Source organism: Cryptomeria japonica, chromosome 6, assembly GCF_030272615.1.
Source record: "Cryptomeria japonica chromosome 6, Sugi_1.0, whole genome shotgun sequence".
Taxonomy (NCBI): Eukaryota; Viridiplantae; Streptophyta; class Pinopsida; order Cupressales; family Cupressaceae; genus Cryptomeria; species Cryptomeria japonica.
Genome location: NC_081410.1, coordinates 285,588,909 through 285,877,266, shown reverse-complemented (window position 1 = coordinate 285,877,266; position 288,358 = coordinate 285,588,909). Strand labels below are relative to the sequence as shown.

The following is a 288,358-nucleotide window of genomic DNA, read 5'->3' as shown; positions in this document are numbered from 1 at the left end:
GATTCTGGATCTGGTAGCATCAAAATTTGATTTTGATGCACGTCGTGCTCTTAGAACCTTGTTTGGGAACTTATGCTTTAGAATCTTCGGTTTCGAAGCATGAAAATTGGTGTCTGGAGGCACAACAATCTTACAAGACGCAAGTCCCTATTCCAGAGCCTATCATGTCAAAACATGATTTTGATGCAAATCATGCTCTTAGAACCTTGTTTGAGAGCATGTGGCTTGAAAGCTTTAGTTTCCAAACATCAAAATCAATGTTTAAAGGCACAACAAGGTTTCAAGAAACAAGTCCCAATTCTCAAGCTAATAGCGTCAAAACATGATTTTGACAAACATGGTGTTCTTAGAACCTCATTTCGGAGGTTGTGCCTCAAAAGCCTCATTTTTGGAGCATAAAAATTAGTGTTTGAAGGCACAACAAGTTTTCCAGAAACAAGTTCCAATTATAGAGTTGGTAGCGTCAAAATACAATTTTGATGTACATCGTCCTCTTAGAACCTCATTTCGGAGCTTGTGCCTTAAAAACCCTGATTTTGGAACATCAAAATCAATGTTTTGAGGCACAACAAGGTTTCAAGAAGCAAGTCCCTATTCCGGAGCCTATAGCTACAAAATTCCATTTTGACTCACATCATTCTCTTAGAAGCTCATTTTGGAGCTTATGCCTCGAAAGACCCAGTTTTTGAGCATCAAAATCAATGTTTGGAGGCAGAACAAGGTTTCAAGATGCAAGTCCCGATTTTAGAGTGAATAGAATCAAAATATTATTTTATCACACATTGTGCTCCTAGAACCTCATTTCAAAGCTTGTGCCTCAAAAGCCCCAATTTTCTAGCATCAACATCATTGTTTTGAGGCAAAACAAGGATTCGAAATCCAAGCCCCGATTTTAGAGTCAGTAGCATCAAAATCTGATTTTGGCGCACATCGTGCTCCTAAAACCTCATTTCGAAGCTTGTGCCTCAAAAGCCCTAATTAGGGAACATCAAAATCAATGTTTTGAGGCACAACAAAATTTGAAGAAGCAAGTCCCTATTCCGGAGACTGTAGCGTCAAAATTCCATTTTGATGCACATCATTCTTTTAGAAGCTCATTTCGGAGCTTGTGCCTCGAAAGACCTAGTTTTTGAGCATCAGAATCGATATTTGGATGCACAACAAGCATTCAAGATGCAAGTCCCTATTCCGGAGCCTGTAGTGTCAAAATGTTGTTTTGGGGCACAACAACATTTCAAGAAGCAAGTCCCTATTCTAGAGCCTATAGCATGAAAATTCCATTTTGACGCACATACTCTTAGAAGCTCATTTCCATTTTGACGCACATGTTTGGAGTCACAACAAGGTTTCAAGATGCAAGTCCCGATTCTAGAGTCAACAGTGTCAAAATCTGATTTTGGAGCATATCGTGCTCTTAGAACCACATATCGAAGCTTGTGCCCTGAAAGCCCCTGTTTCGGAGCATCAAAATCAATTTTTTGAGGCACAACAAGGTTTCAAGATGCAAGCACCGATTCTAGAGCCAATAGAATAAAAATTCAATTTTGATGCACATTGTGCTCTTAGAACCCTATTTTAGAAATTGTGCCACAAAAGCCCAAGTTTAAAAGCATCAAAATCGATGTTTGGAGGCACAACAAGGTTTCAAGATGCAAGTCTTAATTCTGGAGCATGAAGCATAAAAATTTGATTTTGATGCACATCATGCTCTTAGAACCTTGTTTTGGAGCTTATGCCTAAAAATATTCGGTTTTGATGCATCAAAATTGGTGTTTGGAGGCACAACAAGCTTTCAAGATGCAAGTCCCTATTTCAGAACATGTAGTGTCAAAACATGATTTTGATGCACATTGTACTCTTAGAACCTCCTTTCAAAGTGTTCAGCTCAAAAGCTCCAATTTCAGAACATAAAAATCAATGTTCAAAGGCACAACAAGGTTTCAAAACACAAGTCTCGATTCTGAAGCTGATGGCATCAAAACAAGATTTTGAAAAACATGGTGTTCTTAGAACCTCATTTCGGAGGTCATGCCTCAAAAGCCTCATTTTTGGAGCATAAAAATTAGTGTTTGGAGGCATAACAAGGTTTCAAGACACGAGTTCCAATTCCAGAGTCAGCAGCGTCAAAATGCAATTTCGATGTACATCATGTTCTTAGAACCTCATTTCAGAGCTTGTGCCTTGAAAGCCCTGATTTTGGAACATCAAAATCAATGTTTTGCGGAACAACAAGGTTCCAAGAAGCAAGTCCCTATTTTGGAGCCTTTAGCATCAAAATTCCATTTTGATGCACATCATTCTCTTAGAAGCTCATTTCAAAGCTTGTCCCTTGAAAAACCCAGTTTTGGAGCATCAAAATCAATGTTTGGAGGCACAACAAGGTTTCAAGATGCAAATCTTGATTCTAGAGTCAATAGTCTCAAAATCTAATTTTGGTGTACATCATGCTCTTAGAACCAAATTTCAAAGTTTTTGCTTCGAAAGCCCTAGAGCATCAAAATTAGTGGTTTGAAACACAACAAGGTATCTAGATGCAAGTCCTGATTCTAAAGCCGATAGCGTCAAAATTTGATTTTGACACACATTGTGCTCTCGGAACCTTGTTTTGGAGCTTATGCCTCAAAATCTTTGGTTTCAAAACATCAAAATTGGTATTTGGAGGCACAACAAGCTTTCAAGACACAAGTCCCTATTCGGGAGCCTGTACTATCAAAACATTATTTTGATGCACATTGTGCTCTTAGAACCTCATTTCGGAGTGAGTGGCTCGAAAGCTCCAGTTTCAAAACATCAAAATCAATGTTTAAAGGCACAACAAGGTTTCAAGATACAAGTTTTGATTCTCAAGTTGATAGCGTCAAAACATGATTTTGACAAACATGGTGTTCTTAGAAACTCATTTCGGAGGTTGTGCCTCAAAAGCCTCGTTATTGGAACATAAAAATAAGTGTTTGGAGGCACAACAAGGTTTCAAGACATGAGTCCCAATTTCAGAGTCGGTAGCATCATAACGCAATTTTGATGTACATCGTGCTCTTAGAACCTCATTTCTGAGTTTGTGCCTTCAAAGCTCTGATTTTGGAACAACAAAACCAATTTATTGATACACAATAAGATTTCAAGAAGAAAGTCCCTACTCCACAGCCCATAGCGTCAAAATTCCATTTTCACACACATGATTCTCTTGGAAGCTCATTTCAAAGCTTGTGCCTCGAAAGACCTAGTTTTGGAGCATCAAAATCAATGTTTGGAGGAAGAACAAGGTTTCAAGATGCAAGTCCCAATTCTAGAGTCAATAGCATCAAAATCTGATTTTGGCGCTTGTTGTGATCTTAGAACCTCATTTCAAAGCTTGTGCCTCGAAAGCCCCAGTTTCAGAACATCAAAATCAGTGTTTTGAGGCACAACAAGGTTTCAAGATGCAAGCCCTGATTCTAGAGTCAGTAGCATCAAAATTTGATTTTGATGCAGATCATGCTCATAGAACCTTGTTTTGGAGATTATGCCTCAAAATATTCGGTTTCAAAGCATCGAAATTGGTGTTTGGAGGCACAACAAGCTTTCAAGATGCAATTCCCTATTCTGGAGCCTATAGTATCAAAACATGATTTTGATGCACATCGTGAGTGCTCTTAGAACCTTGTTTCAGAGCATGTGGCTCGAAAGATCCAATTTAGAAACATCAAAATCAATGTTTAAAGGCACAATAAGTTTCCAAGACACAAGTCTTGATTCTCAAGCTGATAGCACCAAAACACAATTTTGACAAACATGGTGTTCTTAGAATCTCATTTCAGAGGTTGTGCCTCAAAAGCCTCCTTTTGGGAGCATAAAAATTAGTGTATGGAGGCACAAAGAGGTTTCATGAAATGAGTCCCAATTCCAGAGTTGATAACATTAAAATGCAATTTTGATGAACATCGTGCTCTTAGACCCTCATTCTGAAACTTGTGCCTTGAAAGCCCTGATTTTGGAACATCAAAATCAATGTATTGAGGCATGAAAAGGTTTCAAGAAGAAAGTCCCTATTCCAAAGACTATAGCGTCAAAATTCCAATTTGATGCACTTCATTCTCTTAAAAGCTCATTTCGGAGCTTGTTCCTGGAAAGACCTAGTTTTGGAGCATCAAAATCAAAGTTTGGAGGCACAACAAGGTTTCAAGATGCAAGTCACAATTCTAGAGTCAATAGCGTTAAAATCTGATTTTGGCACACATCATGCTCTTAGAACCTCATTTCGAAGGTTGTTCCTTGAAAGCCCCAATTTCAGAGCACGAAAATGACTATTTTGAGGCACAACAAGGTTTCAAGATGCAAGCCCCGATTCTAGAGCCAACAACATCAAAATTCAATTTCAATTTTGATGCACATTGTGCTCTTAGAACCCTAGTTTAGAAATTGTGCCTCAAAAGCCCTAGTTTTGGACCATCAAAATCATTGTTTGGAGGTACAGCAAGGTTTCAAGATGCAAGTCCTAATTCTGGAGCTGGTACCATCAAAATTTGATTTTGATGCACATCATGCTCTAAGAACCTTTTTTTGGAACTTATGCCTCAAATTCTTTGGTTTCAAATCGTCAAAATTAGTGTTTGGTGGCACAAGAAGCTTTCAAGATGCAAGTCCCTATTCTGGAGCTTGTAGTGTCAAAATGTGATTTTGATGCACATCGTGCATGCTCTTAGAACCTCATTTTGATGCACATCATTCTCTTAGAAGCTCATTTCAAAGCTTGTGCCTCGAAAGACCCTCTTTTGGAGCATCAAAATCAATGTTTGTAGGCACAACAAGGTTTCAAAATGCAAGTCCTGATTCTAGAGTCAATAGCGTCAAAATCTAATTTTGGCGCACATCATGCTCTTAGAACCACATTTCGAAGCTTGTGCCTCAAAAGCCCCGATTTCAGAGCATCAATAATTAGTGTTTTCAGGCACAGTAAGGTTTCAAGATGCAAGGCCCGATTCTAGAGCAGGTAGCATCAAAATTCAATTTTGATGTACATTGTCCTCGTAGAACACTGTTTTAGAAATTGTGCCTCAAAAGACCAAGTTTTGGAGCATCAAAATCAATGTTTGGAGGCACAACAAGGCTTCAAGATGCAAGTCCTGATTTTGGAGCCGGTAGCGTCAAAATTTGATTTTGACGCACATTGTGCTCTGAGAACCTTGTTTTGGAGCTTATGCCTCAAAATCTTCGGTTTCAAAGCATCAAAATTGGTGTTTGGAGGCACAACAAGCTTTCAAGATGCAAGTCCCTATTCTGGAGCCTGTAGTGTCAAAACATGATTTTGATGCACATTGTGCATGCTCTTAGAACCTCGTTTCGGAGTGTGGTTCGAAAGCTCTAGGTTTCAAGAAACAAGTCCACATCCTCAAGCTGATAGCATCAAAAAACAATATTTACAAACATGGTGCTCTTACAACCTCATTTCGAGTTCGTGCCTCAAAAGCCTCCTTTTTGTAGCATAAAAATTAGTGTTTGGAGGCACAACAAGGTTTGAAGACATGAGTCCCAATTCTAGAGTCGGTAGCGTAAATTTTTTTTTTGATGTACATCATGCTCTTAGAACCTCATTTCGGAGGTTGTGCCTCAAAACCCTCATTTTTGGAGCATACAAATTAGTGTTTGGAGGCACAACAAGGTTTCAAAACACAAGTCCCAATTCTAGAGTCAGTAGAATCAAAACGCAATTTTGATGTACATAGTGCTTTTAGAACCTCATCTCGAAGCTTGTGCTCTGAAAGCCCTGATTTTGGAACATCAAAATCAATGTTTTGAGGCACAACAAGGTTTCAAGAAGCAAGTCCCTATTCTAGAGCCTGTAGTGTCAAAATGGAGTTTTGACGCACATCATTCTCTTAGAAGGTCATTTCAGAGCTTGTGCCTCAAAAGACCCAGTTTTGGAGCATCAAAATCAATGTTTGGAGGCACAACAAGGTTTCAAGATGCAAGTCCTAATTCTAGAGTCAATAGCGTCAAAATCTGAATTTGGGGCACATCGTGCTCTTGGAACATCATTTCAAAGCTTGTGCCTCCAAAGCCCCAGTTTCAGAGCAGCAAAATCAGTGTTTTGAGGCACAACAAGGTTTCAAGATGCAAGGCCCGATTCTAGAGCGAGTAGCATCAAAATTCAATTTTGATGCATACTGTCCTCTTAGAACCCCGTTTTAGAAATTGTGCCTCAAAAGACCAAGTTTTGGAGCATCAAAATCGATGTTTGGAGGCACAACAAGGCTTCAAGATGCAAGTCCAAATTTTGGAGCCGGAAGCGTCAAAATTTGATTTTGATGCACATTGTGCTCTTAGAAGCTTGTTTTGGAGTTTATGCCTCAAAATCTTCGGTTTCTTAGCATCAAAATTGGTGTTTCGAGGCACAACAAGCTTTCAAGACTCAAGTCCGTATTATGAAGCCTGTAGTGTCAAAATGTGATTTTGATGCACATTGTGTTCTTAGAACCTCATTTCGAAGCATGTGGCTTGAAAGCTGCAATTTCAAAACTTCAAAATCAATGTTTAAAGGCACAAGAAGGTTTCAAGACACAAGTCTAGATTGTCAAGCTGATAGTGTTAAAACACGATTTTGACAAACATGGTGTTCTTAGAACCTCATTTCGGAGGTCGTACCTCAAAAGCCTTATTTTTGGAGCATAAAAATTATTGTTTGGAGGCACAAAAAAGTTTCAAGACACAAGTCACAATTCCAGAGTCGGTAGCATGAAAATGCAATTTTGATGTACATCATGCTCTTAGAACTTCATTTCAGAACTTGTACCTTGAAAGCCCTGATTTTGGAACATCAAAATCAATGTTTTGAGGTACAACAAGGTTTCAAGAAGCAAGTCCCTTTTCCTGAGCCTGTGGCGTCGAAATTCCATTTTGATGCACATCATTCTCTTAGAAGCTCATTTTGGAGCTTGTGCCTTGAAAGACCCAGTTTTGGAGAATCAAAATCAATGTTTGGAGGCACAACATGGTTTTAAGATGCAAATCCCAATTCTAGAGTCAATAGTGTCAAAATTTGATTTTTGCGCATAGCGTGCTCTTAGAACCTCACTTCAAAGCTTGTGCCTCAAAAGCCCCAGTTTTAGAGCATCAAAATCAGTGTTTTGAGGCACAACAAGGTTTCAAGATGCAAGCCCCAATTCTAGATTCAGTAGCATCAAAATTCAATTTTGATGCACATTGCGCTCTTAGTACCCTATTTTAGAATTTGTGCCTCAAAAACCCCAATTTTGGAGCATCAAAATCGATGTTTGGAGGCAAAACAAGGTTTCAAGATGCAAGTCTTGATTCTGGAGCTGGTAGCATCAAAAATTGATTTTGATGTACATCATACTCTGAGAACCTTATTTTGGAGCTTATGCCTCAAAATCTTTGGTTTTGATGCATCAAAATTGGTGTTTGGAGGCACAACAAGCTTTCAAGACGCAAGTCCCTATTCTAGAGCCTGCTGTGTCAAAATGTGATTTTGATGCACATCATGCTCTTAGAACCTCATTTCGGAGCATGTAGATCGAAAGCTCTAGTTTTAAAACATCAAAATTAATGTTTAAAGGCACAACAAGGTTTCAAGACACAAGTCCCGATTCTCAAGCTGATGGCATCAAAACAAGATTTTGAAAAACATGGTGTTCTTAGAATGTCATTCCGGAGGTTGTGCCTCAAAAGCCTCATTTTTGGAACATAAAAATTAGTGTTTGGAGGCACAACAAGGTTTCAAGACACAAGTCACAATTCCAGAGTCGGTATCATGAAAACGCAATTTTGATGTACATCATGCTCCTAGGACCTCATTTTGGAGATTGTGCCTTGAAAGCTCTGATTTTGGAACATCAAAATCAATGTTCTGCGGCACAACAGTTTTCAAGAAGAAAGTCCCTATTCTAGAGCCCATAGCAACAAAATTCCATTTTGATGCACATCTTTCTCTTAAAAGCTCATTTCAGAGCTTGTGCCTCGAAAGACCCAGTTTTGGAGCATCAAAATCAATGTTTGGAGGCTCAACAATGTTTCAAGATGCAAGTCCCGATTCTAGAGTCAATAGCATCAAAATCTGATTTCCACGCATATCGTGCTTTTGAACCTCATTTCAAAGCTTATGCCTCGAAAGCCCTATTTTCCAAGCATCAAAATTAGTGTTTTGAGGCACAACAAAGTTTCAAGATGCAAGCTCTGATTCTAGAGCCAGTAGCATCAAAATTCAATTTTGGTGCACATTGTGCTCTTAGAACCCTGTTTTAGAAATTGTGCCTCAAAAGCCCCAGTTTTCGAGCATCAAAAATCGATGTTTGGAGGCAGAACAAGGTTTCAAGATGAAAGTTTTGATTCTATAGGTGATAGTGTCAAAATTTGATTTTGACACAAATCGTGTTCTTAGAACCTTGTTTTGGAGCTTATGCCTCAAAATCTTTGGTTTCAAAGCATCAAAATTGGTGTTTGGAGGAACAACAAGCTTTCAAGGTGCAAGTCCCTATGCAATATCAAAACATGATTTTGGTGCACATCGTGCGTGCTCTTAGAACCTCATTTCGGAGCGTGTGGCTCGAAAGCTCCAGTTTCAAAACATCAAAATCAATGTTTAAAGGCATGACAAGGTTTCAAGACACAAGTCCCAATTCTCATGCTGATAGCGTCAAACAATGATGTTTACAAACATGGTGTTCTTAGAACCTCATTTCAGAGGTCGTGCCTCAAAAGCCTCATTTTTGCTGCATAAAATTTAGTGTTTGGAGGCACAACAAGGTTTGAAGACATGAGTCCCAATTCCAGAGTCAGTAGTGTTAAAACAAAATTTTGATGTGCATCGTGCTCTTAGAGCCTCACTTCGGAGCTTGTGCCTTGAAAGCCCTGATTTTGGAACATCAAAATCAATGTTTTGAGGCACAACAAGGTTTCAAGAAGCAAGTCCCTATTCTGGAGCCTGCAGTGTCAAAATTCCATTTTGATGCACAACATTCTCTTTGAAGCTCATTTGGGAGCTTGTGCCTCGAAAGACCTAGTTTTGGAGTATCAAAATCAATGTTTGGAGGCACAACAAGGTTTCAAGATGCAAGTCCCAATTCTAGAGTCAATAGAGTCAAATTCTGATTTTGTCGCACATCGTGCTCTTAGAACATCATTTCAAAGCTTGTGCCTCGAAAGCCCCAGGTTCAGAGCATCAAAATCAATGTTTTGAAGTACAACAAGGTTTCAAGATGCAATCCCCAATTCTAGAGTCATTAGCATCAAAATTCAATTTTAATGCACATTGTGTTCTTAGAACCTTGTTTTAAAAATTGTGCCTCAAAAGCCCTAGTTTTGGAGCATCAAAATTGATGTTTGGAGGCACAACAAGGTTTCAATATGCAAGTCCTGATTTTGGAGATAGTAGCCTCAAAATTTTATTTTGACACACATCGTTCTCTTAGAACCTTGTTTTGGAGCTTATGCCTCAAAATCTTCGGTTTTGAAGCATCGAAATTGGTGTTTGGTGGCACAACAATCTTTCGAGACGCAAGTCCCTATTCCAGAGCCTGTAGTGTCAAAATGTGATTTTAATGCACATCGTGCTCTTAGAATCTCATTTCGGAGCATGTGGCTCGAAGCTCCAGTTTCAAAACATCAAAATCAATGTTTAAAGCCACAACAAAGTTTCAAGACACAAGTCCCGATTCTCAAGCTGATAGTGTCAAAACACGATTTTGACAAACATGAAGTTTTTAGAAACTCATTTCGGAGGTTGTGCCTCAAAAGCCTCATTTTTGGAGCATAAAAATTAGTTTTTGGAGGCACAATAAGGTTTTAAGACACAAGTCCCAATTCCAGAGTTGATAACGTCAAAACACAATTTTGATGTACATCGTGCTCTTAGAACCTCATTGCGGAGCTTGTGCCTTGAAAGCCCTGATTTTGGAACATAAATATCAATGTTTTGAGGCATAACAAGGTTTCAAGAAGCAAGTCCCTATTCCAGAGCTTGTAGCATCAAAATTCCATTTTGACGCACATTATCTTAGAAGCTCATTTCGGAGCTTATGCCTCAAAAGACCTAGTTTTGGAGCATCAAAATCAATGTTTGGAGGCACAACAAGGTTTCAAGATGCAAGTCCTGATTCTAGATTCAATAGCATCAAAATCTGATTTTGGTGCACATCGTGCTCTTGGAACCTCATTTCGAAGCTTGTGCCCCGAAAGCCCCAATTTCAGAGCATCAAAATCAATGTTTTGAGCCACAACAAGGTTTCAAGATGCAAGCCCCGATTCTAGATTTAGTAGCCTCAAAATTCAATTTTGATGCACATTTTGTTCTTAGAACCTTGTTTTAAAAATTGTGCCTCAAAAGCCCCAGTTTTGGAGCATCAAAATCGATGTTTGGAGGCACATCAAGGTTTCAATATGCAAGTCCTGATTCTGGAGCCGGTAGTGTCAAAATTTGATTTTGATGCACATTGTGCTCTTAGAACCTTGTTTTGGAGCTTATGCCTCAAAATATTCAGTTTTGAAGTATCAAAATTGGTGTCTAGAGGAACAACAAGCTTTCAAGACGCAAGTCCCTATTATGGAGCCTGTAGTGTCAAAACATGATTTTGATGCACATCATGTCCTTAGAACCTCATTTCAGAGTGTGTGGCTTGAAAGCTCCAGTTTCCAAACATCAAAAGCAATGTTTAAAGGCACAACAAGGTTTCAAGACACGAGTCCTGATTCTCAAGCTTATAGCATCAAAACATGATTTTTACAAACATGGTGTTCTTAGAACCTCATTTCGGAAGTTGTGCCTCAAAAGCCATGTTTTTGGAGCATAAAAATTATTATTTGGAGGCACAACAAGGTTTCAAAACACAAGTTTGAATTCCAGAGTCGGTAGCGTCAAAACACAATTTTGATGTACATCGTGCTCTTAGAACCTAATTTCAGAGCTTGTGCCTTGAAAGCCCTGATTTTGGAACATCAAAATCAATGTTTTGGGGCACAACAACGTTTCAAGAAGCAAGTCCCTATTTCGGAGTCTGTAGTGTCAAGTTCCATTTTGACGCATATAATTCTCTTAGAAGGTCATTTCGATTTTGGCACACATCATGCTCTTAGAACCACATTTCGAAGTTTGTGCCTTGAAAGCCCTAGTTTGCTCTTAGAACCACATTTCGAAGCTTGTGCCTTGAAAGCCCTAGTTTTGAAGCATCAAAATCATTTTTTTGAGGCACAACAAGGTTTCAAGATGCAAGCCCTGATTTTAGAGCCAGTAGAATAAAAATTCAATTTTGATGCACATTGTGCTCTTAGAACCCTCTTTTAGAAGTTGTGCCTCAAAAGCCCAAGTTTTGGAGCATCAAAATCGATGTTTGAATGCACAACAAGGTTTTAAGAAGCAAGTTCTTATTCTGGAGCCAGTATCATCGAAAATTGATTTTGACACACATCGTGCTCTTGGAACCTTGTTTTGGAGCTTATGCCTCAAAATCTTTGGTTTCAAATCATCAAAATTGGTGTTTGGAGGCACAACAAGCTTTGAAGACGCAAGTCCCTATTTTGGAGCCTGTAGTGTCAAAACATGATTTTGATGCACATTGTGCTCTTAGAACCATGTTTTGAAGTGTGTGGCTCAAAAGCTCCAGTTTTGAAACATCAAAATCAATGTTTAAAGGCACTAAAAGGTTTCAAGACAAAGTCCCGATTCTCAAGCTGATAGTGTCAAAACATGATTTTGACAAACATGGTGTTCTTAGAACCTCATTTCGAAGGTTCTGCCTCAAATCCTCATTTTTGGAGAAAAAAAATTAGTGTTTGGTGGCACAAGAAGGTTTCAAGACACAAGTCCCAATTCCAGAGTCGGTAGCGTCAAAATGCAATTTTGATGTACATCGTGCTCTTAGAACCTCATTTCAGAGCTTATGCCTTGAAAGCCCTGATTTTGGAAAATCAAAATCAATGTTTTGAGGCACATCAAGATTTCAAGAAGCAAGTCCCTATTCTGCAGCTTGTAGAGTCAAAATTCCTTTTTGATACACATCATTCTCTTAGAAGCTCATTTCAGAGCTTGTGCCTCAAAAGACCTAGTTTTGGAGCATCAAAATCGATGTTTGGAGGCACAATAAGGTTTCAAGATGTAAGTCCTGATTCTAGAGTTAATAGCCTCAAAATATGATTTTGGCACACATCGTGCTCTTAGAACCTCACTTCGAAGCTTGTGCCTCAAAAGCCCTTGTTTCAGAGCATCAAAATCAGTGTTTTGGGGCACAACAAGGTTTCAAGAGGCAAGCCCTGATTCTAGAGCTAGTAGCATCAAAATTCAATTTTGATGCACATTGTGCTCTTACAACCTTATTTAGAAATTGTGCCTCAAAAGCCCTAGTTCTGGAGCATCAAAATCAATGTTTGGAGGGACAACAAGGTTTTAAGATTCAAGTCCTCATTCTAGAGCCGATATTTCATTTTGATGTACATCATGCTCTTAGAACCTTGTTTTGGAGCTTATGCCTCAAAATCTTTGGTTTTGAAGCATCAAAATTGGTGATTGGAGGCACAACAAGCTTTCAAAATGCAAGTCCCTATTCTGGAGCCTGTAGTGTTATAACATGATTTTGATGCACATCGTGCTCTTAGAACCTCATTTAAAAGTGTATGGCTTGAAAGCTTCAATTTCAAAACATCAAAATCAATGTTTAAAGGCACAACAAGGTATCAAGACACAAGTCTCGATTCTCAAGCTGATAGCGTTAAAACATGATTTTGACAAACATTGTGTTCTTAGAACCCCATTTCGGAGGTTGTGCCTCAAAAGCATCATTTGTGGAGCATAAAAAATAGTGTTTGGAGGCACAACAAGGTTTCAAGATAAAAGTCCCAATTCTAGAGTCGGTAGCGTCAAAATGCAATTTTGATGTACATCATTTTAGAACCTCATTTCAGAGCTTTTGCCTTGAAAGCCCTGATTTTAGAACATCAAAATCAAAGTTTTGAGGCACAACAAGGTTTCAAGAAACAAGTCCCTATTCCAGATCCTGTAGTGTCAAAATTTGTGTTTGGAGGCACAACAAGGTTTCAAGACACAAGTCCCAATTCTAGATTCGGTAGCTTCAAAACAAAATTTTGATGTACATTATGCTTTTAGAACCTCATTTTGGAGCTTGTGCCTTGAAAGCCCTGATTTTGGAACATCAAAATCAATGTTTTGAGGCACAAAAGTTTTCAAGAAGCAAGTCCCTATTTCGGAGCTTGTAGCGTCAAAATTTTGAATTTCGACACACATCATTCTCTTAAAACGTCATTTTGGAGCTTGTGCCTCGAAAGCCATGTTTTCGGGGCATCAAAATTAGTTTTTTGATTCACAACAAAGTTTCAAGTGCAAAACCCGATTCTAGAGCCAGTAGCATCAAAATTCAATTTTGATGCACATTGTGCTCTTAGAACCCTGTTTTAGAAATTGTGCCTCAAAAGTCCTAGTTTTGGAGCATCAAAGTCAATGTTTGGAGGCACAACAAGGTTTCAAGATGCAGGTCCTAATTTTGGAGCTACTAGTGTCAAAATTTGATTTTGATGCACATCGTGCTCTTAGAACCTATTTTTGGACCTTATGCCTCAAAATCTTTGGTTTCGAAGAATCAAAATTGGTGTTTGAAGGCACAACAAGGTTTCAAGAGGTAAGTCCCTATTATGGAGCCTATAGTGTCAAAACATGATTTTGATGCACATCATGCTCTTTGAACATCGTTTCAGAGCATGTGGCTCAAAAACTCCTATTTTGAAACATCAAAATAAATGTTTAAAGACACAAAATTCCAAAGTCACGAATCGCAAGCTGATAGCATCAAAACATGATTTTGACAAACATGGTGTTCTTAGAACCTCATTTCGGAGGTTGTGCCTCAAAAGCCTCATTTTTGTAGCATAAAAATTAGTGTTTGGAGGCACGACAAGGTTTCAAAACACAAATCCTAATTCCAAATTCGATAGCATCAAAACATAATTTTGATGTACATCATGCTCTTAGAACCTCATTTTGGAGCTTGTGCCTTCAAAGCCTTGATTTTGGAACATCAAAATCAATGTTTTGAGACACAAGAAGGTTTCAAGAAGCAAGTCCCTATTTCAGAGCCTGTAGCGTCAAAATTCAATTTTGATGCACATCATTCACTTGGAGGCTCATTTCGGAGTTTGTGCCTCGAAAGACCCAATTTTGGAGCATCAAAATCAATGTTTGGAGGCACAACAAAGTTTGAAGATGCAAGTGTCGATTCTAGAGTCAATTGCTTCAAAATCTAATTTTGGCGCACACCCTGCTCTTAGAACGTCATTCCAAAGCTTGTGCCTCGAAAGCCCTAGTTTTGGAGCACCAAAATTAGTTTTTTGAGGCACAACAAGGTTTCAAGATGCAAGCCCTAATTCTAGAGGCCGTAGCATCAAAATTCAATTTTGATGCACATTGTACTCTTAGAACCTTGTTATAGAAATTGTGTCTCAAAAGCCCCAATTTTGAAGCATCAAAATCAATTTTTGGAGGCACAACAAGGTTTCAAGATGCAAGTCCTGATTCTAGAGCCGATAGCGTCAAAATTTTATTTTCATGCTGATTGTGCTCTTAGAACCTTGTTTTGGAGCTTATGCCTCAAAATATTCAGTTTCAAAGCATCAAAATTAGTGTTTCAAGGAACAACAAGCTTTCAAGATGTCCCTAATCCGGAGCTTGTAGTGTCAAAACATGAATTTGATGTATGTCCTGGTCTTAGAACCTCGTTTCGGATGTTATGCCTCAAAAGCCTCATTTTTGGAGCATAAAAATTATTCTTTGGAGGCACAACAAGGTTTCAAGACACAAGTCGCAATTAGTGTTTGTGCCTTTGAAAGCCCTAATTTTGAAACATCAAAATCAATGTTTTGAGGCACAACAAGGTTTCAAGAAGCAAGTCCCTATTCTGGAGCCTGTAGAGTTAAAATTCCATTTTGGCGGACATCATTCTCTTAAAAGCTCATTTCAGAGCTTGTGCCTCGAAATACCCAAGTTTGGAGCATCAAAATCAATGTTTGGAAGCACAACAAGGTTTCAAGGTGCAAGTCCTGATTCTAGAGTCAATAGCGTCAAAATATGATTTTTGCGCACATTGTGCTCTTAGAACCTCATTTCAAAGCTTGTGCCTCGAAAGCCCCTATTTTGGAGCATCAAATTCAGTGTTTTGAGGCACAACAAGGTTTCAAGATGCAAGCCCCGATTCTACAGCCAGTAGCATCAAAATTCAATTTTGATCCACATTGTACTCTTAGAATGCTATTTTAGAAATTGTGCCTCAAAAGCCCTAGTTTTGGAGCATCAAAATCGATGTTTGGAGGCGCAATAAGGTTTGAAGATGCAAGTCTTGATTTTGGAGTCGGTAGCATCAAAATTTGATTTTGACCCACATCATGCTCTTAGAACCTTGTTTTGGAGCACATCGTGCTCTTAGAACCTTGTTTTCATGCACATAACGCTCTTAGAACCTCATTTCGGAGCTTGTGGCTCAAAAGATCTAGTTTCAAAACATCAAATAAATGTTTTGAGGCACAACAAGGTTTCAAGACACAAGTCCTGATTCTCAAGCTGATAGCGTCGAAACACGATTTTGAAAAACATGGTGTTCTTAGAACCTCATTTCGAGGGTTCTGCCTCAATCTCAATGTCGATAGCATCAAAATGCAATTTTGATGTACATCATGCTCTTAGAACCTAATTTTGGAGCTTGTGCCTTGAAATCCCTGACTTTGGAACATCAAAATCAATGTTTTGAGGCACAACAAGGTTTCAAGAAGCAAGTCCCTATTCCGGAGCCTGTAGCGTCAAAATTCCATTTAGACACACATCATTCTCTTAGAAGCTCATTTCGGAGCTTGTGCCTTGAAAGAACCAGGTTTGGAGCATCAAAATCAATGTTTGGAGGCACAACAAGGTTTAAAGATGCAAGTTTTGATTCTATATTCAATAGCGTCAAAATCTGATTTTGGCACACATCATGCTCTTAGAACCTCATTTCGAAGCTTGTGCCTCAAAAGACCCAGTTTTGGAGCGTCGAAATCAATATTTGGAGGCACAACAAGGTTTCAAGATGCATGTCCTGATTCTAGAGTGAATAGTGTCAAAATCTAATTTTGGCGAACATCATGCTCTTAGAACCTCATTTCAAAGCTTGTGCCTCGAAAGCCCCGATTTCAGTCCATCAAAATCAATGTTTAAAGACACAACAAGGTTTCAAAACACAAGTCCCGATTTTCAAGTTGATAGCGTCAAAACACGATTTTGACAAACATGGTGTTCTTAGAACCTCATTTCAGAGGTTCTACCTCAAAAGCCTCATTTTTGGAGCATAAAAATTAGTGTTTGGAGGCTAAGCAAGGTTTCAAGACAGAAATCCCAATTCTAGAGTCGGTAGCGTCAAAATGCAATTTTGATTTACATCATGTTTTTAGAACCTCATTTCGGAGCTTGTGCCTTGTAAGCCCTGATATTGGAACATCAAAACCAATGTTTTGAGGCATAATAATGTTTCAAGAAGGAAGTCCCTATTCTGAAGCCTGTAGCGTCAAAATTCCATTTTGATGCACATCATTCTCTTAGAAGCTCATTTCGGAGCTTGTGCCTCAAAAGACCCAGTTTTGGAGCATCAAAATCAATGTTTGGAGGTACAACAAGGTTTCAAGATGCAAGTCCCCATTCTAGAGTCAATAGCGTTAAAATTTGATTTTGGCGCACATCGTGCTATTTGAACCTGATTTTGAAGCTTGTGCCTCAAAAGCCCCTATTTCGGAGCATCAAAATCAGTGTTTTGAGGAACAACAAGGTTTCAAGATACAAGCCCTGATTCTAGAGCCAATAGCATCAAAATTCAATTTTGATTCACATTGAGCTCTTAGAACCCTATTTTAGAAAATGTGCCTGAAAAGCCCCAATTTTTTAGCATCAAAATTGATGTTAGGAGGCACAACAAGGTTTTAAGATTCAAGTCCTTATTCTGGAGCCGGTAGCGTCAAAATTTAATTTTGATGCACATCATGCTCTTAGAACCTTGTTTTAAGGCTTATGCCTCAGAATCTTCAGTTTCAAATCATCAAAATTGGTGTTTGGAGGCACAACAAGCTTTCAAGACGCAAGTCCCTATTCTGGAGTCTGTAGTGTCAAAACGTGATTTTGATGCACATCGTGCTCTTAGAACCTCATTTCGGAGTGTGTGGCTTGAAAGCTCCAGTTTCAAAACATCGAAATCAATGTTTAAAGGCACAACAAGGTTTCAAAACACAACTCCTGATTCTTAAGCTGATTGCGTCAAAACAAGATTTTGACAAACATGGTGTTCTTAGAACCTCATTTCGGAGCTTGTTCCTTGAAAGCCCTAATTTTGGAACATCAAAATCAATTTTTGGAGGCACAACAAGGTTTCAAGCAGCAAGTCTATATTCAAGAGCCTCTAGTCTCAAAATGGAATTTTGATGCACATCATTCTCTTAGAAGCTCATTTTGGAACTTGTGCCTTGAAAGACCCAGTTTTGGAGCATCAAAATCAATGTTTGGAGGCACAACAAGGTTTGAAGATAGAACTCCTGATTCTACAGTCAATAGCATTAAAAACTGATTTTGGCGCACATCGTGCTCTTAGAACCTCATTTCAAAGCTTGTGCCTCGAAAGCCCTGATTTCAGAGCATCAAAATCAGTGTTTTGAGGCCCAACAATGTTTCAAGATGCAAGCCCCGATTCTAGAGCCAGTAGCATCAAATTTTGATGCACATTGTGCTGTTAGAACCCTATTTTAAAAATTGTGCCTCAAAAGCCCCAGTTTTGGAGCATCACAACTAGTTTTGGAGGCATAACAAGGTTTCAAGATGCAAGTCCTGATTCTGGAGCTGGTAGCATCCAAATTTGACTTTTATGCACATCATGCTCTTAGGACCTTGTTTTCAAGCTTATGCCTTAAAATATTCAGTTTTGAAGTATCAAAATTGGTTTTTTGAGGCACAACAAGATTGCAAGACGCAAGTCCCTATTCTAGAGCCTGTAGTGTCAAAATGTGATTTTGATGCACATTGTGCTCTTAGAACCTCATTTCAGAGCATGTGGCTCGAAAGCTCTAGTTTGAAACATCAAAATCAATGTTTAAAAGCACAACAAGCTTTCAAGACACAAGTCATGACTCTCAAGCTGATAGCATCAAAACATGATTTTGACAAATATGGTCTTCTTAGAAACTCATTTCGGAGGTCGTGCCTCAAAAGCCTCATATTTGGAGCGTAAAAATTAGTGTTTGGAGGCACAAAAAGGTTTCAAGACACAAGATCCAATTCCAAAGTCGGTAGCATCAAAATGCACTTTTGATGTACATCGTGCTCTTAAAACCTCATTTTGGAGCTTGTGCCTTGAAAGCCCCGATTTTAGAACATCAAAATCAATGTTTTGAGTCACAACAAGGTTTCAAAAAGCAAGTCCCTATTCTGGAGCCTGTAGCGTCAAAATTCCATTTTGACTCACATCATTCACTTAGAACCTCATTTCAGAGCTTGTGCCTCGAAAGACTCCATTTTGGAGCATCAAAATCAATGTTTGGAGGCACAACAAGATTTCAAGATGCAAGTTCCGATTCTAGACTCAATAGCGTCAAAATCTGATTTTGGCACACATCGTGCTCTTAGAACTTCATTTTGAATCTTGTGCCTCAAAAGCCCCAATTTTAGAGCATCAAAATCAGTGTTTTGAGGCACAACAAGGTTTCAAGATGCAAGCCCCGATTCTAGAGCCAGTAGCATCAAAATTCATTTTTGATGCACATTGTGCTCTTAGAACCATGTTTTAGAAATTGTGCCTCAAAAGCCCAAGTTTTGGAACATTGTGCTCTTAGAACCTTGTTTTGGAGCTTATGCCTCAAAATATTCCATTTCAAAGCATCAAAATTGGTGTTTGGAGGCACAACAATCTTTCAAAATGCAAGTCCCTATTCCGGAGCCTGTAGTGTCAAAACGTGATTTTGATGCATGTCGTGGTCTTAGAACCTCATTTCAGAGTGTGTGGCTCGAAAGCTCCAGTTTCAAAACAACAAAATCAAGTTTTAAATGCACAACAAGGTTTCAAAACACAAGTCTCGATTCTAAGGCTGATAGTGTCAAAACATGATTTTGACAAATATGGTGTTCTTAGAAACTCATTCCGGAGGTCGTGCCTCAAAAGCCTCATTTTTTGAGCATAAAAATTAGTGTTTGAAGGCAGAACAAGGTTCCAATTCCAGAGTTGATAGAGTCAAAATGCACTTTTGATGTACATCATGCTCTTAAAACCTCATTTTGGAGCTTGTGCCTTGAAAGCCCTGATTTTAGAACATCAAAATCAATGTTTTGAGGCACAACAAGGTTTCAAAAAGCTAGTCCCTATTCCGGAGCCTGTAGCATCAAAATTACATTTTGACTCACATCATTTTCTTAGAACCTCATTTCGGAGCTTGTGCCTTGAAAGATCTAGTTTTGGAGCATCAAAATCAATGTTTGGAGGCACAACAAGATTTCAAGATGCAATTCCTGATTCTAGACTCAATAGCGTCAAAATCTGATTTTGGGGCACATCGTGCTCTTTGAACCTCATTTCGAAGCTTGTGCCTCAAAAGCCCCGGTTTCAGAGCATCAAAATCAATTTTTTGAGGCACAACAAGGTTTCAAGATGCAAGCCCTAATTCTAGAGCCAGTAGTATCAAAATTCATTTTTGATGCACATTGTGCTCTTAGAACCATGTTTTAGAAATTGTACCTCTAAAGCCCAAGTTTTGGAACATTGTGCTCTTAGAACCTTGTTTTGGAGCTTATGCCTCAAAATTGGTGTTTGGAGGCACAACAATCTTTCAAGATGCAAGTCCCTATTCTGGAGCCTGTAGTGTCAAAATGTGATTTTGATGCACGTCAAGGTCTTAGAACCTCATTTCGGAGTGTGTGGCTCAAAAGCTCTAGTTTCAAAACATCAAAATCAAGTTTTAAACGCACAACAAGGTTTCAAGACACAAGTCTCGATTCTCATGCTGATAGCGTCAAAACACGATTTTGACAAACATGGTGTTCTTAGAACCTTATTTCAGAGGTCATGACTCAAAAGCCTAATTTTTGGAGCATAAAAATTAGTGTTTGGAGGCACAACAAGGTTTCAAGACACAAGTCCCAATTCCAGAGTTGGTAGCTTCACAACGCAATTTTGATGTACATCATGCTCTTAGAACCTCATTTTAGAGCTTGTGCCTTGAAAGCCCTGATTTTGGAACATCAAAATCAATATTTTGAGGCACAACAAGGTTTCAAGAAGCAAGCCCCTATTCTGGAGCCTGTAGCGTCAAAATTCCATTTTGAAGCACATCATTCTCTTAGAAGCTCATTTCAAAGCATTTGCATCAAAAGACCGAGTTTTGGAGCATCAAAATAAATGTTTGGAGGCACAACAAGGTTTCAAGAAGCATGTCCTAATACTAGAGTCAATAGCGTCAAAATCTGATTTTGGTGTACATCGTGCTCTTAGAACCTCATTTCGAAGCTTGTGCCTTGAACGCCCCAGTTTTGAAGCATCCAAATTTGTGTTTGGAGGCACAACAAGGTTTCAAGATGCAAGCCAGAATCTAGAGCTAGTAGCATCAAAATTCAATTTTGATGCACATTGTGCTCTTAGAAGCTTGGTTTATAAATTAGACCTCAAAAGCCCCAACTTTGGAGCATCAAAATCGATGTTTGGAGGCACAACAAGGTTTCAAGATGCAAGTCCTAATTTTGCAGCCGGTAGCGTCAAAATATGATTTTGACACACATCGTGCTCTTAGAACCTTTTTTTGGAGCTTATGCCTCAAACTCTTCAGTTTCGAAGCATCAAAATTGGTGTTTGGAGGCATAACAAGATTTTGAGACACAAGTTCCTATTCTAGAGCCTATAGTGTCCAAATGTGATTTTGATGCACATCGTGCTCTTAGAACCTCGTTTTAGAGCATGTGGCTCAAAAGCAATAGTGTCAAAACATCAAAATCAATGTTTAAAGACACAAGAAGGATTCAAGACACAACTCCCGATTCTCAAGTTGATAGCGTCAAAAAATGTTTTTTACAAACGTGGTGTTCTTAGAATCTCATTTCGAAGGTTGTGCCTCAAAAGTCTCGTTCTTGGAGCATAAAAATTAGTGTTTGGAGGCACCACAAGGTTTCAAGACACAAGTCCCAATTCCAGAATCGGTAGTGTCAAAACACAATTTTGATGTACATCATGCTCATAGAACCTCATTTCGGAGCTTGTGCCTTGAAAGCTCTAATTTTGGAACATTAAAATCAATGTTTTGAGGCACAACAAGGTTTGAAGAAGCAAGTACCTATTTTGGAGCCTGCAGTGTCAAAATTCCATTTTGACGCACATCATTCTCCTAGAAGCTCATTTCAGATCTTGTGCCTTGAAAGACCCAGTTTTGGAGCATCAAAATCAATGTTTGGAGGCACAACAGGGTTTCAAGATACAAGTCCCGATTCTAGAGTCAATAGCTTCAAAATCTGATTTTGGAGCACAAAAATTAGTGATTTGAGCCACAACAAGGTTTCAAGATGCAAGCCCCAATTCTAGAGCTAGTAGCATCAAAATTCAATTTTGATGCACATTGTGGTCTTAGAAACCTGTTTTAGAAATTGTGCCTCAAAAGCTCCAGTTTTGGATCACCAAAATTGATTTTTGGAGCCACAACAAGGTTTCTTGATGCAAGTCTTTATTTTGGAGCCGGTAGCATGAAAATTTGATTTTGAGGCACATCATCCTCTTGGAACCTTGTTTTGGAGCTTATGCCTCAAAATCTTCGGTTTCGAAGCATCAAAATTGGTGTTTGGAGGCACAACAACTGTTCAAGATGCAAGTTCCTATTCCGGAGCCCATAGTGTCAAAACATGATTTTGATGCACATCGTGCTCTTAGAACCTCATTTTGGAGCGTGTGGCTCAAAAGCTCTAGTTTCAAAACATTAAAATCAATGTTTAAAGGAACAACAAGGTTTCACTATAAAAGTCCTGATTCTCAAGCTGATGGCATCAAAACACGATTTTGACAAACATGGTGTTCTTAGAACCTCATTTCGGAGGTTGTGCCTCAAAAGCATCATTTTTGGAGCATAAAAATTAGTGTTTGGCGACACAACAAGGTTTCAAGACACAAATCCCAATTCTAGAGTTGGTAACGTCAAAAGACAATTTTGATCTACATTGTGCTCTTAGAACCTCATTTTGGAGCTTGTGCCTTGAAAGCCCTAATTTTGGAACATCAAAATCAATGTTTTGAGGCATAACAAGGTTTCAAGAAGCAAGTCCCTATTCTGGATCCTATAGCATAAAAATTCCAATTTGATGTACATCATTCTCTTAGAAGCTCATTTCGGAGCTTGTGCCTTCAAAGACCCAGTTTTGGAGCATCAAAATTAATGTTTGGAGGCACAACAAGGTTTCAAGATGCAAGTCTCAATTCTAGAGTCAATAGCATGAAAATCATTCTCTTAGAAGCTCATTTCAGAGCTTGTGCCTTGAAAGACCCATTTTTGGAGGATCAAAATTAATGTTTGGAGGCACAACAAGGTTTCAAGATGCAAGTCCCGATTCTAGAGTCAATAGCGTCAAAATCTTATTTTGGCGCACATCATGGTCTTAGAACCTCATTTCGAAGCTTGTGCCAAGAAAGCCCCATTTTTCGGAGCATCAAAATTAGTGTTTTGAGTCACAACAAGGTTTCAAGATGCAAGCCCCAATTCTAGAGCTAGTAGCATCAAAATTCAATTTTGATGCATATTGTGCTCTTAGAACCTTGTTTTAGACATTGTGCCTCAAAAGCCCCAATTTTGGAGTATCAAAATCTATGTTTAGAGGAACAACAAGGTTTCAAGATGCAAGTCCTGATTCTGGAGCCGGTAGCGTTAGATTTTGATGCATATTGTGCTCTTAGAACCTTGTTTTAGACATTGTGCCTCAAAAGCCCCAATTTTGGAGTATCAAAATCTATGTTTAGAGGAACAACAAGGTTTCAAGATGCAAGTCCTGATTCTGGAGCCGGTAGCGTTAGAATTTGATTTTGATGCACATCGTGCTTTGAGAACCTTGTTTTGGAGCTTATGCCTCAAAATATTTGGTTTTGAAGCATCCAAATGAATGTTTGGAGGCAAAACAAGCTTCTAAGATGTAAGTCTCTATTTCGGAGCCTATAGTGTCAAAACACAATTTTGATGCACTTCGTGCTCTTAGAGCCTCCTTTCAGAGTCTCTCGAAAGCTCCAGTTTGGAAACATCAAAATCAATGTTTACAGGCACAACAAGGTTTCAAGACACAAGTCCCGATTTTCAACCTGATAGCATCAAAACAAGATTTTGACAAACATGGTGTTCTTAGAACCCCATTTCATAGGTTGTGCCTCAAAAGCCTCATTTTTGGAGCATAAAAATTAGTGTTTGGAGGCACAACAAGGTTTCAAGACACAAATCCCAATTCCAGAGTCTGTAGCATCAAAACAAAAATTTTATGTACATCATGCTCTTAGAAACTCATTTCGGAGCTTGTACCTTGAAAGCCCTAATTTTAGAACATCAAAATCAATGTTTTGAGGCACAATAAGGTTTCAAGATGCAAGTCCCGATTCTAGAGCCAGTAGCATCAAAATATGATTTTGGTGCACATCGTGCTCTTAGAACCTCATTTTGAAGCTTGAAACTCAAAAGCCCTGGTTTCAGAGCATCAAAATTAGTGTTTTGAGGCACAACAAGGTTTCAAGATGCAAGCCCTGATTCTAGAACCAATACCATCAAAATTCAATTTTGATGCACATTGTGCTCTTAGAACATTGTTTTAGAAATTGTGCCTCAAAAGCCCCAGTTTTGGAGCATCAAAATCGATGTTTTGAGGCACAATGAGGTTTCAAGATGCTAGTCTTGATACTCAAACCGGTAGCATCAAATTTTGATTTTGATGCACATCATGCACTTAGAACCTTATTTTGGAGCTTATGCCTCAAAATCTTTAGCTTCGAAGCATCAAAATTGGTGTTTGCAGGCACAACAAGCTTTCAAGACGTTCTTGTTCCGGAGCCTGTAGTGTCAAAATGTGATTTTGATGCACATCGCGTTCTTAGAACCTCATTTCAGAGCATGTGGCTCGAAAGCTCCAGTTTCAAAACATCAGAATCAATGTGTGGAGGCACAACAAGGTTTCAAGATGCAAGTCCTGGTTCTAGAGTCAATAGCATCAAAATCTGATTTTGGTGCATATCGTGCTCTTAGAACCTCATTTAGAAGCTTCTGCCTCCCGTTTTCAAAGCATCAAATTCAGTGTTTTGAGGCACAACAAGCTTTCAAGATGCAAGTCCCTATTATAGAGCCTATAGTGTCAAAATGTGATTTCATGCTTTTAGAACCTTGTTTCAGAGCGTGTGGCTTGAAAGCTCCAGTTTCGAAACATCAAAATCAATCTTTAAAGGCACACCAAGGTTTCAAGACACAAGTCCCAATTCTCAAGCTGATAGCGTCAAAACATGATTTTGACAAATATGGTGTTCTTAGAACCTCATTTCAGAGATTGTGTCTCAAAAGCCTCATTTTTGGAGCAAAAAAATTATTGTTTGGAGGCACAACAAGGTTTCAAGACACATGCCCCAATTCCAAAGTCGCTAGCGTCAAAACGCAATTTTAATGTACTTTGTGCTCTTAGAACCTCATTTTGGAGCTTGTGCCTTGAAAACCCTAATTTTGGAACCTCAAAATCAATGTTTTGAGGCACAACAAGGTTTCAAGAAGCAAGTCCCTATTCCAGAGCCTGTAGCATCAACATTCCATTTTGATGCACATCATGCTCATTTCGAAGGTTGTGCCTCGAAAGATCTAGTTTTGGAGCATCAAAATCAATGTTTGGAGGCACAACATGGTTTCAAGATGCATGTCTTGATTCTAGTGTCAATAGCATCAAAATCTGATTTTGGTGCACATCATGCTCTTAGAACCTCATTTCGAAGCTTGTGCCTCAAAAGCCCTAGTTTTGGAACATCAAAATTAGTGTTTTGAGGCACAACAAGGTTTCAAGATGCAAGCCTCAATTCTAGAGCCAGTAGCATCAAAATTCAATTTTGAGGCACATTGTGCTCTTAGAACCCTGTTTTAAAAATTGTGCCTCAAAAGCCCCAGTTTTGGAGCATCAAAATTGATGTTTGGAGGCACAAGAAGGTTTCAAGATGCAAGTCCTAATTCTAGAGCTGGCACCGTCAAAACTTGATTTTGACATGCATCATGCTCTTAGAACCTAGTTTTGGAGCTTATGCCTCAAAATATTCGGTTTCAAATCATCAAAATTGGTGTTTGGAGGCACAATAAGCTTTCAAGATGCAAGTCCCTATTCTGGAGCCTGTAGTGTCAAAACATGATTTTGATGCACGTCATGCTCTTCGATCCTCGTTTCAGAGCATGTGGCTTGAAAGCTCCAGTTTCAAAACATCGAAATCAATGTTTAAAGTCACAACAAGGTTTCAAGACACAAGTCCCAATTCTTAAGTTGATAGCATCAAAATAGGTTTTGACAAACATGATGTGTTCTTAGAACCTCATTTCAGAGGTTGTGCCTCAAAACCCTCATTTTTGGAGCATAAAAATTAGTGTTTGGAGGCACAATAAGGTTTCAAGACAAAATTCCCAATTCCAGAGTCAGTAGCGTGAAAACACAATTTTTATGTACATCATGCTCTTAGAACCTCATTTCGGAGCTTGTGATTTCAAAGCCCTGATTTTGGAATATCAAAATCAATGTTTTGAGGCACAACAAGGTTTCAAGAAGCAAGTCCCTATTCCAGAGCCTGTAAAGTCAAAATTATATTTTTATGCACATCATTCTCTTAGAAGCTCATTTCGGAGCTTGTGCGTCGAAAGACCCAATTTTCATGCACATCGTGCTCTTAGAACCTCCTTTCAGAGCATGTGGCCTAGAAGCTCCAGTTTCAAAACATCAAAATCAATGTTTAAAGGCACAGTAGGGTATCAAGACACAAGTCCCGATTCTCAAGCTGATAGCGTCAAAACATGATTTTGACAAACATGGTGTTCTTAGAACCTCATTTCGGAGGTCGTACCTCAAAAGGCTCATTTTTGGAGCATAAAAATTAGTGTTTGGAGGCACAACAAGGTTTCAAGACACAAGTCCCAATTCTAGAGTCAGTAGCATCAAAACGTAATTTTTATGTACATCATGCTCTTAGAACCTCATTTCGAAGCTTGTTCCTTGAAACCCCTTATTTTGAAACATCAAATTCAATGTTTTGAGGCACAACAAGGTTTCAAGAAGCAAGTCCCTATTCTAGAGCCTATAGTGTCAAAACATGATTTTGATGCACATCATGCTCTTAGAACCTCGTTACAGAGCATGTGGCTCGAAAGCTAAAATTTCAAAACATCAAAATCAATGTTTAAAGGCACAATAAGGTTTCAAGACACAAGTCCCAATTCTCAAGCTGACTAACATGTTGTTCTTAGAACCTCATTTTGGAGGTCATACCTCAAAAGCCTCATTTTTAGAGCATAAAAATTAGTGTTTGGAGGCACAACAAGGTTTCAAGACACAAGTCCCAATTTTGGAGTTGGTAGCGTCAAAATGCAATTTTGATGTACATCATTCTCTTAGAACCTAATTTTGGAGCTTGTGCCTTGAAAGCCATGATTTTGGAGCATCAAAATTGATGTTTGGAGGCACAACAAAGTTTTAAGATGCAAGTTCTGATTGTGGAGCCGCTAGCATCCAAATTTGATTTTTATGCACATTGTGCTCTTAGAACCTTGATTTGGAGCTTATGCCTCAAAATCTTCGATTTCAAAGCATCAAAATTGCTATTTGGAGGCACAACAAGCTTTCAAGATGCAAGTCCCTATTCTGGAGCCTGTATTCTCAAAATGTGATTTTGATGTGCATCGTGCTCTTAGAACCTCATTTCAAAGCATGTGGCTCGAAAGCTCCAGTTTCAAAACATCAAAATCAATGTTTAAAGGCAAAACAAGGTTTCAAGACACAAGTCCCGCTTCTCAAGTTGATAGCATCAAAACACGACTTTGACAAACATGGTGTTCTTAGAACCTCATTTCGGAGGTCGTGCCTCAAAAGCCTTGTTTTTGGAGCATACAAATAAGTGTTTGGAGGCACAACAAGATTTCAAGACACAAGTCCCAATTCTAGAGTCGGTAGCATCAAAATGCAATTTGTATGTACATCATGCTCTTAGAACCTCATTTCGGAGCTTATGCCTTGAAACCCCTAATTTTGGAACATCAAAATCAATGTTTTGAGGAACAACAAGGTTTAAAGAAACAAGTCCCTATTCCCGAGCCTGTAGTGTCAAAATGTGATTTTGATGCACATCATACTCTTAGAACCTCGTTTTGGAGCATGTGGCTCGAAAGCTCCAATTTCAAAACATCAAAATCAATGTTTAAAGGCACAAAAAGGCTTCAAGACACAAGTCCGTATTCTCAAGCTAATTGCGTCAAAACATGATTTTGACAAACATGGTGTTCTTAGAACCTCATTTTGGAGGTCATGCCTCAAAAGCCTCATTTTTGGAGTGTAAAAATTAGTGTTTGGAGGCACAACAAGGTTTCAAGACACAAGTCCCAATTTCAGAGTCGGTAGCATCAAAATGCAATTTTGATGTACATCGTGCTCTTAGAACCTCATTTTGGAGCTTGTGCATTGAAAGCCCTGATTTTGGAACATCAAAATAAATGTTTTGAGGCACAACAAGGTTTCAAGAAGCAAGTCCCTATTCTAGAGCCTGTAGCATCAAAATTCCATTTTGATGCAGATCATTATCTTAGAAGCTCATTTCAGAGCTTGTGCCTCAAAAGACCTAGTTTTGGAGTATCAAAATCAATGATTGGAGGCACAACAAGATTTCAAGATGCAAGTCGTGATTCTGGAGTCAATAGTGTCAAAATCTGATTTTGGTGCACATCGTGCTCTTAGAACCTCATTTCAAAGCTTGTGCCTCGAAAGCCCCAGTTTTGGAGTATCAAAATCTATGTTTTGAGGGACAATAAATTTTCAAGATGCAAGCCCTGATTCTAGAGCCAACAGCATAAAAATTCAATTTTGATGCACATTGTGCTCTTATAACCCTGTTTTAGAAATTATGCCTCAAAGAGCGTGTGGCTCAAAAGCTCCAGTTTCAAAACATCAAAATCAAAGTTTAAAGGCACAACAAGGTTTCAAAACACAATTCCCAATTCTCAAGCTGATAGTGTCAAAAAATGATTTTGACAAACATGGCATTCTTAGAACCTCATTTCAGAGGTCATGCCTCAAAAGCCTCATATTTGGAGCATAAAAGTTAGTGTTTGGAGGCACAACAAGGTTTCAAGACACAAGTCCCAATTCTAGAGTCGGTAAAGCCAAAATGCAATTTTTATGTACATTGTACTCTTAGAACCTCATTTCGGAGCTTATGCCTTGAAAGCCCTGATTTTGGAACGTCAAAATCAATGTTTTGAGGCACAACAAGGTTTCAAGAAGCATGTCCCTATTCCGAAGCCTGTAGCATCAAAATTCCATTTTGAAGCACATCATTCTCTTAGAAGCTCATTTCGGAGCTTGTGCCTCGAAAGACCCAGTTTTGGAGCTACAAAATCAATGTTTGGAGGCACAACAAGGTTTGAAGATGCAAGTCTTGATTCTAGAGTCAATAACATCAAAATCTAATTTTGGTTCACATCGTGCTCTTAGAACCTCATTTTGAAGCTTGTGCCTTGAAAGCCCCGGTTTCGTAGTATCAAAATCAGTGTTTTGAGGCACAACAAGGTTTCAAGATGCAAGCCCTGATTCTAGAGCCAGTAGCATCAAAATTCAATTTTGATGCACATTGTGCTCTTAGAACCCTATTTTAGAAATTGTGCCTCAAAAGCTCTAGTTTTGGATCATCAATATCGATGTTTGGAGGCACAACAATATTTCAAGATACAAGTTCTCATTCTGGAGCCGGTAGCTTCAAAATTCATTTTTGATGCACATCGTGCTCTTGGAACCTTGTTTTGAAGCTTATGCCTCAAAAACTTTGGTTTCGAAGCATCAAAATTGGTGTTTGGAGGCACAACAAGCTTTCAAGATGCAAATCCCTATTCTGGAGCCTGTAGTGTCAAAACGTGATTTTGATGCACATCGTGCTTTTAGAACCTCATTTCGGAGCGTGTGGCTCGAAAGCTCCAGTTTCAAAACATCAAAATCAATATTTAAAGGAACAACAAATTTTCATGACACAAGTCCTGATTCTCAAGCAGATGGAATCAAAACACGATTTTGACAAACATGGTGATCTTGGAACCTCATTATGGAGATTGTCCCTCAAAAGCCTCATTTTTGGAGCATAAAAATTAGTGTTTGGAGGCACAACAAGGTTTCAAGATACAAGTCCCAATTCCAAAGTCGATAATGTCAAAATGCAATTTTGATGTACATCGTGCTCTTAGAACCTCATTTCGGAGCTTGTGCCTTGAAAGCCCTAATTTTTGAACATCAAAATCAATGTTTTGAGGCAAAATAAGGTTTCAAGAAACAAGTCCCTTTTCTAGAGCCTGTAGCGTGAAAATTCCATTTTGATGCACATCATTCTCTTAGAAGCTCATTTTAGAACTTTTTCCTCGAAAGACCAAGTTTTGGAGCATCAAAATCAATGTTTGGAGGGACAACAATGTTTCAAGATGCAAGTCCCAATTCTAGAGTCAATAGCATCAAAATCTGATTTTGGTGCACATCATGCTCTTATAACCTCATTTCAAAGCTTGTGTCTCGAAAGCCCCAGTTTCGAAGCATCAAAATCAATGTTTTGAGGCACAACAAGTTTTCAAGTCGCAGGCCTTGATTCTAGAGCCAGTAGCATCAAAATTCAATTTTGATGCAAATTATGCTCTTAGAACCCAGTTTTAGAAATTGTGCTCCATTTTTGGAGGTCGTACCTCAAAAGCTTCATTTTTGGAGCATAAAAATTAGTGTTTGGAGGCACAACAAGGTTTGAATACACAAGTCCCAATTCCAGAGTCGATAGCATCAAAATGCAATTTTAATGTACATCATGCTTGTAAAACCTCATTTCGGGCCTTGTGCCTTGAAAGCCCTGATTTTGGAACATTAAAATCAATGTTTTGAGGCACAATAAGGTTTCAAGAATCAAGTCCCTATTCCGGAGCCTATAGCATCAAAATTCTATTTTGACACATATCATTCTCTTAGAAGCTCATTTCGGAGCTTATGCCATGAAAGACCTAGTTTTGGAGCATCAAAATCAATGTTTGGAGGCACAACAAGGTTTCAAGATGCAAGTCCCGAATCCAGAGTCAATAGCATCAAATTCTGATTTTGGTGCACATCGTGCTCTTAGAACCTCATTTCGAAGCTTGTGCCTCAAAAGCCCTAATTTTGGAGCATCAAAATCAGTCTTTTCAAGTACTAAGAGGTTTTAAGATGCAAGCCCTGATTCTAGAGCCAGTAGCATCAAAATTCAGTTTTGATGGACATTGTGCTCTTAGGACCCTATTTTAGAAATTGTGCTTCAACAGGCCCAGTTTTGGAGCATCAAAATCCATGTTTGGAGGCACAACAAGGTTTCAAGATGCAATTCCTGATTCTGGAGCCGGTAGAGTCAAAATTTTATTTTGACCCACATTGTGCTCTTAAAACCTTGTTTTGGTAGTTATGCCTCAAAATATTCAGTTTCAAATCATCAAAATTGGTGTTTGGAGGCACAACAAGCTTTCAATATGCAAGTCCCTATTCTGGAGCCTATAGTGTCAAAACATGATTTTAATACACATCGTGCTCTTAGAACCTCATTTTCGAGCATGTGGCTTGAAAGCTTCAGTTTCGAAACATCAAAATCAATGTTTAAAATCACAACAAGGTTTCAAGACACAAGTCCCGATTGTCAATCTGATAGCGTCAAAACACGATTTTCACAAACATGATGTTCTTAGAACCTCATTTTCAGAGGTTGTGCCTCAAAATCCTCATTTTTGAGGCATAAAAATTAGTGTTTGGAGGCACAACAAGGTTTCAAGACACGAGTCCCAATTCCAGAGTCGGTAGCATCAAAATGCAATTTTGATGTACATTGTGCTCTTAGAACCTCATTTCGGAGCTTATGCCTTGAAAGCCCTGATTTTGGATGTAGTGGTTCCTGACTCTCAAATCTATAAATCTTTTGTCAAGTGGGAGGCTCTAAATATTGTAGGAAGTGAAGATCAGGAAATTGAAAATCATCAAAATAATAGCAATTAGGACAACCACAAAACCTAAAGCTGCTATGAAAGCAATCCTAATCCAATCAATGAAGACATAAAGACAAGATATTCAAATCATATGAAATCGAAACAAACCAACACATATATCTCCTTCATGTGGCTCCATTGTTCTTCTTTCACCTTCAAATTTGATGTGGATCTCACCTACAAGTGCAAAATGCAAGTGGAAAGCAAGTTTTTGAGAGATGAAATTCGTAGCGTAAGGTTACTCGAAAATGTGATTGATTTCCCCTTTCATTGAAGAAAATCATGCAATTTATAGACAAATTAGAGAGAGGACAAGATTAGCATGAAGAGATTTGAAAGGAAATTCAAATCAAGAATGACAAATTATGACAAGATTGAAATGCCATTCCCATGACAAAAGGGAAGAGAGAAAATAGCCTCCATGATTGCAACAAATGGAAGCATAAACATAGGAGAAAATGAGGGAATGAAATTAGGCGAAATATTAGAAAAATTAAAGAAAATAGGAGAAATAGAAAATTAGGTGAATTGATTAATAGGTTTTCATCCATTAATTAATTCATGAAAGAGACCTAGGACTAAATAAATAGATTTATTTAACCCACAAAGAAGAAGAAAAGGATTAAATGAACAAATCATAAAACCCTAGAAATAAGAGGACAAGGAATTAGGTCAAGACAATAAGAAATCAATGTAGGTTCGATCATGATTCTGATTGGCAAAGGACCAATGTTGATAAATGATTGAGATTGGTTGACAAAAATCAATGACAAATTGACCAAGATTGACAAGGAGATCAAATTGATAGGCACCAATTGATGAGGAACAATGACTAATCTATCCAAATTGACATGATTGAAAAGTATCCAAATTGACATGATTGAAAAGGACAAGGACCGATGATGAATCGATTACAAAATGACAAGATTGACAAGGACAAGGATCAATGATGAATTGATCACAAAATGATTACTAACAAGCTAAAGATGATTGAAAGATTGACAAGAGGACAAAACCCTAATTCTATCATCGATTAGGATTGGTGATGTCCAAAATGATGATAAATGAGCATGCACCATGATGCGACAGGATAAGATCGACCAAAATCATGACTGAAGATTGCTATCGACAAGACCTAATTTGAAAGCGATAAAAATGAGGAATGCAAAAGAAGGACTCAATGCTTGCAAATGATAAAGACCAAGTGCGCAACATAGAAGAAATATTAATGTGATGCAAGAACCCTAAAATAAGGCAATGCACAAATGTTAAAGTATGACTCCACAAGTGTTGACCATGTTTAGACGTCTACATTTTGCCCCTCTTTGAGACAATGCGATTCTAAGCGTTCTTTCAAAGAACAATAATGAAAATGTCATAGACAATAACAATGACATATGCATGCCCCCTCGAGGAATTGGCCGGAAAAATCTAGAAAAGAGGCAAAGTGATCGATAAGAATGACAGAAGACGATAGGTTCGAACGGATCAAAAATCGAAGGTCGGATGCACAAAGGACAAGCAGTGGAAGGCACAAAAGACCACGACCATCATAAGATGGAGAGCATGCACATCCATCTAGGTACTGAAAAAGATCTATATAGGAGACAAGGAGAAGGAAAAGAGATCATTTGCACTAGCCAAAGTGGAGGAGTTGTTGCTCGGGAAAAAGGACCCTTGTAGAGAGATGGCGAACATTCCAATGGCAGATCACCTTGGGGAACGTGTACGCATCTACAGACAACCAGACAATGTGGGAGTAGCGGTATGTAGCTCAAAAACCCATATGTTCAATTTCATGAATTTTTCTTGATTGTGGGATATTGTGGGGCCCACGGGGGAGGGAAAAATGCAGATCTATGCTTGTGTAAGGTACATAGGTGCAGCTTGATGCTGCACAAGTGCAAGACAGTGTGCACAAGTGCAATTGTGCACTTATGACTCTAGTTTGATCGAAAGCAATGCGCAGATGATCCTAAAAAGAGGAATAAGGGTAGGATAAGTCAAAAATAGATAAGAAAACCCTGATTGGTGTATGAAACAAGGAAATGTAGCCCTTAGGAGAAAACCCTAAAATTGACAAATTATGCCCCAATTGTGATGCAGAGTCGATAGTATCCATTGATCATGCAGGAGAACAAACCTGACTGCTTCATGTTGTGCTACAGACTCAGGAGTACTGACAAAGACACATTAGCAGGACTTGGATTATACTACATTACGTACATGCTCGAGATTAGGGCAAACACAGGACTGCTCACCGCATTGGCCGAGCGATGGCATTTAGAGACTTCCTCTTTCCATCTTTCGACTGGAGAGGTGACTGTGACACTAGAGGACGTGTGGCATATCCTCTGCATTCCGATTCATGGGGAGATGGTGGTGTATGACCTAGCAATAGGGAGAGAATCTTTGTGTAGACTATTTGAGTGCGACGTAGATGACCTTGATATCATAGAGAGGGAGATCAACTGGGAGACCATGGCAGCAGAGTATGATCAGTGATATGTGGTGATAGCAGTGGTTATGGCATGCCTATTAGCAGGCGATAGACAAGGACATGGATTCCCTATTGGATGGGGAAGAGTGCTAGAGTGGATGGCGATAGAGGGGACTATATACGCATGGGGACCATGTGTGCTTGCCATGCTATATTTTTAGTTGCATCAGATAGCATATCAGAGGGTATAGACTTTGAGCTGTGGGGTCACACTTTAATAGGTATGGGCATTTGAGCACATCGCCATATGTTAGTCACTTGCAGAGAGATAGGTAGTACCATATCGACCATATGTGTGCTACTATGGGGGAGCGCTGAGACAGGGTCCATTCGGATACATATTGTATTGGCGACATGAGCTAGATAGGTTGAGAGATTTCACATGGAGGCCATATCATGACTGCCCTAGATGGTTAGATGATGGCGATGAGCTACCGTATTGTAGATAGGAGAGATACCTGATTGGACGACCAGTGAATCACTAGAGAGTGATTAAGATGTATCTGCCAGAGAGAGTCAGATGACAGTTTAGAGAGAGGCAGGATGTACAGATAGGGACTGCACACTTTGCTCGATCCCACAGAGAGACGAGTCTGTGGGGGAGGATGATTCAGCCACACATAGCATATGCTGACTTCATACAGCTACAGCGGAGACAATGGGATTGGAGATCAGATGTTGTAGATGTCAGGATGATAGAGAGGTATGAGCGATGGTTTGCATGACAATGGCCAGTGCCATTGACTAATCTTGATATTCTGGTACCTAGGAGACAAGAGGACTTCCCACTCACTAGAGAGGAGGAGGATGACGATGAGGGAGAGGAGGAGGGAGATGATGAGGACAAGGGGGATGAGTATGAGGGGGATGAGGAGGCTAAGGAGGATGATGAGGGAGAGGAGAGTCTTATGTGCACACAAAGAGATGAGCCAGATCCAACAGATCATGAGTCATTGTAGGATATACCCATTGGGCAAGAGACAGCTAGCATAGAAGAGATGCATATATGTAGGGCCACCATAGCGAGTCAGCATGATTACATTGCTACATTAGAGAGATAGAATGCTATCTTGAGCATAGAGCAAGATCAGTGGTCAACTAAGAGGGATAGGTATAGAGTAAAGATAGCCAGGCTGTCAGTGGCTTGAGATATAGTGATAGCCCAGGCATAGCAAACAGAGCAACGAGTGACCGAGTATGTTGGGTCGATTAGGGATGCTAGTGCGTGTGAGATGGCATAGATGTTATTAGAGGCAAGAGATGAGATGTGCCATTTGAGGACTCTATATGAGAGTGTAGTTCCACCAAAGCAAAGAGCAGCATCATATCAGTCACAATCGAAGACAGAGAGCAGGCCACACTCTTGGAGGTTAGTGAGCAGCATGGGGGTAAGTGGACCTATGAGACCACCACAGCCAAGACTAGGGATAGGAGGGGCTTCATCCTCGAGACATGGCAGGGATGTGGAGGATAGAGGGAGCACCTAGTGACAGAGGCATGTGCTCCTTATGATAGAGACATATATAGTTTGACATTATGTACTCAGCCTACGGGCCATTCGTAGGACAGATAGTCAAATTTTGTACTCCGATATTTTTCTCTTTGTTTTTTTTGGGGGTTTTTTTTTTTTTGATATATGATATGATATGCAGCTATATGATGGGATGCAATGTGTTATGGCTTATGTTTACTTTCCATGTATGGATGTCTTATGCACTGTCTATGTACTATCTTTGTAACATGTATTAATGTTGTTCATGTTTTTGATGCATTTATAAGATGAAATGGATAAAATGCTTTGTATGGGCTTGATATAATGCAAATGTACTAACCAATGAATGCAGGATGCAACTTTTTTTATTTTTTTATTTTTTAGAGATTGGAGAACTAGACCAAATGGACTGCCAAGATTAATGGAAGAAATGTTAGTAAGCAGAAATTAGACAAAGGATAGTTAGAGATGAAGAAAAACTTGCTTTCACAAATGCACATAAGTAGGTGAGAACCTTTATTTATTGTAGCAAAGTGGATGCAGAGCATCATGGCATTGAAGGCCAGACCTGGAATGCAACCCCTTTTGCAAAAGACAGACACATCACACACAAGGAATGAGTGAATCATCCTAGGGTGCATACATCAAGGGTTGAGGTCTGTGTGGCATTCACAAAGTGAATGTACTTATCACAGACACCCAATAATATAGTTGCCCCAGTTTGCGACAAACATTCCACAAACAACAAACACAACAGAAAAAGGAAAGGGACCATGAACCATCCCGGTCACTCTAACTCACTCAGTGACATCATCGAGCAACATAGGAACATGATCGAAGCCAAAGATAAATCAGTAAAAAGATAAGACCCACAAATTCAACCAAGTCAAACAAACAGTCTGATCGTCATTGTCAAAAGTGGAAAACAAGAATGATCATGTTGTTTGTTTTAGGGAATGCAGTACCCCATCGAAGACAGGACATAGTCTGGTTGCGAGTATACCACAGCTTGTATAAGACCCATGATAATGTTGACAAGGACCAATGGTAATGTTGATGCTATTTGGATTGATGTGACAACTATGATCAGGTTGAATGCTTGCTTGGTCGAACAATTCATCTATTAATGTGTGATTTCATTAAAGCACAATGGTTGATTGATTGTCATTGGATGTATGCTCAGTGATCTGTCTATGCACAAAGGGGACCATTTATTGACAAAATGCAAAATGCCAAAGAAACTGTTTTTGGATTTTGATGTTTTTCACTTTATAGGAATTTCGAGTTTTTTTACAATTTTTTTGTTCGTTTTTCAGGACTTAATTTGACTCTTTAGGGATTTTTTTCAGGACATTATTTGATTTTTAGGGATTTTTTTAGGACATTATATGATTTTTAGGGATTTTTTCAGGACATTATTTGATTTTTAGGGATTTTTTTAGGACATTATATGATAAGAAAGCTCCAGTCTCCACGCAGCAATAACTCCAGTAATTGATCATGATAAGGGGTGCACACCTAATGAAAATTTGAAAGACATATAAAGCGACCAGGACCAAAACATATGCACAAGGACTGGAAACCTGAGTATGCAAGATAATAATGTTGACCAATCACAGGCCTGGAATAGAATATTGGGTCAGGGCAAGGATAATCGTGATAAACCTGCGGGGGGGGAAGTACAACTAGGAGTCATGATAAATAACAGAGCAATAGTCTTTTACACATGGTGCCTGTTTGCCAGGTTTTCACCATGGTACTTGCCCAAAGTGCCTGTTTGCCAGGTTTTCACTAGAGGGCGAATTATTTTTCTTTACTTTTTTTCTTTTCTTTCTTTTCAATTTTTCACTTTTTTTTATTTTTTTGTATTTTTGAGCTTTTGATTTTTTTTTTGTTTTTTTTAGGATTATATTGAAGAACTGCTGACAGAAAAACTATGCCCAGTACTTTTGAAGGTGCATGCTATTGATAGGATCTGACAGAGGTTCACCGTCTGGGGTTGCAAGTTGATATGCCCTCAAACCATATGCTATAGTAACTATGAAAGGCCCAACCCATTTAGGCTCAAATTTTCCTTTGATGATGTCAGTAGATTGTGTATTCTTCGAGTTCGCCTTTAGGACCAAATCTCCCACTTTGAAGTGTCTTCCTTTGACCTTCTTATTATAAGAGCGACGGAGATGATTTTGATATGCTTGCAAATGTCTCAGGGCTGTCTGACATTTCTCATCTAACATCTCAAGCTGATGTAGCCTAGAGACTCTGTGCATCTCATCATCAATCAAATGTTTCACAAAGAGGGATTTTCCACTTCCAAGGGTAAAATGGTTTCCGTACCATACACCAAGGAATAAGGTGTTGCACCAGTAGGTTCACCGTCTGGGGTTGCAAGCTGATATGCCCTCAAACCATAGGCTACAGTAACTATGAAAGGCCCAACCCAATTAGGCTCAAATTTTCCTTTGATGATGTCAGTAGATTGTGTATTCTTCGGGTTCGCCTTTAGGATCAAATCTCCCACTTTGAAGTGTCACCCTTTGACCTTCTTATTATAAGAGCGATGGAGATGATTTTGATATGCTTGTAAATGTCTCAGGGTTGTCTGACGTTTCTCATCTAACATCTCAAGCTGATGTAGCCTAGAGACTCTGTGCATCTCATCATCAATCAAATGTTTTGCAAAGAGGGAATTTCCACTTCCAAGGGTAAAATGGCTTCCGTACCATACACCAAGGAATAAGGTGTTGCGCCAGTAGGTGTGCGGATGGAAGTGTGATAAGCCCATAGTGCTAGATTTAACTGTACATGCCAATCTCAACCAACATCATTGACAACCTTTTCCAAGATCTTAATGATGGTTTTATTTGATGCTTTAGCTTGACCATTACTTTGTGGATAGTAAGGACTGGAGAAACGATGTTGGATGCGAAACTTTTCATAGAGTTCCTTGACATCTTTATTTTTGAATGGACGACCATTATCTGTGACTATTGCAAGGGGAACCCCATATCTGCATATGATATAATTCAATAGAAACTTTGAAATTTGAGCACCAGTGATATAGGTCATAGGGATAGCCTCGATCCATTTTGTAAAGTATTTTGTGGCTGTGATGATGAATTTGTGTCCGTTTGCTGATGTCGGGTGAATCTTGCCAATAAGATCTAATCCCCATTGAGAAAAGGGCCACGGAGATATGACAGAGTGCAGTTCTTGGGCTAGCGCATGAATGTAATTTCTATGTATTTGACATTTGTAGCATTTCTTGACAAAATCATGAGCATCCTTTTCCATGGTGGGCCAATAATATCAAGCAGGAACCAACTTTTTAGCTAGACTCAGACCATTGAAATGGCCCCCACATATACCATCATGAACCTCGCATAAAGATGTTTGTGCCTCATCAGAATCCAAACACCTGAGGAGGGTGTGGTCAAAGGAACGATGGTAAAGGGTGTCTGCGATGATGACATATTTGGCAGTTTGATGTATGAAGGCTCGACGTTGGTTAGAGGAAAGGTTAGGTGGTAAGGTTTGGGATTTCAAATACCGATAGATGTCATTGTACCATGGGGAATTAGGGATAACAAGAACACACATCACATCTGCTGTCAAAATTTCAAAAGAAGGCACCAGCAACTGTTCGACCAAAAATTCACATCTGTCCCTATTGTGGGGCATATTTAACATGGAAGCAATACTTGCCATAGCATCTACTGACTTGTTTTGGATTCTTGGAACTTGACTAAAATGGATATCAATAAATTTTGTCTTGAAAAAATCCACCATATGCTCATAGGGAAGAAGATTGTCATCTTTTGTTGCATAGTCATCATTCACTAGATGGATGACTAACTGGGAATCTCCATAGACTTGCAAATGTGTAATGTTCCATTGGATTTCTATTCTAAGTCTTGTGACCAAAGCTTCGTATTCTGCAATATTATTGGTGCAATGGAAAGTGATCCTATATGACTTTGGGATAGCATCTCCTTGAGGGGTGATAAACAATATACCTGCTCCTGAGCCATACTTTATGTGAGATCCATCAAAGTATAATTGCCATTCCTTAGAAGAAGTAAGAGCAAATACTGATTCATCAAGGAAATCTATCAACATTGGATGATCATCATGAATAGGTGCCTCTACAAGTTGATCTGTTATGATTTGTCCTTTTATTGCCTTTCTCTCAATGTACTCAATATCAAACTCACTTAGGATCATAACCCACTTTGCCAGGTGACCTGTCAAAGCTGCCCTGCTAAGCAAGTATTTCAAGGGATCAATTTTTGCAACTAACAATGTCTGATGATTTAACATATAGTGTTGAAGCTTCTGTGTTGCAAATACCACTGCTAAACATGCCCATTCAATAGTTGAATAATTTAGTTCATAGCCAACTAGTGTCCGACTGATATAATAAATAGCTTATTCTTTGCCTTTCTCATCTTGTTGGGCTAAGAGAGCTCCTAGTACCGTTTTAGTTGTAGAGATATACAATATGAATGGCTTCCCTTCTATAGGAGGCATTAGAATAGGTGGCAACATCAAATAATCCTTGAGAGTTTGAAATGTTGATTGGCATTGCTCAATCCATTTAAAAGTGACACCTTTATGCAATAAATGTTGGAAGGGATGACATTTGTCTGCCAAGTGAGCTATAAACTGACAGAATGACTGTAACTTCCCTTGTAGACTTCTTAGTTGACAAATATTGGAAGGAGGAGGCATATCCATTATTGCTTTAAATTTTTCTGGGTCTACTATGCCTCTGTGAGAAACAATGTACCCTAATAATTTGTCGGTTCTAACACCAAAGACACATTTCTTTAGGTTGAGTCTGAGCTTGTAGGTTTCCATTCGATCAAAGATTGGGCCAAGGATGGATAGATGACTATGACGAATTTGCATAATAGGTCATCAACATAGTCTTCCATCAAAGTATGCATAAAATCATGGAAAATTGTTGTCATAGCTCTTTGATATGTTGCTCCAGCATTTTTAAGGCCAAAGGGCATCACATTCCAGTAGTAGGTACCCCAAGCACATGTGAATGCAATCTTATGTTGATCTTCATGAGCAATGCGAATTTGATTATATTCGGAAAAACCATCAATCAATGATAGCATCTCATATCTGGCAGTCATGTCAACTGTGATGTCTATATTCGGCAATGGAAAGTCATCTTTAGGGTATGCTTTATTGAGATCCCTAAAATTCATATAGATTTTGATGCCCCCAGTTACTTTGCTAACTGGTACCAAATTTGAAATCCAATCTGCATAATCAATTGGTCTGATAAAGCCCACATCTAATAATTTTTTGAGTTCTACTTTGACTAAGAGAGCCACCTGGGGATGCATCTTTCTGAGTTTTTGTTTGACAGGCTTGGCATCTGGTTTTAATGGCAAGTGATGAATGACTAATTCTAGATCAAGGCTAGGCATATTTGCATAAGACCATGCAAAATTGATCTTCTTCTCAAGAAAGAAATTGACAAAATCTATCTTTTCTTGTTTTGGTAGAGAAGCACCGAAATGAATGACCTTAGGGTTGTCAGGTGTACCCAAATTTATCTCTTCGATCATTTCCACAAGCAATGCTGATTTATTCTGACTTGATGAGGGTATGTCCAATCTTCCACCTTTGGGTGCCTCAGAGAGTTTTTCACCCATAGGTACGTCTTTTATTTTTACTTTTCCATGGTCAGAGAGTGCCTTACAGTTTTCACTCAAAGACCCATTCTTTTGATTTTTTACTTTTTCTTTTTCTTTGTCATTTTTATGACTAGAAGATGGAGTTGACTCCCCAAAATATTTTGTGGAATCTAAATCAATAGCAAACCCTACCTTATGATCACCTCGTGGCATGCCTTCCCATAGTCCAAGGAATTCTGCAATGGCTTCGTCATTTTGAAAACAATCCAATTTGAGTGGTTCTTGTTGGTCATGTTGGATAAGCTGTGGATAGACAAGGTGCATGTCATCATCGGTTTCAAGGAGAGTTAGGACCAAGATGGTAAGGATAAAAATGTCCATGGTATCACTGTCTAAACTGCTCGTATCTGATTCAGAGCTTGGGTCCCAAAATGACTCTATCCAAGCATTAGGACACGTTTTGGGAGGGGGAGTTATTTCATGTTTTTCTTCCATGGGAAAATGATCAGGGTCAAGGAAAACATTTTCAAGGGCATAGGAGCTAGAAGAAAAGGAACTCCACTCCCATTCATTGGAATCAGTTTTAGTTTGGGTATCCTCAGGTGTTGTTTCATCATCAGAGTCATGCCCCTTTCCACATGTGGTCACTTTGGTAGATGAGCTTCCAATTCGCAATGGTACAAAACCTAACCCTAAAGTTGGATGTTGCATCTTAGGTATAATATGTTCTAGTCTTCCTTTCTTGTCAGGGCCTAAACCACTATAGCCATCATATCCCTTTTTCTGCATTATAGTAAACTCTTTTCCATACCGTTCCACTGGCAATTTGACAAGTGGTGTATCAGTTTGATCCTTATAAAGCCAATATGTTACATCATCATCCAAAGTTTCCTTGTTAAGTTCACCCCATTTTGTAAATGTAGTGGGGGGCTGATATTGAATGATTGTCGTAGGTTCCTTTTGCAATAAATGTGGTTTGCCATGTGATTTTGGAGATATTGGTAAATTCCCAATGAGGAATGTTTGAGCCATTGAATACTCTCCGCATCCTTGGTCCTATATCTTCAATTTTCCTTTGACAACATCTAACAACTTATTAGGATCCACATAATTATGTGAGTGGGCCTCTCTATTGACTGGGACTTGTTGCTACAGGGAATCCTTAAGATTAGCACAAAATTGAAATGGATTACAATCTCCTAAAATTGTTATCTCAGTCCCATTGTAAGGATATTTTAAACACTGATGATAAGTAGATGGAACTGCTTTCATTGCGCGGATCCACAGATGGCCAAGAATCATATTGTAAGGGAGATCGAGGTCTAGGACCTGCAGGAAAGTGTTTTCTATCATTGGACCTACTCTGATAGGCAATGAAATCACCCCTTTAGATGGGCGCTCTGCATCATCATATGCTTTGATTGTTATTCTTCTGGAAGAATCAATGTCATTTTCTATATAACCAAGACCAATGACTACTCTCAAGGTACAGATGTTAAGACCTGCTCCGCCATCTATCAAGACTCATTGGATCTTGCAATTATGGACAAAGACTTCAAGATGTAAAGGATCATTATGAGGGAGCTTATCAGGGGAAATATCTTTATCAGAAAAGGCAACATGTTGGGAAACGGCGAGATGTCCAATTCAGGTTTGAAACTGGTCAACATCAATGTCTATCAAGATGGTGGACTCAGTTAAAGATTTATCTAGGACTGCGCGATGCATAGGGGACATTTTCAACAACTCAAGAATTGATATTTGTGCAAGTGTCTTTCCTAGATGATCTAGGAGATTATACTGACTCGTAGGAGTTGATTTGGGAGGAATTGTAGGAGTTCCTTTTAGGACTATTTTGGATCGACGAGTGTTGACTGCGCAAGAAGGACCTTGTCCCTTTATTCTTATGGTGGAAACATACTCATTTGATGCTGTAAAGCGGAAAATCAAGGTCGAACCCTAGTTGGTCTCCCCTCTTCTAACTCCGAGGAGAGAGAAGGGAGGTTCGCTAGGATTCGATGGGTTTTCACTTAGGGGGAAGACTTTACATTCAAAAGAGGGGTTGAAACTCATAAGATTCAATCCCACACAATATAAGATTGGATGCTAAATGAATTTCAAGGGTTTGGAAAGCAAAGCTACCCTCTTTTGTAAAGAATGTTGATTAAGGAAATTAAGCTAAGGATGCATAGAAAGTCATAAAGATTCGCTTATAAACTGAGTTTAGGTTATAGGATGAAGCTGCGGACCTGGAATTAGCAGTAGAATGTCGATACGGCGCTGTCTTGCAAATTTGAGAAAAAGTTGTCGGGACGATGGCGCCCGGCGCCACGGTCCTCCGAAAAATCCACGAAACGAAGGGGGATCTGTTCATCTCGGCACAAGGATTCCAGATCTTCAATCTCAGCTGCGTACCTGCAACCTACACACAGAAAAGCGAAGATGATTGGGGGGTTAGGGATTAGGGGTTTGCCTTTAGGTCAAACCCCGGTTTTGGAATTAACCAAGAAATGAGCAAGTGCTGTAAATGTAAATGACTGTAATGTAAAACAAGTACTAATACCTTGTTCTAAGGATGTTGGTATCCTTATGTGCGAAGGTTTAGATGTTGTATGTTGTAGTGTGTAGCATGTAATAAGTGATCTCCTCTTCAATGGTTGAATCCTTGACTTGAATGCAACACTTAGCCTTGAATGGAGACTTGGAATGATCAATTTCTTGAATGCTTGAATGCTTGAGTATAGTTTCCACGCTTTGTACAGATATCCTCTTCATCTATCCCAAATGAGAGAGAAAAATGTAGTTTATATACTTGTCAATTAGGGCTGATAGACTGATTTTCCCGACCTTAGGCCGACCAGGGAAGTATATTTCCAAATTGCAATCAAAAAGACCCGATATCACTTAGGAAACCGGGCCCAAAATAGGACCCAGGGACCAGGGCGCTGGGCGCCCTGGTCCTGAGGGACCAGGACGCTGGGCGCTCTGGTCCCACCTCCGGGACAGCGGGGTGCAAGGAGGTTCAGGCCAATGGTGCTTGAAAAATGTAGTTTTCAGTGTCGTGAGCAAGTTTCAGGGTCTCCATTTAGGTTGCGTGTTGCGTCGCCATCGTGAAGACCGAAATGCAGTCGAAATTGCAAGTGTCGCAATTTTAGGACGCTACATTTAGCCCCCACTTTAGCGGGAGTATGTATGCTCATACTTCCGGTAAAGTACAAGGAAACAATATTGAAAGACTTTCACCACGTCAAGGCGGCAAGACACACCAAGCCCCCAGTGGACTAAGGATCTTACGACTTCGATTGACAAAGTAAAAGGGAAGATCACGAGGAAGAACCATGACTGTCAGTAGTAAGGTTCTCTCACTATGAGTCATGCAAAAGAAATACCAAAAATTTTCAAGGCAAAGCTAAGTTCGCCAAGAAATTTTCAAGTATCTTGAAAGGATAGACAGGGTGTATGCCCCCCTACGTTAAAGCGATCGCACATGCCTCAACGGGGGTGATTGTTTTAACGTAGTGATACACATAAGAAATGAGAAAGGAAAAGGAGCACGTTATCGCAAAGATTTAGCCCCCAAGTGTGAGATAAACCCAAGGATAATAGACACAAAACACAAAGCACGAGGTGACTTCGCTTTCCTTAGGGTCAGTATGCTGTATGATAAGTCATGTATATATATCATATGTATGTATGCATAATTGTTCTTCATTCCCCAATCAAGGAAGGTCACCTAGAAGAAGGGAACACATGTGTCTTTTGAGTCAACATGAGAGAGACCAAAGAGATCTCAATGCTTTGCATCGTCCTCAAGTAGACAACACTAAGGACGACAAATAGAAGAATGAGAATAACATATAGAAGAAGTAACAAAAGGGAGGGGGAGAGAATCTGCCATGCTAATGTAACTAGTCTAGCATGTCATCTACCCCCCAATCTTGCTGATCAATGTTTCGGGAAGGCAGGGAACACGCTAGAGGAGGAACATCCAACACAGCAGATGGAGCTATCACAAGATCCAAACAAGGGCTATGTTCATGTTCCGAGCCACATTGTTCTTGTCTAGGAGCTAGGATAAGTGCTTTAGAAAATTCATTAGATAAATGGTTATCAACATCAACAAGTTCATATTCACTATCAGAAGCAAGAGGAGTAACATTTTCATCATGAATAACATTTTCATCTATATCATCATCAAGATTTATAAAAATAGGATCTTTAACTCGCACAGGATCAAGACCATCATGCATCTTATGTTTAGGAAATTTAGGCTCAATATCCGGCTGAGGAGAAAATGGAATAATGCTTGTTGAAGGTGTTTTTGGAGATTGTAAAGTTTGAGAAGCAGCTGCTTGAGCCCTAAGACGACGCTTTCGTCAGCATTCCCATGCAGAACGATTACATCTAGTCTTAGTAGGAAGTGTAGAAGATAGAGGAGGAGGAATGTTCTCATCCTTATCACTTGGGTGTTTAGGTTGTGGTCTCTTAGGCTGGATAATAGGAGAAGAAGAAGGTCTCTTCTCTCTATAAAAAGAAGGAGGAGGAACTGCTCCATATAAAGGAGGAATTTTTGGTTTAGGAAGAAGACCAAGTCCATCATGACAAGGAGGGATAGGTCTACTTTTAGAAGATTTATTAGGTATAGACATAGTTACATCCATAGGAACGGGTTGAGATTATTCTTGAGGAAAGACATTAGTTTTATCTTTCAAAGGAAGAACTTCCTTCTCAAGAATGATAGGAATGTCAAGTTTAGGTGTTCTAGGTTCACTTAGAGATAGGATCATATCTGTTTTCCACTTTTGATAAGATTTGAAAAGATGATCACTTCGCGGAGGAAGAGATTGGAATTGTTTAGGCCAAAAGTAATGTATAGGAACACTAGAAGTTCTTTCAGCTGGTTTAAAGAGACTATGATTGACAGTAACAACTTCACCATTGTGGGGAAATTTCAAACACTTATGAATAGGAGAAGCAATAGCTTTCATGGAAGATAGCCAAGGATAGCCAAGCTTCACACGAAATTGTTCGGAAGAAGGAATAATAGCAAAGTTCACATCAAGAGATTTATTATGGACCTCAATAGGCAATGTAATAGAACCAATTGCGGGAGAAGAAAATGCATCAAATAGTTTCACAATCACATTTGTTTTGTCATAGATCACTTGATTCAATTGCAAAGTAAAAAGAAATTCTTCAGTAATAACATTCACCATGCACGAAGGATCAATAAGCACTCCACGGCAAGGTGTATTTTTAACTTTTGCAACTACATATAAAGGACCATCAGGTGCTCTAATGGTTTCACTAGAATCAAATGTGATGGAAGGTTCTTTAGGGTTTTCTTGTTGCTCTACAAAGTTAATCACATTCGGAGTCATAGACATAAGACCATCAGATGAGAAAGAGGAATCATTAGCCTCAATCGCATTAGAGGTATGAGAGGTATGAGAAGGTAATGGATCAGTAAAAATCTGAAGATTTTGGTTAGGAGGAGCTACAGATGTGTTGCCTTTATCATTCACTCCAGAAACAGAAATAGTATTATTATCAATCAAATCTTGAATTTTACCCTTTAAAGAAAAACATTTTTCAGTATCATGCCCAGGCTGACGATGAAAGTGACAAAAAGATTTGTGATCAAAATAAGGTGAAGTAATCTTTGCAGGATCAATTTGTCTTATAGGAGGAAGAGTAAGCACATTTTGTTCCAATAACTTATTCATAATACTATGCAATGATTCATTCAAAGGAGTATACTTTCTTTCTTTCTTGAAAAATTTAGAAATAGGAGGCACACCTGATGTTGCATTCACATTGTTGTTGATGATGTTTTCATTGAATTTGATGGAATCTCTGTTTGGTTTAAACTTTCCAAATGGTTGTTGATTGCTATCACCCTTATCACTCGGAGCCATAGGATGTGATTGTTCCATTTGACTCACAGTCAGTTGATAATTGTGAAGAGTGGCGCACAACTGTTGGAAAGAAGTAAACTCAAAAAACAGAAGTTTGTCTCGAATATCTTTTTGCAAATTAGAAATAAAGATTCTTTGAATATCATTATCAGGCACTGGAAAAGAAATTTGAGCATACCAATGCTTATATCTACCAATGAAATCAGTCACTTTTTCTTTAACACCTTGTTTACAATGCATTAAATCAATCAAAGTAACTTTAGGACTTATGTTGTTTTGAAATTGTTGAATAAAAGCATTTGCAAGTTGTTCGAAAGAAGTAATAGAATAAGAAGGCAACGAGCAATACCATTGTAGGGCTTTGTCTCTTAATGTTCTGGTGAATAGTTTTGCAAGCAACCTTTGGTCATAAGCAAAATCAGTACATATTGTTTGAAAAGTCTTAACATGTGTTAGAGGATCTCCTTTACCATTATAAAGCTCAAAATGCGGGATTTCAACATGTTTAGGAGGAATAGCTCGAACAATGTCAAGAGAAAGTGGGCTCGCAACATCAAATGTGGGCACACTAAACTTAGATTGATTCATAGAGACAATTTGTTGCTGTAAAGAAGAGATAGTTTGTGCAAGATTATTAATGGTAGCTTCAGTCGAAGAGTTCATATTAGGTGTGTTAGATTGAGATGGAGGTGTGATGTTATTGAAAGAAGGTAAAGAGTAAGGTGGTGGGACCCTATGATAGTCAACCATAGGAGATGATTGGATAGGAGGAACACTACAAGGAGGAATGGAATGGTTAAATGAATTGCCCCCTTGCGTCATGTTCATTTGTGAAGATGTAATAGGAACACTTATTGAAGGAATGAATGAAGAAGTCGGATTGAATGAAGGAATAGGGTTAATTGAAGAAGGAGGATTGCCCCCATGACTAGTGATCACAGGAGGAATGTCTTGTATGGAGGTAGCCATGATGTTTGATGTAAAGGTAGGTAAACTAGCAATAGAAGTGGTCAAAGGAATAGAATGATTGACTTGTGTAGGAGGTTGTGTATAACCTAAAGATTCAGCACAACTCTTCATAGGCATCACATTCGAATCCACAATGTGTGCAATACCACACAAAACATCAATTCCATTCTTATCACTTTGAAGCATACGTTTTAGACCCTCAATTAAAGGAAGAGCTTGACTATCGGGATACTCATGAGACATCCATTGGTGAAAATCATCAAATTGGTTATCCAATTTGGAAAGTTGTTCAACAGAAACTTCATGGGGAGCTTCTTCATCATTAGGAGGATTAGAGGAATTACCCATGACCTCGTTAAAGAGGCTACTCAAATTAGGTTCCATCTCCTCGGTAGTTAAACCTCGGAAGGACTTAATTCTACGGCTTCGTCTAACGGGAATAGTGTAAGTAGGGCTTATTGTTGTAAAACTCATGCACTAGAGAAGGAGAGAAAATTTTGAATTTAGAGGTAGCAATTTTCAGTAAGATCAACCAATTTTCTGGATTTAAGCTGTTAAATGCAATCACAACAGTCTCCCGAAATTTTGGAAAAAATGTCCGGGACCGTGGCGCCCGGAGTGCAACACGGTCCCTGCAACTTTTTTCGAAATTTGCAGGGATGAAAGGTATGATGATTTTAGAGCTAATCTGAAAAAATTGAGTGATTTTACGATCCGTAGATAGGCCAAATTAAAGTTGTAATCTCAAAATTGAACCCTATCAAGATTGTCAAAAAATGCAAAATTTGAATTTTGAAAAAGAGAGGGAAACTGAAATTTTGAATTTTTAGAGGGAATGTCAAAAGCAATGCAAATTTTGAAATTCAAAAGTTGACTCAATTTCACGCAAAATTCAATTTTGGAAGCGGAAATCAAAGTTGTTGTAATTAAGCACTTAATTTCAAAAGTCACAAAATGCAAGAATTTGAATAAAGCACTGAAATTTTGAATGAATGCAAACACAATTTTCAGATTTAGGATAGTAAGAACACAATTTTGACACAAAATTTCAATTTCAACAATTTTTGAATGATTAGGAGCCTTAAACCAAGCAATCACAAGACCAACTTTGACCGTAATTTTGAAAGTGTTATAATTGACAAAATCAGCCAAAATTCTGGATTTTAGCAGAAAAATACAGCAAAATCTCGCTCCTGAAATTTTGAAAAAAATGTCGGGGACGATGGCGCTCGGAGTGCAACACGGTCCTCACAACTTTTTTCCAAATTTTCAGGGATGAAAGATATTGTGATTTTATTGCAGAATCCAAAGTTACAGCTGATTTGGAGATGTTTTGATCGGTTAAATTGTCAAACAAAGGTTGAATTAGGAGGGTTTCAAAAATTAGGGTTTTGACATTTAACCACTTAATTTTCAAAATTAAAGTATAGATATGAATTGATAATTTATAATAGAAAAGCAGATCTGAAGCAAGCATTAATAATTAAACATTTCGCAAGTTCAATGTTCAAAAAAAGAAAATTTAGGGTTTTTATGCAATCACCTCTAAAATTTTGCAAAAGATCAAACATGGAAATGTAATCAAGGAATCAATTTTCAGATCTAATCATGAATAATCAGAAAGGATGTTCACGTCGGGTTCACCAAAATGTAAAGCGGAAAATCGCGGTCGAACCCTAGTTGGTCTCCCCTCTTCTAACTCCGAGGAGAGAGAAGGGAGGTTCGCTAGGATTCGATGGGTTTTCACTTAGGGGGAAGACTTTACATTCAAAAGAGGGGTTGAAACTCATAAGATTCAATCCCACACAATGTAAGATTGGATGCTAAATGAATTTCAAGGGTTTGGAAAGCAAAGCTACCCTCTTTTGTAAAGAATGTTGATTAAGGAAATTAAGCTAAGGATGCATAGAAAGTCATAAAGATTCGCTTATAAACTGAGTTTAGGTTATAGGATGAAGCTGCGGACCTGGAATTAGTAGTAGAATGTTGATATGGCGCTGTCCTACAAATTTGAGAAAAAGTTGTCGGGACGATGGTGCCCGACGCCACGGTCCTCCGAAAAATCCGCGAAACGAAGGGGGATCTGTTCGTCTCGGCACAAGGATTCTAGATCTTCAATCTCAGCCGCGTACTTGCAACCTACACATAGAAAAGCGAAGACGATTGGGGGGTTAGGGATTAGGGGTTTGCCTTTAGGTCAAACCCCGGTTTTGGAATTAACCAAGAAATGAGCAAGTGCTGTAAATGTAAATGACTGTAATGTAAAACAAGTACTAATACCTTGTTCTAAGGATGTTGGTATCCTTATGTGCGAAGGTTTAGATGTTGTATGTTGTAGTGTGTAGCATGTAATAAGTGATCTCCTCTTCAATGGTTGAATCCTTGACTTGAATGCAACACTTAGCCTTGAATGGAGACTTGGAATGATCAATTGCTTGAATGCTTGAATGCTTGAGTATAGTTTCCACGCTTTGTACACATATCCTCTTCATCTATCCCAAATGAGAGAGAAAAATGTAGTTTATATACTTGTCAATTAGGGCTGATAGACTGATTTTCCCGACCTTAGGCCGACCAGGGAAGTATATTTCCAAATTGCAATCAAAAAGACCCGATATCACTTAGGAAACTGGGCCCAAAATAGGACCCAGGGACCAGGGCGCTGGGCGCCATGGTCCTGGAGGACCAGGGCGCTGGGCACCCTGGTCCTGAGGGACCAGGGCGCTGGGTGCTCTGGTCCCACCTCCAGGACAGCGGGGTGCAAGGAGGTTCAGGCCAATGGTGCTTGAAAAATGCAGTTTTCAGTGTCGTGAGCAAGTTTCAGGGTCTCCATTCAGGTTGCGTGTTGCGTCACCATCGTGAAGACCGAAATGCAGTCAAATTGCAAGTGTCGCAATTTTAGGACGCTACAGATGCTCAAAAACAATTGATGACATTGTTATAACCAGTATTTGCATAATTAAGATTCGCTGTTTGGGTAGAGTTTGAAGAAGATGCTTTGCCCTTATCATGATCAAGCAAAGGAGTTTTGAAAATTGTATGATCAGTGTTAGAGGTTGCATTGGGTGGGTCTACCTCAATTACTCCTTGATCTAACAAGTCTCGAATCATATGTTTCAATTGAAAACATGATGCGGTTTTATGTCCTTTTGACCGATGATATTCACAATATGCATTATCATTCCACCAATGTGGCTTTACCAATGGTTCTTCCTTGACATCTGGTAACTTGATAAAATTTGCTTGTATCAATTGTTTCATTACTGATTCAATAGGCTCTCCCAATGGCATAAATTGTGGAGGAGGCCCATGCCTTGATCTGAAAGGTTTTTGTTGTTGGTTTTGTTGCTGACCTTGTTGTTGATTATACTATTGGTATTGCGGCAGTTGAATAACATTTCTTGCTTGTGTCTAATTTTGTTGCATAGCCGACATATTAGGAGCACTCAATTTCTTTATTGTGAACTTCGGTTGATTTGCATTCATTGCTCTTGCATCAACAACTCCATCATTAGTGACATTCTTGTTTTTGTACCAGAATTTATTTTTGTCCCCTGAATTGTTTGTGCTGTCACTGTCTTTGTTGAGCCTAATGAGTCCCTTAGCTACAAGAGCATTTTCAATGTTCATCCCTTTCTTAATGAGCTTCTCAATGGTACTAGGACTCTTCAGTTTGAGCTCATACATCATTTCTGGGACCAAATTTTGAATAAATAAGTTCACTTGTTGTTCTTCATGTATATCTAGGGAAGAACAACTATACAAGCTTCGCCATCTTTGTAAGAAAGTCACTAATGGTTCACCTTGCTTTTGCTTTGTGTTGCATAAATCTAACATGGTCACTTCATTGTCAATGTTGAATGGGAAGTGGGATATAAACTTTGAGCCAATTTTGGCCATGTCTTTATGTTCCCTGGCAAATGCAAATACCAATCCATGGCTTGTCCTATGAGACTTCATGCGAATAAGCGCATCAAATATGTTTCCTCATAGCTCACTTTAATACATGCTGCGAAAAATGCTCGAATATGGTCTTTTGGATTGTCGTTCCCTTTATATTTCTCAAAATTAGGTGCCTCAAAATGCTTAGGAAAGGGAGGCATGTACAAGCTCTTGTCAAATGGATTAGGACATAAATCTTGATCTATGTATAATTTCTTTGTCCCTTTGGTTTGTAATGCATCGATTTGTCATTGCAACTTCTCAAGCTGTTGTGCAATTGTGTCAAATAGCAAAGATTTTGGAAGTTCATCATTCATTCTTGGGTGTACTCTTTGTCGATACATCGTGCTCTCCATTGGCTATTGATGCTCTAAAATTGCTATCTTAGGTGTCTTTGGCATATAAAGTTCTTGATACAGCTCTTGTTGTTGTGGTTGTGCCATGTCTTGACATTGACCCTTTTGCTGTACTTCTTGTCATGGGATCATCATTTGTAGCCTTAGTTGATATTGCAATTGAGGTTGTTGTTGATATTGCATGGACATCAGTTGTGGTTGTGATGTATGATAACTTGTTTTTCCTGGCACATATTGAGGCACATGTTGTTGTTGATGCTGACGAATCGGAATTTGCTGACTTTGTGCCAATTGTTGTTGCCCTAATGTAAATCCCATCATTTGCAAAAAACTTTGTTTGGGAGGTTTCTATTATTTCTCCTTTAGATGGGGTATGGCACTTGCATTGACTTGCTGTGTTGTTTGTCCAATCCATTGTGGTGGTTGCAAGTTTGAATTGACTTTTAAAGGTGCAGAAGACACTGCAACTTGTTGTTGAATGTGATATTGTTGTTGTTGTACATTGCTTGTTTACGCATTCGATTGTGCCTTTTGTGCAATCCTCAATTGTTGCAACACTTGTTGTTGGTGCACACCACTATTTGTGGCTCTTTGTGTTGCCACTATCGAAGGATCTGTCACAATATTTTGCATAATGGGTACTTGAGTATTTGCCAAACGTATTGAACTTGATCCACTTTTAGGTATTCGAGGAATCACTTCTTGTTGAGGGACACCTATCAACATTTGTGTGGCCATCATTTGATCTTGTGTTAAAGGTGTTGCATTAAACTATGGATTGTTTATTTTTTCGAATGTTGACTTTTGTGGAATAGTCACTGTCAAAGTTTGTGAAGCACGCTTACTCAACAACGTGTGTTGAGGTTCTTGTTGCACATTTTCTTCATTTGGATTTGGAGAGAAACTTAACAGATCACCACCTTGTTTTTTTTGCACATTAGTTTTCTCATTTGAGGAGGTCACATTACTCATCATATCAAGATATTTTTGTGGAAACATCTTAAAGACCTTGTTCAAGAATTTATCCATCTTTTTTGTCAACTTCGGATCTTAAAGGAGCATATCAACATCATCGGAAGCATTAGAATCTGATGAAGAATTTGGTAAAACATTTGGATTTATTTCTTGTTGAATGCCTTGATCTAAACCAAATCCTTGTGAAAGAGTTTGTTCCTCATGTGATGTTTGAGTTTGAATTTCATGTTGCAGGTTCAGTTGATTCCAGTCAAAAGGTGCATTTTCCCTTGGTGTTGGTGGAAACTGTGAGTTTGATACATTGATCTAAGGATATGATATGACAAGATGAAGCCAAGACAAGATTACAATATAATGATAAGGATATGCGAAGACCAATGACTTGGAATATGCAAAATGCAACCTAGGCAAGAACTAATTTTAGCATGACAAGGATAATGCATGAATGTCACCTAAATGGAAATCTAGCTTGGATATGACAATGAAATGCAAACTTAGGGAAATGATTTTGAACCTAAGTGCAAAATGAGGATGCTTGCAATGAAAAGGACTAAAATGAAGGGAGATGACAATATGTCCTAGGACCTAAGTTGGACTATGCAAAACCTAGCCTAAAGTGACATGAATTTTGAAACAAAGATAGTCAATGTCTTGACAAGCCATGTTCAAATGTTGGATGAATACTTGGACAAATTTGGACTTTTGTTTAGGATTTTTTTTGAATTGAAGGTTGTTAATTTTGAAAACCCTAGTTGATTATGAGCACTTTTGAAATTTTGTTTTTGATTTAACTTTTGACAATCACGGAAGACAAAATGTTTGTTTGACTTTGACTCAAGACAATCAAGCACATTCACAATAAATCCTATGGCTGGCAAGGGAAATATCTATTGAATCCTCTAACCATAAAATACAACACTCAGCTGGATAGCTAGATGCTTGGTAGCACTGGCTCCCCCTTACAGTGCACTCACTTCTAGAGCATACCAAGCTTTGAGTTCAAGGGGCATCACTTCCCAAGAACTTGCTATCTCTAACTGAGGAGTACATGAGAGGTGTCTTTCGCATGCGCGTATCACAACACCTGAGCGAACAGATAGAAGGATTTTGGCATCTAAAAACAAGAGATTCTAGTAAGGGCATTCGTTTGGGTGGGTATTGATCTGGCAAATAAATAATCGCAATACCATTCTAGCACCCGTTGTGTACAACTTTCATTGCATCCATAGTTATTTAGAGTGGTTCGGAAGAGCTTGGCTTTAGCCCGTTACCACTTTGGGTCATTCCCTCTCACCAATGCCTATGCGAAGTGCCAGGCAAATCGAGAGGCTGGCTCAATTCTAAGGGTTAAAACATGCAATCAAATTAAAAACAGACAAATCATGCATGGTGTTCATTGAACTTTAAGAAATGAAATGTGCAACTACTTTAAAAATCACAAGCAAGATGTTTTAATGAGAGTCTTTGACCACGTCCTGCATAAGATTTGTTAGTAGTTGCATTTTTAGTCTTCATCACATGTAACGCCAAGATGCTGCACAGAGAATTAGTACCAAAGAAAAACTAGAATGCAAGAAACAAAATGAAAACAAACAAATTTGCAAGTAAAAACAACTGATTTCACCTCTATTTCTGGCCTTGCACAGGTGTAGAATGCCTCAACACAGGCACATAAAACTTCAACATAGGCACAGAAAACTCAAACACAGGCACAGAAAACTCAAACACAGGTGCATAAAACTCAAACACAGGCGTAGCAAACGTCAACACAGGCACAAAAGTGTCCAAAAAGCTCCGAGTCACCCTGTTTCTTGAGTTTTTCACCTGCAAACAGCTCAAAAGCACTCAAAACATGGTTAAGGGGTTAGTTCACGTCGGGTTCACCAGAAATGTAGATCAATAAATTGAAAATCATCAAAATAATAGCAATTAGGACAACCACAAAACCTAAAGCTACTATGAAAGCAATCCTAATCCAATCAATGAAGACATAAAGACAAGATATTCAAATCAAATGAAATCGAAACAAACCGATGCAGATATCTCCTTCATGTGGCTCCATTGTTCTTCTTTCACCTTCAAATTTGATGTGGATCTCACCTACAAGTGCAAAATGCAAGTGGAAAACAAGTTGTTTAGAGATGAAATTTGCAGCGTAAGGTTACTCAAAAATGTGATTGATTTCCCCTTTCATTGAAGAAAATCATCCAATTTATAGACAAATTGGAGAGAGGACAAGATTAGCATGAAGATATTTGAAAGGAAAATAAAATAAAAAATGACAAATTATGACAAGATTGAAATGCCATTCCCATGACAAAAGGGAGGAGAGAAAATGGCCTCCATGATTGCAACAAATGGAAGCATAAACATAGGAGAAAATGAGGGAATGAATTTAGGGGAAATATTAGAAAAATTAAAGAAAATAGGAGAAATTGAAATTAGGTGAATTGATTAATAGGTTTTCATCCATTAATTAATTCATGAAAGAGACCTAGGACTAAATAAATAGATTTATTTAACCCACAAAGAAGATGAAAAGGATTAAATGAACAAATCATAAAACCCTAGAAATAAGAGGACAAGGAATTAGGTCAAGACAATAAGAAATTAATGTAGGTTTGATCATGATTCTGATTGACAAAGGACCAATGTTGATAAATGATTGAGATTGGTTGACAAAAATCAATGACAAATTGACCAAGATTGACAAGGAGATCAAATTGATAGGCGCCAATTGATGAGGAACAATGACTAATCAATCCAAATTGACATGATTGAAAAGGACAAGGATCGATGACGAATCGATCGCAAAATGAAAAGATTGACAAGGACAAGGATCAATGACGGATCGATCGCAAAATGATGAGATTGACAAGTTGATAATCACAAATGATTATTAACAAGCTAAAGATGATTGAAAGATTGACAAGAGGACAAAACCCTAATTCTATCATTTATTAGGATTGGCAATGTCCAAAATGATGATAAATGAGCACGCACCATGATGCGACAGGATAAGATCGACCAAAATCATGACTAAAGATTGCTATCGACAAGACCTAATTCAAAAGAGATAAAAATGAGGAATGCAGAAGAAGGACTCAATGCTCTCAAATGATAAAGACCAAGTGCACAACATAGAAGAAATGTTAATGTGACGCAAGAACCCTTAAATAAGGAAATGCACAAATGTTAAAGTATGACTCCACAAGCATTGACCATTTTTAGACATCTACAGGAAGTTTTATCAAGATGCTACTGGGTAAAGTTTGCATCAAAATCAATGTTTTAAGGCACAACAAGATTTCAAGATGCAAGCCCTGATTCTAGAGCCAGTAGCATCAAATTTTAATTTTGATGCACATTGTGCTCTTAGAACCCTATTTGAGAAATTGTTCCTCAAAAGCCCCAGTTTTGGAGTATCAAAATCGATGTTTGGAGGCACAACAAGGTTTCAAGATGCAAGTCTTGATTCTGGTGCTTGTTTTGGAGTTTATTCTGGAACGTCTTTGGTTTCAAAGCTTCAAAATTGGTGTTTGGAGGCACAACAAGCTTTCAAGATGCAAGTTCCTATTCCAAAGGTTTTAGTGTCAAAATGTTATTTTGATGCACATAGTGCTCTTAGAACCTCATTTCAGAGCATGTGGTTTGAAAGCTCCAATTTCAAAACATTAAAATCAATGTTTCAAGGCACAACAAGGTTTCAATACACAAGTTCCGATATTCTAGCTGATAGCGTCAAAACATAATTTTGACAAACATGGTGTTCTTAGAACCTCATTTTGGAGGTTGATTTTGTAATATCAATATCAATGTTTTGAGGCTCAACAAGGTTTCAAGATGCAAGTCCCAATTCTCGTACTGGTAGCATCAAAATTTGATTCCAAAATTGGTGTTTGGAAGCACAACAACGTTTCAAGATGCAAGTCCCGATTCCAAAGCTGGTAGTGTCAAAATGTGATTTTGAAGCACATTTTACTCTTAAAACCTTATTTAGGATCTTGTCCCTCAAAAGCCCCGGTTTGGGAGCATCAAAATTGGTGTTTGGAGGCACAAGGTTGCAAGATGCAAGTCGCAATTTGGGAGCCGATAGCATCAAAACATGATTTTGATGCACATCATGCTCTTAGAGCCTCGTTTGCAGAGCTTGTGCCTCTAAAGCCCTGATTTTGGAACATCAAAATCAATGTTTTGAGGCACAACAAGGTTTCAAGAAGCAAGTCCCTATTCTGGAGCCTCATTTCGGAGGTCGTACCTCAAAAGCCTCATTTTTGGAGCATAAAAATTAGTGTTTGGAAGCACAAAATGGTTTCAAGACACGAGTCCCAATTCAAGAGTTGGTAGCATCAAAACATGATTTTCATGTACATCATGCTATTACAACATCATTTCAGAGCTTGTGCCTCGAAAGCCCCAATTTTGAAACATGAAAATCATTGATTGGAGGCACAATAAGGTTTCAAGAAGCAAGTCCCTATTCTAGAGCCTGTAGCATCAAATTCCATTTTGACACATATCATTCTCTTAGAAGCTCGTTACAAAGCTTGTGCCTCAAAAGACCCAGTTTTGGAGCATCAAAATCAATGTTTTGAGGCATAACTAGATTTCAGGATGCAAGTCCCAATTCTAGAGTCAATAGCATCAAAATTTGATTTTGGCAAACATCGTGCTCTTAGAACCTCATTTCGAAGCTTGTGCCTCAAAAGCACTGGTTTTGGATCATCAAAATAAGTGTTTTCAGGCACAACAAGTTTTAAAGTCCAAGCCTCGATTCTAGAGCCAGTAGCATCAAAATTCAGCTTTGATGGACATTGCGCTCTTAGAACCCTGTATTAGAAATTATGCTTCAACAAGCCCAGTTTTGGAGCATCAAAATTGATATTTGGAGGCACAACAAGGTTTCAAGATGCAAGTCCTGATTCTGAAGCCGGTAGAGTCAAAATTTGATTTTGATGCACATTGTGCTCTTGGAACCTTGTTTGGAGCTTATGCCTCAAAATCTTTGGTTTCGAATCATCAAGATTGGTGTTTGGAGGCACAACAAGATTTCAAGACACAAGTCCCTATTCTAGAGCCTGTAGTGTCAAAACGTGATTTTGATCCACATCATGCTCTTAGAACCTCATTTCAGAGTGTGTGGCTTGAAAGCTCCAGTTTCAAAACATCAAAATCAATGTTTAAAGGCACAACAAGGTTTCAAGACACAAGTCCCAATTCTCAAGCTGATTGCATCAAAACACGATTTCCATAAACATGGTGTTCTTAGAACCTCATTTTTGAGGTCGTGCCTCAAAAGCCTCATTTTTGGAGCATAAAAATTAGTGTTTGGAGGCACAACAAGGTTTCAAGACACAAGTCCCAATTCCAAAGTCGGTAGCATCAAAATGCAATTTTGATGTACATTGTTCTCTTAGAACCTCATTTTCGAGATCATGCCTCAAAAGCATTAATTTTGAGGCATAAAAATTAGTGTTTGGAGGCACAATAACGTTTCAAGACACAAGTCCCAATTCCAGAGTCGGTAGTGTCAAAACATAATTTTGATGTACAATGTGCTCTTAGAACCTCATTTCGGAGCTTGTGCCTTGAAAGTCATGATTTTGGAACATCAAAATCAATGTTTTGACGCACAACAAGGTTTCAACAAGCAAGTCCCTATTCTGGACCCTGTAGCATCTAAATTCCATTTTGAAGCACATCATTCTCTTAGAAGCTTATTTCGGAGTATCGAAATTAGTGTTTGGAGGTACAACAAGGTTTCAAGATGCAAGCCCTAATTCTGGAGTCAGTAGCATCAAATTTCAATTTTGATGCACATTGTGCTCCTGCATCCCTATTTTCGAAATTGTGCTCTTAGATCCCTATTTTTGAAATTGTGCCTCAAAAGATCCAGTTTCAAATCATCAAAATCGATGTTTGGAGGCACAACAAGGTTTCAAGATGCATGTTCTCATTCTAGAGCTAGTAGCCTCAAATTTTGATTTTGACGCACATCATGCTCTTAGAACCTTGTTTTGGAGCTTATGCCTCAAAAACTTTGGTTTCAAAGCATCAAAATTGGTGTTTGCAGGCACAACAAGCTTTCAAGATGCAAGTCTCTATTCCAGAGCCTGTAGTGTCGAAACTTTATTTTGATGCACATCATGCTCTTAAAACCTCATTTCGGAGCATGTGGCTGCAAAACTCCAGTTTCAAAACATCAATATCAATGTTTAAAGGAACAACAAGTTTTCACGAAACAAGTCCCGATTCTCAAGCTGATGGCGTCAAAACATGATTTTGACAAACATGGTGTTTTTAGAACCTCATTTTGAAGGTTGTGCCTCAAAAGCCTCATTTTTGGAGCACAATGATTAGTGTTTGGAGGCACAAGATTTCAAGACACAAGTCCCAATTCCAGAGTGGGTAATGTCAAAACACAATTTTGATGTACATCGTGGTCTTAGAACCTCATTTTGGAGCTTGTGCCTTGAAAGCCCTAATTTTGGAACATCAAAATCAATGTTTTGAGGCACAATAAGGTTTCAAGAAGCAAGTCCCTATTACGGAGCTTGTAGCGTCAAAATTTCATTTTGAGGCACATCATTCTCTTAGAAGCTCATTTCAAACTTTTACCTTGAAAGACCGAGTTTTGGAGCATCGAAATCAATGTTTGGAGGCACAACAAGGTTTCAAGATGTAAGTCCCGATTCTAGAGTCAATAACATCAAAATCTGATTTTGGTGTACATCATGCTCTTAGAACCTCATTTCAAATCTTGTGCCTCGAAAGCCTTGGTTTTAGAGCATCCAAATTTGTGTTTTGACACACAACAAGGTCTCAAGATGCAAGTCTCGATTCTAGAGCTAGTAGCATCAAAATTCAATTTTGATGCACATTGTGCTCTTAGAACCCTATTTTAGAAATTTTGCCTCAAAAGCCCTAGTTTTGGAGCATCAAAATCGATGTTTCCAAAAAACAAGGTTTCAAGATGCAAGTCCTAATTCTGGAGCCGGTAGAGTCCAAATTTGATTTTGACACACATCATGCTCTTAGAACCTTTTTTTGGAGCTTATGCCTCAAAATCTTCAGTTTTGAAGCATCAAAATTAGTGTTTGGAGGCACAACAAGCTTTCAAGATGCAAATCTGTATTCTGGAGCCTGTAGTGTCCAAACATGATTTTGATGCATATTGTGCTCTTAGAACCTTATTTCGCAGCATGTGGCTCGAAAGCTCCAGTGTCAAAATATCAAATCAATGTTTAAAGGCACAACAAGGTTTCAAAAACACAAGTCCCAATTTTGAAGCTGATAGCGTGAAAATATGTTTTCCACAAACATGGTATTCTTAGAACCACATTTCAGAGGTTGTGCCTCAAAAGCCACATTTTTGGAGCATAAAAATTAGAGTTTGGAGGAACAACAAGGTTTCAAGACACAAGTCCTAATTCCAGAGTCAGTAGCGTCAAAACATAATATTAATGTACATCATGCTCGTAGAACCTCATTCCGGAGCTTGTGCCTTGAAAGCCCTGATTTTGGTACATCAAAATCAATGTTTTGAGGAACAACAAGGTTTCAAGAAGCAAGTCCCTATTCCAGAGCCTGTAGTGTCAAAATTCCATTTTGATGCACATCATTCTCTTAGAAGATCATTTCAGAGCTTGTGCCTTGAAAGACCTAGTTTTGGAGCATCAAAATCAATGTTTCGAGGCACGACAGGGTTTCAAGATACAATTTTTGATTCTAGAGTCAATAGCATCAAAATCTAATTTTGGCGCACATCGTGCTCTCAAAACCTCATTTCAAAGTTTGTGCCTCGAAAGCCCTGGTTTCAGAGCATCAAAATCAGTGTGTTGAAGCACAACAAGGTTTCAAGATGCAAACACTGATTCTCAAGCCAGAAGCATCAAAATTCAATTTTGATGCACATTGTGCTCTTAGAACCCTATTTTAGAAATTGTGCCTCAAAAGTTCCAGTTTTGAATCATCAAAATCAATGTTTTGTTTGAGGCACAAAAAGGTTTCAAGAAATAAGTCCCTATTCCAGAGCCTGTAGCACCAAAATTCCATTTTGACACACATCATTCTCTTGAAAGCTCATTTCCAAGCTTGTGCTTCGAAATATCCATTTTTGGAGCATGAAAATCAATGTTTGGAAGCAAAACAAGGTTTCAAGATGCAGGTCCTGATTCTAGAGTCAATATCGTCACAATCTGATTTTGGCGCACATCATGCTCTTAGAACCTCATTTCAAAGCTTGTACCTCCAAAGCCCTAGTTTCAGAGCATCAAAATTAGTGTTTTGTGGCACACCAAGGTTTCAAGATGCAAGCCCCGATTCTAGAGCTAGTAGCATCAAAATTAAATTTTGATGCACATTGTGCTCTAAAAACCCTGTTTTAAAAATTGTGCCTCAAAAGCTCCAGTTTTGGATCATCAAAATTGATGTTTGGAAGCACAACAAGGTTTGGCAATGCAAGTCTTGATTCTAGAGCCAAGCCCTAGAATCAGGAATCTCTTTTGAGGCACAACAAGGTTTCAAGATGCAAGCCCTAATTCTAGAGCGAGTAGCACCAAAATTTAATTTTGATGCACATTGTGCTCTTAGAACCCTGTTTTAGAAATTGTGCCTCAAAAGCCCAAGTTTTGGAGCATCAAAATTGATGTTTGGAACCACAACAAGGTTTGGCAATGCAAGTCCTGATTCTAGAGCCAGTAGCATCAGAATTTGATTTTGACGCACATCGTGCTCTTAGAACCTTGTTTTGTATCTTATGTCTCAAAATCTTTAGTTTCAAAGCATCGAAATTGGTGTTTGGAGGCACAACAAGCTTTCAAGATGCAAGTCCCTATTCTGGAGCTTGTAGTATCAAAACATGATTTTGATGCACATCATGCTCTTAGAACCTAATTTCTGAGCATATGGCTCAAAAGCTCTAGTTTCAAATCATCAAAATCAATATTTAAAGACACAACAATGTTTCAAGACACAAGTGCCGATTCTCAAGCTGATAGCATCAAAACATGAGTTTGACAAACATGGTGTTCTTAGAACCTCATTTCGGAGGTCATGCCTCAAAATCCTCATTTTTGAGGCATAAAAATTAGTGTTTGGAGGCGCAACAAGAATTCAAGACACGAGTCCCAATTCCAGAGTTGATAGCGTCAAAAAGCAATTTTGATGTACATCATGCTCTTAGAACCTCATTTCAAAGCTTGTGCCTTCAAAGCCTTGAATTTGGATGTAGTGGTTCCTATCTCTCAAATCTATAAATCTTCTATCAAGTGGGAGGCTCTAAATATTGTAGGAAGTTTTATCAAGATGCTACTGGGTAATTTTTCTCACCAAGTACTGTCCAAGAAATGTTGTTAGTGTTGTCCAAACATGGCTAAACAATAGGTGAAATCGGCTAAGGTAAAGGGTTAGCGAGGACCAAGTGATCTAAGTAATCTAATCTGGTCTATTGATGTGGTAATGCGGAAAAGGGAAAGGAGAAAGGTGTGGTCCTGGGAACTTAAGAGAGAGAGGGTCAGTGAGCGATGACAACCACAATGGGGTTGGGGGTCCTTCATTCTGCCATGTTGATGTTTTGAGGCACAACAAGGCTTCAAGAAGCAAGTCCCTATTCCGGAGCCTATATCATTAAAATCTCATTTCGGAGCTTGTGCCTCAAAAGACCTAGTTTTGGAGCATCAAAACAATGTTTAGAGGCACAACAAGGTTTAGAGATGCAAGTCCCGATTCTAGAGTCAATAGCGTCAAAATATAATTTTGGTGCACATCATGCTTTTAGAACCTCATTTCGAAGCTTGTGCCTCAAAAGCCCCAGTTTTGGAGCATCAAAATTAGTGTTTTGAGGCACAACAAGGTTTCAAGATGCAAGCCCTAATTCTAGAGCCAGTAGCATCAAAATTCAATTTTGATCCACATTATGCTCTTAGAACCCTATTTTAAAAATTGTGCTTGAAAAGCCCTAATTTTGGAGCATCAAAATCAATGTTTTGAGCCACAACAAGGTTTCAAGATGGAAGTCCTGATTCTAGAGCCAATAGCATCAAAATTTGATTTTGACGCACATCATCCTCTTAGAATCTTGTTTCAGAGCTTATGCCTCAAAATATTTGGTTTCAAAGTATCAAATTGGTGTTTGGAGGCACAACAAACTTTCAAGATGCAAGTCCCTATTTTTGAGCCTGTAGTATCAAAATGTGATTTTGATGCACATCGTGCTGTTAGAACCTAATTTCTAAGCATATGGCTCGAAAGCTCCAGTTTCAAAACATCAAAATCAATGTTTAAAGGCACAACAAGGTTTGTAGACATAAGTTTTGATTCTCAAGCTGATAGCGTCAAAACATGATTTTAACAAACGTGGTGTTCTTAGAACCTCATTTCGGAGGTTGTGCCTCAAAACCCTCATTTTTGGAGCATAACAATTAGTGTTTGGAGGCACAACAAGGTTTCAAGACACAAGTCCCAATTCCAAAGTTAGTAGCATCAAAACACAATTTTGATGTACATCATGCTCTTAGAACCTCATTTCGGAGTTTGTGCCTTGAAAGCCCTGATTTTAGAACATCAAAATCAATGTTTTGAGGCAAAACAAGATTTCAAGAAGCAAGTTCCTATTATGGAGCCTGTAGCGTCAAAATTCCATTTTGACACACATCACTCTCTTAGAAACTCATTTCGGAGCTTGCACCTCGAAAGACCTAGTTTCAGAGCATCAAAATCAATGTTTGGAGGCACAACAAGGTTTCAAGATGCAAGTCCCGATTCTAGAGTCAATAGCGTCAAAATCTGATTTTTGTGCACATCGTGCTCTTAGAACCTCATTTGGAAGCTTGTGGCTCACGTTTTCGGAGCATCAAAACCAGTATTTTGAGGCACAACAAGGTTTCAAGATGCAATCCCTGATTCTAGAGCAAGTAGCATCAAAATTCAATTTTGATGCATATTGTGGTCGTAGAACCCTGTTTTAGAAATTGTGCCTCAAAAGCCCCAATTTTGGAGCATCAAAATTCATGTTTGGAGGCACAACAAGGTTTCATGATGCAAAAAATGATTCTGGAGCCAGTAGCATCAAAATTTTATTTTGATGCACATCATGCTCTTAGAACCTAGTTTTGGAGCTTATGCCTCAAAATCTTTGGTTTCGAAGCATCCAAATTGGTGTTTGGAGGCACAACAATCTTTCAGGACGCAAGTCCCTATTCCATAGCCTATAATGTCAAAATGTCATTTTGAGGCACATCATGCTCTTAGAACCTTGTTTCGCACTGTGTGGCTCAAAAGCTCTAGTTTCAAAACATCAGAATTAATGTTGAAAGGCACAACAAGGTTTCAAGACACAAGTCTCGATTCTCAAGCTGATAACATCAATACATGATTTTGACAAACATGGTGTTCTTAGAACCTAGTTTCAGAGGTTGTGCCTCAAAATCCTTATTTTTAGAGAATAAAAATTAGTGTTTTGAGGCACAACAAGGTTTCAAGACACAAGCCTGAATTCCAGAGTCGGTAGTGTTTTGAGGCACAACAAGGTTTCAAGAGGCAAGTCCCTATTCTGGAGCCTATAGCATCAAAATTCCATTTTGATGCACATTATTCTCTCAGAAGCTCATTTCAGAGCATCAAAATCAATGTTTGGAGGCACAACAAGGTTTCAAGATGCAAGTCCTGATTCTAGAGTCAATAGCGTCAAAATCTGATTTTGGCACACATCGTGCTCTTAGAACCTCATTTCGAAGCTTGTGCCTCACAAGCCCTGGTTTTAGCACATCAAAATTAGTTCTTTGAGGCACAACAAGGTTTCAAGATGCAAGCCCTGATTCTAGAGCCAATAGCATTAAAAATTCAATTTACGATAAACATTGTTCTCTTAAAACCCTATTTTAGAAATTGTGCCTCAAAAGCCCCAGTTTTGGAGCATCAAAACCGATGTTTGGAGGCACAACAAGGTTTCAAGAAGCAGTCCTAATTTTGGAGTCGGTAGGGTCAAAATTTTATTTTGACGCACATGGTGCTCTTAGAACCTTGTTTTGGAGCTTATGCCTCAAAATCTTTGGTTTGAAAGCATCAATATTCATTTTTGGAGGGACAACAAACTTTCAAGATGCAAGTCCCTATTCTAGAGCTTGTAGTGTCAAAACGTGATTTTGATCATGCTCTTAGAACCTTGTTTTAGAGCACGTGGCTCGAAAGCTCCAGTTTCAAAACATCAAAATCAATGTTTAAAGGCACAACAAGGTTTCAAGATACAAGTCCAGATTCTCAAGCTGATAGCGTCAAAACACGATTTTGACAAACATGGTGTTCTTAAAACCTCATTTCGGAGGTTGTGCCTAAAAAGCCTCATTTTTTTAGCATAAAAGTTAGTGTTCGGAGGCACAACAACGTTTCAAGACAAGTCCTAATTCTAGAGTCGATAACATCAAAATACAATTTTGATGTACATCATGCTCTTAGAACCTCATTTCGAAACTTGTGCCTTGAAAGCCTTGATTTTGGAACATCAAAATCAGTGTTTGGAGGCAAAACAAGGTTTCAAGAAGCAAGTCCCTATATTAGAGCCTGTAGCGTCAAAATTCCATTTTGACACACATCATTCTCTTAGAAGCTTATTTCAGAGCTTTTGCCTTTAAAGACCCAGTTTTGGACCATCAAAATCAATGTTTGGAGGCACAACAAGGTTTCAAGATTTACAAGTCCCGATTCTAGAGACAATAGTGTTAAAATCTGATTTTGGCATAGATCATGCTCTTAGAACCTCATTTCGAAGCTTGTGCCTTGAAAGCCCAGGTTTCGAAGCAACAAAATCAGTATTTTGAGGCACAACAAGGTTTCAAGATGTAAGCCCTGATTCTATAGCCAGTAGCATCAAAATTAAATTTTGATGCACATTGTGCTCTTAGAACCCTATTTTAGAAATTGTGCCTCAAAAGCCTCAGTTTTGGAGCATCAAAACCAGTTTTGGAGATTCAAAATCGATGTTGGGAGGCACAACAAGGTTTCAAGATGCAAGCCCTAATTCTGGAGCCAATAGCGTCCAAATTTGACTTTGACACAAATTGTGGTCTTAGAACCTTATTTTGGAGCTTATGCCTCAAAATCTTCCATTTCAAAGCATCAAAATTGGTGTTTGGAGGCACAACAATCTTTCAAGATGCAAGTCCCTATTCCGAAGCCTGTAGTGTCAAAACGTAATTTTGATGCATGTTGTCCTCTTAGAACCTCATTTCGGAGTGTGTGGCTTGAAATTTTTAGTTTCAAAACATCAAAATCAATGTTAAAAGGCACAACAAGGTTTCAAGACACAAGTCCTGATTCTCAAGCCGATAACGTCAAAATACGATTTTGACAAATATGGTGTTCTTAGGACCTCATTTCGGAGGTCGTGCCTCAAAAGCCTCATTTTTGGAGCATAAAAATTTGTGTTTGGAGGCACAACGAGGTTTCAAGACACAAGTCCCAATTCTAGAGTTGGTAGCGTCAAAACACAATTTTGATGTAAATCGTGCTCTTAGAACCTCATTTCGGAGCTTGTGCCTTGAAAGCCCTAAGTTTGGAACATCAAAATCAATGTTTTGAGGCACAACAAGGTTTCAAGAATAAAATCCCTAATCCAGAGCCTGTAGCATTAAAATTCCATTTTGACGCACATCATTCTCTTAGAATCTCATTTCAGAGATTGTGCCTCAAAAGACCTAGTTTTGGAGCATCAAAATCAATGTTTGGAGGCAAAACAAGGTTTCAAGATGCAAGTCCCGATTCTAGATTCAATAGCATCAAAATTTGATTTTGGCACACATCGTGTCTTAGAACCTCATTTTGAAGCTTGTGCCTCGAAAGACATAGTTTTAGAGCATCAAAACTAGTGTTTTGAGGCACAACAAGGTTTCAAGATGCAAGCCCTGATTCTAGAGCCAATAGCATCAAAATTCAATTTTCATGCACATTGTACTCTTCGAACCTTGTTTTAGAAATTGTGCCTCAAAAGCCCATGTTTTGGAGCATCAAAATGGATGTTTGGAGGCACAACAAGGTTTCATGATGCAAGTCCTGATTCTAGAACTGGTAGTGTCAAAATTTGATTTTGATGCACATCACGCTCTTAGAACCTTGTTTTGGAACCTATGCCTCAAAATCTTCGATTTCAAAGCATCAAAATTGGTGTTTGGAGGGACAACAAGCTTTCAAGATGTAAGTCCCTATTCCGGAGCCTGTATTGTCAAAACGCAATTTTGATGCACATCCTGCTCTTAGAACCTCATTTCGGAGCACGTGGCTCGAAAGCTCCAGTTTCAAAACATCAAAATCAATGTTTAAAGGCACAACAAGGTTTCAAGATACAAGTCCCGATTCTCAAGCTGATAGTGTCAAAACATGATTTTGACAAACATGGTGTTCTAAGAACCTTGTTTCGAAGGTCGTGCCTCAAAAGCCTCATTTTTGGAGAATAAAAATTATTGTTTGGAGGCACAACAAGGTTTCAAGACACAAGTCCCAATTCCATAGTCGGTTGCATCAAAACACAATTTTGATGTACATCATGCTCTTAGAACCTCATTTCAGAGCTTGTGCCTTGAAAGCCCTGATTTTGGAATGCCAAAATCAATGTTTTGAGGCACAACAAGGTTTCAAAAAGCAAGTCCCTGTTAGGGGTCCCACAGATACTGAGAGGGGGGGTGAATCAGTATCTAACTGGTAATTAGATTTTCTTAACTTAAAACATGCAGAACATAATATAACAGTGTACCGGTATGCAAGAAATAATGCAATAAATAGAATCAAGAACATCCACATGAAAAGTACACCATAAAACAAGATGTTAACGAGGAAACCTGGTGTGGGAAAAACCTCGGTGGAATTTGTGACCCACAATATTCACTCACTAGCCAATAAGAGAATATTACTTACAATAGGGGCCTGCACATGTAGGAAGGCCAACTGCCTAGAGCTCACTGCTCAATGGGAAGTCACATTGACTTGCAAATAAGGATTATACTAATCCAATAACTTGTATTGCTTAACAATAGCATCTTCAATCCTAGATTTAGTACTAGTTCCTTCTTTGTTCTTTACATATACCCTTTGACCTATATTTTGCACATTTGGTCTGCCTAATATTTTATTTTCTACTTCTACATCACTCCTACAAATGTCTACAATGATCTCCTTTATATATAAGAGTCATTTTACAATTTGCCAAGTCGTCTTACAATAATAAACAAAATATTGTATAACAAAATCCCATCGGTCTCTATGTCGGTATACTTCTTTTCTTCTATGTCGGTGTCAGCATCCTGAGTGCCAGTGTAGAGTGTGATCTACTGATGCTGGTATTTTGTCTTGGCCGGTGCCATAGGATTGCAAGGTTGCCATCAATGACAAAACCTTCAATCACATACAATGTATCATTGGAGTGTGCATATGCCAACAATCTCCCCCTTTGGCATTGATGGCAACACTCATGAGAAATTTAAAAAAGTATCCAAAAATGTGTGAGCTCCCCCTGAGCATATGATTCCTGTGTTTTGAATTTTCTCATCTCACTACTCCCTCTTTGGCATCAATGACAAAGGTTGTCAAGATGTCAATAGAGTTTGTAGTTTCAACTATCCATAACCTCAACCTTGTAGCTGGGTAGTTATAATCTGAAAAAGATCTCCCAAAATCAAGTTTATACTATCCATAAACTTCTTTCTATCCTTTATTGTTGTCTCAGTTCTCTTCACTATACTGGTGAGATGCTGCAAATGCTTTGTCGGTGTTTTGCTTCCCTATGTTAATGCCTTAGAAATTTCCTTCCACAGAGATGCTAGATAGTCCAATCTTGGACTTAGTTTAGATCTCAAATGTTTTGCCTTATTTATTATTCTTTCTTTATGTCTTTCCAATTTGAGTAGTTCTTCCTCAAAATTTGTTATCTTCTCTTCAAAAACTGATAGTATATCAGGTGATTTAAGAAAGTTGTCTGCAAGTTTATTTATCTCATCCTGTACCTTGCTTATTTTCTTGTCAATATCTACAGTCAAAAATTTTGTTTTATAGGTATCTTTATACAGATTTTTGTATTCTTTCAACAAATTACATAATTCAGGTAGAAGTGTGTCCAAATCTCTATTACACTTCTTTATTCCCTCATCAAAGAATTTTTGTTTTTCAATTTCTACCTTATCCTTTACTGACTCTTCCTTTATTTTCTCAATGTTTTTTGAGATATATTTACACAATGTATCCAATTGTCCTAAAGAATATTTATTATCTATATTACAGTTGGGAGCTATTACCTTCAAAATTGGTATGGAATCATCAATTGCTTTGTAAGCTTGTGAGTTGCAGTCGGTTACTTTCTTGATAGAATCTAGTAACACCTCAGTCACATTTGTTGATTTATATCCTAATGATGATCCAATAGTCTGAGTATCGGTGGAAGTAACCAAGCTTGTATTGACCTCTGGTAGGTCAGTTTGTGTCTGCATTTCTTTAAGCACTGGTTTTCCTACTTCACTAGTTATCGGTGGCACTGTTTCCTTATGTACCTGTTCTGGTTGATGTTGTTCCAGAGCCTTTAGCTCTATTTGTTTCTTAGTATGTTTCATTTCCTCAGTCTGTGACTCAGTCTCTACCTTTTTCTCTTTATCTTCTGTCGATTTCTCTGTTTCCCCTACTACCAGAGGCTCATTAGCCATATCTGACTTATCAATTGTATCTTTATCTACTACTATGTTGATCTTCTGAGTATCAACATCCACAATGTATAGGAGTTCAGAATTAGGATTATTATCCTCTAAATCCATACTCTCAGCTACCGGTTGATCTTCAGTAGTTGTTGTTTTCACCGGTGGAGTATTTAAAGAAGGTGGGGGTAAGTTGTCTTTAACTTTGATGCTTGGTGGTCCACCAACTTTTCCTTTCCCTTTTTCTCTGTCCTTCTGATAAACCTTTATAGGTTTGGGATTCCTGTACTCTTCTTGTTTTTCTTTCTCAACCAGGAATATATCCCATCCATCTTCTATTTCCTCTGTCACCTCATTAACTCTTCTTGCCATTAGTGAAATATGTCGGTGTGCTGTAGAGAATACTGACCGGTTTGCTTGAGCAATTAAATCATCAATTTCTTGTGGAGAATTTACCGGATATACAGCAAGTAATTTCTCAATTTTTATTTTCTTATCCAATTCTATCACTGTCAGTCTTCTTACCTCTAATCTTTTGAATAATTCATCAGGAATTTCATTGACTACTTCCATCAAAAAAAATTTGTACATATCCATGTGCAATATTACACTGTTTTCAACTTGCTCTTTTTCATCAGCTGTTAGAGTGTCATATATTTTCTCTATGTTCTTCAATTTACCTTCCTTTGTGATTTCATTCAATAGTACATCAAGAGGGGCCAAGTCTCTGTTTGTCCTCTTCTTCTTCTTGGGTGTCAGTTTCTTCTTTGGTGTGGCCTTTCTTACTAGAGATCTCACTACTTGTTGCTTTTGCCTTGTCCTCCTAGGTGAAGGTGTGGTTGCCGGTGAGGGATCTCTTTTTCTTACAACTCTTTTAAAAGTTGTAGGCATGTCACTTCCTGAAGAAGTACCTATCGGTGATAGGTGAGTTTCAGGCTATGGAGCTGCTACCTCATCCTCTGTTATGTCGGTTTTCTTTAATACATCTTCCTTAATGGCTTTTGCTTGTCTAGACCCTTTCCTTACAACTACCTCAACCTTTTTCACCCTTTTCTTTGATTGAATTTGTCTTTAAATATTCTCTGCACTACCAAATACTTCTTCCTTTGGTTCTCTGGGGGCTTCTAGAAGTGCTTTGGCATATGTTTCAACTATGTGATCATCTGTTTCATATCCCATCTCGGTTACCCAAACTGTCCTTGGGATGACCGCTTCCATCCAGATTTCATCTTTCTTGATGACAAAGCATATATCATCTTTGTATTTGTCTTCAATTTTTTGAGATAACCTTACTCTTTTCTTCATTTTGGTCTTTAATTCTTGGAAAAAGTCATGAATATTGTTTTCCTTGTTCTCACCCATGTTATTGAATAGTTCAGTCAATTGTTTTCCTACCGGTATATCATATCCAAGTTCTTTATAACCTATCCTGGGAACCTATTTTGTTATGTGTAGCATTAGGCATACCAACAAATTTCCAAATCTGAAAGTTCCTTTCTTATCCTTCTTGATCATTCCAAGATTGTCAATTAATTCATCCTTTAACCATTCACATATGTCAATTTTTGCATTATCTATTACCATATCATAAGCACTCTTAATGCATAAGCTTGAAACTAAATTAAGTCTATTAACATGAGTAGCTTTATAACCTAATATCATACTGATGAATCTCACATTGATATCTGTTACATCATTAACCCTTAGAGACCTTTTGTCAAATGTTGCACCAGTTAGGTTTATAACTAGGTCATTGGAGACCTTCTTGGTTTTATCTAGCCTCTTACTGGTGGTCGGTAACCCTGTGACAGCTTTCACAGCTTCCTTGGTGATCTTATGGATTGCATCTAACTAGAAAAACTCTCCATGTGCTCTGCTTAAAACTATCCTAATCACATCCTTTGGAAATTCAGGAATGCTAAGGATTTCTGTAAATCCTAGGGTCTCAATGATTTTGTGTTCATCCTTTACATTGCCGGTATTATCACATATCATGGTTTTATACATGGTTTTAATTTCCTCATCTCCTAACTCTTCAATGTTGCAGTGGATGTACATTCTAGGGTATTCAACATAGACAACTCCCTTAGGAATTTGAGAAAAAGCACCTAAGGTATCATCCTTCTTTGCTATCTCAAGAACTAACTGAAATATGGGCCTAGGTATTTTTATTACTTCAACAATAGTAGGGTTCACTATGTATTCAATTCCAGAGGTGGATGCCATGATTAAATACCTTTTATTGCCCTGGATGGATGATTGCTTGGAGTGTGCTTGCTTCTTACTTGAAATGCCTTAGCTCGGAGTCTTCGCGCTCTCTGAAAATTTGAAATCTCAATGAAATGAAATGGAGCCAAAACCTTACTTTTATAATGTCTTTTCACCATCTACCACATTAATTGCATGCTGGTTAAGTATTCACTTAACATTGTCTGTCGGTAATAAGTAATTTTCAACTTCTTATCTCTAACCGAGGGAATAATTAGCACATGTATCAATAGATTGCCAAACCCTCAAGGAAATTTTCTTCAATTAGATGAAGAACTTCCTGCTGGTGGAGCACTGCTCTGTCCTTCCGGTGAAGCATCACTCTGTCCTGCTAGTGAAGCATTGATTGGTTCTACTGGTGGAGGAGTATTCCCAATATTTAGATCAACTTTTCTAATTCATTGTTTTGAGAATTCTTGCTTAACCTCTTCAACTTTTTCTTTACCTTTCAAGCTAGAACTTTTGTTGTCTACTGGTGTTCCTTTACTTCTACAAAATTTAGCAATATGCCCAATCTTGTTACGTTCATAACAAGTTACATTATTTTTCTAAATAGCTTTCCCATAACCTATGTCGGTTTGTGTTCTGCATTAGATAAATGTCCAAATCTTCCACAAACATAACATCTCACATTCATTCTATAGTTTTTAGAGTTGTGACATACTTTGTTGCATTTAGAACATTGACCGGTGGGTGTGTTGATGATATTCTGATAATTTCTAGATCTACATTCATTTGCTCTATGACCATACTTATTACAGTTAAAGCGTTTTCCATTGAATTTATAAGCATTAGGTTGTCTTACCGGTTTGTTGTGATCCTGAGTATTTGCAGTACCGGAGCTTTCACCAACTTCAAAGCCAATTCCAGAAGTGTCACCTTTAGGTTTTTGATTCTTTAACAAGGTGCCAAGTTCCTTTGAGCTTTTCTTGAATTTTTCTTTGTGTTGATTTGCAATTTCCAGTTCTCTTTCCAAGATTTCTTTTTGTCTCATCAGTTCATTTGAGTCATTCTGAGTATGCATCAGATCTGTTTTCAACATGTCATTTTCATAGCTAAGTCTTGTATTCTCATTTGCTGCATCACTTAGTCTTCTGGTCAATTCTTCTTCATTCTTCTTCCTATCCTCAATCTCTTTGCAAAATTTCATAGTCATATCCTGCATTTCATTTTTTGTTGTCATGATCTCTTGTTTCAACTTGCTTATCATATCATTAAGTGATTCCTTTTCATCATTCTCATTTTGCAATTTTTCACAAAGTTCTCTTCTCTTATTTCTTGCAATAGTAAAATTTTCTTGAAGTGCCTGAATGATATCCTGAGTTGCCCTTAAATCATCTTCTAGTTTGATATTTTTCAATTTCTCTGCATCATAGTCTGTAAGAGCTCCTTCAAGTTGCTTCATCAAATTTTCCATCTTTACCGGTGTCAAGATCTTCCTCAAGCTATTAGGCTTCTAAAAATAGAGGACCAGGCTCTGATACCAATTGTTAGGGGTCCCACAAATACTGAGAGGGGGGTGAATCAGTATCTAACCGGTAATTAGATTTTCTTAACTTAAAACATGCAGAACATAATATAACAGTGTACTGGTATGCAAGAAATAATGCAATAAATAGAATCAAGAACATCCACATGAAAAGTACACCATAACACAAGATGTTAACGAGGAAACCTGGTGTGGGAAAAATCTCGGTGGGATTTGTGACCCACAATATTCACTCACTGGCCAATAAGAGAATATTACTTATAATAGGGGCCTGCACATGCAGGAAGGCCAACTGCCTAGAGCTCACTACTCAATGGGAAGTCACATTGACTTACAAATAAGGATTATACTAATCCAATAACTTGTACTACTTTACAATAGCATCTTCAATGCCAAATTCAATACCGGTTCCTGCTCTATTCTTTACATATACCCTTTGACCTATATTTTGCACATTAGGTCTGCCTAATATTTTCTTTTCTACTTCTACATCACTCCTACAAATGTCTACAATGATCTCCTTTATATATAAGAGTCATTTTACAATTTGCCAAGTCGGCTTACAATAATAAACAAAATATTGTATAACAAAATCCTATCGGCCTCTGTGCCGGTATACTTCTTTTCTTCTGTGCTGGTGCCGGTGTCCTGAGTGCCAGTGTAGAGTGTGATCTGCTGATGCCGGTATAATGTCTTTGCTAGTGCCATAGGATTGCAAGGTTGCCATCAATGACAAAACCTTCAATCACATACAATGTCTCATTGGAGTTTGCCAGCAGTCCCTATTCTAGAGCCTGTAGCATCAAAATTCAATTTTGATGAACATCATTCTCTTCGAAGCTCATTTCAGAGCTTGTGCCTTGAAAGACCTAGTTTTGGAGCATCAAAATCAATGTTTGGAGGCACAACAAGGTTTCAAGATGCAAGTCCTGATTCTAGAGTCAATAGCGTCAATATCTGATTTTGGCACACATCGTCCTCTTAGAACATCATTACGAAGCTTGTGACTCGAAAGCCCCAGTTTCAGAGCATCAAAATCAGTGTTTTGAGGCACAACAAGGTTTCAAGATGCAAGCCCTGATTCTAGAGCCAGTAGCATCAAAATTCAATTTTGATGCACATTGTGCTCTTAGAACCCTATTTTAGAAATAGTGCCTCAAAAGCCCCAGTTTTGGAGCATCAAAATCGATCTTTAGAGGTAGAACAAGGTTTCAAGATGCAAGTCGTGACTGTGGAACCGGTAGCATCAAAATTGGATTTTGATGCACATAATGCTCTTGGAACCTTGTTTTGGAGCTTATGCCTCAAAATATTTGGTTTTGAAGCATCGAAATTGGTGTGTGGAGGCACAACAAGCTTTCAAGATGCAAGTCCTGATTCTCAAGTTGATAGTGTCAAAACATGATTTTGACAAACATGCTCTTCTTAGAACCTCATTTTGGAGGTTGTGCCCCATTTTTGGACAATAAATATTAGTGTTTGGAGGCACAACAATGTTTCAAGACACAAGTCCCAATTGCAGAGTCGGTAGCATCAAAATGCAATTTTGTTGTACATCATGCTCTTAGAACCTCATTTCGGAGCTTGGGCCTTGAAAGCCCTGATTTTGGAACATCAAAATCAATATTTGGAGGCACAACAAGGTTTCAAGAAGCAAGTCCCTATTACGGAGCCTGTAGCGTCAAAATGGAATTTTGAGGCACAACATTCTGTTAGAAGCTTATTTCGGAGCTTGTGCCTCGAAAGACCCAGTTTTGGAGAATCAAAATCAATGTTTGGAGGCACAAAAAATTTTCAAGATGCAAGTCCCTATTCTAGAGTCAATAGCATTAAAATCTTATTTTGGCGCACATTGTGCTCTTAGAGTTAATAGCATTAAAATCTGATTTTGGCAATAAAATCAGTGTTTTGAGGCATAACAAGGTTTTAAGATGCAAGCCCCAATTCTACAACCAGTAGCATCAAAATTCAATTTTAATGCACATTGTGCTCTTAGAACCCTATTTTAGAAATTGTGCCTCAAAAGCCCTAGATTTGGAGCATCAAAACCAATTTTGGAGCTTCAAAACCAATGTTTGGAGGCATAACAAGGTTTCAAGATGCAAGTCCTTATTCTAGAGCCAGTAGCGTCCAAATTTGATTTTGACACAAATCATGCTCTTAGAACATTTTTTTGGAGCTTATGCCTCAAAATCTTCAGTTTTGAAGAATCAAAATTGGTGTTTGGAGGCACAACAATCTTTCAAGACACAAGTCCCTATTCTGGAGCCTGTAGTGTCAAAACGTGATTTTGATGCATGTCGCGCTCTTAGAACCTCATTTCAGAGCATGTGGCTCAAAAGCTCCAGTTTCAAAACATCAAAATTAATGTTTAAAGGCACAACAAGGTTTCAAGACACATGTCCAGATTCTCAAGCTGATAGCACCAAAACAAAATTTTAACAAACATGGTGTTCTTAGAACCTCATTTCAGAGCTTGTGCCTTGAAAGCCCTGATTTTGGAATATCAAAATCAATGTTTTGAGGCACAACAAGGCTTCAAGAAGCAAGTCCCTATTCCTAAGCCTGTAGTGTCAAAATTCCATTTTAACGCGCATCATTCTCTTAGAAGCTCATTTTAGAGCTTGTGCCTCGAAAGACCCAGTTTTGGAGCATCAAAATCAATGTTTGAAGGCACAACAAGGTTTCAAGATGGAAGTCCCGATTCTAGAGTCAATAGCATCAAAATCTAATTTTGGCGCCCATCGTGCTCTTAGAACATCATTTCAAAGTTTGTGCCTCGCAAGCCCCTATTCTAGAGGCAATAGCATCCAAATTCAATTTTGATGCACATTGTGCTGTTGAAACCTTGTTTTAGAAATTGTGCTTGGAAAGCCCAAGCTTTGGAGCATCAAAATTGATGTTTGGAGGCACAACAAGGTTTCAAGATGCAAGTACTGATTATGGAGCCAAAAGCGTCAAAATTTGATTTTGACGCAGATCGTGCTCTTGGAATGTTGTTTTGGAACTTATGTCGATTCTCAAGCTGATGGCATCAAAACACAATTTTGACAAACATGGTGTTCTTAGAACCTCATTTCAAAGGTTGTGCCTCAAAAGCCTCATTTTTGGAGCATAAAAATTAGAGTTTGGAGGCACAACAATATTTCAAGACAAAAGTCCCAATTCTAGAGTGGGTAATGTCAAAACACAATTTTGATGTACATCATGGTCTTAGAACCTCATTTCGAAGCTCATGCCTTGAAAGTCCTAATTTTGGAACATCAAAATCAATGTTTTGAGGCACAATAAGGTTTCAAGAACCAAGTCCCTATTCTAGAGACTGTAGCGTCAAAGTTCCATTTTGACGCACATCATTCTCTTAGAAGCTCATTTCAAAGCTTTTGCCTTGAAAGACCATGTTTTGGAGCATCAAAATCAATGTTTGGAGGCACATCAAGGTTTCAAGATGCAAGTCCTGATTCTAGACTCAATAGCATCAGAATCTGATTTTGGTGTACATCGTGCTCTTAGAACAAATTTTGAAGCGAGTGCCTCGAAAGCCCTGGTTTCAGAGCATCCAAATTTGTGTTTTGAGGCACAATAAGGTTTCAAAATGCAAGCCCTGATTCTAGAGCTAGTAGCATCAAAATTCAATTTTGATAGACATTGTGCTCTTAGAACCCTGCTTTAGAAATTGTGCCTCAAAAGCCCCAACTTTGGAGCATCAAAATCGATGTTTGGAGGCACAACAAGGTTTCAAGATGCAAGTCCTAATTTTGGAGCCAGTCAAGTCAAAATTTGATTTTGACGCACATTGTGCTCTTAGAACCTTGTTTTGGAGCTTATGCCTCAAAATCTTTGGTTTTCAAGCATCAAAATTGGTGTTTGGAGGCACAAGAAGCTTTCAAGATGCAAATCTTTTTTCTGAAGCCTATAGTGTCCAAACATGATTTCGATGCACATCGTGCTCTTAGAACCTTGTTTCGTAGCATGTGGATCAAAAGCTATAGTGTCAAAACATCAAAATCAATGTTTAAAGGCACAACAGGGTTTCAAGACATAAGTCCTGATTCTCAAGCTGATAGCGTCAAAAAATGTTTTTTACAAACATGGTGTTCTTAGAATCTCATTTCTAAGGTTATGCCTCAAAAGTCTCATTTTTGGAGCATAAAAATTAGTGTTTGGAGGCAAAACAAGGTTTCAAGAAGCAAGTCCCTATTTTGGAGCCTGTAGCGTCAAAATTCCATTTTGATGCACATCATTCTCTTAGAAGCTCATTTCGAAGCTTGTGCCTTGAAAGACCCAGTTTTGGAGCATCAAAATCAATGTTTGGATGCACAACAGAGTTTCAAGATACAAGTCCTGATTCTAAAGTCAATAGCGTCAAAATCTGATTTTCGCACACATCGTGCTCTTAGATCCTCATTTCGAAGCTTATGCCTCGAAAGCCACGGTTTCAGAGCATCAAAATCAGTTTTTTTACGCACAACAAAGTTTCAAGATAGAAGCCCTGATTATAGAGCCAATAGCATAAAAATTCAATTTTGAAGCACATTGTGCTCTTAGAACCCTGTTTTAAAATTTTTGCCTCACAAGCTCCAGTTTTGCAATATCAAAATCAATGTTTTGAGGCACAACAAGGTTTCAAGAAGCAAGTCCCTATTCCAGAGACTGTAGCATCAAAATTCTATTTTGATGCACATCATTCTCTTAGAAGCTCATTTCGGAGCTTGTGCCTCGAAAGACCCAGGTTTGGAGCATCAAAATCAATATTTGGAGGCACAACAAGGTTTCAAAATGCAAGTCCCAAATCTAGATTCAATAGCATCAAAATCTTATTTTGGTGCACATCGTGCTCTTAGAACCTCATTTCAAAGCTTGTGCCTCGAAAGCCCCAATTTTGGAGCATCAAAATCAGTGTTTTGAGGCACAACAAGGTTTCAAGTTCCAAGCCCTGATTCTAGAGCCAGTAGCATCAAAATTCAATTTTGATGCAAATTGTGCTCTTCGAACCCTGTTTTAGAAATTGTGCCTCAAAAGCCTCAGTGTTGGAGCATCAAAATTGATGTTTGGAGGCACAACAAGCTTTCAAGATGCAAGTCCCCATTCCAGAGCCTGTAGTGTCAAAACATGATTTTAATGCACATCATGCTCTTAGAAGCTCATTTTGGAGCATGTGGCTCGAAAGCTCTACTTTAAAAACATCAAACTTAATGTTTAAAGGCACAAAAAGGTTTTGAGACACAAGTCCCAATTAGTGTTTGGAGGCACAACAAGGTTTCGAGACACAAGTCCCAATTCCAAAGTCTGTAGCTTCAAAAAGAAATTTTGATGTACATCGTGCTCTTAGAACCTCATTTCGGAGCTTGTGCCTTTAAAGCCCTGATTTTGGAACATCAAAATCAATGTTTTGAGGCACAACAATGTTTCAAGAAGCAAGTCCCTATTCCAGAGCCTGTAGCGTCAAAATTCCATTTTGACACACATCATTCACTTAGAAGCTCATTTCGGAACTTGTGCCTCGAAAGACCCAGTTTTGGAGCATCAAAATCAATGTTTGGAGGTGTTGGGTCTCAAATCAATAGATTGGATAGGTTCTAAGGAAATGCCAACTCCTATGATCAAACCCTCCAATTGACTTGGCCAACTTATAGAGTGAACCTATTTGGTTACTAACTCTCTCACTTTAGGCTCTGCAGGACCTAGGCGAGTATACCTACTCACTAGTTGTTCCTTCAGCTAATGCTTTTTATAGCAGATTTAGTGTCTTAATCTGATATCTCCTAGTCTCAGAATGGCATAAGTTTCTTAAATAGATTGATTTCAGATGTGTGTATTGATCTATGTATCTTGTAAAAGTATATATGTTACACTTTGGCTAAATTACCTACTATACCTACTCTACTAATCCTAATGCTTAAAAGTAAAGGGTAATTGGTATGGTTAAAGGGTTTGTTTACAAATGACCAGTGCCTTTCCTCTTATTTGGGCTATAGAGTCTTATATTTCTTCAGGACTTATTGTGTAAACTTATGAGACAATTTTTAAACCCACCCCTTTTGGTAAGTCTATCAGTTACTGTTTCTTATGAGCTCTATTTTGATGTTTATATTGTAAACCGCTTGAATGAGTTTAACCCTAACTTTAAGAGACCATCCAAGGAAGAATTACAATGAACAATTACAATTCACAAGTAAATCCTTTTGATCCAAATCTACAATATGAAACACAAAAATTTACTAGAACAACACAAATAACCTTATCTCCTTTAGATAATATCACAAGCAACTACCTTCTGGAAATATGTTAACTCTCAACACATATGAGAAAGAAAATGCAACTAGTTATTTTTGATAAAAAGTTTAAAAGTACAAAATTTGCCTCCACTTTTTGTCTCTCTCTATTCTCTTTTTCTTTTTACATTTTACATCACACATATATATGTGTTTGAATGGTTTTCATACCCCTTTGGGTGAAAAGACACCCCCCTTTTAAATAAAAATAATTCCAAATCCCGAAATTGCCTTAGTTTATGTAATTAATTGTCACTTACAAGTTGTTTAGGCATATTAGAGGTATTTTAAGGCTATTTTATGGGTATATAATGGATAAATGGTCTTTAAATGATGTAAATACCCCCTTTGGTGCTTCACACTCCATTTTTTCTGCCCATTATTGTGTTTATGTTATGGTTTCATATTGTGCAACAAATATAAAATATATTACTTGTACCTATTCAATATATATATATATATGTATATATATATATTTAGAATTTTTCTTGCTCCTTGTATTGGAATTTGGAATTCTAAAAATTGCAAATTTTAGGGTTCCAACAGTGGCTCTATCTGGGGATGGATGCCCCTTGTGGGCATAGCAAGAATTCAGATCTCTGGTAGAGCAGACCATGTGCCTAATTCATTGACCTGTTTTGGTGGCCTCAAGCCCAAAAACTGAACACCAAGTCTTTCCTCTATCAAACATCTGATTCTCATCATGAAGTACTATAAAAACTTTGAAATTAGTGATATCACCTGATTGGCAATTCCTGTCATAAGATGCATTATCCATCCTTATTTTATAAGGATTCTTTATTTCACCTGGATTACCATTATCCCCTATTCCATAGGAAATGATATTTATACTTTTACAAAATTTTGCTTCTTGTGGCATCCGCATATTCTTCATCTCTATTTTATTGGAATGCTGCATATTATCTGACTGGTACTTCTTTTCACCTTTTATTTTATCTCTATGTGATGTACCTTCCTTTTGTAACTCTCTTATTTTTGAGGTCCTTTTATCACATGACTTATTCATATTATTACCCATGTTGTCTTCACACATGTTTGTATTGTCCATACTATCTAAAATTTTTTCTTCTTCATCATATAAAGGATTTGAGAATACATGAAAATCCTTTTCACACATATCATGGCAGTAGGGAATATGATTTTCCTCTATCACTTCATCACATAAGGGGTTTGAAAACATTTGAAAGCCATTTTCAAATTTTCATACCTCCTCTTTATCAATTGTATCATCAAGGTACTCAGGTATGGATTCACTCTCCTCATGACTGGTACAATATTCTTCATCAATGTTAGCAACAATTTCTTTAGGTTCTGACTTGTACTCACAAACATCATCAATTGCTTCTTCGTCAAATGGGACTTCCAAAGGGATAACTGATTCTTCTATATAATCATCTTAATTTGCATCTCTTATGTTGATGTTACTCGTCTCACGCAAATCATGTATTTTTTTATTCAGTTCTTCAAGAATTGAACATGCTGATTCCAAACTGTCAGACCCACATTCTCTCACGATCAATTCCTCCAATATAGCTGAATTAAGTTGTGTATTATCAAGCATTTGGAAATAAGTCACCATTATTCTACCAATCAATTTTTCTATAGATTCACCTTCCTTTCTTCTTATGTTGTAGATTGCATTGCCGCAATCATAATCCGATTGAATCTGATTTTGGTATGGATAACCAATTCAAGGGCTAGTGACTGAAGTGTTGTCCTCGATTACACCATAGAATTCTTCCATGAACCACCACTCAAGTTCTTCCCATGATGAGATACTTTGTGGGGGTAACAAGCTGAATGACTGCTCTGCAACATCCTCCAATGTTAGCACAAACCATTGCATGATCGTTTCTTCTGAGTAGATTTTGAAGGTCTCAATAAACCAATAAAATGATTTTAGGTGCCCAATTGGTGATTCCCTTTCATCTCCATGGAACCTCGGCATACAGATCTTCAACTCATAGGGAAATACATATGGATACTCAAGGATGTTACCAAAATCCAATGGCTTAAATCTTCCTGGAATATTCTTGTCTCTTTGTGGCTGTGGTTGCCACTGTGCATATTTCTTTTCTGAAGATGCTTCTTCATAAAAATATGGATATTGAAACATACTGAATGCTACTGATCTTTTTCATTTAATTTTAATTTTTACAGAGTCGCCACCTCTTTCATAGAGGACATAAGTTATTTCTTTCTTTTGAGTTCTCTCCCACAACAGAGTTTTTATAATTCATCCCCAGTAGAGTCGCCAATCTGTTGGGTCTCAAATCAACAGATTGGATAGGTTCTAAAGAAATGCCAACTCCTATGATCAAACCCTCCAATTGACTTGGCCAACTTATAGAGTGAACCTATTTGGTTACTAACTCTCTCACTTTAGGTCTACAGGACCTAGGCGGGTATACCTACTCACTAGTTGTTCCTTCAACTAATGCTTTTTATAGCAAATTTAGTGTCTTAATCTGATATCTTCTAGTCTCAGAATGGCATAAATTTCTCAAACAGATTGATTTCAGATGTGTGTATTGATCTATGTATCTTACAAAGGTATATATGTTACACTTTGGCTAAATTACCTTACTATACCTACTCTACTAATCCTAATGCTTAAAAGTAAAGGGTAATTGGGATGGTTAAAGGGTTTGTTTACAAATGATCAGTGCCTTTCCTCTTATTTGGGCTACAGAGTCTTATATTTCTTTAGGACTTATTGTGTAAACTTATGAGATAGTTTTTAAACCCACCCTCTCTCGATGAGTCTGTCAGTTACTATTTCTTATGAGCTCTACTTCAATGTCTATATTGTAAACCGCTTGAATGAATTTAACCCTAACTTTAAGAGACCATCCAAGGAAGAAATAGAGGGAACAATTACAATTCACAAGTAAATCATTTTTGATCCAAATCTATAATATGAAACACAAAATTTCACTACAAGAACACAAATAACCTTATCTCCTTTAGATAATATCACAAGCAATTGCCTTCTAAAAATATGTTAACTCTCAAGACATATGAGAAAGAAAATGCAACTGGTAATTTTTGATAAAAAGTTTAAAAGTACAAAATTGCCTCCACCTCTTGTCTCTCTTCTTTTTCTCCCTCTCTTTACATTTTACATCACACATATATATGTGTTTGAATGGTTTTCATACCCCTTTGGGTGAAAAGACACCCCCCTTTTAAATAAAAATAATTCCAAATCCCGAAATTGCCTTAGTTTATGTAATTAATTGTCACTTTACAAGTTGTTTAGGCATATTAGAGGTATTTTTAGGCTATTTTATGGGTATATAATGGATAAATGGTCTTTAAATGATGTAAATACCCCCTTTGGTGCTTCACACTCCATTTTTTATGCCCATTATTGTGTTTATGTTATGGTTTCATATTGTGCAACAAATATAAAATATATTACTTGTACCTATTCAATATATATATGTATATATATATTTAGAATTTTTCTTGCTCCCTGTCTTGGAATTTGGAATTCTAAAAATTGCAAATTTTAGGGTTCCAACAGGAGGCACAACAAGGTTTCATGATGCAAGTCCCGGTTCTAGATTCAATAGCGTCAAAATCTGATTTTGGTGCACATCATGCTCTGAGAACCTCATTTTGAAGCTTTTGCCTCGAAAGACCTGGTTTGAAAGTATCAAAATCAGTGGTTTGACGCACAACAAGGTTTCAAGATGCAAGCCCCGATTCTAGAGCCAGTAGCATCAAAATTCAATTTTAATGCACATTGCACTCTCAGAACCTTGTTTTGGAGCTTGTACTGTCAAAACGTGATTTTGATGCACATTGTGCTCTTAGAACCTCGTTTCGGAGTGTGTAGCTCAAAAGCTCTAGTTTCAAAACATCAAAATCAATGTTTAAAGGCAAAACAAGGTTTCAAGACACAAGTCCCGATTCTCAAGCTGATAGCGTCAAAACACAATTCTGACAAACATGGTGTTCTTAGAAACTCATTTCGAAGGTTGTGCCTCAAAAGCCTTATTTTTTTAGCATAAAAATAAGTGCTTGGAGGCACAACAAGGTTTCAAGACACGAGTCCCAATTTCAGAGTCAGGAGCATCAAAACACAATTTTGATGTACATCATGCTCTTAGAACCTCAATTTGGAGCTTGTGCCTTCAAAGCCCTGATTTTGGAACATCAAAATCAATTTATTGAGGCATAACAAGGTTTGAAGAAGCAAGTCCCTACTCCAGAGCCCATAGCGTCAAAATTCCATTTTGAGACACATGATTCTCTTGGAAGCTCATTTTAGAGCTTGTGCCTCGGAAGACCTAGTTTTGGAGCATTAAAATCAATGTTTGGAGGTAGAAAAAGGTTTCAAGATGCAAGTCCCGATTCTAGAGTCAATAGACTCAAAATCTGATTTTAGCGCACATTGTGCTCCTAGAACCTCATTTCGAAGCTTGTGCCTCGAAAGCCCCAGTTTCAGAGCATCAAAATCAATTTTTTGAGGCACAACAAGGTTTCAAGATGCAAGCCCAGATTCTAGAGCCAGTAGCATCAAAATTCAATTTTGATGCACATTGTGCTCTTAGATCCCTATTTTAGAAATTGTGCCTCAAAATCCTTAGTTTTGGAGCATCAAAATCGATGTTTGGAGGCATGACAAGGTTTCAATATGCAAGTCCTGATTCTGGAGGTGGTAGTGTCAAAATTTGATTTTGACGCACATTGTGCTCATAGTACCTTGTTTTGGAGATTATGCCTCAAAATCTTCAGTTTCAAACCATCGAAATTGGTGTTTGGAGGCACAACAAGCTTTCAAGATGCAAGTCCCTATTCTGAAGCCTATAATGTCAAAACGTGATTTTGATGCACATTGTGCGTGCTCTTAGAACCTCATTTTGGAGCGTGTGGCTTGAAAGCTCCAGTTTAAAAACATCAAAATCAATGTTTAAAGGCACAACAAGGTTTAAAGACACAAGTCTCGATTCTCAAGCTGATGGTGTCAAAAATGCACATTGTGCTCTTAGAACCCTATTTTAGAAATTATGCCTCAAAAACCCCAGTTTTGGAGCATCAAAATTGATGTTTGGAGACACAACAAGGTTTCAAGATGCAAGTTCTGATTCTGGAGATGGTAGCTTCAAAATTTTATTTTGACGCACATCATTCTCTTAGAACCTTGTTTTGGAGCTTATTCCTCAAACTCTTTGGTTTTGAAGCATCGAAATTGGTGTTTGGAGGCACAACAAGCTTTCAAGATGCAAGTCCCTATTCCAGAGCCTATAGTGTGAAAACGTTATTTTAGTGCACATCGTGCTCTTAGAATCTTGTTTCGGAGCGTGTGGCTCGAAAACTCCAGTTTCAAAATATCAAAATAAATGTTTAAAGGCACAACAAGGTTTCAAGACACCAGTCCTGATTCTCAAGCTGATAGCGTCAAAACATGATTTTGAAAAACATGGTGTTTTTAGAACCTCATTTCAGAGGTTGTGCCTCAAAACCCTCATTTTTGGAGCATAAAAATTAGTGTTTGGAGGCACAACAAAGCTTCGAGACAAAAGTCCCAATTCCTGAGTCGATAACATCAAAACACAATTTCGATGTACATCGTGCTCTTAGAACATCATTTCAGAGCTTGAGCCTTGAAAGCCCTGATTTTGGAACATCAAAATCAATGTTTTGAGGCACAACAAGGTTTCAAGAAGCAAGTCCCTATTCCAGAGCCTATAGCGTCAAAATTCCATTTTGATGCACATCATTCTCTGAGAAGCTCATTTCGAAGCTTGTTCCTTGAAAGACCCAGTTTTGGAGCATCAAAATCAATGTGTGGAGGAACAACAAGGTTTGAAGATGTAAGTGTCAATTCTAGAGTCAATAGCGTGAAAATCTAATTTTGGTGCACATCATGCTCTTAGAACCTCATTTCAAATCTTGTGCCTGGAAAGCCCTAGTTTCAAAGCATCAAAATCAGTGTTTTAAGGCACAATAGGGTTTCAAGATGCAATCCCCGATTCTAGAGTGAGTAGCATCAAAATTCAATTTTGATGCAAATTGTGCTCTTAGAACCCTGTTTTAGAAATTGTGCCTCAAAAGCCCCAATTTTGGAGCATCAAAATTGATGTTTGGAGGCACAACCAGGTTTCAAGATGCAAGTCCTAATTCTGGAGCCAGTAGCATCAAAATTGTATTTTGACATACATCGTGCTCTTAGAACCTTGTTTTGGAGCTTATTCCTCAAAATCTTTGGTTTTGAAGTATCAAAATTGGTGTCTGTAGGCACAACAAGCTTTCAAGATGCAAGTCCCTATTCTGGAGCCTGTAGTGTCAAAACATGATTTTGATACACATCGTGCCCTTAGAACCTCATTTCAGAGTGTGTGACTTGAAAGCTCCAATTTCCAAACATCAAAAGCAATTTTTAAAGGCACAACAAGGTTTCAAGACACGAGTCCCGATTCTCAACCTGATAGCATCAAAACACAATTTTTACAAACATGGTGTTCTTAGAACCTCATTTCAAAGGTTGTGCCAAGCAAGCCATGTTTTTGGAGAATAAACATTAGTGTTGCGAGGCATAATAAGGTTTCAAGACACAAGTACGAATTCCAGAGTCAGTAGTGTCAAAACGTAATTTTGATGTACATCGTGCTCTTAGAACCTCATTTCGGAGCTTGTGCCTTGAAAGCCTTGATTTTGGAACATCAAAATCAATGTTTTAAGGCACAACAAGGTTTTAAGAAGCAAGTCCCTATTTCGAAGCCTGTAGCGTCAAAATTCCATTTTAACGCACATCATTCTCTTATAAGCTCATTTTGGAACTTGTGCCTCGAAAAACCCAGTTTTCAAGCATCAAAATTAATGTTTGGAGTCACAACAAGTCCTGATTCTCAAACAGATAGCGTCAAAACATGATTTTGACAAACACAGTGTTCTTAGAACCTCATTTCAGAGGTCATGCCTCAAAAGCCTCATTTTTGTAGCATAAAAATTAGTGTTTGGAGGCACAACAAGGTTTCAAGACACAAGTCCCAATACTAGAGTCGGTAGCTTCAAAACAAAATTTTGATGTACATCGTGCTCCTACAACCTCATTTAAGAGCTTGTGCCTTGAAAGCCCTGATTTTGGAACATCAATAACAATGTTTTGGGGCACAACAAGGTTTCAAGAAGCAAGTCCCTATTCTGAAGCCTGTAGCATCAAGATTCCATTTTGACGCACATAATTCTCATAGAACCTCATTTCAGAGCTTGTGCCTCGAAACCCAGTTTTGGAGCATCAAAATCAATGTTTGGAGGCACAACAAGGTTTCAAGAAGAAAGTCCCTATTCCGGAGCCTCTAGCATCAAGATTCCATTTTAACGCACATAATTCTCATAGAACCTCATTTCAGAGCTTGTGCCTCGAAAGACCCGATTTTGGAGCATCAAAATCAATGTTTGGAGGCACAACACGGTTTCAAGATGTAAGTCCCAATTCTAGAGTCAATAGTGTCAAAATCTGATTTTGGTGCACATCATGCTCTTAAAACCTCATTTCGAAGCTTGTGCCTCGAAAGCCCTAGTTGCAAAGCATCGAAATCAGTGTTTTGAGTCACAACAAGGTTTCAAGAAGTAAGCCCCGATTCTAGAGTTAGTAGCATCAAAATTCAATTTTAATGTATATTGTGCTCTTAGAACCCTGTTTTAGAAATTGTTCCTTAAAAGCCCTAGTTTTGGAGCATCAAAATCGATGTTTGGAGGCACAACAAGGTTTCAAGATGCAAGTCCTGATTCTAGAACTGGTAGCATCAAAATTTGATTTTGACACACATCATGCTCTTACAACCTTGTTTTGGAGCTTATGCCTCAAAATCTTCGATTTTGAACCATCAAAATTGGTGTTTGGAGGCACAACAAGCTTTTAAGAAGCAAGTCCCTATTCCGAAGCTTGTAGTGGTAAAACATGATTTTGATGCACATCGTGCTATTAGATCCTCGTTTCGGAGCGTGTGGCTCAAAAGCTTCAGTTTCAAAACATCAAAATCAATGTTTAAAGGCACAACAAGGTTTCAAGAAGCAAGTGCCTATTTCGGAGCCTGTAGCCTCAAAATTCGACTTTGACGCACATCATTCTCTCAGAAGCTCATTTTAGAGCTTGTGCCTTGAAAGACCTAGTTTTGAAGCATCAAAATCAATGTTTGGAGTCACAACAAGTCATGATTCTCAAGGAAATAGCATCAAAAAATGATTTTCACAAACATAGTGTTCTTAGAACCTCATTTTAGAGGTCGTGCCTCAAAAGCCTCATTTTTGGAGCATAAAAATTAATTTTTGGAGGCACAGCAAGGTTTCAAGATAGGAGTCCCAATTCCAGATTTGGTAGCATCAAAATGCAATTTTGATGTACATCATGCTCTTAGAACCTGATTTTGGAGCTTGTGCCTTGAAAGCCCTAATTTTGGAACATCAAAATCAATGTTTTAGGGCACAACAATGTTTCAAGAAGCAAGTCCCTATTCTAGAGCATGTAGTGTCAAAATTCCACTATGACGCACATAATTCTCTTAGAAGCTCATTTCCATTTTGATGCACATGTTTGGAGTCACAACAAGGTTTCAAGATGCAAGTCCCAATTTTAGATTCAATAGCGTCAAAATCTGATTTTGGCGCACATCATGCTCTTAGAACCACATTTCGAAGGTTGTGCCTCGAAAGCCCCAGTTTCAGAGCATCAAAATCAGTTTTTTGAGGCACAACAAGGTTTCAAGATGCAAGCCCCGATTCTAGAGCCAGTAGCATCAAAATTCAATTTTGATACACATTGTGCTCTTAGAACCCTATTTTAGAAATTATGCCTCAAAAGCCCATGTTTTGGAGCATCAAAATCGATCTTTAGAGGCACAAAAATATTTCAAGATGCAAGTCCTGATTTTGGAGTCGATAGTGTCAAAATTTGATTTTGATGCACATCGTGCTCTCAGAACCTTGTTTTGGAGCTTATGCCTCAAAATCTTCAGTTTTGATGCATTAAAATTGGTGTTTGGAGGCACAACAAGCTTTCAAGATGCAAGTCCCTATTCTAGAGCCTTTAGTGTCAAAACATGATTTTGATGCACATCATGTTCTTAGAACCTCCTTTTGGAGCATGTGGCTTGAAATCTCCATTTTAAAAACATCAGAATCAATGTTTAAAGGCACAACAAGGTTTCAAGACACAAGTCTTGATTCTCGATCTGATGGCGTCAAAATAAGATTTTGAAAAACATGGTGTTCTTAGAACCTCATTTCGGAGGTTGTGCCTCAAAAGCCTCATTTTTGTAGCATAAAAATTATTGTTTGGAGGCACAACAAGGTTTCAAGACACAAGTCCCAATTCCAGAGTTGGTAGCATCAAAATGAAATTTTGATGTACATCATGCTCTTAGAACCTCATTTCGAAGCTTGTACCTTGAAAGTCGTGATGTACAACAAGGGTTTCAAGAAGCAAGTCCCTATTCCGAAGCCTGTAGTGTCAAAATTCCATTTTGACGCACATCATTCTCTTAGAAGCTCATTTCAAAGCTTGTGCCTCAAAAGACCCAGTTTTGGAGCATCAAAATCAATGTTTGGAGGCACAACAAGGTTTCAAGATGCAAGTCCTGATTCTAGAGTCAATAGCATTAAAATCTGATTTTGGTGCACATCGTGCTCTTAGAACCTCATTTTGAAGCTTGTGCCTCGAAAGCCCCAGTTTCGGAGCATCAAAATCAGTGTTTTGAGGCACAACAATGTTTCAAGATGCAAGCCCCGATTCTAGAGCCAGTAGCATCAAAATTCAATTTTCATGAACATTGTGCTCTTAGAACCCTATTTTAGAAATTGTGCCTCAAAAGCTCCAGTTTTTTAGCATCAAAATCGATGTTTGGAGGCTCGTCAATGTTTCAAGATGCAAGTCCTGATTTTGGAGCTGGTAGTGTCAAAATTTGATTTTGATGCACATCCTCCTCTAAGAACCTTGTTTTGGAGCTTATGCATCAAAATATTGGGTTTTGAATCATCCAAATTGGTTTTTGGAGGCACAACAAGCTTTCAAGATGCAAGTCCCTATTACAGAGCCTGTAATGTCAAAACATGATTTTGATGCACATCGTGCTCTTAGAACCTCATTTCAAAATGCGTGGCTTGAAAGCTCTAGTTTTGAAACATCAAAATCAATGTTTAAAGGCACAACAAGGTTAGAAGACACAAGTCCTGATTCTCAAGGTCATAGCGTCAATACATGATTTTGGCAAACATGGTGTTCTTAGAACCTCATTTCAGAGGTTGTGCCTCAAAAGCCTCATTTTTGGAGTATAAAAATTAGTGTTTGGAGGCACAACAAGGTTCCAAAAAGCAAGTCCCTATTCCAGAGCCTGTAGCATCAAAACACAATTTTGATGTACATCGTGCTCTTAGAACCTTATTTTGGAGCTTGTGCCTTGAAAGCCCTGATTTTGGAACATCAAAATCAATGTTTTGAGGCACAACAAGGTTCCAAGAAGCAAGTCCCTATTCCGGATCCTGTAGCGTCAAAATTCTATATTGATGCACATCATTCTCTTAGAAGCTCATTTCGGAGCTGGTGCCTCGAAAGACCCAGTTTTGGAGCATCAAAATCAATATTTGGAGGCACAAAAAGGTTTCAAGATGCAAGTCCCGATTCTAGAGTCAATAGCATCAAAGTCTGATTTTGGTGCACATTGTGCTCTTAGAACCTCATTTCGAAGCTTGTGCCTCGAAAGCCCCTTTTTGCAGTATCAAAATTAGTGTTTTGAGGCACAACAAGGTTTCAAGATGCAAGCCCCGATTCTAGAGCCAATAGTATCAAAATTCAATGGTGTTGATGAACATTGTGCTCTTAGAACCCTGTTTTAGAAATTGTGCCTCAAAAGCCCCAGTTTTTAACATCAAAATTGATGTTTGGAGGGCCAACAAGGTTTCAAGATGATTCTGGAGTCGGCAGCATCAAAATTTGATTCTCACGCACACCGTGCTCTTAGAACCTTGTTTTAGAACCTCTTTTCAGAATGCGTGGCTTGATAGCTCCAGTTTCGAAACATCAAAATCAATGTTTAAAGGCACAGCACGGTTAGAAGACACAAGTCCCGATTCTCAAGCTGATAGTGTCAATACATGATTTTGACAAACATGGTGTTCTTAGAGCCTCGTTTAGGAGCTTGCGCCTTAAAAGCCCTGATTTTGGAACATCAAAATCAATGTTTTGAGGCACAACAAGGTTCCAAGAAGCAAGTCCCTATTCCAGAGCCTGTAGCATCAAAATTCCATTTTGACACACATCATTCTCTTAGAAGCTCATTTTGGAGCTTGTGCCTCGAAAGACCTAATTTTGGAGCATCAAAATTAATGTTTGGAGGCACAACCAGGTTTCAAGATGCAAATCCCGATTCTAGAGTCAATAGCATCAAAATCTAATTTTGGTGCACATCGTGCTCTTAGAACCTCATTTCGAAGCATGTTCCTCAAAAGCCCCCATTTCAGAGCATCAAAATTAGTGTTTTGAGGCACAACAAGGTTTCAAGATGCAAGCCCCGATTCTAGAGAAAATAGCATCAAAATTCAATTTTGATGAACATTGTGCTCTTAGAACCCTGTTTTAGAATTTGTGCCTCAAAAGCCCCAGTTTTTTAGCATCAAAATCGATGTTGGGAGGCCCAACAAGGTTTCAAGATGCAAGTCATGATTCTAGGGAATGTAGCGTCAATATTTGATTTTGACGCACATCGTGCTCTTAGAACCTTGTTTTCAAGCTTATGCCTCAAAATCTTGGGTTTCAAAGCATCCAAATTGGTGTTTGGAGGCACAAAAAGCTTTCAAGATGCAAGTCCCTATTACGGAGCCTGTAGTGTCAAAACATGATTTTGATGCACATCGTGCTCTTAGAACCTCATTTTGGAACGCGTCACTCGAAATCTCTAGTTTCAAAACATCAAAATCAATGTTTAAAGGCACAACAAGGTTAGAAGACACAAGTCTCAATTCTCAAGCTGATAGCGTCAATACATGATTTTGAAAAACATGGTGTTCTTAGAACCTCATTTTGGATGTTGTGCCTCAAAAGCCTCATTTTTGGAGCATAAAAATTAGTGTTTGGAGGCACAACAAAGTTTCAAAATACTAGTCCCAATTCCAGAGTTGAGAGCATCAAAATGCAATTTTGATGTACATTGTGCTCTTAGAATCTCATTTCAGAGCTTGTCCCTTGAAAGCCCTGATTTTGGAACATCAAAATCAATGTTTTGAGGCACAACAAGGTTTCAAGAAGTAAGTCCCTATTCTAGAGCCTGTAGTGTCAAAATTCCATTTTGACGCACATCATTCTCTTAGAAGCTCATTTCAAAGCTTGTGCCTATAAAGACCCAGTTTTGGAGCATCAAAATCAATGTTTGGAAGGACAACATGGTTTCAAGATGCTTGTCCCGATTCTAGAGTCTATAGTGTCAAAATCTGATTTTGGCTCACATCGTGTTCTTAAAACCTCATTTTGAAGCTTGTGCCTCAAAAGCCCCAGTTTTGGAGCATCAAAATTAATGTTTTGAGGCACAACAAGGTTTCAAGATGTTTGAAGGCACAACAAGGATTCAAGATGCAAGTTCTGATTCTGGAGCCGGTAGCAATGAAATTTGATTTTGATGCACATCGTGCTCTTAGAACCTTATTTTGCAGCTTACGCCTCAAAATATTTGATTTCGAAACATCAAAATTGGTGTTTGGAGGCACAACAAGCTTTGAAGATGCAAGTCCCTGTTCCAGAGCCTGTAGTGTCAAAACATGATTTTGATGCACACCGTGCTCTTAGAACCTCATTCTGGAGCGTGTGGCTTGAAATCTCCAATTAAAAAACATTGAAATCAATGTTTAAAGGCACAACAAGTTTTCAAAACACAAGTTTCAATTCTCAATCTAATAGCATCAAAACATGATTTTGACAAACATGGTATTCTTAAAACCTTATTTCGGAGGTTGTGCCTCAAAAGCCTCATTTTTGGAGCATAAAAATTAGTGTTTGGAGGCACAACAAGGTATCAAGACACAAGTCCCAATTCCAGAGTCAGTAGCATCAAAACGCAATATTAATGTACATCATGTTCTTAGAACCTCATTTCGGAGCTTGTGCCTTGAAAGCCTTGATTTTGGAACATCAAAATCAATGTTTTGAGACATAATAAGGTTTCAAGAAGTAAGTCCCTATTCAGGAGCCTGTAGTGTCAAAATTCCATTTTGACGCACATCATTCTCTTAGAAGCTCATTTCAGAGCTTGTGCCTCCAAGACCCAGTTTTGGAGCATCAAAATCAATGTTTGGAGGCACAACAAGGTTTCAAGATGCAAGTCCCGATTCTAGAGTCAATAGCGTCAAAATTTGATTTTGGCGTACATTGTACTCTTAGAACCTCATTTTGAATTTTGTGCCTCGAAAGCCCTAGTTTCAGAGTATCTAAATTAGTATTTTGAGGCACAATAAGGTTTCAAGATGCAAGCCTTGATTCTAGAGCCAGTTAATCAAAATTCACTTTTCATGCACACTGTGCTGTTAGAACCCTGTTTTAGAAATTTTGCCTCAAAAGCCCTAGTTTTGGAGCATCAAAATCGATGTTTGGAGGCACAACAAGGTTTCAAGATGCAAGTCATGATTCTTGAGCCTATAGTGTCAAAACATGATTTTGATGCACATCGTGCCCTTAGAACTTCATTTCAGAGCATGTGGCTTGAAAGCTCCAGTTTCAAAACATCAACATCAATGTTTAAAGGTACAACAAGGTTTCAAGACACAAGTCTCGATTCTCAAGCTAATAGCATCAAAACACGATTTTGACAAATGTGGTGTTCTTAGAACCCCATTTCAGAGGTTGTGCCTCAAAAGCCTTATTTTTGGAGCATAAAAATTAGTGTTTGGAGGCACAACAAGGTTTCAAGACACAAGTCCCTATACCCGTGCCTGTAGCATCAAAATTCCATTTTGATGCACATCATTCTTTTAGAAGCTCATTTTGCAGCTTGTGCCTTGAAAGACCCAATTTTGGAGCATCAAAATCAATGTTTGGAGGCACAACAAGGTTTCAAGATGCAAGTCCCGATTCTAGAGTCTATAGCATCAAATTCTAATTTTGGCGCACATCATGTTCTTAGAACCTCATTTTGAAACTTGTGCCTTGAAAGCCTTGATTTCGGAGCATCAAAATCAGTCTTTTGAGGCAGAACAAGGTTCAAGATGCAAGCCCAGATTCTAGAGCCAGTAGCAACAAAATTCAATTTTGATACACATTGTGCTCTTAGAACTGTGTTTTAGAAATTGTGCCTCAACAACCCCAGTTTTCGAGCAAGAAAATCAATGTTTGGAGGCACAACAAGGTTTCAAGATGCAAGTCTTGATTCTGGAGCCAGTAGAGTCAAAATTTGATTTTGACACACATTGTGTTCTTAGAACCTTGTTTTGGAGCTTATGCCTCAAAATCTTTGGTTTCGAATTATCAAAATTGGTGTTTGGAGGCACAACAAGATTTCAAAACACAAGTCCTGATTCTCAAGCTGATTGCATCAAAACATGATTTTGACAAACATGGTGTTCTTAGAACCTCATTTCGGAGGTTGTGCCTCAAAAGCCTCCTTTTTGGAGCATAAAAATTAGTGTTTGGAGGCACAACAAGGTTTCAAGACATAAGTCCCAATTCCATAGTCGGTACCGTCAAAATGCAATTTTGATGTATATTGTTCTCTTAGAACCTCATTTTGGAGCTTGTGCCTTAAAAGCCCTGATTTTGGAACATCAAAATCAGTGTTTGGATGTACAACAAGGTTTCAAGAAGCAAGTCTATATTCTAGAACTTGTAGCGTCAAAATGGAATTTTGACACAAATCATTCTCTTAGAAGCTCATTTCGGAGCTTGTGCCTCAAAAGACCTAGTTTTGGAGCATCAAAATCAATTTTTGGAGGCACAACAAGGTTTCAAGATGCAAGTCCCGATTCTAGAGTCAATAGTGTTAAAATCTGATTTTGGTGCACATCATGCTCTTAGAACCTCATTTTGAAGCTTGTACCTTGAAAGCCCCAGTTTTGGAGCATCAAAATTCAATTTTGATGCACATTGTACTATTATAACCCTATTTTAGAAATTGTGCCTCAAAAGCCCCAGTTTTGGAGCATCAAAATTGATGTTTGGAGGCACAGCAAAGTTTCAAGATGCAAAAACTGATTTTGTAGCTGATAGCATCCAAATTTGATTTTGATGCACATTATTCCATTTTGATGCATATCATTATCTTAAAAGCTCATTTCAGAGCTTGTGTCTTGAAAGCCCTGGTTTCAGAGCATCAAAATTTGTGTTTTGAGGCACAACAAGGTTTCAAGATGCATGTCCTGATTCTAGAGCCAGTAGCAACAAAATTCAATTTTGATACACATTGTGCTCTTCGAACCCTATTTTAGAAATTGTGCCTCAAAAGCCCAAGTTTTAGAACATCAAAATCGGTGTTTGGAGGCACAACATGGTTTCAAGATGCAAGTCCTGATTCTGAAGCCAGTAGCATCAAAATTGGTGTTTGGAGTCACAACAAGCTTTCAAGATGCAAGTCCATATTCCGAAGCCTGTAGTTTCAAAACGTGAGTTTGTTGCACATCATGCTCTTAGAACCTCATTTCGGAGCATGTGGCTCAAAAGCTCTAGTTTCAAAACATCAAAATCAATGTTTAAAGGCACAACAAGGTTTCAAGACACAAGCCCCGATTCTCAAGCTGATAGCATCAAAACACAAGTTTGACAAACATGGTGTTCTTAGAACCTCATTTCGGAGGTCACGCCTCAATAGCCTTGTTTTTGGAGCATAAAAATTAGTGTTTGGGGGCACAACAAGGATTCAAGACAAAAGTCTCAATTACAGAGTCCGTAGCGTCAAAATGCAATTTTGTTGTAAATCATGCTCTTAGAACCTCATTCTGGAACTTGTGTCTTGAAAGCCCTAATTTTGGAACATCAAAATAAGTGTTTGGAGGAACAACAAGGTTTCAAGAAGCAAGTCCTTATTCCAGAGCCTGTAGCGTCAAAAGTCTATTTTGATGCACATCATTCTCTTAGAAGCTCATTTCAGAGCTTGTTCCTTGAAAGACCTAGTTTTGGAGCATCAAAATCAATGTTTGGAGGCACAACAAGGTTTCAAGATGCAAGTCCCGATTCTAGAGTCAACAGCGTTAAAATCTGATTTTGGCACACATTGTGCTCTTAGAACCTCATTTTGAAGCTTGTGCCTCAAAAGCCCTAGTTTTGGAGCACCAAAATTAGTGTTTTGAGGCACAACAAGGTTTCAAGATGCAAGCCCTAATTCTAGAGCCAGTAGCATCAAAATTCAATTTTGATGCACATTGCGTTCTTAGAACCCTGTTTTAGAAATTGTGCCTCAAAAGCCCAAGTTTTGGAACATCAAAATCGGTGTTTGAAGGCACAACAAGGTTTCAAGATGCAAGTCCTGATTCTAGAGATGGTAGTGTCCAAATTATATTTTGATGCACATCGTGCTCTTAGAACCTTGTTTTGGAGCTTATGCCTCAAAATCTTGAGTTTTGAATCATCAAAATTGGTGTTTGGAGGTACAACAAGCTTTTAAGACGTAAGTCCCTATTCCGGAGCCTCTTGTGTCAAAACATTATTTTGATGCAAATCGTTCTCTTAGAACATCAAAAGCAATGTTTAAAGGCACAACAAGGTTTCAAGACACAAGTCCCAATTCTAGAGTCGGTAGCGTCAAAACACAATTTTGATGTACATCGTTCTCATAGAACCTCATTTCAAAGCTTGTGCCTTGAAAGGCTTGATTTTTTAACATCAAAATCAATGATTTGAGGCACAACAAGGTTTCAAGAAGCAAGTCACTATTATGGAGCCTGTAGCGTCAAAATTCCATTTTGACGCACATCATTCTCTTAGAAGCTCATTTCGGAGCTTGTGCTTTGAAAGACCCAGTTTTGGAGCATCAAAATCAATGTTTGGAGGAACAAGAAGGTTTCAATATGCAAGTCTCGTTTCTAGAGTCAATAGCATTAAAATCTTATTTTGGTGCACATCATACTCTTAGAAGCTCATTTTGAAGCTTGTGCCTTGAAAGCCACGGTTTTCGAGCATCAAAATTAGTGTTTTGAGTCAAAATCAGTGTTTTGAGGCACAACAAGGTTTCAAGATGCAAGCACCGATTCTAGAGCCAGTAGCATCAAAATTTAATTTTGATGCACATTGTGCTCTTAGAACCCTGTTTTAGAAATTGTGCTTCAAAAGCGCCTGTTTTCGAGCATCAAAATCGATGTTTGGAGGCAAAACAAGGTTTCAAGATGCAAGTCCTGATTCTAGAGCCAGTAGCATCAGAATTTGATTATGACACACATCATGCTCTTAGAACCTTGTTTTGGAGTGTGTGTCTCAAAAGCTCGAGGTTCCAAACATCAAAAACAATTTTTAAAGGAACAATAAGGTTTCAAGACACAAGTCCCAATTCTCAAGCTAATAATGTCAAAACACGATTTTGACAAACATTTTGTTCTTAGAACCTCATTTCAGAGGTTGTGCATCAAAAGCCTCATTTTTTAAGCATAAAAATTAGTGTTTGGAGGCACAACAAGGTTTCAAGACACAAGTCCCAATTCCAGAGTCGATAGCGTCAAAAGGTAATTTTGATGTACGTCGTGCTCTTAGAACCTCATTTCAGAGCTTGTGCCTTGAAAGACCCAGTTTTGGAGCATCAAAAACAATGTTTGGAGGCACAACAAGGTTTCAAGATGCAATTCCTGATTCTACAGTCAATAGCGTGAAAATCTGATTTTGGCGCACATCGTGCTCTTAGAACGTCATTTCGAAGTGTGTGCCTTGAAAGCCCCGATTTTGGAGCAGCAAAATCAGTTTTTTGAGGCATAACAAGGTTTCAAGATGCAAGCCCTGATTCTAGAGGCAGTAGCATCAAAATTAAATTTTGATGCACATTGCTCTCTTAGAACCCTATTATAGAAATTGTGCCTCAAAAGCCCTAGTTTTGGAGCGTCAAAATTGATGTTTGGAGGCACAACAAGGTTTCAAGATGCAAGTCCTGATTATATGGAGCTGGTAGCGTCCAAATTTGAGTTTTACGCACATCATGCACTTAGAACCTTGTTTTGGAGCTTATGCCTCAAAATCTTCAGTTTTGAAGCATCAAAATTGGTGTTTAGAGGCACAACAAGCTTTCAAGATGCAAGTCCCTATTCTAGAGCCTGTAGTGTCAAAACATGATTTTGATGCACATCGTGCTCTTAGAACCTCATTTCAGAGCGTGTGGCTTGAAAGCTCAAGTTTCAAAACATAAAAATAAATGTTTAAAGGCACAACAAGGTTCCAAGTCATGAGTCACGATTCTCAAGCTGATAGCGTCAAAACACAATTTTGACAAACATGGTGTTCTTAGAACCTCATTTCGGAGGTTGTGCCTGAAAAGCTGCATTTTTGGAGCATAAAAATTAGTCTTTGGAGGTACAACAAGGTTTCAAGACACAAGTACCAATTCCAGAGTCGGTAGTGTCAAAACACAATTTTGATGTACATCGTGCTCTTGGAACCTCATTTCAGAGCTTGTGCCTTCAAAGCCCTGATTTTGGAACATCAAAATCAATGTTTTGGGGCACAACAACATTTCAAGAAGCAAGTCCCTATTCTGGAGCCTTAGCGTCAAATTCCATTTTGACGCACATAATTCTCTTAGAATCTCATTTCAGAGATTGTGCCTCGAGAACCTAGTTTTGGAGCATCAAAACCAATGTTTGGAGGCACAACAAGGTTTCAAGATGCAAGTCCTGATTCTATAGTCAAAATCTGATTTTGGCACACATCATGCTCTTAAAACCTCATTTTGAAGCTTGTGCATAGAAAGCCCTAGTTGTGGAGCATCAAAATCAGTGTTTGGAGGCACAACAAGATTTCAAGAAGCAAGTCCCTATTTCAGAGCTTGTAGTGTCAAAACATGATTTTGATGCACATTGTGCTCTTAGATCATCATTTCAGAGCATGTGGCTTGAAAGCTCCAGTTTCAAAACATCAAAATTAATGTTTAAAGGCACAACAAGGTTTCAAGACACAAGTCCCGATTCTCAAGCTGATAGCATCAAAACACGATTTTCACAAAGATGCAAGTCCTGATTCTAGATTCAATAGCGTCAAAATCTAATTTTGGCGCACATCGTACTCGTAGAACCTCATTTCAAATATTGTGCCTAAAAAGCCCCAATTTTGGAGCATCAACATCAATGTTTTGAGGCCCAAACAGGTTTCAAGATGCAAACCCGAATTCTAGAGCTAGTAGCATCAAAATTCAATTTTGATGCACATTGTGCTCTTCGAACCTTGTTTTAGAAATTGTGCCTCAAAAGCCCCTATTTGAATTTTGATGCACATTGTGCTCTTTGAACCTTGTTTTAGAAATTGTGCCTCAAAAGCCCCTATTTTTTAGCGTCAAAGTCGATGTTTGGAGGCACAATAATGCTTCAAGATGCAAGTCTTTATTTTTGAGCTGGTAGCATCAAAATTTGATTTTGACGCACATCGTGCTCTTAGATCCTTGTTTTGGACCTTATGTCTCAAAATCTTTGGTTTCAAAGCATCAAAATTGGTGTTTGGAGGCACAACAAGCTTTCAAGAAGCAAGTCCCTATTCCAGAGCGTGTAGTGTCAAATTGTGGTTTTGATGCACATCATGCTCTTAGATCCTCATTTCGGAGCGTGTTGCTCGAAAGGTCTAGTTTCAAAATATCAAAATCATTGTTTAAAGGCACAACAAGGTTTCAACACAAAAGTCCCGATTCTCAAGGTGATAGCATCAAAACATGATTTTTAGAAACATGGTGTTCTTAGAACCTCATTTCAGAGGTCGTGCCTCAAAAGCTTCATTTTTGGAGAATAAAAATTAATGTTTGGAGGAACAACAAGGTTTCAAGACACAAGTCCCAATTCCAGAGTTGGTAGCATCAAAATGTGATTTTGATGTTCATCGTGCTCTTAGAACCTCATTTCAGAGCTTGTACCTTGAAAGCCCTAATTTTGGAACATCAAAATCCATGTTTTGAGGCACAACAAGGTTCCAAGAAGCAAGTCCCTATTCCGGAGATTTTGCCTCGAAAGCCCCAATTTCAAAGCATCAAAATCATCATTTTGAGGCACAAAAAGGTGACAAGATGCAAGCCCTGATTCTAGAGATAGTAGCATCAAAATTCAATTTTGATGAACATTGTACTCTTAGAACCCTGTTTTAGAAATTGTGCCTCAAATGCCCCAGTTTTGGAGCTTATGCCTCAAAATCTTGCATTTCAAAGCATCCAAATTGGTGTTTGGAGGCACAACAAGCTTTCAAGATGCAAGTCCCTACTACAGAGCATGTAGTGTCAAAACATGATTTTGATACAAATCGTGCTCTTAGAACCTCATTTCAGAACGCATGGCTTGAAAGCTCCAGTTTCAAAACATCAAAATCAATGTTTAAAGGCACAACAACGTTAGAAGACACAAGTCCCGATTCTTAAGCTGATAGCGTCAAAACACAATTTTGACAAACATGGTGTTCTTAGAACCTTATTTCAGAGGTTGTGCCTCAAAAGCCTCATTTTTGGAGCATAAAAATTAGTGTTTGGAGGCACAACAAGGTTTCAAGACACAAGTCCCAATTCTAAAGTCAGTAGCATCAAAAGATAATTTAGATGTACATCGTGCTCTTAGAATCTCATTTCAGACCTTGTGCCTTGAAAGGCCTAATTTTGGAACATCAAAATTAATGTTTTGAGGCACACAAAGGTTTCAAGAAGCAAGTCCTTATTTCGGAGCCTGTAGCGTCAAAATTCCATTTTGATGCACATCATTCTCTTAGAAGCTCATTTCAGAGCTTGTGCCTCGAAAGACCCAATTTTGGAGCACCAAAATCAATGTTTGGAAGCACAACATGGTTTCAAGATGCATGTCCCAATTCTAGAGTCAATTGTGTCAAAATCGGATTTTGGTGCACATCGTGTTCTTAGAACCTCATTTCGAAGCTTGTTCCTCAAAAGCCCCAGTTTTGAAGCATCAAATTTAATGTTTTGAGGCACAACAAGGGTTCAAGATGCAAGCCCCTATTTTAGAGCCAGTAGCAATGAAAATTCAATTTTGATGCACATTGTGCTCTTAGAGCCCTATTTTAGAAGTTGTGCCTCAAAAACCCAAGTTTTGCAGCATCAAAATCGATGTTTGAAGACACAACAAGGTTTCAAGATACAAGTCCTGATTCTGGAGCTAGCAGCGTTGAAATTTGATTTTGATGCACATCATTCTCTTAGAACTCTAGTTTGGAGCTTATGCCTCAAAATCTTTGGTTTCGAATCATCAAAATTGGTGTTTGGAGGCACCAATAAGCTTTGAAGAAGCAAGTCCCTATTCCGGAGCCTATAGTGTCAAAACATGATTTTGATGCAAATCGTGCTCTTAGAACCTTGTTTCGGAGCATGTGGCTCGAAAGCTCTAGTTTTGAAACATCAAAATCAATGTTTAAAGGCAGAATAAGGTTTCTAGACACAAGTCCCGATTCTAAAGCTAATAGCGTCAAAACATGATTTTGACAAACATGGTGTTCTTAGAACCTCATTTCAGAGGTTCTTCCTCAAAAGCCTCATTTTTGGAGCATAAAAATTAGTGTTTAGAGGCACAACAAGGTTTCAAGACACAAGTCCCAATTCCAGAATCGGTAGTGTCAAAACGCAATTTTTATGTGCATCGTCCTCCTCATTTCGGAGCTTGTGCCTTAAAAGCCTTGATTTTGGAAAATTAAATTCATTGTTTTGAGGCACATCAAGGTTTCAAGAGGCAAGTCCCTATTCTGCATCAAAATTGGTGTTCGAAGGCACAATAAGGTTTGAAGATGCAAGTCTCAATTCCAGAGCCGGTAGTGTCAAAATGCGATTTTGAAGCACATTTTACTCTTAGAACCTTATTTAGGAGCTTGTTCCTCAAAATCCCCAGTTTGGGATCATAAAAATTAGTGTTTGGAGGCACAACATGGTTTCAAGACACAAGTCCCAATTCCAGAGTCAGTAGCGTCAAAACACAATTTCTATGTACATCGTGCTCTTAGAACCTCATTTCAGAGCTTGTGCCTTGAAAGCCTTGATTTTGGAACATCAAAATCAATGTGTTAAGGCAAAACAAGATTTCAAGATGTAAGTCCCTATTTCGGAGCCTGTAGCCTCAAAATTCCATTTTGACGCACATCATTCTTGTAGAATCTCATTTCAAAGCTTGTGCCTCGAAAGACCCAGTTTTGGAGCATCAAAATCAATGTTTGGAGGCACAACAAATTTTCAAGATACAAGTCCCGATTCTAGAGTCAATAGAGTGAAAATATGATTTTGGCGCACATCGTGCTCTTACAACCTCATTTCGAAGTTTGTTCCTGTAAAGCCCCAGTTTCGAAGCATGAAAATCAATGTTTTGAAGTACAACAAGGTTTCAAGAAGCAAGCGTCAATTGTAGAGCCAGTAAATCAAAATTCAATTTTGATGCACATTGTGCTGTTAGAACCCTGTTTTAGAAATTGTGTCTCAAAAGCCCCAGTTTTGGAGCATCAAAATTGATGTTTGGAGGCACAACAAGGTTTCAAGATGCAAGTCCTGATTCTGGAGCCTCTAGTCTCAAAACGTGATTTTGATGCACATCGTGCTCTTAGAACCTCATTTTGGAGTGTGTGGCTTGAAAGCTCCAGTTTCAAAACATCAAAATCAATGTTTAAAGGCACAACAAAGTTTCAAGAAACAAGTCCCGATTCTCAAGCTAATAGCATCAAAACACGATTTTGACAAACATGGTGTTCTTAGAACTCCATTTCAGAGGTTGTGCCTGAAAAGCCCTTTTTTTGGAGCATAAAAATTAGTGTTTGGAGGAACAAAAAGGTTTTAAGACACAAGTCCCAATTCCAGAGTCGGTAGCGTCAAAACACAATTTAGAGGTACATCGTGCTCTTAGAACGTCATTTCGAAGCTTGTGCTTTGAAAGCCATGATTTTGGAACATCAAAATCAATGTTTTGAAGCACAATAAGGTTTAAAGAAGCACATCCCTATTACGTAGCCTATAGCATCAAAATTTGATTTTGACGCACATCATTCTCTTAGAAGCTCATTTCGGAGCATGTGCCTCAAAAGACCCAGTTTTGGAGTATCAAAATTAATGTTTGGAGGTACAACAAGGTTTCAAGATGCAAATCCCAGTCAATAGCATCAAAATCTAATTTTGGCGCACATCGTGCTCTTAGAACCTCATTTCGAAGCTTGTGCCTCAAAATCCTCAGTTTCGGAGCATCAAAATCAGTTTTTTGAGGCACAACAAGGTTTCAAGATACAAGCCCCGATTCTAGAGCTAGTAGCATCAAAATTCAATTTTGATGCACATTGTACTCTTTGAACCCTGTTTTAGAAATTGTGCCTCAACAACCCTAGTTTTGGAGCATCAAAATCGATGTTTGGAGGCACAACAAGATTTCAAAATGCAAGTCCTAATTTTGGAGCCGGTAGTATCATAATTTGATTTTGACGCACATCGTGCTCTTAGAACCTTGTTTTGGAAAACAAAATCTTCGGTTTCGAATCATCAAAATTGGTGTTTGGATGCACAAAAAGCTTTCAAGACGCAAGTCCCTATTTCGGAGCCTGTAGTGTCAAAACCTGATTTTGATGCACATTGTGCTATTAGAACCTCATTTCGGAATGTGTGGCTCGAAAGCTCTAGTTTCAAAACATCAAAATCAATATTTAAAGGCACAACAAGGTTTCAAGACACAAGTCCCGATTCTCAAGCTGATAGTGTCAAAATACAATTTTGAGAAACATGGTGATCTTAGAACCCCATTTCAGAGGTTGTGCCTCAAAAGCCTTATTTTTTTAGCATAAAATTTAGTGTTTGGAGGCACAACAAGGTTTCAAGACACAATTCCCAATTCAAGAGTCGGTAGCGTCAACATGCAATTTCGATGTACATCGTGTTCTTAGAACTTCATTTCGGAGCTTGTGCCTTCAAAGCCCTGATTTTGGAACATCAAAATCAATGTTTTGAGGCACAACAAGATTTCAAGAAGCAAGTCCCTATTCCAGAGGTTGTAGCGTACAAATTCCATTTTGACGCACATCATTCTCTTAGAAGCTCATTTCGAAGCTTGTGCCTCGAAAGACCCAGTTTTGGAGCATCAAAATCAATGTTTGGAGGCACAACAAGGTTTCAAGATGCAAGTTCCGATTCTAGAGTCACTAGCATCAAAATCTGATTTTGGCGCACATCGTGCTCGTAGAACCTTATTACAAAGCTTGTGCCTCGAAAGCCCTGGTTTCAGAGCATCAAAAATCAGTGTTTTTAGGCTCAAGAAGGTTTCAAGAGGCAAGCCCCGATTCTAGAGCTTATACAATCAAAATTCAATTTTGATGCACATTGTGCTGTTAGAACCTTGTTTTTGAAATTGTGCCTCAAAAGCCCAAGTTTTGGAGCATCAAAATCGATGTTTGAAGGCACAACAAGGTTTCAAGATGCAAGTCCTGATTCTAGAGCCGGTAGCATCAAAATTTGATTTTCATGCACATCGTGCTCTTAAAACCTTGTTTTGGAGCTTATGCCTCAAAACCCTCATTTTTGGAGCATAAAAATTAGTGTTTGGAGGCACAACAAGGTTTCAAGACACAATTCCCAATTCCGAAGTCGGTAACGTAAAAACACAATTTTGATGTACGTCATGCTCTTAGAACCTCATTTAGGAGCTTGTGCCTTGAAATCCCTGATTTTGGATTATCAAAACCAATGTTTCGAGGCATAACAAGGTTTCAAAAAGCAAGTCCCTATTTCAGAGCCTGTAGTGTCAAAATTTAATTTTGATGCACATCATTCTCTTAGAAGCTCATTTAGGAGCTTGTGCCTAGAAAGACCTAGTTTTGGAGCGTCAAAATCAATGTTTGGAGGCACAACAAGGTTTCAAGATGCAAGTCCTGATTCTAGAGTCAATAGCGTCAAAATCTGATTTTGGCGCACATCATGCTGTTAAAACAAGGTTTAAAGATGCAAGCCTTCATTCTAGAGCCAGTAGCATCAAAATTCAATATTGATGCATATTGTGCTCTTAGAACCCTGTTTTAGAAATTGTGCCTTGAAAGCCCCAATTCTGGAGCCGATAGAGTCAAAATTTGATTTTGACACACATCATGCTCTTAGAACCTTGTTTTGGAGCTTATGCCTCAAAATCTTTGGTTTCAAATCATTAAAATTGGTGTTTGGAGGCACAACAAGATTTCAAGACGCAAGTCCCTATTCCGGAGTCTGTAGTGTCAAAACCTCATTTTGATGCATATCGTGGTCTTAGAACCTCATTTTGGAGCTTGTGGCTTGAAAGCTCCGGTTTTAAAACATCGAAATCAATGTTTAAAGGCACAAAAAGGTTTCAAGACACAAGTCCCGATTCTCAAGCTGATAGCATCAAAACATAATTTTGACAAACATGGTGTTCTTAGAACCTCATTTCAGAGGTTGTGCCTGAAAAGCCTCATTTTTGGAGCATAAAAATTAGTGTTTGAAGGCATGACAAGGTTTCAAGACACAAGTCCCAATTCTAAAGTCGGCAGCATCAAAACACAACTTTGATGTACATCGTGCTCTTAGAACCTCATTTCGGAGCTTGTGCCTTGAAAGCCCTAATTTTGGAACATCAAAATCAATGTTTTGAGGCAAAACAAGGTTTCAAGAAGCAAGTCCCTGTTCTGGAGCCTGTAGCGTCAAAATTCCATTTTGACACACATCATTCTCTTAGAAGCTCATTTCAGAGCTTGTGCCTCAAAAGACCCAGTTTTGGATCAAAATCAATGTTTGGAGGCACAAGAATGTTTGAAGATGCAAGTGCTGATTCTAGATTCAATAGCGTCAAAATCTATTTTTGGTGTACATCGTGCTCTTAGAATGTCATTCTGAAGCTTGTGCCTCGAAATCCTCAGTTTTGGAGCATCAAAATTAGTTTCTTGAGGCACAACAAGGTTTCAAGATGCAAGCCCTGATTCTAGAGCCAGTAGCATCATATTTCAATTTTGATGCACATTGTACTCTTAGAACCTTGTTTTAGAAATTGTGCCTCAAAAGCCCCAGTTTTGGAGCATCAAAATGATATTTGGAGGCACAACAAGGTGTAGCGTCGTAAATTGTACGCACTTGCTAGGGTGGTACAATTTCACACCTAGTTTAGCACTCGCCTTGGCGCATTTTGCATTTTGCATTGCATTTACCCTTTAGCACTTAATTAATTAAATTAATTAGGTCTAAGGTTCTATTTTATCATCTCCCATATCATAAAGTTTGGCCCTTTTCATTAAAGTATGCCCCTTTCATTTTATTCCTCCAATACATCATTTAATCAAAAACCCTAATTAGGTCCTATTTTGAACTTGGGGGCTTGATTTTGGGCATCAAAACATCTTGAAATCACCTGTAACTTCAGGATTCTCTCTAAAATCATCATATCCGACGGCCTTGAAAATTTGGTGAAAAGTTGTCGGGACCATGGCGCCCGGAGAGGACCATGGCGCCCGGCGTGCACATGGTCCCGGACATTTTTCCCGAAATTTTAGGAGCGCGATCCAATCATAAAATAAAGCTTAACCCCAAGATATTGGTGGGAGATTCAATCTCTAGGTCGGCCAAAAGTTGAAATTAAGACCTAGGGTTTCATATATAAGAGCTCTCTTTCTTCATTTGAAAGGATGGGAATTTTTGGTTTTCAAGGGCCTTCTATGCAGTGAAAGAGCAGATCTTTGAAGACTTCAACAACATTCAACATCCATCCATCAAGCATCCATCAATTTCATTCATTCACTTAGGGCTTTGAAGGCATTGAAGAGCAATAAGGGATCACCGACTGAAGATTGGCTTGTACCCCTCCCTTGGGATTGGGTATGATTTCATGTTGTTTTCATGTCTTTGCATAAGCCTCATTATGTCACTTACATTCATGCTTTAGATCACTTGGCATCTTGATTTGGAGCATTTACATTGTCATTTACAAGCAATTAGGGTTTACTTTCTAGGTTGCTCTAGTTTGCTTACTTGCATTTTAGATCTTGCACACACACAAGGTCTGCACACACACTACATTTACAATACAACTTGGCTATTCGTGGAGGTGGAAATCACCAAAGTGGGGGTTTGACTAAGGCAAAACCCTATATAGCTGCCCACCATCCCTTTTCAGATATAAGTGCAGGTTTCGGAATTCAGACGACACCACAAGTTGCAGATCCGGAAGAAGTAGACCGAGACAGAACTTCACACCAAATTCCAGCCCAGAAAGCTAGGACAGGGGTGTGGGGCACCCTGGTCCTACCAGGATAGGGGCGCTAGGTGCCCTGGTCCCTAGGACAGGGGCGCTGGGCACCCTGGTCCTCCTGACAGACAGCAGTTTTCAGCATTTTTAACAGCTCTCCAGGTTGCAAAACAACAGTTTTCGGAGCAGTTTCAGGGGCAGAATCAGGATAGTGGTGCCCGCGCCCCCGTCCCAAACATTTTCACTCAGATTTTGACTCTGGGTACACATTTTCATTCTGGTCTTATTCTTGTGTTTATAGCTTTCCATTGTTTAAGTTCAATTCTGCAATCTTGTTATTAGTTCATACTTGCACTCTAGGGCTAGTAGTTGAACTTGCATCATTTTATCTATCATTTGCAACAAAGGAATAGAAATCCTAATAGGTAGCCTGTGGCTCTCTCTTCCACAAAAATAAGTAGCCAATTGTGTGATACCTCTAGGCTCTTTCGTATTCCACAAATGTGTGATTGAAAGTGAGATTAGGGCATGTTTGCTTAGTGTCACTTTTTCCCCCACACATTTTGGTGAACCCGACATGAATTCCAATCTTCTCTAATTCTGATTTATGTTTTCAAATTTGAGTGTTTATGCTATTTCAAAATCAAATTTGTATTTACAAGTTTTAATTTCTTGCAAGATTCAAAAAAATTTGGAGGAAATTTTTGCTAAAAACCTTAATTTTTAAATTCAAAGTTGAACTTGTGGATAGCTTAATTGGGATCAATAATTTCAAATCTGATTTAGGAACTCATTTGAATCATAAACTTCATTTTCTAAATCTACATTCTAAGTGCTTGCATTGGTTAAAATTAAACATTTCCTTCTATTTTGCATATGTTATCATTTGAAAGAGGAAAATTATTGTCATGATGCATTCATTTCATAGATGTGATAATGGGTTAGCTTCCCTTGTTTCAATTTTTCCTTCTCCTAAAGAACCTCCCCCCATCTATAACAACATTTTAGTGCCTAAAAGAGTTTCTACCAATCCCTTTGAGACTCTCCCATGCTCTAGGGATGAAGACTTTAAGAGTGATCTTGACAATTCTCCTAAAATGTGCCCTTCCTATTTAGCTATCCTAGAGGAAGAGAATGATATCATAAACACCTTTCTTAATGTTAATGAAAAGGTGCTGATGGACATTGCCTTATTTTCTCCTAAAGTTGGTCCTTCCAATGGGGGCATGTTAGTGCAACAAGAGGTTATGAACACTTCTTTCAAAGATCTCCTTCCTAAGCATGAATCTTTGGAGAAATATGTTCATGTTCCTCCTAAAACACACTCCCTTCATGAGGATCCTTTTGTGCAAGAAGATGACATTATCCCTACATTTCCTAGTGATGGCATTTCCTTTTCCAACAAAATTCCCACTAGAGATGATAAATTAATGATAAATGCTTACCCTTCTCCTAAAGTTTGTCTTACCCATAAGCATCCCTTAGAGAAAGAAGATGAAATAATAAGAAATCTCCCCTAAAGATAATATTGAACATATTTTGAGGAAAGAGGATGAGTTTAATACATCTATTGATGCTCTCCCTCCTAAGGATGAGGAATTAATAAACAATGTTATCTCCTCTCCCGAAATTGGTAATACTTCAAACATTCCTTTTAACCACTTCACTATTTGGGATGAACCATTAGAAGAAGGTATAGATTATTCTCTACCCCTAGCCAAAGGGGATGAAATCAAGATTGAAAACTCCCTTAATAGTTTCTCACCTTCCTTGAATCTCAATTATTCTCCCTCTAAAAATAAAGCGTCTCCCTCTCCTCAACTTGGTTCTACTCATAAGGATACCCTAGTTCAAAGCAAGATGGTTAACATCTCTTTCAAAGATCTCCCTCTCAAAAGTGAGACTTTAGAGAGTAATGTTGATCCTTCTCCTAGAGAGTTTATTCCCCATGTAGATCCTCTAATGATAGAGGATGATATGACTTTTCCTAGTATTACTTTTCCTACTAGAACATCAATGCCTACCCCTTGTCTCTCTCCTAAAATTGATTTAATTCGTGATAAGATTTTAGTGCAAGAGAAGACTATCAATAATTCATCCAACACTTTTGTTGATTCCTCTAAACCATCCTCAATCAATTTGATACATGTGAATGAAACACCTAACAAACCTCTCTTCACTGTCCAAGGTGCTTGTCCTTCTCAAAATTCTCAACCTTTAAATAAGCCTATCTTAGTGGTTCAAGGTGGTTATGCTAATGATTCTTTTTGCACTCCTAAGAAACCTATTATTACTGTGCAAGGAGGTTATTCTACTAAGAGCCCTTATGAGTATGCTAAGCAACTGACTAGAGAGAGTTATCATGCATTTGCCCATACTTATAACACAAGAAATAATAGGCAACCTAATCCTCCTCCAGTTATCCCAACTTCACTTCCTCCTTCCCAACATATTCTTCCTCAAGCTCCTCATATTTCACAAATGCTTAGTAAGGAATATGATCTCATAGAACAACTTAAAGCTACCCCTGCTAAGATATCCCTTTGGGATTTGATCCAAACTTCTTCCACTCATCATGGAATGTTACAAGATGCCTTGAAAGATTTGAATGTTCCTCCACCTAATACATCTAGTAATATAGTGTCTTTGGTTAACTCTATGATGAATCCTAAAGCTCAAATTGTGTTTACTCAAGATGAGTTGCCTACTAGTGAAATTCAACATCAATATGATCCCTTGATGATTGTGGTTATCATAAATGACACTGCTATAAGACGAACACTGGTAGATAATGGCTCTGGCCTTAATGTGTGTAGCATTAATCTATTGCATAAGATGAATGTGGATACATCCCTTATTGAGCATGACTCTCATCCCATTCAAGGCTTTGATAATGTGGCTAAGTCTTCATTAGGTATTATCACCTTACCCATCATAGTGGGGCCTGTTACTTTGCCTACTCCTATCCATGTTATGTCGGGAAATCTAACATACAACTTGTTATTAGGGAGACCTTGGATTCACAGTATGCAAGCTGTCCCCTCTACATTGCATAAACAAGTTAAATTTATTTATAATAATAAGACATATACCTTGATAGGTGATACTAATTTTCAAGCTTGTTTGCAAACATCTACTTCAAAAGGGAGTTCTTCTAAGCCTTCCTCTTCTAGTGATGACTCGTTAAACAAGATACCTATGGATGAATCATTACCCTCTGATAATCAAAATTCTTTGGATGAGTCTGAAGTTCCTAAAGAAGATTCTTCTCGACTTGAATCTACACATGAAAAGGCTTTTGATCCTGAGAAGGTTGTCGCAGAAGATGATTGGGGATCTCTTGATTTTAATCCCACCTTTGTAGGTGAGTATAGGGTTCCTCCTAGAGAGCTTAAAGTTAAAAAGAAGGAAGAAACTAGAGATCAATCAATCTTACCTGAACCTATGAGCAATAATTTTGTGGCCGCTTCTCAAACTTCTTCTCCTCACACCTCTAATTCTGAAGAATTTGATTCTTTGTCTTATGAAAAACCACCTTTTCTTTCTGAAATGGCTAATCATTATGGTCGTGGTTTCCATATTTTGGCTAAGAGTGGCTATAGTGGAAATGGTTGTGGCGCAAATGAACAAGGAATTAAAGTTCCTTTAGAACATAACATGCATGAATATTCATTTGGACTTGGATATAATCTTTCTAAGCCCACCAAAGCATCTAAAAGACCATCTCTCAATGTGAATGCTATATTTAGTAGTGATGATGATCTCACTTCAACTAAATCATCTTCTACTTCTATCAACTCTCATTCCTCTCATAAGGAAATCTTGGCGATGAACAAATCTCTTTATGACTCCCCTCAAATTTCTAAATCCGCTTATGGATCTTTATCTCCTATTCATCATAAAGTCCTTTCCTCCAGGGATAAGGCTCTAATAAATTACACTCATCCCTCTTCTAAGATTTCTTGTGACTTTTCTTCTTCAATTTTTATCACTTTATACATGTTTTTGATCTCACTTATAGTTGAGCATTCAGCATGTCATATTCAAATACCTCATTTAGTTTATCATGTCTTTAAATAACATTAATGGCTATTATGTTGCTCATCATTATGTGACATTGGTAGCTCATTTACTGGGGGCTCATTGTCATTCATGATGGTACAATTTCAAGTGCAATCATATTTTTTTGAAGCAATCATAAGTGCGATCCATGAGAAGAATAGTGAGAGAGAAAACATGGACTTCTCACCCCTAGACCTTGTCTAGGTGATCCATGGGAAAAGGACATGGAAAACTAGCCCCTAGAGTCTGTCTAGGTGATCCATGTAAGGGAGGAGAGTGAGAAAGTCTAGCCTTATGCCGCTAGTTCCACTCAACCTCGTGCATGTGTGTGTAAGTGAGGTTAGAAGCACCTCATAGGAGTCTATGCCCGAGTATGCTAGAACCTGTATATGTATAGTACAAAAGCGTGACATCTCGCTCTAAGAGTCTGTGCTTTGGTTCCGAGAATAATCACCTTGCATAAAAGAAAAAATGGAGACATCTTGCTCTAAGAGTCTGTGCTCTGGTTCCGAGAATGACCCATTGCTCAAAAAGTGTAATGTTTATGTCATAAGCAAAGTAGAACAAGGATGCCTACCTTCATCACAAAAGAAGATACCCCAAAAATGCAACAATGTCATAGATCCAAGCAAGAGAGTTCTGCACTCCTTAAGAAAGGATAAGATAGTTGAAAAGGGATATCTTGTAGTATGTGTAAAGGAGATCCTTAGAGGAGAAGAGATATTTGTACAAAAGACACCTATCCCTGAGAGAAATTGTCTTAGACAAATATAACATCTTCTAGAATAAGACAAAGAATAGAATAAGAATGCAATACTTCCTTCTTTTGCGAGGTGAAAGTGATTCTTAATGAAGGATGATGCTCTTTTTAACCCAATTAGGAGAGTGAATTCGTTATGGATGTATTTTACCAAGTGCAAAAGAGGTTGTAGTCAAGGACTTACACCCCTTGAACAAACAACAACAAATGCGTACAAGGCATAACATCAAGTAATAAAGTCCACACCATCCACAAAATAGGAAAAAGTGGATCCTTAGATAAAAATAAGGAAAGATCATTGCCTCCCAAGGATAAGGACAATGAGAAGGACTTACACAATCTTCTAGGGAGAGATTTGGACATAAGCAAAAGAAGAGATGTATGAAATCATTCTTGTCCCCATAGGAACAAGAAAATTAGGCTATTATGTTGCTTCAAAAAATATGATTGCACTTGAAATTGTACCATCATGAATGACAATGAGCCCCCAGTAAATGAGCTACCAATGTCACATAATGATGAGCAACATAATAGCCATTAATGTTATTTAAAGACATGATAGACTAAATGAGGTATTTGAATATGACATGTTAAATGCTCAACTATAAGTGAGATCAAGAACATGTATAAAATGATAAAGATTGAAGAAGAAAAGTCACATGAAATCTTAGAAGAGGGATGAGTGTAATTTATTAGAGCCTTATCCCTAGAGGAAAGGACTTTATGATGAATAGGAGATAAAGATTCATAAGTGGATTTAGAAATTTGAGGGGATTCATAAAGAGATTTGTTCATTGCCAAGATTTCCTTATGAGGGGAATGAGAGTTGATAGAAGTAGAAGATAATTTAGTTGAAGTGAGATCATCATCACTACTAAATATAGCATTCACATTGAGAGATGGTCTTTTAGATGCTTTGGTACGTTTGCAAGGATTATAGCCGAGTCCAAAGGCATAATTGTGAAAATTAGTCTCTAGAGGAACTTTATCCCTTGTTCATGAGCGCCACAACCATTTCCATGATACCCATGCTTAGCAAAAATGCGAAAACCACGACCATAACGATCAGCCATTTCAGGAAGAGAAGGTGCTTTTTCATAAGACAAAGAATCAAACTCTTCATAATTGGAGGTGTGAGGAGAAGAAGTTTGAGAAGCGGCCACAAAATTATTGCTCATAGGTTCAGGTAAGATTGATTGATTTTTAGTTTCTTCCTTCTTTTTAACTTTAAACTCTCTAGGAGGAACCCTATACTCACCTACAAAGGTGGGATTAAAGTCAAGAGATCCCCAATCGTCATCTGCGAGAACCTTCTCAAGATCAAAAGCCTTTTTATGCGTATATTCAAGTTGAGAAGAATCTTCTTGATTATCAGAGGGTGATGATCCATCCATAGGTATCTTGTTTAAAGAGTCATCATTAGAAGAGGAAGATTTAGAAGAACTCCCTTTGGAAGTAGATGTTTGCAAACAAGCCTGAAGATTAGTATCACCTATCAAGGTATATGTCTTATTGTTATAAATAAATTTAACTTGTCTATGCAATGTAGAGGGGACAGCTTGCATACTGTGAATCCAAGGTCTCCCTAATAACAAGTTGTATGTTAGATTTCCCGACATAACATGGATAGGAGTAGGCAAAGTAACAGGTCCCACTGTGATGGGTAAGGTAATAATACCTAATGAAGACTTAGCCACATTATCAAAGCCTCGAATGGGATGAGAGTCAGGCTCAATAAGGGATGTATCCACATTCATTTTATGCAATAGATTAATGCTACACACATTAAGGCCAGAACCATTATCTACCAGTGTTCGTCTTATAGCAGTGTCATTTATGATAACCACAATCATCAAGGGATCATATTGATGTTGAATTTCACTAGTAGGCAACTCATCTTGAGTAAACACAATTTGAGCTTTAGGATTCATCATAGAGTTAACCAAAGACACTATATTACTAGATGTATTAGGTGGAGGAACATTCAAATCTTTCAAGGCATCTTGTAACATTCCATGATGAGCAGAAGAAGTTTGGATCAAATCCCAAAGGGATATCTTAGCAGGGGTAGCTTTAAGTTGTTCTATGAGATCATAGTCCTTACCAAGAACTTGTCAAATACGTGGAGCTTGGGGAAGAATAGGTTGGGAAGGAGGAAGTGAAGTTGGGATAACTGGAGGAGGATTAGGTTGCCTATTGTTTCTAGTATTATAAGTATGGGCAACCGCATGATAACTCTCTCTAGTCAATTGCTTAGCATACTCATAAGGGCTCTTAGAGGAATAACCTCCTTGCACAGTAATAACATGTTTCTTAGGAGTGCAAAAAGAATCATTAGCATAACCAACTTGAACCACTAAGATAGGCTTATTTAAAGGTTGAGAATTTTGAGAAGGACACGCACCTTGGACAGTGAAGAGAGGTTTGTTAGGTGTTTCATTCACATGTACCAAATTGATTGAGGATGGTTTAGAGGAATGAACAAAAGTGTTGGAAGAATTATTGATAGTCTTCTCTTGCACTAAAATCTTATCACGGATCAAATCAATTTTAGGAGAGAGACAAGGGATAGGCATTGATGTTCTAGTAGGAAGAGTAATACTAGGAAAGGTCATATCATCCTCTATCATCAAAGGATCTACATGGGGAATAAACTCTCTAGGAGAAGGATCAACATTACTCTCTAAAGTCTCACTTTTGAGAGGGAGATCTTTGAAAGAGATGTTAACCATCTTGCATTGAACTAGGGTTTCCTTATGAGTAGAACCAAGTTGAGGAGAGGGAGATGCTTTATTTTTAGAGGGAGAATAATTGAGATTCAAGGAAGGAGAGAAACTATCAAGGGAGTTTCCAATCTTGATTTCATCCCCTTTGGCTAGGGGCAGAGAATAATCTATACCTTCTTCTAATGGTTCATCCCAAATAGTGAGGTTGTTGAAAGGAATGTTTGAAGTGTTGTCAATTTCGGGAGAGGAGATAACATTGTTTATTAATTCTGCATCCTTAGGAGGGAGAGCATCAATAGATGTGTTAAACTCATCCTCTTTCCTCAAAATATGTTCAATAGGGGAGAGAGAATTAAGGAAATTGCTTATTATTTCATCTTCTTTCTCCAAGGGATGCTTATGGGTAAGACCAACTTTAGGAGAAGGGTAAGCATTTACCATTAATTCATCATCTCTAGTGGGAATTTTGTTGGAAAAGGAAAGGCCATCACTAGGAAATGTAGGGATAATGTCATCTTCTTGCACAAAAGGATCCTCATGAAGGGAGTTTTTTTTAGGAGACACAAAGGCATCAAGGGCATCATTCAACAAAGCATGATCATATCTATTAAAAGGTTTATCTTTTGATTCAAAAGGAGATATCTCTTCATAGAGGGGATCATTGAAAACAACCATGTTACTAGATTTAGTGGAAGAGCTGATAGGAATGTACCCTTGAGAGGAATCATTCGACTTATCTTTCTCATCACAACGAAATGGCATAGTAACAATGTTTATGAGTTTTTGGTAAAATGAAGGTTTGGTATATTTAGGTTTCAAAAATTCATCTAAAGCTTCATCTAACTCATAATCATCACAAATATGAACATCTTGCAAATAAAAATCTGACATTTTGAAATTGCATAAAATTTAAACACACAATGCAAAGAAAAACACTCATTTTTTTTTTTGTTTTTTTTTTCTTTTTAATGAAAATGAAATGAAAACACACTAAATCTAGATCTAGCTATAACAAATGCAATGCAAGAGGAAGCAATGATAGATTCACGTCGGGTTCACCAAAATGTGTGGGAGAAAAAGTGACACTAAGCAAACATGCCCTAATCTCACTTTCAACCACACACTTGTGGAATACGAAAGAGCCTAGAGGTATCACACAATTGGCTACTTCTTCTTGTGGAAGAGAGAGCCATGGGCTACCTATTAGGATTTCTATTCCTTTGTTGCAATTGAAAGATGAAATGATGCAAGTTCAATCCCTAACCCCAAAGTGCAAGTATGAACTAATAACAAGATTGCAGAATTGAACTTAAACAATGGAAAGTTGTAAATACAAGGATAAGACAAGAATGCAAATGTGTACCCGGAGTTAAAATCTGACTGAAAATATTCGGGACGGGGGCGCGAGCACCACTGTCCTGATTCTGCCCCTGAAACTGCTCCAAAAACTGTTGTTTTTGCACTTTGGAAAAGCTGTCAAAAATGCTGAAAATGTTGTCTGTCAGGAGGACAGGGGCACTGGGCGCCCTGGTCCCTTGGACAGGGGCGCTAGGAGCCTTGGTCCTCCTGACAGACAGCATTTTCAGCATTTTTGACAGCTTTTCTAGAGTGCAAAAACAACAGTTTTCGGAGCAGTTTCAGGGGCAGAATCAGGACAGTGGTGCTCGCGCCCCCATCCCGAACATTTTTAGTCAGATTTTAACTCCGGGTACACATTTGCATTCTTGTCTTATCCTTGTATTTATAGCTTTCCATTGTTTAAGTTCAATTCTGCAATCTTGTTATTAGTTCATACTTGCACTTTGGGGTTAGGGATTGAACTTGCATCATTTCATCTTTCAATCGCAACAAAGGAATAGAAATCCTAATAGGTAGCCCGTGGCTCTCTCTTCCACAAGAAGAAGTAGCCAATTGTGTGATACCTCTAGGCTCTTTCGTATTCCAAAAGTGTGTGGTTGAAAGTGAGATTAGGGCATGTTTGCTTAGTGTCACTTTTTCTCCCACACAGTTATCTCTTGTTCCTATAGTGTGGAAATATCGATCATCTTTTCTTTAGAATCCTCTTTTCCTAGATATGGGAGAAGATGTGTATTCTCTTTCTTATCCTACCCACTTCTTGTAAGGAGCATTTTACATACACTAATGTCTTGCTCACATGAACTCATGTGAGTATGTAGTACATTTTGTTTATGTCTAAATTTCTCCCTGGAAGATTGTGTAAGTCCTTCTCATTGACCTTATCCTTGGGAGGCAATGATCTTTTCTTATTTTTATCTAAGGATCCACTTTTTCCTATTTCGTGGATGGTGTGAACTTTATTACTTGATGTTATTCCTTGTACGCATTTGTTGTTGTTTGTTCAAGGATTCTCTCTTACAAGAGGTGTAAGTCCTTGACTACAACCTCTTTTGCACTTGGTAAAATACATCCATAATGAATTCACTCTCTCAATTGGGTTAAAAAGAGCGTCATCCTTCATTAAGAATCACTTTCACCTCGCAAAAGAAGGAAGTATTGCATTCTTATTCTCTTCTTAGACAATTCCTCTCGGGGATAGGTGTCTTTTGTACAAAGATCTCTTCTCCTCTAAGGATTTCCTTTACACATACTACAAGATATCCCTTTTCAACTATCTTATCCTTGCTTAAAGAGTGCAAAACTCTCTTGCTTGGATCTATGACATTGTTGCATTTTTGGGGTATCTTCTTTTGTGATGAAGGTAGGTATCCTTGTTCTACTTTGCTTATGACATAAACATTACACTTTTTGAGCAATGGGTCATTTTTGGAACCAAAGCACAGACTCTTAGAGCGAGATGTCTCCATTTTTTTCTTTTATGCAAGGTGATTATTCTCGGAACCAGAGCACAGACTCTTAGAGCGAGATGTCACGCTTTTGTACTATACATATACAGGTTGTAGCATACTCGGGCATAGACTCCTATGAGTTGCTTCTAACCTCACTTACACACACATGCACAAGGTTGAGTGGAACTAGCGGCATAAGGCTAGACTTTCTCACTCTCCTCCCTTACATGGATCACCTAGACAGACTCTAGGGGCTAGTTTTCCATGTCCCTTTTTCCCATGGATCACCTAGACAAGATCTAGGGGCGAGAAGTCCATGTTTTCTCTCTCACTATTCTTCTTATGGATCACCAATGTGTGTATTCATGCTTTTTTCCTTTCTTTTCTTCTCTTTGCATTTTGTTTCCATTTACATCCTTCATCTTGTGTTAGAGAACTCTCAAATCCTCACACTCTTTGTTGTGTTAGAATTAAGATTTAGTCCTCTTTCTTACCAAATGATTCTCCATTAGTTTTTGATCTCATATCAAATCTTCTTGTGAGCATTTGTCATCAATATTCTTTAACAATTCGAAGTGGTAAACATGATACCCTGTTTCAACTCACTAAAATTACCAAGCCGAAACAGGGGGGGGCATATAGCTACCCTCGAATTTTCATCACCTTCCTTAGTAAGCATTAGGTGATTTTGTGATCTAACGTGTGTTTTGTAGGGTGCGGTTCCTAACTGTGTACTGCAGATACCGCTGGGGGCTTCGTTCGACAGACTTATGGATATATCCTTTTTCAAATAATGTTTACTTTTCTGTACTTTAGCTTGCATATGCACGTAGTGTTCATATGACCGCTAAAGTGGGGGATAAATGTAGCATCATAAATTGTATGCACTTGCTAGGGTGGTACAATTTCACACCTAGTTTAGCACCCGCCTTGGCGCATTTTGCATTTTGCATTGCATTTACCCTTTAGCACTTAATTAATTAAATTAATTAGGTCTAAGGTTCTATTTTATCATCTCCCATATCATAAAGTTGGGCCCTTTTCATTAAAGTATACCCCTTTCATTTTATTCCTCCAATACATCATTTAATCAAAAACCCTAATTAGGTCCTATTTTGAACTTGGGGGCTTGATTTCGGGGGTCAAAACATCTCAGAATCACCTGTAACTTCGGGATTCTCTCTAAAATCATCATATCCGACGGCCCTGAAAATTTGGTGAAAAGTTGTCGGGACCATGGTGCCCGGAGAGGACCATGGCGCCCGGCGTGCACATGGTCCCGGACATTTTTCCCGAAATTTTAGGAGCGCGATCCAATCATAAAATAAAGCTTAACCCCAAGATATTGGTGGGAGATTCAATCTCTAGGTCGGCCAAAAGTTGAAATTAAGACCTAGGGTTTCATATATAAGAGCTCTCTTTCTTCATTTGAAAGGATGGGAATTTTTGTTTTTCAAGGGCCTTCTATGCAGCGAAAGAGCAGATCTTTGAAGACTTCAACAACATTCAACATCCATCCATCAAGCATCCATCAATTTCATTCATTCACTTAGGGCTTTGAAGGCATTGAAGAGCAATAAGGGATCACCGACTGAAGATTGGCTTGTACCCCTCCCTTGGGGTTGGGTATGATTTCATGTTGTTTTCATGTCTTTGCATAAGCCTCATTATGTCACTTACATTCATGCTTTAGATCACTTGGCATCTTGATTTGGAGCATTTACATTGTCATTTACAAGAAATTAGGGTTTACTTTCTAGGTTGCTCTAGTTTGCTTACTTGCATTTTAGATCTTGCACACACACAAGGTCTGCACACACACTACTTTTACAATACAACTTGGCTATTCATGGAGGTGGAAATCACCAAAGCGGGGGTTTGACTAAGGCAAAACCCTATATAGCTGCCCACCATCCCTTTTCAGATATAAGTGCAGGTTTCCGAATTTGAATGACGCCGCAAGTTGCAGATCCGGAAGAAGCAGACCGAGACAGAACTTCACACCAAATTCCAGCCCAGAAAGCTAGGATAGGGGCGTGGGGCGCCCTGGTCCTGCCAGGACAAGGGCATTGGGTGCCCTGGTCCCTGGGATAGGGGTGCTGGGTGCCCTGGTCCTCCTGACAGACAACAGTTTTCAGCATTTTTGACAGCTCTCCAGGTTGCAAAACAGCAGTTTTCGAAGCAGTTTCAGGGGCAGAATCAGGACAGTGGCACCCGTGCCCCCGTCCCGAACATTTTCACTCAGATTTTGACTCCGGGTACGCATTTTCATTCTAGTCTTATTCTTGTGTTTATAGCTTTCCATAGTTTAAGTTCAATTCTGCAATCTTGTTATTAGTTCATACTTGCACTCTAGGGCTAGTAGTTGAACTTGCAGCATTTTATCTATCATTTGCAACAAAGGAATAGAAATCCTAATAGGTAGCCCGTGGCTCTCTCTTCCACAAAAAGAAGTAGCCAATTGTGTGATACCTCTAGGATCTTTCGTATTCCACAAATGTGTGATTGAAAGTGAGATTAGGGCATGTTTGCTTAGTGTCACTTTTTCCCCCACACACAAGGTTTCAAGATGCAAGTCCTGATTCTGGAGCCGGTAGCGTCAAAATTTGATTTTCACGCAGATCGTGCTCCTATAACCTTGTTTTGGAGCTTATGCCTCAAAATCTTCAGTTTCAAAGCATCAAAATTGGTGTTTGGTGGAACAACAAGCTTTCAAGATGCAAGTCCCTAATCCGGAGCCTGTAGTGTAAAAACATGATTTTGATGCATGTTGTGGTCTTAGAACCTCATTTTGGAGGTCATGCCTCAAAAGCCTCATTTTTGGAGAATAAAAATTAGTGTTTGGAGGCACAACAAGGTCTCAAGACACAAGTCCCAATTCCAGAGTTGGTAACATCAAAACAAAATTTTGATGTACATCTTGCTCTTAGAACCTAATTTTGGAGTTTGTGCCTTGAAAGCCTTGATTTTGGAACATCAAAATCAATGTTTTGAGGCACAACAAGGTTTCACAAAGCAAGTCTTGATTCAAGAGTCAATAGCATCAAAATATGATTTTCGCACACATCGTGCTCTTATAGCCTCATTTTGAAGCTTGTGCCTTGAAAGCCCCAATTTCAGAGCATCAAAATCAGTGTTTTGAGGGACAACAAGTTTTCAAGATGCAAGCCCTAATTCTAGAGCCAGTAGAGTCAAAATTTGATTTTGATCCACATTGTGCTCTTAGAACCTTGTTTCAGAGCGTGTGGCTTGACAGCTCTAGTTTCAAAATATCAAAATCAATGTTTAAAGGCACAACAAGGTTTCAAGACACAAGCGCTGATTCTCAAGCTAATAGTGTCAAAACATGATTTTGAAAAACATGGTGTTCTTAGAACCTCATTTTGGAGGTTCTACCTCAAAAGCCCTATTTTTGGAGCATAAAAATTAGTGTTTTGAGGCACAACAAGGTTTGAAGACACAAGTCCCAATTCTAGAGTCGATAGCATCAAAACGCAATTTTGATGTACATCATGTCCTTAGAACCTCATTTCAGAGCTTGTACCTTCAAAGCCCTGATTTTGGAACATCAAAATCATTGTTTTGAGGGACAACAAGGTTTCAAGAAGCAAGTCCCTATTTCAGAGCCTGCAGCATCAAAATTCCATTTTGATACACCTCATTCTCTTAGAAGCTCATTTCGTGGCTTGTGCATCTTGAATCAATGTTTGGAGGCACAACAAGGTTTCAAGATGCAAGTCCCTATTCTAGAGTCACTAGCATCAAAATTTGATTTTGGCGCACATCATACTCTTAGAACCTCACTTCGAAGCTTGTGCCTTGAAAGCCCCAGTTTTGGTGGATCAAAATCAGTGTTTTGAGGCACAAAAAGGTTTCAAGAGGCAAGCCCCAATTCTAGAGCCACTGCATCAAAATTCAATTTTGATGCACATTGTGCTCTTAGAACCTTGTTTTAGAAATTGTGCCTCAAAAGGCCAAGTTTTGGAACATCAAAATCGATGTTTAGAGGAACAACAAGGTTCCAAGATGCAAGTCCTGATTCTAGAGCCAGTAGCATCAAAATTTGATTTTCATGCACATCATGCTCTTAGAACCTTGTTTTGGAGGTTATGCCTCAAAATCTTTGGTTTCGAAGCGTCAAAATTGGTGTTTGGAGGCACAACAAGCTTTTAAGATGCAAGTCCCTATTCCAGAGCCTATAGTTTCAAAACGTGATTTTGATGAACATCATGCTCTTAGAACCTTGTTTCGGAGCATGTGGCCCGAAAGCTCCAGTTTCAAAACATCAAAATCAATGTTTAAAGGCACAACAAGGTTTCAAGACACAAGTCCTGATTCTCAAGCTGATAGTGTTAAAACACGATTTTGACAAACATGGTGTTCTTAGAACCTCATTTCGGAGGTCATGCCTCAAAAGCCTCATTTTTTAAGCATAAAAATTAGTGTTTGGAGGCACAATAAGGTTTCAAAACACAAGTCCCAATTCCAGAGTTCGTAGCGTCAAAATGCAATTTTGATGTACATCATATTCTTAGAACCTCATTTCAGAGGTTGTGCCTGAAAGACCTGATTTTGGAACATCAAAATCAATGTTTTGAGGCACAACAAGGTTTCAAGAAGCAAGTCCCTATTCCGGAGCCTGTAGCGTCAAAATTCCATTTTGATCCACATCATTCTCTTAGAAGCTCATTTCAGAGCTTGTGCCTCGAAAGACCCAGTTTTGGAGCATCACAATCAATGTTTGGAGGCACAAAAGGTTTTCAAGATGCAAGTCCCAATTCTAGATTCAATAGCATCAAAATCTGATTTTGGGCCCACATCGTGCTCTTAGAACCTCATTTCAAAGCTTGTGCCTCGAAAGCCCCAGTTTCAGAGCATCAAAATCAGTGTTTTGAGGCACAACAAGGTTTCAAGATGCAAGCACCAATTCTAGAGCCAGCAGCATCAAAATTCAATTTTGATGCACATTGTGCTCTTAGAACACTGTTTTAGAAATTGTGCCTCAAAAGCCCAAGGTTTGGAGCATCAAAATCGATGTTTGCAGGCACAACAAGGTTTCAAGATGCAAGTCCCGATTCTGGAGCTAATAGCATCAAAATTTGATTTTGATGCACATTGTGCTCTTAGAACCTTGTTTTGGAGCTTAGGCTTCAAAATCTTCGGTTTCAAAGCATCAAAATTGGTGTTTGGAGGCACAACAAGCTTTAAAGATGCAAGTTCCTATTTTGGAGCTTGTAGTGTCAAAACATGATTTTGATGTACATCATGCTCTTAGAACCTCATTTCGGAGCATGTGGCTTGAAAGCTCCAGTTTCAAAACATCAAAATAAATGTTTGGAGGCACAACAAGGTTTCAAGAAGCAAGTCTCAATTCTAGAGTCAATAGCATCAAAATCTGATTTTGGCAAACATCGTGCTCTTAAAACCTCATTTTGAAGCTTGTGCCTCGAAAACCATGGATTTAGAGCATCAAAATCATTTATTTGAGGCACAACAAGGTTTCAAGATGCAATCCTCGATTCTAGAGCCAGTAGCATCAAAATTCAATTTTGATGCACATTTAGCTCTTAGAACCCTATTTTAGAAATTGTGCCTCAAAAGCCCTAGTTTTGGAGCATCCAAATCAATCTTTAGAGGCAAAACAAGGTTTCAAGATGTAAGTCCTGATTCTGGAGCCCGTAGCATCAAAATTTGATTTTGACGCACATCGTGCTCTTAGAACCTTGTTTTGGAGCTTATGCCTCAAAATCTTCAGTTTCAAAGCATCAAAATTGGTGTTTGGTGGCACAACAAGGTTTCAAGACACAAGTCCCAATTCCAGAGTCAGTAGCATCAAAATGCAATTTTGATGTACATCGTACTCTTAGAAACTCATTTCGTAGCTTGTTCCTTGAAAGCCCCGATTTTGAAACATCAAAATCAATGTTTTGAGGCACAACAAGGTTTCAAGAAGCAAGTCCCTATTCCGAAGCCTATAGCATCAAAATTCCATTTTGATGCACATCATTCTCTTAGAAGCTTGTTTCGGAGCTTGTGCCTCGAAAGACCCAGTTTTGGAGCATCAAAATCAATGTTTTGAGGCACAACAAGGTTTCAAGATGCAAGTCCCAATTCTAGAGTCAATAGCATCAAAATATGATTTTGGCAAACATCGTGCTCTTAGAACCTCATTTCAAAGCTTGTGCCTTGAAAGCGTCGATTTCGAATCATCAAAATCAATGTATTGAGGCACAACAAGTTTTAAAGTGCAAGCCCCGATTCTAGAGCCAGTATGCACATTGTGCTCTTAGAACCCTGTTTTAGAAATTGTGCATCAAAATCGATGTTTAGAGGCACAACCAGGTTTCAAGATGCAAGTCCTGATTCTAGAGCCGGTAGCATCAAAATTTGATTTTGACTCACATCGTACTCTTAGAACCTTGTTTTGGAGCTTATGCCTCAAAATCTTCAGTTTCGAAGCATCAAAATTGGTGTTTGGAGGCACAACAAGCTTTCAAGACACAAGTCCCTATTCTGGAGCCTATAGTGTCAAAATGTTATTTTGATGCACATCATTCTCTTAGAACCTCATTTGGAGTGTGTGGCTCGAAAGCTCTAGTTTCAAAACATCAAAATCAATGTTTAAATGCACAACAAGGTTTCAAGACACAAGTCACAATTCGAGAGTCGGTAGCATCAAAATGCAATTTTGATGTACATCATGTTCTTAGAACCTCATTTTGGAGCTTGTGCCTTGAAAGCCGTGATTTTGGAACATCATAATCAATGTTTTGAGGCACAACAAGGTTTCAAGAAGCAAGTCCCTATTCCTGAGCCTGTAGCGTCAAAATTCCATTTTGATGCACATGATTCTCTTAGAAGCTCAATTTGGAGCTTGTGCCTCGAAAGACCCAATTTTTGAGCATCAAAATCAATCTTTGGAGGCACAACAAGGTTTCAAGATGTAAGTCACGATATTAGAGTCAATAGCGTCAAAGTCTGATTTTGGCGTACATCATGTTCTTAGAACTTTATTTGGGAGCATCATAATCAGTGTTTTGAGGCACAACAAGGTTTCAAGATGTAAGCCCCAATTCTAGAGCTAGTAGCATTAAAATTCAATTGTGATGCACATTGTGCTCTTAGAACCCATTTTACAAATTGTGCCTCAAAAGCCCCATATTTGGAGCATCAAAATCAATGTTTGGAGGCACAACATGGTTTGACAATGCAAGTCCTGATTCTAGAGCCGGTAGCATCAAAGTTTGATTTTGATGCACATTGTGCTCTTAGAACCTTGTTTTGGAGCTTATACCTCAAAATCTTTGGTTTCGAAGCATCAAAATTGGTGCTCTTAAAACCTCGATTCAGAGCATGTGACTCGAAAGCTCCAATTTCAAATCATCAAAATCAATGTTTAAAGGCACAACAAGGTTTCAAGACACAAGTGCTTATTCTCAAGCTCATAGCGTCAAAACATGATTTTCACAAACATGGTGTTCTTAGACCCTCATTTTAGAGGTCATGCCTCAAAATCCTCATTTTCGAGGCATAAAAATTAGTATTTGGAGGCGCAAAAAGGTTTCAAGACACAAGTCCCAATTCCAGAGTTGGTAGCGTCAAAATGAGATTTTTATGTACATCGTGCTCTTAGAATCTCATTTCGAAGCTTGTGCCTTGAAAGCCCTGATTTTGAATGTAATGGTTCATGTCTCTCAAATCTATAAATCTTCTATCAAGTGGGAGGCTCTAAATATTGTAGGAAGTTTTATCAAGATGCTGCTAGGTAAGTTTTGCCGCCAACAAGTGTCTAAGAAATGGTGATAGTGGTGTCCAAACGTGGCTAAATGATAGGTGAAATCAGCTAAGGTAAAGGGTTAGTGAGGACCAAGCGATGTAAGCAATCTAATCTAGTCTATTGATGTGGTAATGTGGTAAAAGGCAAGCATATCCGGTTAGGGATGTATTGATTCATTTCATCGAGTCATGTCCTTCTCTGATTCTCCTTCAAAAAGGAAATAGGGGGTAAAGGAGAAAGGCATGGTTCCAGGAACTTAAGAGAGAGAGGGGGTCAGCAAGCGATAACAACCAGAATGGGGTTGGGGGTCCTTTGTTTTGCCATTTTGATTTTTGAGGCACAACAAGGTTTCAAGAAGCAAGTCCCTATTCCAGAGTCTATAGCGTTAAAATTCCATTTTGACTCACATCATTCTCTTAGAAGCTCATTTCAGAGCTTGTGCCTCAAAAGACCCAGTTTTCGAGCATCAAAATCAATGTTTGGAGGCACAACAAGGTTTCAAGATGCAAGTCCCGATTCTAGAGTCAATAGCATCAAAATCCGATTTTGGTGTACATCGTGCTCTTTGAACCTCATTTCGAAGCTTGTGCCTCGAAAGCCCTAGTTTCAAAGCATCAAAATTAGTGTTTTAAAGCACAACAAAGTTTCAAGATGCAAGCCCTGATTCTAGAGCCAATAGCATCAAAATTCAATTTTGATGTACATTGTGCTCTTAGAACTCTGTTTTAGAAATTGTCCCTCAAAAGCCCTAGTTTTGGAGCAACAAAATCGATGTTAGGAGGCACAAGAAGGTTTCAAGATACAAGTTCTTATTCACGAGCTTGTAGCATCAAAATTTGATTTTGACGCACGTCATTCTCTTAGAACCTTATTTTCGAGCTTATGCCTCAAAATCTTTGGTTTCGAAGCATCAAAATTAGTGTTTGGAGGCACAACAAGCTTTCAAGATGCAAGTCCCTATTCCAGAGCCTGTAGTGTCAAAACATGATTTTGATGCACATCGTGCTCTTAGAGCCTCATTTCGGAGCGTGTGGCTCAAAAGCTCTAGTTTCAGAACATCAAAATAAATGTTTAAAGGCACAACAAGGTTTCAAGACACAAGTCCCAATACTCAAGCTGATAGCGTCAAAACACGATTTTGACAAACATGGTGTTCTTAGAACCTCATTTTGGAGGTCATGCCTCAAAAGCCTCATTTTTGGAATATAAAAATTAGTGTTTGGAGGCACAACAAGGTTTCAAGACACGAGTCCCAATTCTAGAGTCAGTAGTGTCAAAATGCAATTTTGATGTACATCATGCTCTTACAATCTTATTTTGGAGCTTGTGCCTTGAAAGCCCTGTTTTGGAACATGAAAATCAATGTTTTGAGGCACAACAAGATTTCAAGAAGCAAGTCCCTATTCTGGAGGCTGTAGCATCTAAATTCCATTTTGATGCACACGATTCTCTTAGAAGCTCATTTCAGAGCTTGTGCCTCGAAAGACCCAGTTTTGGAGCATCAAAATCAATGTTTGGAGGCACAACAAGGTTTCAAGATGCAAGTCGTGATTCTAGAGTCAATAGCGTCAAAATCTAATTTTGGTGCACATAGTGCTCTTAGGACCTCATTTCGAAGCTTGTGCCTTGAAAGTAACAGTTTCGGAGCATCAAAATCAATGTTTTGAGGCACAACAAGGTTTCAAAACGTGATTTTTATGCACATCGTGCTCTTAGAACCTCGTTTCGAAGCATGTGGCTCGAAAGCTCCAGTTTGAAAACATCAAAATAAATGTTTAAAGGCACAACAAGGTTTCAAGACACACGTCCTGATTCTCAAGCTGATAGCGTTAAAACACGATATTGACAAACATGGTGTTCTTAGAACCTCATTTCAGATGTCATGCTTCGAAAGCCTCATTTTTGGAGCATAAAAATTAGTGTTTGGAGGCACAACAAGGTTTCAAGACACAAGTCCCAATTTCAGAGTCAGTAGCATCAAAACGCAATTTTGATGTACATCATGCTCTTAGAAACTCATTTTGGAGCTTGAGCCTTGAAAGCCTTGATTTTGGAACATCAAAATCAATGTTTTGAGGCACAAAAAGGTTTCAAGAAGCAAGTCCCTATTCTGGAGCCTGCAGCGTCAAAATTCCATTTTGATGCACATCATTCTCTTAGAAGCTCATTTCGAAGCTTGTACCTTGAAAGACCCAGTTGTGGAGCATAAAAATCAATGTTTGGAGGTACAACAAGGTTTCAAGATGCAAGTCTCGATTCTAGACTCAATAGCATCAAAATATGATTTTGATGCACATCATGCTCTTAGGACCTCATTTCGAAGCTTTTGTCTGTAAAGCCCTAGTTTCGGAGCATCAAAATCAATGTTTTGAGGCACAACAAGGTTTCAAGGTGCAAGCCTTGATTCTAGAGCCTTTAGCATCAAAATTCAATTTTGATGCACATTGTGCTCTTAGAACCTTGTTTTGGAAATTGTGCCTCAAAAGCCCCAGTTTTGGAGCATCAAAATCCATGTTTGGAGGAACAACAAGGTTTCAAGATGCAAGTCCTGATTCTGGAGCCGGTAGTCTCAAAATTTGATTTTGACGCACATCATGCTCTTAGAACCTTGGTCTAGAGCTTATTCCTCAAAATCTTCGGTTTCAAAGCATCAAAATTGGTGTTTGGAGGCACAACAAGCTTTCAAGACGCAAGTCCCTATTCTGGAGCCTGTAGTGTCAAAACATGATTTTTATGCACATCATGCTCTTAGAACCTCGTTTTGGAGCATGTGGCTCGAAAGCTCCAGTTTCAAAACATCAAAATCAATGTTTAAAGGCACAATAAGGTTTCAAGACACAAGTCCTGATTTTCAAGTTGATAGCGTCAAAACACGATTTTGACAAATATGGTGTTCTTAGAACCTCATTTCAGAGGTCGTGCCTCAAAAGCCTCATTTTTGGAGCATTAAAATTAGTGTTTGGAGTCACAAAGAGGTTTCAAGACACAAGTCCCAATTCAAGAGTCAGTAACATCAAAACACAGTTTTGATTTACATCGTTCTCTTAGAACCTCATTTCAGAGCTTGTGGCTTGAAAGACCCAGTTTTGGAGCATCAAAATCAATGTTTGGAGGCACAACAAGGTTTCAAGATGCAAGTCCATATTCTAGAGTCAATAGCATCAAAATTTGATTTTGGCGCACATCATGCTCTTAGAACCTCATTTCAAAGCTTAAGCCTCGAAAGCCCCGGTTTTGGAGCATCAAAATCGATTTTTGGAGGCACAACAAGGTTTCAAGATGCAAGTCTTGATTCTGGAGCCGGTAGTGACAAAATTTGATTTTGACGCACATCGTTCTCTTAGAACCTTGTTTTTGAGCTTATGCCTCAAAATCATCAATTTCGAAGCATCGAAATTGGTGTTTGGAGGCACAACAAGTCCCTATTAGCCAGTAGTGTCAAAACGTGATTTTGATGCACATCATGCTCTTAGTATCTCATTTTGGAGCATGTGGCTCGAAAGCTCCAATTTCAAAACATCAAAATCAATGTTTAAAGACACAACTAGGTTTAAAGACACAAGCCCTGATTCTCAAGCTGATAGCGTCAAAACATGATTTTGACAAACATGATGTTCTTAAAACCTCATTTCGGAGGTTGTGCCTCAAAAGCGTCATTTTTGGAGCATAAAAATTAGTGTTTGGAGGCACAACAAGGTTTCAAGAAAAAGGTCCTAATTCCAAAGTCGGTAACATCAAAACATAATTTTTATGAACATCATGCTCTTAGAACCTGATTTCAGAGCTTGTGCCTTGAAAGACCCAGTTTTGGAGCACCAAAATCAATGTTTGGAGGCACAACAAAGTTTCAAGATGCAAGTCCCGATTCTAGAGTCAATAGCATCAAAATTTGAATCATTTCAAAGGTTGTGTCTCGAAAGCCCCATTTTTTAAGCATCAAAATTAGTGTTTTGAGGCACAACAAGGTTTCAAGATACAACCCTCGATTCTAGAGCTAGTAGCATCAAAATTCAATATTGATGCACATTGTGCCTCAAAAGCCCCAGTTTTGGAGCATCAAAATCGATGTTTAGAGGAACAACAAGGTTTCAAGATGCAAGTCCTAATTCTGGAGATGGTAGCGTCATAATTTGATTTTGACGCACATCATGCTCTTAGAACCTCATTTCAGAGCGTGTGGCTTGATAGCTCTAGTTTTGAAACATCAAAATCAATGTTTAAAGGCACACCAAGGTTTCAAGACACAATTCCTGATTCTCAAGCTGATAGCATTAAAACATGATTTTGACAAACATGGTGTTCTTAGAACCTCATTTCGGAGGTTGTGCCTTAAAAGCCTCATTTTTGGAGCATAAAAATTAGTGTTTGGAGGCACAAAAAGGATTCAAGACACAAGTCCCAATTCCAAAGTCAGTAGCATGAAAATGCAATTTTGATGTACATCATGCTCTTAGAACCTCATTTCAGAGCTTGTGCCTTGAAAGCCCTGATTTTGGAACATCAAAATCAATGTTTTGAGGCACAACAAGGTTTCAAGAAGTAAGTCCCTATTCCGGAGCCTATAGCATCACAATTCCATTTTGATGTACATCATTCTCTTAGAAGCTCATTTTGAAGCTTGTGCCTTGAAAGCACTAGTTTTGGAGCATCAAAATCAATGTTGGCAGTCACAACAATGTTTCAAGATGCAAGTCCCGCTTCTAGAGTCAATAGTGTCAAATTTTGATTTTGGTGCACATCGTGCTCTTAAAACCTCATTTTGAAGCTTATGCCTCGAAAGCCCCAATTTCAAAGCATCAAAATTGGTGTTTTGAGGTACAACAAGGTTTCAAGATGCAAACCCCGATTATAAAGCCAATACCATCAAAATTCAATTTTGATGCTCATTGTTCTCTTACAACCCTATTTTAGAAATTGTGTCTCAAAATCCCCATTTTTGGAGCATCACAATCGATGTTTGGATGCACAACAAGGTTTCAAGATACAACTCCTGATTACAGAGCCGGTAGCGTCAAAATTTGATTTTGACGTAGATCGTTCTCTAGGAACCTTGTTTTGGAGCTTATGCCTCAAAATCTTCGATTTCGAAGCATCAAAATTGGTGTGGGGAGGCACAACAAGATGTCAAGATGCAAGTCCCTATTCCGGAGCCTGTAGTGTCAAAATGTGATTTTGATGCACATCGTGCTCTTATAACCTTGTTTCGGAGCGTGTGGCTCGAAAGCTCCAGTTTCAAAACATATAAATCAATGTTTAAAGGCACAACAAGGTTTCAAGACACAAGTCTTGATTATTAAGCTGATAGCGTCAAAACATGATTTTGACAAACATGGTGTTCTTAGAACCTCATTTCGGAGGTTGTGCCTCAAAAGCCTCATTTTTGGAGCATAAAAATTAGTGTTTGGAGGCACAATAAGGTTTCAAGACACAAGTCCCAATTCTAGAGTCGGTAGCATCAAAACGCAAATTTGATGTACATCGTGCTCTTAGAACCTCATTTTAGACCTTCTGCCTTGAAAGCCCTGATTTAGGAACATCAAAATCAGTGTTTGGTGGCACAACAAGGTTTCAAGAAGCAAGTCACTATTCCAGAGCCTGTAGCGTCAAAATGGAATTTTGATGAACATCATTCTCTTAGAAGCTCATTTCAGAGCTTACGCCTCAAAAGACCCAGCTTTGGAGCATCAAAATCAATCATCGGAGGCACAAAATCAATCATCTGATTTTGGTGCACATCATGCTCTTACAACCTCATTTCGAAGCTTGTGCCTCGAAAGCCCTAGTTTTTGAGCATCAAAATCAGTGTTTTGAGGCACAACAAGGTTTTAAGATGTAATCCTCGATTGTAGAGACAGTAGCATCAAAATTCAATTTTGATGCACATTGTGCTCTTAGAACCCTATTTTAGAAATTGTTCCTCAAAAGCCCCAGTTTTGGAGCATCAAAATCGATGTTTGGAGGCACAACAAGGTTTCAAGAAGCAAATCCTGATTCTGGATCCGGTTGGGTCAAAATTTGATGTTGACGCACACGGTGCTCTTAGAACCTTGTTTTGGAGCTTATGCCTCAAAATCTTCGATTTTAAAGCATCAAAATTGGTTTTTGGAGGCACAACAAGCTTTCAAGATGCAAGTCCCTATTCCGGAGCCTGTAGTGTCAAAACATGATTTTAATGCACATCGTGCTCTTAGAATCTTGTTTCAAGACACAAGTCCCAATTCTCAAGCTGATAGCATCAAAACACAATTTTGACAAACATGGTGTTCTTAGAACCTCATTTCTAAGGTTGTGCCTCAAAAGCATCATTTTGGAGCATAAAAATTAGTGTTTGGAGGCACAACAAGGTTTCAAGACACAAGTCCCAATTCCAAAGTCGGTAGCGCCAAAATGCAATTTTGATGTACATCATGCTCTTAGAACCTCATTTCAGAACCTGTTCCTTGAAAGCCCTGATTTTGGAACATCAAAATCAATGTTTGGAGGAACAACAAGGTTTCAAGAACCAAGTCCCTATTCCAGAGCCTATAGCGTCAAAATGGAATTTTGACGCACATCATTCTCTTAGAAGCTCATTTCGGAGCTTCTGCCTCAAAAGACCCAGTTTTGGAGCATCAAAATCAATGTTTGGAGGCACAAAGAGGTTTCAAGATTCACAAGTCCTGATTCTAGAGTCAATAGCATTAAAATCTGATTTTGGCACAGATCGTGTTCTTAGAACCTCTTTTTGAAGCTTCTGCCTCGAAAGCCCAGGTTTTGGACTAGCAAAACAAGTGTTTTGAGGCACAACAAGGTTTCAAGATGTAAACCCCGATTCTAGAGCCAGTAGCATGAAAATTCAATTTTGATGCACATTGTGCTTTTAGAACCCTGTTTTAGAAATTGTGCCTCAAAAGCCCTAGTTTTGGAGCTTCAAAATCGATGTTTGGAGGCACAACAAAGTTTCAAGATGCAAGTCCTCATTTTGGAGCTGATAGCGTCCAAATTTGACTTTGATGCACATCGTGCTCTTAGAACCTTGTTTTGGAGCTTATGCCTCAAAATCTTCGGTTTCAAAGCATCAAAATTGGTGTTTGGAGGCACATCAATCTTTCAAGATGCAAGTTTGTTTTGAATCTTGTACCTTGAACGCCCCAATTTCGAAATATCAAAATTGGTGTTTGGAGGCACAATAAGGTTTCAAGACGCAAGTCCTAATTCCAGAGCCGATAGTGTCAAAATGTGATTTTGAAGCACATTTTACTCTTAGAACCTTATTTAGGAGCTTGTGCCTTGAAAGCCCCAATTTGGGAGCATAAAAATTAGTGTTTGGAGGCACAACAAGGTTTCAAGACAAAAGTCTCGATTCCAAAGTCGGTAGTGTCAAAACAAAATTTTGATGTACATCATGCTTTTAGAACCTCATTTTGTAGCTTGTGCCTTGAAAGCCCTGATTTTGGAACATCAAAATCAATGTTTTGAGGCACAAAAGTTTTCAAGAAGCAAGTCCCTATTTCAGAGCTTGTAGCGTAAAAAATTCTGAATTTTGATGCACATCATTCTCTTAGAACCTCATTTTGGATCTTGTTCCTCAAAAGCCCCGGTTTCGGGGCATCAAAATCAGTGTTTTGAGGCACAACAAGGTTTCAAGTGCAAGCCCCGATTCTAGAGCCAGTAGCGTCAAAATTCAATTTTGATGCACATTGTGCTATTAGAACCTTGTTTTAGAAATTGTACCTCAAAAGTCCCAGTTTTGGAGCATCAAAATCATAGTTTGGAGGCACAACAAGGTTTCAAGATGCAAGTCCTAATTTTGGAGCCGCTAGTGTCAAAATTTAATTTTGATGCACATCGTGCTCTTAGAACCTTGTTTTGGACCTTATGCCTCAAAATATTTGGTTTCAAAGAATCAAAATTGGTGTTTGGAGGCACAACAAGGTTTCAAGAGCCAAGTCCCTATTATGGAGCCTGTAGTGTCAAAACGTGATTTTGATGCACATCGTGCTCTTCAAACCTCATTTCAAAGCATGTGGCTCGAAAGCTCCTATTTCAAAACATCAAAATCAATGTTTAAAGACACAACAAGATTTCATGACACAAGTCCCGATTCTCAAGCTGATAGAGTCAAAACACGATTTTGACAAACATGGTGTTCTTAGAACCTCATTTCGGAGGTTGAACCTCAAAAGCCTCATTTTGGGAGCATAAAAATTAGTGTTTGGAGGCATGACAAGGTTTCAAGACACAAATCCCAATTCCAAAGTTGATAGCGTCAAAACGCAATTTTGATGTACATCGTGCTCTTAGAACCTCATTTTGGAGCTTGTGCCTTGAAAGCCTTGATTTTGGAACATCAAAATGAAAGTTTTGAGGCACAACAAGGTTTCAAGAAGCAAGTCCCTATTCTGGAGCCTACATTTTGATGCACATCATTCACTTAGAAGCTCATTTCGGAGTTTGTGCCTCGAAAGACCTAATTTTGGAGCATCAAAATCAATGTTTGGAGGCACAAGGTTTGAATATGCAAGTGTTGATTCTAGAGTCAGTTGCATCAAAATCTAATTTTGGTTCACATCATGGTCTTAGAACGTCATTCAGAAGCTTGTGCCTCGAAAGCCCTAGTTTCGGAGCATCAAAATCAGTTTCTTGAGGCACAATAAGGTTTCAAGATGCAAGCCCCGATTCTAGAGCCAGTAGCATAAAAATTTAATTTTGATGCACATTGTACTCTTATAACCTTGTTATAGAAATTGTATCTCAAAAGCCCCAATTTTGGAGCATCAAAATCGATGTTTGGAGGCACAAAAAGGTTTCAAGATGCAAATCCTGATTCTGGAGCCGGTAGCGTTAAAATTTGATTTTCACGCAGATCGTGCTCTTAGAACCTTGTTTTGGAGCTTATGCCTCAAAACATTCAGTTTTGAAGCATCAAAATTGGTGTTTGGAGGAACAACAAGCTTTCAAGATGTCCCTAGTCTAGACCCTATAGTGTCAAAATGTGATTTTGATGCACGTCATGGTCTTAGAACCTCGTTTCGGAGGTTGTACCTCAAAAGCCTTATTTTTGGCGTATAAAAATTAGTGTTTGGAGGCACAACAAGGTTTCAAGAAGCAAGTCCCTATTCCAGATCCTGTAGAGTTAAAATTCCATTTTGACGAACATCAATCTCTTAGAAGCTCATTTCAAAGCTTGTGCCTCGAAAGACCTAGGTTCGGAGCACCAAAATCAATGTTTGGAAGCACAACAAGGTTTCAAGATGCAAGTCCCGATTCTAGAGTCAATAGCGTCAAAATATGATTTTTGCGCACATCATGCTCTTAGAACCTCATTTCAAAGCTTATGCCTCGAAAGCCCCGATTTCAGAGCATCAAAATTAGTGTTTTGAGGCACAACAATGTTTCAAGATGCAAGCACCGATTCTAAAGCTAGTAGCATCAAAATTCAATTTTGATCCACATTGTGCTCTTAGAACGCTGTTTTAGAAATTGTGCCTCAAAGCCCCAGTTTTGGAGCATCAAAATCGATGTTTGGAGGCACAATAAGGTTTGAAGATGCAAGTCCTGATTCTGGAGCCGGTACCATCAAAATTTGATTTTGACCCACATTGTGCTCTTAGAACCTTGTTTTGGAGCACATCGCGCTCTTAGAACCTTGTTTTGATGTGCATCGTGCTCTTAGAACTTTGTTTCGGAGCTTGTGGTTCAAAAGCTCTAGTTTCAAAACATCGAAATCAATGTTTAAAGGCACAACAAGGTTTCAAGACACATGTCCTGATTCTCAAGCTGATAGCGTCGAAACATGATTTTGAAAAACCTCATTTTTGGTGCATAAAAATTAGTGTTTGGAGGCACAACAAGGTTTCAAGACACAAGTCCCAATCTCAATGTCGGTAGCGTCAAAATGTAATTTTGATGTACATCATGCTCTTAGAGCCTCATTTCAGAGCTTGTGCCTTGAAAGCCCTGATTTTGGAACATCAAAATCAATGTTTTGAGGCACAACAAGGTTTCAAGAAGCAAGTCCCTATTCCGGAGCCTGTAGTGTCAAAATTCCATTTTGACGCACATCATTCTCTTAAGAGCTCATTTCGGAGCTTGTGCCTCGAAAGACCTAGGTTTGGAGCATCAAAATCAATGTTTGGAGGCACAACAAGGTTTAAAGATGCAAGTTTCGATTCTATATTCAATAGCGTCGAAATCTGATTTTGGCGCACATCGTGCTCTTAGAACCTCATTTCGAAGCTTGTGCCTCAAAAGACCCAGTTTTGGAGTGTCAAAATTAATGTTTGGAGGCACACTGAGGTTTCAAGATGCAAGTCCCGATTCTATAGTCAATAGTGTCAAAATCTGATTTTGGCGAACATCGTGCTCTTAGAACCTCATTTCAAAGCTTGTGCCTCGAAAGCCCTGATTTTGGACCATCAAAATCAATGTTTAAAGACACAACAAGGTTTCAAAACACAAGTCCCGATTCTCAAGCTGATAGCATCAAAACATGATTTTGACGAACATGGTGTTCTTAGAACCTCATTTTGGAGCTTGTTCCTCAAAGCCTCGTTTTTGGAGCATAAAAATTAGTGTTTGGAGGCACAATAAGGTTTCAAGATAGAAGTCCCAATTCTAGAGTCGGTAGCGTCAAAACGCAATTTTGATATACATCATTTTCTTAGAACCTCATTTCGGAGCTTGTACCTTGTAAGCTCTAATATTGGAACATTCAAGAAGCAAGTCCCTATTATGAAGCCTGTAGCGTCAAAATTCCATTTTGACGCACATCATTCTCTTAGAAGCTCATTTCGGAGTTTGTGCCTCGAAAGACCTAGTGTTGGAGCATCAAAATCAATGTTTGGAGGTACAAGGTTTCAAGATGCAAGTCCCCATTCTAGAGTCAATAGCGTTAAAATCTGATTTTGGCGCACATCATGCTATTTGAACCTGATTTCAAAGCTTGTGCCTCAAAAGCCCCTGTTTCAGAGCATCAAAATCAGTGTTTTGAGGCACAACAAGGTTTCAAGATGCAAGCCCTGATTCTAGAGCCAGTAGCATCAAAATTCAATTTTGATGCACATTGTCAAATGGAAAGGGGCATATTGTCTCCAGAGAATATTGTTTTGGGGACTTATCCTTATTCTTCAGTTCTGTGATCTCAGTCCGTAAGGCTTGTAATTGTTTGTGTACCATGACTATAGGTGATTCTTCCTTTTTAGTAATGAGTGTCTGAACATCATATGTAGTAGGAAGTTTGGCACCTTGTTTTGCTAGTTCTAAGAAATAGTCTTCATTTTTTCGAGCCAGGATAAATTTCATCATTTTTCAAAAGTCTTTATCCTTTTGACAGTCACAAATATCTTTTTCTGGAGGTTCAATATCTTCTTCAGCTTCACTTGATGAGGAATCATTATCGGTTTCGTGAATACTAAGGTTGTCTTTGTCATTGTATTTCATCTCATGTATAGTGGGAGATTTTGGTTCATCAAAAACCGGTACCCCTGATGATGAAGGTTTGTCAGTGAGCGGGTCCTTCATGTAGTATGGGTTATCTTGATATGTGAAGGGTTGTCCTTTGCCTTTGGCTTCTTTCTTACGAGAACTAGTTTGAATAGGCATTTTTAGGGATTAGTGTAACCTAAAGTTGTTTGTGATGCAGAGGCAAAGATCAATTTCAGAGCTAGTTGTTGGGTTAATGTATTGTTTGAGAGAAGCAATTAAGATTTAGTCTACTTTCAGGAAAGATCTATCCTATATAAGACGTTTATCTAAGTTGATTCGAGAGTAGTGACTAAGATTCGGTCTGGTTTCTGGAACAATCTATCCTGTATAAGACATTATCTAAGTGACTTAGGTTTGATAAGTAGTTGATTGAACTAGTTGAAAGATGATTGACCAAATTGTGCAATATAAATGGCAGAGGTACACTATCTTGATCTATTTATGCTTAGGATAATGATAACCAGTATTATGTTCACTGTAAACTATTTTAGGCAAGTTTAATTGCTTTGTACTGACAAAATCAGAGATTCGTATGACGGGTTTTACAGAGCCGGATGACAATTTAATAGCATTAGGATGACAATAGTTTTGTTTCGTATGAGTTGCTTCCTAGTATTGTATGACAGATGGGTATGTCTAGGATGACAGAAGATTTAGTGCAATTCTATATCGTACGACACAATATTTATCTTTATAAGACAGAGTATTAGGATTCGTACAACAGAGGATTGAGCTCAGACGACAAATAATCAGACTCGTACGACACAAGATATGAAGCATGATGATAAATTATCAGATTCGTATGACTGTTCTCAAGATAGAGACAAAAAATCTGAGTTTTTCAATAGCTAAGTATGACAACTAAGTATGACCAATTCTGAGATGGACTAAGTTTTGACTAGGATAGACTAGTTTTGGACAAAATTTCAATTTTAGGATGAACTAGTTCTGACACAGACATAGTTTTTGATCACTGAGTTGTTTCTTGTTTTCACCAATTTTGGTATTCTAGTTTTAGTTTGAGGGATGAAAACATAGAAAACACGTAGTATGAATAGTAACTCCAATCACAACATGCAAGCCCTACGGAATTTGGTGAGAGAAGAAAACCTTTGCTTGTAGACTCAGGTACACACCCAATAGCTAATCAAAATACGACCGTTGAGTCTCATGCAATGGATTCTCAATGTCGTATTATCCGACTCCAAATGTTAATGGGGGCACGAAATGACAAGTATCTTAGGAGAGTTACTATCTCTCTTGCACAAAGATTATCCCACTTTCGGAGGTGAATCGGGTAGCTTCTAATTTTAATTGGATCTAGTAAGGGGTCCATTCGGTGCATCGAGGTATAAACTCAATTAAGAGGTCTCCCAGCCTTGAAAACCAAGGTTTAATATACCTGAAGGTACAGAGGAGAGCTATTCCTAAGCACTGTCGTTGACTTGATTTTTATCAAATCACGTTTATTTTATAGTGTGTTGGAGTACTTGGCATTTATTTGTTCCCACTTAGGTCGTTCCCCTCACACCGACTATAATGGCTTTAATATTTTTTAAGCTCCTTGGGAGGGCAGGCCTGCTAAAGATGTACAAATCTCAAACAAAGAAAATGCCTCAAGGGTTTGGATTTCTGATTATCTAAAAAAAGACAAGAGCATACTCTCCTACCTCTCAAAATTTACTCAAAACATGAAATACAAATTTGTTCTTTAACCAGATAGCAATTTAGGTGCTTAAAAATGAATTGAAAGAATACATGATTGTTTGGTCGATTCTTTTTAGGCAACCTGCAAAGACAACGAATCAGTAGTCATATTGTCTTTGTGCGACAAGCATATTCTTCGACAAGCGTTCTGCAAAAACTGATTAGGCTGTGAAAAATTCTAAGATAGACAGATAAACAACCAGGGTCAGTCGTTAGTATAATCAATTTGAACAGAAAATCAGAATAATGAAATTTTCTTTTTTGTCTTTTTAACCAGAAAAATACAAAATTGTATGATAGAGTTTACCAGATCGTACGATACAAGATTCCAGTTCGTACGACACCTGTAGTTCGTACGACACCTGTAGTTAGTCTTGGAGGCCGAAAAATGTAGTCTTTTGCCCCACAGTGGGTGCCACAAATGTGTGTGTGAAAAAGTGAAATAAGAATCTATATCTGTAGGACACAACACTTCAATTAAGTCATTACATGTATGGTTAGATAGATATAAGCATGAATAATAAAACCATAACAAATCGACCAATTGCCTTCTGAAAGATGTGAGTATAAGATTGCTCTTAGATTTTTATAAGCAATACCAGTGACTAGACTACACCAAGATGAAGGATTTAATCTATATGAGCATGATATGAATGCAAGATGGATGAATAATTCAAGCAATAATGAATTCAAGCAATATGGATAAAACTAAATATGGATACAAATAATCTAAAAAAGAACAATATATTCAATGACTCTAGAGCAAAATCAGCATAATAATAATCTCCAAGCGTGTTCTCAAAAATCTATGGGGTAATTTGAATGAGAGCTGAAAGGCAGAATTTATAGAGAATTACAAAAAAAGCTCAATTTAGGATTAATTGAAATAATTGAGAAATCAGGTTCAGTTAACCTTGAGATAGATTCCAATTATAGTTTAATTGAAATGCATTTAGATAGGAAGTTTGAGTTGCATTAGAAATAAGATTTTATTAATTCCATGCACTTGTGATAAAAATAGATAATTATTTGATTTATTCAAAAAAAGAGTCTTTTCAATGCAACTGAACTTCTTTTTCTGAAAAGCTTTGAGTTCCATTTTTAGAGAATAATTCAATAATTCAATTAATTGCTTTTCTGATTTCAAGTTCTAAATCTAGAAAAAGAAATAATATTTCAAGTTTGATTTCTCTCTCAATTCAATTCTTTTTCTTTTATTTTCAATTCAACTCTTGCTTTGTGATTAATTCCTCTTTTGTAATAAATTAATTCCTTTTTTTGCATGATTAAATGGCAAATTTATTAATTAATTAAATATGCTAGGATATTTAATAAATTAAAATAGGATAATTGATTAAAATGATTTTCTTGAAATGATTCAATTAATTAAATAAATATTTAATTAATATTGAGTAATTGATTTGTCATGCAATATTTGATGATTGAAGAATTAATAATGTGATCCAGATTGATTTAATTGCCTTTGGTTAGGACCTTGGTGATGTTGTCGAGATTAGGGGCCCATGGTTTAGATGATCAATTTTAGGGTATTACAATAACAACACAAAACAACACAATAGTGCCCTGGGAAAAACCAGTAACAATTCTCAAATCTTGATTAATCAAATTGAATTTACAATTAGCTTCACACTTGAAGTTGTCAGCAAATATGCACATAACCTTTGGGTAAATAGTACTAACAAACTTATCTGCAATACAAGGAGGATGGTAGATTGAGGTCACTGTCTACAAGATCGATCTATTGTCATAAAGATGATGCTTGCTGACCCTAAGATGATGTTTGTTGCCCTCTTAGACCAATTCGCGGTCCTTCAAGAGAGTTCATTGTGCCTTGATGAGGTTCGCTGACTGCAAAATGTGTTTACTATGCATCTGTTGATGTTCATTGGCTTCTAATACTGAGTCATTGTCTTCTGATTATGTTCGCTATGCTCTTAATGATATTCACTAATTATTGAAGGTGATTCGCTAATTACTGAAGACAATTTGCTGCTTGAGGATAGATAGAAGGTATTTGTTGGAGATGTATTTGAGCAATGAGATAAGCTTCACATATATAGGAGACTCTAGCCTTCACTTCACCTTAGGTCGGCTAGGTTTAATTCCCACCAAAATATAAACAAATAATTTCATTTTACAAGTTACAAGTATAGGTCGTGACCTATTTACAAGTTACATAATTTTGGTGTCAATCCATATTTTACATAATGTTTACACGTTATACATGCAAGTCACAACACGTTACATATGTATTTAACATAAATCACCCATATAGGGCCCAATCAACATGATGACAAATTTCTAAGGCTAAAAGGCCAATTTAGAGAGCTAGGTCGACTCAAGCTAGGAATCCGACCTAGCTATAAATCAACAGTTAGGAACCCCAAACCTCACAAAGAAGGGCCTATCCCTCCTCCATGACACCTCTCAGATATAAAATCCCTAGTTCTTTAATTGCTTTCCTTCAGAGCCCTTGTTCTACCTTCAAAATAACCAAATTGCAATACGAATCTCACATAATTCATCCATTACTAGCATATCAATCACATCAAGGTACATATACACTACATGTTAGAGCTAATTATAATTAAATCATTGCTCTTAAGAATTATCCAACATTAGAGTAGATCAGAAACATCTTCACCAAACCATTCACTGAAAGCAATTTATTCATCTACAAGCTTGTTACAGATGTGACAAGTGTCTACTTTACAAGCGACACCTTAGACCTTTGCTTTCTCTCTAGTTTGGGGGGCTATTTTCTCTCTTTATTTTAAGAGGGAAGGTTCTCTTTTTCTAAGAGGAACAACTTGCACATGACTACCTCATCAAGCTTCATTTATTAGGACCCATCTTTTACTTCACCTAACTTAAGATCAAAAGGGGGTGTTAGTGTACATATTTTTTTCCTTGTGTTATACGATATTTCTTTTTTCTACACATTATTAAGGTTTATTATGTTGATAGAGAGTTATTATAAGAGTATGTTGCATAACCCATCACTTATATATGTGTCATTCTCATTCACTTTTGGGTAATTGAGTCTCAAATCCTCTTTTAAATTTATTAACCACCTCTAATAACCATTTGTTTGTCTATTATGAATAGTGCAAAATTCAAATTATTACACTCCTCCTGGAATGTTTGTGCTCTACATATAACACTCCCCTCTCTTATTTGTCAAAAAGATTAATGTGAACATTTTCAAAATTATCTTTAAAAATTTATCTCCATTCCATTATTTTGATCTTTTCATCTATTCATTGGAATGTGTGTAATCTATATCTGACAATAAATCCTTACTCAAATTCTTGAAACTAGTAGAAGCTAACAATATGCCCTAAATATTCTAATAAATTATTTTTATTTATTTTTTAAGAGTTGGATTATAAATGCATTCAAATTGATTCCTAGATGTCATTATTATTTTGGATGATTCCAAATGAATGGGGGAATGTCTTTCAATAGATCAATCAAGTACACAAATCAATCTCGTGCGTCAATGGGCACCAAGTGGAATAATGAGCCAAACAAAATAATTGAATTTTGAATTAAAAAAATAGAGAGGTCATATCAAATTGAAGGTGTGGAAACCAAATTCACACGTAAATTCGTTATTACATATTTATTTATTCAAAACTATCTAATCAAACAAATTTAAAATATAATTAAAAAAAAAACATAATATAATAATTATCAACAAATTATTTTATTTACAACAATATAATCAAAACATATAACAAATAATATACCATTTTTAACATTACAAGATATTACAAATTTCATTTTATTTTCATATTCAAAATAGAAAACACTCAAAAAAGCAGGTGTAGCAAAAGCAAAAGAAAGGGAGTTAGTTTGGTTAGTAGGGGCGAAGAGAAGAAATCAAGTGGGAATGGGAGGAGAAGGGTAATTATTGTGTTTCTGTAGGGGAGGGAGGGAGAGAGCGGTAAAAGTAGAACTGCCCTTGCGCATTTCTCGCATACTGCGGAGGGCGGCCATTGTGCTTCTATGCATTTCCTCCTCGTGTCCCCTCTCATACACATAAACCGTCGCTTCCTCTTCTTCTCCCAACATTCTACCTTCTTCCTCCCTTGCAAACAACTGCTCAAGGGTTTCCTCGCATTCCTTCACAAGTTTGAACAGAACCTCCATCGCAAAAAATGGCTGCTCTAACACCTTCTCAATGAAAGCCAGACGGAGTATTCCTCCCCTTCTTTTGTCGTACTTCTTTAATATTTTCACCAGCCCTAAAATCATAAAACAAAATCTGCTTCAGTTTAATTATCTAAATTACAGCACAGAAAAGGGGTTCTTCTGAATCACTGTGGATATGAATCGATAATAATTGACTGGTAGTAGTTGAATCCCAATAAATCAACGCATAACTTGATTAATAATATTTACCTGTGTAATTCAAAACGCTATAATTTTCCAAAAGCACCATTTCCCCATGGAAATTTACAAAGTCCTTGCGCACACTCATCATCTCCTGCCTGAATTTGGCCGGTGATAAACCGTATGTGTCTTTCACCCTCTCTATTCTATCCTGCAACTCCTGTTTTGCATATTAAAATATTAAAATTCCTATAACATGCCACTTAAGCAGGGGAAAGGAGAGGATTTATGTATCTTTGGCAGAGAAAAGAAAAGATTTAAATACCTTTTGGTGAATGATGTATTCCTCTTCCTTTTCCATGAAAAAATGATTGAACTTTTCAAGCTCAGGGTAGAGCAGCTGGATGAAATCGACCTCCTCGGCGGTCAATTTGTACTTCAAAAATGTGAGATCTAAACCATCACTGCTCCGACTGGTGGAAGAATGACTCTCTCCCTGTGTTTCGATCCTTTGCCGCTTGCGTGGCACTTGAGAGATCCCTTCGTCTTGGGCTTTGGGAGCTATAACTTTCAAAAGCTTCTTTAGACGTTTGTATGCAATAAATTTGTCCCGCCATTCTGGCAACGCTTCTTCAATCAGCCTCTGAAGATTTTTACCGAATTTCATTGTAACAGCTAAAGTATTTTCCCTCTTTGCTTGCGTACTAATTTAGATCTTCCAAATTTTGTTTGCCAGATCGCTTCTGCCGTCAGAAATTAAGGCAATTTTTTGCATAAAACTCAATCTAAAAATCCAAGGCAAGTTCGACAACACCCAGAACACACTCTGTAAGCCAAAATTTCAGCCAAAAAACTGAAGAAAAATTGTAATGAGATGGCAATAATTCGCACACTGTAACCTGATATCAAATTTAACAAGAGCTAACCTTCGACCTCAAAAAACCAACAATCGTCGACTGGGCACTGCAGAATCTACAGCGAGAAAATGGAAGGCAAAGAACAAACTCCATTGAGATTTGATTTACATATTGGTATTTTAAGGCGTAAGCAGGTGCTTTAAAAGCCACAAAAATGAATAATATTCGCAGAGATATACTTACTTGTTCCCCTCACATATTCCAATTTCATCGGCATATTCTTCCAAATTCTTTCTTCTACCAACCTCGGTATTTGCACTCTCCAAAATAAATTAGCCCGCACATTCTTTTATTCGGTCAATTGACGGCTTTTATTGTGCCTTCTTTATTATAATATTGATTGCAAAGGACAAAACAAGACTAAAAAAAAATACAACTCTAAACCAATCAAAACTCTTTTACTCAACCAGTTATCTTTAGACCGTTTTTAAGAGAAAGAAAGTTGTGATAGATTATATTTTTACAATTCTAAAATTAAAATATAGATTTTTTAAGATTGTATTTTTATTATATTTTTATATTATCTTAACTTCTTGAAACTGCATAATCAAAATTCAGGAAAAGCTTGTCTACATGAGACCTTAAAGTGCAGTCAAGAGCTCAAGAATCAAAGCAATGGAGGTTCTTGTTTGTACTCAAGGTCTAGAATCAAGGTGAGGAACCAAATCTCTAAGTTTGTCATAGTAAATAAGCAGCACTCATGCCAAGGAAATATCAATGACAGTCAAAGCACCAAGTTAAATGCAAAAGAACAATATTCACAGTCTTCACTGTCAAAGGTATAGCCATTTGAAACGAAGTTAATAGTCATTTAATTATCAATCACAGAGCACCCAAGATAAGAATCTATGCCATGACAGTAAAATTATAAACTATAGTCACATGCAAGGAAGTGTGTATTCAATGAATATGTCATTTGCAAAGAACATGGTGTCATGAAGCCACTAGTGTCATGAAGCCAGATAAGGGATAGATTCTCAGTGACAAAGAGATAAAGGCAAAAGGGTTACTATCAAAACCTATCATGTCTATAGTATAACTAATAGTCCATTGATCAGACCAAAAACATACCAATCATAGATACTTTCAATAGCCATGTCTTGATAGCATAAAAAGGGTAATCATAATCTAGAACATATTGGTTACTGTTAGATCATTCAGAGCCACATCAAGAAGCTTTAGAGGTTGCAATGAGTAAATGGGGTTTTCTGAGTTAAGATTTACTAGTAAAAAATCAGACCAAAATGTCATGAGCAACAGTTACAGTGATTACCCAAATAGAAAGCACTAATGAAAAGGAATAACTGACACAACAGTCAACATAGAAAACAATTACATGAAAAGAGCATGTCAAGAAGTTCATGAAAAGTTTTTGTTAACCACAGTAATGGAATTCATAAAACAGTCCCATATCGTTGCATGATATAGACTTCATAAAAGTATATACACAGAGCTAAACCAACAAGTCACAACCATGGATTGTGTGTAAGATCTCTGCAATAGTAGAATCAACTCATAATCTTAGCAATTAAAAGCATACTATAGGAATTCACAGAGGTCTCATATGAGATCCAATGAAGCTTACAAAGATACAAGCCAGAGAGAATGAATAAAACATTTATGATTGTCACAAGGAATGCATATAACATAACAAGGCATTGTATACACAAAATTAGTGTTGAACATAATGTACCACCGAGAGGGGGGCGAATTAGTGGTTCTTGAAATATTTTCTTTTTAACCAAGTTTGGAATACCAGTTATCACCCTAAACACTAAATAGTCAAATCGGTAAGATAAATGTGGATATCACAAAGAGGCAAACACACAAATGCATAACCCACAACACTGGATGTATAAGGAAAACCCAATATGGGAAAAACCTCGGTGAGAAATGTTGCTAGAGTCTACTGCTCCAATCCAGCCTCACAATAAAACAATGGATTACAATGATTTAGGGCACCAACCTAAGGAGCACCAACCCCTACACCAAGCTCCAACTTGGTTTGGTATAATGAAATACAGTTTTGATACAGTTATAGCACCTGGTTGCAAATGAGTTTTGCAACACCTGATCAATGGATTTTTGTCAGTAAACAACCTCCTCTTCTTCACTGGTTCTCACACTGTCGGTTATCAGATTACTCTCTCTGATGACTCACTAGTTACTCTTAGCCTCTCTTCTTTCTCCCTCAACCTCACACCACACTGTGTCACTCTTTGATGCCTTCTTAACCAATCACACCTCACCGATTAGCTTGACTATTAGAACTGCAATAGTCTACCGGTTACTCTCTCTCTACCAGTTAGACCCTCTCACCGGTTCGCCTGCTAACTCACATTGCAACTTTCTTAGAATGAACTCTAAGACAGATAATATTTCTCCTTTCTCAGGCTCTCTTCTCTCTCACACTTCTCATCAAGCATCAACTAATTTCAATCTCGAGCTGACATATTTATCTTTTAGGGTTCTCACCAAAAAGCATTCAAATAGTGTCGTGTTAGGTTTTGCCTTCACCAACTCAATCCATATTAGATTTGATCCGATATGCTTTTCTAGAGAGAGATGATTTGCATGTCATCGATCAACACCATCAACATCTCACATTTCAATGTGTTTCTATATTTGGATGTCTGCACTATGTTTTTCTATATTTCTTTGTCACACGCCATTAATGGCTCAACTGTTTCCTTCAACAAACGGATACGAAGATCAGATCTTCTTGTAGGATTATTTCAATCTTTTGTCATCTTGTCTTCCTCGAGCCACAACCTTCTGCCATTCTTCCATGATTTGCGGGTTCTTCATAAAAAACTGACTTTCTTGTTGACTGTTACATCGATGAACGCTTCATTGACCTCTATATGATCACCACCTGTCATCATTGTCGACATCCATCTATGCTTGGTTTGCAATGTCAATTTGACATCCTTCATAGACAAATATTGACTATTGATTCAACTCACCTTACTGATAAAACCTAACTCCACTGGTGGGCCTTCATACCTACATACCTCTTCTCTGTCGGTGGATCAACTTAGCCTCCCATCAAACATGTTGGTCCTACTACTAAGTCCATTTACCGGTAGCATTAATCTTCTTTGAGTATACCGGTTTACATCCTTCAGTTCTTCTCTTGCTTGCTTGTTTTGCCTTGTCGATGGTCCTACTTTACCGGTAGATGATGGATTTCATGTGTATCGGTAACCTACCTTCAATATGCTTACATACATATGGATTGACATCATCATGTCTTACTTCTCCTATATCGGTCACCACTTCTTACTCACCGATGACCATGCCAAACCAGTTGATATCAATGACAACTTAATGCCAACAATCTCCCCCTTTGGCATTGATGTCAACTTATTGCAAGATTTCACACCAGTAGATTTCTCCCCCTTTGACACAATGACAAAGGATCAGGCTACTTTATACCCCCCCTTTGATTCATACTTATCATCCCCTTAGTCAAATCTTCTCTTAGTGATTACAATCGATACTAAGACATACAACCCTTAACTTTCCCTATGAATCAACATGTGGTTCAAGAGATATAAATGCTACTATGAACTACCCCTGAACCATATATCTCCTAACAAACTTAAGTACGTGAGGTAGGTGACACAACTCCTAACTTGTCTTGAGTACCCAAAAGTGCTTACCGGCAATGGTTTGGTGAAGATGTTTGCCACTCGTTCTCCTGTAGGGACATAGTCCATCTTTACTTCATGTCCTTCAACCTTCTCTCTAAGAAAATGATACTTGATGGCTATATGTTTTGTCCTTGAATGCATCACCGGGTTCTTTGTTATGTTGATGGAACTTGAATTATCACATCGGATGGAAATAGGATTAGAGATGTCCACCTGTATGTCCTTGAGGGTTTTCCTTCATCCAAAGCACTTGAGAGCAGCATGTAGTAGCAACAATGTATTTTTCTTCAGCAGTTGATAGGGAGACTAAATCCTTCTTCTTGCTATGCCATGAGACCAACCGATCACCTAGAAAAAATGCACCACCAATTGTGCTCTTCTAGTCATCAATGCAACCTATCCAATCAACATCAGTATATGTTTCCAAGATGAATTCCCCTTGTTTAGGGTACCACAATCCATAACTGAGTGTTCCTTGCAGGTACCTAAATTTTTTTATTACAAAATTCATATGTGACTGCTTAGGTGCAGCTTAAAATCTAGCCACCATGTACATTGCATGCGCTATATCCAGTCTAGAAGAAGTAAGATACAATAAGTTGTCTATCATGGATCTATACAATGTCTGATCCACCACCGATGATTCATCATTCTTGCTTAATTTTCTTCCGGTCACCATGGGGTACTCACCGATTTGCAGTCTTCCATTTGAAACTTCTTTAACATGCCTTTGCATACTTGGTTTGTGAGATAAAGATTCCCTTATCTAGTTGTGATATCTGCAAACCATGGAAGTATGTCAATTCACCAAGCATTGACATCTCAAATTCTGACTACATCTGATCGGCAAATTATTTGCAAAGAGTGTCCTTTTATATGTCTTATGGAATATCTTTTTGGAAATGTCTATATATATATATATAATTATTAAACCTTAATTCTATGTATAATGTAATCTCAATATTTATCTTAGAACCCTAATCCCCATAATTGAACCCTAACAATAGCCTTAACCCTAACCCTCATCCTAATTGAAATATAACCCTAGTCTTAACCTTGATTGTAACCCTAATTAAACATTATCTCTAATCCTAATTGTAGTGCTAACCCTATTCAAACCCTAACCTCGAGCTTTATCCTAGAATCATAACTACAATCCCAACCCTAATTGAGCCCATTAACCTTGATCTTAATTAAATCCTAACATTATCCCTGGCCTAAAAGAACCCTAACCAACTACGATCTCAATTCTATCATTAATCATTAATCATAAGCATGATTGTAATTCTAACACTACAATTGTAACCATAATCCTAATTGAACCCTAATGGTAAGCTTTACCTTATCCCTAATTGAAATTTAGCCCTAATTAAACACTAACAGCCTTATCCCTAATTGAACTCTAACGCTAATTAAATACTAACAATGATCCATATTAAGTAGTGTGAAATGAAGGGTGTTGCACCCTCAAAGTTGTTTTGAGCAATATGTTGCCAATTTTAAAGTTCTCTAAGCAATCGTCCACTCTTTTAACAAATACTAAATGGATTCCCTATGGTATATTTATTACTTAAATATATGGAAAATGGTTATTGATATAATGACTTCATCTATGTGAATCTTGAGATAAGTCAAATTATTTAGATAAAAATTCACTCAAAAAATAAAACTATTGATATTGATTAATTGTTTATTATCAAATAGCACTAGACACATGTAAAATTGAATATCATATAAATTTTATGTTATTACCAAGTATAGCATGCCTGCCAAAATTTGTTGCAATCTTAATAAGATAAATTGATAAAAAGAGATTGTAAGGCATACGATTGTTGAATGACCACATATAGAGTAAACAAACAACTGCCTAGCATAAAATAACATAAACAACTATTAATATGATTAGAATGTTCTTTGCGTAAGAAATAGCATGTTACTTGCCATTTATATTTTAAGTCCCTTTTTCTTTCTCATCGCGGTAACCATTTAAGATCAGTTGGTCATTGTATTTTTGGAATTTGAATGAAGTGTGCCGGTTAGGTCCAACCATCTTCACAAATATCATTTTCATCAAATAATAGTTAATCTACATTATGGTCTACCATTGGGATTCCATTGTCCTTTCTCAGCTTCCCATTGCAGCATGGCTCCGGCTCGGGGTGGCCCTCTGATGCTCCTGTGGCCTTTGCTCCTCCTGCTGCTGATTTTAGGTGGCCCTCTACCACCACCTCCAAGTTTCCTTGCCTAGCTTTGGCGATCTCACCTCCCAGGCAGGAGGAAGGAGAAATTTAAAGAGATCTTGAAGATGGGCGGTCTGTGTCAGACCCAACTCCTAGCCCCGCTGATGTATGGGACAAAAAAGATGACCCTAGTCCTCCTCCCTCAGCTACCACTACTTTGGTTGCCTGAGGAAGTTTTTTGATGAATAGCTTGTTGTTATTTTTTTGTTTCCGGCCGTTGGCCGAGTGACTCTCGCAGGGTGATCTTGTACCCCCAACCTTTTTTTGTGAATATGTACTTTAATATTTCTTATTAATAGAGAAGGCCTATTCATCAAAAAATAATTCTAGGGTTACGTCCTCCTCCAATATTGAGCATAATCTAGGTACCAAATTCAAGAAAACCCTAAACCTGTCACAAGCATTTTGTAAACAAAAAAGACCCAAAAATCTTAATGCTGCAATATTCATGGAGGAGACCAACAAGTTATCCTATTAAAAATCTCAAACCCTAGAAACCCTAAATCATTCATTATCCCTGAGGGTGGAGGACCCATGCCTCTAAAATTTGTTCAAAAATGTTATACACGTCTTACTTGCTCACTTCCCACATTGCACCCAAATTGTTATTTCTTGACTTGCCAAGGACTCATTGTAAAAGGATAAAAAGTTCACACACATAGGGGAAGAGCACCAATTACAGTTCATTTCTTATCTTCAAATTATTAATCTTAAAGAAATTTAAAAAATGATGATAAAAAGTTTGTTAATAAATTTCACATATATTAATAGCCGCCCACTCTACACCTAGTAATTAGAATTTTTTAACTTTAACTAGAGGAGTTGTAGTGCACTGTTATTGGGGCATCTTTAAGTAGGTATTAGACAACACTTTGAAATGACCACTTTTTAATTCTTGCGCGCATAACAAATCCCATAGTGTATGTCATTACTACCCCGAAGGCAAAACAATAGCTATAAGTAGTTAAGTTGCATACTGTAGCATCCTAAAATTGCACCCTTTGCAATCTTGACCACATTTGGGGCCTTGACCTTAGTGTTCTCATCCTCATGGTTGATTTGGACTTATTTATGCCTTTAACATGCAAAAATGTTCATATTATACCTTGCATGGCACCTTGACCCCAACCCAAATATGGGGTAGGACCAAGGCATGGTGCCTTGGTCCTCTTTAGGTGGGCCCTAATATGAACCCCTTGATCCATCCCAAATTTGAGCATGAAACCTTGCTCCATGTCAGCCTATGTCAAAAAATTAATATGTTTGACAAGTATATAAGGAGGTCTTCCCCTCTCATTTGGACATAAGGTGGATACAAGGGATAAGTGGGAGAACTACATTCAAGCAATCAAGCATTCAAGCATTCAAGCATTCATCATCAAGCATTTCTAAAGGCCTTCAAGGCTACATATTCTTCATTTATCCATTGTGGAGCAACATTACATCATTCATTTGCAAGCATGTGTGTGTGTTAGGGTTTTGTCATGTTCATGTCATTTCATACAACATATGTGATTACATTTAAGAAGCAAAGCATCATCATCATTCATTGCAAATCTGAGGTATACCTTTCCATTATTTATTTCAAGCATTTGCAATATTTAATTCAAGGTTGATTTCAAACCGGGGTTTAACTTAGGCAAACCCATAATCCCAACATTTTCCCCCTTCTTTTTGTGTATAGGAAACAGGTACAAAGTTGCACTCTTCATAATAAGTTTCATTCATGGAGACGAATCGACCATTTTTGACATACAGAAAGTTTGGAGGATCGTAGTGTCATGTCCTAGTCTCGGCTTTTAAGAGCTTTTTTGAGGGTCAGATTTGACTCAACTTATACTACTCAATTCCAAGTGCCCAGCTCGATCCCGCATCTATAGCTCATTGTTTTCTCCATTTTATCTTCATTTTTCACCACTTTATGCTATTTTAGTATTTCAACTTACAAAAGAGAGGAAACCCCACAAAAATCAATCCAATCCATTTAGTATTCAATCCTTATTTGATTCGTGACTGAATCTAGTGGGTTCTCTTTCCTCTTTTGAATGTAACTTAGGTTTTCCAAGTGAAATTGATTTGGTGATTTCTCCCTCCTATGTTGCAAATCGTCAAATCAAAATTTGCCCTTTACATTTTGGTGATCCTGACTCCTTACACCCTTATTTCTGATTCATGTTCTCAGATCTGATTGTTTATGTAATTTAAAATTCAAGTTTTCATTTACAAGTTTGATTTTCGTGCAAATTTTAAAAATTTAGAGGTTCATTTCACTAAAACCCTAATCTTTTTTTTTGCCATTTGGAGGAATTGATTATGTGTTGCATTGATGTTTTGTCATTGATGTCAACACTAGCTATTTTGGTTGCTTTATCGGTATCCTTCTGGTCCCCGTAGGTTGTTTAGTTTCTGGTTGGATTGGATCATAATGATCCAGTATGATCTGGTATGCTTCAATATGTTTTGGGTTATGGAATTGGCTTATTCATGCTCATTTTCAGTCAGTTGGTTTTAATTTGGTGATTGGATGCTATCTTGTATGCTAGTAAGCTTGGTTTGTTGTTCCGGCAAGGGTTTCACCAGTAGAGCTTTGTTGAAGATCTTTGATGATATGCATAAGTGGTGTTGGTGTGGCTTCTAGTGGAGATTCAAGATGCTGATGATGATCATGTTCGAGACTTAGTTGATTGAGATCATTTCTTTAGCGTGTGTGGACCTATATTGGGTCCCACTATTATCTAGGTTATGGACTGACTTAATGTAACGTGTGGATTGGACTTCTCGATGTGCTTTTGAGATGTCTTATGGGTTGGATATTATTTGTTTGGTCTTAGACTGATATTTTCTGTAATTATGTAATTGTTTTATTTTTTGGTGGCCGACCTTATTGTTTGTGGTCGAGGGTTTGTATATATATATGATGTAAGATCTCATTGTAGATCATATGTGAGGATGTATATGAGTGACTAATATAATAATCATTTAGGCAGAGGATTTGGCCGACCATTGGTGATCGAGTTGGGTTTATGTAAGAGGATTTAGTCCTTTGGTATTGAGCTTAACCAGAACTGTACTTAGGCATAGGAGATGCTATCTTTGCAGTTCATTCTTTCCTCCGAATTATAGTTTGGATTTCTATTTAGTCAATGAGACTCCTTTTGTGATGAGGAGTGTGCTCTAGGCTATTTTCCTTCCTACAAGTGCAGGCCCCTCAATTGTAATCACTTACTGCAGAAGTATTATCTAATTGTGGGTAGGCTTCCCACTGTGGTTTTTCCCTTTACCGAGTTTTCCACATATAAATCTTGGTGTCATGTGGATGGTATTTATTCTTTGATTGTTGTTTATGCTTAATTGGTTTATCTACTATTTCAGTATTTTGTTTATGCATTCTGGTATTGATCTTTTGGGTTCCGGTATTAAAGTTTTAATTGCTTAAGGTTTCGGTAACCTAGTGACAATTGATTCACCCCCCCTCTCAGTTGTCTTCTGGTTATTTGAATTGTCTAACATTTTTTATATCAAAATTGAGATTGTGAATTACATAATTTGGATTAATTGTCTCAGATCTGAGTATTTTTCAATTTCAAAAATTTAAATATTCACTTGCAAGTCAAATTTCACGTTTAAATTTTAAAATTAAGTGGTTTATTTAAAAAACCCTAATTTAAAAATAAAAAAGCTTGTGGGTTGTTTAAATTTTGAATTTTCCATTTCAAATTTGCTTCAAATTCAAATTTACAATCTTGGATCAAATTTCAAGTTCAAATTTAAATTTTAAAATTAAGTGGTTAATAAAAAAGCCCCTAATTTTTATATTTAAATTAGTTTTGTGCATTTCCCAACTTTTCAATTTTCAATACTTGATCTAAATTTAAAAATTTAAAATTAAGAGGTTATTTTTACAAGGCCCTAATTTTAAATTTAATTTTCTTGTGGATAACTTTAAATTTAAATTTTAAAATTAAGAGGTTATTTAACAAAGCCTTAATTATAAATTTAAATTTCTTGGGAGGTTGCATAATTTTTTGAACAAAAATTGAATAATCATTTTTCTAAAATTTTGCAAATTCCAATTTCCAAATCTCAACTTTCAAATTCTTGTTTTCAAATTTCATTTCACATTTTTCAAAATTTAAATCTAAAAAAAAAATCAATCAATCAAATTTGAATCTCATCAATTTACATAAATTAAGTGGTTTTATTTATAAAATCCTAATTTATTTCAATTAATTTGCTTGGATTTAAATTTCAATATTCATCATGGCAATTAATGGATTTGATGTATTTGCTATTTCACATATGATTACATTGCTTTTTATATACATTTATTATAATCATGTATTGGATGATGGCTTCTTTCACTTCATGTTACTTCTTTTCATTCATAACACTTGGACATATTGCATTCCTCAGATTTCCAAGTTGATTACTGTAGCGTCCTAAAATTGCGACACTTGCAATTTCGACTGCATTTCGGTCTTCATGATGGCGACGCAACACGCAACCTGAATGGAGACCCTGAAACTTGCTCACGACACTGAAAACTGCATTTTTCAAGCACCCTGGCTTGAACCTCCTTGCACCCTGCTGTCCCGGGGGGTGGGACCAGAGCGCCCAGCGCCCTGGTCCTTCAGGACCAGGGCGCCCAGCGCCCTGGTCCCTGGGTCCTATTTTGGGCCCGGTCTCCTAAGGGGTCTCGGGTCTTTTTGTTTGCAAATTGGAAATTAACTTTCCTGGTCGGCCTAAGGTCGGGAAAATCAGTCTATCAGCCCTAAATGACAAGTATATAAACTACATTTTTCTCTCTCATTTGGCATGAAGAGGATATGTGTACAAAGCATGGAAATTATACTCAAGCATTCAAGCATTCAAGCATTCCTTCTAAGTCTCCATTCAAGGCTAAGTGTTGCATTCAAGACAAGGATTCAACCATTGAAGAGGAGATCACATACTACATACTACTACAACATACAACATACAACATCTAAACCTTCGCACATAAGGATACAAACATCCTTAGAACAAGGTATTACTACTTGTTTTACATACATTTACATTTACAGCTCTTGCTCATTTCTTGGTTAATTCCAAAACCGGGGTTTGACCTAAAGGCAAACCCCTAATCCCTAACCCCCAATCGTCTTCGCTTTTCTGTGTGTAGGTTGCAGGTACGCAGCTGAAATTGAAGATCTGGAATCCTTGTGCAGAGACGAACAGATCCCCCTTCGTTTCACGGATTTTTCGGAGGACCGTGGCGCCGGGCGCCATCGTCCCGACAACTTTTACTCAAATTTGCAGGACAGCGCCGTATCGACATTTTACTGCTAATTCCAGGTCCGCAGCTTCATCCTATAACCCGAACTCAGTTTATAAGCGAATCTTTATGACTTTCTATGTATTCCTAGCTTAATTTCCTTAACAACATTCTTTACAAAAGAGGGTAGCCTTGCTTTCCTAACCCTTGAAATTCATCTAGCATCCAATCTTACATTGTGTGGGATTGGATCTTATGAGTTTCAACCCCTCTTTTGAATGTAAAGTCTCTCCCCTAAGTGAAAAACCATCGAATCCTAGCGAACCTCCCTTCTCTCTCCTTGGAGTCGGAAGAGGGGAGAGCAACTAGGGTTCGATCGCGATTTTCCGCTTTACATTTTGGTGAACCCGACGTGAACATCCTTTCTGATTTTTCAGGCTTAGATCTGAAAAAATTGATTACATTTCCATGTTTGATCTTTTGCAAAATTTTAGAGGTGATTGCATAAAAACCCTAAATTTTCTTTTAGTAATTGAACCTGCGAAATGTCTAAATGTTAATGCCTGTTTCAGATCTGCCCTTCTATTACAAATTTTCAATTCATATTTGTGCTTTAATTCTGAAAATTAAGTGGTTAAGTGTCAAAACCCTAATTTTTGAAACCCTCTTGATTCAACCTTTGTCCGACAATTTCACTGATCAAAACATCTCCAAATCAGCTGTAACTTTGGATTCTGCAATAAAATCGCAATATCTTTCATCCCTGAAAATTTGGAAAAAAGTTGCGAGGACCGTGGCGCCGAGCGCCATCGTCCCCGACATTTTTTCCAAAATTTCGGGAGCGAGATCTTACTGTATTTTCATGCTAAAATCCAGAATTTTGGCTGATTTTATCAATTTTAACACCTTCAAAATAACAGTCAAAGTTGGTCTTGTGATTGCTTGGATTAAGGCTTCTAAACATTTAAAAATCATTGAAATTGAAATTTTGTGTCAAAATTGTGTTCTTACTGTCCTAAATCTGAAAAGTGTGTTATCATTCATTAAAAATTTCAGTGCTTTATTCAAATTCTTGCATTTTGTGACTTTTGAAATTAAGTGCTTAATTACAACAACTTTAATTTCCGCTTTCAAAATTGAATTTTGCGTGAAATTGAGTCAATTTTTGAATTTCAAAATTTGCATTGCTCTTGACATTCCCTCTAAAATCATAAAATTCAAAATTTCAGTTTCCCTCTCTTTTTCAAAATTCAAATTTTGCATTTTTCGACAATCTTGGTAGGGTTCAATTTTGAGATTACAACTTTAATTTGGCCTATCTACAGATCGTAAAATCACTCAATTTTTTCAGATTGGCTTTAAAATCATCATACCTTTCATCCCTGCAAATTTCGAAAAAAGTTGCAAGGACCGTGTTGCACTCCGAGCGCCACGGTCCCGGACATTTTTTCTGAAATTTCGGGAGACTGTTGTGATTGCATTTAACAGCTTAAATCCAGAAGATTGGCTGATTTTACTGAAAATTGCTACCTCTAAAATCAAAATTTTCTCTCCTTCTCTAGTGCATGAGTTTTACAACAATAAGCCCTACTTACACTATTCCCGTTAGACGAAGCCGTAGAATTAAGTCTTTCCAAGGTTTAACTACTGAGGAGATGGAACCTAATTTGAATAGCCTTTTTAACGAGGACATGGGTAATTCCTCTAATCCTCCTAATGATGAAGAAGCTCTCCATGAGGTTTCTGAAGAACAACTTTCGAAATTGGATAACCAATTTGACGATTTTCGACAATGGATGTCTCAAGAATACCCTGATAGTCAAGCTCTTCCTTTAATTGAGGGTCTAAAACGTATGCTTCAAAGTGATAAGAATGGAATTGATATTTTGCGTGGTATTGCACACATCGTGGATTCGAATGTGATGCCTATGAAAAGTTGTGCCGAAACCTTAGGTTATACACAACCTCCTACACAAGTCAATCATTCTATTCCTTTGTCAACTCCTATTGCTAGTATACCTACCTTTACATTAAACATCATGGCTACTTCTATACAAGACATTCCTCCTATGATCACCAGTCATGGGGGCAACCCTTCTTCTTCAATTAACCCTCTGCCTTCATTCAATCCGACTTCTTCATTCATTCCTTCAATGAGTGTCCCTATTACATCTCCACAAATGAACATGACGCAAGGGGGCAATTCATTTAACCATTCCATTCCTCCTTGTAGTATTCCTCCTGTCCAATCATCTCCTATGACTAATTATCATAGGGTCCCACCACCTTACTCTCTACCTTCTTTCAATAACACAACACCTCCATCTCAATCTAACACATCCAATATGAACTCTTCGACCGAAGCGACCATTAACAATCTTTCACAAACTATCTCTTCTTTACAGCAACAAATTGCCTCTATGAATCAATCTAAGTTTAGTGTGCCCACATTTGATGTTGCGAGCCCACTTTCTCTTGACATTGTTCGAGCTATCCCTCCTAAACATGTTGAAATCCCGCATTTGGAACTTTATAATGGTAAAGGAGATCCTCTAATACATGTTAAGACTTTTCAAACAATATGTACCGATTTTGCTTATGACCAAAGGTTGCTTGCAAAACTATTCACTAGAACATTAAGAGACAAAGCCCTACAATGGTATTGCTCATTGCCTTCTTATTCTATTACTTCTTTCGAACAACTTGCAAATGCTTTCATTCAACAATTTCAAAACAATATAAGTCCTAAAGTTACTTTGATTGATTTAATGCATTGTAAACAAGGTGTTAAAGAAAAAGTGACTGATTTCATTGGTAGATATAAGCATTTGTATGCTCAAATTTCTTTTCCAGTGCCTGACAATGATATTCAAAGAATCTTTATTTCTAATTTACAAAAAGATATTCGAGACAAACTTCTGTTTTCTGAGTTTACTTCTTTCCAACAGTTGTGCGCCACTCTTCACAATTATCAACTGACTGTGAGTCAAATGGAACAATCACATCCTATGGCTCCGAGTGATAAGGGTGATAGCAGTCAACAACCATTTGGAAAGTTTAAACCGAACAGAGATTCCATCAAATTCAATGAAAACATCATCAACAACAATGTGAATGCAGCATCAGGTGTGCCTCCTATTTCTAAATTTTTCAAGAAAGAAAGAAAGTATACTCCTTTGAATGAATCATTGCATAGTATTATGAATAAGTTATTGGAACAAAATGTGCTTACTCTTCCTCCTATAAGACAAATTGATCCTGCAAAGATTACTTCACCTTATTTTGATAACAAAGCTTTTTGTCAATTTCATCGTCAGCCTGGGCATGATACTGAAAAATGTTTTTCTTTAAAGGGTAAAATTCAAGATTTGATTGATAACAATACTATCTCTGTTTCTGGAGTGAATGATAAAGGCAACACCTCTGTAGCTCCTCCTAACCAAAATCTTCAGATTTTCACTGATCCATTGCCTTCTCATACCTCTAATGCAATTGAGGCTAATGATTCCTCTCTTTCATCTGATGGTCTTGTGTCTATGACTCCAAATGTGATTAACTTTGTAGAGCAGCAAGAAATCCCTAAAGAACCTTCCATCACATTTGATTCCAGTGAAACCATTAGGGCACCTGATGGTCCTTTATACATAGTTGCAAAAGTTAAGAATACACCTTGCCGTGGAGTGCTTATTGATCCTTCGTGCATGGTTAATGTTATTACTGAAGAATTTCTTTTTACTTTGCAATTGAATCAAGTGATATATGACAAAACAGATGTGATTGTGAAATTATTTGATGCATTTTCTTCTCCTGCAATTGGTTCTATTACATTGCCTATTGAGGTCCATAACAAATCTCTTGATGTGAACTTTGCTATTATTCCATCTTCCGAACAATTTCGTGTGAAGCTTGGCTATCCTTGGCTATCTTCCATGAAAGCTATTGCTTCTCCTATTCATAAGTGTTTGAAATTTCCCCATAATGGTGAAGTTGTTACTGTCAATCATAGTCTCTTTAAACCAGCTGAAAGAACCTCTAGTGTTCCTATTGATTACTTTTGGCCTAAACAATTCCAATCTCTTCCTCCGCGAAGTGATCATCTTTTCAAATCTTATCAAAAGTGGAAAACAGATATGATCCTATCTCTAAGTGAACCTAGAGCACCTAAACTTGATATTCCTATCATTCTTGAGAAGGAAGTTCTTCCTTTGAAAGATAAAACTAATGTCTTTCCTCAAGAAGATTCTCAACCCATCCCTATGGATGTGACTATGTCTATACCTAATAAACTTCCTAAGAGTAGACCTATACCTCCTCGTCATGATGGACTTGGTCTTCTCCCTAAACCAAAAATTCCTCCTTTGTATGGAGCAGTTCCTCCTCCTTCTTTTTATAGAGAGAAGAGACCTTCTTCTTCTCCTATTATTCAGCCTAAGAGACCACAACCTAAACACCCAAGTGCTAAGGATGAGAACATTCCTCCTCCTCAGTCTTCTCCACTTCCTACTAAGACTAGACAAAATCGTTCTGCACGTGAACGCCGACGAAAGCGTCGTCTTAGAGCTCAAATAGCTGCTTCTCAAACTTTACAATCTCCAAAAACACCTTCAACAAGCATTATTCCATTTTCTCCTCAGCCGGACATTGAGCCTAAATCTCCTAAACATAAGATGCATGATGGTCTTGATCCGGTGCGAGTTAAAGATCCTATTTTTATAAATCTTGATGATGATATGGATGAAAATGTTATTCATGATGAAAATGTTACTCCTCTTGCTTCTGATAGTGAATATGAACTTGTGGATGTCGATAACCATTTATCTACTGAATTTTCTAAAGCACTTATCCTAGCTCCTAGACAAAAACAATGTGGCTCGGAACATGAACATAGCCCTTGTTTGGATCTTGTGATAGCTCCATCTGCTGTGTTGGATGTTCCTCCTCTAGCGTGTTCCCTGCCTTCCCGAAACATTGATCAGCAAGATCGGGGGGTAGATGACATGCTAGACTAGTTACATTAGCATAGCAGATTCTCTCCTCCTCTCTCTTGTTACTTCTTCTATATGTTATTTTCATTCTTCTATTTGTTGTCCTTGGTGTTGTCTACTTGAGGACGATGCAAAGCATTGAGATCTCTCGATCTCTCTCATGTTGACTCAAAAGACACATGTGTTCCCTTCTTCTAGGTGACCTTCCTTGATTGGGGAATGAAGAACAATTATGCATACATACATATGATACATATACATGAATTATCATACAGCATACTGACCCTGAGGAAAGCAAAGTCACCTTGTGCTTTGTGTTTTGTGTCTATTATCCTTGGGTTTATCTCACACTTGGGGGCTAAATCCTTGCGATAACATGCTCCTTTCCTTTCTCATTTCTTATGTGTATCACTACGTTAAAACAATCACCCCCGGTGAGGCGTGTGCGATCGCTTTAACGTAGGGGGGCATACATCCCGTTCATATCTTTTCAAGATACTTGAAAATTTCTTGGCAAATTTAGCCTTGCCTTGATCCCGTTCATATCTTTTCAAGATACTTGAAAATTTCTTGGCAAATTTAGCCTTGCCTTGAAAATTTTTGATATCTTTCTTGCATGACTCATAGTGAGGGAGCCTTACTACTGACAGTCATGGTTCTTCCTCGCAATCTTCCCTTTTACTTTGTCAATCGAAGTCGTAAGATCCTTAGTCCACTGGGGGCTTGGTGTATCTTGCCTCCTTGACGTGGTGAAAGTCTTTCAATGTTGTTTCCTTTTACTTTACCGGAAGTATGAGCATACATAGTCCCGCTAAAGTGGGGGCTAAATGTAGCGTCCTAAAATTGCGACACTTGCAATTTCGACTGCATTTCGGTCTTCACGATGGCGACGCAACACGCAACCTGAATGGAGACCCTGAAACTTGCTCATGACACTGAAAACTGCATTTTTCAAGCACCCTGGCCTGAACCTCCTTGCACCCTGCTGTCCCGGGGGGTGGGACCAGGGCGCCCAGCGCCCTGGTCCCTGGGTCCTATTTTGGGCCCGGTCTCCTAAGGAGTCTCGGGTCTTTTTGTTTGCAAATTGGAAATTAACTTTCCTGGTCGGCCTAAGGTCGGGAAAATCAGTCTATCAGCCCTAAATGACAAGTATATAAACTACATTTTTCTCTCTCATTTGGCATGAAGAGGATATGTGTACAAAGCGTGGAAATTATACTCAAGCATTCAAGCATTCAAGCATTCCTTCTAAGTCTCCATTCAAGGCTAAGTGTTGCATTCAAGACAAGGATTCAACCATTGAAGAGGAGATCACATACTACATACTACTACAACATACAACATACAACATACAACATCTAAACCTTCGCACATAAGGATACAAACATCCTTAGAACAAGGTATTAGTACTTGTTTTACATACATTTACATTTACAGCTCTTGCTCATTTCTTGGTTAATTCCAAAACCGGGGTTTGACCTAAAGGCAAACCCCTAATCCCTAACCCCCCAATCGTCTTCGCTTTTCTGTGTGTAGGTTGCAGGTACGCGGCTGAAATTGAAGATCTGGAATCCTTGTGCAGAGATGAACAAATCCCCCTTCGTTTCGCGGATTTTTCGGAGGACCGTGGTGCCGGGCGCCATCGTCCCGACAACTTTTGCTCAAATTTGCAGGACAGTGCCGTATCGACATTTTACTGCTAATTCCAGGTCCGCAGCTTCATCCTATAACCCGAACTCAGTTTATAAGCGAATTTTTATGACTTTCTATGTATTCCTAGCTTAATTTCCTTAACAACATTCTTTACAAAAGAGGGTAGCCTTGCTTTCCTAACCCTTGAAATTCATTTAGCATCCAATCTTACATTGTGTGGGATTGGATCTTATGAGTTTCAACCCCTCTTTTGAATGTAAAGTCTCTCCCCTAAGTGAAAAACCATCGAATCCTAGCGAACCTCCCTTCTCTCTCCTCGAAGTCGGAAGAGGGGAGAGCAACTAGGGTTCGATCGCGATTTTTCCGCTTTACAATTACTTTCCATAAATTAGATCTCGAAGCTTTCATTTATCATGTATGTTGTGTTATGGTGGTGTTTTTGGGCAAATGTATTTCATACGTAGACCACCTAAAAGATTTTGTAGATATTAATCCTAGAGATGACAATGAGAAACCTGATACTTGCACCTCTCCTAGGGTATCTAATGTGAATGAAGAAAGAGATAATTCTCTTATATCTTCTTCTCATACACATACCCTTGCACAAGGGGGGCAAGGTCAAAATATTGGTGTTTCTATCTCTCTAGATCCTCCTTATTCTCTTAGAGCCTTTCTTAAACATCAAAACATTTGTAGACAAGATAATGTCATGCATTTCATTCATGATCTCTCTACCCATATAACATTAAGAAAAGATGAGGCCTTAGATGATAAGGATCTTCCTTCCCAATCTACCAAAGAAGATATGCATGATGAAAGAAAGGAAAATCCTCCTCCACAACATATTCCTTCTTCATCTACTAATACTTTCATTCCTTTCAAACATCCTTACACTACAAACTTTAAAGAAATTTATTATAATGTTCCCCCACCTTCTCAATTAAAGTATTCTTATAGGAGTGGCTTTAGCATAATACCAAAACAAGGTTTTAGAGGACAAGGACTTGGAAAATTTGAATAAGGAAGTTGAGTCCCTATAAACCCTCCTACACAAATTAGTAGAGAAGGCTTATGACATGATAATAAATTTCCTATGGATGACCTCCTTAGGATTCAAGACTTCAAAGACCATCTTGCAAGAGAACAAACCATTCAATCCGGTAAAAGTGCTTCTTCTTCAAAAGCTCCTTTTTGTTCATTCCATCAAACTCACAATCATCATGCTAATGATTGTCTTGTTTTTCAAAATTTAATGAAAGAGATTATTGATAGTGGCAAAGTTAAAATCATTGACGACAATCCTTCTTCTAATAGCAACACTTGTCCTCAATCTCAAAAGAATAAGCCTACAACTATTGATGATTAATAAAAATTGGCCACTAGAATCTTTTGGAAATTGATGACAAGAATGTTGTTTTTCCTTTTGTGAAGTTTAGCACTAAACATAAAGAAGGTAATGGACTTTGTCTTTTTAATCATGGTGGTTCTTATTCTCTTGGAAAGTGTAAATAATTTAAAGAATTTATTCAAGAATAGTATGATTGTGCTCGTATATGTCTTTCAATAGATCTTGCTCTCTTTCTAGGTGGAAAGGTATTGCCTTAGCACACCTTTCCCCTCATGTTGCTCCTCACCCTATGACATAAGTAGTTAACTTAATTGGGGGCTCTTTGTCATTAGTGGTGTTTCTTTTTCAATTTCAAATATCTTAGGGTAGCAACACGATCCTATTTTATCTCTATCCTATCTTTTATCTTTAAGTTTCACCATTTCCTTTATGGATTGCATTGTTCATAACTTGATGTCCTTTCTTGCATAGAATTATCCTTCATGTGAGTACATTTGTGTCCCTTGTTAGGACCCATTCTTTGTTGGAAATGGTTCATCTCTTATGAATAACCTCTCCTAAGTAAATGTGTGATTCTTCGACCTTATCTATCCTTTTCCTCTTGCTTGGGAGGCAAGGGTGGCTTCTTCCATTTCTATCTTTCTATCTAAAATATCACAATTCCCTCTGGGGGCTTGCATTTTTCATGTGTTGATATCCCTTCTTGCAATGGTATGTCTCTCTAATAATTAATCCCTCCTTAGGGGTATTTGTGAACTTCCTCCCTTTCTTTCTTTCTCTATTTGAAGATTACCACTTCCTTAGAGTTGCATTTTACATATATTAATGTCTTTTCTTGCATCAAATATTCATTCATGTGAGTATATTGTGAATTTTCTTATGTTCAATATCTCTTTAGAAGTAGTCTAATTCTTCTCATTGTCATTACACTTGGGGGGTAATGATTTCTTTCTCTCTCCTTCTCTAAGGATCCACCATTTCCTTTGTCCAGTGGTTTTTTTCATGATTTGATGTCATTCCTTGTGTGAGATTATTGTTTGATCAAGGATTCTCTCTTATGAAAAAGGTGTAATTCCTTGGCTACAACCTCTTCTTCATTTGGCAATGTACATCTATTATAAACTTACCCACTCTCATTGGTTCAAAAAGTGTGTCATCCTTCATTAAGAATCTATTTCACCTAGCAATAGGGGGAAGGTATGTATTCTTGTTCCCCTTCCTTTCTTTTGGTAGAAGATGTTATGTTTATTAAAGATAGCTCCTCTTGGAGGTACATGTCTTTTGAGAAAAGATCTCTTCTCCTCCAAGGATCTCCTTTACACTTGTTGTAAGATATATCTTTTTCAACTATTTTATCCTTTCTTATAAGAGGATTTCCTCTTTAGCTTGGATTTATGACATTGTTTCCTGAAGGATATCTCCTTGGTGTTGAAGGTTAGGTATCCTTGTTTCTAGCTTCCTTAAGACATCAACATAAGGCTATGTTGATATTTCAAGGGGGGGGGCACCATATTGCTCCCTTTGTACTATATTGTTGCATATCACTTTTGCATGTCTTAAACAGGGCATTCTTTCTCAAAACCAAAACAAAACTATTAAATGAGATGCTTCATTCCCAAAACCAGACACAACATTTGATATATGTATTAGACATAGAAACACATCACCAAAACTAGAGAAAAAATCTTATACGAGATGTCCTTGAAACCAGACATGTATTCATTTCAACCTGGATTACACATTCTTGAAACAAAAGAAAACTTTGTGTCGACTTAAGTTTTCATCTCAAAAATTGACTTGCAACTTGTTAGTCCATCATGAAAAATAAAAACTATAGGAACTCAAGCTTCAACCAATGAAACAACATGAAATAAAGTAAATAAAACAAATTATACCTTAATGGATTATGTCTCATTGTGTCCTAACCCCATTGTTCTTGGTTGCAGATGATTTTTTCTCAGACAAGCACTGGTAGCTTCCAAGATGGCAAGTGTGGAATGGAATGATAGATGATATGCAAAAGCTATGTGATAATATGCTAAAATTCTATGAAAATGATTTATGCTAATTTTCTCAAAAACTCTAAAATGCTTAAACAAATGAACTCACAGATGCAAAGATTAAGACTCCTAGTTAACTTAAACTATTGGACATTGGGCTCAAAATGCACTAGAACTCTTTTATTTATAGATTTTTGAGTGCATAATCTTAGGTGGCAGAGATCAACGGTCATGATTAAATCTTGATTTTTGGATGGCCATGAGCAAGAGGCTGAAGGTTGAGAGAAAGGGGGAAGGAGAAGACAAGTGTCACTCATCTCACCTTGACTGAGGGGAGAACTGAGAGAATCTAGGATTGGTTGGAGAATATTTATGGATGGAGGGACAAGCGGAGATGAACTAGGGTTAGGTGGACAAAACCTCCTCTAAGAATATAGGAGTTTTAGAGCAAATATAGGGAGGTTTCAAATATTATGTGCATGTACACATTTTATTCATGAATATGGGAGTTGGTGATAAGTGGCTCATAAATGATTTATTTTTATTTGATTTTATTAATTTAAATTAGCCACATGATGGCTGAGTAGGAAAAGGTGGAGATGAAGGGTGAGTTGGAAAGTGGTAATTAAATAATTATGAAACTATTTAATAATGGAGATATAGGATAATGAATAGTGCACAAATATGATAAGGAATGATAAATAAAATATTAAATATTTAATTATTTGGCTTAGAAGAAAGGGGGATAATGAATGAATTAATTAAATATTTCAACTCAATTAATTAATAGAAGAATATTAAATACTAATGAATTAAATAAATTAATCTTTTCAAATTAATTATTTAATAGAAGAATAATCATTAAATAAATATAAAATATTTATTTAATTGCTCATAGCCAATTTTATGTGTATACATTTTGCCCCTCTTTGAAATGATGTTGAAACAACATTGTTTCAAAGATTAAATCAAGTCTCGATGATGCCCTTGATGATGATGAAAATCCTGATTATGTGCCCCCTTGGGAGATTGATCGTGAAATTATGAAAAATTTGATTGAGTGATTAATCTCACGATAATTGATTGAAAGGATTTGATTAAAAATAGGCCCTTCAAATAAATTCACTTTTGAAAAATAAATAAAATTTGCCCCTTTGAAGAATTAATTACCCCTTCAAAAAAGTCAAAAAGGTAATAATAAAATTAACCATGGGCTCCTTTTATCCTCATTTGCAATTTGTCAGCTTTTGGAGAAAAAAGAGGAGTCATGTTGTGTTGAAGTGCTAAGATGGCAAGATGGTGATCCTGTATGAGAACCACAGATTTGAGCGCGTTCGTTGATACAATGACCTATCGAGTACGAGCCACCGGTGAGTGACCTATCCGAGCTTAGTTTTTTATTTTCATACAAGTTTTCATTTTTTCCGCATGATTGAAGGTCTCTTTGAAAATTTTCCTTTTTTCCTGCTTTTGTTTCTCACTTTCGTTTGGTAGGTTAGCACTTTCATTAGTTAGGTTATCGCTTTTATTAGTTTAACGCATTCACCTTTTATGTTCACGCCTCTATCATTTGGGTTAGCACATTTGCTTAGTTAGCACTTTTGCATGTTAAGGTTGCGCATTTGCTTGAGTTCACACATGTGATTGTTTTGGTCATGCATTTATGATGTGGGTTAGCACTTTTACTTCGTTTTTCACCTGTGTATAGTATGTTACCGCATATATTAAAATGCACAATGCTTTTGTTGAAAAATGAACTTTTTGATTGATGCAATGTTTGAATCCACTCTAATGGATTTGATAGGATGTTTGATGCTCCAATTTGATAGATTGATGTTTGATTTGATAGATAGATTGCTGACTAATAAGCAATTTGATTGCTTGATAGATGTTTTGATCGATAGGATAGCTATTTGTTTGATGATTGATGGTTTGATAGGAGCTCTAAGAGACCAATTTAGTCTTTGTTGAAGAGCTTGATATGTTGATAATTTGATTGATAGCATGAGTTTCTTGATAGATAAGATTTGCTTGAAATATTTGATTGATAGGATAGATAATTGATAGATAAACTTGTCTGATTAAACAAGAGAAACTTGATGTTCTCCAGTGTCGGGAGAAATTCCCGGTGATGCACCACTTAGTGTCAAAGTTGAGTCAGGATGAGATTAGACATATTGATGCTTGTGGTCTTCGTCACCTCTTGTATATGTCTGATATCACACATAATAGGGGTCTTTTGACAACATTAGCTGAGAGATGGTACAGTGAACATAACACATTTCACCTACCCATTGGTGAGATCACTGTTACACTTGAGGATGTGTATAGGATCTTACATATCCCTTTTACTAGCGAGCTTGTCTAGTATGACTACCAAGATTTAGGAGGCACTAAGGCTTACAGGGTAGTTTTTGGAGATGAGAGCATTGATGGCGGGGAGATTAGATGGGAGGATATGATTATGCATTAGTAGACTCTCCCAGTTATACTCGTAGGTTTGATTGGTGGATTCATCTGCCCAGATAGGAGATCACAAGGGTTTGTTGTCAGATGGGGTGGTATTCTTTAGAGTATGATGGAGTAGCATACTTGATATGCTTGGGGTATTTGCATGCTCATGCATCTTTATCATGATTTGCATCAGGTCATTTATGATGGTGGGGCTAGCTTGTCTAATGGGTGCACACTCCTACAGATCTAGTGTTGGGAGCATATAGCTGTCACATGGCTAGTGCATGATAGAGTTAGAGGGGATAGTCAACCTTTTGTTTACCTGTACAGAGGTATCATTACTAATCCTAAGCTAGGTAAGATGGAGTATTGGAGATGGGTTCTTGATTCTATGGATTCTATTAATTGGCGGCCATACATACATTGTGAGCCTTGGTTAGAGGATACTCGTGTGTTACCATTGATCTTGCAAAGAAGATATCTTATCGGTCGTACTCCTTTCATCATTGAGAGACAATTATTTGGTCATATTTTTAGACAGTCCAGATGCATTCAACATATGCCTTTTGGTGTGGCCATGTATGTGCGAGCATACAAGGATAGGTGAGATTAGGGTCCTTCCTTGTCTTTTAATGTAGCATACGTAGAGATTTTGGTTGTTCCTATTGTTGCTTATTATTTGAGACCTCATATTTTAGATGTGGGTATCACAGTTGATTATGCTCAGTATCTTCTTACTCATCCATTCTTTCATATTACTGATCCTGCGGACCCTCCTCCTAGCTCAAGAGGTGAGGATTCAGATTCTGATGATCCTATTGTGAGGAGACAGAGATGGAGGTGAGATCTTAAAGCTTCATGAGAGGTGGGAGGAGATGATGGGAATGATGGTGGTGATGGTCACAGAGGGAGGCGAGGATGGAGAGGAGGCGGGGCTAGAGTCCATGGAGGACCTTTTGGACAGATTGGTCGGATTGGCAGGATAGGGGATGACTTCCTATGGAATGTATAGATGTAGGGTGGTTTGGTGGGAGGGATGCAAGTAGATATATAGGTAGAAGCAGTGGTAGGATAGGATCAATGAGGGGACTACCTTCTCTTGGTTTGGGTAGAGGCAGTGGATTAGACAAAGGTCAGGGGAGGGCGATTGATTTTAGTCAGATCCATCTAGATCTTGGGGTCATAGAAGCACAAAGAGGCTAGGATGAGGAAGAGGAGGATTCAAAGGACCAGGTTCCACTAATTCATTGGCAGATCATGAGATCCACACAGGGTCAGACTCTAGCTAGTGGAGAGGCAGGAGAGATGGGTGGTGATGAGGCTATGTAGGATGCACCTCAGCAGGAGACTATGGATGATCTTAGAGCATACATTGATCAGTTAAGAGAGCATGTACAGGCTCTCACCCTTGAGAGAGATAGAACATTGAGGAGATACTAAGATGTACAGAGTTTACTCGATCATATACATGAGATTGGTTCTGGTGCACTCTCAACCGATACTATCAGAGAATTATTCTGAGTTGGGAAGGAGACTATGCATTGGTAGAGATTATATGAGGATCTATTCTCAGAGATCAAGAGGGAGGGAAGCTATGCAACCACCCTGTTACCAGGCAAGATGGATACCAGTAGTGGTGGGGTTATGGGGCCTCCTTAGAGGGGTAGAAACAAGGATACAAGAGCATGACCATCTAGTGGGTCTTCTTGCCCACCTCCACAAAGATAGATAGATTTGAGTGACAGTGGCACTAGACACCCTTGATTTATTTCCTTGGAGAATTGATTTGTATCATGGGACATTTTATTTATTGATTATTGCTTTGTGATATCATTGGATACTTGGACTCTTTATTTTTATTTTTTTATGTTTATGATGATATGCAGACATGGACTTTATGTGATATTTTGATTCATGATTTATTATGCATGCTACTATGATGATGATGACCTATATGCATTGATTACATGGATGATGCTATGATGATCTTGTCTTTCCTTTATGTTTTATGATGTTATGATGATCTATATGCCTCTATGATAGGATGATGATATTTATGAAATGATGTTGCCTATTATTATATGATTTATATGATGATGATGTTTCTATGATTTACATGATCTATATGTATATGAAAATGATTCTATGATGCTTAACTTAAATGATTAAATACAATGATCTATATGAAAATGCTTATAATGATGACTTATGCAATTGATATTTATTTCTATTCCATGATGTACATGCATATGATGATGAAATAATACTAATGAGATGCATTTTATTTTGATTTGATGATTTGGATGATCTTTATAGATGATAATATAAATGCCTATGATGATTAGATGATGAGATAATAATATTGTAATAATATGGTTAATGAATCTAATGGATAAATGAATCTAATGAATAAATGAATCTAAAGGAATTAATAACTAGATGCAAAAATGATCCTAATGCAACTAATAATGATATGATCAATGCAAATTGCACTATATTCAAACTAATGCAATCCTAATGCAATTAAAATGACTAAAACTAATTAGTGATGAATGATGAAGGATATGATGATCATGCAAATGTAATGATTGAAAGATGAAATGAACCTAATTGAATGCAACCTAATAAACTTAATAATGATATGATCAATGCAAATTGTTTTTGTTTGTCGAAATATACTCAATATTTATTTCGATCGTGGATCTTGAATGAAATGGGATGAAATGCTTATAATACAAATGACAATGAATGCTTATAATGCAAATGCAAATGACACTAATCTAAAATGACCTAACTTAAATGATACTACCATTCCTCACATGCTTTCTTGTAACAGTGCTTGATTTTATCATTGAGCTTTTAAAATATTGCAAGAAAATACAAGCAACTTGACATAATGATTCAATTTGACCTGAGTACTTCTTACATGGATTTTGATATAGCAAGTTAATACAAGTAACTTGATATGATGAACCAAGTTGACCTGAGTATTTCCTTCAGAATAAACAAGGAGTATCCCCTTTCATGCATTGCTCGATACGTCCTCCATGATCTTTTGCTGATCATATTCTTAAATGAGTACATACATTACTAAGAGATAAACCACAGACAACAAACAAAGAAAATAATCATGCCCCATCATATCTCCTCTAGTCATGGACATCATTGAGTTGCATAGGGTACATGATTAACAAAAATCAAGATATAAACATTGAATCATGTATGTCGTACATATGTTCTCATAGTCATTAACTGATATAATCATCATGATTGAATGATTATTGATAACCGTTCACTACTTGATGGTTGAATCTTTATATTCTGAGCTTCATGATTCATTTGTTACAAATATCTTGTTCTTTGTTGCCTTGTTGCTCATCGTTTGTTTCAAAAAATGCTAGGTGTTTATGTTTTTTCTAAGTTTTTGAATGTTTTGGATTTTTTGAAGCTTTTAAAGATGCCCTCAACAAAGGTTTTAGGATTTTTCCCCCAGCGAAAAACAAACTTTATGATGGATATACAAAGGATAATCCAAACCATGGTGGGATTTGATGCTGATATGATTGGCTCTAATAAAATTCAAGACAATGACTATGCTAAGTATGTCAAAGATTGATAATTGTTGATAAACTGTAAATTTTCTACTAATAGTTCAAAGTAATGGATGCGATAGATGAAATGGATATGCTAGGATGGATAGATGCAATAGGATGGATAGATGAGAAAAGCGATCTCATAGATGAAAGAACCCACTTTCAGATAGCGCCTATTTACCAGGTTTTCACCATCTAACTTTATTGCATTTTTCATATATTTGATTTTTTTTAACTGTTTTCGTTGTTTTACACTATTTTTGTATTTTTCTCTTTATGTTTTTTAGGGATTTTGCTGCTTTTTAGACTTTTGCTGCTTTTTCACTATTTTTTGGTATTTTTTGTTGATACTTTTAGAAATACAATTTCTTTAGATGCATAGTAATTATAGGATCATCAAACCAATCACCTTCTGGTGTAGATAATTTGTATGCTCCTGAAATAGATGTTTCTACCATGATAAAGGGGCCCAACTAGTCTGGCTAAATTTGCCTTTCATTTCTCGATCTTGCTGATTGCATGGAATTTCTCTTAGGACTAGATCTCCAATCTAAAAATATTTGTGGCTTAACTCTATGGTTGTAGCTTCTTGTCATCCTTTGTTGATATGATTTTAAGTGATTTGAAGCATTTCGGCGACTTTCCTAAATCAGTTCAAATTCTTGAAGCCTAGAGACTCATTGTTCTTCCTCTAGGATAAGTCCTTTCAAGGGCACCCATAGAGAAGGTATCTCTACTTCTACTGGTAATATTGCTTGTGATCCATACACAAGGCAATATGGAGTTGCCCTCATTGGTGTACGAATGCTAGTTCGGTATGCCCATAGAATAGGATTTAGCTGAACATGCCAGTCTCTACTGGCTTCATTAATTGTTTTCTTCATAATCTTTAGGATTGTTTTATTTGATGTCTCGACTTAACCATTTCCTTGCGGGTAATTTGGTGTCAAAAACCTATGTTGTATATGGAATCGCTCACATAGTTCCTTCACATCTTGATTCTTAAATGGCCTCCCATTATCAGTGATGATGGTCATAGGGACAACATAGTGACAGATTATGTAGTTCAAGATGAATGATGATATTTGTTTTTCTATCACCATTGTCAAAGGCACTGCTTCAATCCATTTAGTGAAATACTCATTATTAGTCAAAATGAACTTATGTCCATTAGAAGATGAAGGATTTATTTAACCCACTAGGTCAAGTCCCCATTGAGAGAATGACCATGATCCTATCAAAGGATGTAGTTCTTGTGTTGGTGCATGGATGAGATTCCCATGGATCTGACATTGTTTTCATTTTTTGGCATATGTAAAGAATCTCTCTCCATAGTAAGCCAATAGTAACCCAATCAAATAAGTTTCTTAGCCAGTGTTAAACCACTTGAGTGCGTACCACAAATACCTTTGTGGACTTCGTTGAGAAATTTCTCATATTCCTCCTATTCGAGACACCTAAATATAGTGCTATATAGACCTCATCTATATAAAGTATCAACAATGATAGTATAGCGAGATCACTGATGGATAAAATTTATTTTTTGATTGTGGGATAGGTCTGGGGGAAGGATATTCTCCTTTAGTCTTTGATAAGTTTGGCTATATAAGGATTGATCGGTTCCATATATGTGGAAAATTATGTGGGTGTTCTGGGACTCAACAATAGGATGCAAGATATCTTCCACCAGGAATTCGTAATGTTATTGATTATCTTGGGTCTGCAAAAGAGATGCTATTGCAGCCATTGCATCTGCTTCTTTATTCTTATTCCTTTGGATTTGAGTGAATGATATTTCTTCAAAGTGCTCTTTAAAATCTTCAACAATATTTTTATAGGGCATCAACGTGTCATCCTTAGTTTGATAATCATTGTTTATCTGGTTGATTATGAGCTATGAATGAATGATATTTCTTCAAAGTGCTCTTTAAAATCTTCAACAATATTTTTATAGGGCATCAACTTGTCATCCTTAGTTTGATAATCATTGTTTATCTTGTGTTGGTGCATGGATGAGATTCCCATGGATCTGACATTGTTTTCATTTTTTGGCATATGTAAAGAATCTCTCTCCATAGTAAGCCAATAGTAACCCAATCAAATAAGTTTCTTAGCCAGTGTTAAACCACTTGAGTGCGTACCACAAATACCTTTGTGGACTTCGTTGAGAACTTTCTCATATTCCTCCTATTCGAGACACCTAAATATACTGCTATATAGACCTCATCTATATAAAGTATCAACAATGATAGTATAGCGAGATCACTGATGGATAAAATTTATTTTTTGATTGTGGGATAGGTCTAGGGGAAGGATATTCTCCTTTAGGCTTTGATAAGTTTGGCTATATAAGGATTGATTGGTTCCATATATGTGGAAAATTATGTGGGTGTTCTGGGACTCAACAATAGGATGCAAGATATCTTCCACCAGGAATTCGTAATGTTATTGATTATCTTGGGTCTGCAAAAGAGATGCTATTGCAGCCATTGCATCTGCTTCTTTATTCTTATTCCTTTGGATTTGAGTGAATGATATTTCTTCAAAGTGCTCTTTAAAATCTTCAACAATATTTTTATAGGGCATCAACTTGTCATCCTTAGTTTGATAATCATTGTTTATCTGGTTGATTATGAGCTATGAATCTTCATAAACATGTAACTCCTTGATGTTCCATTCAATGGCCATTTTGATCCCAATGACCAATGCCTCATACTTTGCAGTGTTTTTTGTGCATGGGAATCATAGTCTATATGATTTTGGAATTGTGTGGCTTTGAGGTGTTATGAACAAGATTCATGCACCTGATCCATGTTGTGTATAGGAGTCATCAAATTATAACTCCCAAAAATTTATGCTAACTGTCAGAGTGTCTGCATCAGGAAATTCAATGTGCAATGGTTTGTTATCTTGTAGGGGTACTTCAGCCAATTAATCAACAATTACTTGTCCTTTGATAACTTTTTGATCAACATATTCTATGTCAAACTCACTTAGTATCATAACCCATTTGGCCAATCTACCTATCAATATTGGCTTGCATAGCAATTACTTCAATGGATCTACTTTTGCTATCAATTTTAAAGAATGAGTCAGCATATAATGTCACAATTTCTGAGTTGCAAATACAACTGCTAGGCATGTCTTCTCAACTGATGTGTAGTTCAATGTAGCCTACAAGTGTTCTTCTGATGTAATTTATTGCTCTTTCTTTTCCTTCCTCATCATGTTGTGCTAAGAGAGCTCCTAGTGATACATTTGTCGCTGAGATGTAAAGCAACAATGGTTTCCCTTTGATCGGTGATACCAATACCAAAGGATTCACTAGATATTCCTTGATTTGAATGAAAGTTTACTCACATTTATGATCCCATTTGAATGGAACATTCTTGTGTAATAAGTTATTGAAGGGATGAAATCTATCAACTAGATGAGAAATGAATCTTCTGATTGACTGCAATCTCCCTTGTAGAGAACACAATTGGCTTATGTTCTTAGGTGACTCCATCTCCATGATAGCTTTAACTTTTTTAGGGTCTACTTTGATTTCATGAGCTGATATAATGTACCCAAGAAGTTTTCTTGAGGTAACTCTGAATGCACATTCCTTTAGGTTCAATCTTAACTGATATTGCTGAAGCCTGTCAAAGATCTTGAAGTGTTCTTTCCTTGTATAAGATTTTGCAAGTATGTCATCCACATAATCTTCCATTAATGTATGCATAATGTCATGGAAAATTGTTGTCATGGCTCTCTGATAAGTTGCTCCTATATTTTTAAGCCCAAATGGCATGACATTCCAATAGTAAGTACCCCATGCACAACTGAATGTTGTCTTCTCCTGATCTTCAAGGGCAATTTTTATTTGATTGTACCCCGAGAATCCATCCATTAAGGAGAACATTTCATGACCTGCTAATTAATCTATAATTATATCAATGTTTGGTAGTGAGAAATCATCTTTGGGACATGCTTTGTTCAAATATCTAAAATTGGTGCAGACTTATGCTTTTATCCGGTTTTGACATATGTACAATGCTTGAGACCCACTCTAGATAAGTGATAGGTCTTATGAAACCATCTAATAGTTTCTTTAGCTTTGTTTTGACAAGGAGAGCAATATATTGATGCATCTTCCTTAGCTTTGGCTTAACTGGTTTTTCTTTTGGATCTATATTGAGATGGTGTATGATAAGATATAGATCAAGTCCTGGCATGTCTGCATAGGACCAAGCAAAATTTATTTGCCTTTGTTTGAAGAACTCTATGTAGTCTTTCTTTTCGTCATCTGATTATTATGCAACAAGATGAAGGACCTTTGGATCCTTTCGTGTGCCAATGTTTATTGCTTCTATCGGCTCTACCAATATGGTAGATCTCTCCTGAAAAATATGCAGGGAGGGTATCAAAACTTCCATCTTCTGGTGCCTCAAGGAGGTTTTTGCTGTCAGATACGTCCTTTATTTTTTCTCTTGACTAATCTAGTGTTGCCATAAAATGGTTTTTAGCACTTTGTCTTTTTCCTTATTTTATGTCAATTTTGTGACTAGACAATTTGGCACCCTCCTGACTGCAAGAAGCATTACTTTATTCACTGGTGGAAGATATCTTAGGTGTGATTGGTTCAATAACATTAAGATATATAGCCAAGGCATGATCATTAGAAAATATATCAAATTCAAGGTTTTCAGTGCTTTCCCATTCAATCAGTTCTGGATGAAGCATAGGTAGGTCATAGTATTCGTCATCATTTGGTACTTCAATATTCATAACGTAATAGTCATAATTTGGTGTTGAGTAGGTGATGTCATAGATAGAACTCCCTTGTGGATAATCTCTCCCAAGTTCTCTCCAATTATCTCTAATGAAATCGGGATGGGTATTTTGCGATTCGCTTTCAAGTGACTCATTATCTAATGTTTGTCCCTCAAATGAATGAATTATATCAACACATACATCTTTGGTACTGCAAGTTCCCTGTAGGTCAACTTCATCAGATTCATTTGTGGCTTGAAGTTGACATACTTGTGCACATGGCGTTGAGAATTTTGTAACTATTTTCTTTGCTAGTGTCTTCATTCTCTTGAACTTGGCTTCTTTTGGACCAATAGTCATTCCTTCTTGACTTTCTATTAGTTCTTCTAGAGTTCTTCTATATCTTGGTGTTTCTTGATCAATGTTTGATATAAACCTGATATTCTGATGATTGATTAGTGATTGTTTGTGTTCCCTATGTTGTTACTTCTTGATTATTCTCATTCTATTTTCTTTGTTGTCTTGCATATGTCTCTTTTCTCTGTATTCTAATTTCTTCTTGCCTTCTTTACAACACCCTTCTCTATTTTATGGAAAGTGTGTCTTCACTTGTAACACAATTTGTTCCTCATAATTCTCTTCACTTGATGTATTGGATAATGGGTCTGGACCCCATTCATATTCATTTGAATCTATCTCTGAATCATCGTCTAGAATCACACCACTATATCTGACATGAATGTTACAGGGTGAAAATATTTCCTTGATTTTTGCCATCTGTTATTTTACTGTTTCTGGAATATCTTGATCAGGTTCCATGCTTGCTTGTATTCTTTGAACTTGTTTTTAATATTCTTCTTCTCTTTTGATAGAAAGCTCTTCATGTTGCCTCTCATATTCTTCTTATTTCTACTTTCTGTTTATTGTTTCTGTTGCTTGATGTAGCTTTTCTTGCCATGGTTCTTCTTTAGGAATTGCTTTCTTTCTCAATTTTGGGTATTGATAATTGTGTTGCTTTTGTTTTGATTGAGAATACCCAAGTCCCGATTTATCTTTCTTAGATTGTATGTGAGGACAAATGGGTTCTGAAATACCTTCCCGATGCTTACCAATTGGTCCTTTTCCTTTATATCCCATCCTTTACATGATTTTGTAACCATTTTCATATTGCTCTATGGGAATAATGACTTCTGCAGCTGTTGCTATAGTTTCATTTTCATCTTTGTACAACCAGATAAGAATGTCCTTGTCTTTAGATTCCTTTGAAAGTGTTTTAGCTCTAACAAATACTCCATCAAACATTTCAATTGATTTCTATTGGATCCATGGTTGAGCATTTGTAGGTTTTCCATATGATTTAGATGAAAGTGGTAAATTATGCAAAGAGTGCTTCCACATTCCTTCATCATTTAGTTTGAACTTTTTCTCAATTTTTTTCCATAATATTCCTTGAGTTTCCTTGGTGGGATAGACTTCTTCTCTTTCTACTGGTCCTATTTTGATTAGCAACACTACAGTCCCTTTAGAAGAACTCTCTTCCTCATCATAGGCCTTGATAGTTATCTTCTTCTTTGGATCCACTGTATTCTCTAAATATCCCAAAGCTTTTATTAAACTTAATGCACAAATATTCAAGCCAACTCCACCATCTATGAGTATGCATTTGACACCGGTTGTATGAATGGTGACTTTGATATGTAGGGGAGCATTGTGAGGGTATTGTAAGGACGTGTCATCATTTTCAGAAAAAAAGATAAACAATGAGGGCCTATGAGGTGTCCCAACATGTTTTGGAATTGATCCACATCCAGGTCTTTTGAGACTGTTGTTTCTACTAGAGCTCTCTTCAATATTTTCTTATGCATAGGTGAAAATTTTAGGAGCTCCAAAATTGATATTTGGATGGGTATCTTTTGTAATTGTTCCACTAGGTTGTATTGTTTCAAAGTGGATGTTGATTCATTTGGTGTACCTGGAAATGTAACCTTTGCTTTGCTTCTAGTAATGGTGTTGATTAGTTCTGAAGGTGTTTTCTCTTTGACAATGATGACATTTACCACATCATCATATGTGTAATATAGTTTATCTTGGCTTTTCCCTTGTAATCCTTTGGGTTGGATTGTTCACCTTTTTCATAATTTGGAAGTGGAGTTTTGAATGCTAGATGGGATTCATTCATTTTATGACCATCCACTATGATAGTTCCATTATCAATTAAGTCTTGAATAAGGTGCTTTAATCTTTGACAATCATTGGTTTGATGTCCTTTGTTTCGATGATAGTTGCAAAAATGATTGCCATTCCACCAACGCAGTTTCATTTGAAGCTCATAATTTCTTGCTTCTGGTAAGGTAATCAATTTATTTGCAAGAAGAGTCTTCAAAGCCGATTCCAATAGTTCCCCAAGATTTGTGAATTTCCTGCGGGGATTGGAGAAGAAAGACTTGGGTTTACTGTTCTCTTGATTGTTGTTGTTTGGCGCTTGACTTGATAAGTTAAATATTGGTTGTTGTTTGGTAGCATCGTTATCATCATTTCCTCCATTGGTAATGTTTCTATTCTTTGACCAGAATTTAGGTTTGTCATTATTATTGTTACCATTGTTGTTGTTGTTGTTGTTATAGGAATTGTTGTAGAGTTTTAACTCTCCTTTATTTACCATTGCATCCTCTATCTTTTGACTAATTTCAATCATTTTCAAAAAAGTAGGAGGACATTGTAATTTGAGATGATAACTCATTTCACTGGTAAGATTGTCAATGAATATATCTATTTTATCTTGATTTGGTACATCTCTTGGGTACTTATTAAACAATCGTCTCCATCATTGTAGAAAAACCATGAAAGGTTCACCATTATTTTGTTTGATATTGCATAGGTCTACTAGCATTGTTATCTCATTTCTTATGTTGTAGGAGTGTTGTGAGATGAATTTGCTCACAAGTTGTTCAAAAGATTTAATCCCAAATGGCAATCTTGAGAACTATTCCATTGATTACCCACTTAAACTTCTAGGAAATAAACGCATCAGGTAAGTTTCATTGTGTGTAAACTCCATACTCATAGTGAAAAATTCCTTAATATGATCTTGAGGATCAAATTTCCCATCATATTTATCATATTTTAGGATTTCACAATGTTGTGGGAATGGTACCATCTTTAAATTCTTGTCAAAAGGATATGGATAGATGTCCTCCAATGAATATTTCTTGTAACTCGTTCCATTCTACATATCCTATATTTGTTGTTGCAAAGTTTGCATTTGTTGAGTGAGAGTTAGTAGAGGATTATCAACTCAGGTTCTCCTTGCATCCTCATAAGTTCTTCTATCACTTCACTCCCTTCTTGTTTCATCTTGGTTCCTTGTATCATCATGGTCTCTTCTTGTTCTATCTCCTCTTGTTTCTTCATGATTTACTCAGTTTACGTCATCGTCATTGGGGTCATTAGTATTTTGATTATGGCTTGTTTCCGCATCTTGTTTCAAACTTTCCATGTTAAAGCCTTGTAGTAATTTTGTTCCTGAATTTGCCAACATTAGGATATACTACTGTTTTTGTTTTTCCAAGAGTTTTTCCATTAGTTTTTCAAATATAGAATCTTGTTCAAGGTCTCTAATGGTATTATTCACTGCTTCTTCATCAACATCTGTGTATCCAAATTGATGAAACATTGGATTTTACTCTTCCATTTGTTTTTGTTGTCTTCTCAATTTCTCATGTTGAGCTCTAGTCCAAACTGGCATATGATTGGTTTGAAACTTCCCAAGTTTTGATTTTCCAGATGTAACTCAATAGGTGATCACTGGTTTAGGAAGATAACCTAAGTTGATTTTACCATCCCTATTAGTGCATTGAGATAAGGCGTCTCTTTGTTGAAAAACACATGCTTGTAAGGTTTCTTCATCAAACTCTATTTCGTAACCACGTAGATAGCTACAAAAATGATGTTGGAATGTTCTATGTTTTAACAAGAGTTTATAGTTGATGTATAAGAATCTCTTCTTCTTCAAGATAGCCTTCCAACTTGGTTTTCTTTTCTTGAGGCAATATCAAAAAATCATATAAGCATATAACGATTTACAAGTTGTTTGATTCCAAAGTGAGTGCAATTTTGATTTTGATATAACCTAGGTCCAAATAGGAATGATATATCCAAGATAATGAACAAAGGTTGATATGATCTAGTTTTGTGATAAAGGATTTGATGTATCCTAATAAGAAACTAATGATTATGACGATTTTGCACTTGAGATGGTTGAACCAATAACTTGTTGAATGTTCATGCTTATGAAAACCTTTGGAAATAACCTATTTGATTGATAAACCTGATTGTTTGACTAGTTTGAAAATATGTGATAGTTAATAATGAATCTCCTTGAAAAAGGTTATCTGAAACTGATGTTGAAATTTTGTTTTGATATGGGGAAATGCTCACTGTTATAGATGCGATGGAGAAAATGTGCTATCCTATTGAATAAGAGCGTTGTCCTATGCAATAAATGTGTTGTTCTATTGAGTGAAAGCGTTGCTTTGTAGCTGTAAAAGCATAAACCTAGGGTGTGAATGTGTTGTTTCTATTGCAAAAGCATTGTCCCATTTAACAAATGTCTAATCCTATGATTCAAATGCACTATACAGTTGAGTAAAAGAGCTATCCTAATGTGAAAAAGTGATGCTTTGCACTGCAAAAGCGTGATTCTCACTATTTTGATTGAAATTCTCAGTTGTTAGATTTTTGACTTGTTTCAAGATGATAATTTTTCAAGTTTTTGACCATTTTGAGAATATTTTGTAGACACAAAAGACACAATATTTGGAAAATCAAAGTGCACAAGCAAGTACAAGTCCTATGGCAGGTCGAGACAATAATTGTTGAATCTCACATGGGGTTTCCTTCGAGGCTACGCTATTCAAAGCAGATATCGAGGTGCGTGACCCCACTAGCTCCACCCTCGACACTCACTTCTTTGGGACAGCCAAGCATCGATTTCCATGAAAAATCCCCATGGCAAACTACATATCTCTACTAGGAACCATATTTGTTTGAGCCGCTTTAGAGGTCTGACCTCCAGCGCCAACAATTAGAAGGATTTTGGCAACTAGACAATATGGTTTTTAGTAAGGGCTTCCAGTCATGTGGCCATACATACGACACTTATTACACTTTGTAAATACAAAAGGTTCCCAGCCTATAGAGGTTGCACTCTATAGGGTTTATGGGGAAACATAGTGTCAGTGTGAACTAATTAGCACATGTTTCCCATAACTTTCGCCATAGACATGATTTATTTAAAGTGGATTGGAAGGACTCAGTATTAGCCCGTTTCCACTTGGGCCATTCCCCTCTTACTAGCCCCCTCAAGGTAGCTCAGGAAGGCAGACCCTCTAAAGGTAACACATAAGATAAAAGAAGGTCTAGCTTTCTGACATGATAGACAATGATTCTTTTTAACCTTTAAATCATCTGTGTGAAACTACCTTACTGAAAAAACACATTGATGCAAGTTTGCATGTTGTTCATTAACCCCTTAGTTAAGCTAGATGAAAGATGTACGATCTTTTACTTTACAAAAGAACTCCTAGTTAGACTAAGTGAGAAAATGCATAAAAATTTGCTCAAAATAAAACCCTGCATGCACACAAGTCAGTAGTTTGCAAAAATTGAGTCTTGGGCAGTCGAACCTGCAAAGATTTGTTAGTTGACAGATTGTAAAATTTTAAAATTTGCAGATAATCAGAATGAAAGCGCTAAAAAAGTAAATGCTCTACCCTGCAAAACATAAGTGCTAACCTATTAAATAAACATGCTGACCTGTGTAACAAATGTGTGATTTCACAAACATAAGCGCTAACCTGAGTGATAAATGCGTTAACCTATGCAGTAAAAGTGCTAACTTGAGTGATAAATGTGTTAACCTATGCAATATAAGCGCTAACCAATGGAGTAAATGTGCTGCCAAATTGCACACAGGCATGAAACTAGAATATAAATGTGTTGATTCATTCAATTATTATGAGAATTAGACATGATATTAGAAGGAGATGTGCGAGACCTGAGCCCCACGGTGGGTGCCAAAAAATGTGTCATCTTAAGTTTTCATCTCAAAAATTGACCTGCAACTTGTTAGTCCATCATGAAAAATAAAAGCTATAGGAACTCAAACTTCAACCAATGAAACAACACAAAATAAAGTAAATAAATAAATTATACCTTCATGGATTATGTCTCATTGTGTCCTAACCCCATTGTTCTTGGTTGCAAATGATTTTCTCTCAGACAAGCATTGATAGCTTCCAAGATGGCAAGTGTGGAATGGATTGATAGAGGATATGCAAAAGCTATGTGATAATATGCTAAAATGCTATGAAAATGATTTATGCTAATTTGCTCAAAAAATCTAAAATGCTTAGACAAATGAACTCACAGATGCAAAGATTAAGACTCCTAGTTAACTTAGACTATTGGACATTGAGCTCAAAATGCACTAGAACTCTTCTATTTATAGATTTTTGAGTGCATAAGCTTAGGTGGTAGAGATCAATGATCATGATTAAATATTGCTTTTTGGATGGCCATGAGCAAGAGGCTGAAGGTTGAGAGAAAGGGGGAAGGAGAAGGCATGTGTCACTCATCTCACCTTGACTAAGGGGAGGACCGAGAGAATCTAGGATTGGTTGGAGAATATTTAGGGATGGAGGGACAAGTGGAGATGAACTAGGGGTGGGTGGACAAAACCTCCTCCAAGAATATAGGAGTGTTAGAGAAAATATAGGGAGGTTTCAAATATTATGTGCACGTACTCATTTTATTGATAAATATGAGAGTTGGTGATAAGTGGCTCATAAATGATTTATTTTTATTTGATTTTATTAATTTAAATTAGCCACATGATGGATGAGTAGGCAAAGGTGGAGATGAAGGGTGAGTTGGAAAGTGGTAATTAAATAATTATGAAATTATTTAATAATGGAGCTATAGGATAGTGAATAGTGCACAAATATGATAAGGAATGATAATTAAATATTAAACACTTAATTATTTGGCTTAGAAGAAAGGGGGATAATGAATGAAAATTAAATGTTTCAACTCAATTAATTAATAGAAGAATATTAAATACTAATGAATTAAATAAATTAATCTTTTCAAATTATTTATTTAATAGAAGAATAATCATTAAATAAATATAAAATATTTATTTAATTGCCCATAGCTAATTTTATGTGTATACATTTTTTGGATGGCTATGAGCAAGAGGCTGAAGGTTGAAAGAAAGGGGGAAGGAGAAGACAAGTGTCACTCATCTCACCTTGATTGAGGGGAGGACTGAGAGAATCTAGGATTGGTTGGAGTATATTTAGGGATGGAGGGACAAGTGGAGATGAACTAGGGTTAGGTGGACAAAACCTCCTCCAACAATATAGGAGTGTTAGAGAAAATATAGGGAGGTTTCAAATATTATGTGCACGTACACATTTTATTCATGAATATGGGAGTTGGAGATAAGTGACTCCTAAATGATTTATTTTTATTTTAAATTAGCCACATGATGGATGAGTTGGAAAAGGTGGAGATGAAGGGTGTGTTGGAAAGTGAATAGTGCACAAATATGATAAGGAATGATAATTAAATATTAAATATTTAATTATAAGGTTTAGAAGAAAGGAGGATAATGAATTAATTAATTAAATATTTCAACTCAATTAATTAATAGAAGTATTAAATACTAATGAATTAAATAAATTAATCTTTTCAAATTAATTATTTAATAGAAGAATAATTATTAAATAAATAATTGCTCATAGCCAATTTTATGTGTATACAAACTCTTAAATGAGATGTTCTCTAAGTTGCACATTTGCCCCTTGGCATTAGCACACAAATTTGCACACACATTCACCCCTTGGCATTTACATTTACATTACATGTCTTAAACAGTTTGAAGCACACTCAAAACTAGAGGAAACAAACTCTTATATGGAGTGCTATACACTCAAAACCAGACATCACTTGTACACATGCACGAGGATGAGTGGAACTAGTGGAATAGGGCTAGACTATTCCTAGTCTCCTCCCCAACATGGATCACCTAGATGCAAACATATAGGGGTGAGGTATTTATGTTCTCTCTCTTTCTTTCATCATTAATTCTCATGGATCACTTGGATAAACACATCTAGCATGTATTCATGTTCTCTCTCTCCTTCTTCTCATGAACTCGTAGCTTTGTTATCGATAGTTCATGGATGATGCTTGATTTTCTCTTTTGTGTTATTTATTATGTTCATGAGATGACATTTTTTTCAAGAATGATATTAGTTGTTGAGACATTTTTATATCAAGGTCTCTTTGGCTAGTTGACTATTACCTAAATTTTGCTACAGCTAAATTTGGTGGCTTGTTATGGGCCTTACATATTGCATTTGAAGAAAGGTACACAAAAAAAATTCTTAAAGTTTCTTCATTTTGCACATCATAGTTCAAAAGTTGAAGTTTATTTCACATATGCAAGCATTTCAAGTAAATAACAGTAAAATATTGCCTAGAAATAGCTTTTGTATTACAAGAAATATGTAAGGTGTCCCCCACAAGCCATGGGAATAGATGTCTAAGCTATAAACATATATTTTCATATGAATATGCAAACAAACTATACAACAAAAGAAAAGAATGAACATGAAAATAAGGTGACTCGTCATTGCCTAGAATGACGAGCCTAACTGGAAAGAACTGTTGAAGCTTTTACCTACCCATCAACTCCAACTTCTTTCGCTCTCATTCCAAGAGTACCTTCAAAATAGTTTTTATTTTGAGTTCGAGAAATGAAGATAATCATACTTTTAGGTTCAAACCCAATGGGAATATAGTTCATTTGCATATAAGATACCAAAATATATTTCTATAACTATCAATATGTTAGATTCAAATGCAAGGAATCAATGCAAAGATAATGCCATGAGATAACAACCAATATCATGTTTTATTTAATGTGTTTGTTTCATGTGCAGATACAGGTACATATACATAATGCATTACTGATTCATCATAAAGAATGTGGGGTTAAATGAGGCTCCCAAAAGGGTTGAGCCCAACATGCTAACATGTCAATATAGCTTCATTGAATAGGGACCCATCATCCACAATAGTGAAAATTTTAGGATCACTTTTATGAATGACGTGCCTGTGCCCAATGGAACCATATTGGCATATTAAAAGACTAGATAGCCCTAACAGGGTCTCAGAGAAATAATAGCAACTCATCATAGGACAATGAATTGATAATATCAAGAGACATTCAATAGTCTAAAGGTGTGATAGCCCATGCACAACCAGTATACAATAAGAAAGGCATCCCAAGGTACATTGAATGTGAAACGACTATGAAGAGTCCAAAATTATTGTCTTAATGCTTCATGAAAGGTCATCATAATGGATCAAGATAGACAATAACCCATATGGCCTATGGTTTGATCATATAGAGTGCAACATATAGGGCATCTCAATCACCATATGGCAACCTCCATGGCCTAATGATAGTGAATAATGATCCTTCAAGAAAATAAAAGATGCAATGATAGTAAGGAGAGTAATAAGAATGAGATAATAGTCACTCTTAAGAACAAGAGTAGAGCCTTCATCATCATACCAATAGATGCAGCCATTTAAGATAGTACCAAACTTACAATTTAGGCAGCTGCTATAAATACAATCATCTTTCACAGTAGTTTCCACAAAAGAATGAGTACAGTCATATAAAAAACAATTAAGCACCTTCATTAACATCAATGAAGTCACAATTCAAGAAAAAACATTTTTGTATCCATAGTGAAAGCACTTTGTGTATGACTATCACAAAGGAGAGTAAAGCCTTCAAATCACAGTGATTAGTCACAGTCACTTTTTCAGACAAAGAGCAGGATACCAGTCAAAATGTAGAGCACGAAGATAAAAATATATTCATGAGCATCTCAAGAGTCAAAAGAGATACACTAATTGTTTGAGTATGGTCAATACAAGGAATGAAGACACATAAGTAGCAAATAAGGGGTATTACTGCTAAATCAAACACTAAAGGGCACACTCACATCCTAGTTTTCTCACATCAAGACATGAGCACTATTATAGAGCCTCATGATGACAATAATACTCAGAGCAATCAGAATAGTAGAGGAAACTCATAGTCATAGCAGCCATGACAAGTAAGATTTCTACCTCAAGAACAATAAACTATAAAGATAATCACATAGTAGAGCCCTTGAAGGTAATGACATAAGAAGCTAGATTAAAAAAAGGAGCCATTATCAATTAATACTAATGAGAATTGACAGAATCTCATAGTAGTCATTGTACAAATCATTCTAGCAATCTTAAAATAGAGTGAAGACAATGCACATGTTATAAGATTAGCTAGAAGGCTAGCTAAAGGTGTAGTGACAACATGAGACATACATAAACATCTTTAAGACAATCATAATTCATATAGGAAAATATCATAATACTATGTCATTGTAATCACAAGCCATGATACATCAGAGTCTCTTTATTATCTTACAAGGCTGTAGCTATCATCATGACCTTTAACATGAACCTTTGAATATGGAGATTGTAAATGCAGCCCAATGCTAAATACATTGAATCAAAAGATACATAGCACAATCACAAATACATATATAGTAAGAGCAATAATTTGATAGTCAATATCATAATTTCATATCCAATGCAAGAGCTTTATCAATATAAGAGAGGAGACCCTACACAAGTAGATTCACTCAGCAACATATTTTGGTCAAAACACAAAGGATCTTTTCACATCAAGAGTGCATGGAGCAGTGTTAGTATATCATAGCACAAACACCATAACAATTTTCAAAGGTAAAAAGACATAGAAGTTAGGGCAAAGAATTGGCATTATCATACACATGGAATCATATCAATCATAGATCACAAAACAAAAATATGCAAATCAATGATAGTCAAGGTGTTGTAGGTAGCTCTACAAGTTGAAAACCCAAGGCAAGATAAAGCCAAAACCTCAAAACATAGTCAAATCATAAAGCCAGTTATCAGTCAATGCAAGTGAATAAGTGCAAAGTATAGCTAGTAATACAACCCTACAAGATAGTGACAAGAATTATTCGATAATTATAGTCACCTTAAAAGGAAACTCATATATGCAGTAAAAGAAAAAGGAAGATCATCTAATTTAAAGTTTGGACTATGTCATAAGTTGGACTATGTCATAAGTCATGTCATGATAGGTACAATTATTTAAGTAGAAATAATCTCATAGATTGAGTGTTGTCTCACTCAAAACCATTGTGAAAGAGCTAAAGACATTGATGTAGAGCTAGCAAGTAGTTGTATCAGCTATGAGAGTCAAAGTACAGTGATTCTGTCAAATAATCTTTCAAGGAGCTTCCTAGAAATAACAAAAGAGGACACGATCATTATGACACATTATTATAGTACTACACCTATAAGATAGTGATAAATATCATATGATGCAAGCCTTCAAGCTCACATGGCAGAGATCCTTCATTTAAAGAATAGCCAAAGAACCAAAGACAAAGGGAGTATCAAAACAACGATGGTATATAGTAATCATCAAGAAAGATAGTGACTCAAATTAGAGCTATAAATATAACAGATCAGCACATGGTAATGGAATAATAGAAGGTTCATTTTAAAATAATACAAGGAGATCATAGTGAGCAGATACAGATCACTAAGAGCCATCTATGCACGTTTAAGAGAAGAGTTTTGACAGAGAACTAGGCAATAGCTTAAGCAATGATATCCATTACACAGTTATGACTGAGAAAGAAAATTAGATCAGAGCAGTGCCTTAAGTATCTTAGAGTAGCTCACATTCAAGGTACAATCAATGTAAGAGAAGCATTTACATTCTTTGACTACCATGTAGTCATACAGAAACTCCATGAGTAACACCATCATATACCTATGTGTTAGTTAATAGATTTCTCTTTCTAAAGAAACAAAATGACTCAATGTGCCCAACATGAAATACAAATAAGTAATTAACTATTGGAGAGATTGTCAATTATGTTGGCAATCTTCCTCTGAATTTTAGAGGTACAACTCTCTCTTTAATCTAATTCTAGGTTTTGCAGTATGCTTTTTACTAGAAAGCAAGAAAGGAAAAGATATATAATTCTCATATGCAAAAGACAAAATCTTAGATTTAGATCATTCGAAAGGATGTGAACAACACATAGTTTTCTCACAACATAATTAACTGTACGAAAAAATATTGAAATGTGACAAAAATAACTGAAAAGGGACATGCAAAATCCAAATTTTCTACATCATCCACATATAACCATAGCAAAATAAAGTAAATAGTAGTAATTCAAAGCTTACTACCAACATGAAAGAATATAAAAAAAGAAAAGTTTTGATATATTAATTCACTCCAGAGATGTCCAGAAAACCCAAAATTATCAAAGATGACAAACATTGCAAAATATTCTATACCTTTTAGTATTTTCCTCCCCCCTTTACTATCTATCATTTTATCTATTTATAACTAAAGTTTGTTTTGTTTTCAAAAATAATTTTTTTAAAGTAATGGTCTCGCAAAATGATTGTTATAAACATGATTTTAAAAAACATTATCAAATAAACCCTATTCATGAACCATTAATCTCATGCTCCTTCTTCATCAAGTATTGAATTCAATCCTGCAATCTGACAGACAATCTTGTCTGCTTTTCTTTCTTCTTCAATCAGCACCCAAAGGACTTTAGTGAATTTATCATCATCAAGTATAGTTGCCCAAATGTACGAGAAGGGTATCATCCCATAAATACTCAACATCAGGTTGGGTCAGGGGACCTTTGCCTTTGAGTACCATCCTTGATGCTATTTGAAAAGATTAGTTATCAGGAATCCTTTATACAACAAGCTCTCCCTATAGACTTGGCTCGTGATTCTCAGCCTGCTCCATGATTTTCTCTAACAGGGTAATAGATTTTCTATATTGGTTGAAGTCAGTATGCTATTTCCATGCAAAAGATCATACTTGTCAGATGATATCTTCCTATTCAATTTCTAGCCAATTTAAGTTTGGGTTTCGAAACGGTAGTTCGCCATCATGAGGTAAAACCATTCTGATAGGGACAACTCATGATAGCACACACTCCTTTAGCCATTTTCAAAAAGGTGGTGTATTAAATTGTATCTCCAAGGGTAATAATATCAAGTGCTACAACACATGTTGACACCTTTACATGTCCTCAACTGCTTAATCTTGTCATTAATGATAAATCTTCCTAATCGGCTTCTCGAAAAATGCATACCGCATGTTGGCATGACAGGTCAAAGTTGGAAATGACAAAAGTGATTTCCTTCACAAAGTAGATAAACTCAAACAATTTCCACCAGTGGCTAACTATAACCTATTCCCTGTCAACATTTATGTCACCACCTCAGCAAGCTTGTTGTGTCCTTGAGAAATGTGCCAGCTTCTAAGTCAAGTGGTGGTCCCTTCTTGAAGACTTTGATAATATGATGAAACTATAAGGATTCGGTCAACTATTGAGATGGGGGGCTGAATCAGTAGATAGAAAATAAACTAAACTTTCACCAAACAAACTTTCAACTCAGAATCCAATCACTAAACTTAACCGGTTTAGTCACTGTATCAAAAACTGCAACTACACTGTCAAACTTTACCGGTTGACCAAAACATCAATGATACAATGTAACAGATCTGAAACTTAAATACCATTTTACCAAAACATTAAACCACTTCACTAATATTAGTAGGTCATCTAAACATATCTATGCAGAATTGCTAGTCATTCAAATCAACCATATCAAAACAAATCCACAAAATCATTCACCATTTGACACAATGATTTTTCACGTGGAAACCCAAATGGGAAAACCATAGTGGAGATGAATACCCACAAGTATTTTGAACTCTTCTGAAGTTTTCCCTGTTAGGAGCCAAGCCTTGTTAGAAGCTTATACAATAATGTCCTATTAAGAACAAATCCAGTTAAGAACCACTTGATTAAGGGATTGACTACAATACCTTGTTAAAGGAAATACCCTATTAGAGGTAACCTCGGTGGAGGATTTCAAATCCAAGCTAATGGATCACCTGGTTAGAGGATTTCAACAAGAATCCCATTAAAGATTACCTGGTTAAGGGATTTAACTATTGTAATGGTTAGAGAATAATAGGTTTTGTGTTGATCTGGTAATAGCACTTCCTTTCTTAATCAAATCCTTTTCTACTCCTATCTGCCTTCACAACATTCTGCAGACACACCTTCTGGTTTGACAATAATCATACTTAACCAATTTTTCCAACACAACATTGAAACAAATCATCGACCTTATAAGTAGTTACAATAGGTTGGTAACACAACACAAAACCTACAAATCTCATAAAGATTACAAACATATCAGTTCAATCTTGATCATTAGATTACATAGAAATCAACTACATATTATTCTAGACAACTTCAACCACTCCTAGATCACCGCACATTGGATCCTATAGCTCATCACGTGTTTTTCACTTCATGCTATGCATTTGATCATTCCCAAGATAAACAATTATCTCTACATACCAAATCCACTTTGAAACTCATCATGTGCAACATGCTTATGTGGCATCTTCATCTCCGATTACCATTCTATCATAGATCATCACAACCAATTCTCCAAGCTCCATCGGTTAGGGTTCTACTTATCAACTGGTTAGGGTTACCGGTTGATCACTCTGCTTTAATAATAATACCGGTTGCCTTCACTACTTTACTACTGGTTGCTTTCACTGCATTACTATTGGTTGCAATTCAACTTCATTACTGGTTACTATTGACATTAATGACAACACTATACTTCATCAATGTAATCTTCATGCAATGCCAACAAACTTCATAAATTAACATAAGTGTATCAAGAAATCGGGTAGAATCACAACCTTTAAACTGCTTCAAAAATCAATCAAAAACCTGACTTTCTTGGATCTTCATGAAGAGCGATTGGCCTTTTGTGATTTCTCACAATCATGTCGGGTGATCAAGAGCTTTTGAAACTTGAGAACCCCACGACAAGATCAACTTAGTTTTGAAAAGGCATAAGGCTGTGACTTGGGAGCCACATTATTGAAGCAGATCAAGGGAGTCCTTAGGGCATAAAAAATTATGACATGGTAGAAAAATTTAAGTTTTATGGGTAACATAGGCTCTAAATGGGGACAAGAACTAATAGGATGTGGAGAACCTCAGAATCTTAAATAAGACCAGTGCCTTATCCATTAGGCTACAGAGTTAGAAAGATAGGCAGAAAGAAAGGGCAATGCTATGTAGATGGGTGGAGGGGCAACTGAGTGCAAGCCAAAATGAACGGAACCAAAGGGACAAAACACATAGGAAAACTAACCACAAACCAAAAACTACCTAAATATTATATATACAACCATAAGTCCCTATCCTAGGGGCACACATAATTTTTAAGCAAAACCATTAATAGGCTGAGAGAAGTATATACTTGTGCAAAATAGGGGACTGTGACCATATGACTGTTGGCATTATACACTCAAATGAGAATGGTTGATATTGTCATTGATGGCAACCAACTAGTAACAGAGTTCAAAGGTTCTATCGGCAACAGACTTCATCTATCGGCACCGACAGTCACTACAAGGGTTATTCACACTAGCATCCAGTTTAAAACTAATAGCATATTATACTGGCAGTCCAAGCCGACTTGGAAATAATATTGTTTATGCGAAATGTATTATAATGTAATATTATATTTGTATGTTCGACATGATGAATTGTAAAGACTCATATATGTATGAGATCTTGTAGGTCATTTGTAATGTAAGTAAGGATATGATATGTAATGTAAGGAAGTAGTAATATGTGATAGTCTATGATAGCGACTAATTGTATATGCATTTTGATGTATTTATCTTGAGAGTGAATAAGGGTAGAGCAGAGTGAAGCAAGGTTTTGGCAAAGGTAACAAACAAAGCTTAAACTGGTACTGAATCCAGCATTACAGATGCTATTTTGAAGCAGTATGTTGTTATTGGATTTAACCATCCAATTGTGTAGTCAGTGGGACTCCATTTTGTTGTTGAGCAGTGAGCTCTAGGAAGTTGGCCTTCCTGCATGTGCAGGCCCCTATTGTACTAAGTAATATTTATTCATATTGGCCAATGAGTAAATATTATGGGTCACAAATCCCATCGAGGTTTTTGTCTTACCGGGTTTCCTCGCCAAAAATATATGTGTTATGGTGTGCATTGATGCTTATTCTTTTGTTCCTCTTTACTACATTATTATTTGATTACCGGTATATTAGTTTGGGTTGTAAAGTTGCAAATAAGTTTAAATATTTCATTTATCGGTTAGACACTGATTCACCCCCCTCTTAGTGCCTTTGGGACTAACCAAGTATCTAACAATTGGTATCAGAGCCTAGTCCTCTATTTGCAGAAGCCTAATAGCTTGAGGAAGATTCTGAAACTGGTACCGATGGAAAACTTGAGATAACAGTTGGAAGGAGCTCTTGAAGATTTTGATGCAGAAGAACTAAAGAATATCAAACTAGAAGATGAACTTAGATATGCTTGGGAATTCATCAAAGAACTTCAAGATAACTGGGTTATAGCAAAGAATAAGAGAAAATAATTACATGTGCAACTGCAAAACCAAGATGATGAAGAAAAGGAAACTCTGAGAGATATTGCAGAGAAACTGAGACAAGAGAATAGTATTATGAGGAATGAGATGCAAGATTTAACCATGAGAGTATGCAAGGATATTGAAGATAGAAAGAGGAATGAGGAATATTTGGCCAAAAGACTTAATGAAAATGAAAGATCAGATGAATCTCTAAGGCTTAGTTATGAAAATGATATGTTTAAAATAGATTTGATTCACATGCAATATGACAAAGAGAAACTTATGATACAAGTTAGTACTTTGGAAAGTGAGTTGGTTGTTGCAAATGAATACAAAGACAAATTCAAGAAGAGTTCAGACAAGCTTGATGATATGCTGAAAAGTCAAAAACCTGATGGAGAAATAGTTGGACTTGGATTTGAACATGGAGAAAGTTTTGGAACTGCAAACAATCATGATCACATCAAACTAGTAAGGCAACCTAATGCTTATAAATTCAATGGCAAATGTTTTAATTGCAACAAATTTGGTCATAGAGAAAATCAGTGCAGATTTAGGAATAATCAAAATATTACCCACCGGTCAATGTTCCAAATGCAATAAAAATGGTTATAACTTAGACAATTGTAGAATGAATGTGAAATGCTATGTTTGTGGCAGATTTGGACATCTATCTAATCAATGCAAAACTCAAACTAGTTAAGGTTATGGAAAAGCTATTCAAAGAAACAATGTAACCTATTATGCATGCAACAAGATTGGGCATATTGCAAGATTTTGTAGAAACAAGAGTGTACCGATGAACAACAAAGGATCTAATGACAAAGGAAAAGAAAAGGTGAATGAAATCAAACAAGAATTCACTAAACAATGCATCGAGAAGAGAGATTAGAGAAATGATGAATATGGCTCTGCACCGACAAAACAAAGTAATCCTGCATCGGCAGGAGATTCTTCATCTAACTAAGGAATAATCTTTAGGGGTAAGGAAACTAATTGAAGATCATGCATTTACCCTCAATTGGTAGTACGAAGTCATATTTCTTCTTTACCGACACACATGTTAAGTATTCACTTCACCGATGAAGCATTTATTGTTGTTGTAAGTTAACTTTTTGGTTATAAAGCACTTGAATTTCTCATTTTGACTTACCAAAAATTCAAGCATTCGAAGAGAGAAGAAGTTGAGCACCAACATTCAAGAAGCGAAGCAGCAAAGGTTTTTTCAGGGCATCCAAGGTTTTCACTTACATTCAATAGTAAAAGGTATTTATCTCATGAAATGTCTTCTTCATACTTCGTTCTTGAATTCATTGCAAACCCTACTATTGTGGAAAATATCAGATGTCCTAGACTAGTCTTCAAGATAATCCCTAAGATAGGAAAGTTGGATGAATCCATTGGTGCATTTCAAAAATCCCAAAGGGAGTTGCATTTGCTAAAGACCCTAGGGCATATATTCATTGTAACATTGGAGAGTTAGGGTCAGAGGATTTAAAGAGCATGTTCATGAATGTTATCACTGACAAACAAGGTGTAGTCAAACCAAAACACAAGGTTGTTGAAGATTTAGGGTTCATTAAAATCCTTCACATGCCTGAATTTTTAGATGAGATTGTTCATTATGTTCTTAGCACAGTTCACGATGAATTTTTGTGGTTAGATTGAGTTTTCAAAATCATTAGAAAAGCAATTAAGGTTGTTATTGGTTTACCTTCTATCGACACTAGGCCTGAGAAGAAAAAGAAAATTCCAAACAAAGAAGTTATGAACTTAACCGACACAACATCAGATAACAGATCACTTAGGGTTAGTGATATAACTAATAACAATGTCAAATAAGATAGTATGGTTATTGGATACAAAGTTGCTCATACTAATAGGCTAAATTCTGTTTCAAGTTTATGCATTCATAGTGCCTATGAGATAATTATGAATAATGCTAAAATTGACATCTATGAATTGTTGGGAGATGAACTGTTAGAAAATTTGGATAAGATCAAAGGTGATAAGAAGGGAACTTTCAAGTTTGGGAATTTTATTGTATGCTTAATGCTATATTTCTCAAAGGAGATCCCTGGTATTGGACACAAGGATTTTGCCTATGATATTTATGTTGGAAAATAGATTAAGGAGGCAATTACCAAAATAGGTTTAGATGGTGACAAATAGGTAAAAGAGAATTTCAAGGAATTTCAAGAAAAAATGAGGCAAAGGGAAAGGATCCCTCAAAGCATTGTTGACAAATATGACAAACAGATATGCTTTGTGATTAAAAGAGATGAAGTATGGATAGAGGTAGTTAGACCTAGAACTGTCTGGATAATAGAGATGGGTTATGAAGTGGACCACACATCTTGGAATCTTATACCAAGGTACTCCTAGATGCTCCACCAGAACCCACTAAGAAAATCTTTGGTAATGTTGAAACTATAGAGAGTGATGTTACTATGCAGAAGCAGAGGAAGAAAAGAGACAAAGTAATAAAAGATGCTTCAAAATTTGTTGAAGTTGTTAAGAAGGGCATGTTGAAACTTGATCCGATGAGAGGTGTTGATGAACAAGAAAGAAAACCAGAACAACAATCGGTAGCACATATTTCTCCTGTGGCTACCTCATTCGATTCTGACAATGATAAGGTTGCAGAATTCAAAAGGGTGGACAGAAAGAAAAGAAAACCCTCACCGGCACCTGCTCCATCTTCAAAGAAATCAAGAACACTTAGAAAGAAACAATAGGCTGTGAGAGAGCCCCGTGGTCAAAAGAAGAAAGTCACACCAAAGAAGCAACTAGAACAAAAGAAACCTGACACTCTTTCACCAGTTGAACTTATAAATGAAATAACTCAGGAAGGAAATCTCAATAATGTTAGTAAGTTCTATCATTCTTTTATTGATTCTGATAAGGATACTATTGAGGAGAGAATTATTTTGTATCTGGACATATATAAGAAGGTTCTTATTGAGGTTATAGATGTTCTTCCTAATGATTTATACTTGAGACTTGAAGCAAAGAGAATATCCATTATGGAGTTAGTTAAGAAACTGAAGGTTGAGGCACTGTTAGCCATTCATCCTGTTAATTCTAAGCAAGAAATTGATGATTTAATATCTGAAGCTAACAAGACTATTTTTGTGAGTGGTCACCGACAAGTTAGTCTTATGGTTGACAAAGTAAAAGAGATTGCAGATGAAACAACTGATAAGTGGGATATATTCTTAGTTGAGAAAGAGAAAAGGGAAGAGAAAGATAAATAGAAAGTTGATAAATAATTCACCAAAGTATATCAGAAAATAGATAAGGGTAAGAGTAAGTTTGGCAGTGTACCTGGCATCATAGTTAAGGACAACTTACCACCACTGGCACAAGACACCCTATTGGTAGTATCAGAGGCATCGACATAAATGCAAATGAGCCCGAAGAAGAGAAGTCAGAGGAAGTGAAAATAGATAATGTTGATTCTGAGTCAGACATTCTATTCACAATGAATATTGACACTCTGGACATCAATATTGTATTGGACAAAGAAATTATAGAAGAAAAGAAATATGAAGCTATAATGTTGAGAAACCTGAATCACTGGTCAAGACTGTTGACACTCAGTAGAATATTGAGGTACTGACAGAAACAGAAAAAGAACCAGAAAAGACACAATTAGAACTGATAGAAAATAAGAATGAAAATAAGAATGAGAATAAGAGTGAAAATAAGGAAGAGAAAGTGAATAAAGAAGAGGTTAAGGCAATTGAATAGGCATCTGGAGAAGAGAAGAAAATTATTGCAGAACCTAGCACTCCTCCCAGTACTTCTACTGTGGATTACAGACCGACAAATATTACTGATGTATTATTAGATTCCATAAAGAAGATAACAGAATGCAATGCCTTAGCATTTAAGGCTATTGATGATTATTTACCAATTTTACAAATGATTGCATTGACGTGCAAGGTGGATCACATTTTTGGGTCTATAGGTAAATTGGACACATTGCCCAAATTTATTTCTTCTAACATTCAGACTCTAGATAAGATAAATGAGGAGACCATTCAGGAAAGAGTTAATAAGGAGAGGGATGAATTATTTGATATAACAATAAAAGATTGTATAGGATAGATTGTTTCATTGTTATCGACACTGAATTCCACCATTCTAGAATACAAGGAATTATACAGGAAAGCCTGCAAACCTCACCATTTAAAAAAAGATATTGATGAACAAATAAGGAAAACACAAAAAGAGATTGATGATATTGTTGGCAATATGATTGGTTCTTCGGAACTTATATCAGTTTTGGATCAAGAGATGTCTACTTATGAAGAGAAGATTGAGAAATTGGAAAGAGAGAAAGCAAGGTTAAAGATGAAAAATCGGGAGTTAAAGAACAAACTTGGTCCTAGATTGGATAATTTGTTAACACACCAGAATGAGCTATCTAAGGAAACTATTCAAGGAGAAAGATCACTAGAGAAACAGATGCATTATCTCACCAGGATGATCCGACAGACAAAGACTATAATTTCTGACAGTACAAAGTTTTTGCAAGGTCTTAACTTGGTTTTGGCAGACATTTTTCAGATTATACATAACCGACTATAGGTATCTAAGTAATTTTTGAATTTTTTATTCTTTTTGACATCCTTTGTCATTGATGTCAAAGGGGGAGTTGTGTAATGAGAAAAATATACAGAAGGAGATCATTTTCTTAGGGGGAGCACTCTCAATTTTTGGACTTCAACTTTTGGATATTAGTTTTGATTTTTCTCATGAGTGTTGCCATCAATGCCAAAGAGGGAGATTGTTGGCATTATACACTCAGATGAGAATGGTTGATGTTATCATTGATGGCAAACAACTGGTAACATGGTTCAAAGGTTCTACCGACAATAGACTTCACCTACTAGCACCAACAGTCACTACAAGGGTTATTCACACCGACATCTAGTCTACACTGGCAACAGATTATACCGGTAGTCCAAGATGACTTGGAAATAATATTGTTTATGCAAAGTGTATTGTAATGTAATATTATATTTGTATGGCCGACATGATGTATTGTAAAGATGCATATATGTATGAGATCTTGTAGGTCATTTGTAATGTAAGTAAGGATATGATATGTAATGTAAGGAAGCGGTAATATGTGATAGGTTATGATAACGAATAATTGTATATGCATTTTGATGAATTTATCTTGAGAGCGAAGCAAGGCTTTGGCAGAGGTATCAGACAAAGCTTAAACCAGTACTGAATCCAGCGTTACAGATTCTATTTTAAAGAAGTACATTGTTATTGGATTTAACCATCCAATTTTGTAGTCAGTGGGACTCCATTTTATTGTTAAGTAGTGAGCTATAGGTAGTTGGCCTTCCTACATGTGCAAGCCCCTATTGTTACTGAGTAATATTTATTCATATTGTCCAGTGAGTAAATATTGTGGGTGACAATCCCATCGAGGTTTTTCCCTTACCGGGTTTCCTCACCAAAAATATCCGTGATATGGTGTGCATTGATGCTTATTCTTTTGTTCATCTTTACTGCATTATTATTTTCTTACCAGTATATTAGTTTGGGTTGTAAAGTTGCAAATAAGTTTAAATCTTTGATTTACTAGTTAGACACTGATTCACCCCCCCTCTCAATGTCTTTGGGACTAACCAAGTATCTAACAATGACATGAGGAAAAATGACCAACTCCCAGCGGCAACTCTAGTGTCAAACAAAAATTCCTTGTATATGCATTCATGTCCAAACAACCATCATTCCTGATACCCTTCTTGATCATAAACAATGATATATTTGCAATTTTCTCAGGGTAGTTGAAAGCCATCCTCCTTATTACTTTATTTGCCAAGCAATTTACCTAGAACCAATCAGATATTTGCATCTTCACAAGCTGAGTAATCATCAACAATTTCATTCATAGACAAGCCATTATCCATATAGACTTTTGAGTCAAGTTCTAAAGAGAATACAATGGACATCATCACCTTCCATTTGTGTATTACGGCATGAAAAATCCAAATTGTCATGCATGATGTCAGAGCTAATCTTAAAAGAATATTTCTCCTTTTCAATTCTATCATGAGGAGGTTGGGAATCAAATAATTCAAAAAGGGGATTATCCCAAACTCTTGAATTTTGACCAAACCTTATTGGCACAAATAATGGGCTCAAAGTGCTCTGATCATATTTATTCTCTGGATATTTTCATTTCTTTTCCTCTGTCAATACCATTGTGACATTATTTTTGGGCACAACATTGCTTGCAACTTTAGTTGAGCATACTAAAGATAGAACAAAATCTGTGCCTATTGCCCATCGTGACTTCTAGGCATCACTTTCTAACAACATAGTATCAAACCTAAAAAGAGCTTCTTCTTCTTTGATCTTTACATCACAAGATTCAAAAGAATGAAAATTCATACCTTTTTCACAATCATAGGGGACATTAATAAATGCCTCTATTTCAACTTCTATGATTTCCCCTTTCTCGTCAACAATATCCGACATGAAGTCATCATCAGAGCCATTTAGAAACCATTTTGGGATGAAAAATCTCATGCCTGCGTCTGACAATGTTTCTTCTTCAAGGGAACCGAATAGTAACCTCTTTGGCTCAATCGATATGCATGTAAAAAATCCAGGCATTTCATTTCTAGTTTGATGCACATCTTCCCTTTGCTACTGATGGTGACCCCAAAATTCTGCCGACATGGTCCCAGAATCTCCTTCTTCACACACTCAAAGATTGAATAGGGTTGGTCTTCCCAAATTTTGGGTCATAACCTGATAAGTTTTATCTTGACGATATTCCTTATACACATTCCTCAGTAGTAGTACCAATTTATAATCCTCACATTTACTAATGTCTTCTTTGAAAGAATTCCAAGGGTATGTGAGAACTTGTTCGATCTTAGTATTCATTACTTTGAACATAAACCAACTACTAGGTTAGAGTTGTTCTTAAAATATTCATCTGAGGTCACAAAAAAATAGATTCGCCAGTCTTCTATCTTAAGAAGACACCCTATATCCCCAACAAAATCACCAAAAATCTGTTAGTTAACAGATTTGTCTTTCTAAAGAAATAGAATGACTCAATGTGCACAGTATGAAAGACAAATAAGTAATTAATAGTTGGAGAGAATGCCAATTATGTTGGCAACCTTCCTTTGAATTTTAGAGGTACAACTCCCTCTTAAATCTAATTCTAGGTTTTGCAGTATGCTTTTTACCAAAAAGCAAGAAAGGAAAAGATATATAATTCTCATATGCAGAAGACAAAATTCAGATTTAGATCATCTGAAAGGATGTGAACAACACACAGTTTGCTCACAACACACAGTTTGTCACAACACAATTAGCTGTACAAAAAATATTGAAATATGACATAAATAACTAAAAAGAGACATGCAAAATCTAAAGTTTCTACATCATCCACATATAACCATAGCAAAATCAAATAAACAACAGTAATTCAAAGCTTACTACTAACATGAAAGAATATAGAAAACAAAAAGTTTTGATATATTAATTCACTCTAGATATATCCAAAAAACCAAAAATTCTCAAAAGATGACAAACATTTCAAAATATTACTGCACCTTTCAGTATTTTCCTCCCCCCCTTTACTATCTATCATTTTATCTATTTATAACTAAAGTTTGTCTCATTTTCAAAAATGTTTTCTTTAAAAGTAACAGTCTCGAAAACGACAATTCTAAACATGATTTTAAAACAAAATTATTAAATAAACCCTATTCACGAACCATTAATCTCATCCTCCTTCTTCATCAAGTATTGTATTTAGTCTTGCAATTTGATGGTCAATCTTGTCTGCTTTCCTCTCTTCTTCAATCAATACCCAAAGGACTTCAGTGAATTTATATTCACATTCTCTTTCCATGCAAAACACTGTAATTCTCGAATGATATCTTCCTGTTCAATTTCTAGCCAATCAAGTCTGGGTTTCGAAATGGCAGTTCGCCATCATGAGGTAAAACCATTCTGACAAGGACAACTCATGATAGAACATGTTCCTTTAGCCATTTTCAAAAGGTGATGTATTAAATTCTGTCTACAAGGGTGATATTATCAAGTGCTACAACACATGTTGCCACCTTTACATTTCCTCAACTGCTTAATCCTATCATTAATAATAAATCTTCCTAATCGGCTTCTCAAAAAATGTGTACCGCATGTTGGCACGACAGGTCGAAGTTGGTAACGATAGAAGTGATTGCCTTCATAGAGTAGATAAACTCAAACAATTTCCATCGGTGACTAATTATAACCCATTCTCTATCAACACTCATGTCGCCACCTCAACAGGCCTGTTGTGTCCTTAAGAAATGTGCCAGCTTCTAAGTTGGGTGGTTGTCTCTTCTTGAATACTTCATGAATTAACACAAGTGTATCGAGAAATCGAGTAGAATCACAACCTCTGAACTACTTCAAAAATCAATTAGAAACCCGACTTTCTTGGATCTTCATGAAGAGAGATCAACCTTTTGTGATTTATCACAATCATATGAGGTGATCAAAAGCTTTCGAAACTTGAGAACCCCGCAACAACATCAACTTAGTTTTGAAAAGGCATAAAGCCACGACTTGGGAGCCACATTATTGAAGCGGATGAAGGGAGTCTTTAGGGCATAAAAATTTACAAAATGGTAGAAAAATTTAAGTTTTATGGGTAACAATATGATAGAGGTAAATCACATAATAGTGCACAGTGCAATATACTAAGGCATTGATGACAAAGCTATCACCCAAGAAGCATAATTCACAAAGTTTCAGATCTAAGGTTTTGATAGTCGAAGATAACCATGAACAACAAGGAACTTTGTAGTTTACCATGGCAGATTATCATGAAAATAATTTTGAGAATACGCACAGCCCTAAGACACGGAAGCTACCAAAATAGTAATAGTGGTATTTACTAGCATAATATCAAAGACATGAGAGGATTATCTTTTCCTACAGTCAAGAACAAAAAAGCACTGTTGCAACATTCATTAAAGAAAAGAATGATATACAAAGGTTAAGCAAAAATAACGACAATATGTAGTCATAATGAGGTATATACAGTCCTTTTCTCAAATATATATGTCAATCTCAGATCTACAGTGGATAAGAACCAAAATACAAAAATAAATCCTCAAAGTGTGTGCAAGCCAATATTAGGGTTTCTATTTTAAGTTCATGTAATAAAACCCTAGGTATGAAGATACGTAGTGAAAACATCAAATATTGCACATTATAGTCCATTTTTAGGTGTGAGAAAATCTTTCACAGAATAAAACCCTAATATTATATAGGGGTAAAAGAAAAATAAAATATTCAAACAAATATTTTCTTTTACAAAGAGATAAAGCAATTGCAGTCTCGAAGACCATGCAAAGAAGGCATGAAATAAAGATTTCATATTCAACCCTGAGAATGGATATGCAAAAGTAAAAAATCCCACATATCTCTGCAAAAAGGAGGGAAAAGTCAGCTACATACTGTGTTATCATCATGCAAAGAGTTTCTTATTGAGCCTTCAAGACTAGTCCGGGCCATGGAAAGACCCTTATTCGAGTTCAAAGCATTCATGGCAGCTAGAAAAGTAGTATGTCTTCTTTGTGAAGACAAAATGAAGTAATGCATGATAATTTTAGGGTTAGAACCTTTTTTTTGCATGCCTAGATCAATGCTTTGAATGGGCTTCATTTATCTTTTATTTTTTATTTTTTAAGAAACAAATCAATGCATGCATTGTACATCGGGGGTCAAGGCTTGTGAAGTCTTCAACCTAGGCCACAAAAGCTTAAATATTTAAAAAAAAAAAGATTTTATTATTTATTTTTTCTTTATTTATAATTTAATATAACTTATTTAAGGGGTTTTTGTTATTATTATTAAAAAACCTTAATTAAGTTATATTAAATTATATAAAAAAAGAATTATCCAAAAAGAAACAATATTTTTTATTTTAAAACTTAATTAAAATAAATTGTTTTAAATTAAGTTTTAAAATTAAATTATTTTAAAGTTTAAAAGAAAACGTAATATACCTCTTCATGCAAAAATCAGAAAGGGGGGATATTTTTATCTTTTGGTTATTTTTAGCAGCTCAAGGGTCCATGTAGAATTCATGAAGAGGGGTGTTTTTTCAGTGAATATTTTTTTTAGTTTGTAGTAGTTTGAGTATCACTTCCAGACAGTTTGAGGGCGATTTTGGAAGATTTTTGCATGCTCTTTGTATGCTTTTTAAGGCAAATCTGACTAGGAGTTTCTTCATGCATATTTTTCAGATTATAGCTTAGCCTTCTTTAGCTCTCTATTCTTAGGAGCTTGTCTTTTATATATTCTTCTCTTCTCTTCATTATTCTTTTTTGTTCTTTCTTTTTTCTTACACATACAACAAAAAACATTGTAGCTCATCTCTTTATCTGTTTTTAGCATTGTAATAGAGCTATTTTTCCAGTTTTCAATAGTGCATGTTTACTTGCCAATTATTTGTAATTCTTCATTGTTAGATGAATGATTTGATAAAGATATTTTGATTTAATTCCAAATCCTTTTCTTCGTCTTGTTTATGCTTTTCAGAAACAAGAAGATTTCATAGTAAATTTAGGTTGTGGGTTGTGTTCATTTGGTTTCCAATCAATTGCATGTTCTAAAAAATTGTTTTTCCTATTCAACAGTTCAAATAACTGGAAGACAACTGAGAGGGGGGGCTGAATTAGTTATCACAAATTACAGGAACCATTAGAAATTTAAACTTTAATACCAGAACCCAAAAAATTAATATCGGAATAATAGATAAACCAATTAAGCATAAAAAATAATTATAGAATAAAATCCATCCACATAACACCAAGATTTATACTTGGAAAACTCGATAAAGGGAAACCCCATGGTGGGAAGCCTACCCACAGTCAGATAATACTTTTGCAGTAAGTATGTGAATTACAATGAAGGGGTTTGCACTTGTAGGAATGCCAACAACCTAGAGCACACTTCTCATCACAAAAGGAGCCTCACTAACTACATATAAATCCAGACTACAATCCAGAGAAGAGTTGAACTACAAAAGATAACATCTCTTATGCTTGAGTACAGTTCCAGTTAAGCTCAATACCAGAGGACTAAATCCTCTTACATAAACCCAATTTGATCTCCAATGATTGACCAACTCCTCTTCTTGAATGATATTACATTATTCGCACATTGTATTCCTTGATCATGACCTCTTACAATAACCATGATGTTCTACAATGAGATCTTACATCTATATATACAAACCCTCGACCATAAATATTCAGGTCAGCCACCATACAATAAACCGATTACATAATTACAAACCATGTTGGCCTTAGACCAAACAAATAATATCAACACATAAGACATCCTAAAAATACATCAGTAGGTCCTATCCACACATTATATTAAAGTTGGTACATAACCTAGATCAATCGGGACCAAGTATAGGCCCACACTCTTTAGCAATGATCATCAACTGCCAAGTCTCGAACATGATCACCAATAGTATCCTGAAACTCCATCAGAAGGTGCACCAACACCACTTATGTAATTCATCAAAGATCTCCATCAAAATCTCTACCGGTGAAATCCTCGTCGGAACTAGAAACTAATCTTCTAAGCAAGGAGGATAGCATCCAATCTCCAAACCAAAACCAACTAGCCAAATATGAGTATAAGTATCATGAACAAGTTGATTTCATCATCAGAATACTAGAGCCTACCCGATCATGTCGGATCCAAGTTAACCAAAAACCACTCAACCTATTGTGACCAGAAGGGTGTTGGTAAAGCATCCAAACATCTAGTGTTGGCATCAATGACAAAACATCAATGCAACACATAAACAATTCCACCAAATGGCCAACAATCTCCCCCTTTGATATTGATGGCAATACTAGATGTGAAAAACATCTAAGTACCAATAAATGCCAAACAAGTCTCCCCTAATGAAAGACAACCAACAATCTCCCATAAATAGCTCTGAATATCAATATCTCCCCTATGAATAATATCTCTATAAAGCTCTGAATTTCTCTTCCTTGTGAATATCTCTCCCTCTTTCTTTTTCACATCAATATCACTCCCCCTTTGACATCAATGCCATAAATCTGACATAAATATCAAAGCAAAAACATAAGCCTCTAAATTACAAAGCTGACTACTCCCCCTGAGAAGTAGCATCCCACATCAGTGCCAAAATGAATAGTATCTCTGATAATGCATGCCAGACTGATGCCAAACCACATGAATCAAGTCTCTACTGGAGGGGCAAAAACTCCCAATCTATTTCTCAAGTACTCAAATGATTCCTTGGATAAAGGTTTAGTGAAAATGACTGCAATCTGCTCTTTAGTGTTCACATAAACCAGTCTAACTTTATTTGCTTCCACCTTCTCCTTCAAAAAGTTGTAATTAATGGATATGTGCTGTGTTTTAGAATGAAATACCAATTCTTTGATATATCAATAGCAACAGAGTTATCACCGTGAATAACTACCGGTAATCCACCTTTATATCCTTCAACATTTGCTTCATCCATAAAACTTGTGTATAGTTAGTAGCAGCATCAACATACTCAGCTTCAACAGTAGATAAAGAAGTACATGATTATTTCTTGATGATCCATGAAAACAACTTCTTTCCAAGAAAGAAAGCTCCACCAGAAGTACTTTTCCGGTCATCAACATCTCCAACCAAATCAACATCTGTATATGCACATAAAGTAAAGTTATCATCCTTAGGCTACCACAAACCATATTCTGATGTACCTTTAAAGTATCTAAAAATCCTTTTCGCCAACATCTCATGATTTTCTCTAGGATCACACTGAAATATTGAAATAATACAAACAACATTCATAATGTCAGGCCTAGTCTGAGTCAAATAAAGAAGAACTCCAATCATAGATTTGTATCTTGTAGGATTTATCAGTAAAGAAACATATTTTCTTGTCAATTTCTCACTTGTAACCATAGGAGTACTTACTGGTTTAAAATCTCCCATACCAAATTTCTTCAACAATTCCTTAGCATATTTAATTTAATAGATAAAAATACCTTTGTTAGTCTGAGTAATCTACAAACCTAAGAAAAAATTCATCTCACCAATCATAGACATCTTAAATTCTTTCTCCATATTCTTAGAAAATTCTATGCATAACTTATCTTCACCTCCAAAAATAATGTCATCAACAAATACTTCAATAATCAGTATATCATCATCAGTGATTTTATAATATAAATTACTGTCAGCACTACCCTTAGTAAAGCCAAGCTTCAAAAGATATTTATCCAACCTTGCATACCAAGCTCTAGGTGCTTGTTTCAATACATAAAGATTTTCTTAACCTGTAAACCATATCTGTATTAGCTGATAGTGAAAAACCATCAGGTTGCTCAATATAAACTTCCTCATCAAGATCCCCATTCAAAAATACACATTTAACATCCATCTGATAAACCTTGTAGTTTTTATAAGCAACATAGGCAAAAAAAATCTTACAGCTTCAACCCTAGCTACAGGTACAAAAGTTTCTCCATAATCAATTCCTTCCTTCTGAGAATATCCTTTATAAAACCAATCTAGCCTTATTCCTTATAACTTGACCATCCTCATTCAATTTATTTCTAAAAACCCATTTAGTTCCAATAACATTTTTATTTTTAGGCTAGGGAACCAAGGTCCATGTGTTGTTTTTTCAATCTGATCTAATTCTTCTTCAACAACTTTCAACCAATGTTCATCTTTACATGCCTCAATTACTGACATTGGTTCAACTTGTGAAATTAAACATACCTTATTAGTTGCCACTCTTCTTCTTGTCATTACTCCATTTCTCTTATCCCTAATGATTTGATATTCTGAATGATTCAATCTCACATACCTAGGAGTCTTTTGACTTTCTATTCCTCTTCCATGTGGTATCCCTTGTTGTCTCCCATACTATCATTGAATGAGACATTACAACTTGCCATGCTTTATAGTGTAGTGGTGGTAGAGGAGTATATGAATTTAGCCTCTGATGTTGCTGGAGTAACTGGTTCAACTCCCTATTCCGGTAAAGGTACTACTAGTTCAGATATAATCATTTCCACTATTTATACTCCTCTATCCACCGTGGGTCCCCACTCTGGCACATCCTGTCTCCGACGAGCATACAAACATGCTCCATGTGGTATCCCTTGTTGTCTCCCATACTATCATTGAATGAGACAGTACAACTTGCCATGCTTTATAGTGTAGTGGTGGTAGAGGAGTATATGACTTTAGCCTCTGATGTTGCTGGAGTAACTGGTTCAACTCCCTATTCCGGTAAAGGTGCTACTAGTTCAGATATAATCATTTCCACTATTGGTTCCTTCTCATAAACTCTGATTTGACTTCTATTTAGCTCATCTACTTTGATATTATCACTCTCCACAATTCTGTGCAATCTCTTGTTATAACATCTATATGCTTTTCTTTCATTAGAATAACCAAGAACATCACATCTAGGATCAAATTTCCCAATAATATCATCTCTCTTGATATAACATTTACTACCAAATTTTTGAAATACTTAACTATAGGTGTACTGCCAAACCATAATTCATAAGGTGTCTTATCGGTTTCTCCTTTGATATGTACTTTGTTGAATGTATAAATCACTATACTCACTGTTTCTCTCTAGTAGATATGAGGTAGACTAGCTTCCATCATCATTGTTCTAGAAACATCTAAGATAGTTATGTTCTTCCTTTCCACAACTCAATTTTGTTGAGGTGTCCGAGGAGCAAAAAATTGTCTTCTTATACCATGCTCGCCACAAAAGTTATTAAACTCACCAGATGTGAATTCTCCACCATGATTTGATCTCAAAGATTTAATCTTCACTCCTATCTCAGTTTGCACTTTAGCCTTAAAGATTTTAAACTTTTGAAATGCTTTAGATTTTTCTCTCAAAAAAGTAACCCACATCATTCTAGAATAATCATCAATGATTAACATGAAAACTATCACCTTGAAAACTTTTAACTCTAGCAGGGCCACACAAATCAGTATGAATAAGATCAAGAACATCCTTTGATTTATCTTGTATACTCCTAAAAGAGGTTCTGACCTATTTACCCATTTGACATTCTTTACATACTGGATTATAGGGCTTCATAATCTTAGGTATATCCCTAACTGCCTTAGTTGAACTGATCTTCATAATGCAATCAAAATTCACATGACACAACCTTTAATGCCATAGCCAACTCTCATCAATCTATGTAATAAAAAATGTCTTATCACCGGAGTTCAAATGAAATATTTTACCTTTTGTCTGTGTACCGGTTGCAATCTCCAAGCTGGGTCTGTTAATGATTTTGTCAGTATTGTTCTTACCATCCAATGATATAGTTCCTTTTCCTTTGATCATACATTCCTTATCATCTCCAAATCTAACTACACCACCATAAAATTCTTGCAAAGACAAAAAATTCCCTTTATCTCCAGTCATATGATGTGAACAACCACTGTCAATTACCCATTTGTCCTTGTCTTCAATTTTAGCAGCAAGTGCCTTCTCTTCAGATACATTCTCTTCTAGTTCTAGATCAATCATCTTCCTTGATAGCCAGGAACACCCATTGTTGGATCCACTAGCAGAGTCTTCTGCTGGTTCATCATATGAATTAGTAATGCCTTCCTCATCCGCTATGTAGCATGATTTGTCTCTATTTTTCTTGTATTTATACTTGTTCTGATATCCAGGGTTAGGCTTAAATGATCTTCTAACTCTTTCTTCAACTCTTGAATTTCTTTTAGGACATCTAGATGCAAAATGACCAATCTTATTGAATGCAAAATATTTAAAAGGTGCTTTTCCTTCATACTTACTTCCTACTGGTCCTTTCGGTACTCTTCTAGCAAATAGTGCTTCAAGTTGCTCAAACTCATCTTCTTCTCTTTTCATATCTTCCAATTCCTTTGCATATAAAATTTTCCAGTCTTTCTTACCGGTTGTAGATGTAGATGCATGAAAAGTAGGTTTAGTCTTCACAGCTCCAGAAGGTCCAAATTGCTCAAGCTCAAAAGCAGATATAGTTTCCCAACCAAGTATCTCTATTGACAGATGTATTAGCCATTGTTCTCAACTCATTAATAGTAGTAGACTTGATTTTGTAAGCTGGTGGTAGGGCTCTCAAGACTTTAGAAACAATTTCATCTTCACTCAGAGTTCCACCACAACATTGAATTCCCATAACAATCTCATTTACCCTTTCCATGAATGCAATAATCGTTTCATCTTCTTCCATCTTTAGGTTTTCATATCTCACCCAGTAACCATCAAGTTTAGCAATCTTCACTGTAGGGTCACCTTCATTAAGAGTCTCCAACTTATCCCATATAGCCTTTCTAGATGATTTGTCGGTTAATTCCATAATTTTCTTATTAGAAAGTGCACACAAGAGGGCTTCTCTTTCTCTATAATCATTCTCAAGCTCCTTGTCTAGGTTTTCCGAAGGAAGATTGTCAGATCCTAGATTATAACACCATTTTGTGTGATCTCCCAAATCTCCTTGCCAAGACATCTCCGATGAGTCTCCATCCAAATCTTCCATACTATGTAATTTGTTCCATCAAGCCTCAGAATATCCCTTCGAAAGATAGCTCTAGAAGAACTGGATGAACTTGAACTGTTAGTCACCATAGGATCTTCCTCAAGCGGTTAAGCTTTCAGTAGAGAGGACCAAAGCTCTGATACCAATTGTTAGATAGTTCAAATAACTAAAAGATAACTAAGAGGGGGGGGTGAATTAGTTGTCACAAATTATAAGAACCATTAGCAATTTAAACTTTAATATCAGAATAGCAGATAAACCAATTAAGCATAAACAATAATCACAGAACAAAAGCCATCCGCATAACACCAAGATTTGTATGTGGAAAACCTAGTAAAGGGAAAAACCACAATGGGAAGCCTACCCATAGTTAGATAATAATTTTGTAGTATGTGAATTACAATGAAGGGGCCTGCACTTGCAGGAAGGCCAACAACCTAGAGCGCACTACTTATCACAAAAGGAGCCTCACTAACTACATATAACTCTAGACTACAATTCAGAGAAGTGTTGAACTGCAAAAGATAACATCTCCTATGCCCGAGTACAGTTCTGGTTAAGCTCAATAATGGAGGACTAAATCTTATTACATAAAACCAATTCGATCTCCAATGATTGACCAACTCCTCTACCTAAATAATATTACATTATTCACACATTACATTCCTTGATCATGACCTCTTACAATAACCATGATGATCTACAATGAGATCTTACATCTATATATATAAACCCTCGACCATAAACAATTAGGTCGGCCACTAGACAATAAACCGATTACATAATTATAAACCATGTCAGCCTTAGACCAAACAAATAATATGAACATATAAGACATCCCAAAAATACATCAATAGGTCCTATCCACATGTTACATTAAAGCCGGTCCATAACCTAGATCAATTGGGACCAGGTATAGGTCCACATGCTTCAACAATGATCTTCAACCACCTAGTCTCGAACATGATCACCAATAGCATCCTGAAACTCCATTAGAAGCTGCACCAACACCACTTATGCAATTCATCAAAGATCTCCATCAAAAGCTCTGCCGATGAAACCCTTGCCGGAACTAGAAACCAATCTTCTAAGCAAGCAGGATAGCATCCAATCTCCAGACCAAAACCAACTGATCAAATATGAGTATAAGTATCATGAAAAAGATGATTCCATTATCAGACTATACCAGAGCCTATAGGATCATGCCAGATCCAAGTTAACCAAAAACCACTCAACCTACCAGAACCAGAAGGGTGTTGGTAAAGCATCCAAACAGCTAGTGTTGGCATCAATGACAAAGCATCAATGCAACATATAATCAATTCCACCAAATGGCCAACATATTCTTCATACAAGATTGGAGAACTTCTATCCTTCAAATGAAATATTGATGAATTTCATGATCTTATTTGATTTGTGAGACAAATATTGATCTTTATTGAAGTTGGTAATAGTTTTAGGACAACAAGTAGAACTACACAATTTTGGTGCAATCACGTCATTTAGTATAGGTTTTCATTACATGCAAGCATTCTATCCTTTTTATCAGAAAAAGTTAAATTGTACGAGATTCATTATGCAGGAAGCCGGTCTATAATTGGGAGGTCTACTTTCACCATAGGCAACCCACGGGCCTAAAATTATTCCCATGTTTCACAAGATTGTTGGGTTTCATACTTAGCTTCACAGGTGCAATCCTTCATGACAAAATTGACTTGAGGTCTCATTTTGGTCTTAGCTTTTATTATGTCTTTTTTCTTTTTTTTTCTTTTTTTTTTCTTTTTGTTTTTGTTTGCCTTTTTGGTTTTGTCTTGTTTTGTGTGCCCTTGCACATGTTTGAGCGAGTTAAGATCCTAAGATTGGGAGCTTGGTTCCTCAAATTTACTAACATCTTATACTCCTTGTGATCTTTCTCCACATTCCTCTCTTATTCATCTACTTTACCACAAGTATTTTTGTAAGCTCATACTCCTTCTAAAGTGGGGACTAAATGTAGCATCCTAAGATTGCACTCTTTGCAATTTTGACTGGATTTGGGGCCCTCACCTTAGTGTTCTCATCCCCATGCTTGATCTAGACCTATTTATGCCTCTACCATGCAACAATGTTCATATTATACCTTGCATAGAACCTTAACCCTCATCCAAATATGGGTAAGGACCAAGGCACCACGTCTTGGTCCTCACTGGGACTCCTTAGGTGGGCCCTAATTTGAACCCCTCGACCCATCTCAAATTTGAGTAGGAAACTTTGCTCCATGTCGGCCTATATCGAAAAATTAATATGTTTAACGATAAGAAAGTATATAAGGAGGTCTTCCCCTCTCTTTTGGACATAAGGTGGATACAGGGGATAAGTGGGAGAACTACATTCAAACAATCAAGAATTCAAGCATTGAAGCATTTATCATCAAGCATTTCTAAAGGTCTTCAAGGTTTCATATTCTTCATCTATCTATTGTGGAGCAACACTACATCATTCATTTGCAATCATGTATGTGTGTTATTGTTTCATCATGTTCATGCCATTTTATACAACATATGTGATTACATTTAAGAAGCAAATCATCGTCATCATTCATTGTAGATCTAAGGTATACCTTTCCATTATTTATTTCAATCATTAGCAATATTTCATTCAAGGTTGATTCCAAACTAGGGTTTGATTTAGGCAAACCCCTATTCCCAACCTTTTTTCCCTTCTTTCTTTGTGTAGGAAACATGTATGGAGTTGTACTCTTCAGAATAAGCTTCATTCATAGAGACGAATCAACCCTTTTCAACATGCAAAAATTTCGAAGGTCCTTGGTGCCACGTCCTGGTCCCGACTTTTTCAGAGTGTTTTCGAGGGTTATATTTGACTAAGCTTATACTTCTCAATTCTAGGTGCCCAACTCCATCCCACATCTATAGCTCACTATTTTCTTAGTTTTATCTTCATTTTTTAGCACTTTATCCTATTTTAGCATTTCAACTTATAAAAGAGAGGAAAACCCACAAAAATCTATCCAATCCATTTAGTATTCAGTCCTTATCTGATTTGTGAATGAATCTAGTGGATTCCCTTCCCTCTTTTGAATGTAAAGGTTTTCCAAGTGAAATTGATTTGCTGATTTCTCCTCCTATGTTGCAAATTGCTAAATCAAATTTTCCCCTTTACACATACTAAGACAAGGAAAAAAAATATTTAAATCCAATGTACTATTTAGGATTTGTGGGTACACAAAGTTAGCTATAATGTCTATCAGTATGTGTTGTGACCATTTCACACATTTCCCCATCACAAATGGGGAGCCCTCTTTTTCTTTAAGTTTTAGGAGTTTGTTAGGTTAGATTACTAGGAGAGATCCTTTTAAAATGAGAAAGTTTGAGTTCATCTCACATTCGACATTTTGAAGGTCAAGGATTCACACCATTCGTTGGTTTTGATTAAAATCAGGTACAAATTTGGCTAAGACAAGTTTCTTTTGGAGGATAATCATTGACCCCCCAAAAGTTCAACATAATTTTTCAATCCATGTGAGTGACCTTCCAAAAGTGTGACTTAAGCATTTCAATCACCGTCATTAAAACCTTGAAACTGCAACTTAAGCATTTAAAGATATTCACTTGCTCCGGCCTTGTATTCCATTGCCTTTGATTAAGATAATCATTTTTTTGTTAAATATGTTTCTATTATCATGCTATATCAAGTGAGGAAGGAGATTGGCCACTAAAAATAATGATCAAGCCCATGAACTTAGGCTACTTCCTTTGCCTAGGTAAATGTGCAACTTAAGCTTTTTGAGTGACTTCCTTTGCTTCCCTTAGGAAATGACTTAAGGATTTCCATTTCCTTTGCTAATTAAGATAAAAAAAAGTTAAGCGATTCCATCTCCAATCAAGCTTCCAATGGGAATCTTAGGCATTTTGAATTGCACTTCCTTGGACCCCCTGAAAGTGTGACTTAAGGATTTGGATCATTTCCTTTGCCATATGCCAAATATGCAACATAAGAATCATTCTATTTGCTTTGATATGTTAAAAATGCAACTTAAGGAAAGTTTTTTTAGACGATGATGCATTTGGCATGTTTTGCCACCTTGGATGGGCCCCCAATTCGAAAGGAAAAATATTTTTATTTAAATTCAAAATTTAGTCACAAGTCGACCTTGAAAGTTTTAATTGTAAACATTAAATTGAATTCACAAGTGGTCCTTGTGATGAACTATCACACCCTTTCAAGCAAATATAAAGTGTGTTTGATCATTTCATTTAATCAAACATAAAATTGATTTTGTGCAGGCTTATAAAGGCAACGATTTTAATTATACATATCAGTCAAGTTTGTCATCCATTAGAAGTGAATTCATCTCTTGTTGACAAAAAAATTCATCAAAGTCAAAATAGAAATCATTGGAGGTAGCAACTTTGATCATCTGTCACAACAAACTGACCTCTTTCACAATGAATTCATTCCCTGATTGAAGATGATTTTTATTGACTAGGGTGAATACATTGAAGGTATCAAACTTGATCATCAACCACAACGAATTGACTTCTTCAATCAGCAATTTTTTCATTGGAGATAGTGATATTATTTCCTTAAGACATTAGAATTGAAGTTCTTCTCTAGTAAGATATGGCCAATTCACAACAAACTCTCATCAAGGATGACTCAAAGGGAGATGCAATGGATTCCAAAATTGTATCATTTTGGGGAAATGTAGGAGATATCAACCTCATTCAAATCAACATGAAGAAATTTCAAGGACCATTGTATACCACCAAGCCTTTCAATTACTCCAAGATGATGATCGAGAGGGAATAGTGAAAGTAGTAGGCTTCCCTCCAGTGATGCAGTGCAATGAATTGATGGTTGAGTGCGCCAAGCACTATGTCACAAGCAAGAGGATGATAGTGGCACCTGATGGAAGAGATCAATCCTATCTTTTTGAGGAAGCCATCACTGAATCCTTTCATATACCTAAATTCAAAAAAATGGTTTACAAGAGCAAGGACATAGCATGAGCATTCTATTCAATGATGATCCTGACAAGTGCCTAGGCATAATTAACAAGTGTTGGCTATTGAAGAGTAGGTTTGGTTGTAGTGTCCATCCTTGGCTTGACTTTTATTTCATGCATGATAGACTTATCTAGACTCTTTATGGTTTTTTGGATTATGATTATATATTTATTTCAGTTACTCATTATGATGCTAGACATTATTGGACATATGCTATTTTGATGATTTATATGGATGATGACACTATCATTATTGATCATGAAATTTGATGGATATATGTGTTTGATGAATCATATATATGTTGATGGATTCTATATGAATTAATATGTTGATGGACTATTGATGGTTTATATTGATCATGGATTTGATGTTATTATGATTACACTAACCCTAGTTCATGATTACATATGATGAGTTGATTATGTGATGTGTTTGATTATTGTATGACTATCTTCATGAGAGGGACAATTTCACATCACTCATTGTGAGTGGGATGTGCCATTGCCATTCCCTATCACTTGTCTATATATGTGTGTGTGTGTGTGTGTGTGCATATGTTGTATCATTGCCTTGTGCTTGCAGGATTTGTAGATACTAGACACAACTCCACCTGGCTTCACAGGTTTGAGCGTGTCTTTAAATCCCAATGGTATGTGGTCCAGAGATGGCATGAGTTCCCCTTACATACTCTAGGTCTAAGCTGTTCACCTTGAGTCATCAGCATTTCAATGTAATTCTCCATGTCAGTTAGTGAGTTGTGGCTTTGTGAGTATGCTAGTTATTGTTGATTTATTTGATGTATTTATGTGTGATTTTATAGTTAATAATGTTTAATTTAATTTATTGGATTAATTTTCCTTTTGAGTATTTACTTATTTAATATTTAATGTTTATTTATTTAATGTTGATTTATGATTTATTTAATATTTATTATTTAATTTCTATTATGGTTTATTTATTTATTTATTGTTTATGGTTTATTTATTTATTAATTTAGTGTTTAATGTTTGTGGCTTAATTATTTATTTTTGCCTTTTAGCTTTAATGTTGATTAATATTAATTAGAGGTTATTTAATTATTTTATTAGCCTTTGGGTTATTCATTTAATTACCCATTTGATTTAATTAATCTTAGCCTATAAGTACTTGTATAATTTAATTATTATTTATGTGGGAGTAATAAAGTATCTTATGTTATATCTCTTTTTACATCCCACTTATATTTATAAAAGTGTTTTATATTATCCCTACCTACCCTCTATTCTCATTGATTGATTTTGAGGTTAGGGTTTTGTCTTGGAGGCTAGGGTTTTGGTTTGGGTTTCCTTTTTATTCAGTAACCTGAGCATGTTGTCGGGTTACACTCTTTGAATCTATCTACAATTTTTATTTTTTCAAGCTTGAATTTTGGCTTTGGGGAGCTTGTTGGATTTTGTGGGCACTTCATCAAATTTCTTCCATCACTTCTAATCTAGGTTGGAGGTCTTTTTTGCTTTTGTATCATTTTCCTTTTACTATGTATATTTCGTGTCTGCATAAATCATCTATGTGCGTATATATGGGATAAATAATCTTTTCTATAGTTTTAGACTATAGTTTATTAAGAAATATTTCCCTACATAGAATGTATTACATAGTCTAACTTTAGGAATGGGAAAAAATACTTAATATTCATTGGTCGACAGTTTTGTCATGAGCGCATGACTTTGTGCATTTTGGAATTACTTATCTAGGATGAAATATTGTCCTTCTTCCATTTAAGGATGTTGGTTTTGGCTTCATTGTGAATCTGGTTGCTTTAGAAGAGATTTGGAAATTTTGATTTGGTTTTGTCAGTTTTCTTTGTCTGGCATTGTCATGGAGGAGTGATTTCAGTGATTTCCTCCTTGTTTCCTTGTCATTGTCTATTTCCATTGGGCTTTTGATCTCCCTAAGTTTTGTATTATTTGAAGAATGTGTTTTCAGATTTGAATGGAGTTGTTGTATAAGTGTTATCTACGCTACATGGGTTGAAGCTTTTATGTTTTTGATTCACAATTTATCCTTCATACATTCTTGTATGGGCGTCACTCATCCTTTTGGTTTCAGGACTTAGAGATTTTACCTTGATTTTTTTAATTTGGATTTGTAACTTAGCCGTTTTCCATATTTTTTTGTATTCTGTGTCAAATGCATTATTTCATTTACCATATGCACTACTTAAATTAGTATATATGCCATTCTATTTGATATATGCGCTATTATGTTTGTCATATGTGCCAAAATAATGAATGTATTTGCTTTAGGAAGTTTTAAATGCACTTCAAAATTGGTTAGATGCACTAATCTGGTTTATTGAGTTTTTTTCCAGTTTTGTATTAGTTTTGGAATTCTAAGTTGATTTTGTACCAGAGGTGTTTTTCGGTATTCTATTGAGGTTTTCTAGTTTCTGTGTTTTTTTTATCAGTTTGATGATTCCTTTATGGTTTCTGGCTTAAATATATGTTTTAGTGAATTGCTTCTATGGATTTATGCTCTCTTCATGTTGATAACCCATGATAGAGGGTCGATTTATTATTCTCAGATCAACAAGTTGATGTACCTTGCTGCTTGTATCCTATTTATATATTGTGACAAATTTTGGCTACCCTTTTTGTCTTGAAGCTTGATTATGTGATGAAGCTCCTTGTTGTTAATTTGGCATTATGATTATTGAATGTCCATGTATGTATATGGCTTCATGATGTTGATTATGGTTTTCAGATTTACGTGTTGATTATGAGCCTCTTGTTGTATTTATGTTTGGGAACATGTTAGGGGGAGTGGGCTTCCCTGTGATGATCAGGATCATGATAGATAGTCTTGCATGAAGTTCCTTGGAAGGATGAATGAATTCTAGATTGCCAGGGCACATTGTAAGTTTACCATGATTGTAAACAAGTGATAACATGATAATAAATTAATGGGATGGGTAAATAATTCACTAATCAAGATAATGAATAGTTGAGCCCCATGACTTGATCCTAGGGAGGATGTTTTAGGATAATGTTGGGAAGGCTATTGCGATGGCAAGTCAATCTCCCTTGGTCTCTCATAGGTTGACATGGCTCCACATGTCCATCAAGCTTGTGCCTTATGTATAGTATTTGTTGCTTGACACTCCACTCCTACATGTGCCCTCCTTGTTGGATTACATTTATTTTTTATTGACTTGTACACCTCTGGGAGTTTCTTCTTGTTATTGCTTGTGATTGTTCTTTTCTTGAGAGTCCTTGTATAGTTTAGTCTCTTTGGTTGTTAGGTGCCAACTTAGGTCTAGAGTGTGGGTTGGGACCTTGTGTCATCTCCTAGCATGGGGGGTGGTTACTTTGGTTTGACATGGTCGGGTGATTGGTGGTTTTTAACCATGGGGATATTCTCTTGGATTCTTCATGCGTGGTTATGGATTCTTCAACAGTATGGATGTTTCTTGTAGTTGATTCATGTAATGGATATCTTGGATTTATGTAATGTATTATCATGTAGAGATGAAGATGTATTAGAAAGAGCCATGCTCATGATGTATTATTCTTATGATTGTAATTATAATTGTAATTGTATTATAGTTGATATCTTAGGATTATGACTATTTGTAATAATGAGACTATGAGATGTATGGTGACGATCTTGTACAATGAAAGTAAATGGTTTAATGAAAATAATTATCTTTATTATAGATTTAGATTGGAATGGGAATTGATTTATGTTATTATTTGTATTAGTTTAGATTACATGGTTCTCATTTAGGATGTGGATTAATATGTGAAAGAACCTTAAGAGAATGGAATGCTATAATGTAGGAAATTATGGTTGTTAGTTAATATCATGTGATTTCATTGGAAAGATAGGATATTATGCATGGCATGTATCTAAGGAAAGCATTAAGATTCTTGCATTATGAATTTAGAACTTATGTTAAAGAAAATGATCATGTTACTTTTAGGTCCTAGAGATAACTGAGAGGGGGGCGGGGGGGTGAATCAGTTGTCAAATAAATTTAAACCAAAAACAACTTAACTAACCTTAATGCTTAATACCAGTAAACAAAACTTTATGCCGGTAGACAGTTTATTAGTTAATTACAGTATCGGTAAAGATTAATGCATGAAACAGAAAGACAATAACATCCACAACACATAACACCAATATTTGTACATGGAAACCCTGTAAGGGGAAAAACCACGGTGGGAAACCTTACCCATAATCAGATGATACTACTACAGATAGTATGTGTATACAAATAGGGTCTGCACATGCAGAAAGGCCAAGCGCCTAAAGCTCACTACTCAAACACAAATAGGAGTCACACTGACTACAATTGGATGGTTAAATCCAATAATGATGTACTTCTCAAAATAGCGTCTTCATATGCTGGATTCAGTACCGGTGTAGTTCTGATTGTCTTTACAAAAACCTTGCTTCACCTTCAAATGATGTATGCATGTATAGCTCTTCTTATTCTCACATATACGTTCTTACAATTCCTTATCCATATCGCATATTGATCTTACAAATAAGATCTTACATATATACCATAACCTAAGACCAATTTTAGTAGGTCGGCTCTAAAAGATATTACAATAAAACAATTACAAGTAAATCAATAACCGATGCAATATTTGATTCAACATGTCGGCTTAATGCATTTACAATAACAACAAAATCATCTCCAAAGTGTGTCGTGCTGATCTGGAATAGATAAGCCTGTCGGTGCATAACCTGGACCTATTTTCCAGTAACATCAAATATGCAAATACGAATATGCCAATAAACAAATCTCCAAGACAAAGTGTCCAAACAATGTCCTCGACATAACTGGATGTTTTCCATGTCATTACAAGTGTCGGTGAAGAATATATCCTGCCAGTGTACCAGATACCGGTGACTGTGCATAAGTCACTTGCTTGCCGGTGAACATTGCTGATCCTCCAAAGTGCCAGAGTTGATAAGTGTTATAGGTGTTGACATCAATGAAAAAACCATACCAAAATACCAAAAATCTCCCCCTTTGGCATTGATGGCAACACAAGATGGAAAAACCATCAAAGTGCCAAAACAGAAATGCCAAAAACCAAAAACCAATAATCTCCCAAAAGAGATCATAAATAGAATTCAAAATTCAGATATAGAGAGTAATCAATCTCTCCCAAAGTAACAATCCCTCCCCCTGAGAGTAACATGTGTTTTCCTTTTGTTTTTCCAACATGTGTTTTCCTTGTGTTTTTCCATATCAATCTCTCCCCCTTTGACATCAAATGCCAAAACAAAAAGCTAGGTTCAAATATAAACTTTCAACCAATTCAGTATGCCAACTACTCCCCCTAAGAAGTAGCTCTCCTCATCAAGGCCGAAGTAAAATATTTCTTTGTTAATTCTATCGGTTGATGACAAACATCAACTATCTAAGTCTCTGCCGGTGGGGGTATGACCCCAAGCTGGTCTCTGAAATATTCAAAGGTCTCCTTAGGCAAAGGCTTAGTGAAAATATTTGTAATCTGCTCTTTAGTATTCACATAAACCAGTTTTACTTCTTTTGCTTCAACATTCTCTTTCAGAAAATTCAATTTGATAGAAACATGTTTAGTTTTAGAATGTAGTACCGGATTCTTAGATATATCAATTGCTATAGTGTTATCACAATAGATAGTTATAGGTTCCTTGCATTTTACCTTTATGTCCTTCAACATTTGTTTAAGCCATAATACCTGTGTACAGTTAGTTGTTGCTGCAACATATTTTGATTCTGCTATTGATAAAGATGTGCAACTTTGTTTCTTACTCAACCAAGAAATTAATCTGCTTCCAAGAAAAAATGCTCCGCCGGTGGTGCTTTTTCTATTATCCACATCTCCTACCCAATTTGCATCTATGTATGCACATAATTCAAAGTTTTCATCTTTAGGATACCATAAGCCAAGATTTGTAGTGCCTTGTAAGTACCAAAAAATCCTTTTTACTGTTGATTCATGATTTTCTCTAGGATTACTCTGAAATCTTGAAACAATACATATTACATTCATAATATCAGGTCTTGTTTGTGTCAAATACAATAGGCCTCGTATCATAGACTTGTACCTAGTCGGATTAATAGGTGTAGATTCATCCCTTAGTGATAATTTGTCATTTGTAGTCATAGGTGTGCTTACCAGTTAGAGTTCTTCATCAAAAATTTCTTTAGTAACTCCTTCAAGTACTTGGATTGACTTAAGAATATACCTTTATTAGTCTGTGAAATCTGCAATCCTAAAAAGAATTATATCATCAACAAAAACTTCTATAACCAAAATGTCATCATTAGTCACTTTATAGTATAAGTTGATGTTAGCATTACCTTTAGAAAAACCAATCTTCAAAAGATATTTATCCAATCTAGCATACCAAGCTCTTGGAGCTTGCTTCAACCCATACAAATCTTTCCTTAACCTGCAAACCATATCTTTATTATCTGTCAAAGAAAATCCATCAAGTTGCTCAATGTAAACTTTTTCTTCAAGATCTCCATTCAAAAATGCACATTTAATATCCATTTCATATACTTTGTAGTTCTTATGTGCTGCAAAAGCCAAAAATAATCTGACTGTCTCAATTCTAGCTACCGGTGCAAAGGTTTCATTATAATCAATTCCTTCTTTCTGAGAATATCCCTTACACACTAGTCTTTCTTTATTTCTGATTAACTTACCATCTTTATTAAGTTTGTTTTTGAATACCCATTTTGTTCCAGTCACATTTTTGTCTTTAGGCTGGGGAACTAATGTCCATGTGTTATTCTTTTTAATTTGTTCTAGTTCCTCTTCCATAGCTTTAATCCAGTGTTTATCTTCACATGCCTCATTAACTGATTATGGTTCAATTTGAGAAATAAGACATACCTCTTCATTTGCTAGTCTTCCTCTTGTCATAACTCCTTGATACTTATTCCCAATTATCTAATTTTCAGAGTGGTTCAATCTTACATACCGGGGTGTCTTTGTTTGCTGTTGTTCCTCAATTACAGTGGAATTTTCAGATGATACTGGGGTAAATGGATCTTCATTCTGTATTGGTGGATTCAACATAGGTTCATTTGTCAGTATCCCTGTTGTTGGTTCAGAGTCTATATACCTTGAAGTTTCTCTAAACTGTTCATCAATCTTCACATTTGTACTCTCAACAATTTTCTGCAATCTCTTGTTAAAACATCTATATGCTATGCTCTTAGATGAATAACCAAGAAATATTCCTTCATCACTTCTAGGATCAAATTTGCCAATATACTCATCTCTTCTAATATAGCATTTACTTCCAAATATTCTAAAATATTTAAGAGTAGGAGTAATACCAAACCATAGTTCATGAGGGGTCTTACCGGTTTCTCCTTTGATGTGAACTTTGTTGAATGTATAGACCGATGTGCTTACTGCCTCTCTCCAATATATATGTGGTAGATTTGCTTCAGATAACATACTTATGGCTGCATCCAAGATAGTTCTATTTTTCCTTTCTACAACTCCATTCTGCTGTGGTGTCCGAGGTGCTGATAACTGTCTTCTGATTCCATTCACTTCACATAATGTATTAAATTCCTTAGATGTGAATTCACCTCCTTGATATGATCTCAGACATTTAATTTTCTTATCGGTTTCATTTTCTACCATTGCTTTGAATAATTTGAACTTCCCAGGTGCTTTTGATTTTTCTTTGAGAAAAGTAACCCAACACATTATAGAATAGTCATCAATGATTAGCATGAAATATCTATCACCTTGTAAGCTTTTAGTTCTAGCTGGACCACATAAATCAGTGTGAATTAAGTCAAGATCATTATTGGATTTCTCTGGAATACTTTTAAAAGATGCTCTAACTTGTTTTCCAAATTGACATTCCTTACATACCAGATTGTGAGGTTTAACAATCTTAGGTAAGTCTCTAACTGCCTTAGTAGTACTGATTTTTATCATGCAATCAAAATTTGCATGACAGAGTCTCTTATGCCATAGCCAACTTTAATCAATGTGTGTAATCAAGCATGTCTTTTCATTGTTATTCAAATGAAAGATGTTACCTCTAGTTTGATTTCCGATTGCAATTTCCAAACCAGTTCTGTTCATAATTTTGCATTTACCATTCTTGAATTGTAACTGAAATCCTTTTTCAACTAATTGACCAACACTCAAAATATTATGCTTTAAACATTCTACATAGTAAACATTGTCAATATTATGCTTACCATCAAGAGATATAGTACCTTTTCCTTTGATCAAACAAGCTTTATCATCTCCAAATCTTACTAGACCTCCATTGTATTCCTGAAAGTTCAAGAATTTACCTTTATCACCAGTCATATGATGTGAGCATCCTAAATCAATGATCCATTCATCCTTAACTTCAACTTTAGCTATCAGGGCCTACTCTACCGGTTGAACAGTAGGTGCCAGTTGATCTTCTGTTATAGCAACAAAAACCCGTCCATTGTCTATCGGATCTTCATCAGAATCATCAGTGACTCCTTCATCAACAAGATAACAAGATTTATCTTTATTCTTCTTAAATCTGTATCTCTGATATTTAGGGTTAGGCTTGTATGTTCTTCTAGCTTCTTCTCTTAGTCTAACATGTCTATCAAGGCATCTTGAATCCATATGACCAATATTATTATAGTTAAAACATTTAAAGGGTTCTTTACCTTCATACTTACTTCCAACTGGACCTTTAGGTATTTTCCTTGCAAATAGCGCTTCAAGTTCTTCATTTTCTCTCCTTCTTTCCTCAAGTTCTCTTGCATAAAAGGCTTTGCAATCAGATTTGTCAAAAGATGGTGTAGATGATGTTGATGCCTTAAAAGCTAAATCTGTCTTTATAGTAGCAACAAGACCAAATTCCTCAATTTCAAAAGCTGAAAGTTTTCCAATCAATGTATCCCTAGTTACTGATGTATTAGGCATTGTTCTCAACTCATTTATAGTAGTAACTTTCATTTTATATGCCGGTGGCAATCCTCTTAGAACTTTTGAAACAATTTCATCTTCACTGAAGGTTTCTCCACAACATTTAATACCCAAAACAATTTCATTTACTCTTTCCATAAAAGCAAAAATCCTTTCATCTTCTTCCATTTTTAGATTTTCATACCTGACCCAGAAGCTTTCAAGTTTTGCAATTTTAACTATGGAATCTCCTTCATTCAATGTTTCCAAATGATCCCAAATAGATTTAGCAGTAGCTCTATCTGATAATCCCATGATTTTCTGATCTGTTAATGCGCTCAAAAGTGCTTCTCTTGCTTTGCAATCATTTTCTTCATCTTTTCCTAAGGTAGGTGGATTAGGCTAACTAGATGTAGGAGTTGTATAGCCATTCTTTGTAACATCCCAGATGTCCTTTCAAATGCTATTTAGATGTGTCTCCATTCTGATCTTCCATATACCATAGTTAGTTCCATCAATTTTAAGACTATCCTTCCTGAAATAGCTAGTAGACATTGGATCTCCTCAAGCTGTTAAACTTCTGCAAAAAGAGGACTGAGCTCTGATACCAATTGTTAGGTCCTAGAGACAACTAAGAGGGGGGGGGGGGGGGTGAATCAGTTGTCAAATAAATTCAAACGAAAAAAAACTTAACTAACCTTAATCCTTAATATCGATAAACAAAACTTTATGCTAGTAGACAATTTATCAGTTAATTATCAGTTTATTTGTACGTGGAAACCCTGTAAGGGGAAAAACCATGGTGGGAAACCTTACCCACAATCAGATGATACTAATGCAGATAGTATGTGTATACAAATGGGATCTGCACATGCAGAAAGGCCAAGTGCCTAGAGCTCACCACTCAAACACAAATAGGAGTCACACTGACTACAATTGGATGGTTAAATCCAATTATGATGTACTACTCAAAATAGCATCTTCATATGCTGGATTCAGTACCGGTGTAGTTCTGATTGTCTTTACAAAAACCTTGCTTCACCTTCAAATGATGTCTGTGTATATAGCTTTGCTTATTCTTGCATATACCTTCTTACAATTTCTTATCCCTATCGCATATTGATCTTACAAATAAGATCTTACATATATACCATAACCTAAGACCAATTTTAGTAGGTCTACTCTAAAAGATATTACAATAAAATAATTACAAGTAAATCAATAACCGATGCAATATCTGATTCAACATGTCGGCTTAATGCATTTACAATAACAACAAAATCATCTCCAAAGCGTGCCATGCTGATCTGGAATAGATAAGCCTATCGGTGCATAACCTAGACCTATTTACCGGTAACAACAAATATGTAAATACGAATATGCCAATGAACAAATCTACAAGACAAAGTGTCCAAATGATGTCTTCAACATAACCAGATGTTTTCCATGTCATTTAAGTGTCGGTGAACAATATATCCTACCGGTGTACCAAATACCTGTGACTGTGCGTAAGTCACTTGCTTGCTGGTGAACATTGTTGATCCTCCAAAGTGCCAGAGTTGATAAGTATTATAGGTGTTGACATCAATGACAAAACCATACCAAAATACCAACAGTTAGGAATTTAGATGCATGAGTGGCATGGATAAAATGTCTATATTTATGCATTAGATATTGCATTATATCATGGATGGATAAAGATCATGTAGTTAGGTTATGGTTAAGGGTTTAAGACATTTGGATTTGGCTATAAAATGAATTAAGGAAAAGGGATTAGTCTTGCATTGAAAGAGTAAGCATATCATATTAGTTGGATGATAGAGTAGAGTGCATCTCATGTTGGTTAAATAATTAAGTAGATTGCATCTCGTAATGGAAGGAATTATATAAGTTACATTTGATTAAGATTAAGGGATTAATCATTGATAGGTGTGGTAATCGTGTGAGTAGAATATTATTTCTTATGATAGTTGTAATAAGTAATGACGTTAAGGTACCCTAGAGAGATAGTAGTAATGATTGTGATGTTATTCCACTTGTGTAATTAATTAAAGTGTTTATAATTAATGTTCATAATGATTAATATTTTTGATTAAGTAAAGATAGGTTTTAAGGGACCTGAAACCTGATTACATTTGATAGATAGCCAAGAAGGAAACAAAACAAGACAGCTGCAAAAGACCAACAAAAAAACCAGCAGCAGAGAAAGGGACAGCAAGAGGCTAGCAAGAAATTGGCCCCAAGCCCAGCATTACAAGTTAATTAAAAACTCTTAATCAATTCCTCAACATTTTGTACCAAGAGCATCATCACCTTGGCTGCTTCCCTCATGTCATTTTCCTATCCCAGCTAGCTCTCTTTCATTTTGGTGTCCTTCCTAGTGGTGGTCTGCCTAGTTCTACGTCTAGGATTCTGGTGGGTAGGGCTGGAGGTTGGAGCGTCTTCTATAATTACTAGGTTATTATCCTGATTTTTCCTTTCCAAATGATCCACCAAAGCATTCATATTCTGGGAAGAAACTTTAACGACCTAGAGGTTGTGGTTCATGAGGCCTTTTAGAGCCTTCTCATTATAGGCGATCCGGGTGTTGATGTTGTCTTTGTCCTCCTCCGCCTGCTCTTTCAGAGTTCTGATAACATCCTCCAAGTGCTTCAGGTCCCCTTTGATCAAATCTTTCTCCATCCAATCCTCCATCTCCATTTCTTCCTTAGCTTCACTATTTTCTGTATCCTCATTCTGTTTCCCAGAGTTAGAATCCTTAATCAACTTATTAATCTTATCTTCTAGCTCCCTTTGATTACCTTGCATACTGGTGATATTTTTGACAACCCATTTCTGGAAATTGAAGGATTCTAGAGTGCAGTTACAGGTGGTGTTCAATATGGTGTTCGCAAATTCCTTGCCCTGTTTAGTCTCCTCGGAGTTAGGGTTGTCATACTCCTTAGGATTCAGAGTAGCATTCTCACTTTCTGAGCCCTTAGGGTTAGAGTGAGGGTTTTCGGAGTTACCCCCTTCCTCCCCTTCACCATAGTTCTCATCCTTATTTTGCTCCATTTCACTATCAGTGTCCTTATCCTTTTCCTCTTCCTCATCACAATGCACCTCCTTTTCCTCATGCTCTGTTTCAACTTTCCTTTTTTTTGTGGGTAGGGGTGTTGGGCTGATCAAGGGTGGCCGAACACTCCGAAAAACCAAAATGGGAAGCGAGAAGACTCGACTAAAGAATCAATCCAAGTGGCTCGATACGAGAGGAAAAAAGCCCTACCCGATGGATGGGGAAGGGCGTACGTACCCTTCTTGCTTCAGTGGGGCTTTCTTAAACCAGCACCTATAACCCTCTGTTGAGCTTGCTTTCTAATCCCCATTCAAGTCAGAGTCTTTGTAGCTCTCAGAGATATGAGCGTTAATGATCAAGGGGTCATCTTTGGTTTCCCTAGCCTTGTCCTTTAGATATTCATATATTAGCATGGATATAATTTTAGATGATGTTATGCATTGCATTAGTTGATATTAAAAAATATATCTCCATCTAGAGTATGTTACTCATTTAGTTTCTCTAGGGTATTTTTGGCGGGTATTACGTTGGATTATCCAAGATACCCACGAAGCTCCACAAGATCGACTTCAAGGAATAATTTGGTTATTTGATTACATTGCTCAACCAAATTGCAGGAGCCCTTAGGCATCTCAGTTTGAGAATTGGATGTTCTACTTCGTAGAGATAATATCAATTGGAAAAGAGAGAATCAATTAAGAAAGGATTATAAGTAGTAACATTGATATTATGCTCAAGAGACTTTTACGAACTGAAAAATTATACAAGAGTTCATACATCATAAATTCACTTGCCAGAGCTCATGATTATGTAGGAATAATCTATTGAGGTCCATTCGGTACAAGAGAAAGAGAATTTAGAGCATGTGAATCATACACATAGCTGCATTACCTCATTAAAATACATTACAAAAGAGTTAATGATGCCTTCACTATGCACATCACAAGAACGTTGCAAGGTGGCATTCATAAAACCCAAGGTAAAAGAGCTAATAGAGAAGTTCGATGCTTGGTTTATTCCCAAGTTCACCTATGTAAGAATACAAGGATTCTTTTGTCCACCCTACATGCTACCGAGATATCTTACTAACAAGTTGGTATTGCTCACGCTAGTGAGCCAATTGATGGCATACAACAATATTTAGAGGAATAAACATAAGACAAGGATTCCAATTCCCATCTTAGTAGGAAAATCATTAGAGGTGTGCCCATCCTTGCAAGCAACAGAGAAGGTAGATGAGGAATTAAAGTCTCTCCTTATCCCATACTTTTCCAGAGATAGCTTTTATCCCTACGGTAACATAAAGAGATCAAGTGGAAGGAGACACAAGCACAAGTTACAGTTAGAATATCATTTCATGAATGTTAAAGATGATTTAGACAGAAGGAAAATAATGTGTTTGATGGTACCTATCGATATTGTTAGAAATAGTAGGGTTTTTTAAGTTCACAATCAAGTACAAGACAATGGAAGGTGCCTCCTACCAATATATGAGCAAGAGAAAGATAAAGAAGTGAAAGTCAATTGGATTGAGCTAGAGGTCACCAACTTGAAGCAACTAATGAAGCTAGTTTTATCATACACATGATGATGGTTATATTCTCAAACTCATGTATTGAAGATTCAAAGCATTCAAATCACATTTGAATTAATGGGGAAAGTAGAAACGTGTAATGATGAGATAGAAAGTGAAAGCTAAAGTGGAAGTGCCTCCCAATCAGCTCATTCAAAGTTATCTAAGAGGAAAGAATCTGACAAAGAAGAAGCATAAAGTAGGTTCACACCACATTTCTATAAGTACTTATTTCATGCATGAAATGGAAATGAATTAATTTGTTGTCCAAGAAGATAACCCGCCTAGAGAAAGCATTGATCATGGGGTGAATGCGTCTGTAGAATCTACAATTGAGAACAATAGGTGTAAAAGATTGGACAAGGGAAATCAGCCATTGGGTCAAGACAAGGTAGTCCCACTAAGCCAATCAATAATAGGGAAGGTAGTGATTTATATGTGAGCATTGAAGATTCAGATCAAGAAGTTATGTCTCCACCCCCAAAAGATCAACAATTGAATGAAGTACGAGTGGGAGAAGAGAGATCATCTATTCCTGCATGGCTTAGAGAGACATTGACAAAGTAAGTGATAGTGGAAGAATAAGAATATCACATTCAATTAGATAGCATCCTGGATAGAACTCAAGAGACTAAAAAGAAGAAGACAATGAAGATGTCAAATATGACAAGAGATGGTGAAGGATCTAAAATAATACAAATTGCCACTCCAAGAGTGGATAAGCTCGAAGATGAGATCATAACAGAGGAATATGACTTGGAGACTATTGATTTAGGTCCTCCCACCACTGATCAGACATTGTAAGGTATGAATGATGTAGTGAAGATAGTTCATGGCATGCTAAAGTTGGAAGTAGAAAAGAATGAGAAGTTGGAAAAGGAAAATAGTGTATTGAGAAGTCATCTCCAACAACTCAAGGAATCGCTGAGGAAACATGATCCTTTAGCTACGCCACTACCATTGCTTCCCCGAGACTCAGTTGATGACTTTGAAAAGATGAAATATTTGGCACAATTGATGGATACTTTTATTAATAATACTTTTGAAAGGGAAAATACATCGTAGCGAAACTAATGAAAATATTTCATAGAGCAATGGGAATCCTTGAAAGAACTTGAGCGCTTATAATAAAATAAGAAAATTTTATATACACTAGAGATTTCACCATACCCACATTGCAAGTAATTAAAAAGATGCCAAAGTAGACTTTTGTGATCAAAGGAGTATTGAAAGATGGACAATCACCTAATTTCTAGCAAAGGTGTAATTTCCTTCACATGAGAAAAGTCATTTTTGAAGATATCAATGGTAGATGCACCCAAGTTGATCAAGCAATAAATTCAATACATGACAAGATCTTCAAAGTAACCGAGATCATTCTTAAGGAAGAGAAGGATGAAGGAATTGATATTAATGTCGATCATCTAGTTGAGGATCATCTTCTTTGGAATGGATGGATCACCTTCCAAAAGCTAGATGGATGATATCCACTCATTCACTATACTTGCCAATAAGACAAGAGATTATGGGCCAGGATGGGACACAACCTTTACCTCAAGCTTGGATGAAGTCAATTACTTGGAAGAATAATTGAAGAACTTGCCAACACATCCAATAACTGAGATTGAATCAATGAAAACTAAATTCATTGAGTTTTTCAAAAGAGAAAAGGATAAGGGAAACAAGATTCTAGAAGAGTTTGTTATGATCCTATGTGGCATCAATATTCCTATTGGAGGATTTTTCCTCATATTTTATGCCAAATGTGTTGTCAACAACAATGAAGGAAAACTAAGAAGGAGGGGGGGGTGAATCAGTTTTCACTGGATTAAATAAATTAAGTACAATATCAGATTTGATCAACTGCAACAAGAATAAAGATAAAGATAATAACAGCAACACATATAACACCAAGATTTTTGATTTGGAAAACCTTGTTAAGGGAAAAACCACAGTGGGAACCTACCCACAATAAGATGATACTTTGCAGTAGTATATGTAAATATTACAATAGGGAATGCACATGCATCCAAGTACACTGTCTAGAGCTTAGTGATCAAAATATGATGAAACAGAAGGCTCCAACCCTCAGGGAAGGTTCACTACCTTACAATAATATTCAGACTACAATCCAGATTACATGAATTACAAAGATAGCATCTGCTAATGCTTGATGACAATTCTAGTTGATCTCATTTGTCTGTCCTACAACAATCTCTTCTCAATACACATACCAAAAGATGACTTCATTTTTTCACAAATACACCACTCTCTAATAATGTAGACATCACATTTATACCCAAATTACATGAATATACCACCTATTTAACAATTCATCAACCTTGACTACAAGTTTGACGAAACCCTCAACCCTTAATTACAAAATTACATCACACAATTCATAAATAAACCACCAGACCAGTGCAATACCATAGACGATATAGCATGGACCTAAACAAAATCCTTGAACACGCGACACCACCAGAAATCTCGCCAAAATCAATCCCAACATGCTACACCACCAAAAATATCGCATAACATAAAGAATATCACCAGACCCAAGGGATGTTCAAGAACGCGCACAAGGATCAATGCAGACTACTAAAACAAATATGATATGATCAAGAAACACCAGCAAGCACATTAGAACCATTCACTATAGCTGCACCAATGCCACTTAATCAAAACTTCATCAATCAACACACTAACACACAAGAACACTTATAAGTAGTAATTCAGACTAAAAAGATAAATTGCAGAGAACCAAATCATGAACCATCTGAAATGAAGATATACATGAGCATCCAAAACACAATCCAAAATCTACAACCAAAGATACAACCATACTGGATCACAACAGATCAAATACCAAACTCTGCCAATCATAGAACACAAAAAATTGTTTTGCATACCAGAATCCACAACTCAACCAAATCACCACATAGCATCATGGAATCAATAAAGAATGAGGTATCTCTAGTTGATTCAACATCCCAAATAGATAAACCAACCAGATCAACTCACTGCAAACACCAAATCACCAAAACAACTCTCTGCAACACCAAATCATAGGAATATGTTGACATCAATGACAACAACATATCCTAGCAGCAACAACTTCCAACAATATCTCCCTTTGGCATTGATGGCAACATATGAATGTAAAAAAAAATCAATGCAAAGGAATGAATCAACACCAGCAATCTCCAACAAACTTCCCCTAAGATCATGCACACAAAGCTCCAAAGATAAAACATTTTTTCACATGCATCTCTCCCCATTTGACAACAATGCCAAAGATAGAATACAAATCATGCTTCTCTCCCCCTTCACAAATTTTAACATCTGAATCACTCACTAACTACTTTGGCTTAGTAGAAACACCAACTCATTAACCTAGATAAAAAGATAAGGCTCTGAAATCCATTGAATTGATGCATCACAATGCATCTAGTTCTCATCAGGAGGGGTTGAGACCCCTAACTTGTCTCTCAAATAGACAAATGTATCTACAAGCCTAGGCTTAGTGAAAATATCTACAATCTGATTCTTTGTAGATACATATTCCAATGTGACTTCTTCATCACTGACTTTCTCCCTCAAGAAGTGATACTTTATTGATACATGCTTTGTTTTAGAATGCAGTATCAGATTCTTGTAAATATTGATAGCACTTGAATTATCACAATATATAATAGTAGGATCATCATAAACAACTCTAATATCCTTCAACATTTACCTCATCCAAACTACCTGAGTACAGTTGCTAGCAACAACAATGTATTCAACTTCAATAGTAGATAGAGATACAACATCTTGTTTCTTACTAGACCATGAAACCAAAAATTTTCCCAAAAAGAAATCTCCACCATTAGTAATCTTCTAGTCATCAACATCGCCTACCCAATTAACATTAGGGTAGGCACATAACATAAAATCATCATTCTTCAGATACCTAAATCATACTCAACATTCCCCTTCAAGTTTCTAAAAATCTTGTTAACAATAATAACATGAGTCTCTTTAGGATCAACTTGAAATCTAGCACAAAGACAAACAACATGCATAATATCTAGTCTAGTTTGAGTTAAGTACACCAATCCACCAATCGTAGATCTATACAAAGTTTGATTAACTTTCTAAGATTCATCATTCTTAGACAACTTGCATCCAGTCATCATAGGAGTGCCAACAGGTTTGGAATCATCTAACCCAAACTTCTTCAACAATTCCTTCACATACTTAGATTACGAAATGAAAATACCTTTATCAGTTTGAGTAATCTATAATCCTAATAATAATTTCATCTCACCAATCATAGACATTTCAAATTTCTTTTGCATATCATCAGCAAAGTTCATACTCAAGTCATCATCTCCTCCAAAATGATATCTTCAATAAAGAATTCAACAATCAAAATTGTTATCTTTATCAACCTTAAAATATAAATTACTATCAACAGTACCTTTACAAAATCCCAACTTTAATAAATACTTATCCAATCTAGCATACTAGGCTCTGAGGGCTTGCTTCTGTCCATACAATGTTTTCATCAATTTGCATACAATATCTCCTTCATCTGATAATGAAAATCCATCCGGTTGCTCAATGTAGATTTCCTCTTCCAAATCACCATTCAAAAAGGTTGACTTGACATCCATCTGATATACCTTGAAGTTCTTGTAAGCACCATATGCAAGCAACAATATAACAGCTTCAATTCTAGCTACTGAAGCAAAAGTCTCCTCATAGTCAATACCTTCCATCTAAGAACAACAATTGAGAGGGGGGTGAATTAGTTGTTAATAGATTATATTAATCAAGCCACTTTATAACCTTTCATCAGAGCACATAAACATTGAATACCAAAATAGCTGAAACAGATATCAGTAAGCAATAAAACTTAAGAATGAAACAAAAATTTAACACAATGAAACCATACCACATAAAACCATGATTTGTATGTGGAAAACCTGGTAAAGGGAAAAACCATGGTGGGAAGCCTACCCACCATTATATGAAACTTCTATAGAAAGTATGTGATATAATAAGGGGGCTGCACATGCAGGAAGGAACATTGCCTAGAGCATACTGCTCATTACAAAGGAGTCTCATTGACTATAGAGAGGTTATAACCACCTGAAGATAATTGGACAACAATCCAAAAGAATGAACTACTAGTGGCAACATCTACCATGCCTGATTACAGTCCCAATTAAGCTCAATACCAGAGGCCTTTGACCTCTTACATAAACCCAATTCGATCACCTATGATCAACCAAATCTCCTTTGCATATGATATTTCATTCCACGACCATGACCATGATCTATAATGAGATCTTACATCAATTTATACAAACCCTAAGGCTTAAACTAATTAGGTCGGCCACCTAAAAAATATTACAATAAAATCATTACACACATCCATATTACAATGATATGCCATGTCGGCTTTAGACCAAAATAACATTAACAAATCCATAAATCATTCTGGTAACGTATAGAGAACACGCTAACATGATATTGGTCCATAACCTTGATATGTACTAGACCTAATTTGGGTCCACCATGCCAAAGCGATGTCTCCAATGAGTCAAGGCATGATAAAGGATCACCTTTTGCATCCTAAATTCCATCAAGAAGCCACACCAACACCACTTATGCATCCTGTCAAAGATTATCGGTAAAAGCTTTGTCGGTAAAACCTTAAACCCTTACCGGTATAGGCTTAATAGAGTGTATGATAGCATCTAATCATCAAGTCAATACCACCTGACCAAAACATATTCCATAAACATCAAACCAAACATATTCCATTGATCCAAATATCCAACTGATAGTCCCTTTTGTCGGTAACACTAGTTCTTCTATCGTTAACCAAAATTTGTCTCCCGGTGACCAACCATAATAGCTAGTGTTGACATCAATGAAAAAACATCAATGTAACACATAATCAATTCCTTCATATTTCCAACAATCTCCCCTTTGGCATTGATGGAAACACTAGATGTGAAAAAGAAGACATATAAGTGCCAAGAAATGTGAAACATGTTGGCATTCTACACTCTTATGAGAATAGTTGATGTTGTCATTGATGGCAAGCAACTGACAATCACCTAGCAACCCACCGGTAGTTACCGGCACCGGCAATAGACTTCTACATACACTGATAGGCACTTCACTGATAGCGGCAACAATGCTTACCGACACTTAAGCCGACATGGAATAAACTTTTGTTTATTGTTTTATAATGTAATTATCTCTTGTAAAAGCCAACATGGCATATTGTAAAAGACTCATACATGTATGAGATCTTATAGGTCATTTTGATATGAAGAAGTGAGAGAGAGGATAGATGATATTTTTGTATAAGGTGATATAGTTGATAGTGAAGGTTTTGGTTATAGACTGATCTTAAACCGCTACTAAACCTGGCATAGTTGATGCTGATCTGAAGCAGTACATTGTATTGGATTTTGATAATCCATTTTGTAAGTAAGTGAGACTTCCATTTTGTAGTTGAACAGTGAGCTCTAGGCTGCTAGCCTTCCTGCATGTGTAGGCCCCTCATTGTAAGTAATATTTATTCATTAGCCAGTGAGTGAATATTGTGGGTCACAAATCCCACCGAGGTTTTTCCCACACCGGGGTTTCTCATTAATATATTGTATTATGGTGTGTTCTCTATGCTGTCTCTGTTATTCTTATTTGTTGTATTAATTCTCATTTACCAGTACACTGTTTTGGGATACAAAGTTCTTAATAAGTTTACATATTATCCTAAACAATTAGACACTGATTCACCCCCCCCTCTCAGTGTCTTTGGGACTGTCATTGATTCTAACAATTGGTATCAAATCCTGGTCCTCTAATTTCAAAAGCTTAATAGCTTGAGGAAGATTCTAACACCGGTACAGATGGAGAACTTAAGAAAACAATTGGAAGGAGATATTGTAGATTATGATGTAGAGAAAATGAAGAATATCAAACTTGAAGATGATCAAAGGACTGCACATGAATTCATTAAAGGACTTTAGGAGAACTCTTCTATACCACAAAATAAAAGGAAAGAAATTCATAAGAAGATGCAGAAAGATGATGATGAAAAATAAACTCTTAGAGAACTTGCAAACAAGTTGAGACAAGAAAACAGTAATATGAAGAATGAAATGCAAGATATGACTATGAGGTTATGTAAAGATATTGAAGACATGAAGAAGAAGGAAGAAGACTTGACTAGGAGACTTAATGATGCTGGAAATGAAAATCTAAGACTTAGTCATGAAAATGATATGCTGAAGACAGATCTGATTCACATGCAACATGATAAAACTGAGCTTATGAGACAAAAGGGAATTCTGGAAAATGAGTTGGCTACTACAAATAAATAGAAAGACAAATTCAAGAAAAGTTCAGAGGAGCTTGATGACATGTTGAAAAGTCATAAATCTAATGGAGATACTAATGGACTTAGATTTGAAATTGGAGAAAGTTTTGGTACTGCAAACAATCTAGATCAGAACAAGCCAGTAGACAACCTAATGCTTATAAGTTTAATGGCAAATGTTTCAATTGCAACAAATATGGTCATAGAGAAAATCTGTGTAGATTTAGAGATAATCAAAATATTAATGCACCCACCGGTCAATATTCTAAATGCAACAAAGTTGGTCATAATTCAGAAAATTGCAGAATGAATGTGAAATTCTATGTTTGTGGAAGATATGGACATTTATCTAATCAATGCAGAACACAAACCAGCGTAAGATATGGAAAGGCTATTCAGAGGAATAATGTGACTTATTATGCTTGTAACAAAATTGGACATATTGCAAAGTTTTGTAGAAGCAAGACTTCACTAGCAAACAATAAAGGATCCAATTTGAAAGGCAAAGAAAAGGTAGATAAGGTAAAGCAAGAATTTTCAAAACAATGGATTAAGAAGAGAGATCAAAATTTTGATGAAATTATCTATATACCAGTAGAATAGAGTAATCCTCCACCGGCAAGAGATTCTTCATCCAACTAAGAAGTAACGCTTTGGGGGTATTGCAACAATTTGAAAATCGTGTAGATTACCCTTGGTTGATGGTGAGAAGATAAATTTCTTCCTTACCAGCAAATGTGTTAAGTTTTCACTTAACCGATGAGCATTTAATGTGGTTGGTGGAAAAAATATCATTATAAATAAGCCGATTTCCCTCATTTTTGACTCATCAAAAATTCAAATTAGCAGAGAGCGCAAAAATTGAGCGAAGGCATTCAAGGCGAAGGTGCAGAGTGATTTCTTCAGGCATTCAAAATATTTTCAAGCAGTAAAATGTATTTTTCAATGGCCTCTTCTTCTACTCTTGAGTTTATTCCAAACCCTACCATAGTGGAAAATGTGAAACACCCTAGGCCCTTGTTTAAGATAATTCCTGAAATTGCTAAGCATGATGACTCTGTAGGGGCATTTTCGAAAATTCCTAAAGGTGTAGCATTTGTAGAAGACCCTAGGATTCATATACATTGCAATATAGAAGAACTAGGTTTTGAGAAACTAATAAAAATGTTTACTAAGGTCTTTTGTGATGAACATGGTGCTGTTAAACCCAAACACAAAATTGTAGAAAATCTAGGTTTTGTGGAGATACTGAATATCCCTCAATTTCCAGAGGAAGTAGTAAGGATTGTATTGAGTAGAGAACATGGAGAATCTCTATGGTTGGATTCTATCTGCAAAATAACCTTGCAAGCAATTAGGGTAGTAACTGGTTTACCCTCAACCGACAACAGACCTGATAAAACAAAGAAGATTCTCAACAACAAAGTGATAAGCCTAACCGGAGCAACATCTGACAATATATCACTGAGAGTAATTGATATTATAGACATCAATGTGATATTTGTAAGTATGATGCTAGGTTATAAAGCCACACATACTAATGGACTCAACTTTGTTTCTAGTCTCTGTATACACAGTGCTTATGAGATGATAAACAACAATGCAGTGATAGATGGGTGTGAATGGCTAAAAGATGAGCTTATTGACAATTTGAAAAAGATTAAAGGAGATAAGAAAGGGACAATCCACTTTGGAAATCTTTTGGTATGCTTGATGTTGTATTTCACTAAAGAGATCCCCGATACAAGACCTAAAGAATTTGGTTATGATATACCTATAGGAAAGCAACTACAGGAAGCTTTTACTAACATGGGAACTACTAGAGACAAAAACATAACAGACTACTTTAAAACTTTCCAAGCTAAGATGAGAACTAGAGAAAGGTTACCATAGAGTGCAGTAGACAAATATAACAAAGAGATCTATTTTGTTATCAAAAGAGATGAGACATGTATGGAGGCAATACTCCCTAGGACTATCTGGGTCACCAAAATGGGATATGAAGTAGATCTTACCATTTTGGAGACATTTGCTAAAGCTTTACTGGAAGCACCGAGAGAACCATCAGAAAAGGTCTTTGGTAGTGCTGAGACTATTGAAGGAGATGTAAATTTGTTAAAGAAAAGGAATAAAAGAGAAAAAATCATTTGAGATGCTTCTAAGAAAGTGAAGGAAATCAAAGAAAATGTCATGAACCTTAGTTACATATCTGCTAGTGAGCTTGAAGGACTTCAATCAGAGGCACATATTTCACCGGTTGACACATCTTTTGGAACTGATAGTGAGAAGGCAACAAAGTTTAAAAGGTTTGAAAGGAGGAAGAGAAAACCTTCATCGACACCCTCTCCTTCACCTAAGAGAGCAAGGACTTTGAGAAATAAACAATGGGCAGTAAGGGGACCACCCAAGAAACTGACACCAAAGAAGAAACAACAACCTACTACCCCTTCTTTGAATGATTTGTTAAATGAGATAACTGATGATGGAAATTTGGCTTATGTACACAAACTGTATAATACATTTAATGATTCTAACAGGGAAAGCATTAAGAATAGTATTATCTTACACAAACATATATAAGAAGGTTCTAATTGAAGTTGTGGATGATTTACCTAATGATCTTTATAGAATATTGGAAGCAAAAAGGATAGCAGTGATGGAATTAGGCAAGAAACTGAAAGTTGAAAACCTTCTAGCTGTACATCCTATTAATTCAAAAGAAGAAATTGATGAACTTATCTCTGAGGCTAACCGATCCATTTTTGCCAGTGGGCACTGACAAGTAATCTTAATGGCAGGAAGAGTGAAAGAGATTGTACATGAGACTGTAGTTAATTGGGATATATTTTTTGTGGAGAAGGAAAAACAAGAGGAAATGAACCAACTGAAAAAGGCATTTAAAGTGTATCAAAAGGACATGGACAAGGGCAAAGGTAAATTTGGTAGAATTCCAAACATCAAGATTACTGGCAATCTACCACCACCATCTTTGGATACTGCACTGGTATACACAGATGATCCACCGGCAATTGATACTGAAGGTATTACACATGATGACACAAATCTTGAATTTGAGATACTCTTTACCATGAATGTGGATACTTAGGAAGTAAATATTATTGTGGATATTAGTTCAGAGGTTAAGGCAGACAATGTTGATAGTGGCAACATGGAAGAGAATCCGATAGAAACTGTTGAAGTTAAGATCCCAACTCAAACAAAGCAATTATCAGAAACTAGAAAACCTAATGAAGGTAAAGATGTTGGCACAGGGCCACCAGAAATAGAGATACCAAAAGTTGAAATTTTAGAGAAACCAACTAAGGCAGAGGTACACACTAAGTCAGAGAAATGAACAATCACTAAGACATTAAAACAATATGAGAAACCTTTGCAGGTTGAGATGAAAACCCAAACTGATCCACCAGAGGAAAATGCAAGAAAAATAGTTACAACTGATGGAAGCACAAAGGTAATAAAGGTAATTGGTCATACATCCGACACATCTACAAGTGAATTCAGACCTACCAATGTTACAAAGGTACTTTTGGATTCAATCAAGAAGATAACGGATTGCAATGCATTGGCCTAGAAGGCAATTGATAACACTATACCTATTCTTAAATTGATTGCACCAAATTGTAACATAGATCATATTAAGGATTCTTTAGGTAAACTGGACACATTGTCCAAATTTATTGCTGACAATGTAATAACCATTGATAAAGTGAATGAGGACACAATAAAGGAGAGAGTTAAAAAAGAGAAGGACAAATTATTTGAACACACCATAAAGAAGTGTACAGAACACTTGAATACATTGCTACCAACACTTAACTCTACAATTTTGGAGTAAAAAGAGCTTTATAGGGAAACATGAAAACCTCACCTTTTGACAGAGGACATAGATAAAGAAATCAGTAGAACACATAAAGAAATCGATGAAATAGCTGATAACATAATTGGTTCATTCGAACATATATCAGTTTTTGAGTAGGAAATGGTAGGTTTAGAAGAAAAAATAGAGAAACTTCAGAAAGAAAAGGAAAGGATAAGGTAACCCAAGAACTTAGAAATAAACTTGGTCCCAAGCTGGACAATCTTATTTCTCAGAGAATAGAAATATCTAAGGCATTACTTCAGGGAGAGCGATCATCAGAAGAACACATGCACTATCTCACCAACACGATCCAAAAGACTGAGGCAACCTTGAATGATAGCAAAAGGTTTATGCAGAGTCTAAATCTAGTTTTGGCAGACATTTTTCAAATTGTAACCAACTAGTTACAGACTTTGAGGTGAAATTTTTTGCACTCATTTGACTATTTTTGACAACCTTTGTCATTAATGGCAAAGGGGGAGTAGTGGAGAGAAAAATAGTTATTTAGAGGAGATCATTTTCTTAGGGGGGGCACATCTTTTTGGAAACGTTTTGGACTTCAGTTTTTGGATTTTTCTCATGAGTGTTTCCATCAATGCCAAAGGGGGAGATTGTTGGCATTCTACACTCTTATGAGAATACTTGATGTTGTCATTCATGGAAACCAACTGGAAATCACCTAGCAACCCACTAACAGTTACCAACATTGGCAATAGACTTCTACATACACCGGCATGCACTTCATCGACAATGACAACAATGCTTACCGACACTCAGGCCGACATGGAATAAACTTTTGTTTATTTTTTTATAATGTAATTATATCTTGTAAAAGCTAACATGGCATATTTTAAAAGACTCATATATGTATGCGGTCTTATAGGTCATTTTTATATGAAGAAGTTAAGTTTTTGTCAGAGGGGTAGATACCCCTAACCTATCTCTCAAATATTCAAATGATTCCTTAGAGAGTGGTTTAGTGAATATATCTACAATGTTCTCTTTAGTGTTCACATAAACTAATTTGACTTCCGTTTCTTCCTCCTTTTCCTTCAAAAAGTCATATTTTATTGAAATATGCTTAGTCTTAGAGTGAAATACTAGATTCTTAGATATGTCAATAGCTGCAAAGTTATCACAATAGATAACTACTGGTTCACTGTAATTTACCTTGATATCCTTCAACATTTGCTTCATCCACAAGGCTTGAGTGAAATTAGTTGCTACTACAACATATTCAGCTTCTGCAGTAGATAAAGAAACGCATGACTATTTTTTGGTGATCCATGAAACCAATTTCTTTCCAAGAAAGAAAGCTCCACCAGAAGTGCTCTTCCTGTCATCTCTATCTCCTGCCCAATCTGAATCTGTATATGCACATAAAGTGAAGTTATCATCTCTAGAATACCACAAGCCATATTCTGTTGTTCCTTGTAAGTATCGAAATATCCTCTTTACTGCACATTCATGATTTTCTTTAGTATTACTTTGATATCTTGAAACAATAATTACTATATTCATAATATCTAGTCTAGTTTGAGTTAGATATAACAAGACACCAATCATAGACTTATACCTTGTTGAATTTACCGGTACAGATGTGTCTTTGATAGATAATTTCTCACCTGTTACGATAGGAGTACTTACTAGTTTGGAATTTTCCATACCAAGCTTCTTCAACAATTCCCTTAGATACTTAGTTTGACAGATAAAAATGCCTTTGTTAGTTTGAGTAATCGGCAAACCTAAGAAGAATCTTATCTCACCAATCTTAGACATTTCAAATTCATTCTTCATATTATTAGAGAATTTCATGCACAATTTATCTTCACCTCCAAAAATGATATCATCAACAAATACTTCAATAATCAAAATATCATCATCAATGATTTTGTAATATAAATTGTCGTCAGCACTGCCTTTAGTAAAACCAAGCTTCAAAAGATATTTATCCAACCTTGCATACCAAGCTCTAGGAGCTTGTTTCAAACCATATAATGCTTTCCTTAATCTACAAACCATATCTTTGTCATCTGTTAGTGAAAATCCATGAGGCTTCTCAATGTATACTTCTTCCTCAAGTTCACCATTCAAAAATGCACATTTAACATCCATTTGATAGACCTTATAGTTCTTGTATGCTGCAAAGGCAATAAATATTCTAACAACTTCAATTCTAGCTACTGGTGCAAATGTCTCACCATAATCAATTCCTTCCATTTGAGAATATCCTTTACAAACTAGTCTAGCCTTGTTTCTTACAACTTGACCATCCTCATTAGTTTATTTCTAAAAACCCATTTAGTTCCAATAACATTCTTATTTTTTGGCCGGGGAACTAAAGTCCAAGTCTCATTCTTCTCTATTTGATCTAATTCATTTTCCATAGCCTTTAACCAATGTTTATCTTTACAAGCTTCAATAACATATGTCGATTCAATTTGAGAAATAAGACATACCTCCTCATTTGCTAGTCTTCTTCTTATCATAACTCCCTTGTTCCTATCTCCAATGATTTGATCTTTAGAATGATTTAACCTTACATACGTTGGTGTCTTCTGAATTTCATGTTCACTATTCTGATCATCAGTTACAGTTGAAATTTTTGATTGTACTGGTGTAACTGTCTCATTGTCTTGTACCGGTTGAGGCATTACCTATTCAGTTATGATCATTTCCACTGCCAGTTCTCTGTTATATGATATAGATTAATCTCTATATTGCTCATCCACTTTCACATTTGCACTCTTCACAATTTTCTACAATATTTTGTTATAACATCTATATGCTTTGCTTTGAATTTAATATCCAAGAAATATTCCTTCATCACATCTAGGATCAAACTTCCCAATTGAATCATCCCTTCTGATATAACATTTACTTCCAAGTATTCTAAAATATTTAGTAGTAGGTGTATGTCCAAACCATAATTCATAAGGAGTCTTACCGGTTTCACCTTTGATATGAACTCTGTTGAATGAATAGACTATTGTACTCACTACTTCTCTCCAGTAGATGTGAGGCAATTTGGCTTCTATCATCATGGTTCTTGCTACATCCAAAATGGTTCTATTATTCCTTTCCACTACTCCATTCCGTTGAGGAGTCTAGGGTGTAGGTAACTATCTCCTAATTCTATTTGTCTCACAAAAACTGTTAAATTCATGAAAGTGAACTCACCTCCTTGATCTAATCTTAGAAAGTTGATTTTCAATCCAATTTTTGTTTCCACCTTTTCTTTAAAGATGTTGAATTTCTCAAAAGCTTCAGACTTCTCCCTTAGAAAAGTTACCCACATCATTCTAGAATAATCATCAATTATTAGCATGAAGTACCTATCACCTTGAAATTTTCTAGTCCTTTCTAGACCACATAAGTCAGAATGAATCAAATAAATCACATCATTAGATTTATCATGTATGCTCTTAAAAAAAGTTCTAACTTGCTTTCCCAATTGACATTCCTTACATACCAGATTATGAGGCTTTATAATCTTAGGTATATCTCTAACTGCCTTTATTGAACTGATCTTAACAATACAATCAAAATTAACATGACACAACCTCTTATGCCATAACCAACTCTCATCAATATGAGCAATCAAACATGTCTTATTACTAGTGTTCAAGTGAAAGATATTACCTCTAGTCTGAGTATCGGTTGCAATCTCCAAACCAGTTCTGTTAATGATTCTCCATTTTCTATCTTTAAACTGAAGTTGGAAGCCCTTATCCACCAATTGACCAACACTTAAAAGATTATGCTTTAAAACTTCTACATAATGGACATTATCAGTATTATGCTTGCCATCCAGAGAAATAATACCTTTACCTTTGACCATACATGCTTTGTCATCCCCAAATTTGACATGACCGCCATTGTATTCTTGCACGGACAAAATTTTTCTTTTATCTCTAGTCATATGATGTGAGCATCCACTATCAATTACCCATTCATCCTTGTCTTCAAATTTTTCTACTAGGGCCTTTTCTTCATTCATGATAGCCGGTTCCAGCTCATCTTCCTTTAAAGCATAGAACACTCATTCCTTTCCGTTGTTGGATCCACTAGCAGGGTCTCCTGCCAGTTCATCCTTTGAGTCATCACTTACTCCTTCCTCATCCGCTATGTAGCATAGTTTATTTTTCTTCAATCTATATTTGTTCTAATTAGCCTAAAATGATTTCTTAACTCTTTCTTCAAATCTTGCATTCCTTTTAGGACATCTAGATGCAAAATGACCAATCTTATTACATGCAAAACATTTAAAAGGTGATTTTCCTTCATACTTACTTCCCGTCGGTCCTCTAGGTACTCTTGTAGCAAATAAGGCTTCAAGTTGCTCAAATTCTTCATCCTCTTTCCTCATATCTTCCAATTCTTTTGCATATAAGGCTTTCCAATCACTTTTGTCGATAGATGATGATGCATGAAAAGCAAGTTCAGATTTTGCAGCTCCAGTAGGTCCAAATTCTTCAAGCTCAAAAGCAGATAGTTTCCCAATCAGAATGTCTCTGTTAACTAAAGTGTTTTCCATTGTTCTCAATTCATTAATTGTAGTAGCCTTCATTTTGTAAATCGGTGGAAGGGCTCTCAAAACTTTTGAAACTATTTCATCTTCACTCAAAGATCCTCCACAACATTGAATTCCCATGACAATCTCATTTACTCTTTCCATAAATGTAGCAATTCTTTCATTATCTTCCATCTTCAAGCTCTCATATATTACCTGGAAACCATCAAGTTTATCAATTTTGATAGTAGGGTCACCTTCATTTAGAGTTTGCAATTTATCCCACATAACATTTGTAGATGATTTATCTGTCAATCCCATGATTTGTTGATTAGTGAGTGCACACAGGAGGGCTTCTCTAGCTCTGCAATCATTTTCAATATTTTTGTCCAAGTCTGCAAGAGTAGGATTGCCAGATGCCAGATCATAAGGTGTATATCCTTTCTTAGTGATCTCCCAAATATCCTTGCCAAGACATCTAAGATGAGTCTCCATTCGGATTTTCCATATCCCATAGTTTGTTCTATCAATCTTAGGGATTTCTCGTCTCAAAATAGTTGCTGGTGGATTTGAAGTACTAGTTGCTATAGGATCTACCTCAAGCAGTTAAGCTTCTGAAAAGAGGACCAAAGATTAGATACCAATTGTTAGAATAATTGGTGGACAACTAAGAGCGAGGTGAATGAGTTGTCAACAAATTATATTAATCAAGCCACTTTATAACCTTTAACTGAATCACATAAACATTGAATACCAGAATAGTAGAAATAGATACCGGTAAGAAATAAAACCTAAGAATGAAACAAAGAATTAACACAATGCAAACATACCATATAACACCATGATTTGTATGTGGAAAACCTGGTAAAGGGAAAAAGCACGGTGGGAAGCCTACCTACAGTTAGATGATACTTATGCCGAAAGTATGTGATACAATAAGGGGCCTGCACATGTAGGAAGGCACACTGCCTAGAGCGTATTGCTCATCACAAAGGAGTCCCACTAACTACAGAGAGGTTATAACCACCTCAAGATAATTGGACAATAATCTAGAAGAATGAATTTCCAGTGATAGCATCTACCATGCCTGATTACAGTCCCAATTAAGCTGAATACTAGAGGCCTTTGATCTCTTACATAAACCCAATTCAATCACCTATGATCAACCAAATCTCCTTCACATATGATATTTAATTCCATGACCATGACCATGATCTACAATGAGATATTACATCAATTTATACAAACCCTAAGGCCTAAACCAATTAGGTTGGCCACCTAAAAGATATTACAATAAGATCATTGCATACATCCATATTGCAATGATATGCCATGTCAGCTTTAGACCAAAACAACATTAATGAATCCATAAATCATCTCGGTAATGTATAGAGAACACGTTAACATGATATTGGTCCTTGACCTAGATAGGTACCAGACCTAATTTGGGTCCACCATGCCAAAATGATGTCTCCAATCAGTCAAGGCACGATCAAGGATCACCTTCTCCTTCCTGAATTCCATCTAGAAGCTGCACCAACACCACTTATGTATCCTGTCAAAGATTCTCAGTAAAACCTCTATCGATAAAACCTTAAAACTTTACCGGTATAGACTTACTAAAGTGTATGATAGCATCCGATCATGAAGTCAATACCAACTGACCAGAACATACTCCAAAAACATCAAACCAAACATATTCCATTGATCCAAATATCCAACTGATAGTCCCTTCTTCTGGTAGCACTAGTTCTTCTACCGGTAACCAAAATCTGTCTATTGGTAACCAACCATAACAGGTAGTGTTGACATCAATGACAAAACATCAATGCAACGCATAATCAATTCCTTCATATTGCCAAAAGTTTCTAACAACTTCACCAACCTCATTCAATTTATTCCAGAATACCCATTTAGTACCAATTACATTCTTGTCTTTTCGTCTTAGAACAAGCTCCCAAGTGGTATTCTTCTCAATCTGATTCAACTCTTCTTCCATTGTTTTTATCCACCTGTCATCTTTATATGCTTCTGCAACATATTTAGGTTCAATCTTTGAAATCAATCATATCTCTTCAACAATAATCCTTCTCCTAGTCATCATACCTTTATTCTTATCACCAATAATCTGATCTTTTAAATGATTCAGTCTTACATACCTCAGAGTCTTCTAATTGTCAGGCTCTCTAACTTCTTCACTGACATTAGCAATATCCAGATTAACTGTCTCCACCAAATCATTCTACTTTAAGATCTCAATTTGCATGGACTTTGAAATAACATCTTCATCATCAGACTCATATCTGCATGCTTTGATCTTCTTTCAAAGACATTCATCAACTTTCACATTTGCATTGTCTACTATCTTCTTCAGTCTCTTGTTGTAACACCAATAGGCCTTGCCCTAAGTAGAATAACCCAAAAAGATTCCTCCATCACATCTTGCATGAAACTTTCCTATATCCTCATCTCTCTTGATATAACATTTACTTCCAAAAACTCTGAAATATCTAAATGTAAGAACATGACCAAACCATAGCTCATAAGGATTCTTACTAGAACCACCTTTTATATGCATCTGGTTGAATGTGTAAACAAAAGTGCTAATAGCTTCTCTCCAAAATATTTGTGCAACATTTCCTTCAATTAGCATAGTCCCGGAAACATCCAAAATGGTTATGTTCTTCCTTTCAACTACTCCATTTTGCTGAGGGGTTCTAGGAGAAGATAAGTGTCTTCTAATTCCATTCTTCTCACAGAATGTATCAAATTCTCTTGATATAAATTCTCCTCCTCTTTTATATCTCAGGCACTTCAGCTTCAACCCTATGTCAGTCTCCACCTTAGCTTTGAATATCTTGAATTTCTCTAACACTTATGATTTCTCTCTTAGAAAGGTAACCCACATCATCCTAGAATAATCATCAATTAGTAACATGAAATATCTATCACCCTGCATGCTTCTCACTCTTGTAGGACCACATAGGTCAGTATGCACAAGATATAAAAATCCATTAGATGAATACAACTTACTCTTGAATGTAGTTCTTATTGGCTTTCCCAACTGACATTCCTTACATACTAGATTAGATGACTTCACAATTTATGAAAATCTCTAATAACTTGAGTAGAACTTATTCTTATCATGTAGTCAAAATTAACATGACACATCCTTCTATGCCACAACCAGCTTTCATCAATCTGAGCAATCAAATAACTTTTCTCATTAGAATTCAAATGAAAGATATTACCTTTAGTCTTAGTTCTTCATGCAATCTCTATATTAGAGGCATTTAGGATCTTGCATTTACCATTCTTGAATTGTAAATCATAGCTCTTGTCAACCATTTGTCCAACACTCAAAATATTATGCTTCAAACCTTCAACATACAAGACATCATCAGTATTATGCTTACCATTAAAAGATATAAAACCTCTACCACGAATCGCACAAGCTTTATCATCTCCAAATATTACTATACCACCATCATACTCACAAATTTACTTTAATGAACTATCATATGATGTAAACAACTATTATTAATCACCCATTCATCTTTCTTTTGAATCTTAGCAACCAATGCTTTCTCCTCAACAATGCAACTTGTAGGATTCACTGGTATCGGATCATCTTCCTTGATGGAAATAAATACAAAATCATCTTCTATATTATCATTCTTTGATTCTTCATATGTCACACCTTCATCAATAGCATAATAACACCTCTTTTAATATCTAAACTTTTGGTTAGGCTTATAAGGATTATCATTCTTTTCATGCTTCTCATATCTATCATACTTATCAGATCTATCATGCCTTTCAAATTTATCATGCTTATCTTATCTAGACATTCTCTCAAGACACCTAGAAGCAGAATGTCCTAGAAGCAAAATGTCCTATCTTATTACAAGAGAAGCATTTCAAAGGTAACTTTCCATCATACTTACCAGTTCCCTTAGGAAATCTTCGATCAATAAGGGATTCAAGCTCATCTAATTCTCTTTATTTCTCTTCCATCTCTCTTTTCTCTTTCATATCTGAATACCCAACATGAAATTTCTCTTGGATCATACTTCTACTTCCCAAATATAGAGGCTCTGAATGCAGTTTCTAATTTTCCATGTGATTCTCCAAATTCACTCAACTCAAATGCAGAAAGATTTCCAACCATGTCTCTGGTCACAGTAATCATATTTTAGATTTCATCAATAGCAACTACTTTATGCTTGTAAGCATGAGACAAAGATCTCAACACCTTAGCAAAAATCTCATCTTCTTCAAGAGTTCAACCAACACATTTGATGTTTGTGACAAGCTCATTCACCTTAGCCATAAAGGATGTTATGTTTTAATCTTCTCCCATCTTCAATGTCTCATACTTCCCTTTCAAACTCTGAAACTTATCTACTTTGACTTGTGCATATCCTTCATACAAGGTTTCTAACTTCTTCCAAATCTCATGTGCACTCTGCAGACCCATCACATTAGTCATCTCTGAATCGGTCAAGTCACTCAGTAATGCTTCCTTAGCTCTTATGTTATGTTCATCATCCTTGATCTCAATAGCAGTAACTGGTCCATTCTGAGGGACATTGTAGACATTATTTGTGATCTTCCAATACTCATCTCCTAGACACTTTAGGTGAGCTTTCATCTAGTCCTTCCATACAATATAATTGCTTCCATCAAATCTCAGACTCTCCTTCTTGAAAACATGTTTCCATCCCAAGTCTCCTGAAGTGGTTAAGCTTCTTCCAGAGGATCTAGCTCTGATACCAATTGTTGGAAATAATAATGAAGGAAAATTGAGGGGGGGGGGGTGAATCAGTTCTCATCGGATTAAACAAATTAAGCATAATCTTAGATCTAATCAATTGTAGAAAGAATAAAGATAAAGATAATAATAGAAACATGCATAACACCAAAAATTTTGATGTGGAAAACCCATTTAAGGGAAAAACCACAGTGGGAACCTACCCACAATAAGATGATACTCTATAATAGTGTGTGTAAACATTACAATGGGGAATGCACATGTATTCAAGCACACTACCTAGAGCTCACTACTCAATATGATGACCTAGAAGGCTCCAACCCTCAGAGAAGGTTCGCTACCTTACAATAATATTTAAACTACAAAGATAACATCTGCTAATGCTTGATGAATGTTTTGATTGAGCTCATTTGTCTACCTTGCAACAATCTCTACTTAGTACACCATATCAAAAGATGACTTCATTTGTTCATACATACACCACTCTTTGATAATGTAGACACCACATTGACACCCAAATTACATAAATATTCCACCTATTTATACAATTCATCAACCTTGACTACAAGGTTGACCAAACCCTCAACCCTTAATTACAAAATTACATCACAAAATTCATAAATAAACCACCAGACCAATACAATGCCATATACGACATAGCATGGACCTAAACCAAATCCTTGAACATGCAGCACCACCAGAAATCTCGCCAGGATGAACCGCAACACGCTACACCATCGAAAATACTGCATAACATGAAGAATATCACTAAACATAAAGGATCTTCAAGAAAATGCACAAGGATCAATGCAAACCACCAAAACAAATAGGACATGATTAGGAAACACCAAAAAGCAAGTTAGAACCATCTGCAATAGCTACACCAACACCACTTAATCAAATCTTCATCGATCAACACGCTAACACACAAGAACACTTATTGACAACAATTTAGACTAGAAAGATAACTTTTGGGTCACTAAATAACAAACCATTTGAAATGAAGATACACATGAGTGTCCAAAACATTCTCTAAAATCTACAACCAAAGATACAATCATACCAGAGCACAATGGATCAAACACCAAACTCTGCCAACCACATAACACAAAAAATTGATCTACATAACGGAATCCATCACTCAAACAAATCACCACATATCATCATGGAATCAATAAATAACAAAGTATCTCTATTTGATTTAGCATCCCAAATAGATAAACCAACTAGATCAACTCACTGCAAACACCGAGTCACCAAAACAACTCTTTGCAACAGCAAATCAGAGGAATATTTTTACATCAACAACAACAACAATATCCAACAAAATGGATGTCAAATTCCCATTGGCTGTTATTTCATAATTTGCAAAAAAATAGGTATTTTGTTGTAACACACCCTAATTATGTTTTAGGTGGAAAAATTTGGGCCCTCGATTTTGATATAATCTTGGTCATTCATTGTAATTGAGAGATCTATATAAGCTCAACTAATTTCATTTGTAAGGGATCAATTAGAAGAGTTTTGAAGAATTGTTACTTGATGTTGTCAAAATTAATAAAATCATTGAAGTGTTGGTGACTTATTGAGTTTTGGACAATATGTTTGTCTCTTCACCCTTTTATGAGAAGTTAGTATTTGAAAACAAAAATAGAATAGAATTTTCTTTAAGTATTTTAGATGATTGAAAGATGCATGTGCATGATTGATAGTGAAGCTCGTTGTTCATACTACTAGTACTCTATCGATGGTGAAGTATCTTGTATAGTCAACTAAACTCAATTTAGTCAAATATTAGCTTCAATTGCTATTTTATCATTGATATGTTTCATCTTGAAGGTATCTATGCTTATGGTAGTGATTTCAAAATTACTAAGTTATCCCTAAAAGATTACACTAGTGTTGTGGAGATGTTTACAACATCTCAAAGAAAAGCATAGTTGAGCTCACATGAAGTTGTCCTTTATCTTCCATTCTTAGTCTTAGCGTAGCATTCCTAAGCCTTGCTCCTTTTTCAAAAAATTTTATTATCAACGATCAATAGTAGTAGAAAGAGTGATATTACAACATCATCCAAATAATGTTATTCCATTGAGCTTGAATTAATAAAAGAACAACTGCATAAGTCCCCTCATAGGTACAACAAAAGACATCATACCTATTGAAGCTATCCAACACATCAAGACTTGACATTGAGAAACTTGGAGTCATCTCAAGTCATCCTTTTTGCTAATCTTCAACATTTGAGAAGTCTTTGTTCAAGAGAGGATAGAGTATTCAATACTTTATTTTGTGTTTGATTGTGCATAAAAATACCATCAATAGAATTGGCACTAGAAGGAGGGCTTTGTGATTATAAAGATCATTCAAATCATATGGTTTTGATAGAAGAATAATTACTCTTGGGTGAACAATAAGCCATCATCTCACAGTTTAACACTCTTGCTTGGAGAAACAATAGTAGTGCAGTCAAATTTAGACAAGTGAGGATTGTCATTGATAAAGAAGAAGAATTAGGACAACAACCTCCATTTGTGATTAGGAGAGATACTCCTCCTGCATGTCAGCAAGAAGATTGAGATATCAAGGTTCAACAATTACTTCCAAGAAATGATTTAGCATGAACCGCAATGGTACTACCACATTGAGGCCTATTTCCAGTGCTACAACTGAATTTGGGATTTGACAACAATCAAAAAGATATTTTTTTAGGATTGAATGACCTTGCTTGAAAAGAAAGGAGAAGTGATGGTGAATATATCTGAGTGCATTTTTTCCTCGACAAAGAAGAATAGGAAGCTTTAGAAATTTTTTGTCAATATTAAAAGAGCACTCATTGATCAAAGATTTCTACTCATTTCTGCATATCCTTGAAGAGATTCAAAATTTCATAAGACTACACGCTAGAGCACATCAAATCATTCTCGCTAGAAAGGTTTCAAAGAATTCAAAGGTCTAATCAAGGAGAAAGAGAATATCAAGAATTGAGATACACTCCCAAGCCTAGACATAAGAAGAAGGATTCTTCATCTAGTCAAGATACACTAGGTGGCAAAGAAATCTTTGGCCTATTTGGAACTCCACCATATCAGTATCAAGGCCAAGACCAAGGATTAGATCAAGATCAAGGAGATAGTCAGGCTAACATAACTCACCCAATTATGTAAGAAACTAGTCAATCAAGTTCCCAACCAAGTGGAAGCACAACGCAAAACAATCCACCTCCTCCCCCTCCACCAAATGGTGCAACTTGGATGGTCAATAATCCATCTCCACTATAATTTTTTAATTATAATGATATGTCAAATAATCTAAATAATTTTTGCACCAAGTTCCATGTCAAAGATCCAAACCAAACTACAAAAGATCACATCAAGTTATTTGAAGACCGCTTAATAAATAGACCAATCCGATTTGGAGATGTAGCTTACAGACTCTTTCCCTATTCCTTGGGAGATGAGGCACTTTCCTCGTTCATTCATTTGCCTACAGGCTCCATCACCTCATGGGAACTACTAAAGGATGCATTTCTAGGAAAGTTTGGCCTCCCAATTACACATGCAGAGTTGTAGAGATAGTTTATTAAATGCAAAAGGGAAGAACATGAACCAATCAACTCATTTAACAATAAGTTTCATAAGATATATACAAAGTTGAAGGCTCCTTAGCTTTCCATAGATGCAAAAGACATATATTATCATGCTTTAGATCCTCTCATGATAATGTTTGTAAAATCTCACCCAGCTCTGACAGACTTAAACACAACATACACAAAGGTCATGGAAGTGAGCAAAGGCTTAGGCCAAAATATAGCAGGAACTGTACTTCATATGAGATCACCAACCACAACAAACTAGATTCAAGGGATAAGTAAAGATTTGATCCAACAAATTGTAATATTGAATCCAATTTCGTTATCAACATATCCAGCTACACAACTGTCTAATCAACTAGTGCTACACATAGGCAATGCAAATCTGTAAGCATCCCAGATGCATCTAGTGTACTTGCAAAACATGTCGATATCTACAAGAAAGCTAGAAGAAAAGGAGGAAATGAGAGAATTGATTGAAGAAGTAAATAAATTATCATCTGATGTCACACATTTGTGGAACTAGAATAATCAATTGCAAAACATACAAAGGATCTTTCAAAAGTACTAGGGAAACTATTAAAGGAACAATCAAAATTTCCAAGGAAACAGCCAGAAATACCAAGAGAACAATCAAGGTTTTTATAATAACAATCATGGATTCCAAAAGAGGACATGGAATACCGCACCTAATAATAGAAACATTCTTTCACCCTTAGACAACCCACCAACAATTGAAAAATTGACTAGCCGACTAGATCTTCCTTACTGAAGTAGCCCTATCAAATTGGTGTAGGTTACATAACACAAGTTAGCATTTTGAACAAAAATATCTTGATTTTAAAGTCACAACTGACATATTCCAATAGGAGGTGTGCAATAATGAGATAGTAGAGAAACCTCCAACAAAGAGATATGAGATAGTCCCTATAGTGAGATATGATCAAGCTTTAGTCATTGAAGATTTCCATTTTCCTCTCATAAAGTATGAAGAAATTCTAGATCAAAATGGTATATTTCCACCCACATTGGCAAGAACTCCTATGATACTTCTAGGTTCCCAGTTCCTGCCTTTGTCCACCAATGGAATAGTTGAAGAATCACATTATGTATTTCCTCCACTCAGTAGAATCATTTTAGTGGAAGGGATGAGGTAAGTTCAAAAATATAAGCAGTCATAAGGTAACTATCAACCAAGGGTTTTGCCAAAGGAATAATAGAGCACAAAATCCAATAACCTCGCCAATTCCTCCCAACAATTTCTTGATTTCGTTGAACCCAAATGCAAGTAATACTCCAGGTTATCTAAAGGATGCAGCTGAATATAGACAAAGATCAAATTCTCCTCAAGTTAAAGCGAAAAAATTCCAAGGACAAGCAAACAGTGTTATCCCTCAAGGTCAAAATAGAAATCAAGCTACTACTCCTCAAAGTGAGGTGAAAATGTTGAGTTTATATGTTCTTGAGGAGTTTAAGAAAGTCAAAGTGAGTCTCCCTCTAATGGAACTAATGAGAGCACCTAAAATCTGATAGACATTGATATGAAGTCTAGATGACACTACGACAATGAAGACTGCCACTCATAATGTGTCCATCTTTCTCAAAAATCAGATGACTGCTCCCGAGTCTAATATGGCTCAGAACACTAACATGGACCAATAAGTATCATTTGCCTCTCAAGATAAATCATGTATAATGCTTGGAAGCCATCCAACACTATGGGGTTCAGAGTTCATCCAACTCACCAAAGGATGACAATCAATCTAAAAGAGTAAGCATACTCGATAATATCAACACGATGTAGAACAAATAATCATTAAGAAAGAAAATATCCCTGAAATTAAGAAATCATATATCATAGATGCAAGTGTTAGAGTATTCAGGTATTTACTTGATTAATTAAACAATATTTGTTTAATTATTTAAGTTCCATTTATCTCTTTTACACTTAAGCTAACTTTAGGTGCATAATAATTAATTATTATGTGCAAGGCTAAGTTTTCCTTTTTAGGGTTTCTTGACCTATTAGAGGTTATTATTTTCATTGTATTGTAAGCATTATCACATTACACATTTTGTGAAAATTGAGCTCTCATCTTTTGAGCATATTTTTTTGTGTTTTGCTTTTAGTTATTTTTCCTTCCTTGCTTCTCCTTATAACAGATTATTCAGCTTGTAGAAGATCTTTAGGCTCCTATGGTGTTGTGTTTCTCAACTCACACATGGTATCAAAGCCTCAAATCTATAGCTATCTATTCTTGTTTTGAGAATTTTTGCATTGGAAGCAGATCTGGGGTTTTAGGAAGTTTTTTTATGTACTTAGGGATAGGCCTTTTTTCTTAGCACTTTAGGCCTAAACGAACCTCACCATTGTGCTCAAAAGTCCCCAAAACCTCTATAGTCATCTAAAACTTGAACATTTTTGGCTCCTGAGCCTCTGGGAGTATTTTTTCTCTAGTATCAGGTCGTACGGCCCTGGCATGCAGTTCAAGAAAAGAAAATGCCTTTTTATGACATGCAGGCCAAAATTTGATTTTGTGAAAAAAATCAATCAAAAATAAAAAAATTCAAAAGGCGGAAGTTTTTTTTATCAAAAATCAGTTTTTTTGGGGGGTTTATCCCATGGTATGCAGGGTACCATGGGGCCCCTGCCATACCGCAAGCCTACGATCGCTAATAAAGCGGGACCTATGTTGCTATCTGTCGGCCCTTCCGGCCCCTATCAGCCCCCGCCAGTGACCTACCGTCAGCCCCTGCCAGCCCCCAGCCACTGCCCCTGCCGACCTGCCCACGCTGTGCCCTTCCTGCCACCGCTGGTGCTCTCCTTGCCACCATCGGTTCTCTCCCTTGCCAACCACTCCCTATGCTTCCCGACCGCCACCTGTGCCTATCGGAACCCACCATGCCACCTAGCCACCACCACTGCATCGCTCATGGGCCACCTCCACTCGACCCTACCACCAGACTACCCCTCCCTCTTGTTTTGAAGGGGGGTTTGGTTTTTTCCTCATAACTTTGGCAAATGGAGTTAATTTTTCAAAAATGAATAGGCGTTGAAAAGCTAGCTCCGAGCCGGACCTTGTGATGTTGGAATTTTTTTCCAATTTTTCTATTTGACTATTTTTTTTAGTCAAATTGGGGTCTCTTTTTTGCACTCCGTGAGCCATAGAATGAGCATCCAAAATTCATTTTTCAAAAACTTTATATCATTGGAAAGCTTGTCCTGTGTAATTTCCAGCTATATGAGTTTTCTTTCCAGATTCTGCTCTAGGAATGTTTTCTTCATTTTTTTGCTTTGTCAGGACTCTATGGATATCTTGGTTGTTTCAGGTCCTGGGATCTCTTCTCTGAGTAGGATGTCTCTATTTTTTGGTTCTATTTTCTATTTCCAGTCTTCTTATCATTGTAGCTTATTTTATGCAAACGCACTGAGATAAAGTGCCATCATGCATTGTTTACTTGGGATCTTACACATCTTATGCCTTATTGTACATGCACGACTTATAAAGTGTCATGGGGGGGTTGATGTTTGCCTTTTATTTTCCATCCACCTTTATCAAGTGAGTGTTCCTTCCACGACGTTCACCTCGTGATGTGTGTCAAGTGAGTGTTACTTCCACGATACTATGTACTGTCTCTGCACCTTTGATGTTCCCGGTTCTTTGTCGTGCAGTTCTTATTGGTCATTCTTTTCAGTGTACCTGTCCCTCTCCCTTTTTAGAATTATGGGGAGGTTTGTCCTGTTGGTTCTAATGCTTCCTTGGTTTAATTGATCATCTCTTCAGGCTTTGGTTTCTCATACCATCTGTATCTTCGAGTTCAGTTATTTGCATTTGTTAGCCTTCTGATTCGAGTAGTGCCATTTGAGGGCACTCATACAGATCACAGTCTTCTCTACCTGGTCATGTTCTATTTCAGTGGAGGTTCTTCAGATCAGTAGTTATTCTTTGACAGTGTTTGCAATTTCTTCATGCTTCAGTGATTCTTTTGATCTTCTCTTGTTCCTATCTTTTTGGAATATTCTTGTTTGGAGGCTTTTTCAGTCCTTCATCTTGCTTTTTCCATCTCTATTTGGAGTAGAGTTTTTTTCCCACGTGGTTTTCTCTATTTCTCTAGTTCATAAAGATTTGGTTGTATTTGGGTACCTGATCAGGCCTTGTTTTCAAGACCCATCTTTCTTGCTTTCAGTAGCTGTTCTAGGTTTTAGCTTCTCCCTAAGTCTATCTTAAGGGGGGGTGTTAGAGTATTTGGTTATTTACTTGATTAATTAAAAAATATTTGTTTAATTATTTAAGTTCCCTTTATCTCTTTTACACTTAAGCTAACTTTAGGTGCATAATAATTAATTCTTTTATTAATTATTATGTGCAAGCCTAGGTTTTCCTTTTTAGGGTTTCTTGACCTATTAGAGGTTATTCTTTTCATTGTATTGTAAGGATTATCACATTACACATTTTGTGAATATTGAGCTCTCATCTGTTGAGCATATTTTTCTGTGTTTTCCTTTTAGTTATTTTTGCTTCCTTACTTCTCCTTGTAACAGATTATTCAGCTTGTAGAAGATCTTTAGGCTCTTGTGGTGTTGTGTTTCTCAACTGTCATAGCAAGCACTACAACTAAAGATGATTGGTGAAAGTTGATAAACCCATTAGAAATGAATAATTTGTAAATTGAGGTACAATAAAAAAGAAAACTAAAAAATATTACCAATGGGTCACCACTGTGGATGAAACATGAAGAGAAGCCATGCTCTAAAAAGGAGAAACTAGTAGTTTTCTATCAAGGAAAAGATGTCCACAAGATCCATTCCTCTTATCTATCATAATTTTTGGCAAAATGCTACACAATTACTTAATGGACTCAAGTGTGTCTAGCATCATCATGCCCCTTGTAGTATATTGATGACTAGACCTCACGCTAACACCTACAACCAAGAAAATCACATAGATTGACAAGACAAAAGTCCTAGTTGTATGATAACTGAATAATATTCATATGCAGCTACCCATCGGTCCCAAAATCCAGAACTTCATTGATATTTCAATGGTGGACATTCTGAATGGATATGATATGCTTTTGAGTATCGACTAGTCCTAAAGACATAATAGATATATATCAATAGACTTTTGACATATGTGGTTGCCTTGGAAGGGTTTACCCAGCCAAATTAAGGTTGATAGTATGCCAAGATTGAAATTGATGATAATAGAATATGGAGAAAATAATGAGATCCTCTTTTTAGAAGTAAATATGGGGACCTATAGAATTTAATAAGTTCTCATGCTCCAAGGATCAGTAAAAGATGACAACATTTAGAGGATAGCTAATTCAACAGAGGTAATTATTGAAAATGATAGTGACTCTTCCTCCGAGGATGGTGAAGGCACGTTCAAATTTTTTAAGAAGATGGTGCTCAAGAATGTGAATCAAGGAATTTAATTAAGAAAAAAAGTACACATTGAAGACTTGTTACTATTGAATTGGTGTAGGATACACAATGCCTTATATTCAAAATTCACATGTGTCATGTGCATAATTGTTTTAGAACAAGTGTACAAGAAGATCCCACATGCACTTGAAGAAGGAAATTTCTATACTCGAAGATGATGTGAATAATTCAGAAGAAATCCCTAGAACAAAGAAAGCTACATTACCATAAGAACATGAAATGTCCCCCAGCCATCAGAAGTAGTGTTAGCTTTGACAAGATGAGAATCAAACTTGGACTCTATGATTTGATGGATCCAAATCCAAGAAAGGAGCTGGTCTTAGCTTTGAATTAATCAGTTCATCAGGAGAAACATATCTTGCTACCCATAGGTTGCAATTCCCATGTACCAATAATGTAGTGAAATATGAATCTTTGATTCATGGGTTGCTTCTAGCCATAAAGAAAGTAGACAAGACACTACATGTATTCTGAGACTCTGAAGTTGTCATCGAGCAAGTGAGGAGGAAATATGTTTTCCATGATAAGTTATTGACCTATTGTCGTAAAAGAGTTTGGGACTTGATAGAGAGATTTAAAGCCTTCAATATCCAATCAGTTTATCACTCAAAAAATCAAGTAGCCAATTCACTAGCCCATGCGGAAAGCTTGCTGGAACTAATCAACATGGAAGGATTTAAGAAATTCGTGGTCAAATTAGCATCAGTACCATTATTCCATATAATATTACCAAATTTCAAATATTTGATGATGAAAAGCACATCCTGGACTTCCTGACAAATTCAAATATATTTCTTACACAAATAAACGATGTGGAAGATGAGGAAGTTGAGTTCTCTCTAGAAGGGATCATGAATTTAAATACTAACACTATCCCTAGAGGAATGATTCAACTTGAATTTTTTTTTATGCAAACAATTTAAATCCACTCAAATACTAGAGTACCCAAGGAGACAAATGTGAAATAGTAATTTTGGGCACTAATGAAGAAATCAAGAACGTATACATAGGCAAGGTTTGTAAACCTAAAGAAAAGAAAAACATACTAGGAAGTATGAGAGATTTCTCAGATGTGATTGCATGGGGATATGAAGATTTGAAGACATATGATACATCCATCATCACTCACATCATCCCTCTCAAGACGGATAGTAGACCCTTTAGGAAACACCAAAGACCACTGAACCCACTACTAGAGCCTTTAATTTACCAAGAAGTTAAGAAGTTGTTGAATTCCAAGATCATTTCTCTAGTGAGGCACTCCACGTGGCTCACCAACTTGGTTCCCATACGAAAAAAGATTAGTGAGATCAGATTATGTGTAGACTTTCACAATCTCAACAGAGCTTCTGAAAAAGATAATTATCCACTGCCTTCACTTGATGAAGTATTACAAATTGTGAACAGATCATAGATGATGTCAATTCTTAGATGAATATTCAGGCTATAACTAGGTCATAATTGAACCAGTAGACACATTAAAGATATCTTTTACAATCGAATGGGGTACATTTTCATATTGAAGGATGCCTTTTAGATTGATAAATGTTGGAGACACATTTCAAAGGCCTATGGATATTGCATTCCAAGACTTGGTAGGAAAATGTATCATTATTTATATGGACGACCTCATCATGTTTTTAAAGAAGAGGGAAGACCATGTGTCAAATCTCATAAAGATATTTCAAAGGTGCAGGAGATATGGAATTTCACTTAACCCAAAGAAGTGCATGTTTGGGGTTACAAAAGGTAAATTGTTGGGACACATAGTATCAGAGAAAGGTATATGGATTGATCTCGATAGAATAGAGGCTATATCCAAGATCAGTATGCCTACTAGAAAGAAATAATTAAAATCATTCTTCAGAAAGATCAACTTTGTCAGGAAGTTCATAACCGGATTTGTTGAGATAATCAAGACACTAAATGAAATGTTGAAGAAAGATGCAAAGATGGAATGGACTCCACCAGCCAAGAGAGCATTTGAAGATATTAAACAATAAATTGCCAATGCTCTTGTCCTCATAAGTCTAGACTATACAAGGCCCTTTTACTTATATTCATTTGCATCAAAACATACTCATGCAACCATTCTTATATAGAAGACCGAAAAAAAGAATGAACATCTAATCACGTTCATGATTTCACCACACAAGGACACTTAATTGAGATACGCTAATATAAAGAAACAAGCATACACACTAGTTAAAGCAATCAAGAAATTTTTCCACTACATCCCGAGAAGAAAAGTACAGACCATTGTCCTAGACATAGTAGTCATGACATTGTTAATCTAAAATGAGATAAGTGAAAGAAGAGGAAAGTGGGTCCCTACTATCCAAGAGTATGATATTGAAATACAACCCATGAAGCTCATGCAAGGACAAGCGCTCACATAGACAATTACAATTGAAGGACCAAGATTGGTATAACAAGTATATCAACTTCAGGACAGTATCCCAAATGAGTGGTACAAAGACATTGTATGCTACTTGTTAAATCAAAGGTACCCTTCCCATTTGAATCTAGTACAAGTAAGGGCATTACAAATCAAAATTCAAAGCTACATACTACAAGGATAATGCTTTACAAGAGAAATTATAAAGGAGTTTATCTATGATTTGTTGGAAAGAATGAAGCTAAGAACATTATGGATCATTTCTATAACAAATTTGGAACTGCACATGGAGGCACTCTAGCAAATTCTCATCATATCTTGTGAGTAGCTTATTATTGGCCCACATTGTTTAAAGATAAATATCAACATATGAAAACATGCCATATCTGCTAGATTGTTGGCAATTGATACTCTATTGGTTAGGTTTCATTATGTTGTCATTGATGGCAACATGATTTTGGGTTCCGGCTTCATATGATGTACCGACAAGCACTTCACAGACTCTACTCTGGCACCGACAAGATAGAAGATTTCTTTGGTCATCAACAATGTAGGCTGACATGGTATGGTAAAGATCATAGGTATTGGAGGTCGACACATCTTGGATCTGGCATCAAAAACTTGTTTTAATGCTTATTCATTTATGTTATATGGTCGACATGTAAATGTGATATTTTATATATCTCTTTAAGCCGACATAAGGCATAAGTTTGTATAGGGTATATAGGGGAGATTGATTAGATCATTTTAAAAAAATATAATAGGGATATACATGTGGAATGAAAATATGGATGTAATGCAATGCAAAATATATCAGAGAGACTATGTATGTGAGGAATTCATTATAAGGGTTATTCTGGTACTGAGGTTTAGGGTTTTAACTGGAACAGATAGAGCTTAAACCAAAAATATATTCTGGCATGAGAGATGCTATACTAAGCAGTTCATACTTCTCTGGATTGTTGTCTGGATTTTTATGTAGTCAGTGAGGCTCCTATTGTGATGAGCAGTATACTGTAGGATGTAAGCCTTCCTACAAGTGCAAGCCCATCATATATTGTAATCTCTTCATATGGCTAGTGAATTGATATTGTGGGTCACAAATCCCACTATGGTTTTTCCTCATTAAGGTTTTCCATGTATAAATCTGTGTGTTATGGTTCTCATTTATGTGTTTGGCTTATTGGTTGCATTACCTCTTTCAATTTTGTTTATACCGGTATACCAGTTGCTGTATGAATGTTTTGTTAAAGCTAAAATATTTTATTCTTGTATAACACTGATTCACCCCCCCCTCTCAGTGTTATTAGTTTCCAACAATTGGTATCAGAGCCTTGTGTCTTAGACGAAGTTTAACAGCTTGAGGAAGATCCTAAAACCAGAGTCATTGAAAATGGCTTTGGAGAAGCAGCTTGAGATGGCACTTGAAGATTAAGATGTTGAAAGATTGAAGAACTTAAAGCTACAAGATGAGTTGAATTCTGCTAAAGAATTTATTCTTGTCCTACAAGAGAGACTATCATCTATTCAAGCTAGGAGGAAGGAACTTTTGCAAAATCAGGATGATGAAGAGAAAAATGCACTTAAGGAACAATGTCAAAAATTGAGTCAGGAGAACATGGTTATGAATAATGAAATGCAAACTATGACTATGAGGTTGTCCAAGGATATTGAGGATAGAAAAAAAATGAAGAAAATCTTGTTTTATCGCTGAAGAACAAATTTGAAGAATGTGGTAGGTTGACTCATGAAAATGTGAGGTTGAGATCTGATTTGATACAATCCTAGAGTAATGAGCAAGAGATTGAGAGACAAATGGCAGTACTAAGAGATGATTTAACTACTTCAAGTGAGTACAAAGAAAAAATCAAGATCAGCTCAGCACAACTTGATAAGTTACTGAAGAGACAGAGGCGGATTGGAGATTCCAGTGCACTTGGATTTGAGCAAGGACAAAGTTTTGGTACTACTAATGAAGATCAAAACCATAAGGCACTAGTAAGACAATTCAATGCTTATAAATTAAATGGTAGATGTTTTGTTTGCAATATATTTGGACACATGGCTAGGAAATGTAAAACAAAGCAAATCAAAACCCTGATTCTACTCCCGATAAATGTTCTAAATGCAATAAAATTGGTCATCAGATAGAAGATTACAAAATGAATGTAAAATGCTATGCTTGTGGAAAATTTGGGCATATGGCTAATCAGTGTTGGTCAAGCAATTTCACCGGTTTTAGCAAGGCAATTCAAAAGAACAATGTTACATGTTATGCATACAATGAAGTTGGACATATTGCTAAGTTCTGCAGATGAAGAAATCCATGGCTTGGCAGTGGAGTATCAAATGATAAAGGCAAAGAGAAGGTTAATGAAATCCAGCAAGATCATACTTAGAGATGGGTTAGAAAGACTGGAGAGCAATCATCATATGGGAATGTCTCGGTTACCTATCAGACAAAAGAGGCTACTCCTGCACCGATAGTGATCTTATCCAGTAACTAAGGAAGATTTCTTAGGGGTAGGAAAATTTCATGGAAGATGATGCATATGCCCCTGAAGGAGATTCTGGAAGATGTTCCAAATATTGGAGAGGATTATCCGACATTGATATATTCAGAGGGAGATCTGATATCATTCATCGACAATCATTTATGTCAATAGAAAATTAGGGTTTTCACGATGGTTAAAAGGTTGATTACACTTCATTGTTAATCACCTAGCATTTAGAGTGATTTTAGAGTGATTCAGAGTGACTTAGTGTAATCAAAAGCTATTCAGAGGCAATCAGATTTCTTCTTGAGTGATCACACCAACATCTAGAAGAATTTGTTGAAGGTTTTCACCGACAACATTCTAAAGGTATTTTTCTTGAATCATGGAATTAGGATCATCTTCTACTCCTATTTTTGTTGTAAATCCAACTATAGTAAAAGTTAAGGACCGCCCCAGGCCAATTTTCAAATGATGTCCACATGTGGCTACCAAGAAAGATTTGGTTGGAGCATTTTCTTGCATCCTAGAGGAAGTGGTATATGTGGAAGTTGTTAGGGCCTATATTCATTATCATATAGAGGACTTAGGCACTTTAGAGATCAAGGGGATGTATATGAATGAACTCATGGGAGAATATGGTAAAATCAAACCGACATATCAACACATCAAAGATCTAGGGTTCATTGATATTCTAGATATTTTGAAGTTTGAGGATGAAATAGTGAGATATGTACTGAGCAGAGTACATGGAGAATTCATATGGCTGGACCGACCCTACAAATCACTAAGAAATCCATCCCGCCAATTACTGTTTTTCCATCAATAGGGCAACATCTAGATAAGAAAGTATCAAATGACTTTGTATGGAAGATCACCGGTGCCACATCAGACAAGAGATCGATGAAGGTGAACACCATCATTGATACTAAAATCAAGTTTGGCAGCATGATCATAGGCTACAAGGTAACTCAATCTAACCGACTGAATTCAATTTCCAGTTCATGTATTTTGGCCACTTAGAGGACGATGAGAGAAAATATCAAGTTAGATCTTTGTGACTAGATGATTGAGGAGTTATTGATCAATTTAGGAAAGATTAAAGGTGAGAAAAAGGGCACCTTCCAATATGGAAATCTATTAGTCTACTTAATGTTATACTTTTTGAATGATACTCCTGGTTCTTGAAGGAAGCAATGGGCTTTTGACATCCTGGTAGGAAGACAACTTAAGAAATCCATTGCTGCATTGGGAAGTCTTAGAGATGACAAGGTATGGGGTTACTTCAAAGATTTTCAGAAATCTATGAGGTCTAGAATAAAAGTACCTAAGCATATAGTAGAGAAATACTCTACTGACATGTTTCATAGTCAAGAAAGATGAGACCCTGATTAAGGTAACCAAGCCCCGGAAGATTTGGATAGCTGAAATGGGCTATGAGGTGGATGCATTAATTCTTGATGTGTATGCTAAAATTCTATGTGATGCAGATATAGATGAAGCAGAAAAACCTTGTGGAACAACACAACAAAAGACTCTTGAGATTGAAACTGAGTTCAACCGAAAGGAGAGCGAAAAACAAGAAGGTAAAACAAGCAAGTTTGTACAAGAGGTTTCAAAGGACATTAAGGCACTCATTGATACTATCCCAGAGAAAGGGAGAAAGAGGAAGGATCTGATAGTTCACATTAAACCTGTGACTGCAGATTTTGAGCCTGAAGATGACACACCATTAGCATTCAAAAGGGTTGTGAGGAAGAAACCAGAAAAACCTAAAGTGGAAGAAAAGAAACAACCAGTTAGGAAGGTCACCATCAAATTACTAGCACAAAATCAGGCACCCAAGGCTACACCATCAACTGCATCTGATACTACCAAAAGGAGGAAGAAGAGTGACATTGATTTGGCACTAGAGACTGGTAATGTAACGATTATTCCACCTACGACTTGTGTTGAAATTGTAGATGAAATAACTAAGGATGGGATGCTGAAAATGCTAAATCTTATTATGATACATTTGAAGATGATGAACAAAGAGAGGTACAGGAAGCAATTCTTCTATATTTAGATATCTATAAGAAAACATTAATTGAAATAGAAAATCAAATACTGACAAAGCTATACAACATGTTAGATGCTAGAAAGTTATCTGCAATGCAAGAAGACAAACACATTAAGATGCAAGAACTTTTAGCTATATGTGTTGCTATAACTCTAGATGAGATGGAGAAGACAATTGAGGCTGTAGATAGGAGGGTTTTTAATAGAAAACATATAATAACTAGCCTGATGTTAGGAATGATGAATGAGATAATAAAGGAGACACAAAAGGGTTGGATAATTTTTTTGGGAGAGCATAGAGGATTCTTCACTTCACTAAAGATAAAGACTGATACTGTAGATACACCAGTTGAAGGGAAAGATAAAGGAATCATGGGTACTCCACCCTTAGTTTTAAAGAATATCAAGATAGTGGAAATTGAGCCATCGGTTAACACAAATGCATAGACAAATACTAAAACATCGGTTAATGCTGAGAACATTGTACATGATACTAACATTGAGGATACTTGTCCTCTAGATACTAATGTACAGGTTGAGGATATTGTTCCTATAAAAGAACTGATAGTTGCATAGACTGTACCAAGTGGCGAAGCCATTGGTGCAAGTGAGGAGGTAATAAAAGTTAAATCACCAGAGAAAATAGGGGAATCCGGTAGGGAACTAGTTGTTGGCACATCATTATTGACAATTGACACTTCTCTAGTGGAAAAGAAAAACATCACAAAGATGAGTCCCACAGACCTGATGATGATGGTTGCTCAGAAACTGATGAAGGAGGGAACCATAGACAAAGGGATTATAGATCAATCCATAAGTGTTTTGCACAAATTGGTCCTAGAATGTAAGATTGAGAATGAAGCGATCCCTTCCGGTAAGCTTAAGATAATAACATAACACATCTCTAAAGAATTTTAATCATTACAGCAGATCTCTAACTGGCTAGACTTGAAAGATTCACTTTGGCTAAGAGAGTCGCTTTTGATTAGATCATTGACAGAGAGAAGAAAAAGATTGAGGGGAAGTTAATTTAGATAGAAAATTCTTTGAAACAAGGTGTAGACGTCTAAAAATGGTTAGCGCTTGCGGAGTCATGCTTTAACATTTGCGCATTGCCTTATTTTAGGATTTTTGCATTACATTAACATTTCTTCTATGTTGCGTACTTGGTCTTTATCATTTGCGAGCATCGAGTCCTTCTTTTGCATTCTTCATTTATCCCGCTTTTGAATTTGGTCTTGTCGACAACAATCTTCAGTCATGATTTTGGTCAATCTTATCCTGTCGCGTCAATGTGCGTGCTCATTTGTCATGTTTTGGACATCGTCAATCCTAATCGATGATGGAATTAGGGTTTTGTCCTCTTTTCAATCTTATCATCTTGCGATCGATTTGTCATCGATCATTGTCATTTTCAATCTTGTCATCTTGTGATTGATTTGTCATCGATCATTGTCATTTTCAATCTTGTCATCTTACGATTGATTTGTCATCGATCGTGGTCATTTTCAATCTTGTCATTTTGCAATCTATTTTGTCATCGATTGTTGTCATTTTTGTCATTTTGCAATCGATTTGACATTGATCGTTGTCCTTCTCAATCATGTCAATTTGGATCAATTAGTCATTGTTCCTCGGCACATTTATCAATCAAATCATTTATCAATTCAAAATCATGATCGAATCGACATCAAATCAATCTTACATCAAGACCTAATTGTTGTCCTTGCATTTCAAATTTATCTTCTAGGGTTTCATGATTTATTCATTTAACATTGTTTGTCATTTTCTCTCCATTTTCTCTTTAGGATAAATGATTTATTTATTTATCCCAAGTCTTCTTGTCACAATTAAATGTTTATTTAATTGGCTAATTAATTCCTCCTATTTTTGTAAATTAATTAATGAATGAAAAATTATTAGTTAATTTACCTAAGTTTCATCAATTTCCTAATTTCCAAGTCATCATTTCTAACCTAATTTTCTAATTTCTCTTAAATTCCTAAATGTCTATTTCTATTTCAAATTTCTTGTCATAAATCCTTGCATAGCAATTTGTCATAAATTGTCATAAATCCTTGCATAGTAATTTGTCATACACTTGTCATAATTTTGCTATTCTTGATTTGAATTTCCATTTGAATCACTTTCATGCTAATCTGATCTTTTCTCCAATTTGTCTATAAATTGGATGAATTTCTTCAATCAAAAAGGTTGAATCAATCACGCTTCTAGTACCCTTATGTTGTCATGCTATCTTGTCAATCTTGCTTTCATCTCATGCGTATGCACTTGTAGGTGAGATCCACAAACAAAAGCAATTTGAAGGATAAAGAAGGACAATGGAGCCACATGAAGGAGACATCTACATTTGGTTTGCTTAGATTTCATTTTGAATGTCTTGTTTTCATGTTTTCATTGAATGTTTTTAGGATTGTTATCACTGCATTTGAGTTTTCGTGATTGAACTAGGCAAATGTTTATATTGCTTTGATGATTTCTAAATTCCTATCTACATTAATTGGTGAAACCGATGTGAACTAACCCCCTAATCATGCTTTTGAGTTCTTTTGAGTTGATTTGCAGGTGAAAAACCCAAGAAACAGGGTAATTCAGGGCTTTCTAGGCACTTCTGCGCCTGTGTCATTGCATTCTATGCCTATGTCAAGTACTTCTGGGCCTGTGTCAAAGGGATCTATGCCTATGTTACTTCATTCTGTGCTTGTGTTACTACATTCTATGCCTATGTAGGACATTCTGCGCCTGTGTAAGGCCAGAAACAGAGGTAAAAAGTAGTGTTTTTACTTGCAAATGGCTTTGTTTTGCATTCTGTTTTTGCATTTTAGTTTTCGTGATTGAGATAGTCCAATTTGTTGTTTGCTTTGATGATTTCCAAATTCCTATCTACACAAGGTACTAATATATATAGGGTATTTTGCAATACAAATATTCTTACAACAAAATTAGATGAAAAGATAAAAGAGGTATAGGACAAAATTGCTAGTATTGCTAACTCTTTTGATGGACTAACTTCACTGATTACATCTATTGATGGATAAATTTTGACCTTGGAGAATCAAATTTCTGCTCTTGAAAAGGAAAGAGATAAGATCATTCAGAGAGACAGAAGTCTCAGAGGTTTGGTGAGTCCAAGATTGGATTCACTTGGTGTACACAAGAGGGAATGCATGGATATGCTTGGTAAGTCCACACCGACAGAGGTTAATGAGAAAGAATCACTTGCATATTTATTGAGTGGACTTGTATCTATCTTCGACACATTCAAAACTGACTAGGATACTTATGTGGAGTTACTGGAGAAAGATTATCCAGAAATCTTGAAACTGGTCAAACTCCGGTAAGACATTTTTGGAGGTATTCAGTGTACAGTTATTATTCTTTACCATTCTCTTTACAATTTTTGGGCATTGATGTCAAAGGGGGAGTAGTATACATGTAAAAAATAAATGAAGAGTTGCATACATTAGGGGAGTTATAGAGTTTTTGGAATTTTGGAGATATGGAGCATTTTGCATATTCAACTCAGGGGGAGCAGGGCAGGATGAAACCAACAGTTGAAACCATGGCCATTTTTCACATGAGTGTTGCCATCAATGCTAAAGGGGAGATTGTTGGCAATTGACACTCTATTGGTTAGGTTTCATTATTTTGTCATTGATGGCAACATGATTTTGGGTTCTGACTTCTTATGGTGTACCCACATGCACTTCATAGACTCTACACCGGCACTGATGTCGGCACTGACACGGGCACTAGTAGGATAGAAGACTTCTTTGGTCACCAACAATGCAGGCTGATATGGTATAGTAAAGATCATCAGTATTGGAGGCTGACACATCTTTGGATTTGGCATCGGCAACTTGTTTTAATGCTTATTCATTTATGTTGTAAGCCGACATAAAGCATAAGTTTGTATAGGGTATATAGGGGAGATTGATTAGATCATTTAAAAAAAAGATAATAGGGATAGACATGTGGAATGGATATATGGATGTAATGCAATGCGAAATATATCAAAGAGACTATGTATGTGAGGAATGTTGGTATTTCACACTCCAATGAGAAATTGTAGGTCATTGAAGGTATTGTCATTGATGGAAACCTAGCATTGCAATCCTATGGCACCAGCAGGCACCGACACCGACAGACTCTACACTGGCTCTGGATAGTTCATCGACAGTGGCAATAATGTTTACTGACATCCCAGCCGATAGGATTTTGATTATTGCATATTGTATTTAATTGTAATATCTTTTTGTAAGCCAACAAGGCATATTGTAATAAGACTCATATATAAGTATGAGATCTTGTAGATAATTTAAGAAGCGGACATGGGAAGATTATTGCAAAAGTAATATACGAATATTAAGGCATATTTTGGAGTAAGGTTTATGGTTATTGTATGAGTTTAAACTGGTACTGAACTTGGCATAGTAGATGCTAAACTAAAGCAGTACATTATATTAGATTTGCATAATACATTTTGTAAGTCAGTGAGACTTCCTTTTATAATTAAGTAGTGAACTTTAGGCAGTTGGCCTTCCTACATGTGCAGGCCCCTATTGTAAGTAATATCCATTCATTGGCCAGTGAGTGAATATTGTGGGTCACAAATCCCACTGAGGTTTTTCCCAAACTGGGTTTACTCGTTAAAAATCTTGTGTTATGGTGTTCTGTTTATTATTCATATTTATTGCATTAATTCTTGCTTACCGGTACACTGTTTTCGAATGCAATTTATTTAATAAGGTCAGAAAATATATATATTGGTTAGATACTGAGTCACCCCCCCCAGTATCTTTGGGAATCCTAACAATTGGTATCAGAGCCTGGTCCTCTTTTTTCTAAAGCCTAACAGCTTGAGGGAGATTCTGACACCAGTATAGATGGATAACTTGAGAAAGCAAATGGAAACAGCTCTTGCAGATTATGATGCAGAAAAGTTGAAGAATATCAAACTTGAAGATGATCTAAAGGCTGCACAAGAAATCATTCAAGGACTTCAGGAGAATATTATATTGCTAGAAACAAAAGAAGAGAACTTCATGAGAAGATACAGAATGATGATGATGAAAAGGAAACTCTTAATGATCTTGTAAGCAAGATGAAGCAAGAAAACATGACCTTGAGGAAAGAGATGCAAGATATGACTATGAGATTTTGTAAAGACATTGAAGACAAAAATAAAAATGAAGATGACTTGGCTAGGAGAATCAATGATGCTGGAAATGAAAATCTAAGACTCAGTAATGAAAATGATATGTTAAAGACAGATCTGATTCACTTGGAACATGATAAAACTTAACTCATGAGACAGAAGGATTTCTTGGAAAATGAGTTGGCTACTACAAATCAACATAAAGGGAAATTCAAGAAAGTTCAGAAGAACTTGATGATATGCTAAAAAATCATAAACCTAATGGAGATACTAATGGACTTGGCTTTGAAATTGGTGAAAGCTCCAGTGCTGCAAACAATCATGATCATACCGGTAAGACAATCTAATGCCTACAAATTTAATGGGAAATGATTTAATTGTAATAAGTATGGTCATAGAGAAAATCATTGTAGATCTAGAAACTATCATAACACTAATGCACCCATTGGTCAATGTTCTAAATGCAAAAAAAATGGTCATAATTCCAAAAATTGTAGAATGAATGTAAGATGTTATGTTTTTGGAAGATTTGGAAACTTATCTAATCAATGTAGAACACATATCGGCATAGGATATGGAAAGGCTATTCAGAAAACCAATGTGACTTGTTATGCGTGTATTAAGATTGGACATATTGCAAAATTTTGTAGAAGTAAGGCATCACCGATAAATAACAAAGGACCCAGTTTGAAAGGTAAAGAGAAGGTTGATGAGGTAAAGCAAGAATTTTCAAAACAATGGATTAGAAAGATAGATCAGAATGTTGATGAGGCCATTCCTTCACCGGTAGAACAGAGTATTACTCCACCCGCAGGAGATTCTTCATCTAACTAAAAATAAATCTTTTGGGGGTATGACAACTAATTGAAAACCATGCTAGTTTACCCTCAGTTGATGGTAAGAAGATGAATTGCTTCTTTACTGGCAGATGTGTTAAGTTTCATTTAACCGACATGAATGTATTGTGGTAGTTGAAGGAAATGGCATTATAAAGCAAGTGTTTTTCACTCTTTTTCACTCACCAAGCATTCAAATTTCCTAAGAGTGTGAAAAACATGAGCGAAGGCATCCACAACGAGAAGTGAAGAAAAATATTTCAAGCATTCAAACCTAAAGGTAGATTAAGGTATTTATCAAATGGTGTAATGCCCTGCCAGGATACCCCGAAGGGATAAAGCTAAAACACACAAATGGAGTGCAAATATTTTTTTTAAATAAGACACAACATAATGATACAATGAGTTATCAAAAGTTCAGATAACACAACGGAAGACTAAACAAAACCTAAGGAGCTTCCCAATGTGATTACGTAACTTAACATCTAACTCAACTCACAACATCTGACCCAGTAAAGCAGGTTAACTTAATTTTCATGTTATCACTTTAAACAAGGATATAATTTGTTCAGTAAATTAACATTATAGATAATAGGACGTGTTCATCCATTATGGTTGAAGATGAGTCTAACATGAGTAAATTTACCCGTTGAAGTTAAAACATAGATAACATATGAATTCATCCATTAAGGTTAAAATATAGTTAACTTGATGAGCTCATCCATTTTAGTTAAAATACAACTAATATGATGAAGTTCATTTATTAAGGTTAAAATATAAATAACCAAATGAGTTCATCCATTATAGTTAAGATATAGCTAATATGATGAAGTTCATTTATTAAGGTTAAAATGTAAATAACCAAATGAGTTCATCCATTATAGTTAAAATATAGCTAATATGATGAAGTTCATTTATTAAGGTTAAAATGTAGATAACCAAATGAGTTCTTCCAATAATTTTTTAACCATTCATTACGTTCAATTTTACATTAAACACATGCCATGCACCTTGTTCCAAAACGCACTATAATTTCATCATAACTAAAGAGAACTTCTCATGCATACTTATTTTCATTAACGATAATGGAATACATTTTGCTAATAAAAAACTACACTCTTTGATGATCCACATTATTGCATTTAAGAGATGACTGCATACATGCATTTACGATAAACCTCATCTATTCCACTTTATACATTCTATCAAAATGCCATCCATACATGCTAACACTAAACATGAAACATAAGAACAAGAGCATCACATAACACCAAATTGATATCAAAGTTCACCCCTAAAGGGCTACATCTCTGGGTCTGCTCATCTGCAAGACCCCTCTGATCATTTAAATAAGTTAAGGATACATAAGGTTCACATTATTTACAATCTTGTCATCAAGGTGAACATAACCAATATACAAACAACCACATCGGTAAATAAATACATAAATGATCCCTACATAGAAACGAATCCAACTAAACATATTAAAAGAAAAGACAAAGGTCTATTGCCTGACGATACTCTAACTAGAGACCTGACCAACTATGGTCAACCACAAGTCAACACTCAACACCCACATAAAGGACAAGACCAGTTATAACACAATCACAAGGCAACAACCAAACTAGAGACCGAAGACATAAACAGGTACCCCAAATCAACCAAACAACAGGGCCCAAACAAACATATCAAGGCCTTGCCATTACTTAAAACAAAAGTGAATACAAAAATTAAACTTGCATAGGTAATAATCGGTAAAGGACAATCTTCTTTCCTATTGGTTTAAACAATAAAGGTCGATCAAGTTTTCTAAATGATCTAAGTTTTCAAAAATACATTAACAGAAAAATCACCATTACAAGGTGGATACAATACTATAATTGAAATATTACCATTTATCTATTTCACAATACAGAGGAAGAATATAACTAAACCATTTATTTTACTAAATGAAGACATCATTAACTTACCAATTTTCCAATCGATACATTATTAAATTTACAATAATTCTAATAACATATCATTTAAGTTTTCAAAATATCCAATGATAAATATTTCATTTTTCAATTACTCATATACTTTAGTATTCCATTTCTAAAATTCCTAGATGACCTATAACATTCAAATCCAATAATAATATATCCCTGAATAACATATTATTTAGAAAATACCAAGATATATTTTATTTCAAGAATTTTCCAATTAAAATAATATTTAGTCTTTTTCCAAAAAGGTACTTCCTCATTAAGACAGATACCCAAATTAAATATTAACTATTATATATTTATTAACCACTGGAAAATAAAATATAAATAATTAATAATTTAATAATACACAATGCCAAATTAAATATTAATTAATATATATATATATATATCTCCATTAATAAAAATATATATATATTAATAATAATTTAATAATACGTAGCTTTTGAATTAAATATTAATTAATATATATTTATTAATCTTCATTAATAAAAATATATATTAATAATAATTAATAATAATTTTAAAAAAACTATAAAAAACAAACTTTACATAGATAAGTTTTATTTTTTATTTTTTTTTAAAAACTTATAAAAAAAACTAGGGAGACCACCGTGGGGTCCACCTCCCATCACGGGAGAGGTGGAAAGCCCTCATAGCTCCCCTGTGGCCACACTGGGGACGCATGGTTTCCCTGCGGCCACCGTGGATGCAAGTCCCTATGGCCTCTGTGGTCACAAGGTTTCCTATGACCACTGTGTGATCGCGACACTATGGAACCCACGGGGGGGAGGGGAAAGGGAGGCGGCGTGAGTCGGGCCTTGGCTCCTCCACCCGCCAAACCCTAGCCCCAAATAAAATTTAAATTTTGATTTACATTTTATCAATTGATTTTAAATTGAATCAACAACCCCATAAAATTAAAATAATAGAAAACTAAAACCCCCAATTTCTTTCATTCACAGTCTCTATAATATTTTCTAGAATGACCAATAACAACAATATTGGAAATTTTTCCAACATAATATTGGTTGTACAAATACACAATCTTTGTTGAACAACTTTCAAATAGGCAAATTTTCTCAACCAGCAACACCATATTTGGCAAACTAAGATAGATTTACACCCATTTATTTACTTTATTTAACCAATCTTGACCCAAAAACAACCAATATTCCCAAAACTAAAACTTAAATTTTAAGAACATTCATGGAAGTTTTAAGAAAGAAATATTCAAGAACAACCATTCCCCAATATTTGTTTTTTTTGAAGAGACAAACCCAATAACACAAGAAATCAAAAAGATGCACTTGAATCCTATCTCATTTCGCATTCCTGGCAAGATCTGATGAAGAGCCCCAACTTGCAACTCAAGAAATCCTTTCTTCCCAAAATGCTCCAAATCTCCTCCAAAAATCCTTCTCCCCCAAAAATATTTTCAAAAAAAAATCCTCTCCAAAAATAATCCCCCAAAAATATTTTCAAACCCTAGGGTAAATGGAAGAATCTTTGACCTAATCTCTAGAGTATTTTTGAATTTAACCATCTTTTAAAAATAAAATGAAAAATCATTCTCTTCCACTATTCAAATAATCTAAATTTGCTTTTCTAATTAAAAATCAAAATGCTTCTCGCCCTCATTTAATTTTAATTTTTGCAATATTAACAAGGCTAATATTTGTAGCCTAAAAAACTAGAGATGGGAGAAGGAGCAGGAGGCGGCAATGGGAGAATTCATAATTCAAACTCTCTGCAAGGCAGGAACTCTGGTTCCAATGGTGGGAGTGGCCAGATCAATGTAGTTGGTCCCATAGGAGAGAAGGATAAGCCTCCGAACATTCCAAAAGTTGTTTCCATTCCGCGGACTGGTGGTACTCTGCCAGAGGAGACAACGGGTTCCTCTGGGCTCTTGGGGGAAGGGTCCAGGGGGGGCCCATCCCACGTGATGACTCTGGGGAGAGCGGAAAAGAAACAAAAAAATGGTCTTCCCTCTTTGGAACTAGACCAACTGATAAATCCTCTCTTCCTCCTGTTAAGAATATTTCTGATCCTTCTAGTGGAAAGTTCGCTATCTCTATCCTTGATCTGGTTTTGGATCACAATATAAATAGTATGTCGAATTCCTTGGTAGGCAAATTTATGGGCTCGCGTCCTAATATTGAAGTTGTTAGGGCTTATGTCAAATGAAAATGGGCCCTTAAGGATAATGTAGAAATTTCAGCCTTACCTAAAGGCCTTCTGTCTTTTACTTTTTCATGCGAAGAAGATAAATTCAGGATTCTTTGTGGGAGTCCTTGGTTGGTTAGGAAAGACAGCCTTGGTTCTTTGGAAATGGCAACCGAATCTAAATATGAATGACTCTCTCTTGGCACAAGTTCTAGTTTGGGTAAAGCTACAAGGCTTGCCTCTTGAATATTGGGCAGAAAGCATCTTCTTTGGAATTGCAAACTCCTTTGGTGAATTGCTTTCTATAGACCCAGTAACAGCCTCAAAAAGGAGACTCACTTATGCTAGGTTCTATGTAGGGATAGCCCATGATACAGATATGCCAAAATAGATAGATTTAGTATCAAAGCTGGGAACATGGAAGCAACATATTGAATATGAATCTATTCCCTTTGCCCACTTCCATTGTACAAAAGTAGTTCACTGGGCAAAATCCTATCCAACCAAACTGAAGGCAGGATCCAAGTAGCCTAAGCTCCATACTGAAAACCAAAGAGCGCCAGAAAAAATGGTATGGCAAATTAAAAACTCAGAGAATAAAGAAGAAAACTCTAATCATTTTAATCCTTTGGGGGAGAAGAAGGAAGTGCCCTCTACTTCTATCTCTAGTCCCTTAACCCAAGAAGCATTGAGAAATGATTCAACCAAAGTCAACATTTCAGTTACTTCTCAAACAAGGGAGCTGAAAGATCAGACTGATTACCCAAATGATATAGCTGAAGTGGTAGCTGACACTTTTGAGGGAAAGGAACTGCAAGAGAAATATGATCAACCTGAGGAAGGAGAGATCCCTGACTCCCAAGAAGAAAAGACTGTCTCCTCTCTGCTCATGCCTAGTCTTGAAATACAAGAAGCCCAAAAATGTGCAATTTTGGGTCTGAACCTCTCAGACACAGACCAGGGCTCAAAAATAGCTAACAAAGATTCAAATGCTTCCAGAACCCCTAATTGGGGTAATGAAGAAGAAATTTCCAAAATCCTTAGCAACCCGGAAGCGGCTCCTGAGATAGATGGTGAGTGGAAAATACCAAAGCATAGGAATAAGAAAGGAACTACTCCCTCGACTTCTCTTCTAAGGAAATCCAGCAGAATAGCTCAAGTTGATACTGGGTATATTTCCTCTTCCCTAGGTCGACCATCTAACCATATAGTCAGAAACAAGGAGGCCAACAAGAACATTGCAGATGGAACCCAGAAGACTCTTAAGGAGTTAGGAATTGGTAAGTAACTATGAAGATTATTTCTTGGAATATTAGGGGACTCAATAATCCCCATAAGCATGATATCATTAGGAATATGATAAGGGACAGTAAACCTGATATTTTTCTAATTCAAGAAACCAAAATGAGTAAGAAAAAGTTGAATCATTGAAGTTTTTCAAAAATGGAAATGTTAGTGGCGGCAGTTCTGAAGGTGCTTTAGGAGACATAGCTACCATTTGGAACCTTAAATCTGTCAAAGGTCATGTTATTATTCAGGATAACAACTTCTCTTGTATCAAATTTGAGCATTTAAAAGATGGTACTTCATGGGTTCTCACCAACATTTATGCTCCCAACACTTTAAAGGCTAGAAACTCCTTCTAGAAAAAACTTATTCAAGCTAGGGACAGCTTCAGAAATCTTAGTTGGCTGGTTATGGGAGTCTTTTGAGAGAGGAGGAAAAATATGGAGGAAGCACCCCTCAACTGGAAAGTAGGTTGGCCCTTATGGATTTCATTAATTCTCAGGCTCTGAATGACTTGGAAATTTAGGGATGCAATTATACTTGGACTAATAGGAGAATTGGTAATGAACTTATCCAAGTTCATCTTGATAGGACTCTCATCTCTGATGACTGGTATAGTCATTATTTTTGTTCTCTATTGGCCCACATTCAGGTTGGCTCAGATCACTTTCCTATCACTTTCATTGTTGACTCCATTAATAGAAGGAGAAACTTCCCCTTTAGATTTGAAAAATTGTGGACCCTTCACCCAAGCATCAAAAGTAATATCCAGAAATGGTGGAGCATCCAAGTTGAGGGAACTACCATGCATAGAGTTGTTAAGAAGCTTAAAAGTGTAAAGGATAACATAAGACTCTGGAATAAATCCATCTTTGGGAACATTTTTGAGGCCAAAGGCAAAGTCCAGGAAGACCTTAAAGAAATACAGGCTCAAATCTAGAAAGATGGTTTCAATACTGTGTCCATTGCTGATGAAAATGAGACTCTCAAAAAATACCATGATATCATTGCCAAAGAGGAAACCTTCTGGAAGCAGAGATCTAGATGCATTTGGCTCAAGGAAGGAGATAGGAATACAAGATTCTTCCATATGTCGACGATCAAGCATAAAGTAGTTAATAGGGTTACCAAACTAGTGGTGGATAATGGGAAGATGATCAAGGAGGATGAAATTAGGAAGGAAGCTAAAAGGTTTTTCTTAGAACTGCTAAAGAGGGATCACAGTTTGGATGCTGAGGCTCAATCTTCTTTTCTTCATAACATCCCTTGTCTCATTGATGAACAAAAGAACACCTCCCTTTCTTTAATTCCTTCAATTTTGGAAATTAAAAATGGTGTCTTCTCCTTCGATGGTAACAAAGCACCTGGCCCGGATGGTTTCCCCATGTTCTTTTTTCAATATTTTGGGGATATTGTCCGGAAAGATGTTTCCAATGGGATCAAGGAATTTTTTGGGGCTAGAAAACTATTGAAAGAGATCAATGGTACTTTTATTGCTCTCATTCCCAAAACTCAAGGCGCTGACTCTATGGACAAATTTAGACCTATCAGTCTTTGCAATTCCTTTTAGAAGATTATCTCTAAGGTTCTAACTTCCATATTTTTGTTTGTCCTTCCTGCTCTTATTAATCACCAAAAAAATGGTTTTGTCCTTGGACGACAAATTCTTGACTCTATTTTAACTATCCATGAGAACATCCACTCTCTTGTTAAAGCAAAGAAGCAGGGTCTCATCCTCAAGCTTGATCTCTCCAAAGCCTATGACAGGGTTGACTGGTCTTTTCTCATGAAGGTGCTTATGTCTTTTAGTTTCTCCTCTAGAGTTATGGACCTCATCACCCAACTTATCACCTCTACCTCCTTTGTTGTCCTTGTCAATGGTTCCCCATCTCACTTCTTCCAAGCTTCTAGAGGTCTAAGGCAAGGGGGTCCTATTTCCCCCATCCTCTTTATTATTATGGCATAATGTTTTGGAAGGACAATGGAAAATATGGTTTTGCAAGGCTCCTTTAAGAGTCTCCAACCTTCCTCAACTGATCTTGTTTGTTCTCATCAATAGTTTGTCGATGATACTATTATCATGGGGGAATATAGTATCTATGAAGCAAAAATCTTGAAGAGTACCCTTTGTAAGTTTGCCTCTACTTTTGGTCATCTAATTAACTGGACAAAAAGTGAAGTTTTTTCATCAATACCCCTGAGAGAAGACAACGGAGAATCAATAGAATCCTGGAGTGTAGGATTTCTGATCTTCCTGCTACCTACCTTGGTCTCCCCATGGGCATTGCAGCTCTTGACTCCTTATGGAGCTCTCTAGTGGACCAATTCCATAAAAAAGTTAGCTGGTTGGAATGGAGCCCTCTTAAGTCAGGCTGGAAAGCTCCAACTACTTAAATCTTCTCTTCAAAGCATTATGATCTACAATCTTAGTCTTTTTCAGAATTTCAGTTAAGTATGCTGATGCAATCGAGAAAATTCAAAGAAGATTGCTATGGTTTGGGGTTGAGGACAATAAAAGAATGTCTTTGGTGGCTTGGGACCAGGTCTGTAGACCGAAGAGCCAAGGAGGTCTAGGCTTGAGGAGAATTCAAACCTTAAATGAAGCTCTCCTATCCAAGCAAGTATGGAGAATGTTTCATTTAGATACTGAATGGTGTAAAATTTGGTGAAGTAAGTACTCACTGCAGTCTTGCTCTCTTTCTTCTTTTATCAATTCAGATCTCAGTATTAATGGATCCCACATATGGAATCATGTCTCTAAATGTAAAGAAAGTTTAGCCAAAGGAGTGATCTGGAAATTTGGAAATGGTAGGAAAGTTAAATTCTGGGATGATCCCTAGCTTTTTGATAAACCTTTGATAGAAATCATTGAATGGGCCCCCCATGCTCCCTCTTGTATTAGATCTTTTGGCTCCTTAGTTGTTGAGTACTGGGCTGGTAATAATTGGCAGAATATTGAAAACATCCATCCAAGCCTTTCTAAGCTCAAGATCCATCTGTCTACAGTTTGGTTGAATAAAGAGGTAGACTCCTTGATTTGGAAACATGATCCCAAAGGTACTTTAACTATTTCCTCTATGTATTGTGTCTTGTCCCCCACCCCTTCAGGTAATCCTTACTGGTCAAAATCCTAGATTAAGGGTCTTACCCCCACAATCAATTTCTTCTTCTAGACCATCCTCCAAAATAAAATCTTGACCCTTGACAACCTAAAAAGCAAAGGCTTTTCCTTCCCTAATAGATGCGCTCTATGCCTTCAGGAAGAAGAGTCTATGGAACACATTTCCATCCACTGTTCCTACTCAGCCTTAGTCTGGGATAGATTTCTTAAAATTTTTAGCATTGACTAGGTGTTTCCTAACACTATCAGTGATCTGTTTTCCTCCTGGAATATAAAATGGACTAACTCTTTTTTGAGAACTTTGTGGTAGCTATCTCTTCCTCACATCCTGTGGGGTCTATGGAAAGAAAGAAATAATTGAATCTTAAGGGATGTCTCCTTCAATCAGAATATTGTGTTCTAGAAAATTCAATGGGTGATTCTGGAAAATATAGGGATCATTGAGGGTCCTTGTTTCTCGAACAACTCTCTGGAATCAAATATCTTAAGTGCATGGAATCTGAAGATTACCGATAGTTCTAACTCCAACCATAATAAAAGAATTGAAGCTAGATGGCAAGCCCCCCTTTTGGTTGGTTCAAAGTTAATTTTGGCGGTGCTGCCAAAGGTAACTCAGGTCCTTTAGGTTGTGGAGCTATTCTTAGAGATGACAAAGGAATTTGCAAGGAAATGGTTGTTGTCCCTATTGGAACCCAAACTAACCATAAAGTTGAAGTAATGGCAGCTCTCCAAGGTATCCTCCTTGCTAAAAAATGGAACTGTCCCTACCTATGGATTGAAGGGGACTCAAACAATATCATAAAATGTCTTAAGGGGATCTCAAAACCCTCATGGTCGATCAACAATATAATCAGCATTGCTATAGATCTTATTAGTACTTTTAAAAAAAACTACATTTCCCACATTTACCGGGAGGCCAATGGCTCTACTGACTGGGCTACCAATGCGGTGGTTAACAAAGAGGAAATGATTACGTGGATGGGAGAACAAGGACTCCCTGAAAATGTCAGGCAAATCATTTTTAATGATCGATATAGAAGCACTCCAAAGATTCTTGATGGACAGGATAATAATGAAAAGGACTAATTGGAGTACTTTGAGTCATTATAATAATGAGAGACTCACTTATTATAATACCTATGACATTAGTTCCCATGCTTTCTGGGTAACTTTGATAGTTCCAAAAAGCTCTCCAACTAATTTGTTCTGCAAGTTTCCAAATTTGGCTTTGAACAGTGACAACATGGGTGGTAACAGGAGGCGATACGAACCAAGCAGCTACAAAGAATGGAAACAGAAGGAGGATGTTTGGGGTATTATGTAGAAGGGTGGTTTCTCAAAATTCATGGAGGGACTCCATGGATGAGATGGCACGATCACCAGTTTTTCTGCAAAAATTGGAGAAAGGGTATGCTGAAAATGGGAGACCAAACTGTTGAAATTGATGAAGATCTAATCGCCCAAGCCACGGGCATCACAAGAGAAGGTTGCAACTTCTACAGAGATAGGAAAGTTAGTAAGGAAGCTATCAAAATATACCTACTACCCACCTAGGGCTCTTGTCAAACCCTGGCGGGAGGTCCTCTTTGTTTTAATGCGCTACATCACATTAGATGGTAGGTTCACAAAATTTTATGGTTATCACTTCATTCTACTGAATCATTTTAGGCAAAATGAAAAGGTTAATTTCCCCCATTTTCTACTCTGCTCAATGAATTCTACTATTAAGGCCTAGAAAGAGAACCCTATGGGGAAACTCCATGCATCAAGGCCTAATGGTCCTTATTTATGAGCATCTCAAGGCCAACCAAATTGCCCAGATGTAGCCCCCTGTGGATTCTAAGGATGAGGGGTTTGACTCTGCCTTCTCAGTGGAAGAGGAGTCTAACAGTGACCCTTCAAGTGATACTGAGGATAGCATGGATGTTTCAGATTATGAAAGTGGGAAGAAGAGGAAACACATCAAAACTAGACCTTCTTCTAAGGGAAAAAATCCTAAAGGTAGAGATCCCAGATTACCATTTCTTCAGAGGAGGAGGTCTCGGAAGACTCTGAGGAGGAGAACCCTCAAGGATTGCTAAAGAAGAAGAAAAAAGCTCACACCTAGACCAGGAAAAAGCACAAGAAGAAGGAGGAGATTGTTAAGGAACCAGAAGTCCATAAGCAGGTAAGGACCTTGGAAGTCGAATAGAATCTGGAGAAGGTGACCATGGAAGAGGCTATTAGGGTTGAAGACACAACCACTATCTAGGACACCCCTAAAAAGGAATAGGCAACCCCTGGTAAGGTTGACCCCCCCCCCCCCCAGCCCTCCTCTAGAGGGTATGCAAGGTTTCATGGATACTATGGAGTGGCTTATTAACGGTTACAAGAAAGCTGTGGACGAAAACAAAAAACTCTGCAACAGAATTCTGATCTTGGAAACCATGAATACTGGGGAAGGTAAGACCATGGCTAATTACATAGAGGACCTGAAAAGTACCATTGCTAAAGCCAAAAACATAAGAGATGCCTTCAACCCCAGGTTTGAGAAAATAGAGAAGGATTTGCTAGAAAGGAAAAATCTTGCTGACACTAATGACCAAACTATCTCAGATACTATTAGCAAAGTCGGCAAAATTGAGGAGTGTTTGAAGAGCATTTTTGAATAGAGTCTAAGCATCCTGAAGATTTTAGCTAACAACACCAACACTCTCATCAGCAAACTGGATGAAGAAAAGGAAATCCTTGATATTTACCTGGATACTGAAGGAACAAGGGAAGCTCAAGGTCCCAAAACTTGTACCAGAGGTAAAAACAAGGAAAAGAAACCTAACAAGGACCTGGAAGACCTCAAATCTATCGAAGCCAGATACGACGAGCTAGTGAAAAAGGCAGAGGACCTGCTGAAGAAAATAACTGTGTAGCGCCTTCTTTGTTTCTTTGTTGTTGTTTGTGTAGCTGTCCTTTTGGTTTACTACTTTTTTTTTGCCAGACATTTTGTAAGCGGTTCTTAAGCACTGGACTTTTTGGTGTCTTATCTTAATCTCCTTTGTTAAAGGTTTCGGGTCCTGAAAACATGTTTTTTTAATTAATCAAAACAAGGATAATATTTGTATTTCACAATATTAATGAGGGTAGAATATTTTTAATAAAATTAAATTCCCAAAATCAATCTTTCACACTATATCAAATATATATGAATTAAACTTACTTTTCTAATCAAAATTGATTTTCTTAAATAATTAAAATTAACCTTTCTATTCCAAAAAGCAAAAGAGATTAAATTATTTCTATTTCGAATAAATTTAAATCTTCCCTTTCAAAATGCATAAACTGAATAAATTCATTATTTAAAATTAACCATTAAATTAAACTTGCTACAAACATGAAAAGAGAAATTTTAATTAATGATTAATTATATAAACGAAACCTATTTACTTTAGTTTCTTAATTACTAATGCATAAATGAACACATTAAATCAAAATAACTACTTAGGATTAAATACTCAGATTTACCACATGCCAAGCATGCAACCCAAGAAAGCCAACCAAATACCCGACCCGCAAACCCAAATGAAAAGGGAAACTAATGGACCACATGCAATGCTCACTTGAGCATGACTAGGGTAAAATGAGGGTTTTATGACCACCTAATCCAAACTCTAAGTACAAAAGAGGTATACTCTACCCTACGAATCTAGGTGAAGATGAACCTTGCACCTAGGTGGTACTATACCTACAATCTCCTGCAACCAGGAGTCACACAAGCATACATACATACATACATATATATATAATGAAGGTGTTAGCTTGAGATTAATAACAAGAATCAGGAGATCAATTAAACTTACATAAGAATTTATGTGAAATCACATTAATAGGTACGCACAATAATCATAATATTTGACTACAACATTACATCATGGTAAATCAACCATTCAATAATGCCACATAAAAAGTTAACCAAGGTTAAATCGGTCTTTACAAAGCTGACTAGGGTAGGGGCACTACAAATGGTTTCCTCCTCTACACCTGAATTCATTGCAAACCCTACTGTTGTTGAAGTGGTTAAACACCCTAGGCTCATATTTAAAATCATACCTGAAGTAGCAAAGCAGGATGATACCCTAGGTGCATTCTCTAAAATCCCTAAAGGAATTGCATATGCAAAAGACCCTAGGATATACATACATTGTCATATTGAGGAACTTGGTGCTGATGAAATTATGAACATGTGTAGGACTGTAATTTGTGATGAGAATGGTATTGTGAAACCGGAACATAAGATCATAGAAACCCTAGGTTTTGTGGAAATACTTAGTATTCCTGATTTTCCTAAGGAAGTTGTGAGAATTGTGCTAAGAAAAGTTCATGGGGAATTCTTTTGGCTTGACTCCATCCACAAGATCACAAAAGAAGAATTTAGGGCAGTGACTGGCTTACCTTCCACTAGTAGCAGGCCTGACAAAACTAAGAAAGTTCCAAATAACACTGTGATGACATTAATTGGTGCAACCCATGACAATAGATCCTTGAGAGTCAATGATGTGAAAGATATAAATGTCAGATTCATTATCATGATACTAGGATACAAAACTACACATGCTAACAAATTAAACTTTGTTTCTAGTTTATGTATCAAGAGTGCTTATGACATGGTGAATACTAATGCTAAGATTGACATATGTGAATGGTTGAAGGATGAATTAATTGATAATCTGAAGAAAATTAAAGGTGATAGGAAAGGTACTTTCAGATTTGGTAATCTACTTGTGTGCCTAATGCTATACATTACTAAGGAAGTTCCTGGTATAGGTAGGAAAGAATTTAGTTATGACATACCGGTAGGTAAACAACTATTGTATATCCTTACTAGCATGGGAGATGACAAGGAAAACAACATAATTGAATACTTCCAAACATTTAAGGATAGAATGAAAACAAGGGAAAGGTTATCTCAAAGCATAGTTGATAAATATCAGAAGGAAATATGTTTTGTTATAAAGAAAGATGAAATCTAGATGGAAGCAACGGTTCCTAGAACTATTTGGGTGACAGAAATGGGTTATGAGGCAGATGAAAACATAATAGAGACATATGCTAAAGCCCTACTTGAAGCCCCTAGAGAACCTAAAGAGAAAATATTTGGAAATGCTGAAACCATTGAGAGCAAGGTACAAACACTTAAAAGAAGGAAGAAAAGAGAACAATCTATCAGAAAAGCAACAAAATAGGCCAAAGAGATCAAGGAAAACATATTAAATATCACTGGTATTAAGGAAAGTAACTTGGAAGGGATACAACTGGAAGCTCATCTTTCACTGATTGGATCTTCATCTGACAGTGAAATCCCAACTGAGTTTAAAAGAGTAGAAAAGAAAAGAAAACCTTCACCAGCACCCTCTCCTACATCCAAGAGAACAAGAAGGAAACAACAGGTAGTAAGGCCCCCAGCAAAGAAAATGACACCAAGGAAGAAGAAGGAAAAACAAGTTATTCCTCCTTTAGACAATCTTCTGAATGAAATAACAGATGAAGGAAACTTGTCTAATGTTAGTAAATTGTATGATACTTTTACTAATGAAGAAAAGGAAAGCATAGAAAATAGTATCATTCTACACTTAGACATTTACAAGAAATTTCTGATAGAAGTTGTAGATGATTACCGAGTGACTTGTATAGGAGACTTGATGCAAAGAGGCTAGCTATTATGGAATTGGATAAGAAAATCAAAGTTGAAAAGCTACTTGTTGTACACCTAGTTAAATCAACAGAAGAAATTGATGAATTGATAAGTGAGGCAAACAGGATAGTATTTTCTAGTGGTCACCAACATGTAGGTTTAATGGCTGGAAGAGTGAATGAAATCTCTAAAGACACACCGGATAAATGAGATATCTTCTTTATGGAGAAAGAAAAACAAGAAGAGTTCAAATGACCCAAAACTTTTAGAGTTTACCAAAAGGATAAGGACAAAGGTAAAGGCAAGTTAGGTGGACCTCCAAGCATAAAAGTGACAGACAACTTTCCCCCACCTCCTTCTGATACTCCACCGGTTGAGACTGTTGATACACCACTGGCTACTAATAATGTTGAGTTGGAAACAACACATGACACCAATCCTGATTCAAAAGTTTTATATACTATGAATATTGATACACAAGAGGTAAATATTATGGTTGATAAGGAAACCACTGGTGAAAAGAAAGATGTGGCTACTGAGCCACCAGCTAAGAATATTGTAGTGGAAACACATGTAGAGAATAAAGTTGAAAATATTGAAATTGGGGTTGAGACACAATCTAAATAATCAGTTGATCCCCTGGCTTCTGGAATGGTGACTGATACCACTGGTGCACACATTGAAAAACCCACTGAGTTAGTGAAACCGACAGTGAATACTGAGACTTCATTAGGGAAACCGGCAGTAGAAAGTACAGAGAAACAGACTGAGGTACACACTGAGAAACTAGAAGAGAAAAAGGTTGAGGTGCAGGTTCAAACTGAGACAGTGCCACTGACAACTGCTAAGAAACCCAAGCCTTTTCTAGTTGAGATGCAGACACAATCTAGCCTATCAGAGGTCAACACAAGCAAAGAGGTTACTTACATCGATAGAATGTAGATTGTTAAGGTAGTTGGACAATCATTTGGTTCTTCCATGAGAGAATTCAGACCAACTAATGTGACAGAGGTACTATTGGATTTCATCAAGAAAATAATAGACAATAAAGAAGTACATGGGACACATTGATACCCTAATACTGACACTTAGCAAAACAATAATGGAGTTTAAGGAGTTGTACAGAGACACATGTAAGACTGATATTTTCATAGTGGATATAGACAAGAAAATGAGTAAAGCACAAAAAGAAATAAATGATATAGCTGATAATCTCATTGGTTCATTAGAACCCATATCGGTTATAGAGCAGGAAATAGCAGGTTTTGAGGAGAAAATTGAAAAATTTGAAAAAGAGAAGGAAAGAATAAAGTTCAAGGCTAAAGAACTTAAATGTAGACTTGGTCTGAAACTTGACAACCTAATCTCTTTGAGAAGAGATCTCAGAGGCACTTGTTCCAGGACTAAAGACACTAGAAGAGAAAATGCACATCCTCACCGGTACAATTCAAAGGACTGAAGCAGCATTGAAGGACAGTGACAGGTTCACTGAGAGCCTAAATTTTGCATTGGCAAATCTATTTCAGATTGTAACCAACTGGTTACAAGGTTCCAGCTGAGAACTACACTCAGTTGACATTTTTGATAGCCTTTGTCATTGATGTCAAAGGGGGAGTAGTAGAGATGAGAAAAATGATGGACAGAAGAGATCATCTGTTCAGGGGGAGCACATAGTTTTGGTAAGATTTTTTGGACTTCAAATTTTGGATACATTTTTGAATTTTTCTCCTGGGTGTTGCCATCAATGCCAAAGGGGGAGATTGTTGGCATTACACACTCCAATGAGAATGTGTAGGTGATTGAAGGTATTGTCATTGATGGCAACCTTGCAATCCTATGGCACCGGTAGGCACCGACACTGGCAGACTCTACACCGATAGATAGTTCACCGACAGCAACAATAATGTTTACCGACATCCCAGTCGATAGGATTTTGATTATTACATATTATATTTAATTGTAATATCTTTTTGTAAGCTGACAAGGCATATTGTAATAAGAATCATATATAAGTATGAGATCTTGTAAATCATTTAAGAAGCAGACATGGGAAGATTATTACAGAAGTAATATGTGAATATTTAAGCAGATTTTGGAGTAAGGTTTATGGTTATTGTATGAGCTTAAACCAAACTGAACCTGGCATAGTAGATGCTGAACTAAAGCAGTACATTATATTGGATTTGCATAATCCATTTTGTAAGTCAGTGAGACTTCCTTTTGTAAATAAGCGGTGAGCTTTAGGCAGTTGGGCTTCCTGCATGTGCAAGCCCCTATTGTAAGTAATATCCATTCATTGGCTAGTGAGTGAATATTGTGGGTCACAAATCCCACTGAGGTTTTTCCCACACTGGGTTTCCTCATTAAAAATCTTGTGTTATGGTGTGCTTTCTATGTTGTGTTTATTGTTCATATTTACTACATTAATTCTTGCTTACTGGTACACTATTTTAGAATGCAATTTATTTAATAAGGTTATAAAATCTATATACCGGTTAGATACTGATTCACCCCCCCTCTCAGTATCTTTGGGAATCCTAGCAAGGAATTCATTGTAAGGGTTATTATGGTACTGAGGTTTAGGGTTTTAACCAAAATAGATAGAGCTTAAACTGGAACTATATTCTGGCATAGGAGATTCTATACTAAGTAGTTCATACTTCTCCATATTGTTATGTAGTCAATGAGGCTCCTATTGTGATGAGTAGTGTTCTCTAGGCTGCAAGCCTTCCTGCAAGTGCAGGCCCATCATATATTGTAATATCTCTTCATATGGCTAATGAATTAATATTGTGTGTCACAAATCCCACTGTGGTTTTTCCTCATTGAGGTTTTCCACGTATAAATTTGTGTGTTATGGTTCTCATTTATGTGTTTGGCTTATTGGTTGCATTACTTCTTTCAATTATGTTTATACTGGTATACTGGTTGGTGTATGAATGTTTTATTAAAGCTAAAATCTTCTATTTTGGTATAAAACTGATTCACCCCCCCCCCCCCCCCCCCTCCTCCCCCCTCTCAGTGTTATTGGTTTCCAACATAGATAGCCACTATTCAAGAGAGCAACTCTACCATGTCGCTGTAGTCTATCATAAAAGTAAGACCTTTTGGTCAATGGGGATGATATTTTATTGGTATGATTAATCCCCCATCCTCAGCACAACATAGGTACATTCTAATTTCTACTTATTATTGTACTAGATGGTCAAAGACAAAATCTCTCAAGTCCTACACTACCAATGTTGTGATCAATTTTTTTGAAGAATTTGTTTCACTAGATTTGGATGTTTGCATGCCTTTGTTTGTGATAATGGTCCCACATTTACATCACTTCGATTTTCAATTGGGTATTTGAATATGGTATAACCCTGAAATTTTCTTCCAATTATTATCCTCAGGCAAATGGCTTAGTAAAGTCAACAAATAAGAATCTTTTAAGTGTCATTAAGAAATTTATAGATAAAATCCAAATGATTGGGACACGCAGCTCAAGTGCACCCTTTGGGCCAATAGAATAAGGATAAAGAATTCCTTGGGAACCGCTCCTTATCATCTTGTGTATAAGCAAGACCCAATCTTCCCTATTCAATTTAGAAGTCCCACTTTGCAAATTATGAAAGAGTACCTAGAGGGTAAGGATCGGGTTCAAACAATATTAGCACAACTACATCAGCTCAAAGAAAAGAGAGATGAAGCACTGAACAACTTTGAAAAAAACCAAGGAGTGGTGAAACATTAGTTTGATAAGAAAGAAATAATCAAGGCTTTAAGGATTTTTTACTTGGTTTTTTATTGGGATAAAGCTCATGAAAAACAAGGAGAACATGACGAGTTCAACAAATTGTGGAAAGGTTCATACCAAATCTCCAAAATCCTGGGAGAAAATTCTTTTAAGCTAAAGACATTGATTGAAGAGGATGTTTCATTTCCCATCAATAGACAATTCCTCAAGCATTACTTACAACCTTAGGCTAGGTCTAGTAGCTTGCCTTGTATATAGTTGGGATAGGTTTCCCTTTAAGTTTGGTCCTAGATTAGCTTGTGTTAGTCTTAGAATAGATTTCCTTTGTCACTTTACTTTAGTTGTTTTGTCAAGCCAAGGTTTTGATTTGTTTGAGTCATTTGACTCATGATTTTGTCATCTC

The 288,358-nt window shown here is 36.8% G+C and overlaps 1 protein-coding gene across 2 annotated transcripts; it reads right to left on the bottom strand.

The window, feature by feature from the left end:
• Window positions 1-142,153: 142,153 nt before the first annotated feature.
• Window positions 142,154-143,837, bottom strand: LOC131031977 (SPX domain-containing protein 1). 2 transcript variants are annotated; one of them, XM_057962857.2, is made up of 4 exons: window positions 143,821-143,837; window positions 143,046-143,692; window positions 142,790-142,940; window positions 142,154-142,632 (listed from the first exon to the last, which is right to left on the bottom strand). In XM_057962857.2, exons 2-4 carry the CDS (start codon window positions 143,385-143,387, stop codon window positions 142,268-142,270), a joined length of 858 nt encoding a protein of 285 aa, XP_057818840.1. In that variant the 5' UTR covers window positions 143,388-143,692; window positions 143,821-143,837; the 3' UTR covers window positions 142,154-142,267. The 2 variants fall into 2 exon arrangements, with proteins under 2 accessions (XP_057818840.1, XP_057818832.1); XM_057962849.2 differs by lacking the exon at window positions 143,821-143,837 and having other exon boundaries at window positions 143,046-143,761.
• Window positions 143,838-288,358: the final 144,521 nt, after the last annotated feature.

Coding starts and splice junctions, on each gene's coding strand:
- LOC131031977 (XM_057962857.2), bottom strand. CDS start 143,387: ATGAAATTCGGTAAAAATCTTCAGAGGCTGATTGAAGAAGCGTTGCCA. Junction 142,941..143,045: donor AATACATCATTCACCAAAAG/GTATTTAAATCT, acceptor TATGCAAAACAG/GAGTTGCAGGATAGAATAGA. Junction 142,633..142,789: donor TAGCGTTTTGAATTACACAG/GTAAATATTATT, acceptor TTATGATTTTAG/GGCTGGTGAAAATATTAAAG.